Here is a 282,722-nt window from a genome sequence, read left to right on the forward strand (position 1 = left end):
GGGAATAGGCTATTCCGTTTCCCGTCCGTAGACGTTAAAGTAGTTTAATTAACACATTTGTGCCGTTTATATGATTCTTTATTTACTTATTGCACGACATCGACCGTACCAAGTGACGCCAATTGCGTGGGGGGGGGGCAGACCCTGCCAAGTCATGCGCGTTCGCTCCAGCTCACGGGAGACATTTTATTTTACGCGTTTTACAGCCAACACATACATCACGCTGCGGATATTTATTCACAGTGTCATGTCCTTTTCGCCCCCCCCCCCTCCCCCCCCACACGATGCATTCAGTTTATACTACAGACTCCGTAGATAATATTTTACTGCTTACATAGCATTATTCTTGCACGGGCGGTGGATTTTGGGGGGGGAGGGTAGCGGCCCAGCCCCTAGCCTGGCAACGTGCCAACTCCACCACCTCGCCAATATAGGCCAGGACGGCGGCTATGCATCGCACAAGGCCTCAACACGCCTATGGTAAGTACAAATTTCCTTGCTTCTTACGCTAACAACTCAAGTCCATTGTTTATTATTGTTAAACACATTAGTTGACAAACATTACTATAATAATTTTTGTGTGCAGATAAGAACTCACGTTGATTGCTTACTATTATAAAACATACGTTGGGAGAAATTACAATAATGCTTGTGTGCACAAAACTCTTTATTTTTAGGTTGCTAAATGTTCCCTTTTTTGCTGCGCTTTTATGACGCTGCGACGGTTTGCCAGTCTGTGATCTAGCCATGTACGTCCATGTGTATGTGTGTGTGAGTCTGTATGTGTTAGTCCACATGTGTTTGTAAGTCTATACATGTGTGTGTCACTCTGTGTGTGTGTAAGTCAATGCGTTTGTGTGAGTCCATATGTGTGTGTTCATCCATGTCTGTGTATCTCAAGTAGATGTATGTGTGTCACATGTGTATGTGTGTAGGGCTGTGTGTGTGTCAGTCTATGTGTGTCTAAATCCATGTGTGTGTGTCTTAGTCCATATGTGTGTGAGTAAGTACATATGTGCGTTTACGTCAATGTGTTTGTGAGTCCACGTATGTCTGTGTGTGAGTCGCTGTATGTGTGTACGTCCATATGTGTGTGTAACTCCATGTTTGTGTATCTCAAGTGGATGTCTACGTGTGTGTCAGTCCATATGTGTGTGTGTCTAAGTCGATGTGTTTGTGTGTGTGAGTCCATATGTGTGTGTGTGTGTCTGAGTCCATGTGCGTGTGTGTTAGTTGCTGTGTGTGCATGCCTCCATGTTAGTCAGTGTAAGTCCATTTCTTTGCATGTCTGTAGGCCCATGTGTAGGTCTTAGTCCATGTGTGTGATTTATTTACCTGCTCAAGGCCTATGATGCCATCAGTAGGTTTGGCCTCTGGGTTGTTCTTCGTGCTTTCCGAGTTCCTCACCCACTGCTCACCATCCTTAATGACCTTCATGATGGTGAGCAGCTCCGCGTCAAACTACGTGACCGTGAGCCAGAGCCATTCCCTGTACACCTTGGGGTGCAACAGGGATGTCCTCTGGCTCCCACATTATTTTACATATATTTGGACCACGTAGTTCGTGAAGCCTTCAATGGCTGTACCGCTAGAATTTCCATCTGGTACATATACAATGGAAGGCTGAACGATGCCCGGATGTGGTTAAGGGATGGCTCCCTATTGCTCAACCACGTTATGTATGCCGATGATCTGCTAATTGCTGCTCACTCGGAGGAGGAGTTCGAGGTGCTGCTGCTGAACCTGAAGCTTGCCACCAAGAGGTGAGGCCTTAGCATCAGCCCCACCAAAACTAAGCACCTGCCTGGGTATTTTCTACCATCGGACACTCCACCCCCACAACTCCCAATTGGTGATGGGGCAGTTGTGGAGACAGTGGAGAGTTTCCCATACCTTGCCAGTGTGCTAATGACCAGTTCCGGTTTAAAAGCAGAGGTCTCACTCCAAATCAGTCGAGCCACATTATCTTTTCATTGGTTGCGTAAAACTGTGTGGAAGCTACCTGATCTATCACTCCGTACGAAGCTTCAGGTCTTCTCGGCCACGGTCATTCCCTCCCTTCCGCAACGCTTGTGCCCCCCTAATGGAACATCTTTGCCAGTTATAAACATTTAGGATGGCCTGCCTACGATCCATCCTGGATTTAACCAGGCTGCATTGTGTGAGGAGCTCACAAATCCTTGAAAGATGTGGACAAATTCCCATCGGTGAGCTCCTCCGCCAGGTAAGGCTGTGTTGCGTGAGTCATGTAGCCCACATGGCCAGACACCGCATGCCTAAACATCTTTTGTTTGGCCGGATCTAGAGGGCTAAACGGCCTGGCACGGGCTAGAGAAGACATGAATTGATGTGGTACAGGAAGGCGAGGAGCTGAGTCGACTTGCCGATGACGGCTACCAGCCGTGTCAAGATCGGCCTCTGTGGAGGAGCCTCCTGAAGGACGCTACTGGGCAGTTGGAGGCAGTCGCTCTCCAACAACAACGGAGGGCGGAGGAGTGACGCTCACAACAACGAGCGGAGCGCCGGGTGGCTAAAGCACAGCAAGTTGCCACAGTAGGGGGCACAGGTGGTTGTTGTATGTGTTGGGTTATGAAATTTTGATGAAAATAATAAAAATTAATAATTTTCTGAAAAATGCGCAAATCACATTAATTATGTTAATGTGTGAGTTAATATGCATAAATTATGATAATGAATGTAATTATATGCATAAATTATGATAATCACGGGGATAATCGTAGTAATTTATGCGGATGCTTGTGACTATGTTAATGTGTGCAGTTGTGATAATTAAGCTCAGCTTCGTTTATCCAGTGTTATCTCAATCAGGATAACACGATTATCATCGATTAAACGTTTACCGATTATCCTAGTGTGTGTTATGATATTTTAGGTCACCAGTTTCAGATCTCATCACAGGATACAGTACTCAAGAATAAGACAGTTTTGCATGGACTTGGAAGGAACACTTGATATGCTTCTGTGATAACAATTTTATTCTAACAAGCCACGTGACATTCTATCATGCAGGTCAAACATGCGTCAATAATTCATGAGCAAGATTATGCAATGAACTAATATGAATGACAAAAAATTTTACTTCTTCATTTGCGACATTATGCATTTAACTAAAATGAATGAATAAACACTTATGCATTTGCGAGACTATGCATTTACTAAATTGAATAACTCAAAACTCTTATGCATTTGCGATATTGTGCATTTAATGAACTGAATGGCTAAAAACCCTCCTAACAACCAGGCATCTCATTAGTTCGTTTTTGTATCGATCACAATCGGCGACTGGCCGAGTTTGAAAACAAGCATGACACCTTTCATTTTGCGGTAATAAAAGCACTTATTGTATCCCAGAGGCGAAAGTATATGTCAATAGATTCATCGGCAAGTATAAAATCCTTTTAACGGAATGTTTGATATAATGGTGGGTGAGGGCGTGTGTGTGGGAGAGCGAATCTGGCTCTGTTTTAATTAATGCTTCGGCGAGACTCTATGACAAAGGAAACTGGTTTGACAAGATTTCCTCTGTGTTTCCTTGAGTCTGTATGTGGGGAGCGATACGACCTCTGTCCGTGCGAGCTGCAGCCGAGACTTTCTCCGCTGTGAGGTGAGCGGCGGCGCTCGTTCGGAAGACTTTGACTTTCTTTCTCCACGGCGGGATGACGAGTCGGTTTTGGTTGATGCTGGTCGATCTGGGTGTCGCTCGGTGTCGCTCGTTGGCGCTCGGTGGCACTCGGCGCTCGGTGGCGCACGGTGGCGCACAGTGGCGCACGGTGGCGCTCGCTTGGCGATCTCCGCCTTTCCTGCGGGTTGTTCGCTGGTCGTCACTCTGACGAGGAGCGATGCTTCGTTCGTGGCAGGGTGGACGTTGGCGTCTTTGTTGGCTTCGCTCGCAGCTCGGCGACGCAGGGTAACGATTCTTCTCAGGTGGTGCAGACCTCGGCTTGTAGCTGCACGTCGCTACCCCGCGAACCTCGTCATTCTGGATGACGAAAACTTCTTGACGATCTCTGGTGGGGCCCGTGGCCCGGACGATCTCTTTGGTGGGGCCCGTGGCCCGGACGATGTGGGGCTCAGAGCCCCTGGCGATCTGCTTTGGATGGATTTTCCTTCGGTTTATATCTGGAAATTCCACTCAGTTTCCCGAGTTGTTCAAAGGCTGTCATAAAACATTCCTGTGGGTGTGAACCATCTGCGTCCGTGTGTGTGTCGTGTGCGTGTCCGTCCGTGTGTTTATTAGCTTTGATGACACAGCTGTGTGTCGTTCTGGAAGAAAGGGGTGGGGGGGGGGGCTCGTGACTGCGCCACCGAAGTTATCCATTAGCCAGACCGATGATTCGCGTCGAGTTATATATATAAAAATATATATATATTCGAATCCATGTTTTTGTTACTGAATAATATTTGTCGCGAAAACCTACGCGTTAAGCGAGCTTAATTATTCCCTCCCTTGCTCGGGGATCATATCTTTTGTCTCACACAGCTTAAGTTGTTTTGGTTTGGAAGTTGAAATGCGACTTATTTGCTGCTTGGTTCCATTATGCCCAAGTTATGCCGAAACCGTGTTCACGATGTTTCATCGTGACCCGATCTCTCATGGAAATGTTATTTCCTCGCGTGTGCAATTTTTTCTGTCCGTGTTGTGGGGAGACAAAGACGGTTGTTTCCACGGTGGGAGCACCCGGCGCATGCGCTTATTTATTTATTTTCCGAAAACGTGTTAATTTCCTTTGAGCCATTGCCCGGGAGCTTTTTTATTGGTGTCATTTCCTGGCTTTCGGCGTGTTCGTGTGGAGATCCTCTCGGGAAGACAAAGATGGCCGTGAGTTGCTCGCTTCTCATGGGGTGTTGCGTTTGGTTGATTATGGGAGGCTTCCCCGCCCTTCATTCTCCGAGGGAATCCACTTTAATTCCGTACTTATTATTTGACTTCGTGATTATTTAATTTGGTATCCCGGCTAGGAATTTTGTTTTGGAGTGACTCAAGCCATAATTATTCTTTGGTGCTTCGGCCCGGCCGCGTAGAAATTATTTAAGGTAAGTAATGTCCGTATTTAATTAACAATTGATGAATCGCGACTCTGGTGTAGACTGTAGTCTGTTTTCCAATTGGAGTAAGGATAGATACTGTTTGCTTACTCTTCATGGCTAAGTTGGTAATTGTTTATCTAACATGGTTCAAAACCCGACTGTGTTTTTTTATCGTCAATGTTGTTTCCTTTGTTAAGAATATAATTATATATTTCGTGGCCTGGTTTGTATTTATCAAAGGGTTTTTTTTAACAAAAGGATGTCCTCCTGACCCCCCCGCTTGCAATTCCCCCCTCCCTTGTTCCTCTTGTGTGAAATTAAGGGAGTTTTTATTACCTTTATTGCCCCCTTTAGTCTTTTTGAAAGGCGAGGAATGTGCATCTGTGGAAGTGTGGGGGCGTGTCCGTTCTCACGTTGCCGCGTGTCTATTAAAAAACGATATTATATGTTGGCAGAATAATTCTTAAAAAAAATAATATTAAAAAAATTTAAAAAGGGGGTACATACACAACATGGTGCATCAGCCAGTCGTCTCAGTCAGTCGACCTGTGCCATCTGGGTCTGCCTCGTGACCTCCTGCCAGCGGGCGTTCGATACTTTATGTGGCCTCAAGGTGCACATAGCCTGGCACAAGCGTTGTGGTGATGTCACCGTCACTTACTGGCGAATGGCGGTTGTTGTTGTTCAGTCTATGTATGTATGTGTGATTCGATATGTGTGTGTAACCCTTTGTGTGTGTGTCACTCGATTTGTGTGCGTAACTACATGTGTGTGTCTGCCTTTTTCGCCCGGGCAACGCCGGGTTCTCACTGCTAGTGTTAGTAATATTTGTAATCTTATTTGTTTAATAATAGTAAACAATAAACCTGAGTTATTAGCGAAAGATTCAATAAAATTGTACTTTATATTGGCGTGGTGACGCCTCGTCTCGTGCAGAGCCCGCGGCCTCGCCTAGATTGGCAAGCCGGAGGAGGTGAGACATTGCCAGAACTTTATAGCAGTAACTGCACGCATCGTGTTGGGGGGGGGGGGGTGAAGAGGACATGAGACTGTGAAGAAAAATCTGCAGGGTGATATGTATATTTATTTCATGTTAAACGCGTAAATAAAATGTCTCTCGTGAGCTCGACCGAACGCGCATCACTTGGCAGGGTCCGCCCCCCCCAGGCAATTGTCGTGAGTTGGTATGGTCGATGTTGCACAATAAGTAAATAATTAAAATAAGAATGCCACAAAATCGTTAATTAAACGACTTTAAAGTTCACGGACGTGAAAACGGAATAGCCTATTCCCACCGCGGGGCTTAGGGCGTTCCGGCTGGCAATTTTTTTTGTATTTAAAACCCACCGTCTGAGAGCCAAATCCCCCGCAAGCCCGCGTGCGTGGATACTTTTATATATAAGATAATAATGTGGGAGCCAGAGGACATCCCTGTTGCACCCCAAGGTGTACAGGGAATGGCTCTGGCTCACGGTCACGTAGTTTGACGCGGAGCTGCTCACCATCATGAAGGTCATTAAGGATGGTGAGCAGTGGGTGAGGAACTCGGAAAGCACGAAGAACAACCCAGAGGCCAAACCTACTGATGGCATCATAGGCCTTGAGCAGGTAAATAAATCACACACATGGACTAAGACCTACACATGGGCCAGACATGCAAAGAAATGGACTTACACTGACTAACATGGAGGCATGCACACACAGCAACTAACACACACGCACATGGACTCAGACACACACACACACACATATGGACTCACACACACAAACACATCGACTTAGACACACACATATGGACTGACACACACGTAGACATCCACTTGAGATACACACACATGGAGTTACACACACATATGGACGTACACACATACAGCGACTCACACACAGACATACGTGGACTCACAAACACATTGACGTAAACGCACATATGTACTTACTCACACACATATGGACTAAGACACACACACATGGATTTAGACACACATAGACTGACACACACACAGCCCTACACACATACACATTTGACACACAGACATCTACTTGAGATACACAGACATGGATGAACACACACATATGGACTCACACAAACGCATTGACTTACACACACACAGAGTGACACACACATGTATAGACTTACAAACACATGTGGACTAACACATACACATATGGACTCACACACACATACACATGGACGTACATGGCTAGATCACAGACTGGCAAACCGTCGCAGCGTCATAAAAGCGCAGCAAAAAAGGGAACATTTAGCAACCTAAAAATAAAGAGTTTTGTGCACACAAGCATTATTGTAATTTCTCCCAACGTATGTTTTATAATAGTAAGCAATCAACGTGAGTTCTTATCTGCACACAAACATTATTATAGTAATGTTTGTCAACTAATGTGTTTAACAATAATAAACAATGGACTTGAGTTGTTAGCGTAAGAAGCAAGGAAATTTGTACTTACCATAGGCGTGTTGAGGCCTTGTGCGATGCATAGCCCCCGTCCTGGCCTATATTGGCGAGGTGGTGGAGTTGGCACGTTGCCAGGCTAGGGGCTGGGCCGCTACCCTCCCCCCCCAAAATCCGCCGCCCGTGCAAGAATAATGCTATGTAAGCAGTAAAATATTATCTACAGAGTCTGTAGTATAAACTGAATGCATCGTGTGGGGGGGGAGGGGGGGGGGGCGAAAAGGACATGACACTGTGAATAAATATCCGCAGCGTGATGTATGTGTTGGCTGTAAAACGCGTAAAATAAAATGTCTCCCGTGAGCTGGAGCGAACGCGCATGACTTGGCAGGGTCTGCCCCCCCCCCACGCAATTGGCGTCACTTGGTACGGTCGATGTCGTGCAATAAATAAATAAAGAATCATATAAACGGCACAAATGTGTTAATTAAACTACTTTAACGTCTACGGACGGGAAAACGGAATAGCCTATTCGCACCGCGGGGCTTAGAGCGTGCCGCCTGGCAAATTATTTCAGTCTTAAACCCCACCGTCCGAGAGCCAAATCTCCCGCAAGCGCGAGCGCACGGAGACTTTTATATATGATTATTATGTTTATGCAGAGAACAACTCTGCTTCATTGTTTACTATAATCAAACTAATACGTTGCCTAATATTACAATCATAATGTTTGTGTGCAGAAAACTACATTTTCATTCTTAGGTTGCTAAATATTTCCCTTTTTGTGTGCCTTTTTACGACGCTGCGACGGTGTACTGCCATTCTGTGCTGTCGACTGCTGATTCATTAACGTCAGTGCACTGCCACTATTATCTACACTGTTAATTTTGCTTTTACCCATTATGAGTGAATGCCAGTCTGTAATCTGTTGCCTGCTTCTTTACCTCACTAAGTGTACTGCCAGCCTTTCATGTCGACTGTATCCTGCTTTTTCAGCTGCTGCCTGTATTGTCAGCTTTTTATCGCCACTGTAGCAATGCTTATGTCATTGAGTCGGCGTACTGCCAGTCTATAATCTATACTATAGCCTGCTTCTCAACGTACCTGTGCGTACTGCTGCTATTTAATATACACTTATTTCAGATTATTTCTACTAGGCATTTCTATTGTTTCGATTGATCATGTCCTGCAATTTACTGATACGTAGTACTGCGATGCTGATAGCTGTGCCATCATCGGGGATTGCTGTGCACGTCGATGTGTGTGTGAGAGTCGATGTGTGTGTTTCAGTCCATATGTGTGTGCGTCTTAGTCGATGTGTGTGCATGGCTCCATGTCAGTGTGTAAGTGAATGTGCGTTTGTGTGTCTATGTGTGTCAGTCCGTGTGTGTGTGTACGTCCATGTGTATGTATGTGTCAGTCCATATGTGTGTGTGTTAATCTACATGTGTGTATAAGTCCATACATGTGTGCGTGTCATTCGATGTGTGTGTGTAAGTCAATGCATGTGTGTGACTTGATATGTGTGTGTTACTCCATGCGTCTTTATTTAAAGTATATGTCTGTGTATGAGAGTCCATATGTGTGTGTACGCCAATGTGTGTCAGTCTATGTATGTGTGTGTGAGTCTATGTGTGTGTGTGAGAGTTGCTGTGTGTACGTCGATATGTGTGTGTGTGACACCATGTGTGTGTATATCTCAAGTGTATGTGTGTCAGTCCATGTGCATGTGTGTTAGTCGCTGTGTGTGCGTGGCTCCATGTTAGTTAGTGTAAGTCCATTTCTTTGCGTGTCTGTTGGTCCTTGTGTGCGTCTTAGTCCATGTGTGTGCTTTATTGACCTGGTCAAGGCCTATGATACTATCAGTAGGCCTAGCCTCTGGGTTGTTCTTCGTGCTTTCGGAGTCCCTGACCCTCTGCTCACGATCCTTAAGGACCTTCATGATGGTGAGCGGCCCCGTGTCAAACTACGTGGCCGTGAGTCAGAGACATTCCCTTTACACCTTCGGGTGCAACAGGGATGTCTGGCGCCCGCATTATTTTACATATATTTTTACCACGTACTTAAGAGGAATTACCATCTGCTACAGATACAATGAGAGGCTGATCGATGCCCGGGTGCAGTCAAGGGATGGCTCCCTATTGCTCAACCACGTTATGTATGCCAATTATCTGCTAATTGCTGCTCACTCGGAGGAGTTCGAGGTGCTGCTGCTGAACCTGGAGCTTGCCACCAACAGGTGGGGCCTTACCATCAGCCCCACCAAAACTAAGCACCTGCCTGGCTATTTTATACCATCGGACATTTCACCCCCACAACTCCCAATTGGTGATGGGGCTTTTGTGGAGACAGTGGACAGTTTCCCATACCTTGCCAGTGTGCTAATGACCGGCTCCGGTTTAACAGCAAAGGTCTTACTCCAAATAAGTCGAGCTGCATTATCTTTGCATTGGCTGCGTAACGCTGTGTGGAAGCTACCTGCTCTATCACTCCGTACGAAGCTTCAGGTCTTCTCGGCCACCACGGTCATTCCCTCCAAACTCTATGCTTGCGAAACTTGGACCCCCCTAATGGAACATCTTCGCCAGTTAGAAACATTTAGGATGGCCTGCCTACGATCCATCCTGGGTTTAACCTGGCTGCATTGTGTGAGGAGCTCACAAATCCTTGAAAGATGTGGACCAAGTCCCATCGGTGACCTCCGGCAGGCAAGGCTGCGTTGCTTGAGTCATGTAGCCTGCATGGCCAGGCACCACATGCCTAAACAGCTTTTGTTCGGCCGGATCCAGGGGGCTGGAGAAGACATGGAGTTATGTGGTACAGGAGGATTTGTAGCTGAGTCCACTTGCGGATGACTGCTACCAGCTGTGTCAAGATCGGCCTCTGTGGAGGAGGCTCCTGAAGGACGCTACTGGGCAGTTGGAGGCAGTCACCCTCCAACAACAACGGAGGGCGGAGGAGCGACGCTCACAACAATGAGCGGAGCACCGCGTGGTTAAAGCACAGAAAGTTGCCACAGTAGGGGCCACAGGTGGTGCATCAGCCAGTCGTCTCAGTCAGTCGACCTGTGCCATCTGGGTTTGCTCCGTGACCTGCCAGCAGGCATTCGACACTTCACGTGGCCTCAAGGTGCACATAGCCTGGCACAAGCGTTGTCGTGACGTCACCGCCACTTAGTGGCGAATGGCGGTTGTTGTTGTTCAGTTTATGTATGTATGTATGTGTGAGTCCATTTGTGCGTGTAACTCTATGTGTGCGTGTTAGTCGATTTGCGTGTGTAACTACATGTGTGGCTGCCTTTTTTGCCCGGACAACGCCGGGTACTAACCGCTAGTAGCTAACATAATTAAGTAGGTCCCGAATTTTGTTATTGTATGTGGTTTTGTCCATGATGACAGTGGCATTGCCCTTGTCGGCTGAGAGGATGACTATGTCATCTCTCTTTTTTCATTGAGAACGCTCAAAGTACTAAGTCATGTTTTGCAGAGGGGTCAAATACTTATTTCCCTCATTAAAATGCAAATCAATTTATAACATTTTTGACATGCGTTTTTCTGGATTTTTTTGCTGTTTTTCTGTCTCTCACTGTTCAAATAAACTTACCATTAAAATTCTAGACTGATCATTTCTTTGTCAGTGGGCAAACATACAAAATCAGCAGGGGATCAAATACTTTTTTCCCTCACTGTATATTACTCTGTGGATGCAAAATATGAACTTATTTAAATGACCATCTGTGCTGGCTTATACAATGATGGCTGGCCTGCCTATGATTCATGCTCTTCAACCAGACTTGGATTAGAAGCTTACAGATCCTTAATATATCAATATAGAATATTATCTTGAGTATCTTTGGCAGGTGAGGCTGCATTGGTTCGGTCATGAATCCCGCATTCCCAGACACTGCATGCTCAAGCAGCTTTTATTTGTCAAGATGTAAGGGGCTGAACAGGCATGGCATTGGCCTGCCGATGACTGGTGCCAGGCGTGAAGATCGGCCTCTGGAAGAGGCCCATGAGGTATGCTGCATGGCAGTTAAGAGATATTTGCTCTGCAACAACAATGAGGTCGGAAGAGCGACGCCCACATGAATGGGTGGAACGCTAGGTTCCTAACACCCAGCAAGACAGTGGAGCACAGCTGGTTTATCTGTCGGTCATCCCTTGACACCTGGATCATTCCCATTACCTGCTGACAAAGAATCCACATTTACATGGCCTTAAACTTCACCTATCATGGCATTAGCACTGTGATAAGGTTACTTCCAATTTGTGATGAATGGTGACTGTTAATATAATCTGTTACTGATCCATGTGAAATGCATTTGTATGTAAGAGTGTATCTATGTGGGGAGCGGTGGCGCAGTTATTTCACTGCATTATGAACTCAACAATTAGTGTTTGTTTATTGCCGACAGCAAACATGTTTGATAAATGAAAGCTGAACTTCTTGTGGGCCTCTGCTATGTTGATTGATCTTAAATTGCATAGTGTGAAGTCAGGAAGCATTAATACTGAGCAGATGAAGGCAGCCAGGCATGGTTCTGGACACACCACCTTTTTACCATGCCAGTGTGTAACAGTGTCAAGTTTGTATTTGCAGTAAAGTATATTAACTATTGAACATGTGGGTTAAATCAAAACAAATAGTTTATTTTAGTTTTCCTCTGGAACTTTTTGTAAGAATGGAAACAGTCAGCAAATTAACACGGCACATATCTTGCTGACGTTAGATCTGTTCTTCCAAGCATTCAAGCAAATCTGAGCCTGGCTTCACACCTCTAAGTTGCACTTGAATATTAATTTATGCATAATACAAATAGTATTTTCAACAGCCTTTGCTATGTTAGCTGAGTTTAGCTTTTTAAAATATTCCTTTTGTAGCCAGGCAGCCGAAATTATGTACAGTGATACCTCGGTTCACGAACGCTTCTGTTCACGAACAACTCGGTTCACGAACAGAAAAGTTCATAAAAATATGCTCCGGTTCACGAACTCCGCTTCGGTTCACGAACAGGAGCCGCGGCCATTTTAATGCTATTTCCAGGCTGTCACATGGTCGTGACTTCCTGTAGGAAGATCGTGGAGAGAAGAAGAAACACAGAAAGAAGTACTGTGAGTACTGTGAAGACACTTTCAGTGACTTTTTGCTTTTTGGTGTGCTTTTTAGCACATACAGTACTGTACTGTACTACTGTACTGTACTGTACAATACTGTACTTACTGTATTGTACACTTCACCCGTTTGAGTGCTTACTGAAGTCATCTCAAGCAAGGTTAGTGTTCTCTCTTTATACATTACTATATTGTACAGTACTAATGTGTATTGTAATTTGTTTCATATTTTTGTGCTTCAAAACCCAAAAAAAAGGTCAAAACGGATTAACCGGATTTACATTGAACCCTATGGGAAAATGTGCCTCCGTTCACGACCAATTCGGTTCGCGACCAGAGTCAGTTCACGAATTAAGTTCGTGAACCGAGGTATCACTGTACTTGGTGTTTTGGATTAACATTTATTTTGAAGATACTAGGGCTTCCAGGCATATTTATAACCATTTGCCTTCTCATTGTATGCCTTAACAGCCCATGTGATGAATTGGGAAATATCTTGAATATATGAATAAGTATAGACGTTAGTCACGTGTGACTGTGTATATATTCATTCCTCTGTGCCTCGATACTGACTTAGATGGTGTGGATGTGTTTTTCTGCAGGCAGCTGACGTTTCTTCTGACACTTCCTCTGCAGAATTGGTGTGATGGAGAAAAGGCACTCAGCACAGCTCGGTACAAAAAGACAACAATGCGACCAGTATGCAAACAGTATGGATCTTACTGGAAATTTTACACAGCGCCAGAGAACTCAAACAGGAGAGAAACCCTTCAAGTGCACTGTGTGTGAGAAGGCATTTGCACGGTCATCAAAACTTAAAAAACACCAAAGAACACACACGGGAGAGAAACCCTTCAAGTGCACTGTGTGTGGGAAGGCATTTTCAGATTCATCACATCTTAAAAAACACCAGAGAACACACACAGGAGAGAAACCCTTCAGGTGCACTCTGTGCGGGAAGGCTTTTGCACAGTCGCCACATCTTAAAAAACACCAGAGAACACACACAGGAGAGAATCCTTTCAAGTGCACTGTGTGCGGGTACGCGTTTTCACAGTCCTCTGCTCTTGTAATACACCAGAGAACACACACAGGAGAGAAACCCTTCAAGTGCAGTGTGTGTGGAAAGGTGTTTGTATGGTCATCACTACTTCAAAGACACCAGAGAACACACACAGGAGAGAAACCCTTCAAGTGCACTCTGTGCGGGTACGCGTTTTCACAGTCATCTGCTCTTGTAACACACCAGAGAACACACACAGGAGAGAAACCCTTCAAGTGCACTCTGTGCGGGTACGCGTTTTCACAGTCATCTGCTCTTGTAACACACCAGATAACACACACAGGAGCTAAACCATTCAAGTGCACTCTGTGTGGGAAGGCATTTGTATCGTCATCACATCTTCAAAGACACCAGAGAACACACAGTCATCAGAAGATCCCCCAGGAGAGGAGTCTGAAATCGACTTGTGAATGTCAAAGTGCTGCAATGTGCCCATCCTTAATGAAAAAAGAACCACAAGAAAATCCTAGCTTGGACACTTTAAAAGGTATCAAGTTGAAATATGAAGAGGCAAAGGTGAAATATGAAGTGACAGTGAAGAGCGAAGAAGTGAAGGTGAAATGTGAAGATGAAGATTCATATCCAAAATCAGAACTTCACATTGATGGATGCAACGTGAAGCAGGAGGAGAATTCTTACTGTGAGGCAGAGCGAGGCAACTCCCAGCAGTTTGTAGAAGTGGAGGTGTGGCTGGACTTCTTAGACAATACAAAGTCAAAAGAGACCGGGTAGATGTGTAGTGTAGCAGCGCCGAGTATTGACCAGGTGTAGCAATTGCGGGTGTACCCACCCAAGGGGAAGGGATACATCTTGTGGCTCCCAGAACCAGCTAGATTGTTGCAGAAGGGGGGTGTGGCCAGGGCGGATCCTGGAAGGATAAAAGCGGGATGGAGAGAGAGAGCTCAAGGCTGTCGGTGGTCTTCAGGATCGTCTCGTCGTTGCTGCTGTCCTTATCATCGCTGCCGTCTTTGCCATCGCTCAACGTCGCCATTGCTAGATAGTTATCCAGCTAACTAGTCCGTCAGCGCTGTGGTTGCTAGGCGGTCAGTGTTGTGCTATATGCTAGTGAGTGAAACAGTGTGAGTTATGAGAAATAACAAGCTCCCTCTGTAGTTTATTGTCTCGAGAGTCGTACACTACAGATGTGTAAGCTTGAGACAATGAAGCTCCAATAGATTCACCTTTGTCACTGGACTTTAATTTAAATAAAGTGAAGTTGAACACTCAATTCCTAGGTTCAACCTGCAGAGTAAGAGCGGCCAAAATGTGTGGACCTGTGGGTTGGGTAGATGTCTAACCAGGAGCGAGAGCCAATAAGCTCCCAAGCATTCACTATGTTATGATAATAATATTTGCATTCATGTGGTGATTTATTGCCGATAAGAGTTTTTTTTGGGTTAGATCGCGTAAATATAAATGTTTCGTTGAACCCGCCACTACGCGATTTGTTCTCCAACACCGGTGTGCTGTACTAGTGTAGTGTAAAAACGCCGACTGTTGTTCAGCACTGGCAACTGCGGTGGACAAACAGAACACACGCAGGTAAGCATATATACGGGTGTGTCGGCAGGGTGAAAGAACTGGGGCAAGGGTCACGGGTCACGGAAGACCCATCTGGAAGCCCCTGAAACCTGCTAGTGGGTTCGAGAAGGGAGGTGCGGCCAGGGCGGAGCCAGGTGGCACTGGGTAGCATAAAAGCAGCTGAGAGCGGGAGCTCATGGCTGCTAGTTCTGAGAGTGGGCTCGTCTCGTCGCAGTCATCTTCGCCGCCTTCGTCGCTGCCATCTTCGCTAGATATTGCGTGGCTGGATAGTTGTTGGCTGTTTCAGTCAGCGCCATCGGTGTTACATGGTCAGGGTTTTGTTTAGGCAGGCTAGACGACTAGGGAGAGTGCGATGGCGAACCTATGAAGTTGTTAATAAGGAAGGTGCCCCCTTACAAACCTTGTTTCCCACTACGATGACACTACAACTGGTGTCTGGAGTGGGATGAAGAAAGAACCCACCTATAGTGTCGTCGGACAATGGGGACGGCAAAACATTCATCCCTCCGGCAGCACCGGAACCCTGGTTACGAAGTCTGTTGGCGGAGAGAGAGCGGCTGCGGATCAGCAGGAGAGCGGCGGCGCATCGGCGGGAGAGCAGCCGCAGATCGGAGGGAGAGCGGCGGCGAATCAGCGGGGGAGGAGGTCGATCCTCCGCGGTCATGCGCCGAGCATGCGGCATGGCCGAGTCACGAGGGAGGACCCTGGCAGCAGTCCCCATCAGTATGGGAGAGCGGAGGAGCCTGGACCAGAGACCGTGCATGTGGTGGGCGCCATTTTGCAATTGGAGGGCTTGGCATGGCTAGCGGGCGCTATTTTGTGGAGAGCGCGGGACAGCACTGGAGGGGCGCCGGAGTCGATGGCGCTGCAAGGGGCAATTTTTGGCCTACCATGTGACACCCACATGAAATTTCTCCAGTGGAAGGGAGGGGAGGCCGAGATGCCCTTCGCTTTCCGGGAGGCGCTGCTGGTGCTGGGGCGGAGGGCGCACCTCCAGATGGGTGAGGCGGCGCTCGACACCTTGGCTGTGGTGTGCAGCCTGGGGACGCACGGGAGAAGGCCCCCACGGGTGGAATGGCAACTGGGGCAGCCCCCTCTGTCCTGGGGCCCCACGGCCAAGTGTTTCAGGTGTGGTCAGCTGGGCCACATCGCCATAGAATGCTAGGGTATCAGCAGGGCGCTGGCAGCGCCACCGACGCACCCCAACCCGCCGGCAACGTCTTCCTCAGCTCCACCGATTCTGATGATTTCTGAGACCGCAGTGTGCTAAGTGTCAAGGGCTCTATCCGATTAGATGCTACTGCGTGCCCTTTAGACCATTGTTTTTTTGTTCCCGTTCCTCGGAACCCCAAGGAATGCAAGATCCTGCCAAGGCGGGAGTGAACAGTGTCAAGGACCGGCTCACTTGAGCTACGTTCTGGTAAAGGTTGACTCTCCTTTGTAAGGTGGGATTCGGGGGGGCTGTGTGTATTGTTTGAGTTGCATTGTCGGTTCGCAGGGGGGCGTCGCGGTTGTGCGGTCCCCGACGGGGTTCTTTCCCACGCTGCAGTTGCGCTGCGTGTTGTCGGTTTGCGGGGGCACTGCAGGTTGTCCTTTTTGTTGGTGGTCTGTGGGGGGCGCTGTGGTTGTGCAATGTGGTTATGGTTTGCGGGAGACGCTGCGGTTGTACTGTATGGTCGCAGGAAGTGTTGCAGCTAAGGTTGTTTTCGTGGTGAATTTTTTTTGTGTTGGTGGTGTTCCTCGGAGTTAGGGGTTGCTCTGCCTGTCCACCGGTTGCAGTTGCTGGATGTCAGCCGACTTGTCCAGCAAAGGTAACTGCGGTGGACAAACAGTACACACACCGGTGAGCATATACACAGGTGTGTTCGGCAGGGTGGAGGAACTGGGGCAAGGGTCATGGAAGACCCTACCTGGAAGCCCCTGGCACCTGCTAGTGGGTTTGAGAAGTAAGGGCATGACCAGGGCGGAGCCAGGCCACGTTGGGTAGCATAACTGCAGCTGAGAGCGGGAGCTCAGGGCTGCCGGTTCTGGGAGTGGGCTCATTTTGTCGTTGCTGTCAATCTTTGCTGCCTTCGTCGCTGTCGTCTTCGCTAGATATTGCGTGGCCGAATAGTTGGCTGTCTCGGTCAGCGCCATCGGTGTTACATGGTCAGGATTGTGTTTAGGCTAGGCTAGACGACTATGGAGAGTGCGATGGTGAACCTGTGAAGGTGTTGATAAAGAAGGTGCCCCCTTAGAAACCTTGTCTCCCACCACGATGACACTACAACACGGTCACGGTTGTGTTTAGGTTAGGCTAGATGACGAGAGAGAGCGCATTTATAATTACGCGATCTAACCCAAAAAAACATTATTATGGATGATATTGGTCGCGAAAGCAACCGTGTTAAACTTGCTTAATTGCCTCAGCAATTCGGAGTTTTGTATCATATCTCATCACAAACACTCAAAGAGCACCTCCAAGTGCCAGCTGCCTCTGTGTGAAATAAGGTGGCCCAGCACCAACCTGCATGTGGGCATGAGTCTCAGTAGGGGGCGAGAATTGATGTGTAATCTCAGTTGTGTAATTTCTTGCTATGACCCAAATTAGACAATGACACCAACATGCAATGACCTGTGTGTTTTGAATGACACTGTTTTACATCCACTGTTAAGCAGACGATGCATAATGTTACTGGAGTAGCCAGGGGTGCCTGTCGGATTTGTACCTTGAACCTCTGCAATAAATAGAGAATGCGCTACCACTTGGCTTCCCTCAATCTCAGTGGCATGCATGCAAGTGTAGTGTGCTAACTTAGGTGCTCACTTGTACTTTGAGGCAACACGTTTATTTAACACAACGGGTAACTCTAACAGGATAACAGCACGGTGGTGACCACCACGACTAACTAAACTGACACTCAGAGAGACAATTCTATAGTCGGACCAGGACAGCTAACTGGCTGCCTGATCCACGCGTGAAGACCGGAGACCGAGGACCCAGGATCGAGGATGGCGACTTAATTCCCAGGGTTGAACTCCCCGATCCCCCCCTCAGGACCCCGCTTATAACTTCCCTGGCATGGCTGGCCCCGCCCCTGGCCATGCCCCCCTTCCAGAACCCTCGTGGGGACTCTGGATCCCCATCACATGATCCTGTCACACCCGACTGGGGGCCCCCTGCCCCCTTCATCCGGTCACGTGCTCTCCCGGGTTCACCTCGCTGTCACGTCCTGACACGGCCCCCTTCTCAGCAACACCCAGGCTCCGCTCTTAGAGTACCACCCCTCACACGGCACTTTCTCGGCACCGTGGTGGCTCCCATGAGGCCACCCCCATGAGGTCATCCCCCCCTTCGTAAAACACAGCCGTCCCGGCTGTCAAAAATCCCAACACAAGGGTGTGCCTCCCAACCATTAACATCAATAAATATCCGAAGCCCGCAAAATAAATACAATATATACAACATGTATAGTCACTGAGAAAAATGGAGGGGGGGGGGGAAGAGAGATGGAGGAGAGGACTACAACAACAACAAAAATGTTGGCAATGTACAGCACCCCAGCTACCCCCCCACCCCAAAAGCATGTCCCCGCCCTGTGTGTGTGACAACACCCCTGACTACGAGGACAGGTTCAGCCAATGACCCGATCGAGTGCGACAAGCAGCAGAACGATGCTCCAACAATGCACGGTGGAGGGTAGTTACTTGAATCGGGCAGTCCTCGAACGAGTCCTTGTAACCGGCGCCCCAGGTGAGGTGGGCCTGGGCTCCCTGGGAGACCCGAGGGAATTCAAAAATGGCCTAATGGGCGTGGCCCCTCCTGAGAAGACACAACCGTCGGTGGAGAATGAATGTTTGACGGGCGATCCGCTCCATGCTGAGCATCCGTGGTTGACTCGTCCGGCGACTGCGTGGCTATCAAGACCCTTCGGTCCTGTGGGTGGCACAGAATTCCCCTGAGGTACGACCTCAGCAGATGCCTTCCCCAGCTCGGCGGGCACACCGGACACTCGGCCCTTAGGTAATGGAGATGAAGGGGGCACGCTCGGCGGAACAAATGGTTTCAGTTGCGACGGGTGAACAAACCAGGATCGTTGGCCGAACTGAATTTTCACACTGAGGCCTGTTGTTTTGTATCACGTCGACCGGACCTCTCCAAGGCTTGTACAATTTTGTGGAAGTACCCACTGGCACTTGAGGACACTGCAGCCATGCCTTGTCACCCAGAGCCCATGTCCTGCCCGACACGTGGAGTCCCCTCAACCTTTCGTTGGCCAACTGTCGTAAGGCAGAATTATGCCTGGAAGCATCACGTGCCTCCATCACCCGCTGAAGGGTAAGGCACATGTGCTTGGACATGTTGATCTTAGACTTAACCAGTCGACGCATGAGGGATTGTTCTGTTGGCTGCGAGCACCCCGGGGACATGTAAATCCCAATCGCCCTGGGACTTGCTGACCTGTTGACTAAGCATAGAGGTCAGGATCCTGTGTAGACACTCTACCATCTCGTCAGTCTGGGGTTGGTAGGGCGATGTACGGACCTTTTTGGTGCCCAACAGGCCACACACCTCCTTAAGTAATTTCGAAGAAAAATGTTTGCCCTGATCAGTAAGGAGGCGCTCCGGGGTCCTCTTATCCAACACGTACCCGTGAAGGAACGCCTCCATAATAACCGCCGCCGACTGGTTGAGAAGCTGCCAAAGCCATAGGCCAACAAGAAAAATATTCGACACCCACTAGTATTTATTTCCACGTGGCGTGGTCGGAAAGGGTCCGAGGACGTCAAGCGCGACGAGCTCGTTAATCTGGGAAACCCGAATAAATGGTAAGGGCGGGCAGCACATTTTTGGCAGTGGTTTCTACCGAGTGCAGTGTACACCCCTTCAGAACGTTGTACACATCACCCGACATTCCGGGCCCAAAGAATTTGAGCCTGAGGGTTGCCAGGGTCTTACGAACACCCAGGTGCATTAGGTGTTCGTGCATCGCCGCAATTTACCCCTCATCTCCATAGGAACAATACTATAGCGGCGGAAACCCGCCATCCCAGCGCATCAGCAGACCCCCCTTTAGAATGAGCGGATCTACCCTGCGGCAGTCCCCCCCATCCCTGGCATTCATGACGCGGTGTCGCATTAGGGAGGTATCCTCCGCCTGGAGGCGCCCCCATTCAGCATGGGACAACCCAATGGTGGAATTGCACGCTTCCGGAGCATCTGAACAGTCGTGCGGTGAAACATCCGCAGACGCTACAACAGAGGGAGATGACACCTCCGCAGCCGGTTTACAGCGGCCCGATCCCGTGAGACGCGCACCCATCACCCAGCGACAGTCGCAACAGCGCATCCGCGTTTACACGTTTATAGTTTCCTATAAAGACCTCTAACCATCGGGAGAGCTGGCTGGATGGCTGTTAAATACGCAACGCGTACTGGAGAGCGGCATGGTCCATGTGTACCCCAAAAAGGCCCTGCTATCGAGGTTCGGACGGTACTGTTGGATAAAAAAAACATGGCCAGCAGCTCCCATTGCGTGACGCAATAGCGTTGCTCGGCCGGTGAAAGGACTTTGTCGTCCACTACCTGCGATAGTACGGCACCGATGCCGGTGTTGCTGGCGTCTGTATCAAGAAGGGCAGCGGAAAGTCGGGGTATTTTTTACATTGCACAGCTGATGAAAAGATAATGCTGCCTGACTGATTCGGACCACCCCACACACTATGTACACACATAATCAGTGTAGACATGTATTGTGTACACACAGTGTACTTGCACAGTGTAAACAGTCTGCATATACAGTGTATACACAAACACATTAACAAGAACAACAACCGCCATTCGCCACTATGTGGTGGTGACGTCACCACGGCGCTTGTGCCAGGCTATGTGACACAGTGTACACACACAGTGTTTTCACTGCTATGATTAAAGCAGTGCATACTGACTGTTGGTACCTGCTATGATTACAGCAGTGAATACTGACTGTGGTGGGACCTGCTATGATTACAGCAGTGAATACTGACACAATACTATTCACGTTGTTGTTGTTGAACTCACGCACCCAAGGGGTCTCTTCAAGAGAGGGAGCAATGCAAAAGGAATCTGAATAAACTTAAACTGTAACCCCACTCTCGGACGTCACCACTCCGCATTACCTCATCGGGGTGAGATGCCAGGGTGAAGGTGTACCCCACTATCGACGTCATGTCATGTCTCAAAGGTATCCCCCCTCCCCCGTGCTTTTGAGCGTGACGTCACGTCTGGTCGGTCACTGCGGATTTCCGTTCCAGTAAAAATCCTTATTTGGGCAAATCTACGCCAAGTCACTTTCGGGTCATTAACATAATTTATTCATAAATTCACTCGAGTTCATTACGCCGGGTTCAGCATCCACACCCCATCACCCAACATATAGGCCTGGCTCGTTAACATAATGTTTTCACTATGAGACCTCGTTTACCAGTGGGAAAATATAGTAATAGGTTTTTACCCTTTCAACTGGTACAAAAAACTGACACCTTTATACAAGGGATCATGTTTGCAATAACCACAACACAAGCAGTCAAAATGCAATCAAAAAGAAACAACTGTGATAACAGTGCATATCATTATCAGAGTTGTTTCTTTTTGTTTGCATTTTGACTGCTTGTGTTGTGTTTTATTGCAAACATGATCCCTTGTATAAAAAGGTGTCAGTTTTTGTACCAGTTGAAAGGGTAAAAACGTATTACTATAATTTTTCATGATAATTGTTTTTTTACCCTTCTATCTGGCAACAAAACTGACACCTTTTTACAAGGAGTCATGTTTGCATAGATCGCAATACCTGCAGTCATAATACAAACAAAAGACATAACTCTGAAAATGTGCACTGTCCTTGAAGTTGATTGGTCCACACCCGAGACAGCTTTCCTTAGAGCCTAGTCTCATATGTGTTGGACCAGATGACGCCGAAAGGCGCACAACGATTGTGTCTAATGAAGGAATCCCAACCCCCTGTGAGCACAGGAGGCAGCTTGGAGCGTATATTTATTCAAAGGGAGGGGGAAGGGGGGTAGCATTAACAAAGGAAAAGGAATGTTAATAGTATGTAGCTGCAGTTACTAAACAACCACGTAGAAAACTAAAGTATAAACTACATAAAAAACTAAAGTATAAACGACAGCATCATCAGTATACTTACTATACAATAAGCTGAGTTACTAACAGTAAGTAATACATTACAATTGTACGTCGTAAAAATTATATAATATGCTTCCATCTAAACTTTATTCTCTTACATCACACGAGTCTACACCGTACTATATACTGCCATAGACAAACCCAACATTAAATTATATACTGTATTGCTATAAACCTTATACATTTTAATATAACACTATGTATTATTCTACCAACCCTAATGTGTATCACACTGCTATATGTTTACTATACAATTACGATACTATATGTTACTTTGTACATTGTATTAAGCATATAAATGTTATACTATTTGTTATTATACACTGTACCATTGACCGTCGTGTCAATGGTATCATTTTTCGGTTACACCGCCGCTCATTGGGGGAGGGGATTGTGTGTTGAACCCCGCAAGTGACGTCATGTCACCTGCCGCGTGACGTCACGAGATACCAGGAAGCTCGGCGCGCGCGCTGAGATCCGAGGTGGGAAGTTCACGTCGTGGTTGTTGTTGTCGTGGTGGTTATTGTTGTTGTTTACCCAGGTAGAGCCTCACTCCTCTCTCTTGTAGGGATATCAATTGAGGAGCAGCGAGTATGGAATCGATGTCCAGTTTGGAACATTATAACGCGGGGCCTAGCCATGCGGGGCCTTGCCTCCTGCCCTTGCCTGATTGCATTTGCTTTAATTCTCTGCTTCAGTTTAATTTGTCTTCACCTGGCTCACTACTTTGAAGATTTGTTTATTTTAAATATTTCTACTTTTTATTTTGCGAGGCATAGCCCACTTGAGCTAAACCGCTCTTTTTCAGAAGCGACCTGCCCACAACAAAGTGGCGTATCAACGTGTGTAAATGTATATCGGTCAAATACTCTAAACGTGTAGTGATGTTGACTCTAAATGTGCAGGGAAAAACCGGAGGATCCGGTAGAAATTCCACGCGACCACGGGGAGAGAAACACGCAAACTCCAAATTTACATCCGTAATACAGGTTTGTTTGGGTTAGACCGCGTAAATATATAAAGGTGCCGTTAAACCCGCCACCACTTGACAGTAAGGGTTGGTCACATTAACAGAACGTGGTCAGTTCGTCACTAGTACAGCACTACACCGGTTGTGTGTTGGAGAACCAAGCCACAACATTTACAATCTGAGTACGACGTTCACCAGTAATTACAACCAGCTTCATCAGGCGACAGCCAAATGTTGTGGCTTGACTCTGGGACTATAAATCAGGTTGCTGGGTTTATAGCGCAGTACGCTAACCATTGCACTACCGCTCCCCACTCATGCATAAATATTATCGGAAGTATAGTATTTATTCAGTAATAGGCAAGTTACCCGGCTTCGCACAGGTCTCAGTAATCAAACATTAAGGTTAATGTCTTGCAATGCTGGCTTTATTAAAATTATTGAATCCTGCCAGTGAAGTCTGTAAATGTGTGTATATTGTCACGGTTTTTTGGTTGTGTTATACAATCGCAGGGCTTGTTTGTTTCATAATGAGGACAGCTTTTAAATTCGTTGCCCTTGGAGAGCTTGAGGATAGACAATGTTGGATGTTTTGCCATCTGGTGGGTTTAATCGAATTAATTAATAATCAACGTTTTTGGGTTCAGATCGCGTTATTTATGAATGTGTCGTAACCCTCCACCACCCGACACGGCCAATCAGCAAAAAAGTGTCACGTTGACAAAAGACAAATAGTTCACAGCTTTAGCCCACCGGTGTGTTGAAACGTGAAACCACAACATTTACAATTTTTGAGTACGACGTTTCGCTGGTAATTGCATCCAGCATCATCAGCCAATTCGCCAGAATGGTGAGGCTCTGCTCTGTCTCCTGTTCTTATATAGAGCAGCAGCAGGGTGACGTCATCATTAACTCATCAACTCATCAGGTGCAACGATTTGAGGGGGGGGGGTTATTGTAATTATATACTAGATTAGTAATCAGGCAATTGTTACGATGCGAGTTGTAGATTAGTAATCGGTTGGAATGTGTTTTATTGTGATTATGCTACGTTAGTAATCAGTTAGTGTTTGTTTCCCTTATAAGGAATTGTAATGTATCTTATTTAATAATATGCTTCCAGGCCACATTAAGCGTGTAGCTGTCTGAGCGATTAAAATTATTTCTGTTTCTCTCAATTTCAATGGATTCTCTAATTAGTCTTTGCCAGTAGTAACTAGTTTTACACAACACTTCAACGTTGTCAAAATCAATTGAGTGTCCCTGTTGGCAAGCATGTTCTGCCACTGCCGACAGTTGTGTTTGCGATAGTTTAATATTTCTCTGGTGTTCTTTTAGTATTACACTAATGTTATGCCCCGTCTGTCCAATATAGCATTTGCCACATAAACAATTTATCCGATATACACCTTCTGTTGATAATTTAGGTAATTCGTCTTTAGTGCAAGTTACTAGTTTTTTTATTTTGTGTACTGCACCAAATCTTACTGTAATGTTTTGCTTTTGCAAAACACGGGCTAATTTGTCAGTTACTCCTGAGATAAATGGTATTTTTATTGTTTTAATAATCTGATTGCTTTCAGCAGTGTTGCTTTGCGATCGTGATTTGGCATTTAGTGCTCTGTTAATTTGAGCATTATTGTAGCCATTCTGTCTTAGTGCTTTAACATGTTTAATCTGCTGCTCTATATAAGAATGGGAGACAGAGCAGAGCCTCACCATTCTGGCGAATTGCCCGATGATGCTGGATGCATCTTCTTGGTTCTTTCGGTAAAGTCACGTAGAATGGAAATAATAAAATAATAAAAATAACACATAATAAAATAATTCTCACGACGTTTCGGCCACAACGAAAGACAGCGTCTTTCTGACAGACCTGTTCTTCACCTGAGGACGGCTGCTTGCGTTGTGGCCGAAACGTCGTGAGAATTATTTTATGTTTTATTTTTATTATTTTATTATTTCCATTCTACTTGACTTTACCGAAAGAACCAAGAAGATGAATCCCTGCAGTCATGAAAGCTTTAAATCGAGATGCTGGATGCAATTGCTAGCGAAACGTCGTACTCAAAAATTTTAAATGTTGTGGTTTCACGCTTCAACACACCGGTGGGCTAAAGCAGTGAACTATTTGTCTTTTGTCAACGTGACACTTTTTTACTGATTGGCCGTGTCGGTGGTGGAGGGTTACGACACATAAATAACCCGATCTAAACCCAAAAACGTTGATTATGAATAATATTGGTCGCGAAAGCCTACGTGTTAAACTAATTAATCGAATGAAGCTCAATTTTGGCATACATGGCGACAGCAAATTGGCGGAAGAGCTCTTTGCATCTCAAAAAGAGATTGAATCTGCCTTTTTGCACCATGATCCTAATGACAAAGAAGTCCATGGTGGAAATCTTCTTTTGTGTTGGCAAGCCTGTTGCTGGGTCAGTTTGGCGAAGTAGGAAATTGTAGCCATCATCACCTTGCCAGAAAATCAGTAGACATTGAAAAGCATCCTAGGATCGGTGTGTTTAATTTCTGTTGCAAGACGATGCCTCGAGTGACATGTTGTTCAGCTGTCAGAATGCCAGCGACTTCAAATGTTGTGAGTGCATTTAAGCAGCACTCATGTTGACAATGTGGAGTTTAGTCGGCATGAATGACAACATTGTACTCTGAAGTCATCTTCTCCGTGGCATTAGTGAAACTGTGAACTTATGAGTTTTCCTTATCGAGCATGTCTTGCCACAGCAATACGACTTGCAACTTGATGTTGATGACATTTTTGCAATGCTGGTGAGCCTGTCTAGTATTATTCAGACATGCAAGTAGATCTGTGGTAATGTAGGTAGGTCATTAGGTAGTGGCAGCAGACTGCCAATGCGATTATGTACCTGGCCCTGCACTTTAAATGTGGGCAAGTAGCCAGATGTCAGGATGAGTTGGTTTTTGCCAAAACATGTAATTTTGAAGCATGAGTTTTATATTCTATTGTTGTTTTGGAATTGGCTTGCATAGGTAGTGTTGGCAGGTATCAATACGTGAATAGGCTCAGGATGGTCATCGATTGTAGGCAGTTGAACCATTGTTCAGTTAAATCTTGACTTAAAGCTTTCGTGACTGCAGGAATTAATATTCTTTGGGATGTGATTCCTGACATGTACCCTGGCGCCTACAAACTAAGCTGTGTCTGTGGCAGTAGTTACTTTGGGGAAACTAAGTGACATGTCCTGGACTGTGTTCGTAGACATAAGGCAGATCTGAAACAGGATAGGACCAATTCCTCGGCCGTGGCTGATAATTGTTTTAATGCGGTAGGCTCACACGAAATTGATTTCTCTAAGACGAAAGTACTTTGCAAACCCACTGGCTATCAACAAAGATTCATTCATGAAGCCATCCATTTCTACAGACAGACAATTTCAACTAAGAAGATGAGTACAAACTTAACAATCATTGGAAGGACGTTATCAACCAGTTTAAGTGATGTTCCCATTGTACCACCTTCTGATGGTAGCTGTTATTTTCGGCTCTCCATGTGTGTGTCTGCCTTTTTCGCCCGGGCAACGCCGGGTACTTACCGCTAGTACCTAATAAATTAAACTGAAAATGAAACTGAAAATAAGCATTAAAAAGAGTAAATAGTGAGTTTGTAAGTGAATGTTATATAGAGTTAAGGAAATGATAGTTGAATGTGTAATCGTTGTAGGAATGTGAAGACATAGCCGCAAAGGAACGAAATAATTATTTTTAGTGCTTGATGTGGATATTAATAGTATGTGTGTGGTGGTGTGTGTACATATATCATAATTTTTACCAGAGTGTGTGTGTGCATGCTTTTTATTTTTTACTTGGCGATGTAGACTTGATGTATTTAGTCGTAGCTGTTGTGTCGCATCTCTGTTGTGTAAAAGGAGGTCGGTAGTGTTGGTACGTAGATGTTAATATTTTAGAATAGTACATGTTTAAAAAAAAATATTGCAGTGTGTGTTAGAGGTGAACCGTGCATGTGCAGAGAGGACAGTAAGGAGCCGGAAGTAGATGAATTTGGCGGCAAAAACGCAGGGCTGCTAATAGGGAAGGATAACATGGTAAATATGAGAACAAATATAGCAGTGCAGTGGAGACACTTATGTTATGGTGAGTGCGTGGAATTGTAGTATATGAAATGTCATAATGTGTTTGCATGTGTGGCAAACCGGAAGTAGTGAAAATGCCACGGGCTTGAACACATGGCAAGAGAAAGAGAGAGGGGGGAGGTGAGGAGCGGGGGGGGGTCTACAGGTGGTACAGGTGTGAAAGGTGAGCAGGTAAGCTAAAAATAGTGCGAAAGACACCCGAACTCACCCGTGAGTACACATGGAAAGTTTGGGGTGTGTTGGCGCAATTTGGTTCACAAAAAAATCTACACAAGCCCAAAGTCAGCTTTATCTTCATAGATTTATACTATTTTTTGTCTTTTAATATTTTTTGTATACGGTTTCTCCATGTTTATTTCAATTGTTTAGTTTATGTGGAATACAGTACAGTACTTATTTAAATTGTGATGTAAATTTTAGTTGACGTTTACCTAACGTCATTACTCAGGTAAGGCTTAATTATTAAATATCACGCTTTTAGCTTTCGAGTGGCAATTTCCAAGAACGTAACCTCCGCTATATGCAAGGGTCTGCTGTATTTTCTGTCTATTGACTACAGCAGAGGCTTATGGATTTTCAACAAAAACTAGATCTCTGCATTCTTGATTTAATTGAGGCTGAAAGTACCATAAAGAGGCTTGGGGCTTTGGGTTGTTATTTTTTTTTTTCAAATCTATCTCTCTGTTCACATTATTTGAGGATTTGTATGATTTTGGGCAGAACGGTCTAGCGCTGCATGACCAGGAGTCCGAGCCATTTCCTGTTCAACTTTGCTTATGACAGAAATTCACTCTGGCCCCATGCTTTACATTGCATAGCATCTTCAATGACTATGTCATATGAAACAATTGCATTCGTTACGGTTCCAGTGATAAGCTTATCGATGCCTGGTTATAGTTAAAGGATCGTTCCCTGCTGGTCAACCGTGTTACATCTACTGATGATCTGGTAATGGCTACTTAATGAGATGGAATTCGGGAATTTTGTGCTGTGACTTGATAATTCCATCATGAAATGGGGCCTTGCAAATGTTCTACAAAAATAAATCACCTGCCTGGGAATTTCATGTCATACAACACTGTACCTGCTTAACTCTGCATGAATAATAAGGCAGTTCTACAAGTGGTGGAGGAGCTCCTATACCTGGTTAATGTGTTCACGACCAGGTCTGGTTTGGCAGCCAGTCTCACTTAAAATTAGTCAAGCAGCATTCTTTCATTAGACTGTGTAACACTGTGGATGGTGCCTGGACTTTTCCTCCATACAAAGCTGTGATTGTCCATCGCCAACTGGGTTACATGCGTCACGTGGCCACAAGTCGCTTGTTGGCGAACACAACCCCTGGACCTGGCTCAAAGAGTGATATCAATATAGAATGTATGTAAGGATGCCCCCCAATGGAGTCCCCCTGGATCTCTACCACACATGTCCCACTGGACAAAGACCCCAGGGCTGGCCCAGGCCACGCTGGTGGGACTATGTTGCTCGGCTGGCCTGGGAACATTTTGGAATTCCCCAGGTTGAGCTTGGGTCTGTCGCCAGGGAAAGGGGGGCTTGGACCGCCCTACTCGGTGTGCTGCTACCGCGACCCTCACCAGGACAAGTGTTCTTAGAAACGAACGAACAAAGCTGTGATTCTTCTTGGCGACATATATTACTCTTTGGATGCAAAATATGAACTTATTTAAATGACCATCTGTGCTGGCTTATACAATGAAGGCTGGCCTGCCTATAATTCATCTTTAATTCAACCAGACTATTTTGTATTAAGCTTGCAGATCCTTAAGATATCAATAATAGAATATAATCATGAGTCTCTTTGACAGGCGAGGCTGCATTGGTTCGGTCATGAATCCCGCATTCCCAGGTACCGCATGCTCAAGCAGCTTCTGTTCGTCCAAATATTAGGGGCTAAACAGGCATGGCATTGGCGAGAGAAGAGAATGGAGGATGTGGAGGTGATTGGAACCGCCGATGACTGGGATCAGTCATGTCAATATTGGCCTCTGGAGGAGGCCCGTGAGGTGTGCTGCAGGGCAGTTGCAGGTATTCGCTCTGCAACAACGATGAGGTCGGACAAGCGACGCCCACATGAATAGGTGGAACGCTGGGTCCCTAAAACCCAGCAAGACGGTGGGGAGCACAGCTGGTTCATCTGTCAGTCATCCCTTGACACCTGGATCATTCCCATTATCTGCTGACATGGAATCCACACTTACATGGCCTTAAGTTGCACCTTTCATGGCATTAGCATTGTGATAAGGTTACTTCCAATTCGTCATGAATGGTGGATGTTTTGTTGATATATTGTCAATGATGCATGTGAAATATACATGTATTTAAGAGTTTATTTTTGTTGGGAGCTGTAGTGCAGTTGTTTCACTGCATTATGAACTCAACAATTAGTTTGATTATCATTGACAGCAAACATGATTGATAACAATGTAACAACATTTTTTTTGTCCCTGGGTAGTAAGTGTTATTTCCTATTTGCCTATGCCTCAAAAGTACAGAAAATGGCTATTATTCCCCACAAACTTTGCTTTTGTGACCAGGACAGTGATACTTTTGAAATTTACCTGCAAAGTTTTTCTTAAATATTCCTTTTGTAGCTAGACAGCCGAAATTGTGTGCTTGAGCATCCAGTCATATTCATGACCACTTGCCCTCTCATTGCCTTAACAGCCCGTGTGATGAATGGGGAATCTTTTTTATGATATCATGAATATATGAATAAGTATAGACGTGTCAGTCATGTGTGACTGTGTATATATTCATTCCTCTGTGCCTCGATACTGACATAGATGGTGTGGATATGTTTTTCTATCTGCAGCTGATGCTTCCTCTGCAGAATTGGTCTGATGGAGCAAAGTCACTCAGCGCAGCTCGGTACAAAAAGTAAACAATGCGACCAGTATGCAAACAGCACAGATCGTACTGGAAACTTGACACAGCACCCGAAAACTTACACAGGAGAGAAACCCTTCAAGTGCACTGTGTGTGAGAAGGCATTTGCATGGTCATCAAATCTTAAAAGACACCAGAGAACTCACACAGGAGAGAAACCCTTCAAGTGCACTGTGTGCGAGAAAGCATTTGCACAGTCATCATATCTTACAATACACCAGAGAACACACACGGGAGATAAACCCTTCAGGTGCACTTTGTGCTCGAAAGCATTTGCAGATTCATCACATCTTACAATACACCAGAGAACACACACAGGAGAGAAACCCTTCAAGTGCAGTGTGTGCGGGAATGCGTTTGCACAGTCATCAGATCTTCAGAGCCACCAGAGAACACACACGGGAGAGAAACCCTTCAGGTGCCCATTGTGCGGGAAGGCATTTGCACAGTCATCAGATCTTCAGAGCCACCAGAGAACACACACGGGAGAGAAACCCTTCAAGTGCAGTGTGTGTGAGAAGGCATTTGCAAAGTCATCAAATCTTAAAAAACACCAGAGAACACACACAGGAGAGAAACCTTTCAAGTGCACTGTGTGTGAGAAGGCATTTGCACAGTCATCAGTTCTTCAGGGCCACCAAAGAACACACACAGGAGAGAAACCTTTCAAGTGCACTGTGTGTGAGAAGGCATTTACAGAGTCATCACATCTGAAAAAACACCAGAGAACACACACAGGAGAGAAACCCTTCAAGTGCAGTGTGTGTGGAAAGGCATTTTCAAGTTCATTTTATCTTAAAATACACCAAACAACGCACACAGGAGAGAAACCCTTCCTGTGCACTGTGTGCGGGAAGGCGTTTACACGGTCATCAAGTCTTCAAAAGCACCAGAGACAACATACAGGAGAGAAACCCTTCAAGTGCACTGTGTGTGAGAAGGCATTTGCACGGTCATCAGTTCTTCAGAGCCACCAGAAAACACACACAGGAGAGAAACCCTTCAAGTGCAGTGTGTGTGAGAAGGCATTTGCAGAGTCATCAAATCTTAAAATTCACCAGAGAATACACACAGGAGATAAACCCTTCAAGTGTACTCTGTGCGGGAAAGCGTTTTCACAGTCACAACATCTTCATAGACACCAGAGAACACATAGGCATCAGAAAATCCCCAAGGAGTGTAGTCTGAAATCAGCTTGTAAAAGTCAAAGTGCTGCAATGAGCCCATCCCTCCTGAAAAAAGATCTAGAAGTTAATTCCAGCTTGGACACTATGAAATGTGTCAAGGTGAAATTTGAAGAGGCGAAGGTGAAATGTGACGAAGTGATGGTGAAGAGCGAAGAAGTGAAGGTAAAATGTGAAGAAGTGATGGTGAAGAGCGATGAAGTGAAGGTGAAATGTGGAGAAGTGATGGTGAAGAGCGACGAAGTCAAGGTCAAATGTGAAGAAGCGATGGTGAAGAGCGAAGAAGTGACTGTAAAATGTGAAGATGAAGATTCAACTCCAAAATTGGACCTTCACACCGATGGAGGCAACGTGAAGCAGGAGGAGAATTCTGACTGTGAGGCAGAGCGAGGCAACTCCCAGCAGTTTGTGGAAGTGGAGGTGTGGGTGGACTTCTTAGACAATACAAAGTCAAATGGAGACCCTGTAGATATGTAAGATTGAGACAATGAAGCCCCATTAGATTCACCTTTGTCACAGGCCTTTAATGAAAAGAACGTGAAGTTGAACACTCCATTCCTAAGTTCAACCTGCAGCGTAAGAGCGGCCAGTATTTGCGGACCTGTGGGTTGGGTAGATCTCTAACCTGGAGCCAGAGCCAATATGCTCCCAAGCTTTCACTATGTTATAATAATAATATTAACATGTATATGGTGCTTGCTTATTCGCCTCAACAACTCAAAGTTTTGTATCATATCTCATCACAAACACTCGAAGAGCACGCCTTTTGGCGTCCTCTGGTCTAACACGGTTTGATACTAGGCTCGAAAGAAAGCTGTCTCTGGTGTGGACCAATCAGTTTCAAAGACAATGCATATATTATCGGAGTGTTTTTTGTTTGCATTCTGACCCCAAGTATTGTGGTTAATGCAGACATGATTCATTGTAAAAGGTTTCAGTTTCATGTTTTTACATCTCAACACCTGATTTGTTGCCGTAAAAAAGGGGAAAACATTCTCACTCGAAGAGCAAGTTGTATATATGCCTTTTCCAAAAAAATTATATTAAGAGTGATTCTGGCAAAAACATTTTTTATAATTTTGATCGGGATGTAGGGCTGGGGCATGGAAAGGGAGAGTCTTCCTCCTGCCTTGCCACACAAAAGACAGCTGGAGGATAATTACTCACAAGCCTGTTTGGGAAGTCATAAAATTTAATTTAAAAAAACAGAAAACCCAAGGAGAGGGGCTAATGAGATTCTGGGGGGAAATCCCCAGTTGACTTCAAGAGAAGGCCGCCTTAAGGAAACAACCCACAATAAAACAAACAAGATGGAAAAAGCAGGGGTCACAAACCTCCCTTGGACAGCAAAATCCACCAAGGCCAGTTAATCATTGAGGTTTTCAAAATACAACAGTAAAGTCCGAAGCTTAACTATATCTTCAACATCAGGATATCAAAATATAACTTGAGAATGAGAGGCACGGATCCCTGGCGATACAGATGGGGAACAAAGATTATACAACCCTCGGAATATTCTTGGTAGCAACTATGGTATACCACGAATCTTGGTTAAGCATGAACCAAATAATAATTATGAAAGTGTTAGACTTAGGGTCATTCAGAAGAGATACAATGCGAAATGTCAATCACACACGACCAAGATAATGTATTCCACGGGATCAGAGCCTCACCAACCGCCTTTGTCTTCCAGGAGCTAACAGCACATGGTATAGGTATAGTATGTATGCAGGGTGGCGCCTCCCCCTAATATATCAAATACCACGCAATAATTCCAAACCGCGACGTGAGTGCTGTGAACGCTGCTCAAAACGTACTTTGATTCGCTTGCTGAGTCAAAACTGTGGAAAGTGGTACGGTACCAAGCTATAAGAGGTGTAAAATAAAAAATGTTAACTTCCAACCCGTGGTGAGGACGGAGAATATGGCAACAGCAAGCACAGCCGTGCACAATAGGTCACGACTTCAAAGGCCACCGCGCCCCTTTTTGAGTCGGAGGCGAAGAAAATGTAACACTTCCAACCCGTGATGGGAGCGTGGGGAACGCTGCCCAAAACGTGAACGGAAACATGGCGGTAATAAAGACATCCGGACAACAAACAGCCTAAGCGACAGAAATCAGTATTTTATACCTGCGTGACTTTACCGAAAGAACCAAAGAGTATAACTTGATCTGTAGCCTGTCCTCTGTGCAGCACGAGTCATACAGACAACTGGAAGAGGACTCTTGAAGAGGGGGGGGGAGACGACAAGCGCTGTCTCTCCAAGTCGCTCCACAGTCTACGAGGATCAACAGTGTCTAGTGTCAAAGGAGGTGACGTACGGCAACCAGCGGACAAGCTGCGAGTGGTGTCTGGCGACGGGATCTGCACGCACATTGACGCAGACAGAACTGGACCCATCATACCTGCCAGAATGGGCACTGCCGAGAGCACGACCAGCGTACCGACTTGGCAACCACCCCAGTGGTGGAGAGAGACTGACGAAGCAGCAGAGAGTGCCGTGTGTTCGACACACACGCCGACCCAGCACCCCCTGCTGGGGACCTGAGGTGTTTTCGGTACAAGGAATGCTGCACCTCGGAAGCCTCTAACTCAACAGTTAGCAAGAAGACAATACACACCCACACACATAACGTGCATATTGGTACTAATAATATTGTTCCAAAAAGTTATCTTGTTTTGAAATGGGTTGCCATCCCAAGGTGGTGCGTTAGCTATTAGTTGATCGTGAAAAGCATTGTTCTGTCCATTGAGTTACATGAATACGGTCGTTTTGAAGTATTTTAGTGATTCATTTTCGTTAATTTAATAATCTTACCAAGGAATTCATTGATGACACTAAACATAAGCATATATGTTACGAATCTACACACTCACAGGAATACTATTGAGTGGAGATTTTTCTTTTGGTCACAGAATCTTGCCCCCGAATTCATTGATGTCCCATTAGCCAATTGATAAGCATCTGTGAGCCAAACAGGCACACTAGCACGCACACTATTGTTTCGGGACATTTAGTCAATTACATAATCTTACCAATGAATTAATTGATGTCTAATTTTCCCATTGGGCACATGTTTCTTTAGCATGTTACGTATGAATATATATTTTTAAAGGACTTTTCCTATCGCCGTGTATAGTCTCGCTACTCTGAGGAGTTAGCCGATTGTTCCGTTATTCAGTTTTAACAAACGTAACCATTGAGGGTTAATTGTACGGATCAATGAGTACTTCAGGAGTATGGTGTTGACAATTCCGATCATAAGTGTGTTCGCATATTAGTGTTTTTAGATATTAAAGTTGCTTAACACAGAAGTGTCTGAGTGGTTTACTTACTAAGTTCATGCATAATCTTAATTAAGAGAATGGTATATTGCGGTGAGATGGGAATTCTGAGCCGAATTTGCATAATAAATCCACATTTGCACAATTTTTTTTATAACATTACACTTTTTTATTGTATTATCACAATTGGTAATGCAATCCAAGACACCGAAGCTGCATAATTGTGTAGTGAGTCCAACTGAGTCGCAGATGTTCTTGAGATGCAACACTTTTTTTGTAGCAACCCGTGAACACAAAGGGGTAACTGCCCCTTCACCACATGCAGCCTGGGGTGGTGACCACCCAGATAACTACTCTATACGTAGGAGTTACAGCTACGAAGGATCAGACCCTCGGGTCCCCGACCATGTGTTGATGCCTCGTAGAGCTTCCAGCTTGTCGATGTGGAGCCTCCAGCTTGTAGAACGAAGAACCCCTGTCCCTCCCAGGGACCCACCTTATATCTCCCCGGGTCGGGGCCGCTCCGCCCTTGGCCCCGCCCACCTCAAGCGAGAGCTCTCCTCAGACATGTGGTCATCCCCGAGCCCCCCCCCCCCGCCTGGGGCCCTCTGTGGACACTCCGGATCATGTGTCTATGGGGTCAACCAGAGTGCCTTGGCCCGGGGCAAACCTGCCCCTGGGCTGACACTCTCCCACTCCCCCAGCGCTCACCAAGCTCCGCTAGGGCTGGTACTACACCCGCCTACGGGGTGTACGCGATGTCGGGACATCGCACGCCACGGCCCTTTTGGGCCGGCACCATACAGTGACATCTGGGATGTCACTCCATCACCCCCCCCCCCCCCTTCATAGCATTCAGCCATCCCGGCAGTCAACTCCCCCCTCCAAACGAACAATTACATGAAATGCAAGGAAAAAACACAGTGTGCCTTAACAAGAACAAAAATAAATATTTTAACCCACTGGTACAAAAATCACACTATCCACAAATGTACAAACCAACAGGGAGAAGGCTGTAACCCAACGAACCCATAATAACACCACATCAACAAGCAATATATAAAAACACATAAACGCTCGGGATCCCCCCTACCATCACACCTCCCACCTTCACCGTGTAACAACGCTCGTGAGCTCAATGGCGGCCAGGTTCAGCCAATAACCACGCGACAAGCAACTGACTGGGAGCGTGTGTGCAAGGGGATTACAAAAACGAGTCTGAGCAAGTGCGTGATGCCGGGCCCCCAGGAGAGGTGGGCTCGCTCAACCCAGCTCCTCACGGAGAGCAGTAGGCCGGCTCGACGGATCCTTCGTGCTCAAAGCCTGCGAAGTCGGCATGTGCGGCCGTGCAGGGGACATAAGTCGTGCAGCACCTGGGGGCGAACAGAATCGCTCCGCTGAGGACCAACCTCAGCGGGCATACACCCCCGGCTCATCGGACACATTTGACACTCGGCCCCTGCGCGGCACGATAAACTGTTTCGGCGAGAGGGATGCACGAATCAACTCTGCCGACCCAAGTTGATCTGGACACACTGTGGACGAACAACCCAAACATCATAGACCGGCCCTGGCCAGGGTTGGAGTAACTTAGGCGACGTACCCACCAGCACCTGCGGACAGTACAACCAGGCCTTGTCCCCATGTGTCCATTCATACAGAGAAGCATGCACTCCCTTAAGCCGTTCATTGTCCAATTGTCGCGACTCAGAATTAACTCTGGAGGCTTCCCGTGCCTCGGAAAGCTTCTCAAGAGTGAAACGAATGGAGTCAGAAATATTGGATTTACAGTGATACCTCGGTTCACGAACTTAATTCGTGAACTGACTGGTCGCGAACTGAATTGGTCGTGAACCGAGGCACATTTTCCTATAGGGTTCAATGTAAATCCGGTTAATCCGTTCTGACCTTTTTTTTTGGTTTTTGAAGCACAAAAATATGAAACAAATTACAATACACATTAGTACTGTACAATATAGTAATGTATAAAGAGAGAACACTAACCTTGCTTGAGATGACTTCAGTAAGCACTCAAACGGGTGAACTGTACAATACAGTAAGTACAGTATTGTACAGTACAGTAGCACAGTACTGTATGTGCTAAAAAGCACACCAAAAAGCAAAAAGTCACTGAAAGTGTCTTCACAGTACTCACAGTACTTCTTTTTGTGTCTCTTCTTCTCTCCACGATCTTCCTACAGGAAGTCACGACCATGTGACAGCCTGGAAATAGCATTAAAATGGCCGCGGCTCCTGTTCATGAACCGAAGCGGAGTTCGTGAACCGGAGCATATTTTTATGAACTTTTCTGTTCGTGAACCGAGTTGTTCGTGAACAGAAGCGTTCGTGAACCGAGGTATCACTGTATACATTGTCGGCGTGGCCTGTCACTGTATATCGATGGGGGGGGGGGGGGGGTCGTATTCCCTTCCATACATAAAAAAACGGTGAGGAGCTGGTGGACGTGTGCTGAGCCATCCTGTAAGTGGCGAGGATCGCAGGGATATGTAAATCACAATCGAGTTGTGACTCATTGACCTGGTGGCTCAAAATGGAGGTCAGAGTCCTATGTAGCCGTTTGACCATACCATCTGTCTGTGGGTGGTACGGCGACGTGCACACCTTTGTTCCCAACAAAGTGCAGACCTCGTGCAATAATTTAGAAGAAGAATTATTCCCTGATCGGTCAAAAGGCGTTCAGGAGCACCTTTGTCCATAACATAACCATTGAGGAATGCCTTCGTAATAGTCACAGCCGATTGGTTAGAGAGCGGCCAAGCAACAGGCCATCGAGAAAAATACTCGACCGCCATAAGCAGGTATTTGTTCCCTCGAGCGGTAGTCGGAAACGGGCCAAGTATGTCCAGAGCAACAAGTTCGTTGAAATGCAATACCTGAATCCATTGCAAGGGGGGTCGTCAGGGTTTTCGACGGTGGCTTCCACCGAGTGCACTGCATGCATCGTTTGATCAAATCGTCCACATCCCTGGACATGGCCGGTCAATAGAAATCCCGTTTGAGCGTAGCCAGCGTCTTCTGCACGCCTAGGTGCAAGAGACGCTCGTGCACCGCACAAATGACCTCGCCTCGCAGGGCAGTGAGGACAACTGTGGTATAACGGCATAGCCCCCGGTCCCAATGCACGAGTAAGCCGCCCCACAGAACCAACGAGACGATGCCCCGTCGATCATCGCCTGCATCAGCTTCCCTCACACGACGCCGCAATTTGAGCAGCGAAGCGTCTTCCGCCTGAAGGCGTCCCCATTCCACGTAATCCAGACCGAGGGCGGCGTCCCGTGCGCCCGGAGCGGCGCCCGTCCTGCCTGTCACCGCATCAGCAGATGCCGCGAGAGGAGGTGGCGAGGTCATATCGGTCGGTTTACATCGCCGAACCCGAAAAACATGCACAACCTCTGGTCATTAGTAATCACGACAGGGCATCGGCGTTCGTATGGCAAGAACCCTTGCGGTATGTAACATTGAACGGGAAGTCCTGCAGGTACTCTAGCCAATGTGATAATTGGCCTGACGGCTGATCCACACGCAGTGCATATTTGAGTGTTGCATGATCGGAGCGCACCACAAATCATCTGCCGTACAAGTAAGGGCGATATTCCTGCAGGAAAACCACAATGGCTAGTAATTCACAGCGCGTAACGCAATAATGCTGTTCGGCCGGAGACAGCACTTTACTACCATACGCAACAACTCTCTCCACCCCGTCAACAACCTGCGACAAGGCAGCACCAATACCGGTATTGCTAGTGAAGTACCGTTGATGACTCTTGGACACCGTTGGTGAGGCACACGTATTTATTCCGTACAAGTAGTCACAACTGTGGACATACAATACTAGAGGGGGTATCGGCCCCCTCACCCGGTTAGCTGGGAATACACTGCTAGCTATCTCTGACCTACCTCCTAGTCCTCCACTAACGGGCTAGGGGAGGCTGTCTGGCCCGACACTGGTAAGTCGGGCTACGGTACCCGGAGTCCCAGAGCACTAGCTCTGGTTCTCGGGACCACGCTGCTGGCTCGGTCCTGCGCAGCCCTGACAAGGGCGGCGTCCCAGGGGAGTCCAGGGCTCTAGCTAGACGATCTTCGGTCTTCACTGGTTTAGCTTTAACATTCTGCCCCGAGCCCTCTGACACATCCCCCTTTATACTCCACCCCCGCTGAGGGGTGGGGCCCCGGGCTGCCTGGTGCGGACGTCGTTGAGAGCACCCCCCCCCGTGCACTCATGTAGCCCCGCCCACTGTTTGTTTCCCATAAGCTGCCATGCATAACGGCTCTCTCTCTAACACCCCTACACTAGCGTCTGTATCGAGGACGAATGGCAATGAAAAATCCGGATAACGCAGGGGAGGGGCGTTCACCAATCCATCGTGGATGGCACGAAATTCCGCCTCCTCCCCCCCCCCCCCCCCCCCCCCCAAGGAAACTTATGACCCTTAGCCGTTAATGCGTGGAGAGGTTTTGCAATTTACGCGAACCCGGCAACAAAACGGCGATAGGACGCAAAGCAGATGAAACTGCGCACCTCAGTCACTGAGGTGGGGGTCGGCCAAGTTCGAACGCATGCAGTCTTCTCCGGGTCGGTTGCAATACCGATTCGTTAACAATGTGGCCAAGATACCGAACTGATTTCTGGAGAAGGTGACATTTTTGAGGTTTAAATTCAAGGTTACCCGCACATATTTTGAGAAAGACAGCACGCAGAGGGAGCAAATGGTCGTCAAAAGTGCGGCTGAAGACGATTACATTGTCGAGATATATCAAACACGAGTCCCATTGGAGACCCGCCAAGACCAGTTCCATCAACCATTGGAACATGGCCAGCGTGGAATGGAGCCCCATAGGAAGCCGGTTAAATTCGAACAATCCCTGAGGCGTACGAAAGGCCATCTTAGGTCTTGAGACATCGTCAAGCAGCAACTGCCAGAACCTGGATAGGAGATCCAGGGTGGAGAAGAAACATGCCCCTGCCAACGCATCCAGCATGTGAGGCAAGGGATATGCATTCACAACAGAGACCTTATTAAGTTTTAAAAAATCGACGCAAAATCGTAAGCTACCGTCGTGCTTATTCACAAGCACAATCGGAGCTCCCCAGGGACTGGTTGATGGTGAGATGATGTCTGCGGCCAACATCTCATCAACTGCCAGCTGAACATGTTACTTCTCTGTCGTGCTCAGCCGGTAGGGATTCTGGCATATAGGGGTCGCGTCACCTGTATCAATGTGGTGACTCAGAAGCGACGTGCATCCAATATCAAATTCACCCTTGCTAAAAATATCCGAAAACTCACGCAAAAGCATCCGCAGCTTCCCTATCTGGTCCGCGGACAAGGTACCACTTTTAGTGCGTAGTTTTTCGATCCAGCTTTCATCCACATCACGGGATTGTTTCGTGTAAGGCTTGGCACCCACATTCACGACGACGCCCCCTTCCGGGCGTGCCGGTGACGGATGAGCCAACACCATACCCTCCTGGATGACTGTGGTGACCAAGCGAACATTAAGAACCTGAATAAAAGGTCTTTGAGCATTATCACCAAAGTCAGTCCACGAGTGACCTTGTTGGAAGGACCCAAACAATTCCATTCTCCGTAGTTCCCAAATTCAGTGGCTTCCTCAAGCGTAGGGGAACTAACATCTGGGCGTCGTGAGAGATTCTTTCCGTCGGCCCGGAGGCGCCTGCACCGTAGCGTTGGCCGTACACAATCGTGTGGGGGAAGGCAAAAATGCCATATGACGGCCGGATGGCAATTCCAAACAGCCACGGTCAATGCGGATTTTAAATGGCATCCTACCCAGGAAATCGGTTCCAAGTAAACATGGAACAGCCAGGGACGTGGAGACAAGAATGTGCCCCGACAATTTAATGAGCCGCCGTTAGTGACAAAACACGGTGCATCAACAGGGTTTAGAACCTGACACTTGGGGGGCAAAATATTGTAAATTAACTCCAAGATGATAGTTGCCGACGCACCTGTGTTGACTAGCATCCTAATTTCCATACCCTCAATAAACTCAAGCACAGCAGATGAACCCGCGGCTGCCGCTACCACTCGATGGGCCAGCTCTGACCACTGATCCGGTCGGAGCTGACGAATCTCACGATTACGCATAGGACACCCCCGTACCGACGCGCGACCAGGATGCAAACCGAAGCGCCTAGATGGGTGAGATGAGGCCAGGGGTCAAGTGTGGAGTGCGTCGCGACTCACCTTAGGGCAGGCATGTCTAAAGTCCGGCCCGTGGGCCGTGATTTCATACGGCCCGCAGCTTCGGTCTTATAATGTGTTATTTATGGCTCGCTAGCTCTGTCAGAATAAATACATCATTAAACTCATGGAAATTTAAGGTATTCTATACAGTTTGTTCAATGTTATCTGACTGAATGAAAGACAGAATTGCGTTTTTAGAGTTGTTCACGTCTGCCTGAGTGGCTTATATTTGGTTACATTGTCATTTGAAAAATAAAGGTAATTGTGACAATGAAATTTGTTTTATAACAGTGTGTATGTACACGTAACTTTTGTGGTTAAAACAATGTCAAAAGGATATATTGGCCCCCGGGCATCTTCACTTTATCAAATGTGGCCCTCTTAGCAAAAAGTTTGGACACCCCTGCCTTAGGGTGTAGGGAAGCATGGGATGGCGGTGATGCTGGGAGACGCCGCCTCTGGAACGAGACGACGATCTTGGCCGCCACTGCTCGTCCGTCCGTCACGCGCCACCGTCACCCCGGTCGCCACCACCCCGAGTCAACACGCATGCCAACAGGGGCTCCCCTCCATCCGGCGGCCCCGGCTCCGTGTGGGACACGGCACATATCACCAGCGTCCTGTCCCATTATAGAAGTTGCCTGGCTTGGATGCACTTAGCGACTTTAAGAGACGAGATGTCATCATCTTTGGCTGGAAGGATGGTGTGAAGGGTTTTCGCCAAGACCAGCAGTCTCTCGAGGACCAACGCGTCGATTCCATTTCCATTGTGGTCCATTTTAGGAAAGGCGGCTTTCGCTAGCGCCAAAAGCACGTTACGGAAGGCGAGGGCTGACTCGTTCTCCCTCTTCCATCGCGTGGCGAATTTGTGGCACATTTGCGGGAGGCTTGTAAATAGACGTCATTTGGTCGAAAGCCCTCGTGAGGGTGGACCATTCTGGCGGCGGGATGGCGAGAAACACCGCAAGGGCGTCGTCGAGGGCGGCAGGCAGCGCCTCCGTCCATCCTGCCAAGTCGGCATTCGTGAGGAATCACCGCTTAAAAACCACCCAGTTGCCACTGGTAGCCGCAAACTCCTTAATGAAGGGAAGTCGACGTCGGAGAGCCGGGATGTCCATTGGCGCGGATGGCGCGCTTTCAATTTTGGTGGGCTGCACTCTCCGCGCCGGCGACAAAATGGTGGCCGAAAGCGTGGGCTGCGTCGCCGAGTTTCCCGCCTGCTGCGAAATGGCGGAGTCGCCATCCATGAGCGGCATCGCCGCTTCTTCCTTCACCGGTGAGATCACTGGATTGATTTTCACGAGGAGCGAAGCGGCAGTGTGGAGGAGCTCTGCGAGGCGACTTTGCGCCTCCCGGAGGGACGCCGATGGCGAAGTGTCAAGTGGCCAGCTGGTGCCCCGCTCCACCAGTAGCGTCACTACCGCATCCTGCGGAGCTGTAGGTGGCACGAGGTCCTCGTCCTCGCTGTGCGACGTCCTGCTATGTGGTCTGCGACGTGTTGACATAGACGTTCTTTAGAAGCAATACTTTATTTGTAACATCAACCCATTAACATAAAGGGCCCCTTCACCAGATACACCCAGCTAACTATTCTATATGTAGGAGTTACAGCTACGAAGGGTCAGACCCTCACTCGGGTCCCCGACCACGTGTTGATGCCTCGTAGAGCTTCCAGGTTGTAGACGTGGAGCTTCCAGCTTGTAGAACGAAGAACCCCAGTCCCGCCCAGGGACCCACCTTATATCCCCCCGGGTTGGGGCCGCTCTGCCCTTGGCCCCGCCTACCTTCTCGAGCGTTCTAACTCCCTCTTGATCCCTCTCGAGAGCTCTCCCTGGACACGTGATCACCCTCTAGCCACCTTACCTGGGTCCCTCTTTGTGGACACTCCAGATCACGTGTCTACGGGGTCAACCAGAGTGCCATGGCCCAGGGCAACCCTGCCCCTGGGCTGACACTCTCCCACTCTCCCTGGTGGGAGCCCGCACTACACGCTATGCGTGGTGTCCGTGCTATCCCAGCGCTCACCAAGCCCCGCTAGGGCTGGAACTACACCCACCTACGAGGTGTACGCGATGACAGTACATCGCATGCCGTGCTGTGCTAGAGCCGGCCTCACACAGCAACCCACTACCCTCTTGGACCGGCACCATACAGTGACATCCCTGATGTCACTACATTTGCATAAATTTACAGAATTTATTACACCTTTTTCATTGTGTTATCACGATTGGTAATACAACCTTAGACAAAGTAGCTGATCCTAATTTGCATAATCGCATGCATTTAAATAATTTCATAAAATTGCACATTTTGCATTGTACTATCACGATTAGTAATACACCCGAGATAAGAAACCCGAGCCTAATTTGCATAATCGCATAAATGTCAATATTTTCCTAAATTAGCATAAGTTAATACAATTACATCTTTATTATTTAACAAAAAATTCAAGACACTAGGTAAAACAAGCACCCCCCCAAGTGGCAGCTGCCCTTGTGTGGCATAAGGTGGCCCTGCACCAGCCTGCATGTGGGCATGAGTCTGTTAGTAGGGGGTGATGATTGATGTGTAATCTCAGTTGTGTAATTTGTGTGTAATGTTTCGAATTTGCCCAATTTTAACCACAACGCCAGCATGCAATCGCCTACTCGTTTTTAATGACGCAATAGTATGTTTTAGAATCAGCTGTTAAGAAAACGGTCCATATTTGTAATGAATGTTCTTGGACTAACCAGGGATGCCTGTCGGACTTGAACCTTGAACCTCTGCAACAAAAAGAGAATGCACTACTACTTGGTTTCCCTCAATCTTAGTGCTGCAGGTGTAGGCCTCATCCGACAGAGATCAACTTCTTGTAAATACGATATAATATGAAGTAAATTTCAGTGCAGTAATTACACTTTTTCAATATGCCTATCGATAATTTAGAATTATAATTTCATGAATACTTGGCTTATTTTGTGCGTACATGTAACATTTTGTCTATAAGGGTCAAACGTGGAATACGTGATTGTTAGGAGAAAGTGTGTGTTTTGGAAGTAACCTATACAGATAACTCATGTGAGAGCTGTTCTTTTGATACGGGTCAACTGGTATTTTTCGTGATTCAAGAAGCATATCTCTCTGGAACAAGTCATTATCTTTGAAATAAGGAGCATCCGCATCATTCATCAGTTACAAGGCATATCACTTAAAAGTTACCTATAGGAGATACATTCGAACTAGGACTATAAATGCCACTTGCTGATTAATATCTGGATGTTCGTAACCATCGGTTGAAGCAAGCCCGATTGCTGTTGAGACATTGTCCACCAATACCGGTCCACAGGTGGCTTGCACTGAATCAATGATGCACTCTCAGAAGGCTGATATTTGTAGTTTGTGTAAAACATTTATTTGTTTCGTGGAGAGACCGATAAATGAAAGAGACGTCGTGTATGCTGATCTGTTTCATAGCAATGAGGTAATTTTAAGAGCACATTTTAAGTGCATCATGAATTTTTGTTATCGATTTGTATTCTAGCCTAGGTTTTATTGCATTTTAATATATGTTTAAATAAACTTAAATAACAGTGTCCATCGATATCCCACTGCTTACCACATGTTTACTTAAATATGTAGGTCAGGTCCACGGGACCTGACGACTGTGCACTCAGTCTTGGAATTAATTTGCACGGTCATCAAATCTTGACCGACACCAGAGAACACGCACAGAAGAGGAGCCCATCATGTGTACTGTGTGTGTAAGACGTTTGCACGGTCATCAAATCTTCACAACCGCCAGAGAACATTAAAAAACCCCGTCAAGTACACTGTGTTTGAAGGCCTTTTAAGTATTTTGCAACTGAAACGCGCATAAGGAGATCGATCTATAAGGAGCAGAGTCTGCATTAGAGATGTGAAATCCCAAGTGCCACAATAAGCCCATAGCTTGTAACGCAGGAACCATTAGAAGATTTTAGCTTGTGCAAAGACTGTCAGCAAGTCTCGACGTGAAGACAGGGTGTCGGTGAGGCTGGATGCAAACTGCAAAGACAGCGCCAGCAAGTCTGGAGAATCTTGGTTGGGAAATTCTTTGGTTCTTTAAGTAAAGTCACGGAAGATATAAAAAGTAATAATACAAATGAAGTGAATTAAAAAACCTACTAACGTAGACTGTAGCCTGGTTTTTAATCGAAGTGTACTGGCAGTCTATAATGTAGATTGTAGCCTGGTTATTAAGCTGGGTGAGTGTATTGGCAGTCTATGATGTAGACTGTAGCCTGGTTCTTAGCCTCGGTGAGCATACTGGCAGTCTATAATGTAGACTTATTCTTTATTCTTTCTAAAATGAATTTTACTTGTTTCGGTTTGCTAAATTCAGGCGAAAAAGGCAGACACACACATGAACTTACACACAGACATCGACCCACACACATAGCAACACATCGATTTAGACGCACACAAACACATGGTTAAACCCAGGATGGATCGTTAGCAGGCCAGCCTAAATGTTTCTAACTGGCGAAGATGTTCCATTAGGGGGGTGCACGTTTCGTAAGCGTAGAGAAGGGAGGGAATTACCATGGCCGAGAAGACCTGGAGCTTCATGCGGAGCGAGAGAGCAGGTAGCTTCCACACAGCGTAACGCAGCCGATGAAAAGATAATGGCGCTCGACTGATTTGGAGTGAGACCTCTGCTGTTAAACAGGAGCCGGTCATGATCACACTGACCAGGTATGGGAATCTCTCTAATCTTTGCACAACTACCGCATTACCAATTGTGAGTAGTGGGGGTGGATTGTCCGATGGTACAAAATACGCAGGCAGGTGCTTAGTTTTGGTGGGGCTGATGGTAAGGCCCCACCTCTTAGTGGCAAGCTCTGGGTTCAGCAGAAGTGCCTCCAACTCTTCCTCTGAGTGAGCAGCAATCACCAGAGCATCGGCATACATAACATGGTTGAGCAATAGGGAACCATCCCTTGACCGCACCCAGGCATCGATCAGCCTCCCATTGTATCTGTACCATACGGTAATTCCTCCGCTACAGCCATTGAAGGCTTCACCAACTACGTGTTAAATAATGTGGGAGCCAGAGGACATCCCCGTCACACCCACAAGGTGTAGAGGGAATGGCTCTGACTGACGGCCACGTAGTTTGACGAGGGGCCACTCACCATCATGAAGGTCTTTTAGGATCGTGAGCAAAGGGTGAGGGACTCCGAAAGCATGAAGAACAACCCAGAGGCCAGACCTACTGATGGTATCATAGGCCTTGAGCAGGTCAATAAAGCACACACATGGACTAAGACGCACACATAGACCTGCAGACACGCAAAGAAATGGACTTATACGTAGGCTTTCGCGACCAATATTGTTCATAATCAACGATTTTTGGGTTTAGATCGCGTTATTTATAAATGTGTCGTAACCCTCCACCACCCGACACGGCCAATCAGTAAAAAAAAAAGTGTCACGTTGACAAAAGACAAATAGTTCACTGCTTTAGCCCACCGGTGTGTTGAAGCGTGAAACCACAACATTTACAATTTGAGTACGACGTTTCGCTGGTAATTGCATCCAGCATCATCGGGCAATTCGCCAGAATGGTGAGGCTCTGCTGTGTCTCCCGTTCTTATATAGAGCAGCAGCAGGGTGACGTCATCATTAACTCATTAACTCATCAGGTGCAAAGATTTGAGGGGGGGGGGGGTTATTGTAATTATATACTTGATTAGTAATAAGGCTATTGTTACGATGCGAGTTGTAGATAACTTTAATCGCTCAGACAGCTACAGGCTTAGTGCGGCCTGGAAGCGCATTATTAAATAAGATGCATTACAATTCCTTATAAAGGAAACAAGCACTAACTGATTATTAATGTAGCATAATCACAATAGAACACATTCCAAATGATTACTAATCTACAACTCGCATCGTAACAATAGCCTTATTACTAATCAAGTATATAATTACAATAACCCCCCCCCTCAAATCTTTGCACCTGATGAGTTAATGAGTTAATGATGAAGTCACCCTGCTGCTGCTCTATATAAGAACGGGAGACACAGCAGAGCCTCACCATTCTGGCGAATTGCCCGATGATGCTGGATGCAATTACCAGCGAAGCGTCGTACTCAAATTGTAAATGTTGTGGTTTCACGCTTCAACACACCGGTGGGCTAAAGCAGTGAACTATTTGTCTTTTGTCAACGTGACACTTTTTTTTTACTGATTGGCCGTGTCGGGTGGTGGAGGGTTACGACACATTTATAAATAACGCGATCTAAACCCAAAAATCGTTGATTATGAAAAATGGACTTACGCTGACTAACACGGAGGCATGCACACACAGCGACTAACACACACGCACATGGACTGAAACACACACACATATCGACTCACACAAACACATCGACTTACACACACATATGGACTCACACACATAGACATCCACTTTAGATACACACACATGGAGTTACACACACACATGGACCCACGCACACACATCGACTTACACACACACATAGACTGATACACGCATTGCCCTACATACACATATGGACTCTCAGACACAGACATGTACTTTAGATACACACATATGGATTAACACACACATCAACTAACACACAGAAACACATCGACTTACACATACACACACATAGAGTGACACACACATTGGCGTACACACACATATGAACTCTCATACAGACATATACTTTAGACACACACACATGGATTAACACACACATATAAACGCAGACACACGCATTGACTTACACACACACATCGAGTGACGCGCACACATGTAAGGACTTACACACACATGTGGACTAACACACACATATGGACTGACACACAAACAAATGGACGTACACACACACTGACACACATATACACACAAACGCACATCGACTTACACACTGACATGGAGGCATGCACACACATAGACTAACACACACACATCGACTAACACACACACAGCGACTGATACACACACATGGCCTGACACGCACACTTGCACTGACACACACAAACACATGGACGTACACACACACACATCGGACGTTGTCCGTTCTAAAAAGACAGACACACACAAGGATTTACACACAGACGCATGAACCTACACGCACACACGTATGGACTCAAACACACACATGAACGTGCACAGCAATCCCCGATGATGGCACAACTATCAGCATCGCAGTACTACGTATCAGTAAATAGCGGGATGTGAGCAATCGAAACAACTGCAATGCATACAGTGAGGGAAAAAAGTATTTGATCCCCTGCTGATTTTGTACGTTTGCCCACTGACAAAGAAATAATCAGTCCATAATTTTAATGGTAGGTTTATTTGAACAGTGAGAGACAGAATAACAACAAAAAATCCAGAAAAACGCATGTCAAAAATGTTATAAATTGATTTGCATTTTAATGAGGGAAATAAGTATAGTTATAATAGTTATAGTTATAATTACTTTTAATATTTTTTAATTATAAGAGAATTTAAATATAATATCCTGAACATCTGCAGTTTTAGTTAGACATTGAAGATTTTCAAGTGAATGTTATGCTAAATTTCAGCTTTCCAACGCCTCCTTTTTAATACCTCCTACAACATCAAAGTGCAGCGTCACATTAAATACACACTACAATGGCAATAGTTTAAAGTGATTTGAAGCATGTTTTATTTTCAAAATGGAAATATGGTTTGGTGGGGGGGCAGAGCTTTGCGACGTCATATTTGAGGGGGGGTCTGACTTTTTGTGACATGGGGGGAGGAGGGGTAAAAAATCGGCCAAAATCGCGTGACGTTATTTATAGACAGCCCAAAAGTTTTAAGTCAGGGCAGAGGTCTCAAACTCAAATTACCTGGGGGCCGCTGGAGGCAGTATCTGGGTGAGGCTGGGCCGCATCAGGTATTCCACAAAAAAAACTTTACAAAAAAAATCCAAACTTCTCAAATGTCATTACTAACAGTTATTTAACTTCAATGGGTTATTTTTAACATGAATAGAATATTGAAGAACATGAACGGTTCTTCTGAACATGGCTTTTCTTGCCTACTTCTTGCTGCCAGAGACCTGGCAGCGCTTCCTCTCACATAGCTGAGCCACATTTGGCTTGAGGGAGGAAGCAGTTGAGACCCTAAGTATGGCTTGAAGATGATCATCAGTAAGTCTGGACCTGTACTTGGACTTATTGAAGTTCAAGGTGGAAAAGAGCTTTTCACACAAATATGTGCTCCCAAAAAGGCACATGGTCCGCTTGAACATTCGGGAAAGCTCAGGGAGGCTGGGGTTCAATTCTCGCAAAAATTGCCCAAGCTTGTCTTCTTTTCCACTCACCTCCCTGAACTTGGCTTTGAGGTCAGAGTTGCACTGCAGGTCAATGAGCTCCATTTGAAGCACATCAAAGGAGAAGGGATCCGCAAAAATTTGAAAAGTGTCTCTGTGCGTCTTGAAGTCTGCAAATCTGTGATCAAATTCCTCCTGTAGCCTCAAAATGGCATCAACATACTTCTCACCAATGAATGGTGTGCCTGCATTCAGGAGTGCCTTGCATGCTGGGAAATGGCAAAGGTTTGTCTGAGAGAGCTGGGCTTTCCATAACACAAGTTTTGTGGAGAATGCTCTCACGTTGTCATAGGCAGCACTGACGAGCTGCCCCTGGCCTTGTAACTTCTTGTTCAGTACATTCAGCTCATGCGTGATGTCAACAAGAAAAGCTCAGTCCATGAGCCATTTGGGATCACTTAGCACAGGAACAGCCACCCCATCCTTCTCCATGAAGGCTTTCACTTCTGCTCTCAACTCAAAAAATATCTTCAAGACGTTTCCCCTGCTGAGCCAACGTACATCGGTGAAGTAGAGCACATCCTCATATTCTGACTCCATTTCCTCTAAAAAAGTACGGAACATCCGGTGCTTTAAGCCCCTGGATCTGATTTGGTTGATGCATTTCACAACAACAGACATCACATTGTCAAACTTCAGGCATTTGCTGCAAAGGGCCTGCTGATGGATGATGCAGTGAAGAGCAATGGCCTCCTCCACACCCTCCTCTTCTAGTTTTCTTTGAACAAGTGCCACCAGTCTATTTTTCCTCCCTGTCATTGATGGCGCTCCGTCGGTTGTTATTCCAACAAACTTCTTCCATGTCAAACCAGCATTCACAATGGCATCACACAGCTGGCAAAATATCTCCTGAGCGGTGGTGTGGCCATGCATTGGAATTACTGTGAGCAACTCCTCCATCACTTCAAAATTGTCATCAACATCAGGGACATATATTGTGAGCTGGGCAGTGTCAGTGATGTCTGAACTCTCGTCAAGAGCGACTGAGTATGCATTGAAAAATTTGGCTTTCTCACGCAGTTGATCATAAATGTCACTTGACAGGTCAGAAATGCGCTCTGCCACGGTCTGTGCTCGTCACCAACTTTTCTCTTCACTGCAGGCTTTAAAAAAGACATGATTGGGGCTGTGTGACAAGATATATATATTCATTCCACTTGCTGTCGCTCACGCAATAAAGTTTCAGTCAAGTGTGTAGCCAACCAGCGACGCACGGAGATGTAATTTCCGCAAATGCATGTCATTTCCGCTTTTTCCGGTAACAACACATGCGTAGATTATGGGGGGGGGGGGGGTAATGCGTTCCCATCAGATTTCGTCCCCACACTCCAGTCACAGGCAGACACAGCTGTAGCGGCTGCTACTATACACGCTTCTCTGTTCAAAGCACGGGGATCTGAGCCGGGATGAGCTGTGGATCTGCGCTTTGACGCGCTCCGGTGCGCGCACAGTGGAGAGCCGAAAGAGGGAGAGGAGAGGACTATATGAGGCAGCGTCATTGTGTGACCACGGGGTTCAAATGCTGCTGGCCACTGTCGGGGCTTTCGCTGCCTTCAGTCACATCATCACATTTTTCTATACATTTTTGTTCTTACTTTGTGCCGGTGTGTTGGCTTGCCTGCGTTCCGGGAATTATTTGAGCAGATCCGGTACCTCTCGTATCGAAAAAAATATGAATATTAAAGAAATGATTAAAATAAAATATAACAATATAATGTAATCACTAGAAAATTACGGAGCCCCTGTTGACATCGGTGGATGAATTACTAATTTGTGGCCACGCAATAACAAGATAATCTAATAAGTTATATATAAAGCTTTCTTAACAACAGCATCACAATTTCATAAAATAATAACAAATGCAGACTTCTAAGATGAATCAAAATAATTATGCACATCGTCATGTACAGTCTGTGGCTCGGTGAGTAAATGTCACCACCAGAGGATGAGAGAATTTAAATCATTAAAATTCATCCACACATATCTGGTGTAAATAATAATGTAAAACAGCCCAGACTGTAAAATATAGATATTAGCTCAATGACGTGTTATGAACTGCTGCGGTTTAGAATAATCCGTCTGCGTAAAGAAGCTCCAAAAACCTCACAGCGCAGCGTTTGCGTAAAGGAGCCGTGGTGTCCCTTGCATTTGCCTTCAATTTAACAAATTGTGTGTGTGTGTGTTCCGTTCGTTTTCTCTGCTGGACACAGAAGTCGCCTTTGCTCAAGATGCCACTTTATTAATCACTGACACAAAGACTGATACCGTCACTGCAGTATAGCCTAAATAAGTCCCACTGCATTGTAAGTGGCATGTGTGTGCTGTTTTAAGCATCGTTGTATGTGCATTCCGGGCCCTGTGCTCGTCGTACCTGCGCTGTCATATGTACTTAGCGTTCTGGCACCTTGTGATTTACAAATGAAGCACTGGATACATCATGACCTGCGCGAAAGAGGGCGGAAAACTATGAATTTCACCCTCCTGCTCTCCGCACATCCAAAGCCACTCTTTTCTCTCCCGGCTCACTCTCACACGTACACAAACACACACACACACGACCCCGCCCCCCATGTCACTCACATGCACTGGACAGGCACACAGTAGGAAACCAGAACATCATAACATTGTCCCACACAGCAGCTAACAGCGGGGTTGCTACAATGTAAAACTCGCGGGCCGCACTAACATTAAACTTTCATATTAAGGTGGGGCCACAAAATATCGTCCCGAGGGCCGCAATTGGCCCGCGGGCCGCGAGTTTGAGACCCCTGAGTCAGGGGATTGTATATTGAACCCCGCAAGTGACGTCATGTCACCTCCTGCTGCCGCGTGACGTCTCGAGATACCAGGAAGTTCAAGGAAGCTGCTGTTCTGCGCGCTCACTGAGATCCGAGGTGAGAAGTTCACATCGTAGTTATTGTTGTGGTGGTGGTTGTTGTTGTTTACCCAGGTAGAGCCTCGCTCCTCTATCTCTCTCGTAGGGATATCAATTGAGGAGCAGCGAGTACGGAATCGATGTCCAGGTTGGAACATTACAACGCGGGGCCTTGCCTCCTGCCCTCGCCTGATTGCATTTGCTTTAATTCTCTGCTTAAGTTTCATTTGTCTTCACCTGGCTCACTACTTTGAAACTTTTTATTCTTTCAAAACATTTCTTCAGTTTTATTTTACCAGGCATAGCCCACTTGAGCTACAACGCTCTTTTTCAGAAGCGACCTGTCCACAACAAAGTGGTTTTTAACGTGTGGAAATGTGTAAAATGTATGTCAAATACTCTAAACGCGTGGTGATGTTGACTCTAAATGTGCAGGGAAAACCTGGAGGATCCGGAGGAAAATCCACGCGACCACGGGGAGAGAGAGACTTGCAAACTCTAAATATACATCCATAATACAGGTTTGTTTGGGTTAGATCGTCTAACTACATAAATGTGTCGTTAAACCCGCCACCACCCGACACAGCCAACTAGTAAGGGTTGTCACGTAAACAAGACGTGGCCAATTTGTCACAAGTACAGCACACTTGTTGTATGTTGGGAAGCCAAGCCACAAAATGTACAATTTGAGTACGACGTTTCGCCAGAAATTACAACCAGCTTCATCAGGCGACAGCCAAATGTTGTGGCTTGACTCTCAGGGACTATAGATCAGGTTGATGGGTTTATAACGCAGCACACTAACCATTGCACTACCGCTCCCCACTCATGCACAAACATCATCGGAAGTATCGTATTCAGAACTATCTAAGTTACCTGGCTTTGCACAGGTCTCAGTAATCAAAAATTAAAAGTAATATCTTGCAATGCTGGTTTTATTACAATGATTGAATTCTGCCAATGGATTCTGTAAATGTGTATATTGTCACAGTTTTTTGGTTGTGGTATACAATCGCAGGGCTTGTTTCTTTCATAATGAGGACAGCTTTTAAATCCGTTGCCCTTGGAGAGCTTCAGGATAGACAATGTTGGATGTTTGCCATTTGGTGGGTTTAATCGAATGAAGTTTCAATTTTGGCATACATGTCGACAGCAAATTGGTGAAAGAGCTCTTTGCATATCAAGAAGAGATTGAAGCTGCCGATTCGCACCATGATCCTGAAGACAAAGAAGTCCATGGCAGAAATCTTCTTTTGTGTTGGCAAGCCTGTTGCTGGGTCAGTTAGGCGAAGTAGAAAATTGTAGCCATCATCACCTTACAGGACTTGCATCTTGGTGTTGATGACATTGTTGCAATGCTGTTGAGCCTGTCACCTATTGTCAGACATGCAAGTAGATCTGTGGTAATGTAGGTTGGTCATTAGATAGTGGCAGCAGACTGCCAATGCGATTATGTACCTGGCCCTGCACTTTAAATGTGGGCATGTAGCCAGATGTTGGGATGAGTTGGTTGGTGCCAAAACATGTAATTTTGAAGCATGAGTTATATCTTCTATTGTTGTTTTGGAATTGGCTTGCATAGGTAGTGTTGGCAGGTATCAATACATGAATAGGCTCAGGATGGTCATTAATTGTAGACAGCTGAACCATAGTACAGTTAAATCTTGACTTAAAGCTTTCGTGACTGCAGGAATTAATATTCTTTGGGATGTGATCCCTGACATGAAATACCCCGGTGTCTACAAACTAAGCTGTGTCTGCAGCAGTAGTTACATTGGGGAAACTAAGCGACATGTATCGTACCGCGTTCGTGAACATAAGGCAGCTCTGAAACACGGTAGGACAAATACCCCGGCCATGGCTGATCATTGTCTTAATGCGGTGGGCTCATGCGAAATTAATTTCTCTAAGACGAAAGTACTTTGCAAACCCACTGGCTATCAACAAAGATTCGTTCATGAAGCCATCCATTTTTTCAGACAAAGACCCAATTTCAACTGAGAAGATCGGTACACACTTAACAATCCTTGGAAGGACGTTATCAACCAGTTTCAGTGATGTTCCCATCCTACCATCTTCCGATGTGAGCTATTATTTTCAGCTCTCCGATTTTACATGAACAGGTAAAATTTCTCACACTAACACAGCCACCTTCCGCCAATCTAGAGGTGGTGGCGGCTCTGCGATCTTACAACACATTCCTGCGGAGGGAGCTGGTAGGAACGTTGGGTTGCTCGGTGAATGGCCAGGGTCAACGGTGGCGTGGTGTATTCCGCAAATATGCCCGACTGTGAGGGCGGGCACAAGCCGTCGTGAGTAGGTTAAACATTGAGTTTTATAAGGGCACCACGGGGTGACCAGCACCTCCCCACCCAGCCCCACCCCTCCCACCCCCCACCCAGCCCCACCCAACCCCTCCCCACCCTCCCCTCCCCACCTAGCCCCTCCCTGCCCACCCAGCCTCTCCCTGCAAGACGGACGGACACAATAATCCCCTGTGGGCTGGTGTAACCAGGAGGTTCCTACCAGTATTAACATGCTAATCTCTCACATTAACATAGCCACCTCAGCGCGCTTGCCGTGGAGGCCGCTCACCGATCTCATATTAACATACTGCATTGGCATTGCTGCTGCATTGGCATTGCTGCCCCGCCCATGCTGCTGATGCTGCTGACACACTTGGGCTATGCCCCCCTATGTAAACCTTTATAAACAGTTTGCCTTTCGAGGCTAACCCATTTTCGTGATGACAACCACTTGTGTTGCGATCGAAACGTAGTTTTTTGTTATTTTCTTTGAACCTATCTACGTGACTTTACCAAAAGACCCAAAGAACATGGTACAGTTGCAGCATAGCCCTGGAGGGTCTCCTTTCCATGTCATTGCATGGTAGTATCTGCAAGAAGTAGACGTGGAACCAATGGCAACTAATGAATCGGAAGATTAATTGAAGTGAGGAATGTGTGGAAAAGACTTATTTTTGGCTGCAGGGTAGGCACCTGGTTGCAGCCATTGTAGTGCTGTTTGCAATCTACCTTGCTTGTTGGTGGACTGGAGTTTAATTAGCTGTGGCAGCAACCATTTATGCTGTGTTAATTTTCTGTGTAGCTCATTGCTGTTGATGATTTGCATTCGATGTAGGTGCATACATAGCAGCACTGGTCGCATACTGTCTTGCTTCTTGCTGTACTGGAGTTACATAAGCTGTAGGTGCAGCCATCGCAAGACTGGCAGCATGTCGTCCTGTTTCTTGGTGTTCAGGAGTGTCATTATCAATAGGTGCAGCCAGCGCAGCCCTGGCAACATGCTCTTACTTCTTAGTGTTCAGGATATTCATAATCTGTAGGTGCAGCACAGGCAGCATGCTGTATAACTTTGTGTTGAGGCGTTTCATTAGCTCTAGGTGCAGCCATTGCAGCACTTGCACGAATGGCATCAATTATTGTAATCGGCTTTGGTGAAGAGAAGCGCACGTTTTTTGCGAGGAACATTATAGGTAGAGGTCAAAGTGTGTGAGTGAATGCTATATAGAGATTAAGGAAATTATAGTTGAATGTGTAATCATTGTAGGAATGTAAAGACAGCCGCAAAGGAACGAAATAATTGTTTGCAGTGCTTGACGTGGGTATTAATTGTATGTGTGTGGTGGTGTGTGTACATATGATTATTTTAACGCTAGTGCGCGTATTTGCATGCTTTTTATTCCTTACCAGGCGATGTAGACTTGACGTATTTAGTCGTAGCTGTTGTATAACATCTATATTTATGTAGGAGGTCAGTAATGCTGCTACGTAAATATTGCAGTGGGTGTTAGAGGTGAGCTGTGCACGTGCAGAGAGGACAGTAAGGAGCCGGAAGTGGATGCATTTGGTAGCAAAAACGCAGGGCTGATAATAGGGAAGGATAACGTGGTAAATATGAGAACAAATATAGCAGTGCAGTGAAGACACTTATGTTATGGTGAGTGCGTGAATTGTAGTATATGAAATGTCATAATGTTTTTGCATTTATAGCAAACTGGAAGTAGTGAGAATGCCCCGGGCTTTAACACATGGCAAGAAAAAGAGAGGGAGGGAGGGAGGTAAGGAGCAAGGGGAGGGGGTGTGTGCAAGTGGTCTAGGTATTGAAGGTGTGAGCAGGTAAGCTAAAAATAGTGCAAAAAACGCACGAACTCACCCGTGAGTACACGTGGAAAGTTTGGGGTGTCTTGGCGCAATTTGATTCACAAAAAAATCTACACAAGCGCAAAGTCTGATTTATCTTCATAGATTTATACTATTTTTTTGTCTTTGAATATTTTTTGTATACAGTTTCTCCATGTTTATTTAAATTGCTTAGTTTATTTGGAATACAGTACTTCAATTGTGATGTTGGAAATTTTAGTTGACATTTACCTAACGCCATCACTCCAGTAAGGCTTAAGTATTGAATATCGCGCTTTTAGCTTTCGCGCTGCAATTTCCAAGAACATAACCTCCACTATATACAAGGGACTGCTGTATTTTCTGTCTATTGACAACAGCAAAGGCGTACGGATTTTCAACAGAAATTAGATATCTGCATTCTTGATTTAATTAAGGCCCATAATACCATGAAGAGGCTTGGGGCTTTGGGTTATTTGTTTTCAAATCTATGCCTCTGTTCACATTATTTGAGGATTTGTATGATATTGGGCAGGATGGTCTAAACCTGCGTGACCAGGAGTCGGAGCCATTTCCTCTTCAACTTGGCTTGTGACAGAAATTCACTCTGGCCCCATGCTTTACGTTACATAGCATCTTCAATAACTATGTAGTTTGAGAAGCTCTCAATGGTCATATGAAAACCATTGCATTCGTTACGGTTACAATGATACGCTAATCGATGCCTGGTTATAGTTAAAGGATTGTACCCTGCTGGTCAACCATGTTACATCTGCTGATGATCTGGTAATGGCTACTTAATGAGATGGAATTAGGGAATCTTGTTCTGTGGCTTGATAATTCCATCATGAAATGGGGCCTTGCAAATGTTCGACAAAAATAAATCACCTGCCTGGGAATTTAATGTCATACAACACTGCACCTGCTCAACTCTCCATGAATAATCAGGCAGTGGCCTGGGAACACTTTGGAATTCCCCAGGTTGAGCTCGAGTCTGTCGCCAGGAAAAGGGAGGCCTGGACCGTCCGACTCAGTGTGTTGCCACCGCGACCCTCTTATTTAAATGACCATCTGTGCTGGCTTATACAATGAAGGCTGGAGTGCCTATGATTCATCCTTAATTCAACCAGACTGTTTTGTATTAAGCTTACAGATCCTTCATATATAAATATAGAATATAATCATGAGTCTCTTTGACAGGCTAGGCTGCATTGGTTCAGTCATGAATCCCGCATTTCCAGTTACCGCATGCTCAAGCAGCTTCTGTTAGTCCATATATTAGGGGCTAAACAGGCATGGCATTGGCTAGAGAAGAGATTGGAGGATGTGGAGGTGATTGGAATCGCCGATGACTGGGATCAGTCATGTCAATATTGGCCTCTGGAGGAGGCCCGTGAGGTATGCTGCAAGGCAGTTAAGATATATTTGCTCTGCAACAACCATAAGGTAGGGAGAGCGACGCCCACATGAATGAGTGGAACGCTGGGTTCCTAAAACCCAGCAAGACAGTGGGGAGCACAGTTGGTTCATCTGTCAGTTATCCCTTGACACCTGGATCATTCCCATTATCTGCTGACAAGGAGTCCACACTTACATGGCCTTAAATTGCACCTATCATGGCATTAGCATTGTGATAAGCTTACTTCTATTTCGTCATGAATGGTGGATTTTTTTAAATAGAATATGTTAATGATCCATGTTAAATGTATGTATTTAAGAGATTATTTTTGTCGGGAGCTGTAGTGCAGTTATTTTACTGCATTATGAACTCAACAATTAGTTTGATTATCACCGACAGCAAACATGATTGATAACACTGCGTAACAAAAATATATATTTTTGTCCCTGGGTAGTACGTGTTATTTTCTAATTGCTTATGCCTCAAAAGTACGTACAATTTATATTCCCCCACAAACTTTGCTTTTGTGACCAGGACACAAAAGCAAAGTTAATAATCCACTCCATTAATAGCACTGTGTAACACATTTTTTTGGTTCCTGGGTAGTAAGTGTTATTTCCTAATTGATTATGCCTCAAAAGTACAGAAAATGACTTCTCACAAACCTTGCTTTTGTGACCAGGACTGATATTTTGAAATTTACCTATTTTCAATAAGAAAACATATGCATTTGTTTCATTCCTTAATGTAAAGTCCTGGTCACAAAAGCAAAGTTTGTGGGGAATACTTTTTAGGAATAACCAATAAAAAAATAACACTTGCTACCCAGAGACAAAAATCGTGTTTCATGGTGTAAGTGAAAGCTGAACTTATTGGGGACCTCTGCTATTTTGATTAATCTTAAATTAATTACATGGTGAAGTGAGGAAGCATTAATACTGAGCAGATGAAGGTGGCCAGGCGTGGTTCTGGACACCACCACCTTTTTACCATGCCAGTGTGTGACAGTGTCAAATTTGTATTTGCAGTAAAGTATATTAACTATTCAACAAGGAGCTAAAATAAATAGAATAGTTTATTTTAGTTTTCCTCTGGAACTTTTTGTAAGAATGGAAACGGTCAGGAAAATATCTCAGCACATGCAGCTGAAGTTAGATCTGTTCATCCGAGCATTCAAGCAAATCTCAGCCTGGCTTTACACCTCAAAGTTTCGATTGAACATTAATTTATGCATATTTGCATAATACAAATAGTATTATTTTCAACACACTTTGCTATGTTAGCTGATTTTTTCTTAAATATTCCTTTCATAGCTAGACAGCCGAAATTGTGTGCTTGGAGTTTTTGGTAAACATTCATTTTGAAGATACTAGGGCATCCAGGCATTTATGACCATTTGCCCTCTCATTGTGTGCCTTAACAGCCCGTTTTATGAATTGGGGAATATTTTCAACTTCATTATGAATATGTATAGACGTGTATATTATATGTGACTGTATATATTCATTCCTCTGTGCCTCGATACTGATGAAGATGGTGTGGACATGTTTTTCTGTCGGCAGCTGACGCTTCCTCTGACGCTTCCTCTGCGGGATTGGTCTGATGGAGCAAAGTCACTCAGCGCAGCTCGGTACAAAAAGGAAACAATGCGACCAGTATGCAAACAGCACGGATCGTCCTGGAAATTTGACACAGCACCAGAGAACTCACACAGGAGAGAAACCTTTGAAGTGCACTGTGTGTGAGAAGGCATTTGCAAAGTCATCAAATCTTAAAAAACACCAGAGAACACACACAGGAGAGAAACCTTTCAAGTGCACTGTGTGTGAGAAGGCATTTACAGAGTCATCAAATCTTCAGAGCCACCAGAGAACACACACGGGAGAGAACCCCTTCAAGTGCACTGTGTGTGATAAGGCATTTGCATGGTCATCACATCTTAAAAGACACCAGAGAACACACACAGGAGAGAAATCTTTCAAGTGCAATGTATGTGAGAAATCATTTGCACAGTCGTCATATCTTACAATACACCAGAGAACACATACGGGAGATAACCCCTTCAGGTGCACTTTGTGCTCGAAAGCATTTGCAGATTCATCACATCTTAAACTACACCAGACAACACACACAGGAGAGAAACCCTTCCAGTGCAGTGTGTGTAGGAAAGCATTTGCACAGTCATCAGATCTCCACAGCCACCAGAGAACACACACAGGAGAGAAACCTTTCAAGTGCAGTGTGTGTGAGAAGGCATTTTCAAAGTCATCAAATCTTAAAAAACACCAGAGAACACACACAGGAGAGAAATCTTTCAAGTGCAATGTGTGTGAGAAGGCATTTGCACAGTCATCATATCTTACTATACACCAGAGAACACACACGGGAGATAACCCCTTCAGGTGCAATTTGTGCTTGAAAGCATTTGCATATTCATCACATCTTAAACTACACCAGACAACACACACAGGAGAGAAACCCTTCCAGTGCAGTGTGTGCAGGAAAGCGTTTGCATTGTCATCATATCTTCAGATCCACCAGAGAACACACACGGGAGAGAAACCCTTTAAGTGCAGTATGTGTGAGAAGGCATTTGCAAAGTCATCAAATCTTAAAAAACACCAGAGAACACACACAGGAGAGAAACCCTTCAAGTGCACTGTGTGTGAGAAGGCATTTTCAGAGTCAGCACAACTTAAAAAACACCAGAGAACGCACACAGGAGAGAAACCCTTCAAGTGCAGTGTGTGTGGGAAGGCATTTTCAGAGTCAGCATATCTTAAAATACACCAGACAACACACACAGGAGAGACACCCTTCAAGTGCAGTGTATGTGGGAAGGTGTTTACAGAGTCATCAAGTCTTCAAAGGCACCAGAGGAAACATACAGGAGAGAAACCCTTCAAGTGCACTGTGTGTGAGAAGGCATTTGGACGGTCATCAGTTCTTCAGTGCCACCTGAAAACACACACAGGAGAGAAACCCTTCAAGTGCACTGTGTGTGAGAAGGCATTTTCAGAGTCCTCAAATCTTAAAATACACCAGAGAATACACACAGGGGATAAACCCTTCAAGTGCACTGTTTGCGGGAAGGCATTTTCACATTCACCACATCTTCATAGACACCAGAGAACACACAGGCATCAGAACATCCCCAAGGAGTGTAGTCTGAAATCGACTTGTGAAAGTCAAAGTGCTGCAATGAGCCCATCCCTCCTGAATAAAGAACCAGAAGTTAATACTAGCTTGGACACTATCAAATGTATCAAGGTGAAATTTGAAGAGGCGAAGGTGAAATGTGAAGAAGTGATGGTGAGGAGCGAAGAAGTGAAAGTAAAATGTGAAGAAGTGATGGTGATGAGTGATGAAGTGAAGGTCAAATGTGAAGAAGTGATGGTGAAGAGTGAAGAAGTGATGATAAAATGTGAACATGAAGATTCAACTCCAATATTGGACCTTCACATCGATGGAGGCAACGTGAAGCAGGAGGAGAATTCTGACTGTGAGGCAGAGCGAGGCAACTCCCAGGAGTTTGTGGACGTTGAGGTGTGGGTGGACTTTTTAGACAATACAAAGTCAAATGGAGACCCGGTAGATGTGTGAGCTTGAGACAATGAAGCTCCAATAGATTCACCTTTGTCACAGGCCTTTAATGAAAATAACGTGAAGTTGAACTCTCAATTCCTAGGTTCAACCTGCAGAGTAAGAGCAGCCAGCATTTGCGGACCTGTGGGTTGGGTAGGTTTCTCACCAGGAGCCAGAACCAATAAGCTCCCAAGCATTCACTATGTTATAATAATATTAGCATTTATATGGTGCTTGCTTATTCGCCTCAGTAACTCAGAGTTTTGTATCATATCTTATCACAAACATTTGAAGAGCATGTTGTCTGTATACCTTTTCCAAAAATGTATATTAAGAGTGATTCTGCATATATTTTTTAATAATTTTGATCGGGTTGTCGAGCTGGGGCACGGAAAGGGTGAGTCACCCTCACCCCTCCCCTGTTTCCTCCTGACTTGCCACACAAAAGACAGCTGGAGGATAACAAGCCTACTGAGAAGTCATATAATGTAATAAAAAACGCCAAACCCAAAGGGGGGATCATATTCTGCGGGAATCCCAAGTTGACTTCAAGAGAAGGCCTCCATAAAGGAAACAACCCACAATAAAACAAACATAAGATGGAAACAGCAGGAGTCACGAACCTCCCCCGACAGCGAAATCCACCCAAGGGTAGTTAATCATTACGAGCTGACTGGGGTTTTTTAAAATACAACAGTAAAGTTAGAATCTTATATCTTCAAGCTCGGGATATCAAAATATAACTTGATAATAAGAAGCAAGAATCCTTGGCGATACAGACGGGGAACAAAGGTTAAGCATGAACCAAATAATAGTTATGAAAGTTTTAGACCTAGGGTCAATCACACGACCAAGATAATATGTATTCCACAGGATCAGAGCCTCACCAACCGCCTTTGTCTTCCATTAGCTAACAAAACATGGTAGCAGTAAATTACGTATGCAGGGGGCGCCTCCCCCTAAAATATAAAATACCAATCAAGAATTACAAAGCGCGACGCGAGTGTTGTGAACGCTGCTCAAAACGTACTTTGAGTCGCTTGCCGAGTCAACTGGAAAGTGGTACGGTACCAAGCTATAACAGGTGTAAAATAAATAAAAATTGTTTAACTTCCAACCTGTGTTGAGAGGACAGAAAACATGATTACAGCAAGCACACCCGTGCACAATAGGTCACGACTTCAAATGCCAGAGCGCCCCTTTTTGAGTCTGAGGCGAAAAAAATGTAACACTTCCAACCCGTGATGGGAGCGTGGGGAACGCTGCCCAAAACGTGAACGGAAACGTGGTAATAAAGACATCCGGACAACAAATAGCCCAAGCGATTTCAAAAGGAAAACAGCTGCCCCTTTGTCATAAGAAAGTGCCTGAGGTGGAAAAATTCAGATCTAAGCAAGAACGCAACAACAGAAATCAGTACTGCGAGTGGCAGGCTCCGGGGATTTTCTCGTGACTGGCAAATTGATAGGGAGCTCTGTATCGGCAGAAGCCACGCATCACGGAGAGTTTTTAAAACATTTTTGTGTCATTGAGAGATTCTGCCAGCCAAGGCTGGTACTCGCAGTCTTACAATACAAACGTGGGGAAGAGTGCTGTGGCATTACTATTCCCGGTGGCGAGGTCGCTGTGTACAACCAACACATGCGATCATAGAGTGACAATCATTCCGATTGCTCCAATCAAAGTCAACCCTTCGAGGGAAAACCGCTATTCGTGAGAGTGCCCCTTTAAATCACAACCCACAGGCGAAGTTTAGTTGAGGGTCGGATCAGAGACTGACATGGAACGATATAACTTGATCTGTAGCGTGTCCTCTGTGCAGCACGAGTCGTACAGACAACTGGAAGAGGACTCTAGAGGGGGGTGGGGGAGACGACAGGTGCTGTCTGTCCAAGTCGCTCCACAGTCTACAAGGATCAACAGTGTCTGGTGCCAAGGGGGGTGACGTGCGGCAACCAGCGGACGAGCTGCGAGCAGTGTCTGGTGACGGGATCATCGCGCACATCGACGCAGACGGAGCCAAACCCATCATCCCTGCCAGCACGGGCACCGTCGACAGCGTGACCAGCGTGCCGACTTGGCAACCACCCCAGCGGTGGAGAGAGACTGACAAAGCAGCCGAGAGCGCCATGTGTTTGACACACGCCAACCCAGCGCCCCTGCTGGAGGCCTGAGGTTTTCTGTACAAGGAACACTGCACCTCGGAAGCCGCTAACTCAATAGTTAGCATGAAGACACCCAGACACATAACACGCTTGGTACTATAAAGATTGTTCCAAAAAGTTATCTTGGTTTCGAAAAGGGTTGGCATCCCAAGGTAGTGCGTTAACTAATAGACGATCGTGAAAAGCATTGATCTGTCCATTGCGTTACATGAATACGGTGGTTTAGAAGTATTTTAGCCATTTGATTTCATTAATTGCATAGCCTTACTAATACATTAGTTGATGACACACTAAACATTTATAAGCATCTATGTTACGAATCTACAAACTCACAGGAATACTGTTGTGTTGAGATTTTTCTTTTGATCACAAAATCTTTCCCGCGAATTAATTGATGTCCCATTAGCCAATTAATAAGCATCTGTTAGCCAAACAGGCACCCTAGCACACACACTTGCTTCAGGACATTTTGTTAATTGTGTAATGAGTGAGCGCCACCTGGGGGTTACAGGGGATATTTGCACGGCCACCGCTGGGTAACCGGTATCCAATCTGGAGTAGGAATTCAATCTCGGCCAAGGGTAACGGGCGGAGCTACGGGGAATATTCGGGAACCATCGAGAGGGTTCCACGAGGGGGCGTGGCCGTAGGCGGAGCTCAGCTCCGCCGGGGGGAATATAAGCGGAGGCAGGAGAGGACTTGGGGTCGGTGTGGGAGCCTCGGGTCCGGACTGCATCACAGCTCTACCTCTCGCCAACGACCATGTGGCGAACCTCCAGCAAAGCCGTATCCTCTCCGGGCACGCCGACAGCTAGCGGCGTGAACGGGGAGAGAAAGCGAGAGGAAGATGGAGCGCAGCAGCGGACGGGAAAGCAAGAGAACTGCCCTGAGAGAGTGCGGAGCTGTGCAGACATTCTATTAATAAATGACACCAGTCCAGAGTCATCGTGGAAGTCGTTTATTACATTTGCATAATCTTACCAATTAATTCATTTGTCTACTTTTGCCATTAGGCATATTTCTTTAGCACGTTTCGAATGAAGATTATCATTTCTTTAATGACTTTTCCTATCGCTGTGTATGGTCGCGCTACTCTGAGGAGTTAGCCGATTATTCTGTTACTCAGTTTTAACAAATGTAACCATAGAGGGTTAATTGTACGGATCAATGAGTAGGACATTTTCAGGAGTACGGTGTTGACGATTCTGATCATAAGTGTGTTCGCATATTAGAGTGTTTTTAGATATTAAAGTTGCTTAACATAGAAGAATCTGATTGGTTCCTTCCTAAGTTAATGCACAATAATCTTAATTGTAAGAACTGTATCCTGCGGTGAGATCTGAATTCTGAGACCTGACAGAATTACACTAAAACAGAATCAGTAAAAGTTAAAGCGAGAATCATTGTATTATCACAATTGGTAATACAACCCTAGACAACGAAGCTGAACCTAATTTGCATAATTGCATACATTTGTTGAGAAGTGTCGGACGACTCGGAGGCAAGTTTCCAAGTAAGAGCTTATGTCGGTGTTTTATTAAGGGCTTACGCCAACTTAACATTAAGGGTGGAACACTTTCCCAGGGGTTAGGGGTCCTAGGCTGGGTCCTCTACTCGGACCTTCCCCACGGTCTGTTCCTTGGCTCGGCTGGCTGTCCGGGCTGCCTCCTCTGTGCCGGCCGAGGGCTGATCCAACTTCGGCCGGCCGAGGAGTGCAGCCACTCTTAGCGCTTTCGCTGGCCTTTCTACAGACCTTCTCACCCCTGGTTCTAACACCCACCCTTCACGTTTCCGCTCCCCGCCACGAACTCCCGTGACGTCATCGCCCCTGGAAGCGAGCGTGACGTCATGTCCGCAACTAGTCCTCTACACAGTTACCGAATTCCATACATTTGCATAATTAAACTTTTTATTGTATTATCATGATTGGTAATACACCCTAGACAATGAAGCTGAATAATTTGCATAGTTACACACATTTACTTAATTCCATATATTTGCATTTTATACATTTACACTTTTTATTGTATTATCACAATTGGTAATACAACTCTGGACAACGAAGCTGAGCCTAATTTGCATAATTGTGTAGTGAGTCCAACTGGGTCTCAGACGTCATAGGAGCAACACTTACATCAACTCAACACAATATAATGTAACCTACACTCGGGTGTTGAACGCCAATCTAACCACGAGCTGGTTCCCGGACCGCGTGGCTAGAGGCTTCTTCAACCTGACGTGGATCTTCTTCACCAACAACCCGAAGAACCTCGAGCCCCACGAGGCCCCCGTTATATCGGCTGGGGCTGGCTCCTTTATACCACGTGACCGCCCAGGATCCCCCGTCCACCAGTGCCCCCCCCTCCAATATTCGGTCACGTGTCGGCAGGTCAACCAGCGTATCATGCCCCAACGTCACCCTGGCTGGCTGACACTCTCGCTCCCTCACCGCGAGTCGCACCGCACACTGCACGTGGTGCTTGCGCACGAACCAGCACTCACCCAAGCCCCGCTAGGGCTGGTGCTACGACCCGTAACCGGGTTGTACATAATGACACATTATCCGCCGTGACCTCGCAAGCCTGGCACCACAGTGATATTCAGTCACTACAATTGCATAAATTTACAGATTTTCTAAATTTGCATTAAAAAAAAATTAGACATTTTTCATTGTATCATCACGAGGCAATACAACGCGAGACAACGAAGCTGAGGCTAATTTGCATCATCGCATGTGAATATATTTTTTATTACCATAATTGAATACAATAACATTTTTTTTAATTTCAAGACTGTTAAACAAGCACCCTAAGTGGCAGCTGCCTCTGTGTGGCATAAGGTGGCCCTGCACCAGCCTGCATGTGGGCATGCGTCTGTTAGTAGGGGTGATGATTGATGTGTAATCTCAGTTGTGTTATTTGTGGGTAATACTCTGGTTCTTTCGGTAAAGTCACGTAGAAATCAAATAAATAATAGAGTACGACGTTTCGATTACAACACAAGCAACCGTCATCAGGTAGAACTAAATTTGAGAGAGAGACAAAACACAGACACGGAGTCACAGACAGACACAAGCAGAGAGAGACAACAGACAGAGAGACACACAGAGACCCAATGCCTCTGTGTCGAGGCCTTAAATAGAGAGGGGGTGGGGGTGGGCAGAGAGAGAGGTGGGTCTGCTGGTGGCTGCTGCTGGAGCAGAGAAATTTGCATGTCAATGAATCCACCCCGAAGCGAAAGATCCAAAGAGTAATTCCTGCAGTCACGAAAGCTTAAAATCAAGTTTGTGGGTAATGTTTCGAATTTGCCAAATTTTAACCACAATGCCAGCATGCAATCGCCTCGTTTTGAATGTTTTACAATCAACTGTTAAGCAGACGGTGCATATTTGTAGTTAATGTTCCTGGACGAACCAGGGATGCCTGTCAGATTTGAACCTTGAACCTCTGCAATAAAAATAGAATGCACTCCCCCTTGGCTTCGCTCAATCTGAATGCTGCAGGTGTAGGCCTCATCTGACATAGATCAACTTCTTGTAAATACGATATAACATGATGAAGTACATTTCAGTGCAGTAATTACATTCTGGCAATATGCCTATTGATAATTTAGAATAATTTAATTAATACTTGTCTGATTTTGTGCGTACATGTAACATTTTGTCTATCAGGGTCAAACATGGAATACGTACATAATAGAGGTTTCTGGGTAAGATTGCGTAAATATATAAAGGTGTCGTTAAATCCCGCCACCACCCGACAGCCAACTAGTAAGGGTTGTCACGTAACCAGAACATGCCAATTCGTCACTTGTAAAGCACACCGGAACACATGATTGTTAGGGGAAAGTGTGTGTTTTGGAAGTAACCTGTACAGATAACTCACGTGAGAGCTGTTCTTGTGATATGGGTCAAGGGGTATTTTTCGTCATTCAGGAAGCATCTGCCTCTGGAACAAGCCATTGTCTTTGAAGGCATACCACTTACAAGTTACGTATAGGAGATACATTCTCCACAACACGAATTTTTGTATTCCATGTTTTTTTTATTTTGTAGAACTAGGACTATAAATAACCATCGATTGAAGCAAGCCCGACTGCTGTTGAGACATTACACACCAATACCAGTCCACAGGTGGCTTGCACTGAATCAATGATGCACTCCCAGAAGGCTGCTATTTATATTTAGATTAAAATTTGATTTCGGTAAAGTCACGTAGATGAAAAATAATTATTTTTTTATAAAAATAATCAAATGAAAATAACTAAATTAAATCACGACGTTTCGGAGGCAATACAAGCTTCCGTCATCAGATGGAACAGACACAGCAAAATTACTGTAGTGAGTAGAGAGAGCTATTTGTGACAAGCGATTATATAGGGTAAGAGGGGGGGGGGAGCTAGGGAGGAGGGATGCCGGGGGGGGGGCGCCGTGCAGAGTCGGGAGGGGGAGTTAAGCTGAGATAAGCTGATTTATAACGTCCTTTTAGGACGCAGGGGGGCCGGTGTGTGGACTTAGGGGCGGAAGTTAAGCCGATTAATAGATAAGCTGAGTTAAGCTGATTAGTAACATCCATTTGGGATGCCGGTGTGTGGAGTCGGGGGCGGAAGTTAAGCTGATTAATAGTGTGTGGCAGACAACGGCTGGTGAGATACAATGCCTGCGTCGACGTGACTTTACCGAAAGAACCAAAGATTATGGATCCTTGCTGTCACGAAAACTTCAAATCTAGAAAGAAAAAATTATTTGTTTCGTGAAGAGACCGATAAATGAAGAGACATCGTGTCTGCTGATCCGTTTCATAATGTAATAAAGGACTCTTCAAACAGTGTAGATCTCCGTTGTCCTTTATTCGGGTTCTTGTCTCTCTCGCCCCTACGGCGTCCTTGCTCAGACCCGCACCTCCTCCACCGTGCACCCTGCAGCCACACCGCTGCTCCGCTCCGCAGCCACACCGCTGCTCCGTCTGCAGCCACACCGCTGCTCCGCTCTCCAGCCACACTGCTGTTCTGTGTGCCCCGCACACTCTGCTAGCTCTTCACGCCCGGCTAGCTTCCCACACTCCACTAGCTCTCCTCCGCTAGCTCTACTCCACTAACTCTCGCCCACTATCTCTGTTGTGCCCCACGTACACCGCTGGCCGACGGTGCCGTGGCCTTCCACCACGTGGCAATCGCGCCACCCTCTCGCCACTGCCCAGCGTGGCCTCCTCCTGTTTCCACTCCTTCTTCACTCCCAGATCCTTTCCGGTTCTCCCCCTAAATCCTCTCTCTCACATGACCCTGACTCCTCTTTCTCCTCACGTGACCCAGACTCCGCAACCTCTTTCCTTGCTCGCATTACAATAGCAAGGAGGTAATTTTAAGAGCACATTTGAAATGCATCATGGATTTGTGTTACTGATTTGTATCCTTGCCTAGGTTTTATTGAATTTTAATAACTTTAAATAAAACTTAACCGTGTCCATCGATATCCCACTGCTTACCACATGTTTAAATATGTAAAAGACCCCTCTGGAGACGTCACCTCAAAGTCACGAGTGGGTAATGTCAGCGCCTCCCTATCTGGTTTGTGACCTCACCAAGAGCAGAACTCCCCTCGTCCAAGGGACGTGACGACTGTGCACTGAGTCTTGGAATTCATTTGCACGGTCATCAAATCTTGACCGACAATAGAGAACACGCACAGAAGAGGAGCCCATCAGGTGCACTTTGTGTGGTAAGACGTTTTCACGGTCATCAAATCTTCACAACCGCCAGAGAACACACATTAAAAACCCCGTTAAGGACACTGTGTTTGAAGGCGTTTGACGTGTTTTGAAACTGAAACGCGCATGAGGAGATCAATAAGGAGCAGAGTCTGCATTAGAGGTGTAAAATTCCAAGTTCCACAATAAGCCCATAGCTTGTAACGCAAGAACCATTAAAAAATTCTCACTTGTACAAATACTGTCAGCAAGTCTCGACGTGAAGACAGGGTGTCGGCGAGGCTGGATGCAAAGACAGCGCCAGCAAGTCTGGAGGATCTTGGTTGGGAAATTATTTGGTTCTTTCAGTAAAGTCACGGAGATATATATTTTTTTACAAATTAAGTGAATAAAAAAACACTAACATAGACTGTAGCCTAGTTTTTAATCGGAGTTAGTGTACTGGCAGTCTATAATGTCGACTGTAGGCTGGTTCTTAACCTCAGTTAGCGTACTGGCAGTCTATAATGTAGACTGTAGCCTAGTTTTTAAGCTTTGTGAGCGTATTGGCAGTCTATAATGTAGACTGTAGCAATGGTTATTAAACTGAGTGAGCGTAGGGGCAGTCTATAATGTCGACTGTATGAACAGGATGTGTATCTGTGTGTGTGTTCGTTCTGTGTGTGTGTTCGTTCTGTGTGTGTGTCTGTCTTTGTATGGATGCATGTATGTATGTGTGTCTGTATGTCCGTTTGTCCTGTGTTGCTGTATACAGTATATCTGAATGTATTGGTGTCTGTGTGTGTTGATGTCTCTGTGGGCGTGTGTATGTGTGTTGCTACATGTGTGTATGGCTGTCTGTATGTGTGTCTATATGTATGTATGTGTGTTGCTGGTTTTACCATTGTGTCTGGGTGGGCTGCTATATGTGTGCCCGTGTGTGTGTGTTGCTGTATATATGCGCGTGTATGTGTCTGTGTGTCGCTGTGCCAACATGTGTTTCAGGCAGAGGTCGCTGTATCACCAGATAGATTAACTGCACGTTCCAATTACTGTGCGTGGATGCACGCCCGTGTACACACACACACGTTACACACATTACAAGACAAAGATCCCCCGTATAGCCTCAACTGACTTTTGGGGCAAGCGCTGTTAGCGAGCACCTATGAAGGCCGGCACGGCACACGAGGAGGTGGGTGGCCATCACCACACCCGGTCGCCTTTGTCTCCACAATGACGATGTTTACACATCGCACCAGGTACTCATTTGAGGCTGAGTCGACCTAGGGGAGGGTTCGGGTTTGTGTTACACACAAATATATACGCATGCAATACACCCGCTCACACTCACATGCAATACACACACTCACTATCACATTCACACACTCTTTCTCACTCGCACACAATCACACTCACACCCTCATTCACACACAATCACACTCAAATACACCCTCATTCACACTCACTCACCCTCACTCACACACAATCACACTCACATACAAAAATAAATATCCTCCCTTAAAAAGTTACTGTGTTTGCTGTACCGTACTTATCACTAGAATCTCGGAGACTCTGCATGGGGAGATGTATATACGTTCAGTATTTTCATTGTTGAAGTTGTTGTATGTAGTGTATAATGTATATAATATTTAACACTGAAATCAAGGCTAGCTACTTTTTTTCATCACACACATGGTTGCCTATCACCGGACTCGCGCACAGCCTTTGCAGAGGTTTTGGCGGCTTCACCGGATCGGCCCGGTACCGCGGCCGGATAACCTTGGAAAGCAGCCGGATCGATAATCGAGGATCGACTCGTGTTGACGTTCCCGAACTCATGTCAAAACGCCTCCCTGTGCTCCCCCCATGGTGACGTCACCGGGCGTCACCCCCCCCCCCCCCCACTTTAATTCCAAGCCAGCTGTCACTCCGTGCGACGTCGCACTTCCGAAAGAGAAATATTCGGATCGCCCGAAATGTCGATGTGTGTAGAGGCGCAATTGTTGTTATGTCGCTTTTCGCATTTTGCAAACGACTAGGAATATCGGGAAAAAACATCGCCTTAGGAGGTAGCGATGGTGGCTACACTGCTGCTGCCACGACGGCGGTTCCAGTGAGTGTGCACTCATCGCCAACTGTTTCTGTACGTGGGGGATAGAGCGTTGCACCCTCCCACAAGGCGTGAGGTTTTCTCCGGGTGCCTCCGGTTTCCTCCCCACTTACAAAAAAACCCGCCAAGGCTGGAAATTAGTCCTACGACGCAATGGGGATTTTTTGGATAAGTTAAATTATTATTTACAATAATAATTATAAGGGGATCAGGAGACAGACAAACAGAAAACTGGGATAGATAGAAAGGCATACACGTGGAAAAACAGACACATGAAAATATAGTTGGGCGGGCAGAGAGGTCGTAAGACAGTTATTCAGGGAGATAAACAGTTTGGCAGACAGACAGAGATTTGGATTGAGAGGCAAAGATAGAAGGATAGACACGTGAGCATACAGAAAACCAACTATCTAGACAGAGGAGTAGTTAGAGGGATATGCAGACAGGCAAGGAGACAGGGAGATGGACACACATTGACGCACACCAAAAAACAGACACACACACAAAGATTCACTGGAAGCTGCACCTATCATGGCCAGAATGACACAGGAGAAAGTGGTGTGGCGAGCAAAGACAAAGATCCCCCATTTAGCCTTCAGCAGACTGTTGGGGAAAGTGCTCTTCGTGTGCACCTACGTAGGCCAGTACTACACTCTGCCGCTTTTGTCTCCGCAGTGGTGATGTTTACACACCACACCAGGTACTCATTTGAGGCTGAGTCGACCTAGGGCAGGCCCAGGACCAGTTCAAAGAATTGTGACTGGTGTTGGCCGTGAGCGGGAATCAAACTCGGGTCGCCGGGTACATAGCGCAGGTCGCTAACCACTACACTACCGCTCCCCCCACACACAAAGACAGACACACATAGACACACACTTAGACACACACATACACACACACAGACACAAAGACATATATACCCGTACATAGACACACAGACACACACATACAGACACACATAGACACACACCCATAGACACACACAGACACGCACATATGTGTAGAGGTGGTACGTACCGGGGTGTAGAGAGCCATCGCGTAGCCGGTGTCTACATCACGGTCCGTGCGTGGGTGGCTACATCGACGTCCGCATTAGCCCCGGCCCTCGGGGGGCAGAGGGCTATATAGGGCTGTGCACGTGAGCGCTCGAGGAATCGTTGGAGCCAGTGAAGAATGAAGACGGAGCAAGCTAGATAGGACCCTGGGACCCCTAGCCCCGCTGCCCTTATCAGGGCCGGGACTCTGTGTGGCTCAGTGGTGAGACTCTGGGTACCCGCGGCCCGACGTCCTTATCAGGGCCGGGTTCGATGGGCCAGTGGTTGAGACCCATACCCTGGCTAGGTCGGGTCAGATAGCCTCCTCTAGGAAGTACATAGCCAGAGGACCTGAGAGCGTAGCCAGTGTCAGGCACGCGTAGCCGTAGGCTGTGTTCCTAGGCTGTATAGCTGACTGTTTCTGTAGGGTGTTATAATAAATACGTGCTGCCTCCATCAACTCGTCTCCTGTAGTATTTACACCATTACAACTGGTGTCAGAAGTTAAACTGTCTTCACGTGATGGATACCAAGAAGACTATTCGTACTCACAAGCATGGCCAGGGTGACGACCAGGAGGGGACGAGCCAGCAGGGTTCGGACGGGGAATCAGAGGTGGTGCCGACGCTGCAGCACCCGTCGCGGACGCCTGACACACCGCTGCAGCTGGGGGATGGGCTCCAGGATGCTCACTCCTGCCTGGCTGAGTTGCTGCTCGCCGCTGCCTCCATATTGGTGGAGATTACTGCATCTGGAGGAGGGGGGGCTGGTGCCCGTGAAGAAAATTGGCGCCAAGCGCCGACTCGCACCAGCACCGCGCCGCAACGCAAGGATTGGCGCCAAAATCAGCCTCCCGCCACAGACACTGAAATTGGCGCCATTCTTCCGCCCAGTTCGTTGACTGGCGGAAACCGAGAGCATCACGTGAGGGAAGGGTTCCAGTCACCGCCTCCCACGTCATCTATACGTGACAGATTTCGCCACGACCAACCCGGGGAAGGGGCCGCCATTTCCCTGAGCGACGGCGCTGCGCGGGAACATCAGCAACCGGGAGAGGGGCAGGCATTCCAACAGCAACTGCCTGCGTTGACGGCCTTCCAAGCGGAGGGAGGCGACTGGGGAGCCTTTCAACGGAGGTTCCTCGCTCACCAAGAGATGTCAGGGTGGACCGATGCCGAGGCACTGCGCGCGCTACCAGCGACTCTGGATGATGATGCTCTGGCCACCTTCAGGTCGACTCCAAGGTCTGGCCGCTCCACACTCCATGCTGCGCTTCACCTCATGGCCAGGGTCTATGGACCGCCGTCTGCCTGTCGCCACCACTTCTACGTAAAGGAGAGACGGAAACCCCTCTCGCCTACCGCACTGCACTTCTGGCTCTCGCTGACGCCGCTTTTCCTCGCATTTGCTCACGGAGCAGCATTTGGCATTGGCGCAGGACTTGGGTGTTCCTATTAACGTGGCAGATGAGGTAGATATATGCTCGTTGCGGGTTGCTACGAGCATTCACGCGCACGAAGTTCTTAAACGAAAACGGCCTGTCGTTGTCTGCGCATCAGCCTCAGTTTCTGCATCAGCCTCGGCGCCCAGCGAACCCAAAGGCGCTCTATCACAGGAGGAGGTCTTCACCACGGCACGATCGGGGGACTGGAGGTCGGGAGGTCGTTCGCCCCTGCGAACGACCGCAAGCTGGAGCAACCGAAACCAGCGACGGCTCTCGTCACGTGTTACAACTGTGGCCTTCGAGGCCACGTTGCATCTGGGTGCTGGGCTCCACGTCAACTCGCCACAGGACCTCGGCTGGACGATGCCCAAGGCCCTAAGTCGTCCCAACAGTCCCCGGCACATCCTCGGCCCACTCGCACGCTACACACGAGTCGCCGCGCCGCGCCTGATGGGCCGCGGGATTCGGGTGCCGGTTCAATGCAGGGAGGGGGGTTCGTACGGGAGCTCGGACCAGGCCAATGGTCTGAGCTGGCCCATAGGGTAGTGGTTGCCCTGTATTTTCAGCGGGAATCGACGTCCGCCATTGCTCCTGCCACGCGGGGAGAGGCCTCCATCTTGGGCGGGGCGGCTGCGATGGAGCCGCCGGATGCCATCTTAGGAGGGGCTGCTGCAAGGCGGCCACCAGACGCCATCTTGGGCGGGGCTGTTGCCACGCGGCCGCTGGACGCCATTTTGACGGAGCCGCGAAGAACACGGGAAGCGGGAATGGAGACGCTCGAGGCGTCGAACATTCACCGCGAACATCGCCTTCCTCAAATCAAAGAATTTATCGCCGGGGGCGATTGGAGTGCCTTCACGTGGCGCTTCGAGTCGGCCTTTAGATCCGTTCGATGGATGGAGGCGGAGGCACTGGAGGCGCTGCCCAAGCTGCTGGACGATGTCTCCCTGGCGGTCTTCCGATCCATCCTGGCTGCCAAAAAGAAGACGCTCCGTGATGCTTTCGCAGAAATGGCGGAGTTTTACGACCCGCCGACGGCGGCTATGAAAAAATGTATGTCAAGTCGTCGAGGACCAGAGGAATCGCCCTTGGACTACCGAGGGGCACTGTTAGCTTTGGCCATGGCCGCCTACCCCGACTTGTCGGCCGATCTCCTGGATCCTCTCATCCTTTCCCGAATGCTGGAGCTATCCCAGGAACTGAACATTTCGTTGCCAGTATGCGGCCACGAACCGATCACGTCTCGTTGGGTGGCGCGCTGCTTGGACGCTAAGTTCAATCTGAAGCGATGGGATCAGATGGCGGCGTGGACGGGGAATCCCCAAATAGACGGTCCACCGTTGGGGTGGTCTCCACGACGGGTCGTCCACTGCTCTGATGACTCCGGCGACGACGACGAGGTGATGGCAGCTGTTCCTTGCTGGGTCCCGAGACGCCGGCTGCGTGACCAGCGTGATGATACGAGTCGACCACGTGCAGGGGCCGGGACGAGCGACCGCCGGACAACGACGGCCACGTGCTTTAAGTGTGGCCGACGGGGCCATTTCGCCCGGGATTTCCGCTGCCAACCTCTGCCTTCTCAGCTCCCATCGGGTCGGCTCCCATCTCCTCCACCGGACACAGATCCACGACACCCTCGGGCGAGTCGGCACAAATCGGACACCCGGCAGGTCTTGTCACATCACCCATCCACTCACACATGTTTGCGCTCCGGACAGAAATTGTTGTACACCTGTGTCGTTGCCACACTCTACTACGCAATGGAAAAAATTGGCCCGTAGGGTGGTGGCTGCTGCGTCGGGCTCATCGACGGTACGGGGTACCATCGATGGGATCAATGTCCGTATTTTGGTGGACACAGGCGCGTCTGCCACCATCATTTCTGATGTCATTTTTAATCTTCTGTCTATTCCCACGTCACGGATCCGACCGGTTAATGACGCGTGTGTTGCTGCTAATGGGGGTAGCATGGGTATTTTCGGACAAGTTGATGTGCGCATTGCTATCGGGAATATTACCGCGGAGGGACCAGTGTTGATTTCTCGCTCACTGGCCGTCCTATGCCTATTATGCACCGATTTCTTGCGTCGCATGCCAATTAAGATACTTGTCGATCAAGGTTGCTTAGAAATGCCAGGGGGTCGTAGGATGTCATTCCTGCCTTCCTTACTGGGCCGTCCGCCCACGGGTAACGCAGTTAACGCGATTGTTGCTGCCACGGTAGAGGTGCCGTCGGGCTCGCAAATGCTTATTCTGCTCCGTTACCGAAAGCCTTTAGATGCTGCGAAAGGTGTGGCAGACGCATACCCCTTGCCACGGATGGACGACTCATTGGACGCTTTGTCAGGGGCAAATTCTTTCTCCACCCTCGACCTGTCGTCTGGGTTTTGGCAGCTTCCTCTCGATGACGCGTCCAAACCAAAAACGGCTTTCCGCACGCCACAAGGCCTCTTTGAGTTTAACCGTTTACCTATGGGCTTGAATGCGGCACCGGCGATGTTCCAACGCCTGTTGGAACTGGTGCTGGCAGGGTTGTAGTGGGAAACATGCCTCATATATTTGGACGATATCATTGTATTCAGCCGCACGTTCGAGGAACACCTCCAACGCCTGGAGACGGTCTTTCAGAGGATGTGCTCGGCTGACCTAAAATTTAAACCAAAGAAATGCCACCTTTTGCAACGGTCCGTCTGATACTTGGGTCACATTGTCAGTTCGGACGGGGTGTCCACGGACCCTCAGAAGACGGAGTGTGTCCGAGAGTGGCCCACGCCCACTTCAGTGGGTGACATACGGCGGTTTATTGGGTTTGCATCCTATTATCGCCGTTTTGTTAAGAACTTTGCGACACTGGCTAAGCCACTGCATGTTCTGACAGGGAAAAATCAGAGATTTATATGGGGCCCAGAAGAGGAACGCTCTTTTCGATCTCTTCGGGATCACCTCTCCACGGCGCCTACGCTCAACTACCCAGACTTTTCCCAGCCGTTCATCCTTGACACGGATGCTAGCGATATCGGCATAGGAGCCGTTTTGTCGCAACGGAAAGATGGAGTCGAGCGAGTGTGGCATACGGCAGCAGGGTTCTGTCCCCTGCCGAAACGCGATATTGCGTGACGCGACGGGAACTGCTAGCAATCGTACATTTTGTTCGCCAGTACCGGAAATACCTGTATGGAAGGAAGTTCCTCGTGCGCACTGACCACGCGACCTTGCAATATTCATTGAAATTGGACCAACCATCGGGGCAATTGGCACGATGGTTGGAATCGTTACGGGAATTTTCCTTCGATATCACGTACCGCAAGGGTACTCACCATGCCAACGCGGAAGCTCTCTCCAGGTTGCCACCCACTCCTCCCTGCGCCTGTCTGACGGGTACGCACTGCTGTGCAGCGCTGCCTACCTCGCCCTGTCCGGTTATGGATGAGGAAGTCCAGGATGTACCAGTTGGCGCCAACGATACACTGCGGTTGCTGCACTCGGTGTGGCTACACGAGCAGGAGGCCGATGCCTCTCTGGCTCTGCTGCTGAAACTGATCGGGAAACCGAGATCTCATTTGGCGGGATGGAAATGGCAGATGTTTCGGGGCCGGGCGGGACTATTGATGTGTACTGATGGGTTGTCTGACTGTTCACGCCTGGTCGTGCCGACATCCCGTCGCCAAGACCTGCTCCGCGCTCTGCACGCTGATAAATTGATGCACCTCGGCGTGCAGAAAACGTTGGCTGCGGTGCAGCAGGATTTCTTTTGGCCCAGCATGACGGCGGATGTCACTGACTTTGTCTGGTCATGCCATGATTGTGCGAAGAGGAAACCGCCTCGGCAACATTATGTTCCGCCACTACGTTCGATTGAGGTATCCCGTATCAATGAACTAGTTGCTCTGGAAATCCTGGGCCCGTTCCCTCCATCGGCTAGGGGAAACAAATACCTTTTGGTCGGGGTCGAATATTTTTCTCGATGGCCTATGGCCTGGCCTCTGCCTGACCAAACGGCCACGTCCATCACCGAGGCTTTCTTGAATGGTTACGTCATGGATAAAGGAGCACCCAAAGGGCTGCTCACAGATCAGGGACGTAACTTCTCCTCCAAATTGCTCAAGGATGTATGCACTGCGCTGGGCACAAAGAAAATCTGCACTTCCCCTTACCATCCACAAATGGATGGCATGGTGGAACGGTTTGCACTGACCTATTACGTCACCACATTGACACGGGTGACGCTGCCCCCATTCGGCAAAATCCCTTCCGGCTGAGCCCAGCCGAGAAGGAACATGTGCAATCAGCTGTTAATGACATGCTGTCTGCCGACATCATTTCGCCCTCATCCAGTCCATGGGGGGCTCCCATCGTGCTTGTGAAAAAACACGATGGGTTCCTGAGGTTTTGCGTTGATTTCCGTTGCCTTAATAAGATCTCTGTGGCTGACGCATATCCGCTCCCCAGGATGGACGAATCCTTGGATGCTTTAGTGGGGGCACGGTATTTTTCCACATTGGACCTGCTATCGGGATTCTGGCAACTGCCCCTTGACGAGGTGTCGAAACCCAAGACCGCGTTTCGGACACCTGTGGGCATATTTCAGTTCAACTGGTTGCCCATTGGACTCCATTCATCTCCCGCAACGTTCCAGAGGTTAATGGAATTGGTTTTGTCTGACCTTCAATGGGATACCTGTTTAATTTACTTGGATGATGTCATCGTCTTCAGTAGAACTTTCGAGGAGCACCTCCAACGTTTGAGGGCAGTGTTTCTCAGGATGCGATCCGCCAAATTGAAGTTTAAGCCGCAAAAGTGCCACTGACTCTGGGAATCAGTACGGTACTTAGGGCATATTGTCGGCCGTTCGGGTATCTCCACTGATCCTGCTAAGATACATTGTGTCAGTTCTTGGCCGACGCCCACTTCGGTCAGCGAGGTCCATAGTTTTATTGGGTTTGCCTCCTATTACCGGCGTTTCGTCGAACAGTTTGCCACCATAGCCAAACCCCTGCACGCTTTGACGGCAAAAGGTGTGAAGTTTCGCTGGGGGCCGGAGGAGGAAGCCGCTTTTCGCTCCCTTTGGGACGCCTTGGTGAGTGCTCCACCCTTGTGTTACCCTGATTTCACCGAGCCGTTTTTGCTTGACACGGACGCCAGTAACACAGGCATTGGTGGAGTACTCTCACAGGTGATCGGGGGTGTCGAACACGTTGTCGCCTACGGTAGCAGGGTTTTGTCGCCGGCGGAACAGAGGTACTGCGTGACCCGTCGCGAGTTACTGGCTATCATGGTTTTTATCCAATAGTTTCGACCGTATCTCTACGGCCGACACTTCATTGTCTGTACGGACCACGCGGCGCTTCAATACACGCTTCGCATTGCCCAGCCATCGGGCTAGTTGTCCCAATGGTTGGAGGTCCTCCAGGACTATCACTTCACAACTACTTACCGTAAGGGTGTACGCCATACCAACGCGGATTCCCTGTCGCGGTTGTCACCACGTATGGAATGTGCGTGTCTGTTGGGATCGGGACGTTGCCAACCCCAGACTGTCGTCCCTCCGGCAGCTCTGGCCGCCACGGCCAATGCACTGCGACCCGAGATTCCCTTCTCTCCGACGGGTGGGGATTCGTTGCTCACATTGTCCCTCGTTGAGTGGGGCCGCCCCCAAATGGTCGACGCGTCCCTGCTCGCGCTGTGTCGCAAGGCGAATGGTTCCGATAAGGGTGCAGTTGGCGTCGACTCATGGGTAGTGAAACAGGGCCTCCTTATGAATTGGGACGGTATGTCCCTACGCCATAGGCTTGTTGTGCCATCTGCTGTGCGGGGTAGGGTTGTTCTGGCCGCTCATGAATGACTGTTACATTTGGGATTTCACACAATCCTTGCTCTGCTCCAGCGTTATTACTATTGACCGGGTATGGCGAGGGATGTGTCCACCATTCTCAAAGGGTGTATAAAGTGCGCCCAACGGAAACCGCCTCCCATTGCGGCTAACCCACCATTGCAATCTATTCAGGTCTCGTGCAACAATGAACTTGTTGCGCTTGATATTTTAGTGCGGTGACACCTAGGGGTAACAAGTACCTGCTGGTTGGCGTGGAATATTTCACTCGATGGCCCATGGCTTGGCCACTTGCCAACCAGTCAGCAGCGGCCGTTGCCGAGGCCTTTGTCCAGGGCTATGTCTTGGACAAAGGAGCACCGGAGCGGTTGCTGACCGACCAGGGGAAAATTTTTTCAGGCGTTTTATTACGGGAGGTGTGCGACCTTTTGGGCACTAAAAAGGTGCGTACCTCCCCGTACCACCCACAGACTGATGGGATGGTGGAGTGGCTCCACAGGACGATTACGTCCATGTTGTGCCATCAGGTGTGCGAAGCTCAAGTGGATTGGGACTTACAGATTCCAGGTGTCCTCGCCGCTTACAGGATGGCTCCCCACGCGGTGACAGGGTTTTCTCCCTTCTATCTTATGTATGGCCGGGATGCTGATCCGCCCGTGGATGCCCAGTTGGGGATTTCCGAACCCCGTGCTAAGTCTAAATTGGCTGATCACATCAAATTTAACATTTCTAAATTGGCCGAGGCACGGAAAGCAGCGACACTGAACTCGAGATCTCGGCAGATGGCGAACGAGCGGTTGCGTGCACAGCGGACGCACACGCACGAGTGGAAACCGGGCGATAAGGCCTGGTTGCACTGCCCGCAGGCGCCATTGGCAACGTCCCCGAAACTACTGAGGCCATGGCGGGGACCGGTCGAGGTTGTGCAGGTTGCGTGCCCCCAATGTGTTCGGATTAAGTGGGGGAAGCGTTGTTGGTATGTTCACCCCTCCCGACTGAAACCTTTCACGGCGCCACATACCTTCCCTTCATGTCCAAATGGCTGAGCATGTGATGTGTCCGTTGACTCGGGGAATGGGATGCCGCCGCCTGATCCTCACATGTCTCTGACTGACCCGCTCCCAGGTGTCTCGGAATTGACGGCCTCCGAACGCCAGCAGCCAGATCCCCGGAGCACGTGCGGATCCGGGGAACCCGGTCCGAGCCTTCCAGGACTACCTGGGCCGCCTGTTGGACAAGCATGTCCTGTTCCGTATGATGGACCGGCCAAGCGAACTCGCGCTAAATTGCGCCACTTCTCGTGACGTGCGGCCGGATCCGCCAGGTTTCCATGTCAGAGCAGCTCCCCTTTGACTGACTGGACGTCCCGCTTCTACAGGGCGTGTGGGGTCGTGGGCATGGGTCACGGGACGCCGTAATGTCGTTTTTTTTATGTATATATATATTTTTTCTTCGACATTGTATACACGTTCTTGTTGTTGAGTGTTGGAGGTTGGGTTATTTATTGGGGCGTCGGGTTGTTGTTGTTGTTAATTGTTGTGTTATTGTTGTTACGGGGCACCCACAGAGTTCTGTTTTTTGATGTATTCTTTATTGCATAGGGGGGTTTTTGCAGCCGGGCCGGCTGCGACCTATGCGGGGGGGGGGGGGTGGGGTGATGTAGAGGTGGTACGTACCGGGGTGTAGAGAGCCATCGCGTAGCCGGTGTCTACATCACGGTCCGTGCGTGGGTGGCTACATCGACGTCCGCATTAGCCCCGCCCCTCGAGGGGCAGAGGGCTATATAGGGCGGTGCACGTGAGCGCTCGAGGAATCGTTGGAGCCAGTGAAGAATGAAGACGGAGCAAGCTAGATAGGACCCTGGGACCCCTAGCCCCGCTGCCCTTATCAGGGCCGGGACTCTGTGTGGCTCAGTTGTGAGACCCTGGGAACCCGCTGCCCGACGTCCTTATCAGGGCCGGGTTCGATGGGCCAGTGGTTGAGACCCGTACCCTGGCTAGGTCGGGTCAGATAGCCTCCTCTAGGAAGTACATAGCCGGAGGACCTGAGAGCGTAGCCGGTGTCAGGCACGCGTAGCCGTAGGCTGTTTCTGTAGGGTGTTATAATAAATACATGCTGCCTCCGTCAACTCGTCTCCTGCAGTATTTACACCATTACATATGTAGGACTCGTACTCGGATTGTCTTTCTCATCCCGTTTATTTGCTCCTTAAGGTCCACACCTTCTCCTCATCACCGCTCCGTGGCCACCCGTTCGCTCCGCCACGCCATCCGTCATTAACGCACTCTATGTCCCTCCGTTCTATCTCCAGCTCTCCCAGGGTCCGTCGCTCCGCTGCTACCCTGCTCCGTATCTTCTCTGATGCACTGCTAACACTGCTACCACTGCTACCCCTCACTCTGTCTCCTCTATCCGCTGCTACCGTATTTCACCCATCTCTCTCTCCCCACTGCTACCGTTATCGTATTCACTTCCTCCTGCTCTCCCCTATTCCGGGCACCGTCACTCCAACTCTTCTCCAGACTCCAGCTCAAACAAGACTCCAGCTTCCCCAAGACTCTGACCAAGACTCCCTCTCTCTCCGTTACGCTATCCTTTTATATCCACCCCAATTAGTCCCTATTAATTATCTCACCCCTCAATTTCCCCTCGCCCCCCAGGCCCCCAGCCTCACGTGACTTTGTTGTCCCCCCGTGGGCGACGCCAGTCGTTAAGAAATCACCCTCTTAACCAATCACCGGCCCGTATCCCCGGTTGCCCTTACCACCTGTTCCGCCACTTAACGCGTATCCTCTCACGCCTCCGCAACAACAACCTCGTCCTCAAATACCCCCTTCTGTACCCTTGCTTGCTTGCATAGCAACAGACCCACAGAGCGTGTGGCGCGTGTATTTCAGGTCCTACACATATGTACAGACACACATACATAGACACGCACAGACACAGACACACATAGACACACAAACATAGACAACAACAACCGCCATTCGCCACTCAGTGGCGGTGACGTGACCACGACGCTTGTGCCAGGGTATGTGCACCTCGAGGCCACGTGAAGTGTGAACGTCCGCCGGCAGGAGGTCACGGGATAATAAATTACTTTTATTTTTATTAAAAAAAACTATCGCAATAAATACAGGGTAAAGAAAATTATATATTTTTTATTTAATTTTCGATCCACGTGACTTTACCGAAAGAACCAAGAATATGATGTTAGCCGTGAACGGGATTCGAACTCGAGTAGCTGGCAATCAACAAACATCGCTTTAACAGTGCGCTAACCACTGCATCACCGCTCCCCACACACAGTAGCGCAGTCCAGTGTGGTCCCAAAGAGACCGATGACTAATTAAGTGCTTAAGATTACATTCCTCATTATCATCATCAGCCATGATCAATCTAAGCCATCAATCATCTGTCACCGTTCGGCAATGTAATGATCCGCATCACGAGATGTGCATTATAAAAAAAATAGTTTTTATATATTTTAAATATATAAAAGTAATGTTTGGCAGTAAAAAAATAAAACCCTTCGTAATAACCTGCAAATGTATTATCATTCGATTTACTGCCAGAATAATTTTTGCCCCTTTGTAATGGAAAGTTCACTCTTCGTGGGAAAACGATTGCAATAAATAAAAGCGTCAAGACGAGAACGATGAGTCGGAAAATAACGATAACATTTTTTTGTTACCAAACATTTTTCATTTGCCTCCTCTTGCGATAAAATAGCAAGTTCACTCAATATATATTCGTGCTAAATACGAGATACGCAATGAAATAAGAAGATTTCACCCCCCCCCACCCAAAGAAAAATAATCGTGAAATAACATTAAATGCCCGGTGAATGTAATTATGGACACACATTCTAGATTTGAAGCTTTCGTGACTGCAAGGATTCATATTCTTATGTTTTTTCGGTAAAGTCACGTAGGTAAAAATAAAATTAATATTAATAAAAGTAAAATAAAATAAAAATAAAATAAAAATCACGACGCTTCGGAGGCAACACAAGCTTCCGTCTTCAGGTGGAACCGTCACAGCCCGACAGCTGTATCAAGTAAATGAGAGATTACAAGAGATACCACTCCGTATATATAATGGTTGAGGTGGGGGGGAAGGGCCAGGAATGGCCCACTTTTTATTATTATGGTAAGGTGCGGCTTGAGACTATGAATAGACTGCATAACAAATGACTGAGCCTTTATTATGGAGAGGTGCGGTTTGTGACTACGCCTAGCCTACATAACAAAATGCTGCAAATGAGACCGAGCCTCTGCCATGTAGATGGTAATAGACTGCATAACAAATGACTGAGCCTTTATTATGGAGAGGTTCGGTTTGTGACTATGCCTAGCCTACATAACAAAAGTGTGAAAAAAGAAAGCTAAACCTGGTAAAACAAAACTGGCTGTCTATCAGTAACCTGTAATAGTTGTCTGTCAAATAAGATGGTCCAAATAAGTGTTTTTTTATTTTATTTTTTATTTTACTTTTATTATTTTTTTTTTACCTACGTGACTTAACCGAAAAAAACCTAAGAATATGGACAAACATGTTTGGCCTTCTTATATATGCACACGTATCGTATTTCTCTGATTTATTCATGATAAAAACGATACTTAATGAAGAAAACATTCTCCAAAAATCGACATAGAAAGCGTTATCGTTTAGCCGGGTGGTAGCGGCAGCTCCTCCACGTGGCCGCCTGCAAATCCGGCACTGTGAAGGCAGCAGCGAGGGTTGGTGGATCACCGCACCAATGGTGTTGTTTGAGACTCCCCTCCCCCTCCCGTAGGCTTCGAGGAGGAGCAGTACTCCTGTCTCGCCAGGAGAAGGCGGCTCCAGCGAAGTGTGGACTCCGCGTGATTCCGTCTGCACCTGGGTGGGGATAGCGCGTTGCACCCTCACACGCGTCCGTTTTACCTCGGGGTGCTCCACTTTTCCTCCCGCATACGACGCACGCTCACGTTGCCCATTTTTTTGCGACAACATCTGAATGCTTCTAGAGGGCCGCAGAACTTGGACAGATTGTTTGGCCGCCACCACCCGCGCCACCACCGCCACTCACGATCGTGCAATGAAACAATCCGCTCAAGTGCCTGCGCGCGAGTTGATTTCATCGCTCTCTGACGCGTTCCATCGCCTGGCTGCCGCTCCGTTCCTATCCTTGACCATCGCCTCCTGCCCAATCCCCACTCACTCGATTTGTTTACATTTTCCAATACTTTGCACTCCTGTCGCGTTTTTTGTTTGTTTGCTGTATTGTTTGTTGGTGTAACGGACTGAGCGTCGTGCACCTTACTGGTCATCTGTGAAAGAAAAAATAGAGCTGGGTAGCTCATCGGATTCCTCCTGCAATCATTAATAAATATTGTTCATTCTGAACGTGGGCCGGCCCTTCCCTCTCTCTCGCTCCTCTCTCCGTCGCCCATTCACGACATCCTTCACTCCACTCCCCTTGCCACGAGTAAACATCACTCCAGGATTAATCAATATTAAGATTCTGACTTGTCGTGAGAGTCACAATTGACGTCTAATGTGCCTTTGTTCTCGAATCAAAGTCTCCCTATTCCCGTCTCTCGTTCCGATGCCCAACACAAGACCCACACTTCTTTGCGCACTTTATCTATATATACAGAGAGATACGTAATAGTCGGAGTTCAGAGGGGCAATGATGCACAGTCCAGAGGTAGTGTGAGAGTTGGACATCGACACACGCGGAAATACACTCGTTGAGACAGAAAGCAGAGACAAAATGCACATTGAAGGTTCTTCAACGTATATTTCGATGACGATCGCTTGTGTTGTGATCGAAACGTCGTAGTTTTTTTTGTTATTTTTGTTGTTTTATTTGAACCTATTTCCGTGACTTTACCGAAAGACCCAAAGAATAAAATGTAATCAGTTCCTGGCGGCTCATTAACATAATTTATTCAGTTACACCGCCGCTCATTGGGGGAGGGGATTGATTGTTGAACCCCGCAAGTGACGTCATGTCACCTCCTGCTGCCGCGTAACGTCACGAGACACCAGGAAGCTGCCAGTCCACACGCGCGCTCACTGAGATCCGAGGTGAGAAGTTCACATCGTGGTTGTTGTCGTGGTGGTTGTTGTTGTTGTTTACCCAAGTAGAGCCTCGCTCCGTCTCTCTCTCGTAGGGATATCAATTGAGTAGCAGCGAGTATGGAATCGACGTCCAGGTTGGAACATTACAACGCGGGGCCTTGCCTCCTGCTCTCTCGCCTGATTGCATTTGCTTTAATTCTCTGCTTAACTACTCTTTGGTTCTTTCGGTAAAGTCACGTAGAAAGAAAAATATATTAAATAATAGCATACGACGTTTCGATTGTAACACAAGCAATCATCATCAAGTACGAATGAATGAGAAAACAAACCTAGTAAACTTAGAAGTATAATGCAATACAACTCAAGAGAGTCGGCTAACACAACAGTCAACACCCTACCTGGTTGATTACGTTCTTCCAAAGATTGATACAATTTGAGAGAGACAAAAAAACACACGGAGACACATAGACACATGAGCAGAGAGAGATAACACAGAGAGAGACACAACAACAACCGCCATTCACCACTAAGTGGCGGTGACGTCACCACGACGCTTGTGCCAGGCCATGTGCACCTTGAGAGAGACACACATAGGCACACAGATAAACAACGCCTCTCTGTCGAGGCCTTAATTAGAGAGAGAGGGGGGTGGTAGAGAAATGAGCATGTCAATAAGAGATTTGGAGCTTTCGTGACTGCAGGAAATACGAGAGCGACAACAGGACAGAGAGAGAAAACACACTTAATCCAACAAACTTAGTCAAATTTGGAAATGTAATGCAATGCAACACAGAGAGTCGGTAAACACAATTAACGCATAGCCTGGTTGATTGCGTTCTTCCAAAGATTGCTACATTAGAAGTTAAGTGTGAAATTTGAGAGACAAGACACAGACATAAAGACCGACACAAGCAGAGAGAGACAACACAGAGACACACAGAGAGAAAACACACTGAATAAAAAAACTTAGTAAAATTTGGAAATGTAATGCAATGCAACACAGAGAGTCGGTTAACACACAATTAATGCATTGCCTGGTTGATTACGTTCTTCCAAAGATTGCTAAATTAGAAGTTAAGTGTGAAATTTGAGAGAGAGAGACAAGGTACAGACATGGAGACACAAAGACAGACACAAGTAGAGAGATAACACAGAGACACAGAGAGAGAGAAAACAAACTTAAAACCTCCCTGTAGAGGTGGTTCAAACTTGATTTGGAGCTTTCGTGACTGTAGGAATTTCTCTTAGGTTATTTCGGTCAAGTCACATAGAAAAAGAAATATTAAATAAAAATGTTTTGATGAAATAAAGATTTTCTCTGCTTAAGTTTATTTTGTCTTCACCTGGCTCACTACTTTACAACTTTTTTCTTTTACATATTTCTACAGTTTTTTTTATTTCACAAGGCGTAGCCCACTTGAGCTGTACCGCTCTTTTTCAGAAGCGACTGCCCACAACAAAGTGGCTTATCAACGTGTGGAAATGTATATCGGTCAAATACTCTAAACACGTGAGATGTTGAGTCTAATGTGGAGGGAAAAACCGGAGGATCCGGAGGAAATTCCACGCGACCACGGGGAGAGAGACACGCAAACTCCAAATATACATCCGTAATACAGGTTTGTTTGAGTTAGATCGCGTAAATATGTAAAGATGTTGTTAAACCCGCCACAACCCGACACAGCCAACTAGTAAGGGTTGTCACATAAACAGAACGTGGCCAATTCGTCACAAGTACAGCCACACCGATTGTGTGTTGGAGAACCAAGCCACAACATTTACAATCCGAGTATGATGTTTGCCAGTAATTACAACCAGCTTCATCAGGCGACAGGCAAATTTTTGTGGCTTGGCTCTTTGAGACTATAAATCAGGTTGCTGGGTTTATAGCGCAGCACAGTAACCTTTGCACTACCGCTCTCCACTCATGCACAAACATTATCATTGGAAGGATAGTATCTATTCAGTAATAACTAAGTTACCCGACTTCGCACAGGTCTCTGTAATCAAACATTAAGGTTAATGTCTTGCAATGCTGGCTTTATTATAATTATTGAAACCTGCCAATGAAGTCTGTAAATGTGTGTATATTGTCACGGTGTTTTGGTTGTGTTATACAATCGCACGGCTTGTTTGTTTCATAATGAGGACAGCTTTTAAATTCGTTGCCCTTGGAGAGCTTCAGGGATAGACAATGTTAGATATTTTGCCATCTGGTGGGTTTAATCGAATGAAGCTTCAATTTTGCCATTTATGTCGACAGCAAATTGGTGGAATTGCTCTTTGCATCTCAAGAATAGATTAAAGCTGCCGTTTCGCACCATTATCCTAAAGGCAAAGAAGTCCATGGCGGAAATCGTATTTTATGTTGACAAGCCTGTTGCTGGGTCAGTTTGGCAAAGTAGGAAATTGTAGCCATCATCACCTTGCCGGAAAATCTGTAGACATTGAAAAGCATCATAGGATCGGTGTGTTTCATTTCTGTGTAGGGTATTGTTCCTCAGTTGCAAGATGATGCCTCAAGTGACATGTTGTTCAGCAGTCAGAATGACAGCAACTTCAGATGTTGCGAGTGCATTTAAGCGGCACCCATGTTGACCATGTGGAGTTTAGTCGGCATCAATGACAACATTGTATTCTGAAGTCATCTTCTCTATGGCACACTTGAAACTGTGAACATAAAGAGTTTTGCGTATGGAGCATGTCTTGCCACAGCAATATGACTTGCATCTGGGTGTTGATGACATTTTTTCCAATGCTGTCTAGTATTGTTCAGATACGCAAGTTGTTCTATGGTAATATAGGTAGGTTATTAGGTAGTGGCAGCAGACTGCCTATGCGATTATGTACCTGGCCCTGCACTTTAAATGTGGGCATGTAGCCAGATGTCAGGATGAATTAATTGGTTGGTGCTAAAACATGTAATTTTGAAGCATGAGATCTATCTTCTATTTTAAGGGACCTCCTTTGCCAGGACCAAAATATGAGAATAGATTTTTTTCCCCTTTTTTCTGGCAACAAAAAAACTTTTTACAAGGAATCGTGTCTGCATTAACCACAATACTTGTTGTCAGAATGCACATAAAAACATTATCTTATAATATATGCATTGTCTTTGAAACTGATTGGTCTGTCTCAGGTGTGGACCAATCAATTTCCAAGACAATGCATATTTTCTTCTTGGTTCTTTCGGTAAAGTCACGTAGAAGGGAAATAATAAAATAATAAAAATAAAACATAATACAATTCTCACGTTTCGACCACAACACAAGCAGCCGTCCTCAGGTGAAGACAGAGCTGTCTGAAAGACAGCGCTCCAATGAACACTACTAAGCTTGGCAGCTTAAAATATGATGGGTCTTTACCTAAATTTAGAAATTTAATGCATATATTATGAGCGTATGTTTTTTGTTTGCATTTTGACCAGAAGTATTGTGGTTAATGCAGACATGATTCCTTAAAAAAGTGTTTTTTGTTGCCAGAAAAAGGGGACAACCCTATTCTCTATGTTCTATTGTTGTTTTGCAATTGGCTTGCATAGGTCGTGTTGGCAGGTATCAATACATGAACAGGCTCGGGATGGCCATTAATTGTAGGCAGCTGAACCATGGTACAGTTAAATCTTGACTTAAAGCTTTCGTGACTGCAGGAATTCATATTCTTTGGGATGTGATACCTGACATACAATACCCTAGCGTCTACAAACTAAGCTGTGTCTGCGGCAGTAGTTACATTGGGGAAATTAAGCGACATGTCTCGGACCGTATTCGTGAACATAAGGCAGATCTGAAACACGGTAGGACCAATACCTCGGCCGTGGCTGATCATTGTTTTAACGCGGTGGGATCACACGAAATGTATTTCTCTAAGACGAAGTTACTTTGCAAACCCACTGGCTATCAACAAAGATTCGTTCATGAAGCCATCTATTTTTTCAGACAGACCCAATTTCAACCGAGAAGATGGGTACAAACTTAACAATCCTTGGAAGGACGTTATCAACCAGTTTCAGTGATGTTCCCATCCTACCACCTTCTGATGTTAGCTGTTATTTTCGGCTTTCTGATTTTACATTAACAGGTAAAATTTCTCACACTAACACAGCCACCTTCGCCCGCCAATCTAGAGGTGGCAGCGGCTCTGTGATCTTACATTAACAAGCTAATCTCTCACGTTAACATAGCCACCTCAGCGCGCTTGCCGTGGAGGCCACTCACAGATCTTACATTAATATACTGCATTGGCATTGCTGCTGCATTGGCATTGCTGTCCCGCCCATGCTGCTGATGCTGCTGGCACACTTGGGCTATGCACATCTCCAAACCTTTCTAAACAGTTTGCCTTTAGAGGCTAATCCCTTTTCGTGATGATGACCGCTTGTGTTGCGATCGAAACGTAGTTTTTTGTTATTTTCTTTAAACCTATCTACGTGACTTTACCGAAAGACCCAAAGAACATGGTACAGTTGCAGCATATTCCTGGAGGGTCTCCTTTGTATGTCATTGCATGGCAGTAGCTGCAAGAAGTAGGCATGGAACCAATGGCAACTAATTAATCAGAAGTGTAAATGAAGTGAGGAATGTGTGGAAAATACTTATTTTTGGCTGCAGGTGAGGCACCTGGTTGCAGACATTGTAGTGCTGTTTGCAATCTGCCTTGCTTGTTGGTGGACTGCAGTTTTATTCGCTGTGGCAGCAGCCATTTGTGCTGTTGAGGAGTTGCATTTTCTGTAGGTGCAAGCAAAGCAGCACTGGTAGCTTGCTTTCCTACTTCTTGCTCTACTGGAGTTTCATAAGCTGTAGGTGCAGCCATCGCAGCATTTGTACGAATGGCATCAATTATTGTTATCGCGTTTGGTGAAGAGAAACACACGTTTTCTGCAAGGCACATTATAGGTGGGGGTTAAAGTTAATAAGCAGAAAAAAATAGTAAATAGTGATTATGTATAGAGATTAAGAAAATGATAGTTGAATGTGTAATCGTTGTAGGAATGTGAAGCCATAGCGCAAAGGAACGAAGTATTTGTAGTGCTTGTTGTGGGTATTAATAGAATGTGTGTGGTGGTGTCTACATATATAATTATTTTAACGCTAGTGCGTGTATTTGTATTTTTTTTATTCCTTACCAGGCGATGTAGACTTGATGTATTTAGTCGTAGCTGTTGTATAGCATCTCTGTTGTGTTAAAGGAGGTCGGTAGTGTTGGTACGTTGATGTAAATATTTTAGAATAGTACATTTTTTAAAATATAGATATTGCAGTGTGTGTTAGAGGTGAGTCGTGCACATGCAGAGAGGACAGTAGGAGCCAGAAGTGGATGAATTTGGCAGCAAAAACGCAGGGCTGATAATAGGGAAAGATAACGTGGTAAATAAAAAAAAATAGCAGTGCTGTGGAGACGCTTATGTTATGGTGAGTGTGTAGAATTGTAGGATCTGAAATGTCATAATGTGTTTACATGTGTGGCAAACCAGAAGTAGTGAGAATTCCCCGGGCTTTAACACATGGCAAGAGAAAGAGAGGAGGGAGGAAAGAAGCAGGGGGTGTGTGCAGGTGGTACAGGTGTTGAATGTGAGCAGGTAAGCTAAAAATAATGTGAAAAACACTAACTCACCCGTGAGTGTGCATGGAAAGTTTGGGGTGTGTTGGCGCAATTTGGTTCACGAAAAAATCGACACAAGCGCAAAGTCTGCTTTATATTTATAGATTTATACTATTTTTTGTCTTGGAAAATTTTTTTGTATACGGTTTTTCCATGTTCATTTCAATTGTTGAGTTTATTTGGAATACAGTACACTATTTATTTAAATTGTGATGTAAATTTTAGTTGACGTTTACCTAACTCCATTACTCAGGTAAGGCTAAAGCTGCGTGACCAGGAGTCGGAGCCATATCCTGTTCAACTTGGCTTGTGACAGAAATTCACTCTGTCCCCATGCATTACATTACATAGCATCTTCAATAACTATGTAGTTTGAAAAGCTCCCAATGGTCACATTAAACCGTTGCATTCGTTACGGTTACAATGATACGCTAATCAATATCTGGTTATAGTTAAAGGATTGTTCCCTGCTGGTCAACCATGTTACATCTGCTGATGATTTGGTAATGGCTACTCAATGAGATGGAATTAGGGAATCTTGTTCTGTGGCTTGATAATTCCATCATGAAATGGGGCCTTGCAAATGTTCCACAAAAATAAATCACCTGCCTGGGAATGTTATGTCGTACAACACTGTACCTGCTCAACTCTCCATGAATAATCAGGCAGTTCTACAAGTGGTGGAGGAGCTCCCATACCTAGTTAATGTGTTCATGACCAGCTCTGGTTTGGCAGCCAAAGTCTCACTTAAAATTAGTCAAGCAGCATTCTTTCATTAGACTGTAACACTGTGGAAGGTGCCTGGACTTTTGCTCTATATAAAGCTGTGAGTGTCCATCGCCAAGGGCTAGTCCACCTGAGACCATCCCTCTTCCTGCCATACTGGCATCGCACCCGCCCCTCACCCTTCATACTGCGGATGTTTTGTGCACAGGATGGCACCATGGAGCCATTTTGAGCTGGCCCGACTTGGTTACATGGGTCCCGCAGCTACGAGTCGCTTGTTGGCAAACACAACCCCTGGACCTGGCTCTAGGGGTGATATCAATATAGAATATATGTCAGGACGCCCCCCAATAGACTCCCCTGGAACTCCACCAGACATGTCCCACTGGACGAAGACACCAGGGCTGGCCCCATGACACGCTGGTGGGACTATGTTGCTCGGCTGGCCTGGGAACACTTTGGAATTCCCCAGATTGAGCTAGAGTCTGTCGCCAGGAAAAGGGAGGCCTGAACCGGCCCTCCTCAGTGTGCTGCCACCGCGACCCTCACCAGGACAAGCGTTTTTAGAATCGAATGAACAAAGCTGTGATTCTTCTTGGCCACAGATATTACTCTGTGGATGCAAAATATTAACTTATTTAAAGGACCATCTGTGCTGGCTTATACAGTGAAGGCTGGCCTGCCTATGATTCATCCTTAATTCAACCAGACTATGTTGTATTAAGCTTACAGATCCTTAATATATCATCAATCTATATATGTCAAAAATTGTCCATCTGTGGGTTTGTTTGTGGGTTTGTGTGTGTTTGCATGCTTGTGAATGATTTGCCTCTCCAATGGTAGGGTTTAAGTGAAAAAAAAGGCAGTTACCATGCCGTAAGCCCTGCGGTGAGCAACCGCTATTACTTTTTCACATCCGTCAACTTTAAATTAGTTTAATTTAAATAAAAGTAGTTTAATTAGCGATTTAGTGCGATTTGTGTGCGCTTACCTTTTATTTAAATATTTATGGCGCGTGCGCTACCATACCAACTCACGCGCCTTTGGTGGAGGGGACGGCCCATGCCAAGTCGCACGCCATCGGTGGGAGTGAGGGGGACATTTTCTTTCGCATAAAAAATGCCTTAAAAACACACTAAACGCTCACATTAATTCTTCACTGTGTGATGTTCCCCCCACCCCGATGCGTGCAGTTATTACTATACAGTCACTATATGCTACCACTATAGGCCGTAGATATTACTGCAGAGCGGCCAGGGAGATCGTGGCTGGGGGGGGGTCAGGGGTAGCAGCCCAGCCCTAGCCTGTCAAGGTGCCATCTCGGCCGGCTGGACAATCTAGGCGAGGCCGGAGGCTCTGCACTGTGCTAGGCCTCACCACGCCACTCTGTCAGGTGAGTACTTTGTGCTATACAGTCGATAAATACTGTTATAGAGTCAGCATGTAATACTGTAGTGATAGCAGGTACCACCACAGTCGTTTTGCGCTGCTGTAATCATAGCTGGTACCACCACAGTCACTATGCACTGCTCTTAGATGTTTAAGAATAGGTTTGAAATATTTTTTGGACCCGCGCAACGCCGGGCACTTCCCGCTAGTATAGAATATAATCTTAATCTTATATATAAAAGTCTATCTTAATTTTAGGACTTTCGTGACTGCAGGAATTATTATTTGTTTCTTTCGGTTAAGTCACGTCTAAAGATAAAGTATTCTATTATTTTATTTAATTTATTATTTTATCTTTAGACGTGACTTAACCGAAAGAAACAAATAAGACGTGACTTAACCGAAAGAAACAAATAATATAAAAGTCTCCGCGCGCTCGCGCTTGCGGGAGATTTGGTTCTCGGACGGTGGGCTTCACGTAGAAAAAAAAATTACAGGCGGCACGCCCCAAGCCCCGCCGTGGCAATAGGCTATTCCGTTTTCCCATCCGTAAACTTTAAAGTAGTTTAATTAACACATTTGTGCCGTTTATATTATTAATTATTTACTTATTGCACGCCATCGACCCTACCAAGTGACGCCAATTGCGTGGGGGGGGCAGACCCTGCCAAGTGATGCGCGTTAGCTCGAGCTCACGGGGACATTTCCTTTTACGCATTTTACAGCCAACACATACACACATAACGCTGCGGATATTCCTTCACAGTCTCATGTCCTCTTCGCCCCCCCTAACACGATGCGTCCAATTTATAGTACAGACTCCGTAGATAATAATATTTTAGTGCTTACATACCATTATTCTTGCACGCGCGGGGGATGCCCCTAGCCAGCCGGGGGCTACGCATGACACAAGGCCTCAACATGGCTATGGTAAGTACAAAGTTCCTTGCTTCTTACGCTAACTCAAGTCCATTATTTACTATTGTTAAACACATTAGTTCACAAACATTACAATAATGTTTGTGTGCAGATCATTAATCACGTTCATTGCTTATTATTATTAAACAAATCCCTTGCCAGATATTGTGTGCAGATAACAACTCAGGTTTCATTGTTTACCATTATGAAACAAGTTGAGATGTTACAATAATTATGTTTGAGTGCACAAAACTCCTTTTGGATTTTTAGGTTGCTAATTTTTACCTTTTTTTGCTGTCTTTTATGACGCTGCCACGGTCTACTGCCAGTCTGTGATTTCTGATTATTTCTTCAATAAATTTCTATTGTTTCCATCGCTCACGTCACGCTATTTCCTCATTCGTAGTACTGCCATACTGATAGCTGTGCCATCATCGGGGATTGCTGTGCCCGTCAATGTGTGTGTCTTTGAGTCCATATGTGTGTGCGTGTAGAGCCATGCGTGTCTTTAACTGCATGTGTGTGTCTGTCTTTTTCTAACGGACAACGCCCCATGTGTGTGTGTATGTCAGTGTTTATGTGTGTGTGTCAGTCCAAGTGTGCGTGTCCGTCCATTTGTGTGTGTGTGTAAGTCCATGTGTGTGTGTAAGTACATATGTGTGTTTACGTCAATGTGTGTGTGAGTCGGTGTGTGTGTGTGTGTGTGAGTCGCTGTATGTGTGTACATCCATATATGTGTGTATAACTCCATGTGTGTGTATCTCAAGTGCATATCTATGTGTGTGTGAGTCCATATGTGTGTGTGTGTCTGTAAGTCGATGTGTTTGTGTGTGTGAGTCGATATGTGTGTGTGTGTCTCAGTCCATGTGCGTGTGTGTTAGTCGCTGTGTGTGCATGCCTCCATGTTAGTCAGTGTAACTCCATTTCTTTGCGTGTCTGTAGGTCCATGTGTGCATCTTAGTCCATGCGTGTGCTTTATTGACCTGCTCAAGGCCTATGATACCATCGGTAGGCCTGGCCTCTGGGTTGCTCTTCGTGCTTTCCGAGTCCCTGACCCACTGATTACCATCCTTAAGGACCTTCATGATGGTGAGCGGCCCCGCGTCTAACTACGTGGCCGTGAGTCAGAGCCATTTCCTTTACACCTTGGGGTGCAACAGGGATGTCCTCTGGCTCCCAAATTATTTTACATATATTTGGACCACGTAGTTCGTCAAGCCTTCAATGCCTGTACCGGAAGAATTCCCATCTGCTACAGATACAATGGGAGGCTGATCGATGCCCGGGTGCGGTCAAGGGGATGGCACCCTATTGCTCAACCACGTTATGTATGCCGATGATCTGCTAATTGCTACTCACTCGGAGGAAGAGTTCGAGGTGCTGCTGCTGAACCTGGAGCTTGCCACCAAGAGCCCCACCAAAACTAAGCACCTGCCTGGCTATTTTGTACCATCGGACACTCCACCCCCACAACTCCCAATTGGTGATGGGGCAGTTGTGGAGACAGTGGAGAGTTTCCCATACCTTGCCAGTGTGCTAATGACCGGCTCCGGTTTAACAGCAAAGGTCTCACTCCGAATCAGTCGAGTTGCATTATCTTTTCATTGGCTGCGTAACGCTGTGTGGAAGCTACCTGGTCTATCACTCCATACGAAGCTTCAGGTCTTCTCGGCCACGGTCATTCCCTCCCTTCTATACGATTGCGAAACTTGGACCCCCCTAATGGAACATCCTCGCCAGTTAGAAACATTTAGGATGGCCTGACGACGATCCATCCTGGGTTTAACCAGGCTGCATTGTGTGAAGAGCTCACAAATCCTTGAAAGATGTGGACAAAGTCCCATCGGTGACCTCTGGCAGGCAAGGCTGCGTTTCCTGAGTCATGTAGCCCGCATGGCCAGCCACCACATGCCTAAACAGCTTTTGTTCGGCCGGATCGAGGGGGCTAAACGGGCGCGGCACAAGCTGGAGAAGACATGGAGTGATGTGCTACAGGAGGACTTGGAGCTGAGTCCACTTGTGGATAACTGGTACCAGCCGTGTCAAGATCGGCCTCTGTGGAGGAGGCTCCTGAAGGACGCTACTGGCCAGTTGGAGGCAGTCACCCTCCAACAACAACGGAGGGCGGAGGAGCAATGTTCACAACAACGAGCGGAGCGCCGGGTGGCTAAAGCACAGAAAGTTGCTACAGTAGGGGCCACAGGTGGTGCATCAGCCAGTCGTCTCAGTCAGTCGACCTGTGCCATCTAGGTTTGCCCCGTGACCTCCTGCCAGCGGGCGTTCGACACTTCATGTGGCCTCCAGGTGCACATAGCCTGGCACAAGCATTGTCGTGACGTCACCGCCACGTAGTGGCGAATGACGGTTGTTGTTGTTCAGTCTATGTATATGTGGAATATGCCGCGCCACGCGTTCTGTGGGTCTGTTGCTATGCAAGCGAGCAGTGTACAGTAGGGGGTATTTGAGGACGAGCTTGTTGTCTGGCGTGAGGAGGACGTCGTTAAGATGGGTGACAGGTGTTAGGGGTAACCGAGGACACAGGCTGGTGATTGGCTAAGAGGGTGAGTGCTTAATGACTGGTGTCGCTCAGGCGGGAATAACAAGGCCACGTGAGGCTGGGGGCCTGGGGGCGAGGGGTAAAGCGTGGGGTGAGATAATGAATAGGGACTAATTGATACGGGGATAAAAGGCACAGCGCAAGAGAGAGACGGGAGTCTTGGTTAGAGCTGGAGTCTGGATAGGAGTTGGAGTGATGGTGCCCGGGATAGCGAGGAGCAGGAATAAGTGGAGAAGATACGATAACGGTAGCAGTGGAGAGAGATAGGACAGAGTACGGTAGTAAGAGAACGTAGAGTGAGTGGTAGCAGTGCATCGGAGAGATACAGAGTAGGGTAGCAGCGGAGTGACGGACTCTGGGAGAGCAGGAGAGAGAACGGAGAGACATAGAGCGCCGTTGATGGCGGATGGCGTGACGGAGCGAACGGGGAGACACGGAGCGGTGATGAGGAGAAGGTGTGGACTTTAAAGAGCAAATAAACGGAACGAGAAAGACAACCCGAGTACGAGTCCTACATATATATGTGTGAGTCAATTTGTGCGTGTAACTCTATGTGTGTGTATCAATGGATCTGCGTGTGTAACTACATGTGTGTCTGCCTTTTTCGCCCGGGCAACGCCGGGTACTAACCGCTAGTCATGTATACGCTTTGTCTGCCGAGCGTCACGTGATCACAACTGAGCCGATGGTTCTTCTCTCTCTCTCTCGCTGCGGGATTTTGGGTAATCGTCTCCCATGCTCGGTCTCAGACGGCGTGCCTCACTCGTATAGTCAACATCCGTGCGAGCATATACTGTTTACTATAGTGTTGTGACCACGTGTGTGTGCGTAAAGCATGTTTTTATTCTGTGTCTAAGTGTAGTGATGAATCTGTTTAATGACAATGCAATGTCACATTTCCGCGAAATCCTCAAAAGGAGGCAAAAGCAAGTGTCATTGGATAGGTTCCTTGTTAAAGTCGCACAGAAAGAAAAAGATTCCAGTGAGCCAACAGATGGTAGTGATTCCGTTAGTGACAGTGAAAGTCGTCCTACACAATAACCTCTCTCCTCTTGTCTCCTTCACACCAGCCACGTTTACATTTAATTGATAAATTTGATTACTTTATATAAAATTTAAATAATAAAATATATAAAGGTATTTTCTATTAATCATTTTTATATAAATATTTTTGGGTTGTGGAACGAATCATCAGAGTTTCCATTATTTCTTATGGGGAAATTCGCTTTGATATACGAGTGCTTTGGAAAACGCGTTTCCGGAACGAATTATGCTTGCAATCCAAGGTTTTACTGTATTCCTTTTGATGCTAGACAGCCGAAATTGTGTGCTTGGAGTTTTGGGTAAACATTCATTTTGAAGATACTAGGGCATCCAGGAATATTTATGACCATTTGCCCTCTCATTGTGTGCCTTAACATCCCGTGTGATGAATTGGGGAATCTTTTTAACTATATCATGAATATATGAATAAGTATAGACGTGTATGTCATGTGTGGCTGTGTATATATTCATTCCTCTGCCTCGATACTGACGTAGATGGTGTGGATATGTTTTTCTGTCTGCAGCTGACGCTTCCTCTGCAGAATTGGTCTCATGGAGCAAAGGCACTCAGCGCAGCTCGATACCAAAAGGAAACAATGCGACCAGGATGCAAACAGCACGGATCGTACTGGGAATTTGACACAGGACCAGAGAAGTCACACAGGAGAGAAACCCTTCAGGTGCCCTCTGTGCGGGAAGGCATTTGCACAGTCATCAGATCTTCAGAGCCACCAGAGAACACACACGGGAGAGAAACCCTTCAAGTGCACTGTGTGTGAGAAGGCATTTGCATGGTCATCAAATCTTAAAAGACACCAGAGAACACACACAGGAGAGAAATCTTTCAAGTGCAATGTGTGTGATAAGGCATTTGCACGGTCATCATATCTTACAATACACCATAGAACACACACGGGAGATAACCCCTTCAGGTGCACTTTGTGCTCGAAAGCATTTGCAGATTCATCACATCTTAAACTACACCAGAGAACACACACAGGAGAGAAGCCCTTCAAATGCAGTGTGTGTGGGAAAGCATTTGCACAGTCATCAGATCTTCAGAGCCACCAGAGAACACACACGGGAGAGAAACCCTTCAGGTGCCCTCTGTGCGGGAAGGCATTTGCACAGTCATCAGATCTTCAGATCCACCAGAGAACACACACGGGAGAGAAACCCTTCAAGTGCAGTGTGTGTGAGAAGGCATTTGCAAAGTCATCAAATCTTAAAAAACACCAGAGAACACACACAGGAGAGAAACCGTTCAAGTGCACTGTGTGTGAGAAGGCATTTGCACAGTCATCAGTTCTTCAGGGCCACCAGAGAACACACACAGGAGAGAAACCCTTCAAGTGCACTGTGTGTGAGAAGGCATTTACAGAGTCATCACATCTAAAAAAACACCAGAGAACACACACAGGAGAGAAACCCTTCAAGTGCAGTGTGTGTGGGAAGGCATTTTCAAGTTCATATCATCTTAAAATACACCAGACAACACACACAGGAGAGAAACTCTTCCTGTGCACTGTGTGCGGGAAGGCGTTTACAGGGTCATCAAGTCTTCAAAAGCACCAGAGAAAACATACAGGAGAGAAACCCTTCAAGTGCACTGTGTGTGAGAAGGCATTTGCACGGTCATCAGTTCTTCAGAGCCACCAGAAAACACACACAGGAGAGAAACCCTTCAAGTGCACTGTGTGTGAGAAGGCATTTTCAGAGTCATCAAATCTTAAAATACACCAGAGAATACACACAGGAGATAAACCCTTTAAGTGCACTCTGTGCGGGAAGGCGTTTTCACATTCACCACATCTTCATAGACACCAGAGAACACACAGTTATCAGAAGATCCCCAAGGAGTGTAGTCTGAAATCGACTTGTGAAAGTCAAAGTGCTGCAATGAGCCCATCCCTCCTGAAAAAAGAACCAGAAGTAATTTCTAGCTTGGACACTATACAATGTATCGAGGTGAAATTTGAAGAGGTGAAGGTGAAATGTGAAGAAGTGATGGTAAGGAGCGAAGAAGTGAAGGTAAAATGTGAAGTGATGAGTGATGAATTGATGGTCAAATGTGAAGAAGTGATGGTGAAGAGCGAAGAAGTGACAATAAAATGTGAAGATGAAGATGCAACTCCAAAATTGGACCTTCACATCGATGGAGGCAATGTGAAGCAGGAGGAGACTTCTGACTGTGAGGCAGAGCGAGGCAACTCCCAGCAGTTTGTGGAAGTGGAGGTGTGGGTGGACTTCTTAGACAATACAAAGTCAAATGGAGACCCTGTCGATGTGTAAGCTGGACAATGAAGCTCCAATAGATTCACCTTTGTCACAGGCCTTTAATTAAAATAACGTGAAGGTGAACCTCAATTCCTAGGTTCAACCTGCAGAGTAAGAGCGGTCAGTGTTTGCGGACCTGTGGGTTGGGTAGTTCTAACCAGGCGCCAGAGCCAATAAGCTCCCAAGCATTGACTACGTTATAATAATATTAGCTTATAATAGTTTTTTTACCCTTCTATCTGGCAACAAAACTGACACCAATGGTGGAATAATATTAGCATTTATATGGTGCTTGGTTATTCCCCTCAGCAACTCGGAATTTTGTATATCTCATCACAAACACTCGAAGAGCATGTTGTCTATATACCTTTTCCAAAAATGTATATGAAGAGTGATTCTGCATATTTTTGTTGTTATAGTTTTGATCGGGATGTAGCGCTGGGGCAGGGAAAGGATGAGTCACCCTCACCCCTCCCCCGCTGCCTCCTCCCTTCCCACACAAAAGACAGCTAGAAGATAATTACTCACAAGCCTACTTGGGAAGTCATAAAATGTAATAATAAACGGCAAACCCAAAGGGGGGCTCATGATATTCTGCGGGAAATCCCCAGTTAGCTTCAAGAGAAGGGCTTCAACAAAGAAACAACCCACAGTAAAACGAATATAAGACGGAAACAGCAGGAGTCGCGTACCTCCCCCGACAGCGAAATCCACCTAAGGGCAGTTAATCATTACGAGTTGACGGGTTATTAAAAATACAACAGTAAAGTTCGAAGCTTAGCTATATCTTCAACCTCAGTATATATAAATATAACTTAATAATAAGAAGCACGGATCCTTGGCGATACAGATAGGGAACAAAGGTTAATAAACCCTCGGAATATCCTTGGTAACAACTATGGTATACCACAAATGTTGGTTAAGAATTAACCAAATAATTTATGAAACTGACACCTAGCGTCATTCAGAAGAGATACAATGCGAAATGTCAATCACACATGACCAAGATATGTATTCCACAGGATCAGAGCCTCACCAACCGCCTTCGTCTTCCAGTAGCTAACACAGCACATGGTAGCAGTGAATTATGTACGCAGGGAGGCACCGACCCCTTGTATATCAAATACCACGTGAGAATTCAAAACCGTGACGCGAGTGCTGTGAACGCTGCTCAAAACGTTCTTTGAGTTGCTTGCTGAGTCAAAACTGGAAAGTGGTACGGTACCAAGCTATACGAGGTGTAAACATTTTTTTGTTTAACTTCCAACCCGTCAGGAGATGACGAAATATATGGGGACAGCAAGAACGCAAGAACAGAAATCAGTACTGCGAGTGGCAGGCTCCGGGGATTTTATCGTGACTGGCAAATTGATAGGGAGCTCTGTATCGGCAGAAGCCACGCATCACGGAGAGTTTTTAAAACATTTTTGTGTCATTGAGAGAATCTGCCAGCCAAGGCTGGTATTCGCAGTCTTACAATACAAACATGGGGAAGAGTGCAGGAGAATTATTATTCCCGGTGGCTGTGTACAGCCAACACATCAGAGTGACAATAGTTCCGATTGTGCTCCTATCAAAGTCAACCCTGGGAGGGAAAACTGTTGCAACTGTTGTGTGGTTACTCTTGACACCACTGGAGACTCGGAGATCCACACGGAGACGGAGCTTCATGCAAGGGCTTGAGCCAGTTGTTTATTAACCACTCTTCACACGTCAGTACTGCACACTAACTGCTAACACTCCACCATCGACGCCTGCCCCCATTATGGTGCACGTCAGAACTCTGGCCTGCACGTGGAACTGTCTCCCATTATTCTATGCCCCGGCACGGCTTTCCCTCGTCTCTCCCGGGCGGGGGCACGCTGCCATCACCGCCCGGCGACGTGGTTGGGCTTCTCACCCTCTAGCCTTCCTTCGGCGGCGGCTGGGCTGTTCCCACTGCAGGCACACGTTCCTATCTCTACTCACACTCCACACCCCAGGGGAAGGGTACTGGGGATTCCTAGCACTCACACAGGCTACTCTAGCCTGGCACTAATTTCCCCCTACCCTGGGTCCCAACTTCCAACCTCACACCTTCCTGGCTCCCTGCAACGACCCGGAACACGTCACGGGTCCCACCCTAAATATCCCCGTGGGACATGACGTCACCATCCCACCCGCCGTGCATGACGTCACTCTCTGACGTCACTGCACCGGAGGGCGAGCATGACGTAATGTCATTATTTACAACTCTACATGACCCCCCCTGTGAAGAAAAAGCAGCCGTCTCGGCTGTCCACGTCCCCTCACATACAAACAACAACAATCCTAGACAACCGCAACAACAAACCAATCCTAAACCCCTACGCCAAGCATCAAAAACGCCACACAGCAACACACCACAACACCAAGCACCCAACTAACATCCCTATGAATAGCAAACCAAAAGCCCTAAGCCAACCTCTTCCTGGCCACAACATCACAACAACAATATAACACCAAATAACACTCGCACAAGCCAAAATGCAAAAAGAACAGAGGGAAAACCGTCCGAGAGGAACACAAAACCGGAGAGTCAAACTGAAAAAGTCCCTCCCAGCAGTGTCTCCAACGTCGAAACCCTCTCTTCAATCACGGGCCCCTCTCGCTCTCACCACCGATGCGCTCACCCGCTCTTCTTACTTCAATGTGGGGAGGGAGGCCCGTAATCACAGGGCTGCAGCGGCGCGCCGCCAGGCCGGCGCAGCACACAAGGCGCAAAAGGCGGGAACGCCGCCACCGCGAAAACACTGCCGCGGTGAAAATGGCGGGAACGCCGCTGTGGGAAGTGCGGGAACGCCAACACGTTGAAATGGTGGGAACGCCGCCGCCGCGGGAACGCTGGCACGTAAAAAATGGCGGGAACGGTGGCACGTTGAAATGGCGGGAACGCCGGGACGTTGAAGTGGCGGGAAACGCCGGCATGGTGCAAATGGCGGGAACGCCGGCGCTGTGAAACTGGCGGGAACGCCGCCGCAGTGAAATGCAGGAACGCTGGCACCGCCGAAACGGCGCGAACGCCACAGCTGCGTCATCTTGCAATTTCGCCATCACTCACCAACACCCGGCCACTCCCTTGCCACCAGCAGCTGGTCGAGTTGACGAGCGACGTCGCTCCAACTCGCCGTCGATGGCGACCAGCCCGGGCCCGCAGCCTCCTCCCATGCAGGCTGCAGTCGCCCATCCCCCAGGGCACATCACCGGGGCCCCGGACTCCGGGGTCGTCGCAGGGAGAGGCCAGGTGCAACCCACACCGTCCATCCGCACCTCCGGTTGGGTCTTGCACTTCGCTGCCAGCTTTTACACCATGGCACCGAAGGGTACAGCTTCAAATTAATCAGCGAAAGTTCAATGACCACTTCTACACCAAATGTTGTGTGGTTACTCTTGACACCACTGGAGACTCGTAGATGCACAAGGAGACGGAGCTTCATGTAAGGGCTTGAGCCAGTTGTTTATTAACCACTCTTCACACGTCAATACTGCACACTCACTGCCTACACTCCACCATCGACGCCTGCCCCCATTATGGTGCGCGTCAGAACTCTGGCCTGCACGTGGAACTATCTCCCATTATTCTACGCCCCGGCACGGCTTTCCCTCGTCTCTCCCGGGCGGGGGCACGCTGCCATCACCGCCCGGCGACGTGGTTGGGCTTCTCACCCTCTAGCCTTCCTTCGGCGGCGGCTGGGCTGTTTCCACTGCAGGCACACGTTCCCATCTCTACTCACACTCTACATCCCAGGGGAAGGGTACTGGGGATTCCTAGCACTCACACAGGCTACTCTAGCCTGGCGCTAATTTCCCCCTACCCTGGGTCTCAACAACCAACCTCACACCTTCCTGGCTCCCTGCAACGACCCAGAACACGTCACGGGTCCCACCCTAAATATCCCCGTGGGACATGACGTCACCATCCCACCCGCCGTGCATGACGTCACTCTCTGACGTCACTGCACCGGAGGGCGAGCGTGACGTAATGTCATTATTTACAACTCTACACAACCACTATTTGTGAAAGTGCCCCTTTAAATAACAACCCACGGGTGAAGTTTAGTTGAGGATCGGATCATAGACTGACACGGAACGATATAACTTGATCTGTAGCGTGTCCTCTGTGCAGCACGAGTTGTACAGACAACTGGAAGAGGACTCTCTTGTAGAGGTGGGGGGGAAACGACAGGCGCTGTCTCTCCAAGTTGCTCCACAGTCTACAAGGATCAACAGTGTCTGGTACCAAAGGGGGTGACGCGTGGCAACTAGTGGACGAGCTGCGAGCGGTGTCTGGCGACGGGATGATCGCGCACATCGACGCAGACGGAGCCGTGTTCGATACACGCAGACCCAGCGCCCCTGCTGGAGACCTGTGGTGTTTTCTGTACAAGGAACACTGGACCTCGGAAGCCGCCAACTCAACCGTTAGCAAGAAGACAACACACACCCACACACAACGCGCATATTACTTCTAAGATTGTTTCAAAAAGTTATCTTGGTTTCGAAAGGGTTGCCATCCCAAGGTGGTGCGTTAACTATTAGGTGATCATGAAAAGCATTGTTCTGTACATTGAGTTCCATTAATACAGTAGTTTAGAAGTATTTTGCAATTGATGACACGATAAACATTTATAAGCATCTATGTTACGAATCTACACACAGGAATACTATTGTGTTGAGATGTTTCTTTTGATCACAGAATCTTGCCCGCAAATTCATTGATGTCCCATTAGCCAATTGATAAGCATCTGTGAGCCAAACAGGCACACGAGCATGCATACTATTGCTTCAGGACATTTCGTTAATTGCATAATATTAATGAATTAATTGATGTCTACTTTTTTCTATTGGGCACATTTCTTTTGCATGCTTCGTATGCATATATATTTTTAAAGACTTTTCCTATCACCTTGTATGGTCGCGCTACTCTGAGGAGTTAGCCGATTGTTCTGTTACTCAGTTTTAACAAACGTAACCATTGAGGGTTAATTGTATGGCTCAATGAGTAGGACATCTTCAGCAGTACGGTGTTGACAATTCTGATCGTAAGTTTATTCGCATATTAGAGTGTTTTGAGATATTAAAGTTGCTTAACATAGAATAATCTGAGTAGTTCCTTTCTAGGTTCATGCGTAATAACCTTAATTATAAGAGCTGTATTCTGCAGTGAGATCTGAATTCTGAGACCTGACAGAATTACACTTAAACAGAATCAGTAAAAGTTAAAACGAGAATCACTGGATTATCACAATTGGCAATACAACCTTCGACATTGCATACATAGATATTCCATAATTTGCATAATTTTAAGAATTACACTTTTTATTGTATTATCACGATTGGTAATACATCCTCGACAACGAAGCTCAGTCATTTGCATAGTAGCATACATTTACATAATTCCAGATATTTGCGTTATGTTATAAAATGTCACACTTTTAATTGTATTATCACGATTGGTAATAGACCCCTATATAATGAAGCCGAGCCTAATTAGCATAAATGTGAATACTGTATGATAAATTTGCATAATTTAATACAATTCCATGTTCTTTATTTACTTTTTTCATTACACGATATTAAACAAGCACCCCAAGTGACAGCTGTCTCTGTATGGCATAAGGTGGCCCTGCACCAGCCCGCATGTGGGCATGAGTCTGTCAGTAGAGGGCGATGATTGTTGCATTATCTCAGTTGTGTAATTTGTGAGTAATGTTTCGAATTTGTCCAATTTTAACCACAATGCCAGCATACAATCGCCTACTCGTTTTGAATGACACAATAGTATTTTTTACAATCAACTGTTAAGCAGACGATGCATATTTGTAATTAATGTTCCTGGACGAATCAGGGATGCCTGTCGGATTTGAACCTTGAACTTCTACAACAAAAATAGAATGCACTCAATCTGAATGCTGCAGGTGTAGGCCTCATTCGACAGATCAACATGTAAATACGATATAACATGATGAAGTACATTTCAGTGCAGTAATTACATTTTGGCAATATGCCTATCGATAATTTAGAATTATAATTTTATTAATTATTGTCTGATTTTGTGCGTACATGTAACATTTTGCCTATCAGGGTCAAACATGGAATACGTCAATAATATAGGTTTTTGAGTTAGATCGCGTAAATATATAATTGTGTCATAAAACCTGCCACCACCCGACACGGCCAACAAGTACGGGTTGTCACGTCAACAGAACATGCTTGTCTCGGCCTCGCTGTGCGCTGCGTTGCACCGCTAGCTGAGTAGATAACCTCGCGTCCAATAAACACTCAGAGCCAGGGTGAACATCCGACTCCAAACGTCATTTATTGATTTTAACGAGGTAAAACTGGTGAGAAAACAGCATCTGTTAATACCTGGAAACACCAACACAATGAATGAACACCACAGCATCATAACATTGTCTTAGATAACATGTTTCTCAACAAAAGATCATGGATGGACCAGGCACCTACATTACCACTGAATAGCTATACAAGAGCATAAGCTACTGTGTTACATAAAGGCACCGTGTTATCACACTGCACCCCAGATGTACAGTACTACACACAACACTGCACTATGAATGAGACATTTTGTCATCCTTGCTCTGCAGATCACAATATAGTTACTTGGGTACAAGTTTTACTCGAATGATTAAATTACAAGTAACATTCACAATAAGGAAATTGCAGGCTTCGTTGTTAACTAGGCCTCGTATTTATCATAACAATTTAACAGCATTATAAAGGCATTTACATCATTATAACGATCATTATAACATTATAACAGCATTGCCAATATTATAAGAACATAAACGAACTTACAGACAATGCTTCTTAAAGTCCCACAATGGACAATTGCGGCTGGCTTCACTGGGACGCGATGTGTGCCGCCATCTTGAATTATGTGTGTAATGGCCGACGCCCGCGCGCGTGGTGGAGCGGGAATCTTAAATCGCAACTTCCTGGTCATGTGACCAAAATTAGTACCCCCCCCCCTCCCCATCTGCCGTGAGGCAAAACTCCTGCCGTGAGGCAGAACACTCCCCGTCTGGTATCTAAGAGATACCACCATTTATTTCCTATCTAAACAAATGTATAAAAACTTCAACGGGTCAACTTATTTGTCCATATCTTTGCGAGAGAGAAGTAGTACTGTCTCGACTATGGGCCTGACGAAAGTTCTTGCGACACCTTGTTTCGCAATCATAACCTCGACTTTTCGAACTTTTCCATCGGCACTTGGAATCGACTTGAGGATGCGGCCCATTGGCCACTTATTCCGTTTGGCTTGGTTGTTCTTCAGTAGGACGAGGTCACCTTCTTGGTTGTCTTGTCTGTTAGACTGCCACTTGTTGCGCACTTGGAGTGTCGCAAGGTACTCGTTTTTCCAGCGACGGCAGAATGTGTTCGCGAAGCTCTGCACTTGTCTCCATTGACGTCTGTAGAGGTCTGCAGTGCTGGCCTCCTCGGTAGGTGCTGTGAGCACGTTGGTCTTCTAGGTAAGAAGTGTAGCAGGAGTCAAGATGAATGGTGACTCCGGGTCGGTTGAGACGGGGATCAGGGGTCTTGAGTTAATTATGGCTGAGACCTCGGCCATGAGAGTGGTCAAGACCTCGTGAGAGAGCCGTGTGGACCCGACATCACATAACATGGAGTCGAGAATGCGTCGAGCAATCCCGATCATGCGTTCCCAGGCTCCACCCATATGCGAAGAGTGAGGAGGATTGAAGATCCATGTGCAGCCTTGGTCACAAAGGTATTTCCTGACAGAATCATCTTCGACATTCTCCGTATTGGTCTTAAGCTCTTTACATGCTCCAGTGAAATTGGTTCCACAATCAGACCGGAGTTGCTTGGCTGGCCCTCTGATGGCGAAGAATCTCCGGAGTGCATTTATAAAGCTTGAAGAGTCCATGGACTCGATGACTTCGATGTGCAATGCTCGTGTACTCATACAGGTGAACAGCACTGCCCAACGTTTGCTGTTCGCGAGCCCTCCTCTGGTGCGGCGGGAGATGACTGTCCATGGTCCGAACACGTAGATCCCTACAGAGGTGAAGGGAGGTTCCACACTGAGTCGATCGGCTGGGAGGTCTGCCATTTTCTGTTCTTCCTGTTTTCCACATAGCTTGCGACACCTGATACACTTGTGGATTGTGCTGGCGATGCACCTCTTTGCTCCAACGATCCACAGCCCTGCAGATCGGATTGCTCCTTCTGTGAAGTGCCGACCTTGGTGCTTGACCTTCTCGCGGTAGTGGCGCACAAGTAAGATTGCGATGTAGCTCAGGCTCGGAATTATGAGGGGGTTTCGTTCATTCTCATCTAATTTTGCATTCCCTAGCCGACCACCGATCCTGAGCAAGTCGTCTTTGTCAATTCTGGGGTTTAGCTTCCTGAGGGTGCTGACCATAGGAAGGTGTTCTCCCTTGTTGATGGCCTTGATCTCACTTGCATAATCTGCCTGTTGCACACAGGGGAAGATTGATTTCCTTACTCTGGAAAGCTCATCTTCAGTGCGTGGCACTGTGCAGTGATGCCATCCATTGCAGCTACCAGTGGTGCCTCTCATCGGTCGCACATTTGTTACGAAAGTTGTCACTTGAGGACGAATTTCCTTGTCTGACTCGGGCTCTATGAGTCCAAAGGTCTCTTTGGTAGTACATGGGCCACGGTCACGTCGTAAGAGGAATTCTGCACCCGTCAGCCAGATGGTTTGCTTCAGCAGAGATGCAGGGACGGACCTAGTTGCGAGATCTGCTGGATTCTGGTCAGTTGGAACGTAATTCCATTGCTCCGGCTGCGTCGATCTGATGCGTTCCACCCGGTTGCTGATGTAGGTGTAGAACCTTCTGGTTTGGTTGTTTATGTAGCCTAGTATGACCTTACTGTCCGTGTAGAACTTGACCACATCCAGTTTAATGTCCAATTCGTCTAAGATCAGTTCCGCCATTTCTGTAGCTAGAACAGCTCCACACAGCTCGAGCCTTGGGATGGTATGTTTTGGTTGCGGGGCCTTGCCGTGGAACTCCTTCCAGGATTCCCACTCGGACGACAGCTCCGGGTCTAGGAACGGAGAGGCCACGGCCGCAGCGACTACCGCCACGACCACCAGCAGAGCGACGAGCAGTAGCTTCGTCTTTGGCTTCCTCTTGTCAGTCAGGACTGGCTTGGAGAAACGTGTAGGAACAAAATCCAGTGAAGACAGTAGATGTACGAGCGAAGTTGTGGTCAGCATGGTGGTTTCTGTGTAAGTCTGCACGGTACAGCCTTCACTTCTCTCTTTGAGTTTCTCTTCCAGCGTGAATAGGTTGGGGCACGGCTTGAAGAGCGACGTGCGTCTATTCATGAGCACACTTGTTCTGAATGTGCTAATGTGACTTTACCGAAAGAACCAAAGAATAATTCCTGCAGTCACGAAAGCATTTTGTTGCTATTTGTTTTATACCTGATGAAGATTGCTTGTGTTGCAATCGAAACGTCGTAGTATGCTATTATTTAATTTATTATTTTATCTTTATACGTGACTTTACCGAAAGAACCAAAGAATAATTCCTGCAGTCACGAAAGCTTTTTGTTGCTATTTCTTTTATACCTGATAAAGATTGCTTGTGTTGCAATCGAAACGTCGTAGTATGCTATTATTTAATTTATTATTTTATCTTTATACGTGACTTTACCGAAAGAACCAAAGAATAATTCCTGCAGTCACGAAAGCTTTTTGTTGCTATTTCTTTTATACCTGATGAAGATTGCTTGTGTTGCAATCGAAACGTCGTAGTATGCTATTATTTAATTTATTATTTTATCTTCATACGTGACTTTACCGAAAGAACCAAAGAATAATTCCTGCAGTCACGAAAGCTTTTTGTTGCTATTTCTTTTATACCTGATGAAGATTGCTTGTGTTGCAATCGAAACGTCGTAGTATGCTATTATTTAATTTATTATTTTATCTTTATACGTGACTTTACCGAAAGAACCAAATAATAATTCCTGCAGTCACGAAAGCTTTTTGTTGCTATTTCTTTTATATCTGATGAAGATTGCTTGTGTTGCAATCGAAACGTCGTAGTATGCTATTATTTAATTTATTATTTTATCTTTATACGTGACTTTACCGAAATAACCAAATAATAATTCCTGCAGTCACGAAAGCTCCGAAATTGAGATTAATGTGGTCTGGTTTGTGTGTTCCATCGAGACAAACATCACCTACGATGACCCATCCTAGGTCGAGTCTCTGGGCGTAGGGAGCGTCGTGAGGTCCATTGCGTTGATCGCCAACCTTGTGGACTCTCAGCATGCCCCTGCCGAGCAGAAGTAAAATCTGTGCCGCGTGATCCAAAGGCGGGATGAACTCTGCTATGGGTTTCAGGTGTGGGTGTTGACGTGCGACTTCGGGCGTGGGAATCTCACTCCTGTCGTCCGGAATCTCATTGCACTCTGTCACCGTAGGAAGAGCTAGCTTCATGGTGCTATCCATGGTTTCCACCATGAGGCCGCTCGCTCTTCTTCACGCTGTCTCCATAAGTTCTGAGCATGTTCTGAGCGTGTTTGGAAAGGAATTCCCACCTACGCTTTGCTGATCAAAGAACTCTGACCGTCCCATAGACTTGTTGCTCTGGTCGTCCATTATGGCATACTTCCTTACTGCCCTTTCAGGATGTCCTTTGGGATACACTCGGACGAGGCATATCTTTGAGCAAGATTTTCCTTTGAAGCCTTCTCCACAGACTTCTGTGCATTTGGTTGTGATTGACGAAGTGAGTGCGGTGGTCTCGCCTTGCTCCCCGCCGGGCTCTGCTTCGGGATCAGAAGCCTTAGTGCCACTGGGTTTGGAGTAAAATGTGTGCAGAGCAGTTGCGTGTTTGTCACTGCCACATTCCTCGCACTTGATATCTGCCTTGTAATTCCTTGCAAGGTGGTTTGTAGAAGCACAGCATTTGAAGCACACTCCAAATTCTTTCAGCATGTTCTTCCGCTCTTCCAATGGCTTCCTCCTGAACTCACGGCATTTCTGGAGGGAGTGGGGTTTATCATGCAATGGGCATTGCTTCTCTGGATCCTCTATCTTTATGTTTGTGGTGGTTGCCTGGACGGAGTTTGCGAATGTCGTATGAGAGACCTCAGTCTTGTGTACGGAAATTGGCACTCTCGCTGTTCCTCGTTTCGCCATTGCTCTTTCCATGTTTGGGAGATCTGGACTGGAAATCCCCGTGGTGCCAAACATGAAACTCGGGTCATTTCTGGTCTTAACCAGGTTGCGGATAAACTTTGAGAAAAAAGAGAATGGGGGGAATGCAACCTGATGCTCTGACTTGTATCTTGATCCCGCTGTTCTCCATTTTTCCTGCACGTCAAATGGCAATTTCTCTACGATAGGGTTCACGCCATGGTAGGTATTCAAGAAAATGAGACCTGGTAAGTAGGGGTCAGCCTGGGCTGATTCAGGCTCCATCAAAAAATCTCCAAGCTCTCGTAACCTTTTATTGTCCCTACCAGAGATTTTTGGAAAGTTCTGCAACTTCTTGAAGAGAGCCTTCTCAATAGTTTATGGGCTACCATAGCACTCCTCGAGCCTCTCCCAAACCACATGCAGGCTTCAGGAGGAAAGGGGGGGAAGGGAAGGTCACCGAAGGTTATAAGGTTTCAAAAATGGGCGTGGCACAAGAGCTCCGCCGGCACAGTGAAGTGGATGGGATGCTGTTCCCTGGGGTAAGAAAACAACACAAATCAAGTCATAACTTAACCTGTGCTCCATTGACAAGAAATCTAATCATGACCCAAAGTGGGTGATTCCATCTATACAATGTTGCCGAGTTTATAACCATTATCTCGGTTGAAATTGTGTCTGTATATATGGATGGCTTCATGAACGAATCTTTGTTGATAGCCAGTGGGCTTGCAAAGTACCATCATCTTTGAGAAATTAATTTCGTGTGAACCAGCCGCTTTAAAATAATGATCAGCCACGGCAGAAGTATTGGTCCTACAGTGTTTCAAATCTGCCTTATGCTCATGAACACGGTCCGAGGCATGTCGCTTAGTTTCCCCAATGTAACTGCTGCCGCAGATACAGCTTAATTTGTAGATGCCGGGATATTGCATGTCAGACATCTTGTCCTTCACAGATGGGATCAGATCACGAATTTTTTTTACTATATTAAATCGGACCTGGATCGTGTGTTTGTTCATGATTTTGGAAAGATTTTTGGTTACCCCTGCTATGTATGGCATGATGCACCAGATACACCCCTTCAAAATGAGGCTTTATGTAATGCAGCTATAACTGTAATTACCCCTTCAGGCTGGCAGGTGTCACCCTGTAATTACAGATGTAAAACATACTATTGTGTCATTCAAAACGCATGTTGGTGTCATGGTAAATATTTGGGTTATTCCAAACATTCAGAAATTACATAATCGAGATTGCACATCAATCATCGCCCCCTACTGACAGACTTATGCCCACATGCAGGCTGGTGCAGGGCCACCTGATGCCACACAGGAGGAACTGCCACTTGGAGGTGCTCTTCGAGTGTTTGTGATGAGATATGATACAAAACTCCGAGTTGCTGAGGCGATTGAGCAAACACCATATAAATGCTAATATTAATATAAAATTCGTAAATGCTTGGGAGCTTATTGGCTCTGGCTCCTGGTTAGAGATCTACCCAACCCACAGGTCAACAAATACTGGCCCCTCTTACTCTGCAGGTTGAACCTAGCAATTGAGTGTTCAACTTCACATTCTTTCATTAAAGGCCTGTGACAAAGGTGAATCTATTGGGGCTTCATAGTCTCAAGCTTACACATCTACCAGGTCTCCATTTGAATGTGTATTGTCTAAGAAGTCCACCCACAGCTCTACTTCCACGTAATATCCTCTTTGGTTATTTCGGTAAAGTCACGTAGGTATAAAAATAAAAGAAATCACGACGTTTCGGGCGCAACACAAGCGTCCGTCATCAGGTGGGAAAGCATGGCCTGCTGCTGATGCAGACTTTTTTAAAGGTTTGAAATGGGTGTAGCCCAAGGGTTATAAAGGAGTGGCTGGGTCGAGTGATGTTAATGTGAGAAATTAGCATGTAACTGGGCACTGAAGTAGCTATGATACTTTGAGAAATTAGCCTGATGTTAAAGTTAGAAATGAGCCTTTAACTGGGCACGGAAGTAGCTATGATAATGTGAGAAATTGGCATGATGTTAATGTGAGGAATTAGCATTAACTGGGCACGGAAGTGGCTATGTTAAAGTGAGAGAATAGCATGAAATAACAGCTGACATAGGCAGGTAGGATGGAAACATCACAGTAAGTTAAGACTTTGCGTGGTTAATACCGTCCTTCCAATGATTGCTCAGTTTGTACCCATCATCTCGGTTGAAGTTGTGTCTGTGTTTATATATCTGAATGGCTTCATGAACAAATCTCTGAAGGTAGCTGGTCGATTTGCAAAGTACCTCCGTCTTGGAAAAATCTATTTCGTGTAAGCCCAAAGCGTTAAAACAATGATTGGCAACGGCCGATGTATTGGTCCTACCGTGTTTCAGATCTGCCTTGTGTTTACGAACGCGGTCCGAGATATGTAATTTCGTTTCCCCAATGTAACTGCTTCCACAACCACAACTCAGTTTGAAGACACCAGTGTACAGCATGGCAGGAATCACATCCTTTACAGATGGGATTAAATCACGGATTATGTGTACTGTGTTGAAACGAACCTCGATCCTGTGTTTTTTCTACATACTACTTGGAGTTGTCTCGCTCTGTATAAGTCAGAATTCTCCTCCTGCTTCACGTTGCCTCCATCGATGTGAAGGTCTGATTTTGGAGTTGATTCTTCATCTTCACAATTTACCTTCACTTCTTTGCTCTTCTTCTTGGTTCTTTCGGTATTACTGCTAACCCTAACCCTACCTCCTCCCTTTGTTGCTGCTAATCCTACATAATGCACGGGAATAATATGACTTTGAGACCCCCCCCTCCTACGCATTCCACAAGTAGTGACTAATCCCATATCTGCATTTGCCATAAATATGCAAAATTCATCTTGATATGCAAATTTCTTTGTCAAGGCGCTCTTCCCCCCTAACCCCCCAGCTTAAATATACGCTGCCAAATTTCGATTTAAAGCTTTCGTGACTGCAGGGATTCATCTTCTTGGTTCTTTCCGCTGCGGGTCTCCTGCCACCGTTCTCCCATTCACATGTTTAATTGCTTCTACATACTATTAACATTCCCTCCCTTTGCTAATGCTACCCCCTGCCCCTCCCTTTGGTGCTGCTGATCCTGCATAATGCATGGGCATAATATGACTTTGAAACCCCCCCGCCCACCTCCTACGCATTTCCCATGAATATGCTGAATTCCTCTTGATATGCACATTCTTCTGTTAAGGCGCTCTTCTTACACCTCCAACTCAGCTTATATATAAGCTCCTAGCTTGGCAGTGTCTCATTCTTCACCTGAAGACGGCTGCTTGCGTTGTAGCCGAAACGTCGTGAGAATTATTTTATTGTGTTTTATTTGTATTATTTTATTACTTCCCTTCTACGTGACTTTACCGAAAGAACCAAGAAGATACGCTGCCAAGTTTGGTGGTGTTCATTCAGACGCTGTCTTTCCGACAGACCTGTTCTTCACCTGAGGACGGCTGCTTGCATTGTGGCCGAAACGTCGTGAGAATTTTATTATTTTATTATTATTTATTTTTATTATTTTATTATCTCCCTTCTACGTGACTTTATCGAAATAACCAAGAAGATTCTAGATTTGAAGCTTTCGTGACTGCAAGGAATCATCTTCTTAGGTTTTTTCGGTAAAGTCACGTATTTTACTTTCTACGTGACTTTACCGAAAAAACCTAAGAAAACCAAGAAGATGGATCCCTGCAGTCACGAAAGCTTTAAATCAAAATGTACTGCTCTTCCCCGGCACTTCTTCACTTTCACCTTCGTCTCTTCATATTTCACCTTGATACTTTTAAAGTGTAAATGCTGGGATTTTCTTCTAGTTCTTGTTTCATGAGGGATGATTGCAGCACTTTGACTTTGACAAGTCGATTTCAGACTCCACTCCTTGGGGATCTTCTGATGCCTGTACAGAATGCACTTGAAGAGTTTCTCTTCTATGTGTGTTCTCTGGTGTTTCTTAAGAGCAGATTAATCTGAAAATGCCTTCCTAAACACACTGCACTTGAAGGGCTTTTCTTCTGTGTGTGGTCTCTGATGGCTGACTTTATTAATCCCTAAGGGGCTGTCCATAAATTACGTCACGCGATTTTGGACGGTTTTTGACCCCCCCCAACCATCGTCACTCGGCATCACAAAAAGTCAGACCACCCCTCAAATATGACGTCACGAAGCTCTGCCCCCCCCCAAATAAAACACGCTTCAAATCGCTATAAATTATTGTCATTGTAGTGCGTATTTAATGTGGAGCTGCACTCTGATGTTGTAGGAGAAAACATGTATTAAAAGTCTTCTATTTAATAAATGTTTCAAGTAGAATGTCTTGTCTATATTTATTTAAAGTTGCGCATTTTGATGTGACGTCACATTTCTCAACCCCCCCCCCGTCACACATCGTGACAAATATCTGACCCCCCCCCCCCCAGGTGCGTGACGTCATTTATGGACGGCTCCGATGTGCACGTTAAGGCCACGTGAAGTTTCGATTTAAAGCTGTCGTGACAGGGATTCATCTTCTTAGTTCTTTCGGTAAAGTCACGTAGAAGGGAAGTAATAAAATAATAAAAATAAAACATAATAAAATAATTCTCACGACGTTTCGGCCACAACGCAAGCAGCCGTCCTCAGGTGAAGTGTCGAACGCCCGCCGGCAGGAGGTGACAGGACAAACTCAGGTGCGATGGGTCGACTGAGATGACTGGCCGATGCGCCACCTGTGCTCCCTACTGTGCCAACAGTGTACACACATACACAGTGGACACAGTTTGTACGCACACACAGTGTATACACAGTTTGTACACACACAATAATGTTCACGTTGTTGTTGAGCTCACGCACCCAAGGGGTCAATGTTCAAGAGAGGGATTAATGGAATAGGAATCTTAATACACTTGAACTCTAACCTCGTTCGATGACGTCACCATTGCATTACCTCATCAGAGTGAAACGCGAGGGGGAGGTGTACCCCGCTAGTGACGTCATGTCACCTCGTGCTGCCGCGTGACGTCACGAGATACCAGGAAGCTGCCGATCCGCGCGCGCTCACTGAGATCCGTGGTGAGAAGTTCACATCGTGGTTGTTGTTGTTGTTGTTTACCCAGGTAGAGCCTCGCTCCTCCCTCGTAGGGATATCAATTGAATAGCAGCGAGCATGGAATCGATGTCCAGGTTGGAACATTACAACGCGGGGCCTAGCCATGTGGGGCCTTGCCTCCTACCCTCGCCTGATTGCATTTGATTTAATTCTCTGCTTAAGTTTAATTTGTCTTCACCTGGCTCACTACTTTGAAACTTTGTTTCTTTTAATTATTTATACAGTTTTATTTTTCCAGGCATAGCTCACTTGAACTATTCTGCTCTTTTTCAGAAGCGACCTGCCCACAACAAAGTGGCTTATCAACATGTGGAAATGAATATCGGTCAAATACTCTAAACGCGTGGTGATGTTGTCTCTTAAGGTGCAGAGGAAAACCGGAGGATCCGGAAGAAATTCCACGCGACCACGGGGAGAGAGACACGCAAACTCCAATATACATTCGTAATACAGGTTTGTTTGGGTTAGATCGCGTAAATTTTCACGGTGTCGTTAAACCCGCCACCACCCGACACAGCCAACTAGTAAGGGTTGTCACATAAACAGAATGTGGTCAGTTCGTCACTAGTACAGCACACCGCTTGTGTGTTGGAGAGCCAAGCCACAACATTTACCATCAGAATACGGCGTTCGCCAGTAATTGCCACCAGCTTCAACAGGCGACAGCCAAATGTTGTGGCTTGGCTCTGTGGGAATATAAATTAGGTCGCTGGGTTTATAGCACAGCACGCTAACCATTGCACTGCCACTTTTCACTCATGCACAAACATCATCGGAAGTATTGTATTCAGTAATAACTAAGTTACTCGGTTCGCACAAGTCTGAGTAATCAAACATTAAGAGTAATGTCTTGCAATGCTGGCTTTATTAGAATTATTGAAATCTGGCAATTAAGTCTGTAAATGTGTGTATATTGTCATGGGTTCTTGGTTGTATTATACAATCACAGGGCTTGTTTGTTTAATCATGAGGACAGCTTTTAAATTTGTTGCACTTGGAGAGCTTAAGGATAGACAATGTTGGATGTTTTGCCATCTGATGGGTTTAATCGAATGAAGCTTCAATTTTGGCATATATGTCGACAGCAGTTTGGCGAGGAAGGAAATTGCAGCCATCATCCACTTCCCAGAAAATCAGTCGACATTGAAGAGCATAATTGGATCGGTGTGTTTCATTTCTGTGTAGGGTATTTGGTCTTCAGTTGCAAGGCGATGCCTTGAGTGACATGTTGTTCAGCAGTCAGAAAGACAGCGACTTAAGATGGTGCGAATACATTTAAGCGGTACTCATGTTGACCATGTGGAGTTTAGTGGAGCATGTGTTTCCACAGCAATAGGACTTGCATCTTGGTGTTGATGACATTTTTGCAGTGCTGGTGAGCCTGTCTAGTATTGTCAGACATGCAAGTAGATCTGTGGTAATGTAGGTAGGTCATTAGCTAGTGGCAGCAGACTGCCAATGCGATTATGTACCTGGCCCTGCACTTTAAATGTGGGCATGTAGCCAGATGTCGTGATGAGTTGGTTGGTGCCAAAATATAGAACTTATGCTTTGGAATTGGCTTGCATCGGTAGTGTTGGCAGGTATAAATACATGAATAGGCTCGGGATGGTCATTAATTGTAGACAGCTGAACCATGGTACTGTTGCAAGCATAGCCCTGTAGGTTCTCCTTTCCATGTCATTGCATGGCAGTAGCTGCAAGAAGTAGACATGGAACCAATGGCAGGACATTATTTGGCTGTAGGTGCAGCCATGGCAGCACTGGCAGCATGCTGTCTTGTTTCTTGGTGTTCAGGAGTGGCATTATCAATAGGTGCAGACATCGCAGCCCTGGCAACATGCTCTTCTTAGTGTTCAGGAGATTCATTAGCTGTAGGTGCAGCACAGGCAGCATGCTGTCTAACTTTGTGTTAAGGAGTTTCATTATTTCTAGGTGGAGCCATTGCAGAACTTGTACCAATCGCATAAATGATTGTAATCGGCTTTGAAGAGAAGCGCACATTTTTTGCTAGGAACAGTATAGGTGGAGGTTAAAGTTAATAAGCATGAAGAGTAAATAGTGAGTGTGTGAGTGAATGCAATATAGATTTGTAGGTATAAAACTTATAAAATCACGACGTTTCGATTGCAACACAAACAATCAACATGATCAGGTGGGGAAACCAGAGCAATACATTTTTTTGCTGAAATGGGAGAGAGAGTTGCCATGGTAAGAGGTTATATAGGTAAGAAAGGGGGGAGGGGCAAGGGGGGAGAGGGTTGGTTGGCGGTGTGGGGTAGGGGGAGGGCGAGCGCTGCGTGGTATAGTAGTACCCGGCAGATAGGATAGACGACAACCAATACAAAGCAGTTAGGGTTTTACCTCGTTAGTAACATCCTTCCAATGATTGCTCAATTTGTATCCATCTTCTCGGTTGAAGTTATGTCTATGTTTATATATCTGGATGGCTTAATGAACAAACCTTTGATAGTAGCCCGAAGGTTTGCAGAGTACCTTGGTCTCGGAAAAAAACCAATATGCGAGCCCACAGCATTATAACAATGATCAGCCACAGCAGAGGTATTGGTTCTACCATGTTTCAGATCTGCCATGTGTTCGCGAACACGGTCTGAGATGTGTCGTTTCGTTTCCCCAATGTAACAGCCACCACAGGTGCAACTTAATTTGTCAACTCCAGGATATTGCATGTCAGGAATGACATCCTTCACAGATGGGATTAGATCACGGATTTTGTGTAATGTATTGAATCGGACCTGGATCTTGTGTTTGTTTAAGATTTTGGAAATCTTTTTGGTAACACCTGCTATGTATGGTAACGTGATGGTTTTGATCGGAGTCTCAGTGGGTTGTTTCTCCATGGTTTGAGAAGCAGCTTTGCGAATAATGCGGTCCGAGTACCCATTCATCTTGAGGGCCTGGTGTACGGGTTCCAGTTCACTGGCTAGGTAGTGTTGGTCAGAAACGCAGTGGGCCCTATGGTGTAGTGTTTTGATGAGGGAATTCTTCTGTGCTGGGTTGTGGTGGGAATCAGGTTTCAGATAGGAATCTGTGTGGATGGATTTCCTGTAGACAGAGTGTCCCAACAAGCCATTCGGCCTCTTCTCAAACAAAACATCCAGGAATGGTAGCTTACCATCCTTCTCCACTTCCATGGTGAATTTGATGGATGGGTGTCTGGAATTAATGTGGTTGAGAAATTGGTTCAATGCTGACAGGCCACGTGGCCAAATGACGAAAGTGTCATCTACATATCTCAAGGAAGGACGTAGGGTGGATGTCTGGATGGCATCTGTTTTAAATTTCTCCATGAAAACATTCGCTATCACTGGTGATAAGGGGGGACCCATGGGGGTACCTTCATTTTGTTTGTAGAAAGTACCATTCCAGGTGAAGTAAGTATTGGTAAGGCAGTGCCTAACCAGAGTAGGAACATCAGGATTCAGTCCATGTTGGACTACATCTTCAATTATTGCTAAGGTGTCAGGCACAGGAACCTTGGTGAACAGAGAGACTACATCAAAGCTGACGTGAAAATCATCTGGGGACAGTGAAATGCCCTTTATTAGAGAGACCAAGTGAGCTGAGTTACGTACTGCTGAGGTAGTCTTGCCAGTGAATGGAAGCAAGGTCTCAAACATAAAATGGGCCTGTTTGTAGGTAGGTGAGTTGATAGTGGAAACGATCCTGATGTTCCTGCTGCTGTATTTTCTGTCTATTGACTACAGCAGAGGTGGATGGATTTTCACCAGAAACTAGATCTCTGCACTCTTAATTAACGCCTATAGTACCATAAAAAGGCTTGGTTTCTTCGGGTAGCTATTTGATTACATAATCAATGCCTCAGCTCTCATTTGAGGATTTGTTTGATTTTGGGCATCCCCGTCTATAGTTGCGTGACCAAGAGTCGGAGCCATTTCCTGTTCAACTTAGCTTTTGACAGAAATTCACCCTGGCCCCATGCATTACATTACATAGCATCTTCAATAACTATGTAGTTTGAGAAGATCCCAATGGTCATTTCAAAACCATTGCATTCGTTAGGGTTACAATGATACGCGAATCGATGCCTGGTTATAATTAAAGGATCGTTCCCTACTGGTCAACCATGTTACATCTGCTGATGATCTGGTAATGGCTACTTAATGAGATGGAATTAGGGAATCTTGTTCTGTGGCTTGATAATTCTATCATGAAATGGGGCCTTGCAAATGTTCCACAAAAAATCACCTGCCTGGGAATTGAATGTCATCAACAACTGCTCCTGCTCAACTCTCCATTAATAATCATGCAGTTCTACATGTGTTGGAGGAGCTCCCATACTTGGTTAATGTGTTCACGACCAGCTCTGGTTTGGCAGCCAAAGTATCACTTAAAATTAGTTTAGCAGCATTCTTTCATTAGACTGTGTAACACTGTGTTTGGTACTGGCAAAGGAGGTCCCATGAGGTCGATGCTCACCCCGAGCTCTCATTACTCTGATGGTGCATTGTCTTGGTGCTGTATGCCTTTTGGCGTCCTCTGGTCTAACACCGTTTGAGACGAGGCTCAAAAGAACGCTGTCTCTGGTGTGGACCAATCAGTTTAAAGACAATACATATATTATCAGCGTTTTTTTTGCATTCTGACCACAAGCATTGTGGTTAATGCAGACATGATTCCTTGTAAAAGGTTTCAGTTTGGTGTTTTAACATTTTAACACCTGTTTTGTTGCCAGAAAAAAAGGGGAAAACCTATTATCATGTGTGGAAGGTGCCTACACTTTTGCTCCATACAAAGCTGTGAGTTCTAAATTTCAAATTTTCGTGACTGCAAGGATCCATACTCTTTGGTTTATTCGGTAAAGCTGTGAGTGTCCATCGCCAAGGTCTAGTCCATATGAGACAAATTTAAAGCCACTTACATGGCGTTCAATTGCACCAATCATGGTATTAGCACTGATAAGGTTACTTCCAATACTTCCAATTCTTCATGAATAGTGTATGTTTTTTTTCTAATATGTTATAATGATCCATGTTAAATGTACGTGTATTTAAGAGTTTATCTTTGTAGGGAGTGGTGGTGCGGTTATTTCACTGCATTATGAACTCAACAAATAGATTGATTATTGCCAATAGCAAACACGATTGATAAGTGAAAGCTGAACTTGATTGATCTGAAATTAATTACATGGTGAAGTGAGGAAGCAATAATACAGAGCAGATGAAGGCGGCCAGGCATGGTTCTGGACACGCAACCACCTTTTTACCATGCCAGTGTGTGACAGTGTCAAGTTTGTATTTGCAGTAAAGTATATTAACCATTGAGCAAGGAGGTAAACATCAAAAGAATAGTTTATTTTAGTTTTCCTCTGGAACTTTTTCTGAGAATGGATACGGTCAGGAAAATATCTCTGCACATATGCAGCTGAAGTTAGATTTGTTCATCCGAGCATTCAATCAAATCTGAGCCTGGCTTCACACCTGGAAGTTTCGATTGAACATTAATTTATGCACCTCCATGTGGCGATGTCCGAGAACTCCCTAGCTTACATTTAAAAGCAAATTTCTTACATTGACATGCTAATCTCTCACAATACAATGGCCACCCCCACAACTTAGTTTATCAAGATTGATCCTATCTTACGTTTATATGCAAATCTCATCTCTTGCCCCGCCCACTGTCCCTTGGGCTCCTCCCATCTCAAACCTTTATAAATCGCTGCCTTCGCAGCGCTGCTGCCATATATTCTTTCCTACCTCAGCAGCTCTCACATGATGACAATTGCTTGTGTTGCGATCGAAACGTCGTGATATTTATTATTTTTATTATTTTATTATATTTTTCCCATTTATGTGCCTTTACCAAAAGACCCAAAGAATATTAATTTATGCATTTATGCATAATACAAAGTATTATTTTCAACACCCTTCGCTATGTTAGCTGAATTTTTCTAAATTGTGTGCTTGGAGTTTTGGGTAAACATTCATTTCTAAGATACTAGGGCTTCCGGGCAGGTTTCTGACAACTTGCCCTCTCATTGTGTGCCTTTACAGCCCATGTGATATTAATAAGTCTAGACGTGCAATTCAAGGGTGACTGTATGTATTAATTCCTCTCTGCCTCGATACTGATGTAGATGGTATGGATATGTTTTTCTCTCTGCAGCTGACGCTTGTTCTGCAGAATTGGCCTGATGGAGCAAAGGCACTCAGCGCAGCTCGGTACAAAAAGGAAACATTGCGACCAGTATGCAAACAGCACGGATCGTACTGAAAATTTGACACAGCACCAGAGAACTCTCACAGGAGAGAAACCCTTCAGGTGTAGTGTGTGTGGGAAGGCATTTTCAGATTCATCTGCTCTTAAAAAACACCAGAGAACACACACAGGAGAGAAACCCTTCCGGTGCACTCTGTGCGGGAAGCTGTTTGCAGTGTCATCACATCTTCGAAGACACGAGAGAACGCACACAGGAGAGAAACCCTTCAAGTGCACTGTGTGCGGGAAGGCGTTTACACGGTCATCACATATTGAAAAACACCAGAGATCACACACAGGAGAGAAACCTTTCAAGTGCAGTTTGTGTGAGAAGGCATTTTCAAGTTCATTTAATCTTAAAATACACCAGAGAACACACACAGGAGAGAAACCCTTCAAGTGCACTGTGTGTGGGAGGACATTTTCAATTTCATTTTATCTTAAAATGCACCAGAGAACACACACAGGAGAGAAACCCTTCAGGTGCATTCTGTGTGGGAAGGCGTTTGCACAGGCATCAGGTCTTCATAGACACCAGAAGACACACAGGCATCAGAACATCCCCAAGGAGTGTAGTCTGAAATCGACTTGTGAAAGTCAAAGTGCTGCAATGAGCCCATCCCTCCTGATAAAAGAACCAGAAGTAAATTCCAGCTTGGACACTATGAAATGTATCAAGGTGAAATGTGAAGTGATGGTGACGAGCGAAGAAGTGAAGGTAAAATGTGAAGAAGTGATGGTGAAGAGCGATGAAGTGAAGGTGAAATGTGAAGAAGTGATGGTGAAGAGCGAAGAAGTGACGGTAAAATGTGAAAATGAATATTCAACTCCCAAATCGCACCTTCACATTGATGGAGGCAACGTGAAGCAGGAGGAGAATTCTGACTTTGAGGCAGAGCATGGCAACTCCGAGCAGTTTGTGGAAGTGGAGGTGTGGGTGGACTTCTTAGACAATACAAAGTCAAATGGAGACCCTGTAGATGTGTAAGCTTGACAATGAAGCTCCAATAGATTCACCTTTGTCACAGGCCTTTAATTAAAATAATGTGAAGTTGAACACTCAATTTCCAGGTTCAAACCTGCAAAGGACGAGCGGCCAGTATTTGCGGACCTGCGGGTTGGGTAGATCTCTATCCAGGAGCCAGAGCCAATAAGCTCCCAAGCATTCACAATGTTTTCATAATACTATTAGCATTTATCTGGTGCTTGCTTAATCGCCTCAACAACTCGAAGTTTCACATCTCATCACAAACACTTGAACAGCATGTTGTATATATGCTTTTTTCTAAAATTTATGTTAAGAGTGATTCTGCCTATTTTAATGCGAAATATGTCAATCACACGCGATAATCAGAGCTTCACCAACCGCCTTTGTCTTCCAGTAGCTAACAGCACATCGTAGCAGTAAATTATGTATGCAGGGGGCGCCTCCCCCTAATATATCAAATACCACGCAAGAATTCCAAACTGTGATGTGAGGGCTGTGAACTCTGCTCAAAACATACTTTGAGTCGCTTGCAGAGTCAAAACTGCAGAAATTGGTACGGTTCTAAGCTATAAGAGGTGTACATTTTTTTACTTCCAACCCGTGTTGAGAGGATGGAAAACATGGCGACAGCAAGCACACCCGTGCACAATAGGTCACGACTTCAAAGTCAGTGCCCCTTTTTGAGAGAGACCGCAAGTCTGATACGAAAAATTGTAACACTTCGAACTCGTGATGGGAGCGTGGGGAACACTGCCAAAAATGTGAATGGATACATGGCGGTAATAAAGACATCCGGACAACAAACAGCCCAAGCGACTTCAAAAGGAAAACAGCTACCCCTTTGTGAGAAGAAAAATCCTGAGGTGGAACAATTACAGATAAGCAAGAACAGAAATCAGTACTGCCCAAAGAATCACCTAACTGCAACTGTGGAGAAGTCCAAACCATCAAGCATATCACCGATGAATGCTCCATCCTGGCAGTATAACTGAAATACACACTGCGTCAACCACATTGGCCTGGATGAGGAACCTTTTCATTCATTTATGACGATCATTAAAAATAAAACTTTTGCTTTTCACAATGCCATACGAAAAACAAAGTACTGCGAGTGGCAGGCTCCAGGGATTGCCCTCGTGACTAGCAAATTCATAGGGTGCTCTGCATCAGCAGAAGCCACACATCACGGAGAGGTTTATTTCTGCATCATTGACAGAGGCTGCCAGCCAAGGCTGGTGCTCGCAGCATTACAATACAAACGTGGGGAAGAGTGCCGTAGCATTACTATTCCCGGTGGCGATGTTGTGGTGTACAGCCAACACGTACGATCATAATGACAATCGTTCTGATTGTGCTCCGATCAAAGTCAACCCTTCGAGGGAAAACTGGTGCAACCACTTCTTGAGAGTGCCCCTTTAAATTGCAACCCACAGGCGAAGTTTAGTTGAGGGTCGGGTCAGAGACTGACACGGAATGATATAACTTGATCTGTAGCGTGCCTCTGTGCAGCACGAGTCGTACAGACAACTGGAAGAGGTCTCTTGTAGAGGTGGGGGGGGAGGTGAGACGACAGGCGCTGTCTCTCCAAGTTGCTCCACAGTCGACAAGGATCAACAGTGTCTGGTGCCAAGGGGGGTGACGCGTGGCAACTAGTGGACGAGCTGCGAGCGCTGTCTGGCGACGGGATGATTGCACACATCGACGCAGACGGAGCCATCATCCCTGCCAGCACGGGCACCACCGACAGCGTGACCATCGTGCCGACTCGGCAACCACCGCAGCCGTGGAGAGAGACTGAGCAAGCAGCCGAGAGCGCCGTGTTCGACACACGCAGACCCAGCGCCCCTGCTGGAGACCTGTGGTGTTTTCTGTACAAGGAACACTGCACCTCGGAAGCTGCCAACTCAACAGTTAGCAAGAAGACAACACACATCCACACACAACGCGCATATTGCTACTAAGATTATTTCAAAAAGTTATCTTGGTTTCGAAAAGGGTTGCCATCCCAAGGTGGTGCGTTAATTATTAGGTGATCATGAAAAGCATTGTTCTGTACATTGAGTTCCATTAATACAGTCGTTTAGAAGTATTTAGCAATTCATTGATGACACGATAACATTTATAGGCATCTATATTACGAATCTACACACAGGAATACTATTGTGTTGAGATGTTTCTTTTGATCACAGACTCTTGCCCGCAAATTCATTGATGTCCCATTAGCCAATTGATAAGCATCCGTTAGCCAAACAGGCACACGAGCATGCACACTATTGCTTCAAGACATTTCGTTAATTGCATAATCTTAATGAATTCATTGATGTCTACTTTTTTCCATTGGGCACGTTTCTTTAGCATGTTTCGTATGAATATATATTTATAAGGATTTTTCCTATCGCCGTGTATGGTCGTTAGCCGATTGTTCTGTTACTCAAGTTTTAACAAACGTAACCATTGAGATTAATTGTATGGCTCAATGAGTAGGACATCTTAAGGAGTACGGTGTTGACAATTCTGATTGTAAGTGTACTCGCATTAGAGTGTTTTTAGATATTAAAGTTGCTTAACAGAATAATCTGAGTGGTTCCTTTCTAGGTTCATGCGTAATAACCTTAATTATAAGAGCTGTATTCTGCAGTGAGATCTGAATTCTGAGACCTGACAGAATTACACTAAAACAGAATCAGTAAAAGTTAAAACGAGAATCGCTGGATTATCACAATTGGCAATACAACCTTCGACATTGCATACATTGATATTCCATAATTTGCATAATTTTAAGAAATTACACTTTTTATTGTATTATCACGATTGGTAATACATCCTCGACAACGAAGCTGAGTCATTTGCATAGTGGCATACATTTACATAATTCCAGATATTTGCGTTATGTTAGAAAATGTCACACTTTTCATTGTATTATCACAATTTGTAAAACACCCCTAGATAATGAAGCCGAGCCTAATTTGCATAAATGTGAATACTGTATCATAATTTAATACAATTACATGTTCTTTATTTACTTTTTTCATTACACGATATTAAACAAGCACCCCAAGTGGCAGCTGCCTCTGTGTGGCATAAGATGGCCCTGCACCAGCCCGCATGTTGGCATGAGTCTGTCAGTAGAGGGCGATGATTGTTGCATAATCTCAGTTGTGTAATTTGTGAGTAATGTTTCTAATTTGCCAAATTTTAACCACAATGCCAGCATACAATCGCCTACTCGTTTTGAATGAGGCAATAGTATTTTTTACAATCAACTGTTAAGCAGACGATGCATATTTGTAATTAATGTTCCTGGACGAACCAGGGATGCCTGTCGGATTTGAACCTTGAACTGCAAAAAAAATAGAATGCACTCAATCTGAATGCTGCAGGTGTAGGCCTCATTCGACAGATCAACTTGTAAATATGATATAACATGATGAAGTACATTTCAGTGCAGTTATTACATTTTGGCAATATGCCTATCGATAATTTAGAATTATAATTGAATTAATAATTGTCTAATTTTGTGCGTACATGTAATATTTTGTCTATCAGGGTTAAACATGGAATACGTCCATAATATAGGTTTTTGAGTTAGATCGCGTAAATATATAAATGTGTCGGTAAAACCCGCCACCACCCGACACGGCCAACAAGTAAGGGTTGTCACGTCAACAGAACATGCTTGTCTCGACCTCGCTGTGCGCTGCGTTAAACCGCTAGCTGAGTAGATAACCTTGCATCCAATAAACCCTCAGAGCCAGGGTGAACATCCGACTCCAAACGTCATTTATTGATTTTAACGAGGTAAAACTGGTGAGAAAACAGCACATACAGCATCTGTTCATATCCAGAAACACCAACACAATGAATGAACACCACAGCATCATAACATTGTCTTAGATAACATGTTTCTCAACAATAGATCCTGGATGGACCAGGAACCTACATTACCACTGAATAGCTATACAAGAGCATAAGTTACTGTGTTACATACTGTGTTACATAAAGGCACACTGCACCCCATATGTACAGTACTACACATAACACTGCACTATGAATGAGACATTTTGTTATCCTTGCTCTCCAGATCGCAATATAGTTACTTGGGTACAAGTTTGACTCGACTTATTAAATTACAAATAACATTCACAATAAGGAAAGTTGCAGGCTTCGTTGTTAACTAGGCCTCGTATTTATCATAATTTAACAGCATTATAAAGGCATTTACATCATTATAACGGTCATTCTAACATAACAGCATTGCCAATATTATAAGAACATAAACGAACTTACAGACAATGCTTCTTAAGGTCCCACAATGGACAATTGCGGCTGGCTTCACTGGGATACTATGTGTGCCGCCATCTTGAATTATGTGTGTAATGGCCGACGCCCGCTTGGTTGAGCGGGAATCTTAAATCGCAACTTCCTGGTCACGTGACCAAAATTAGCATAAAAAACCAGGAAATGCCTGTGTACATACGTCCCCCCAATCTGCCGTGAGGCAAAACTCCTGCCATAAGGCAGAACAATGCTAATTTGTCACAAGTACAGCACACCGGAACACATGATTGTTCGGAGAAAGTGTGTGTTTTGAAAGTAACCTGTACAGATAACTCACGTGAGAGCTGTCCTTGTGATACAGGTCGAGGGGTATTTTTTGTGATTCAGGAAGCATCTGCCTCTGGAACATTGTCTTTGAAATAAAAAACATTCGCATCATTCATCAGTTACAAGCATACCACTTACAAGTTACGTATAGGGGATACATTCTCTACAACACGAATTATATTTTTTCATTACGTGTATTTTAGATTTTGTCGAACTCGTACGAGAAATGCTCCTTGCTGATTAACATATGGATGTTCTAGATTTGAAGCTTTCGTGACTGCAAGGATTCATATTCTTAGGTTTTTTCGGTAAAGTCACGTAAGTAAAACATCAAAATTAATAAAAATAAAATAAAGATCACGACGTTTCGGAGGCAACACAAGTCTCCGTCATCAGGTGGGACCGTCACAGCCAGCACTTGATGCAGCTAATCTGGCTGTGACGGTCCCACCTGATGACGGAGACTTGTGTTGCCTCCGAAACGTCGTGATCTTTATTTTATTTTATTTTTATTAATTTTGATGTTTTACCTACGTGACTTTACCGAAAAAACCTAAGAATATATGGATGTTCGTAACCATCGGTTGAAGCCAGCCTGACTGCTGTTCAGACATTGTACACCAATACCGGTCCACAGGTGGCTTGCACTGAATCAATGATGCACTCCCAGAAGGCTGTGCTATTTATAGTTTGTTTAAAAAAATGTTTGTATTTGTTTCGTGAAGAGACCGATAAATGAAAGACGTCGTGTCTGCTGATCCGTTTCATAACAAGGAGGTAATTTTAAGAGCACATTTAAAATGCATCATGGATTTTTGTTACCGATTTATATTCTAGTCTCGGTTTTATTTAATTTTCATATCTGTTTAAATAAAACTTAAATAACCGTGTCCATCGATATCCCACTGCTTACCACATGTTTGCTGAAATATGTTAAAGCCCCCTCTGGAGACGTCACCGCAAAGTCACGAGTGGGTGACGTCAGCGCCTCTTTCTCTGGTTTGTAACCTCACTAAAAGCAGAACTCTTCTCGTCACGGGACGTGACGACTGTGCACCGAGTCTGGGAATTCATTTGCACGGTCATCAAATCTTGACCGACACCAGAGAACACGCACAGAATAGGAGCCCATCAGGTACACTGTATGTGGTAAGACGTTTGCACGGTCATCAAATCTTCACAACCACTGGGGAACACATTAAAAAACTCCGTCAAGTACACTGTTTGAAGGCATTTTAAGTATTTTGAAACTGAAACGCGCATAAGGAGATCCATAAGGAGCAGAGTCTACATTAGAGGTGTGAAATTCCTAGTGCCACAATAAGCCCATAGCTTGTAACGCAAGAACCATTAAAAGATTCTAGCTTGCGCAAAGACTGTCAGCAAGTCTCGACGTGAAGACGGTGTCGGCGAGGCTGGATGCAAAGACAAAGCGCCAGCAAGTCTGGAGGATCTTGGTGAGGAAATTCCTCAGAGTAAAAATAAAGTTAATAAAAATCAATAAAAAAAACACTAACGTAGACTGGAGCAATGGTTATTAAGCTGGGTGAATGTGTAATAAAAGACTCCGTCAGGCACTGCTGGTCTCCGCTTGTTTTTTATTCAGGTTCTTCTCCGCACCCCACTGGTCTCCCACGGACCAGCGTCGTCTCGCGCGCACACCGCGCATGCCCCCTCTTCCATGCCACGCACGTTCCTCCGTTAGCTCCTCCACTCCTCCTCACTCCCCGCTGGTCCTGACAATGGACCAGCGTCTCCTCTCACGTGCCACGCACGCTTCTCTCGCGTGCCCCGCACGCTCCTCTCGCGTGCCACACACGCTCCTCTCGCGTGCCCTGCACGCTCCTCCGTCAGCTCCTTCTCGCGCGCGCCCCGCATGCGCTCTCCCGTTAGTCGCTCCGCTCCTCTCCGCTCCGCACACCGCTGGCCGACGGTGTGCCGAAGCCCCATCAGCCACGTGGCTGATGGCACGGCGGCCACCCAACGTGGTCCCACTTCTTCACTCCAGCAACTGGCCCAGATCTCGATTTAAAGCTTTCGTGACTGCAGGGATTCATCTTCTTGATTCTTTCGGTAAAGTCACGTAGAATGGAAATAATAAAATAATAAAAATAAAACATTAAATAATTCTCACGTTTCGGCCACATCGCAAGCAGCCGTCCTCAGGTGAAGAACAGGTCTGTCAAAAAGACAGTGGCAAAGTACCATCATCTTTGAGAAATTAATTTCGTGTGAACCAGCCGCTTTAAAATAATGATCAGCCACGGCAGAAGTATTGGTCCTACAGTGTTTCAAATCTGCCTCATGCTCATGAACACGGTCCGAGACATGTCGCTTAGTTTCCCCAATGTAACTGCTGCCGCAGATACAGCTTAGTTTGTAGATGCCGGGATATTGCATGTCAGACATCTTGTCCTTCACAGATGGGATCAGATCACGAATTTTTTTTACTGTATTAAATCTGACCTGGATCGTGTGTTTGCTCATGATTTGGAAAATATGTTTGGTTACCCCTGCTATGTATGGCATGATGATGGTTTTGATTGGATCCTCAGATGGCTCCTTCCTCACGGTTGGGGTGATGGTTTTGCGGATTGTGTAGTCAGAATATCCATTAGCCTTGAGAGCTTGGTGCACGTGTTTGGGTTCACTAGTTAGGTGTTCATGGTCGGAGCGTAGCGGCGACGACGGAGCTGGTCTTGCGGAGGAAGAACCACGTGGTGAAAGACGAAGGGATGACGACGAGCAGCGACGGAGCCAGGACCCAGACCCCACACTCCAGCCCCCTTCCAGCCCCGAACCTCTGGTTCAGTGCTCCTTATATCTGCCTGGCGCGGCCAAGCTCCACCTCTGGCCACACCCCTTTCTAGAACCTTCTAGACCGAATCCACCCTTCACATTTACCCCAGATACACCCCTTCAGAATGAGGCTTTATGTAATGCAGCTATAACCGTAATTATCCCTTCAGGCTGGCAGGTGTCACCCTATAATTACAGATGTAAAACATACTATTGTGTCATTCAAAACGCATGTTGGTGTCATGGCAAATATTTGGGTTATTCCAAACATCCAGAAATTACATAATAGAGATTCCACATCAATCATCGCTCACTACTGACAGACTCATGTCCACATGCAGGCTGGTGCAGGGCCACATTATGCCATATAGGGGGAGCTGCACTTGCGGGTGCTCTTCGAGTGTTTATGATGAGATATGATACAAAACTCCGAGTTGCTGAGGCGATTGAGCAAGCACCATATGCTAATATTATTATAACATCGTGAATGCTTGGGAGCTTATTGGCTCTGGCTCCTGGTTAGAGATCTACCCAACCCACAGGTCCACAAATAATCGCCCCTCTTACTCTGCAGGTTGAACCTAGCAATTGAGTGTTCAACGTCATATTATTTCATTAAAGGCCTGTGACAAAGGTGAATCTATTGGAGATTCATCGTCTCAAGCTTACACATCTACCAGGTCTCCATTTGAATTTGTATTGTCTAAGAAGTCCACCCACAGCTCTACTTCCACATAATATACTCTTTGCTTCTTTTGGTAAAGTCACGTAGGTATAAAAATAAAATAAATCACGACGTTTCGGGCGCAACACAAGCGTCCGTTATCAGGTGGGAAAGCATGGCCTGCTGCTGATGCAGACTGTTTTAAAGGTTTGAAATGGGTGTAGCCCAAGGGTTATAAAGGAGTGGCTGGGTCTAGTGATGTTAATGTGAGAAATTAGCATGATGTTAAAGTGAGAAATTAGCATGTAACTGGGCACGGAAATAGATATGATAATGTGAGAGATTAGCATGATGTTAAAGTTAGAAATTTGCCTGTAACTGGGCACGGAAGTAGCTATGATAAAGTGAGAGAATAGCATGAAATAACAGCTGACATAAGCAGGTTGGATGGAAACATCACAGTTACGACTTTACCGTCCTTCCAATGATTGCTCAGTTTGTACCCATCATCTCGGTTGAAGTTGTGTCTGTGTTTATATATTTCAATGGCTTCATGAACAAATCTCTGAAGGTAGCTGGTCGGTTTGCAGAGTACCTCCGTCTTGGAAAAATCAATTTCGTGTAAGCCCAAAGCGTTAAAACAATGATCGGCAACGGCCGATGTATTGGTCCTACCATGTTTCAGATCTGCGGTCCAAGATATGTCGTTTCGTTTACCCAATGTAACTGCTTCCACAACCACAACTCAGTTTGTAGAAATCAGGGTACAGCATGGCAGGAATCACATCCTTTACAGATGTTATTAAATCACGGATTTTGTGTACTGTGTTGAAACGAACCTGGATCCTGTGTTTGTTTTACATACTACTTGGAGTTGCCTCGCTCTGCATCAGTCAGAATTCTCCTCCTGCTTCACGTTGCCTCCATCGATATGAAGGTCTGATTTTGGAGTTGATTCTTCATCTTCACATTTTACCTTCACTTCTTCGCTCTTCTTCTTGGTTCTTTCGGTAAAGCCACGTAGAAGGGAGATAATAAAATAATAAAAATAAAACATAATTAAATAATACAATTCTCACGACGTTTCGGCCACAACGCAAGCAGCCGTCCTCAGATGAAGAACAGGTCTGTCGGAAAGACAGCGTCTGAATGAACACTACCAAGCTTGGCAGCCTATATTTAAGCTGGGTTAGTGGGGGAAGAGCGCCTTGACAAATGAATTTGCATATCAACAGAGGAATTTAGCATGTTTATGGAAAATGCAGATATGGGATTAGTCACTACTTGTGGAATGCATAGGAGGGGGGGGGGCGATCTCAAAGTCATATTATGCCCGTGCCTTATGTAGGATTAGCAGCAACAAAGGGAGGAGGTAGGGTTAGCAGTAATAAAGGGAAGGAATTTTAATAGTAAGGAGCTGTAGCAGCCAAACCACCACGTAAAACATTTAAATATAAACTACGTAAATATCTCTTTGGTTATTTCAGTAAAGTCACGTACAAAGATAAAATAATAAATTAAATAATAGCATACGACGTTTCGATTGCAACACAAGCAATCATCATCAGGTATAAATGAAATAGCAACAAAAAATCTAACCAGAAAACTATAGACAGACATATAAGCAGACAGATATCACCAAGATATATAGAGAGAGAGTAACACAGGCACAGAGAGGGAGATCGTCTTTGTGGCGAGGCCTTAAATAAACAGAGGGGGGAGGGGGCAGAGAGAGGGAGGGGTTAGAGAAAAAAATAACATGTAAATGGGTACGGCGACGCGTGTGTCATGCCGCCGCCACGAAGCCGTTCAGCAGGCGCCCCATCTAAGACCTCGCCACCACCAAGCGACGGAGCCGACCCCGCGTCCCCCTCACCTTACCTCACACGAACACACCCGCACGCATTCCCCCCCCCCCCATAGAGCTCCGTGGGGAGGTCACCTGGCCGACCGGTTTTTATCCGAGAAGCCCTTATCGGGATTAAACTTTGACGGTTTCCGGCGACCAGGTAATTGGACGACCTCCCCCGACGCTACTTTGCACCGCGGCGCTGCGACCGGCCTTAAGGTTGCAAGGTCGCAGCGAGGGGCCACTCGGCCACCGCGGGTGAAACGCATCTCACACACCCCACACACGCAAGTATCGACGGGGCAGGCAGAGGGAATAAGCATTGTGATGGAGGAGCATCATTAGAAAACACGCAGCGCATCTGAATTGCATAATCAGGCACCCCCGCACAGGGAGCGAAGGGACGGCATAATTACGCGCGGGCACGCAGGCACCATTGTTAGGGGAGTTAAAGGATAAGGCTGTTAGTATGAGTAATCGGGAGAGCGGGGTCACGCGGGGAGCCGTGCACAAATTCCCACGGCGCACCTTTGTGACGGACGCCGCCGCATAAACTGCGATAATGGGGGGGGGGCCTGCGTGAGAAAGGGATTGATTGGAATTTGCGCCGCGCAGGTTGAGCATTAATTAGCATATCAAAAGCGGATTGATTGGAATTTGCGCCGCGCAGGTTGAGCATTAAGTCGCATATCAAAAGCGCCCGGAACGGCGGTGCGCATGCGAGAGGGTCGCGAGCCTATTGTCCAGAGCCGCATTCCCTTTGAGGTAGGGAGGATAAATGGGGAGCACAAAGGGGAAATCGGACTCATGCTCCGAGAAGCCAACGTCCAGGACTGCCCCTGCTCTGCCCTCCGGACGTCCGTGCGACGTGTCGAGGCAAGCAGCGAGGAAAACCCACGGAACGTCGAGTGCCTCAAACCGTGAGTAAGGAGGTAAAAGTGTTTCGTGAACGATAAATAGGGAATAGGTTCCGGGTTAGTAGAGTAGGCAGCCTCGTCGATTCATACTGACTCAACAACCAGTCCCACGTAGCAGACAATAAATCATTAATAGCTGATCGTGGCCTCGTGTGATCTCGTGTTATAAGTGTGAACGCGTGTGGTACTGTGTATGCGTAAGCTCGCGTCGTGCGTAATCGGCGTACCCCAGGTGCGCGATCATAACGTGAGCGGCGAGCGTGGCGCAGAGCGGCGCAAGAGTGGGTATCGCGTGTGGAGCTGTATGTGTGTGTGCGCGCACGTTCACGACGTGTATAATACAGGTGCGCGATCCTAGCGTGAGTGGTCAGGGTTGAGTGAGTGCCGCGCAGAGCTGTGTGTGGGTGTGCGCGTACGTAATTAACCATGCCTACTACGCGGACCCGCGGGGGAGGGGAATCCTGGAGCGACGGCTCTCACCCCATGGGTGAAGAACCCAGCAGCGGTTCGCCTAGCAGCGAGGGGGCGAGTAATGAGGTTAACCCGGCCGTTAGGGGTACCGAGGGAGGGATCTCGGGGGCTAGCGACCCTCACATATTGGTGTCAGAAACGGGACGATCCTCCGCGCCCCCAAGGGAGAGAGGCCCCCTAACCCAAGTTAAAGTAAAATGCACATTTACGGGCAAAGGAATTCCATCATGGAAATCGTTTGCCCGCAGCATCAGGGGGGCTAAAAGGGTTAATGGGTGGTCAGATGAGGAGGCGTTGCAGCAGTTAGAGCTACATTTAGATGGGCGGGCAGCTGACTTTGTGGAAGCTTTGCCCGCAAGCGCACAAACTCAGTGGGAAGAACTAATGTGCGAACTTGAACGACGCTTTGGCGCCTATGACGAGGAGGAGGCGCAGGCAGCATTAGAGGCACGCCGTCGCCGACCCGGCGAGGATTTGCGAGATTACGCTGAGGACGTGCGCACGCTGACCCAGCTCGCGTACCCGGAGTACGAGTCAAAAATAATTGAGGGCCTCGCCGCCGGGAAGGTCCAGCGATATTTGGCACAAACCCCGTGGTGGCAGCCAAATGTCGACGGTGCACGCCTCTCCTTTAACACCCTCGTCGAGCGCGCGCGCAAATGCGAGAAACTCTCGGGTGAGCGCGTGCAGCCTCGAGGGAGGGGAAGAGAGTGCGCCGTGGCGAGCCTACTCTCCGACGAGGAGGAAGAGATCGCCATCGCAGTAAGGGGACGGGCAAGGGAGCCCCAGAGACCCAGCGAGACCACCCCAGGGTGGGTAGCCGGGTTACAGGCTGGCATAGGAGATATACGCGAGGAAGCGAATAAAAATATGACCAAGCTGCAGTCCTCCGTTGAGGCCATCCAGTCCGAGATGGGGGAGCTGCGCGCCACGGTGGGAGGGCTAACGGGAAGGGTAACCCAACTAGAGGTGGAGTCCAGGCAGCGACAAACTGGGAGAGGGAGCGGGCAGGGGGCCCACTACGGAGCCGCCACCCCTCCCCGGACGTGTTATGTTTGCGATCGGCGAGGGCATCTCAGGAGGGACTGTCCTCAGGTCGCCCGAGCTAGACAAGAGCTAAGGTCAAACACTAAGGCCCCCCTAGAGAGGGGACCACCGGGGGGTGAAATCGACGTAGCCCCGACACGAACAAGCTGTAGTGATAATGGCGAGCGAGTGATCTCCACACAGGTTCCAGCAACAACGCCCCCGGAAACGGTGACTCCTGGCGACTGGCTACGGGAGCTGATGGCGGGGATCACGGGGGCCACGTCGCTGGTGGAAGGGGAGGTAAACGGAGTGCGTACCCGAATCCTGCTGGACACGGGGGCGGTGGCCTCGCTCGTGAGTGCAGCGCACTGCAGCGCGATCGGGGTCGACGTGCATCACCTGCAGGCCCCGGACCGCGCGCTGCACACGGCGAGCGGAGCCGGAATGGGGTTGCTGGGGAGAGCAACCCTAGAGGTCCGCATAGGCAGTCAGGTGTGCACCCAGGAGTTCTACGTGTCGAGTGCGTTGTGTCACGAGTGTATCGCAGGTACCGACCTCTTAGAACGGCTAGGACTCAACGTGCAACACCGCCAGCGATGCGCCACCATGGAGAGCAACGGCGAGCGGATACCGTTCTTGGGACGAGAACCGACGCGCCCCCGCTTCGCACCTGTGGCCGCTATCCTGGCGACGGCAGTCACCATCGGCCCGCACACCGAGATGCTGGTGCCGGTGGCAACATCCCCCACAGACCCCACGCTCCGACCATCAGGAGAGGTAATGCTAACTTCTCACCCGGAGTTGGCAAAACGGTATGGGGTGGTGGGATCCGCCACGTTGGTAAACGCAGATGGGGACCGATTGTTTATGCGGATGTTTAACCCCCACAGTACCCCAGCGATACTGCGGCGGCGCACCCCGATAGCCACCGTACACCCCCTGCACGCACGCCACTCTAACGACTCGGTGTTCGCACTCTGGGCTGAGGACCCCGGTCGTTCTGAGGGTGACCAGGACCTGGCCTGGCGAGTCGGCCCGACTCCCCGAGCCGAGGTCATTCCCCTGCTCGACGCGTTACATCTACCATGGGCGGATTTACCTAAGGGAAAGGCCGATCGGCTGCGCGAGTTACTGCGGGAGTACGCGGCGTATTCAGTGAACACGACTCGGACGTGGGTCGGACCGATCTTGTTAAGCACCAAATTGACACCGGTGCAGCCCGACCCATCAAACTCCCTGCGTACCGAGTGGGCGCACCCGAACGCGCCCAAATCAAAGAGGCAGTTGGGGACATGCTTCGCGATAACATAATTCAGCCCTCGGCGAGCCCCTGGTCAGCCCCAGTGGTACTAGTGACAAAAAAGGATGGGTCAACCCAGTTCTGCGTCGATTACCGTAAACTAAATGCAGTCACGCTCGGCGATGCCTTCCCCATACCCCGCATCGACGACACCTTCGACAGCCTCGCTGGAGCACGATATTTTCCACCCTCGATCTCGCGTCCGGGTACTGGCAGGTGGAGATGGCGGAGGAGGATCGGCCGAAAACCGCATTCACCACCCCGATGGGGCTATTCGAGTTTCGAGTACTCCCGTTCGGACTCACCAATGCGCCCGCGACGTTCCAGCGGCTGATGGAGTTGGTGATGCGGGGCTTGCAATGGGAACAGTGCCTGATTTACTTGGACGATGTGATAGTGTTCAGTAGATCTTTGTCTGAGCATTGGTCCAGGCTTCGAGAGGTGTTCCAGCGACTGCGAGCGGCTCATCTCAAGCTCAAGCCACGTAAGTGTTACATCGCACAACGCGAGGTGGGGTACCTCGGGCATCGCGTCAGCGAGGCAGGTGTGCACACCGATCCGGAGAAGGTACGCGCCGTAGTGGAGTGGCCACGGCCAAGGAATCTGACGGAGATCAGATCATTTTTGGGGCTCGCCACCTATTATCGTCGATTTGTAAAGGGATTCAGCGAGATTGCACGCCCCCTCACCCAACTCACCTCCCCTAAGCACCCCTACCAGTGGACGGGGGCCTGCCAGACGGCCTTCACCACTCTCAAAGACCACCTCACCCACGCCCCCACCCTCGCTTTCCCCGATTTTACCACCGATTTTATTTTGGACACCGACGCCTGCAGCAGCGGGCTGGGCGCGGTGTTGTCACAGGTACAGGATGGGACGGAACGAGTCATCGCGTACGCCAGCCGGACCTTGAGTGGGGCCGAGCTTAACTATTGCGTGACCCGCCAAGAGTTGTACGCCGTGATTTTCGCATGTAAGCAGTTCCGGCCGTATTTGTACGGCAGGAAATGTCGCGTATGCACTGACCATTATGCTCTGCAGTTCCTTCTTACATTCAAGGAGCCGCGGGGGCAGATGGCCCGGTGGTTGGCGCAGTTGCAGGAGTACAACCTGCAAATCGAGTATCGGGCTGGCCGGACGCATGCAAACGCGGACGCCTTGTCGAGGCGACCCACGGTGGACGCCGAGACAAGGGCGGAGGAGGCCTGCCCGTGCTTCATGGGGGGACGCTGCCGGCAGGAAACGGACCCCCGAGCGGCCGCGACCACTGACCCCCCCCCAGCGAGAGAGAGTGCAGTGTGCGCCACAGAAGCCCTCACAGGTGGCACCGAGGATCCCGTCGACCGCACGGCAAGCGCGGGACCCGCGGCTCGGGACCCGATCGGACGGATCCAGGAGGACGTCGGCTGCGCCTTCCCGGGCCTGAACGACGAGCAGCTGAGACAGACCCAGCAGTGAGATCCCGATCTGGCGGCAGTGGAGGCGGCACTGCGGGAGGAAAAGAGCGCCCTACCAGGACCCTGGAGCGATTTGTATGCCCGGTTGTGTGTGCAGAACGGAGTGGTACGGGAGTTAACCGAGGCCGGCCAGCCGGGGTGCATCTGTGTTCCTGCCCAGGTGCGACCCCAGCTGCTTCGGCTGGTGCATGACCACCCACTCGGGGGCCACGATGGGGAACGACGCACTCGAGAGACCCTGCGTCGCCAGTATCTCTGGCCCAAATTGGCACAAGACGTGGCGGCCTGGGTACAGGGCTGCCGCGCCTGTCAGCAGTGTGGGCCGAAACCGGCACGATACCAGGTATCAGCTGGTCGGGATTGACCTACAGGGGCCATTCCCGCGATCCCATCGAGGCAACCGATATATCCTAGTCGCAGTAGAGTATTTCACCCGCTACCCCGTGGCAGTGGCCATCCCTGATAAAACGGCCTTGGTGGTGGCCCGGGCATTCGTGGAACACTACGTACTTAAGCACGGGATCCCAGAACGAGTCCTCACCGACCAGGGTAGCGAGTTCGAGGCCGAGTTGTTCCAGGCACTGTGCCGAGAGTTCGGAATCCAGAAGGACCGAACCACAGCTTACCACCCCCAAGCGAACGGTATGGTGGAGCGCATGAATCAGACCCTAGCGGGGAAACTCAAACGTATGGCGGCCGCAAATCAACGGGATTGGGACGAACACGTCCCCTACGCCCTTTTCGCCTACGCCACCACCGTACACACATCGACGGGACAAACCCCGTTTTTAATGATGTTCGGCCGTGAGTCTCGTTTACCCGCAGATCTGCTATTCGGCATCCCTTCCCCCCAGCCGGAGGAGGGAAGCCGCCCCGTGGAACACCTGTTGGAGACCCTGCGAGAAGCCCGAGGCCGAGCATACCCGCAAGGGGAAGCCGCGCATCGGCGGCAGGAACAGGGCACCCGACCCCGCATGGAACCCCCCTTATTCCTGACAGGCGCTAAGGTGTGGCTACACACCCCTCGCGTCGGGGCCGGGCAGGTGGGGAAACTGACGACCTACTGGCGGGGACCCTGGAATGTGGTGCGACAGATCTCCCCCTGGACGGTACTAATTTATGGCGGGGAGAGGGATCGAGAGACGGTGGTCAACGTCCGCCGCTTAAAACCGTGGAAAGCGGCCGCGGCGAGAGAGAACCCCGTCACTCGAAGGCCCCGAAATCCCGGAGTACCCGCACCCCTCGTGTTGGGGGGCCTCGCACCCTACATGGGCCCCGCCGGGCCCCCGAGACGCCCCGACCCCGCCAGGGGACGGCGCGGACGACGGCCCCTAAACCCCTCCGCTTCTGAGTTTGTACCCCAGCCCGCAGGTACCGAGGTACAGGGAGAGCCGCTGGAGTGGAGGAGGAGGCCGCCGCAGGAGCTGCAGAGGACGGAGCCACCCACCCCGAGACCAGCCACGAGGGCCGGACGGACCCCCCGGACCCCGCAGCGTTTCCTCGTGGGCGCGGCTCAAGCAAGGTGCTCCAGTCAACCCGGGACGGGGACCAGCACCTCGGGGGGCTATGTCATGCCGCCGCCACGAAGCCGTTCAGCAGGCGCCCCATCTAAGACCTCGCCACCACCAAGCGACGGAGCCGACCCCGCGTCCCCCTCACCTCACCTCACACGAACACACCCGCACGCATTCCCCCCCCCCCCCCCCCATAGAGCTCCGTGGGGAGGTCACCTGGCCGACCGGTTTTTATCCGAGAAGCCCTTATCGGGATTAAACTTTCACGGTTTCCGGCGACCAGGGAATTGGACGACCTCCCCCGACGCTACTTTGCACCGCGGCGCTGCGACCGGCCTTAAGGTTGCAAGGTCACAGCGAGGGGCCACTCGGCCACCGCGGGTGAAACGCATCTCACACACCCCACACACGCAAGTATCGACGGGGCAGGCAGAGGGAATAAGCATTGTGATGGAGGAGCATCATTAGAAAACACGCAGCGCATCTGAATTGCATAATCAGGCACCCCCGCACAGGGAGCGGAGGGACGGCATAATTACGCGCGGGCACGCAGGCACCATTGTTAGGGGAGTTAAAGGATAAGGCTGTTAGTATGAGTAATCGGGAGAGCGGGGTCACGCGGGGAGCCGTGCACAAATTCCCACGGCGCACCTTTGTGACGGACGCCGCCGCATAAACTGCGATAATGGGGGGAGGCCTGCGTGAGAAAGGGATTGATTGGAATTTGCGCCGCGCAGGTTGAGAATTAATTAGAATATCAAAAGCGGATTGATTGGAATTTGCGCCGCGCAGGTTGAGCATTAAGTCGCATATCAAAAGCGCCCGGAACGGCGGTGCGCATGCGAGAGGGTCGCGAGCCTATTGTCCAGAGCCGCATTCCCTTTGAGGTAGGGAGGATAAATGGGGAGCGCAAAGGGGAAATCGGACTCATGCTCCGAGAAGCCAACGTCCAGGACTGCCCCAGCTCTGCCCTCCGGACGTCCGTGCGACGTGTCGAGGCAAGCAGCGAGGAAAACCCACGGAACGTCGAGTGCCTCAAACCGTGAGTAAGGAGGTAAAAGTGTTTCGTGAACGATAAATAGGGAATAGGTTCCGGGTTAGTAGAGTAGGCAGCCTCGTCGATTCATACTGACTCAACAACCAGTCCCACGTAGCAGACAATAAATCATTAATAGCTGATCGTGGCCTCGTGTGATCTCGTGTTATAAGTGTGAACGCGTGTGGTACTGTGTATGCGTAAGCTCGCGGCGTGCGTAATCGGCGTACCCCAGGTGCGCGATCATAACGTGAGCGGCGAGCGCGGCGCAGAGCGGCGCAAGAGTGGGTATCGCGTGTGGAGCTGTATGTGTGTGTGCGCGCACGTTCATGACGTGTATAATACAGGTGCGCGATCCTAGCGTGAGTGGTCAGGGTTGAGTGAGTGCCGCGCAGAGCTGTGTGTGGGTGTGCGCATACGTAATTAACCATGCCTACTACGCGGATCCGCGGGGGAGGGGAATCCTGGAGCGACGGCTCTCACCCCATGGGTGAAGAACCCAGCAGCGGTTCGCCTAGCAGCGAGGGGGCGAGTAATGAGGTTAACCCGGCCGTTAGGGGTACCGAGGGAGGGATCTCGGGGGCTAGCGACCCTCACACGTGGTAGTACAGTACGCAAGCTGAACATGAGAGGGAGAAAGAACACACGAAATTAAATAACCTAGCAAATTATCTAATTGTCATGGAATACAACACAGAGTGTCGGTCAACATACAATTAACGCATAGCCTGGTCGATTACGTATTTCAAAGATTGCTAAGTTAGAATTTAAGTGTGAAAATTCCAAAGAAAGACAAAACATGAAAACAAGAGGAACGGAGACACACAGACAGAGCAGAACATAAGAACGACAAAAAAAAACGAGTGGAGACAGAAAAAGTACACTAAATACACAGGCAGAGAGAGAAAACAAAAAACCCAGAGAGAAAGAAAAAGAAGTGGTTCAATCTTAATTTTGGAGCTTTCGTGACTGCAGGAATTACTCTTTCTCTCTCATCAATATACTAAATGTACTCTCCAATAAGCTGAACTACTAACAGTAAGTCATACATTACAATTCTATGTCGCAAAATATATAATATGCCTCCAGCTAAACTTTTTTCTTACATCACACGGATCTACCCCGTACTATATACTGCCACTAGCGGTGAGTACCCGGCGTTGCCCGGGCGAAAAAGGCAGACATGTAGTTACACACGCAAATCCATTGATACACACACATAGAGTTACACGCACAAATGGACTCGCCCATTCATACATAGACTGAACAACAACAACCGCCATTCGCCAGTAAGTGGCGGTGACGTCACCACAACGCTTGTGCCAGGCTATGTGCACCTTGAGGCCACGTAAAGTGTCGAACGCCCGCTGGGAGGAGGTCACGGGGCAGACCCAGATGGCACAGGTCAACTGACTGAGACGACTGGCTGATGCACCACCTGTGCCCCCTACTGCGGCAACTTGCTGTGCATTAGCCACCCGGCACTCCGCTCATTGTTGTGAGCGTCGCTCCTCCGCCCTCCGTTGTTGTTGGAGGGCGACTGCCTCCAACTGCCCAGTAGCGTCCTTCAGGAGGCTCCTCCACAGAGGCCGATCTTGACACGGCTGGTACCAGTCATCGACAAGTTGACTCAGCTCCACGTCCTCCTGTACCACATCACTCCATGTCTTCTCTAGCCCGTGCCGGGCAGTTTAGCCCCCTCGATCTGGCCGAACAAAAGATGTTTAGGCATGCGGTGTCTGGCCATGCGGGCTACATGACTCAGGCAACGCAGCCTTACCTGGCGGAGGAGCTCACCGATGGGACTTAGTCCACATTTTTAAAGGATTTGTGAGCTCCTCACACAATGCAGCCTGGTTAAATCCAGGATGGATCGTAGGCAGGCCATTCTAAATGTTTCTAACTGGCGAGGATGTTCCATTAGGGGGGTCCAAGTTTCGCAAGCGTAGAGAAGGGAGGGAATGACCGTGGCCGAGAAGACCTGAAGCTTCGTATGGAGTGATAGACCAGGTAGCTTCCACACAGCGTTACGCAGCCAATGAAAAGATAATGCAGCTCGTCTGATTCGGAGTGAGACCTTTGCTGTTAAACCGGAGCCGGTCATTAGCACACTGGCAAGGTATGGGAAACTCTCCACTGTCTCCACAACTGCCCCATCACCAATTGGGAGTTGTGGGGGTGGAGTGTCCGATGGTACAAAATAGCCAGGCAGGTGCTTAGTTTTGGTGGGGCTGATGGTAAGGCCCCCACCTCTTGGTGGCAAGCTCCATGTTCAGCAGCAGCACCTCGAACTCTTCCTCAGAGTGAGTAGCAATTAGCAGATCATCGGCATACATAACGTGGTTGAGCAATAGGGTGCCATCCCCTTGACCGCACCCGGGCATCGATCAGCCTCCCATTGTATCTGTAGCAGATGGGAATTCTTCCGGTACAGGCATTGAAGGCTTGACGAACTACGTGGTCCAAATATATGTAAAATAATTTGGGAGCCAGAGGACATCCCTGTTGCACCCCAAGGTGTAAAGGAAATGGCTCTGACTCACGGCCACGTAGTTAGACGCGGGGCCGCTCACCATCATGAAGGTCCTTAAGGATGGTAATCAGTGGGTCAGGGACTCGGAAAGCACGAAGAGCAACCCAGAGGCCAGGCCTACCGATGGTATCATAGGCCTTGAGCAGGTCAATAAAGCACACGCATGGACTAAGATGCACACATGGACCTACAGACACGCAAAGAAATGGAGTTACACTGACTAACATGGAGGCATGCACACACAGCGACTAACACACACGCACATGGACTGAGACACACACACACATATCGACTCACACACACAAACACATCGACTTACAGACACACACACACATATGGACTCACACACACATAGATATGCACTTGAGATACACACACATGGAGTTACACACACATATATGGATGTACACACATACAGCGACTCACACACACACACACCGACTCACACACAGCAATACGTGGACTCACACACATTGACGTAAACACACATATGTACTTACACACACACATGGACTTACACACACACAAATGGACTGACACGCACACTTGGACTGACACACACACATAAACACTGACATACACACACACATGGGGCGTTGTCCGTTAGAAAAAGACAGACACACACATGCAGTTAAAGACACGCATGGCTCTACACGCACACACATATGGACTCAAAGACACACACATTGACGGGCACAGCAATCCCAGATGATGGCACAGCTATCAGTATGGCAGTACTACGTATGAGGAAATAGCGTGACGTGAGCGATGGAAACAATAGAAATTTATTGAAGAAATAATCAGAAATCACAGACTGGCAGTAGACCGTGGCAGCGTCATAAAAGACAGCAAAAAAAAGGTAAAAATTAGCAACCTAAAAATCCAAAAGGAGTTTTGTGCACTCCAACATAATTATTGTAACATGTCAACTTGTTTCATAATGGTAAACAATGAAACCTGAGTTGTTATCTGCACACAATATCTGGCAAGGGATTTGTTTAATAATAATAAGCAATGAACGTGATTAATGATCTGCACACAAACATTATTATTGTAATGTTTGTGAACTAATGTGTTTAACAATAGTAAATAATGGACTTGAGTTAGCGTAAGAAGCAAGGAACTTTGTACTTACCATAGCCATGTTGAGGCCTTGTGTCATGCGTAGCCCCCGTCCTGGCCTACATTGGCGAGGCGGCGGAGTTGGCACATTGCCAGGCTAGGGGCATCCCCCGCGCGTGCAAGAATAATGGTATGTAAGCACTAAAATATTATTATCTACGGAGTCTGTACTATTAATTGGATGCATCGTGTTAGGGGGGGCGAAGAGGACATGACACTGTGAAGGAATATCCGCAGCGTTATGTGTGTATGTGTTGGCTGTAAAACGCATAAAAGGAAATGTCCCCGTGAGCTCGAGCTAACGCGCATCACTTGGCAGGGTCTGCCCCCCCCCCCCCACGCAATTGGCGTCACTTGGTAGGGTCGATGGCGTGCAATAAGTAAATAATTAATAATATAAACGGCACAAATGTGTTAATTAAACTACTTTAAAGTTTACGGATGGGAAAACGGAATAGCCTATTCCCACGGCGGGGCTTGGGGCGTGCCGCCTGTAATTTTTTTTTCTACGTTAAGCCCACCGTCCGAGAGCCAAATCTCCCGCAAGCGCGAGCGCGTGGAGACTTTTATATATAAGACTAGCGGAAGTACCCGGATTTGCCCGGGTGAAAAAGTATATTTCTTAAAAACCTTACATATATATATACACAGACACTAAGGTATTGTCAAAGCCCGGTGGGCTGTTTGTACATTTCTCCACCAACAAATATATAAGAGGCTTTCACAAGTCCAAAAAGTTGTAGAAAGTGTGGGGTAAATAGTTGATGTCAAAAGGTTTCTGAAAAATGTGGTCTCCCCCCCCCCCCCCCCTCAAAAAATATCTTTACCCCTCATAGGTATATATACTAACAACACCTTACATACAACAGAGGAAGTGGTATCTATTGACTCTGTAGTAGTATCTACTGACTGTACGTAGTATCTACTGAGCCAGTAGTAGCTACTGACTGTGTAGTAGCATTTAGTGACTGTAATAACTACTGACCATAGTAGTATTTACTGGGCCTACAGTAGTATCTACCGACTATATACACGTAACGACTAACTGTATAGTATCTGCTGACTCTATAGTTGTATCCACTGACTATAGTAGTAACTACAAAATCTATAGCAGTATCTACTCACTCTATAATAGTATCTACTGACTCTAGTAGCTACTCACCGTGGTAGTATGTCCTGACTGTATAGCAGTATATACTGACTGTAGCAGTATTGACTGACTGTAGTGGTATATACTGACTGATTTAGTATTTACTATAGCGGTATCTACCAACTCGATAGCAGTATCTACTATCACTACAGCAGTGTATACCGACTGAGGTGGTACCTGCTATCACTACAGCAGTGCATACTGACTGGTGGTACCTGCTATGATTACAACAGTGCATACTGCTGTGTTGGTACCTGCTATGATTACAGCAGTGCATACTGCTCTGGTGGTATCTGGTATGATGAGAGGAGTACATATTGTGGTGGTATGATAACAGCAGTGCATATTGACTGTACTCATCATTCACCCTCACCATTCACCACTCACAACTCACCCTTACCACTCATCCTCACCACTCACCACTCACTATTCACCATTCACCCTCACAACTCACCAATCTCCCTCACCAATCTCCCTCACCACTCACCCCTCACCCTCACCACTCACCAATCACCACTCACCCTCACCACTCACTCTCACCACTAACCCTCACCACTAACCCTCACCACTCTCCCTCACCACTCTCCCTCACCACTCACAACCACCACTCACCCTCACCACTCAAGCTCACCCTCACTACTCACCATTCATCCTCACCAAACACCACTGACCAATCACCGCTCACCACTCTCCACTAACCCTCACCACTCAACCTCACCACTCACCCTCAAAACTAACCATTCTCTCACCACTCACCCTCACCACTCACCCTCACCACTCACCCTCATCACTCACCCTCACCACTCACGCTCACCACTCACCCTCACCGCTCACCCTCACCACTCACACTGACCACTCACTACTCATCCTCACCAATCACACCCTCACCAATCACCAATCACCACTCACCCGCACTGCTCACCCTCACCACTCACCACTCACGCTCACCCTCACCACTCACCCCTCACTAATCACCACTCATAACCGCAACTCACCCTCACCACTCACCCTCAACACTCACCCTTACCACGCACCCTCACCACTCACCCTCACTACTCACTACTCACCACTCATCCTCACCAATCACACCCTAAACAATCACCACTCACCCTCACCACTCACCACTTGCCACTCACCCTCACCACTCACCACTCACCCTCACCATTCACCCTCACCACTCTCCCTCACCACTCTCCCTCACCACTCACCAGTCATACTCACCACTCACCCTCACTACTTACCACTCACCCTCAACACTCACCCTCACCGCTCACCACTCACCCTCACCACTCACCCTCACCACTCACCCTGACCACTCACCACTCATCCTCACCAATCACCACTCACCCTCACTGCTCACCCTCAATGCTCACCCTCACCACTTACCACTCACGCTCACCCTCACTACTCACCCCTCACTAATCACTACTCACAACCGCCACTCACCCTCACCACTCACCCTCACCACTCACCCTCACTGCTCACCACTCATCCTCACCAATCACACCCTCAACAATCACCACTCACCCTCACCACTCACGCTCAACACTCACCCTCACCACTCATCCTCACCAATCACACCCTCACCAATCACCACTCCCCCTCACTGCTCACCCTCACCGCTCACCACTCAACCTCACCCTCACCACTCACGCTCACCCTCACCACTCACCCCTCACTAATCACCACTCACAACTGCCACTCACCCTCCCCACTCACCCTCACCACTCGCTACTCACCCTCACCACTCACCCTCACCATTCACCCTCACCACTCACCCTCACCATTCACCCTCACCACTCTCCCTCACCACTCTCCCTCACCATTCACCACTCACCCTCACTACTCACCACTCATCCTCACCAATCACACCCTCACCAATCACCACTCACCCTCACTGCTCACCACTCACGCTCACCCTCACCACTCACCCCTCACTAATCACCACTCACAACCGCCACTCAGCCTCACCACTCACCCTCACCACTCACCCTCACCACTCACCACTCATCCTCACCAATCACACCCTCAACAATCACCACTCACCCTCACCACTCACGCTCAACACTCACCCTCGCCACTCATGCTCACCACTAACCCTCACCACTCACCCTCACCACTCACTAACCACCTCTCACAACCGTCACTCACCCTCACCACTCATCCTCACCAATCACACCCTCACCAAACACCACTCACCCTCACTGCTCACCCTCACCGCTCACCACTCAACCTCACCACTCACGCTCACCCTCACCACTCACCCCTCACTAATCACCACTAACAACCGCCACTCACCTTCCCCACTCACCCTCACCAGTCACGCTCACCACTCACCACTCACGCTCACCACTCACCCTCACTACTCACCCTAACCACTCACCACTCACCCTCAACACTCACCCTCACCACCACCACTCACCCTATTCGCGGTTTAAAAACTTACTTACGTGTCGCCAAGTATGCTTGAGGGTAATTGGTGATTGGTGAGGGAGAGTGGTGAGGGTAAGTAGTGAGGAATAGTGCTGAGGGTGAGTTGTGAGGGTAAGTGGTGAGGGTGAGTGTGAGTGGTGAGTGGTCAGTGATAGTGAGTGGTGAGTGATAGTGAGTGGTGAGGGAGAGTGGTGATGATGAGTGAGGGAGAGTGGCGAGGGAGAGTGTTGAGGGTGTATACATGTTTTGCCTATGATGACAGCAGTACATGCTGACGTTTTGTAAGTTAAATGTAACAACTAAATGTGTGAATGTGTGTGTCGGAAATGTTAATCAAACGTGGCGACACGTTTGATATATTAAACGTGAATAGGGTGATTCTCAAGGAATCTAAAACCTTCGATGATTCCTTTGCTCGATTAAAAAAATCGATTCCTGGCGCGTAGGAACGTTTCCATTTTTAATTACAGAGTTTTATTTTCATTGGTATGTTATGTTTTAAAGTTTTCAGGCGTTTTTAATTATATTTTTGCCCGGGTCAACGTCGGATATTTCCCATTCATAGCAGTTTATATCAACTCTATAACCAACTTATATTTAACGGGAACAGGGCGATTCTAAATGAATCTACAACCTTCGATTCCTTTGCGCGAGTCAGAGAATCGATTCTTGGCGCGATCGGTTTTACATTTTAAATTACACAGTTGTATTTTCATTGGTATGTTATGTTTTAAAGTTTTCAGAAGATTTTAAATGTATTTGTCCCCCGGGCAACGCTGGTTATATCGAGTTTATACCACAAAGTCGTCGCCTGAGACGTGTGGGGTGTCGAGGCCTAGTACCGTGCAGAGCCTCCGGCCTCGGCTAGATTGCCCACCCGGCCGAGGCTGGGTGCTGTGGCCGTCACCCCCCCCCCCACCCCCCGCGCTACAATAATACTGTCTAATCGCTATAATTTTATTATCTACCGACCCTATGATAGTAATTGCACACATTGGGGTGGGGGGGGAGTGAAGAGGACGTGAAACTTTGATGAATTTACCTCAGCGTCGCGTGTTAATGCGTGTGCATATTTTTAACGGGAATTAAAAATGGCGTCCACCCCGTTGCTGCCCGTTGCCAGGGGCCAGCCGCCCGTTGCCAGGGGCCAACCGCCCGTTGCCAGGGGCAACCGCCTTCCCGCATGCCAGTCGGCAATTGTAAATAAATAAATAAAGAGAAATCGCACTAAATCGATAATCGGTCCGATTTAAAGTTTAGAGACTCACAACAAAATCGTAAATGCGTAAATTTACCGCGGGGCGGGGCGTGCCCACCTGCAAAATTTAATCTCGCCGAACCCCACAGTCCGAGAGCTAAATCCCCCGGAAGGGAGCGTACGCAGACGGACAGACGGACGGACAGACAGACAGACAGACAAAAAATGAATTATATAGGTTAGATAGACAAATCCAACATTAAATTATATACTGCATTACTATACACCACCCTTAGACTATACATTGTAATATTACACTATGTATTATTCTACCCACCCTACTGTATACCACACTGCTGTATATTCACTATACAATTACGATACTATATTACCTTATACATTATATTAAACATTACACTTTTATACTATTTCTTATTATACAATCTACTATACACTATACCATTGACCGTCGCGTGAAAGGTACTAAGAGGAAGCAACGAAATATGTCAATGGGAGAGTGGCGAAAGGAGACTTGCAGCGGAGCAAAGACTCCATTCCCTGCCAGTGAGTGGACTGTGGTCTGAAAGTCACTGTAAACGTGAACACAATCAGTTAAGATCCGAAATGGTTGATTAGGTCCTTCCAATGATTGCTGAGCCAGAATCTATCTTCTCGGTTGAAATTGTCTCTGTGTTTGTATATGTGTATCGCCTCATGAACGAATCTCTCATGGTAGCCAGATGGCTTGCAGAGAACCTCTGTCTTGGCGAAGTCAATGAGCCAACTGAATTGTAGCAGTGATCTGCCACGGCTGGGTGTTTGTCCTACCGTGTTTCAGGTCTGATTTATGTTTACGCATGCAGTCCGAGACATGTCGTTTGGTTTCTCCAATGTAAGTTCTACCACAGAGGAAAATTAGTTTGTAGACGTCAGGGTATTGAATGTCTGGAACCACATCTTTTACAGACGGGACAAGATCACGGATTTTATGTACTGTGTTGAATCGGACCTGGATCTTGTGTTTTATCAGGATTTTGGAGATCTTTTTTGTGACCCCCGCAGTGTAGCGTAAGGTGATGGTTTTGTATGGCTCCTCAACCGGATCCTTCTTGATGGTTGGAGTGATGGCTTTGCGAATTGTGTAGTCGGAGTAACCATTAGCCTTAAGAGCTTGGCGTACGTGCTTGAGTTCACTGGCAATGTGTTCCTGGTCGGAGATGCATTGGCCTCTATGGTGTAGAATCTTGATGAGGGAATTCTTCTGGGATGGATGGTGGTGGGAATCCGGTTTTAGGTAACCATCCATATGGGTAGCTTTCCTGTAGACAGAATGGCTCATTGAACCATCAGGTCTCCTTATAATTAGGACATCCAAAAAGGATAACTTGCCATCTTTTTCGACTTCCATGGTGAATCTGATGGCTGAGTGTATGGAATTGATGTGGTCGAGGAATTGGTCTAGAGCAGGCTGGCCATGTGGCCAGATGACAAAAGTGTCATCTCTTCCATAAGGTCCGGCGTAGAGCGGCAGTCTGGATGGCGTCAATCTCACATTTCTCCATGAAAACGTTGGCTACAACTGGAGATAGGGGGGAGCCCATTGGGGTGCCCTCAGTTTGTATTTTACTATTAAAATTCCTTCCCTTTATTACTGCTAACTGTACCGCCTCCCTTTGTTGCTGCTAATCCTACAAAATGCACGGGAATAATATGACTTTGAGACCCCCCCCCCCTCCTACGCATTCCACAAGTAGTGACTAATCCCATATCTGCATTTTCCATAAATATGCTAAATTCCTCTGTTGATATGCAAATTCCTTTGTCAAGGCGCTCTTCCCCCCCTAACCCAGCTTAAATATACGCTGCCAAGCTTGGTGGTGTTCATTCAGACGCTGTCTTTCCGACAGACCTGTTCTTCACCTGAGGACGGCTGCTTGCGTTGTGGCCGAAACGTTGTGAGAATTGTATTATTTTATATTTTTATTATTGTATTATCTCCCTTCTACGTGACTTTACCGAAAGAACCAAGAAGATTAATCCCTGCAGTCACGAAAGCTTTAAATCGAAATTTACTGCTCTTCACTGGCACTTCTTCACTTTCACCTTCGTCTCTTCACATTTCACCTTGATACTTTTAAAGTGTACATGCTGGGATTTTCTTCTGGTTCTTGTTTCATGAGGGATGATTGTCCTCCAGGGCGTCCGCCCTGGAGGACAAGCGAGCTGCCACCAACTCCCTACCACCCCCAGCAGCATCACACCCCTTACGGACGACCTTTGTCCGCGAAGGGGCTAAACCACCGAAGAGCGGCTCTACACCAATAGAGCGAGACCAGCTGCGCTTGGCCCGCGACTGGAAAATGCTAGCTGACATTGGCCGGCAACTTGTGTTTCCTCCGGAGATCGCAACCACCACCCTAAGACCTGACATGGTGCTCTGGTCCCATTCGCTCAAGAAGGTCTTCATCATTGAGCTCACAGTACGCTGGGAGGACTCAGTAGATGAGGCTTATGAGCGAAAACATCTGCGCTATTCCGATCTAGCTGCCGAAGCACGGCATCATGGCTGGAACACAGAAGTCCGACCAGTGGAGGTGGGCTGCAGAGGTTTTGTGGCAACATCTACAACCAGACTGCTTAGAGACCTGGGAATTAAGGGCCAGAGCCAGCGTTCGGCAATCAGAGCTGTATCGGAGGCGGCAGAAGGCAGCAGTCAGTGGCTCTGGATGAAGAGGAAAGACCCCAGCTGGGCCCCAAAGTGAGAGGGCCAGGAGGTATGCTGTCAACAATGCTTGACTCAGGGAGGAGGACACCCCTGCCATGCATAGTCCCATGGGATGTTGGCTATCAACAACAAGGCAACTCCTATGACTAATTGGGAATGGGACGCAAGCATAGGATTGATCACCCTGTCGCTGGCCGCCTTTGGGGAGGGTGTATAGTATGAAAGGCCGAAACACCCTAGGATCCAAAGGTTCACTACTGACGATGCGCTCCCCAAATTTCACCAGGCTCACTGTTCATGAACTTTTGGAAGTGCTTGCACAAAGGATAGTAACATCTCATCCTGTGTTCTTTGGAATCTGACAAGTCGATTTCAGAATCCACTCCTTGGGGATCTTCTGATGCCTGTGTGTTATCTGGTGTCTTCGAAGATGTGATCTTGAATGTGCAAACGCTTTCCTGTGTAGTGACATAGAACGGTCATTACTGTGTCGGCCCGTACGAAGGCTGGGGGCCCCAAGGGGGTGCCTGGGGGGTCACGTGGTGGAGGGATCCGACCCTTCCCAGAGGTGGGGGAAGTGAGGCGTGTCCTGGGAAGGGAGGCGTGGCCTGAAGAGAGCCAGCCACGCCGGGGCGGAGCCAGCCACGCCAAAGCAGATATAAGCGTGGTGTGAACGCAGAGCGAGGCTGTTGTACTGTACTCCAAAGAGAAGACATCATCGGTCGTCAAGTCCCGAGTCGTCGTCCTGGGCCAGGCAGGTCGTTGCCTGCCTGGTCCAGTCTGTGTCGCGTTCCAGAGTGTTAGTGAGTTGAGGAAGGTGGTCACGACCTCATGTACAGTGTTATATTACTTACCGTTAACAAATAGTGTTGCCTCCAAGCTGCGTGTGTGCATCTAATTCGAACCCACTACATTTGGCGTCAGAAGGTGGAAAAATAAATATTGCTAGGTGTTATCCTAGGGAAGTAAAATGGGCACACGAAAAACAAATATAAAACTCACCTGGACGCCTTCGTACAACGGGGACGGTGTGACAACCATCCTTCGGACAGCCCCGGGGATGGCAGCCCCGGTGACAGAGAGAGAGAGATGGCGCTGCACGCGGAGCGGCGGGACTGGCATCGCACTGCTGCTTCGCCGCCATCGGGAACGGAGCGACGGAGCCGCGGGGAGAGGACACCATCGTCGCTGCGGGGCTGGCGGGGGAGGCCCGGGCATGCGGGCCACGCGGTGGGCCCGCCATTTCGGCGGCTGGTCGGGGCGCGGTTCCCGCCAAAACGCCGCTCCCGCCAACTCGAGGGCTGGTTGGGTCGCGGTTCCCGCCAAAACGCCGCTCCCGTCAACTCGGCGGCTGGTCGGGTCGCGGTTCCCGCCAAAACGCAGCTCCCGCCAACTCGTCGGCTGCTCGGGTCACGGTTCCCGCCAAAACGCCGCTCCTGCTGCCGAAATGCCGCTCCCGCCGACATCAACGCCTGCAGAGGGGGAGTTCCAGTCTTCTGCTCGAGCGCGAGAGGTGGATGGGTTCGCAAGAGCAGGCCGTGTTCACCATGAAAGATTCTTCGGGCCGTCCTAGTGCTCCACCTTGCCGCCTCCACTATTCACAGTCGCCAGGCGAGTCGTGACATTACAAGCACCCGTCCCCAAGAAAAATAATAATAACTTCACCCATCTTGCGTGTGCCGGGTTGCGATCGCGGGTGTTTTTTTTACTCGCTGGTTTGCGGAGCGTGTTCGTCCGGTTGTGTGCATGATAAATTGACGCGGCTTCCATGCGGGTGTCTGCTTGTAACAAGTGTTGTTGTTAATTACGGCGTCGAGATCGGTATCTTCTGGGTGTAGTTAATGATTAATTCGTTGTTGGGTGTCCCGAGCTCTGTTGATATCCTGTAGGTTGCCGTGTTAATGACTCGTGTTGTTACATCGTTTGGTTGCGAAATCGCCATTGTTATTGTGTATACTGTATGGAGTTTCGCTCGTGATTGTCACGTGTAACTGTAAGAAACTTTGATCGTCATTGTTGCCAAGGTACAGACCGTATGGAGCTTTGCTTGGAATTGTTAACAGTGTATGGACTATTGGGTACTTGCTTGTGATTATTTACTATGTACGGATTGTCTGGAGTATTGATTGTGTGTGTTGCCATGTGGGGACTGGATGGAGCATTGCGCCAAATGATTGACTGTACGAATTTCATATACTGCATATACTGTATTAATCAATTCGGCGATTCTTGGGGTTTGTGTATAGTTTTTTTTGCTCTCAAAATTCGAATGCCCTGAGTCCCATGGTTAATGTTGAAGGGGTTTTTGAAATGACAGGTTCGGTGTCTTTCAACTTCACTGGTTGGCTCATGTCCGTTGTTGCACAGATGATGTCTTTTGTGCGGAAATGCCCCTTGTGTTCTACATGGATCGGGGGTGCGTTTCCGTTAATTGCTGTCAAATTGCGTTGCTCTCTCCACTCGGTTGGTACAGCTGCATGCTGCAATGCGAGTCTCGGAGACGATGTGTACGGATACGGGATGTGAGGTGTATTGTTGTGACCATTGAATATTCGGGATCGTCACAAATTGTGCGTACCTGTTCGGCATTGGATCAGTTCTGTGGGGGATCATAATTCAAATTGTATGTGTTGTGATGGTGTTAAATTGCGATGGTGACATGCTGCCATGGATTTGGAATTGTGGTGCTGGCTGTCACTTATCTTGGGGCGCAGATCCTGACCAGGATGGCCCAGTGAGAGTTGCGTGTCTAACACGAACATTGTGGTCCCGTCATGCTGTGTCTGACGGCTTGACCTGACAGCCCGGAGATCGAGACACTCCGTGGTTTGTCTAGCCTAGTGGGCTGTGCGCTCACATGGCTCAGAGAGTGTGGTCCCATCATGCTGTGTCTGATGGCTTGACCTGACGGCCCGGAGAGTGAGACACTCCGAGGTGCGTTGAAACAGTGGGCTAGAGATTTGTAAGGTTCAGGTGGAGTTGTCCTGTTACGTTGGGACTGTATCCCTCAGTTGTTAGGGTGCATGTTGTGCAGTGAGTGAACGATGGGTCGTCTCAGCTCGGTCGGTACAGCTATATGCTGCGATGCGAGTCTTGGAGAGAGACTGGGTCGTCTCAGCTCGGTCGGTACAGCTATATGCTGCGATGCGAGTCTTGGAGAGAGACTGGGTCTCAGCTCGGTCGGTACAGCTATATGCTGCGATGCGAGTCTTGGAGAGAGACTGGGTTAAAATCCCCCCCGATATGGCCGACGCGTGCTACTGGTTGTGACGCCGCGTTGGAAAGGCGATGGGGTGGTAACATGGAAATCCCCCCCCCCCGATATGGCCGACGCGTGCTACTGGTTGTGACGCCACGTCGGAAAGGCGGGGGGGGCGGGTGCTAACGGGGGACTGTCATGTCCGAAGAGCGGAGGCGAGTGTTCGTTGAGTGATGCCTCAGGAGGGTTTGGTTCTCGTCACAGGAGGCAGTATCTACCTGGCACCTTGGAGTCGCCGGTTATGCCGACCGGCTATGGACTGGGGGGGGAATGGAGCATGCGTCAGCTACTCCTGCTCCTCCTGTTCTGACTCCTGGGGGGAGGGGCCGTGCCCTTTGGGCCGCTTCTGGTTCCCCAGGCCCGGCCACATGGACTCGTTGAAGACTGGCTGCTCTACATGCCTCTCAGACTCCTTGCTCATTGCCTACGCCGTCTTTCCAATGGCCACACTCACATGTCGGTGCATGAGTGGTTCTCACGGGGAGGCTGTGCTGGAGCGTAAGTGGGTTAGCCAGTTTTCATGTATATTTGTTGTTAATTCCCCGTTTTCTATGCGGTTCCCTTTTACCCTCGTCGATTCTGTATATATTACGTGATTGTATTTCTTATCGGTCGCCGGTCATTTATTGATGTTGCTGGATCGGAGGCACACCTTTTCGATGTTTCACAGTTGTGTTACAGCCGGGGACGGCTGTGTGTTTATACAGGGGGGGGTGATGTAGTGACATAGAACGGTCACTACTGTGTCGGCCCGTACGAAGGCTGGGGGCCCCAAGGGGGTGCCTGGGGGGTCACGTGGTGGAGGGATCCGGACCTTCCCAGAGGTGGGGGAAGTGAGGCGTGTCCTGGGAAGGGAGGCGTGGCCTGAAGAGAGCCAGCCACGCCGGGGCGGAGCCAGCCACGCCAAAGCAGATATAAGCATGGTGTGAACGCAGAGCGAGGCTGTTGTACTGTACTCCAAAGAGAAGACATCATCGATCGTCAAGTCCCGAGTCGTCGTCCTGGGCCAGGCAGGCCGTTGCCTGCCTGGTCCAATCTGTGTCGCGTTCCAGAGTGTTAGTGAGTTGAGGAAGGTGGTCACCACCTCATGTACAGTGTTATATTACTTACCGTTAATAAATAGTGTTGCCTCCAAGCTGCGTGTGTGCACCTAATTCGAACCCACTACACCTGTACAGAGTGCACTTGAAGAGTTTCTCTCCTATGTGTGTTCTCTGGTGTTTCTTAAGAGCAGATTAATCTGAAAATGCCTTCCCACATACACTGCACTTGAAGGCATTTTCTCCTGTGTGTGGTCTCTGGTGGCTGACTTTATTAATCCCTAAGGGGCCGCCCATAAATTACGTCACGCGATTTTGGACGGTTTTTGACGCCCCCGCCCCCATCGTCACACGGCATCACAAAAAGTCAGACCCCCCCCTCAAATATGACATCACAAAGCTCTGCCTCCCCCCCCAACATAAAACACGCTTCAAATCGCTTTAAATTATTGTCATTGTAGTGCATATTTAATGTGGCGCTGCACTGTGATGTAGGAGAAAACATTTGTTAAAAGTCTATTTAATAAATGTTTTAAGTAGAACGTCTTGTCTATATTTATTTAAAGTTGCGCATTTTGATGTGACGTCACATTTCTGACCCGCCCGTCACACATCGTGACAAATGTCTGACCCCCCCCCCCCCCTAGGTGCGTGACGTAATTTATGGACGGCTTCGATGTGCACGTTAAGGCCACGTGAAGTGTCGAACGCCCGCTGGCAGGTGACAGGACAAACTCAGGTGCGATGGGTCGACTGAGATGACTGGCCGATGCACCTGTCATGCCGCCGCCACGAAGCCGTTCAGCAGGCGCCCCATCTCCGACCTCGCCACCACCAAGCGACGGAGCCGACCCCGCGTCCCCCTCACCTCACCTCACATGAACACACCCGCACGCATTTCCCTCCCCCCCCCCCCCATAGAGCTCCTAGGGGAGGTCACCTGGCCGACCGGTTTTTATCCGAGAAGCCCTTACCGGGATTAAACTTTCACGGTTTCCGGCGACCAGGGAATTGGACGACCTCCCCCGACGCTACTTTGCACCGCGGCGCTGCGACCGGCCTTAAGATTGCAAGGTCGCAGCGAGGAGCCACTCGGCCACCGCGGGTGAAACGCATCCCACACACCCCACACACGCAAGTATCGACGGGGCAGGCAGAGGGAATAAGCATTGTGATGGAGGAGCATCATTAGAAAACACGCAGCGCATCTGAATTGCATAATCAGGCACCCCCGCACAGGGAGCGGAGGGACGGCATAATTACGCTCGGGCACGCAGGCACCATTGTTAGGGGAGTTAAAGGATAAGGCTGTTGGTATGAGTAATCGGGAGAGCGGAGTCACGCGGGGAGCCGTGCATAAATTCCCACGGCGCACCTTTGTGACGGACGCCGCCGCATAAACTGCGATAATGGGGGGGTCTGCGTGAGAAAGGGATTGATTGGAATTTGCGCCGCGCAGGTTGAGCATTAATTAGCATATCAAAAGCGGATTGATTGGAATTTGCGCCGCGCAGGTTGAGCATTAAGTAGCATATCAAAAGCGCCCGGAACCGCGGTGCGCGTGCCAGAGGGTCGCGAGCCTATTGTCCAGAGCCGCATTCCCTTTGAGGTAGGGAGGATAAATAGTAGGCGCAAAGGGGAAATCGGGCTCTATTCTCTCCAGCGCCAGGCGACAGGACGCTCTCCAGTCCAGCGACCCGAACGTCCGTGAGACGCATCGAGGCACGCTGCGAGTACGGGATCAACGAACCGCCGTGGGCATCTAACAGGGAGTAAGAAGGTGAAGTAGGGTATCGTAAGCCGATAAATAGGGAATAGGTCCAGGGGAAGTAGGATAGGCCAGCCTCGTCGACTCATACTGACATAACATTAAATTACCATGTAGCAGATAATAAATTATCAATAGCGAAGCGTGGTCTCGCGTGATCTTGTCGTGCAGCGTGAGCGCGTGGGTGAGCGTGTGTACGCAGTGGTTCTGTGGTGCTGCGGCTCGCCTCGGGGGAGCGCGGCGCAGAGCGGTGCGAGAGTGGGTGTCGCGTGTGTTCACTCCGTGTGTGATACAGGTGTACGATCATAACGCGAGTAGTCGGTGTGGAGTTGGAGCGCACGGAGCGGTGTGTGTGTGTGTGCGTACGTTCGCTCCGTGTGGGTCGCAGGTACGCGATTAGGAAAGGGAGGTATCGTGGTAGCGTAAAGGGGGACATAATACTACGCGGTATCCAACCATGCCTACTACGCGGACCCGCGGTGGAGGGGAATCCTCGGGCGACACCATGGGTGAGGAACCTAGCAGCGGGGGGGCGATTGGTGATGTTAGCCCGGCCGTTAGCATTATCGAGGGAGGGATCTCGGGGGCTAGCGACCCCCACACACCACCTGTGCTCCCTACTGTGCCAACAGTGTACACACACACAGGTGGACACAGTTTGTACGCACACACAGTGTATACACAGTTTGTACACACACAATAATGTTCACGTTGTTGTTGAGCTCATGCACCCAAGGGGTCAATGTTTAAGAGAGGGAGCAATAGAATAGGAATCTTAATACACTTGAACTCTAACCTCGTTCGATGACGTCACCATTGCATTACCTCATCAGAGTGAAACGCGAGGGGGAGGTGTACCCCGCTAGTGACGTCATGTCACCTCGTGCTGCCGCGTGACGTCACGAGATACCAGGAAGCTGCCGATCCGCGCGCGCGCTTACTGAGATCCGTGGTGAGAATTTCACATCGTGGTTTTTGTTGTCGTGGTTGTTGTTGTTTACCCAGGTAGAGCCTCGCTCCGTCTTTCTCTCATAGGGATATCAATTGAGGAGCAGCGAGTATGGAATCGATGTCCAGGTTGGAATAATGCAACGCGGGGCCTAGACATGTGGGGCCTTGCCTCCTGCCCTCGCCAGATTGCATTTGCTTTAATTCTCTGCTTAGGTTTAATTTGTCTTCACCTGGCTCACTACTTTGAAACTTTGTATCTTTTAATTATTTATACAGTTTTATTTTTCCAGGCCAAGCCCACTTGAACTATTCCGCTCTCTTTCAGAAGCGACCTGCCCACAACAAAGTGGATTATCAACGTGTGGAAATGAATATCGGTCAAATACTCTAAACACGTGGTGATGTTGACTCTTAATGTGCAGGGGAAAACCGGAGGATCCGGAAGAAATTCCACGCGACCACGGGGAGAGAGACACGAAAACTCCAATATACATCCGTAATACAGGTTTGTTTGGGTTAGATCGCGTAAATTTTCAAGGTGTCGTTGAACCCGCCACCACCCGACACAGCCAACTAGTAAGGGTTGTCACATAAACAGAATGTGGTCAGTTCGTCACTAGTACAGCACACCGCTTGTGTGTTGGAGAGCCAAGCCACAACATTTACCATCAGAATACGGCGTTCGCCAGTAATTCCCACCAGCTTCAACAGGCGACAGCCAAATGTTGTGGCTTGGCTCTGTGGGAATATAAATTAGGTCGCTGGGTTTATAGCGCAGCACGCGAACCATTGCACTGCCACTTTTCACTCATGCACAAACATCATCGGAAGTATTGTATTCAGTAATAACTAAGTTACCCGGCTTCGCACAAGTCTGAGTAATCAAACATTAAGAGTAATGTCTTGCAATGCTGGCTTTATTAGAATTATTGAATTCTGGCAATTAAGTCTGTAAATGTGTGTATATTGTCACGGGTTCTTGGTTGTATTATACAATCACAGGGCTTGTTTGTTTAATCATGAGGACAGCTTTTAAATTTGTTGCACTTGGAGAGCTTAAGGATAGACATTGTTGGATGTTTTGCCATCTGGTGGGTTTAATCGAAAAAAGCTTCAATTTTGGCATACATGTCGACAGCAGTTTGGCGAGGTAGGAAATTGTAGCCATCATCACCTTGCCAGAAAATCAGTCGATATTTAAGAGCATAATTGGATCGGTGTGTTTTATTTCTGTGTAGGGTATTTGGTCCTCAGTTGCAAGGCGATGCCTTGAGTGACATGTTGTTCAGCAGTCAGAAAGACAGCGACTTAAGATGGTGTGAATGCATTTAAGCGGTACTCATGTTGACCATGTGGAGTTTAGTGGAGCATGTCTTTCCACAGCAATAGGACTTGCATCTTGGTGTTGATGACATTTTTGCAGTGCTGGTGAGCCTGTCTAGTATTGTCAGACATGCAAGTAGATCTGTGGTAATGTAGGTAGGTCATTAGCTAGTGGCAGCAGACTGCCAATGCGATTATGTACCTGGCCCTGCACTTTAAATGTGGGCATGTAGCCAGATGTCGTGATGAGTTGGTTGGTGCCAAAATATCGAACTTATGCTTCGGCATTGGCTTGCATCGATAGTGTTGGCAGGTATAAATACATGAATAGGCTCGGGATGGTCATTAATTGCAGTAGCTGCAAGAAGTAGACATGGAACCAATGGCAGGAGATTATTTGGCTGTAGGTGCAGCCATGGCAGCACTGGCAGCATGCTGTCTTGTTTCTTGGTGTTCAGGAGTGGCAATATCAATAGGTGCAGACATCGCAGCCCTAGCAACATGCTCTTCTTAGTGTTCAGGAGATTCATTAGCTGTAGGTGCAGCACAGGCAGCATGCTGTCTAACTTTGTGTTAAGGAGTTTCATTATTTCTAGGTGGGGCCATTGCAGAACTTGTACCAATCGCATAAATGATTGTAATTGGCTTTGAAGAGAAGCGCACGTTTTCCGCTAGGAACAGTATAGGTGGAGGTTAAAGTTAATAAGCATGAAGAGTAAATAGTGAGTGTGTGAGTGAATGCAATATAGATTCGTAGGTATAAAATGAATGAAATCACGACGTTTCGATTGCAACACAAACAGTCATCATGATCAGGTGGGAAAACCACAGCAAGAATTTTTTTGCTGAAATGGGAGAGAGAATTGCCATGGTAAGAGGTTATATAGGTAAGAAAGGGGGGAGGAGCAAGGGGGCGGGGAGAGGGTTGGTTGGCGGTGTGGGGTAGGGGGAGGGCGAGCGCTGCGTGGTATAGTAATACCCGGCAGATATGATAGATGACAACCAATACAAAGCAGTTAGGGTTTTACCTCGTTAAAAACATCCTTCCAATGATTGCTCAATTTGTATCCATCTTCTCGGTTGAAGTTATGTCTATGTTTATATATCTGGATGGCTTCATGAACAAACCTTTGATAGTAGCCCGATGGTTTGCAGAGTACCTTGGTCTCGGGAAAAAAACAATATCATGCGAGCCCATAGCGTTATAACAATGATCAGCAACGGCAGAGGTATTGGTTCTACCATGTTTCAGATCTGCCATGTGTTCGCGAACACGGTCTGATATATGTCGTTTCGTTTCCCCAATGTAACAGCCACCACAGGTGCAACTTAATTTGTCAACTCCAGGATATTGCATGTCAGGAATGACATCCTTCACAGATGGGATTAGATCACTGATTTTGTGTAATGTATTTATTCGGACCTGGATCTTGTGTTTGTTTAAGATTTTGGAAATCTTTTTGGTAACACCTGCTATGTATGGTAACATGATGGTTTTGATCGACGTCTCAGTGGGTTGTTTCTCCATGGTTGGAGAAGCAGCTTTGCGAATAATGCGGTCCGAGTATCCATTCATCTTGAGGGCCTGGTGTACGGGTTCCAGTTCACTGGCTAGGTGGTGTTGGTCAGGAATGCAGTGGGCCCTATGGTGTAGTGTTTTGATGAGGGAATTCTTCTGTGCCAGGTGGTGGTGGGAATCAGGTTTCAGATAGGAATCTGTGTGGGTGGATTTCCTGTAGACAGTGTCCCAACAAGCCATTCGACCTCTTCTCAAACAAAACATCCAGGAATGGTAGCTTACCATCCTTCTCCACTTCCATGGTGAATTTGATGGATGGGTGTATGAAATTAATGTGGTTGAGAAATTGGTTCAATGCTGGCAGGCTATGTGGCCAAATGATGAAAGTGTCATCTACATATCTCAAGGAAGGACATAGGGTGGATGTCTGGATGGCATCTTTTTCAAATTTCTCCATGAAAAAATTTGCTATCACTGGTGATAAGGGGGGACCCATGAGGTACCTTAATTTTGTTTGTAGAAAGTACCATTCTAGGTGAAGTAAGTATCGGTAAGGCAGTGCCTAACCAGAGTAGGAACATCAGGATTCAGTCCATGTTGGACTCCATCTTCAATTATTGCTAAGGTGTCAGGCATAGGAACCTTGGTGAACAGAGAGACGACATCAAAGCTGACGAGAAAATCATCTGGGGACAGTGAAATGCACTTCATTAGAGAGACCAAGTGAGCTGAGTTACGTACTGATGAGGTAGTCTTGCCAGTGAATGGAAGCAAGGTATCAGACAGAAAATGGGCCTGTTTGTAGGTAGGTGAGTTGATAGTGGAAACGATCCTGATGTTCCTGCTGCTGTATTTTCTGTCTATTGACTACAGCAGAGGTGGATGGATTTTCAACATAAACTAGATCTCTGCACTCTTAATTAACGCCTATAGTACCATAAAGAGGATTGGGGCTCCGGGTAGTTATTTGATTAAATAATCAATGCCTCTGCTCACATTTAAAGATTTGTTTGATTTTGGGCAGCCCCGTCTAAAGTTGCGTGACCAGGAGTCGGAGCCATTTCCTGTTCAACTTGGCTTGTGACAGAAATTCACCCTGGCCCCATGCATTACATTACATAGCAGCTCAATAACTATGTAGTTTGAGAAGATCCCAATGGTCATTTCAAAACCATTGCATTCGTTAGGGTTACAATCATACACGAATCGATGCCTGGTTATAGTTAAAGGATCGTTCCCTGCTGGTCAACAATGTTACATCTGCTGATGATCTGGTAATGGCTACTTAATGAGATGGAATTAGGGAATCTTGTTCTGTGGCTTGATAATTCCATCATGAAATGGGGCCTTGAAAATGTTCCACAAAAAAATCACCTGCCTGGGAATTGAATGTCATCAACAACTGCACCTGCTCAACTCTCCATTAATAATCATGCAGTTCTCCATGTGTTGGAGGAGCTCCCATAGTTGGTTAATGTGTTCATGACCAGCTGTGGTTTGGCAGCCAATGTATCACTTGAAATTAGTTGAGCAGCATTCTTTCATTAGACTGTGTAACACTGTGTTTGGTACTGGCAAAGGAGGTCCCATGATGTAGATGCTCACCCCGAGCTCTCATTACTCTGATGGTGCATTGTCTTGGTGCTGTACGCCTTTTGGCGTCCTCTGGTCTAACACCGTTTAAGACGAGGCTCAAAAGAAAGCTGTCTCTGGTGTGGACCAATCAGTTTAAAGACAATGCATATATTTCATCATGCATTGTGGTTAATGCAGACATGATTCCTTGTAAAAGGTTTCAGTTTGGTGTTTTAACATTTTAACACCTGTTTTGTTGCCAGAAAAAAAGGGGAAAACCTATTATCATGTGTGGAAGGTGCCTAGGACTTTTGCTCCATACAAAGGTGTGAGTTCTAAATTTCAAGTTTGTGTGACTGCAAGGATCCATACTCTTTGGTTTATTCGGTAAAGCAGTGAGTGTCCATCGCCAAGGTCTAATCCATATGAGACAAATTTAAAGCCACTTACATGGCGGTCAATTGCACCTATCATGGTATTAGCACTGTGATAAGGTTACTTCCAATTCTTCATGAATAGTGTGTTTTTTTTTAATATGTTATAATGATCCATGTGAAATGTACGTGTATTTAAGAGTTTATCTTTGTAGGGAGTGGTGGTGCGGTTATTTCACTGCATTATGAACTCAACAAATAGATTGATTATTGTCTAAAACAAACACGATTGATAAGTGAAAGCTGAATTTATTGTGGGCCTCTGCTATGTTGATTGATCTTAAATGAATTACATGGTGAAGTGAGGAAGCAATAATACAGAGCAGATGAAGGCGGCCAGGCATGGTTCTGGACACGCAACCGCCTTTTTACCATGCCAGTGTGTGACAGTGTCAAGTTTGTATTTGCAGTAAAGTATATTAACCATTGAACAAGGAGGTTACATCAAAAGAATAGTTTATTTTAGTTTTCCTCTGGAACTTTTTATGAGAATGGATACGGTCAGGAAAATATCTCCGCACATGCAGCTGAAGTTACATCTGTTCATCCGAGCATTTAATCAAATCTGAGCCTGGCTTCGCACCTGCAAGTTTCGATTGAACATTAATTTATGCACCTCCATGTGGCGATGTCCGAGAACTCCCTAGCTTACATTTAAAAGCAAATTTCTTACATTGACATGCTAATCTCTCACAATACAATGGCCACCCCCACAACTTAGTTTATCAAGATTTCTCCTATCTTACGTTTACATGAAAATCTCATCTCTTGCCCCGCCCACTGACCCTTGGGCTCCACCCATCTCAAACCTTTCTAAATCCCTGCCTTAGCTCTGCCGCCATATATTTTTTCCTACCTCAGCAGCTCTCACCTGATGACAATTGCTTGTGTTGCGATCGAAACGTTGTGATATTTATTATTTTTATTATTTTATATTTTTTCTATCTATGTGCCTTTACCAAAAGACCCAAAGAATATAAATCTATGCATAATATAAAGTATTATTTTCAACACCCTTCGCTATGTTAGCTGAATTTTTCTAAATTGAGTGCTTGGAGTTTTGGGTAAACTTTCATTTTGAAGATACTAGGGCTTCCGGGCAGGTTTCTGACAACTTGCCCTCTCACTGTGTGCCTTGACAGCCCGTGTGATATTAATAAGTCTAGACGTGCAATTCAAGGGTGACTGTATTTATTCCTCTCTGCCTCGATACTGATGTAGATGGTATGGATATGTTTTTTCTGTCTGCAGCTGACGCTTGTTCTGTAGAATTGGCTTGATGGAGCAAAGGCACTCAGCGCAGCTCGGTACAAAAAGGAAACATTGCGACCACCAGTATGCAAACAGCACGGATCGTACTGAAAATTTGACACAGCACCAGAGAACTCTCACAGGAGAGAAACCCTTCAGGTGTAGTGTGTGTGGGAAGGCATTTTCAGATTCATCTACTCTTAAAAAACACCAGAGAACACACACAGGAGAGAAACCCTTCCGGTGCACTGTGTGTGAGAAGGCATTTGCAAAGTCATCAGTTCTTCAGAGACACCAGAGAACACACACAGGAGAGAAACCCTTCAAGTGCACTCTGTGCGGGAAGGCGTTTGCACGGTCATCACATGTTAAAGAACACCAGAGATCACACACAGGAGAGAAACCTTTCAAGTGCAGTTTGTGTGAGAAGGCATTTTCAAGTTCATTTAATCTTAAAATACACCAGAGAACACACACAGGAGAGAAACCCTTCAAGTGCAGTGTGTGTGGGAGGACATTTTCAATTTCATTTTATCTTAGAATGCACCAGAGAACACACACAGGAGAGAAACCCTTCAGGTGCACTCTGTGCGGGAAGGCGTTTGCACAGTCACCACATCTTCATAGACACCAGAAGACACACAGGCATCAGAACATCCCCAAGGAGTGTAGTCTGAAATCGACTTGTGAAAGTCAAAGTGCTGCAATGAGCCCATCCCTCCTGATAAAAGAACCAGAAGTTAATTCCAGCTTGGACACTATGAAATGTATCAAGGTGAAATGTGAAGTGATGGTGACGAGTGAAGAAGTGAAGGTAAAATGTGAAGAAGTGATGGTGAAGAGTGATGAAGTGAAGGTGAAATGTGAAGAAGTGATGGTGAAGAGCGAAGAAGTGACGGTAAAATGTGAAAATGAAGATTCAACTCCAAAATCGCACCTTTACATTGATGGAGGCAACGTGAAGCAGGAGGAGAATTTTGACTTTGAGGCAGAGCATGGCAACTCCGAGCAGTTTGTGGAAGTGGAGGTGTGGGTGGACTTCTTAGACAATACAAAGTCAAATGGAGATGCTGTAGATGTGTAAGCTTGACAATGAAGCTCCAATAAATTCACCTTTGTCACAGGCCTTTAATTAAAATAATGTTAAGTTGAACACTCAATTTCCAGGTTCAAACCTGCAAAGGAAGAGCGGCCAGTATTTGCGGACCTGCGGGTTGGGTAGATCTCTATCCAGGAGCCATAGCCAATAAGCTTCCAAGCATTCACAATGTTTTCATAATATTAGTATTTATCTGGTGCTTGCTTAATCGCCTCAGCAATATGAAGTTTCATATCTCATCACAAACACTTGAACAGCATGTTGTATATATGCTTTTTCCAAAAAATTATGCTAAGAGTGATTCTGCCTATTTCTTGTAATAATTTTGATCGGGATGTTGCGCTGGGCGACGGAGAGTCCCCCCCGCCTCCTCCCTTGCCACACAAAAGACAGCTAGAGGATAATTACTCACAAGCCTGCTGGGGAAGTCATAAAATGTAATAAAAAACGGCAAACCCACGGGGGGCTAATGAGATTCTGCGGGTAATACACAGTTGACTTTAAAAGAAGGCCGCCATAAAGGAAACATCCCCCAAATAAAACAAACAAGACGGAAATAGCAGGGGTCAAGAACCACCATTGGAGAGCAATATCCACCCAAGGGCAGTTAATCATCATGAGCTGACTGGGTTTTTTTAAATACAACAGTAAGGTTTGAAGCTTAGGATATCTTGAGAATAAGAAGCACGGATCCCTCGTGATACAGACAGGGCACAAAGGTGAATAAAACCCTCGGAATATCCTTGGTAACAACTATGGTATACCACAAATCTTGGTTAAGCATGAGCCAAATCATAATTATGAAAGTATTAGGCCTAGGGTTATTCAGAACAGATACAATGCGAAGTATGTCAATCACACGCGACCAAGATAATGTATTCCACGGGATCAGAGGCTCACCAACCGCCTTTGTCTTCCAGTAGCTAACAGCACATGGTAGCAGTAAATTATGTATGCAGGGGGCGCCTCCCCCTAATATATCAAATACCACGCAAGAATTCCAAACTGCGACGTGAGTGCTGTGAAGTCTGCTAAAAACATACTTTGAGTCGCTTGCAGAGTCAAAACTGCAGAAAGTGGTATGGTTCTAAGCTATTAGAGGTGTACATTTTTTTACTTCCAACTCATGTTGAGAGGATGGAAAACATGGCGACAGCAAGCACACCCGTGCACAATAGGTCACGACTTCAAAGTCAGTGCCTCTTTTTGAGAGACCGCAAGTCTGATGCGAAAAATTGTAACACTTCTAACCCGTGATGGGAGCGTGGGGAACCCTGCCCAAAATATGAATGGAAACATGGCGGTAATACAGACATCCGGACAACAAACAGCCCAAGCGACTTCAAAAGGAAACAGCTACCCCTTTGTGAAAAGAAAAAACCTGAGGTGGAAAAATTCAGATAAGCAAGAATACAAGAACATAAATCAGTACTGTTCAAAGAATCACCTAACTGCAACTGTGGAGAAGTCCAAACCATCAAGCACATCACCGATGAATGCTCCATCCATGCACATCCTGGCGGTATCGCTGAAATCCACACTGCGTCAACCACATCATTGGACTGGATGAGGAACCTTTGCATTCATTTATGACGATCATTAAAAATAAAACTTTTGCTTTTCACAATGCCATACGAAAAACGAAGTACTGCGAGTGGCAGGCTCCAGGGATAGCCCTCGTGATTAACAAATTCATAGGGTGCTCTGCATCAGCAGAAGCCACGCATCACGGAGAGGTTTCATTGACAGAGGCTGCCAGCCAAGGCTGGTGCTCGCAGTATTACAATACAAACGTGGGGAAGAGTGCAGTAGCATTACTATTCCCGGTGGCGAGGTCGCTGTGTACAACCAACACGTACGATCATAGAGTGACCATCGTTCTGATTGTGCTCTGATCAAAGTAAACCCTTAGAGGGAAAACTGGTGCAACCACTATTCTTGAGAGTGCCCCTTTAAATTACAACTGACAGGCGAAGTTTAGTTGAGGGTTGGATCCGAGACTGACACGGAACGAGATAACTTGATCTGTAGCGTGTCCTCTGTGCAGCACGAGTCGTACATACAACTGGAAAGGGACTCTCTTGAAGAGGGGTGGGGGGGAATACGAAAGGCACTGTCTCTCCAAGTCGCTCCACAGTCTACAAGGATCAACAGTGTTTGGTGCCAAGGGGGGTGACGCACGGCATCGAGAGGACGAGCTTCGAGCGATGTCTGGTGATGGGATCATCACACACATCGACGCAGACAGCGGGACCCATCATCCCTGCCAGCACGGGCACTGCCGACATCGTGACCATCCTGCCAACTCTGCAACGACCTCAGCGGTGAAGAGAGACTGATTAAGCAGCCGAGAGCACTGTGTGTTCTACATATGCTGACCCAGCGCCCCTGCGGGGGACCTGAGGTATTTTCGGTACAAGGAACGCAGCACCTCGGAAGTCGCTAACTCAACAGTTAGTAAGAAGACACAACAACCGCCATTCGCCACTCAGCGGCGGTGACGTCACAACGACGCTTGTGCCAGGCTATGTGCACCTTGAGGCCACGTGAAGTGTCGAACGCCCGCTGGCAGGTCTTTGAAAGATTTATGAGCTCGCACAATCCAGCCGAATTAAACCCAGGATGGATCGAAGGCAGGCCAGCCTAAATGTTTCCAACCGGCGAAGATGCTCCATTAGGGGAGTCTACGTTTCGCAAGCGTAGAGAAGGGAGGGAATGACCGTGGCCGAGAACACCTGAAGCTTCGAGTGGAGCGACAGACCAGGTAGCTTCCGCACAGCGTACCGCAACCGATAAAATTATGATGCCACATGACTGATTCGGAATGAGACCTCCGCTGTCCAACCGGAGCCAGTCATGAGCACACTGCCCAGGTATGGGAAACTCTCCACTCTCTCCACAACTGCCCCATCACCGATTGGGAGTTGTGTGGGTTGAGTGCCCGATGGTACAAAATACCCAGGCAGGTGCTTAGTTTTGGTGGGGCTGATGGTAAGGCCCCACCTCTAAGTGGCACGCTCCAGGTTCAGCAGGAGCACCTCCAACTCCTCCTCTGAGTGAGTGGCAATTACCAGATCATTGGCATACATAATGTGGTTGACCAATAGGGAAGCCATCCCTTGACCGCACCCAGGCATCGATCAGCCTCTCATTGTATCTGTACCAGATGAGAATTCTTCTGGGACAGCCATCAAAGTCTTGACCAACTGTGGTCGAAAAATATGTTAAATAATTTGGGAGCCAGAGGACATCCCTGTCGCACCCCAAGGTGACGGGGAATGGCTCCGACTCCCGGCCGCATAGTTTTACCCGGGCCCGCTCGCCATCATGAAGGTCCTTAATGATTGTGAGAGAGTGTCAGAGCCAAGGCCTACTGATGGTATCATAGGTCAATAAAGCAGAGATGTAGGTTTTCGTTGGAATTCTCTACATCTATGCTGCAGCAAACGGACAGAAAATATGGCATCTGTACAGGACTGCCCTTTCCTGAAACCGCATTGGGGCTCCGCAAGCCTCTCAGCGCGCCTGGCACGGCGATGTTGAAAAATCCTTACATTCTTGGGTTTTTCGGTAAAGTCACGTAGATAGGTTCAAAGAAAATAACAAAAAACTACGACGTTTCGATCGCAACACAAGCGGTTGTTTTCAGGAAAAGGGGGATTGGCTTCCACTGTTTATAAGGGGTTTGAAATGGGCGTAGCCCAAATGTCAGCAGCTAATGATAATGTAAGTGTAGGGCAGCTCAACCTGACGGTGGTTGGTTTTCCACCAATCAAAGGGCTGCCAGGTACAGCACACCAGTGTGTTGGAGTACCAAGTCACAACATTTACAATCTGAGTACGACATTTCGCCAGTATTTACTATTGATGAAGCTAGTTGTAATTACTGGCGAAACGTCGTACTCAGATTGTGAATGTTGTAGCTTGGCTCTCCAACACACCGGTGTGCTGCACTCGTGACGAATTGGCATTTGGTTTTACATGACAACCCTGACTAGTTGGCTATGGGTGGTGGCAGGTTTTAACGATACATTTATATATTTACGTGATCTAACCCAAAAAAAACCTCTTATGTATGATATTTGTCGCGAAAGCCTACGTGTTAAACAGTATATAATATAGACTGTAGCAATGGTTATTAAGCTGGGTGAGTGTACTAGGCAGTCTATAATGTAGACTATTACCTTGATTTGAAGCTTTCGTGATGGCAGGAATCCATACTCTTTGGTTCTTTCGGTAAAGTCACGTAGTTAGAAATAAAATAAAACAAATCACGACGTTTCGATCGCAACACAAGCGGTCGTCATCAGGCAAAGGAGTCAGCCTCTAAAGGAAAACTGTTTATAAGGGTTTGGGGATGGGCGTAGCCAAAGTGTATCACAGCACCAGGAGCATGGGTGGTGCATGAGTGCCAATGCAACAACAATGCCAATGATGCAACAATGCCAATGCTGCAATAATGCCAAACGCTGGGGATGCGGGGGGGAAATTAACTCGGAAAAAATTAACCCGTAAAAACAAAGTTTTTCACTATAAATCCTTTATATGCGTGGCATCGGTTTCATTTTATTATTCATTTCTGTTTTTCTTGAGTAAGCAAGCAAGTGAAGTTAATATAAAGGATTTAAAAATGAAAGATCACCTCTTGACATGCCCCGTATATTCCCGAGGGCACTAGCGTTGACCCGTTTTACCACTTTCAAGAACCTGGCGGCTTCAATTTAACTGCTGTATAAATAGTCTCCACTGTACAGTGTGGGGGCAGGGATTTCATGCCATGTGGTTAGTCAACATTTGCGTCATCATGAAACGGGCGGCTAGAGTCCTCTCGTCCTCTGGCTTGAGATGGTTGCCACCTATGGGTCAGATGATTGTCTGCCACCATTAAGCAATTGGGAATTACATATTTATTTATTTTCCCCTAAACAGTGTAAAATTTAGGAAATTTTTTTTTCACGAAAATGAATTGTCACGCACAACAAGTCTGTGTGCAAAATGTCAGCTTGATTGGATCACGGGAAGTGGGTTAAAAAACGACCGAAAGATTTGCACGGTCGTAAACAAGCAAGCAAGCAAGCATGCAAGCAAGCAAGTGAACTTAATATAAAGGATTTAAAAATAGACTAGGACCCGGAAGATATGATGCAGCAACTGTCGCGGCATCTCTTCAGAAAGGTGAGAGACTCGATCATGTGAGCCTTCTTGTCTCGTCGTCTGTTAAAAGCTCTAACATTTGTTAGAGCTCTAACATCTGTTACAGCTTTTAACAGACTTGAGACAAGAAGGCTCACATGATCGAGTCTCTCACCTTTCTCAAGAGATGCCGTGACAGTTCCATCATATCTGCCTGGTACTAGTCTATTTTTCCGAGTTAATTCCCCCCCCGCATCTCCAGCGTTTGGCATTGTTGCTTCATTGGCATTTGTTGCTGCATTGGCATTGTTGCTGCAACGACACTCGGGCACCGCCCGTGCCTTCTGGTGTTGTTGTTACAATTGGGCTACTCCCATCCCCAAACCCTTATAAACAGTTTGCCTTGAGAGGCTGACTCCTTTGCCTGATGATTACCGCTTGTGTTGAGATCTAAACGTGATTTATTTTATTTTTAACTACGTGACTTTACCGAAAGAACCAAAGAGTATGGATTCCTGCAGTCACGAAAGCTTCAAATCAAGATTGTTATTATTTTATTATTTGTTCTATCTACGTGGCTTTACCGAAAGATCCAAAGAATAGGAGATACATTCTCCACAAAACGAATTATAATTTTGTATTACGTGCTTATATAGATTTTGTCGAACTACGACTAGAAATGCTCCTTGCTGATTAACATCTGGATGTTCGTAACCATTGGTTGAAGCAAGCCCGGCTGCTGTTGACAAACTGTACACCAATAAGGGTCCACAGGTGGCTTGCACTAAATCAATGATGCACTCTCAGAAGGCTGTGCTATTTATAGTCTGTGTAAAACATTTCTTTGTTTCGTGGAGAGACCGATAAATGAAAAATGTGTCTGCGGATCTGTTTCATAGCAAGGAGATAATTTTAAGAGCACTTTTAAATGCATTTTTGTTACAGATTTGTATTCAGTTACAAGGCAGAGCACATCTAGGAGATGCATTTTCCACAACATCACTAATAATTTTGTATGACGTCTTATATATATTTTGGCGAACGAGGACAAGAAATGGTCCTTGTTGATTAACATCTGGATGTTCACAACCATCGGTTGAAGCAAGCCTGACTACTATTGAGACACTACACCGAAACCGGTCCACAGTTGGCTTGCACTGAATCAATGCAGCATTAATTATGGACTCGCAGAAGGCCGTGGGATTTATAGTTTGTATAAAATATCCATTTGTTTCATGGAGAAAAACCGATAAATGAACGAGATGTCTTGTCTGCTGATCTTTTTCATGTCTGTGTACATCGGTATCCCACATTGCTTACCACATGTTTATTTAAATATATATAAGCGCCCTCAGGAGAAGTCACCTCAAAGTCACAAGTGGGTGATGTCAGCGCCTCCCTATCTCTGGTTAGTGACCTCGCCAAGAGCATAACTCGCCTCGTCCACGGGACATGACGACTGTGCACTGTCTCGGAATTAATTTGCAGTCATAAAATCTTGACGTACACTAAAGAACACGCACAGAGTTCTTCAGGTGTATTGCGTATGGTAAGGCGTTTACAGGTTCATCCAGAGAATACACGTAAAAAAAACCTTTAAGTAAACTGTGTTTTGGAAATCATTTAAAGTGTTTTTTTCTTTTTTACCAAAAACGCGTAAAGAAATCTACAAGGAGAGCACAGTTTGAAATGAACGTGAGAGTCAGTGCCACAATGAGTATCTCGTAACACAATAGCCAGAATACAATTCCAGCTTGGATACATGGCCAGGAGTGGAAGTGTAAAGTGAAAAAGTGAAGGCCCAAAGTGAAGAAGATTCTACTCCAGGACACGACCTCCATGTGGATGCAGGTAGCGTGAAGCAGGAGGAGCATTCGGACTGTGAAGGAGAGCGTGGCGACCCGCAGGAGTTTGTGGATATGGAGGTGTGAGTGGAGTTTTTAATGCATGCAGCTGTAGGCGTCATCCATTCAAGTTATGAGCTTTCAATAAATATGCAGTCGCAGTGTAGTGAAATATTTTCTAATTTCAAAGAGTGCTTTTTTTCATAATCTAGAAGCATAATTTGAAGGTTATGCATGAAGATACGTTGCTTCTATATGTTAACTGTTGGACATTACCATTAAATTGGCTGCCGTGTGTCGCGTTGCCTTTCTGCAAAGCTCCCAATCTGTCAATCTAATTATTATGCTTTACTTCACACAGTACACTTGAATGCAATATACAAATAGCACTCATCTTTTCATCGACTGTGTTAAGCTGTGTGGAAGCTGTGACGTACTCAACCATATAAATAATTTGCCGGGATCACCCATTAATGTTGGCCAGGTTACTAGTGCCTGTATAGTGGGTTAATTTCGTGCGATTTGTTACGCAACTTTTAACTTGAGGCGACAGGTTATTAACGTTGACTGTCTTTAATTGTAGGCCAGTCACCAACAAAATCAAGAGCCGCCATTTACCACCATATGGTGGTGAGGTCACCATGGTGCTTGTGCCAGACCAGGTGCATTTAGAGGCCACGTGAAGTGTCGAAAGCTCACTGAGAGACGGTAACGGTCTGACGGAGATGCCTCTCGGATCCACCACCTGTGCCCCCTACACATTTCCACATAATAGCACAACGTCGAAGAGTAAGTCACACAAACACAATCTTACAAGTAGTCAAAACCAAAAACACGTCCACTCAAACCTACATCCTCGTACGTTTCTATATCTATCTTGATATGGGAACGTTCCCACTATTCAACAAAGGTGTGAGTCACAAAGGTTTTCGCATGTTTACCCTGCTCTAGTTTATCTTCATGGGTCTGGGAGTGGTTGAGACCCCCCCCCCCCCGTCGGTCTTCCACACATTCCTTACAGGTAGGAACAATATGTTCTACACTGCCCATGCATACATTTTTAATATAAACAGCTCTTTGATTGGTGGTGACCTACTGCCGGGTCCGGAGAGGGGAGGTGCCTAAGGGAGGAGCGTCAGGGGAGGGTCTAAAGCAGGGGTCCTCAAACTACGGCCCGCGGGCCACATGCGGCCCGCTGATGACATTTATCCGGCCCATGGTCACTAATTGGGCTGCGCTTGTGAGCACTAATTGGGCTGCGCTGGTGAGCACTAATTGGGCTGCGGTGGTGGGCACTGATTGGGCTGCGGTGGCGAGCACTGATTTGGCTGCGCTGGTGATAACTGATTGAGCTGCGGCGGTGGGCACTCATTGGGCTGCGCTGGTGAATGATTCAATGGGCCAATTGACTGGACTTGCCCCCCAGGCCTAAGGCTGCCAGCCCTCCCCTGGCTTTGCTTAACTGGCTCTCCCTCCCTCAGCTCCCTCACTTGCCCCTCGGCTCCACTCCCAGTGAGATTCCTGTGTGCTGGGGATGTAGATCCCCAGCACACGCACCGCTGAGTAAATGATAGAGGGGTAATAACAGAGTGATCTCTGGAGGGGCTGCCTGCTGTTTTCCCGTGCTGGTCAGTGACAGACAGCCGAGGAGTAGGAAACCCAATTTAAATGACAGTAAGTGCATTTATATTCTGATTGCTATTCAGTTGTATGAGGTTATATGTTGTATGTTATGTAAGCCCCGGTTCATACTGTTGCGATCTCTGATCAGTGCGAGTTCAGCCATATGCTTGTATGGCTGAACTTGCATTAGATTCGGAAGAAAAAAGGCACATGTGCCTTCTTTTTTCCTGCAGTGGAATCGGATCGCATGGGTCTTCTCCCCCATGCGATCAGATTCCTATGCGAGTTCGCAGATCGCACTGCGATCTGTGAACAAAACTGCAGGTGTAATTATTTTTTTAATGGCACCCGCACAAGTGTGAGCCTGGGGTAAAAGCGGAGTTCCCCCAATCAGACTGCATTGATGGGCAGTGCAGTCTGTATGTCTCTGTGTGGGCAAAGTTATTGCTGGTATATTGTTTTTGTAGCGCTGTATATATATTGGTATTTTACTAATAGCAATTTTGACTCCCTAGGAAACAATGATGTCAAGAAAGAGAAAAATTGACTCGGAGTGTAGGATATTCAAAGAACAGTGGACTTATGATTACTTTTTCATGCAGTACAAGGAAAGAGCTGTGTGTCTGATATGCCAGAATATAGTGTCTGTTCAAAGAATACAATTTACGTCGACACTATGAAACTCAACATAAAGATAAATATGATTGTTTGGTCGGAGAAGTGAGAAAAGATTAAATATTAAAACTGAAAAATATATTAACAACTCAGCAAAATACTTTTGTGAAGCAGAAGCAGCTAAATATTGCATCACTGCGAGCAACAATGCGGTTTCAGGAAAGGGTGGTCCTGCACAGATGCCATATTTTTAGTCCGTTTGCTACAGCAGAGGTGTAGGGAATTTCAACAAGACCTACATCTCTGCTTTATTGACCTGGTCAAGGCCTATGATACCATCAGTTGGCCTGGGCTCTGGGTTGTTCTTCGTGCTTTCGGAGTCCCTGACCCTCTGCTCACGCTCATCATGAATGATGGTGAGTGGGCCCGGGTAAAACTTTGTGGCCGGGAGTCGGAGCCATTCCCTGTTCACCTTGGGGTGCAACAGGGATGTCCTCTGGCTCCCACATTATTTTACATATTTTTCAACCACATAGTTTGTGAAGCTTTTGATGGCTGTACCAGAGGAATTTCCATCTGGTACAGATACAATGGGAGGCTGGTGCCTGGGTGTGGTCAAGGGATGGCTCCCTATTGGTCAACTATGTTATGTATGCCGATGATCTGGTAATTGCCGCTCACTCAGAAGAGCTGGGGCCTTACCATCAGCCCTACCAAAACTAAGCACCTGCCTGGGTATTTTGTACCATCGGGCACCCAACCCACACAACTCCCAATCGGTGATGGAGCAGTTGTGGAGAGAGTATAAAGTTTCCCATACATGGGCAGTGTGCTCATGACCAGCTCCGGTTTGACAGTGGTCTCACTCCGAAACAGTCGAGCGGCATTTTTTAAACGATTGCGTAATGCTGTGTGGAAGCTACCTGGTCTGTCGCTTCGCACGAAGTTTCAGGTCTTCTCGGCCACAGTCATTCCCTCTCTTCTCTATGCTTGCAAAACGTGGACCCCCCATAATGGAGCATCTTCGCCGGTTGGAAACATTTAGGCTGGCCTGCCTACGATCCATCCTGGGTTTAACCAGGCTGGATTGTGTGAGCTCACAAATCCTTAAAAGATCTGGACAAAGTCTCATCGGTGAGCTCCTCTGGCAGGCAAGGCTGCGTTGGCTGGGTCATGTAGCCCGCATGCCCAGTCACCGCATGCCTAAACAGCTTTTGTTCGGCCGGATCAAGGGGGCTAAAAGGGCACGGCACAGGCAAGAGAAGAGATGGAGTGATGTGGTACAGGAGGATGTAGAGCTGAGTGGACTTGCCGATGACTCTTATTAGTGGTGTCAGGATCGGCCTCTGTGGAGGAGGCTCGTGAAAGACGCTGCTGAGCAGTTGGAGGCAGTCGCCCTCCAACAACAACAGAGGGCAGAGGAGTGACGCTCACAACGAGAGAAGTGCCATGTGGCTAAAGCACAGCAAATTGGCACAGTTGGGGGCACAGGTGGTGCATCGGCAATTAATGTCAGTAAGTCGACACGTGGCACTGGGTCTGCCCCGTCATCTGGTCCAACCCACGTGAGACTAGGCTCTAAGGAAAGCTATCTCGGGTGTGGACCAATCAACTTCAAGGACAGTGCACATTATCAGAGTTATGTCTTTTGTTTGTATTATGACTGCAGGTATTGCGGTCTATGCAAACATGACTCCTTGTAAAAAGGTGTCAGTTTTGTTGCCAGATAGAAGGGTAAATTTTTTTTTATTGTATTCTCTTACATCACACGAGTCTACACCATACTATATACTGCCATAGACAAACCCAACATTAAATTATATACTGTATTGCTATAAACCACCCTATACTTATACATTTTAATATAACACTATGTATTATTCTACCCACCCTAATGTGTATCACACTGCTATATGTTTACTATACAATTACGATACTATATATTACTTTGTACATTGTATTAAGCATATAAATGTTGTACTATTTGTTATTATACACTATACCAGTATATACAGTATACAATACAGTATGTAATTTAATGTTGGGTTTGTCTATGGCAGTATATAGTACGGTGTAGACTCGTGTGATGTAAGAGAATACAGTTTAGATGGAAGCATATTATATATTTTTTACGACGTAGAATTGTAATGTATTACTTACTGTTAGTAACTCAGCTTATTGTAAAGTATATTTAGTATACTGATGATACTATGTAGTTTATACTTTAGTTGTTTACGTGGTGGTTTTAGTTACTGCAGCTACATACTATTAACACTCCTTCTCTTTATTAATGCTACCCCTATCCCCTCCCTTTGATGCTGCTAATCCTGCATAATGCACGGGCATAAGTAGTACTATTCACATACCTGCATTTCCCATATCCCCTCCCTTTGATGCTGCTAATCCTGCATAATGCACGGGCATAAGTAGTACTAATCACATATCTGCATTTCCCATATCCCTTCCCTTTGATGCTGCTAATCCTACATAATGCACGGGCATACGTAGTACTAATCACATACCTGCATTTTCCATAAATATGCTAAATTCATCTTGATATGCATATTCTTTTGTCAAGGCGCCCTTTTCCCCCCTTCCAACCCAGCTTACATATATATGCTCCAAGCACGTGTGCTGTTTCATTCAGACGCTGTCGCCTCGACAGACCTGGTTTTCACTTGAGGACGGCTGCTTGCGTTGTGGCCGAAACGTCGTGAGAAATGTTTTATGTTTTATTTTATTACTTCCCTTCTACGTGACTTTACCCAAAGAACCAAGAAGATGAAACCCTGCCGTCACGAAAGCTTTAAATCGAAATACTTCTAAACAACCGTATATACGTAACTCAATGGGCAGCAATGCTTTCCACGATCAGCTAATAGTTGACGCACCACCTTAAGATGGCCACTCTTTGGAGTAATCTTATTAGTCCCGATGTGCGTTATGTATTAACCTCTCTTTGCATCAGAGTTTATTATTTAATGGATCATTGTGACCTCCCTCTAGTTGCTTTAATGTGTGCAAGGCAGCTGGGGTGTGAGGGGTGGGGATTTGCCTCACCCTTTCATGCCCCATGCTTCACCCCGATTATTATAAGAAAAATAATTGTCAGAATAATTAATATAAAATTTTGAAAAAAGGCCCATATATACAACACACCTCATGCTTTCTTCTCATAAAGGGGAAGCTGTTTCTGTTCACGTTTTGGGCAGCGTTCCCCACAATCCCATCACGAGTTGGAAGTGTTACATTTTTAAAATCCTTTATATTAAGTTAACTTGCTTGCTTACGACCGTGCAAATCTTTCGGTCGTTTTTTAACCCACTTCCCGTGATCCAATCGAGCTGACATTTTCCACACAGACTCGTTGTGCGTAACAATTAATGTTCGTGAAATTTTTTTTCCAAAATTTTACACTTTTTAGGACAAAAATATTATATTTAATTACCAATTGCTTAATGGTGCAATGCAATCATCTGACCCATAGGTGGCAGCCATCTCAAGCCAGAGGATGAGAGGACTCTAGCCGCCACGCATATAAAGGATTTATAGTGAAAAACTTTTTTTTACGGGTTATACTTGTTTCGCATCAGACTTGCAGTCTCTCAAAAAGGGGCGCTGTGACCTTTGTAGTTGTGACCTATTGTGCACGGGTGTGCTTGATGTCGCCATGTATTCCATCCTCTCATCACGGGTTGGAAGTACAGTAAAACAAATATTATTATTCACCTCTATTAGCTTGGTACCGTACCACTTTCCGTACCAGTTTTGACTCTGCAAGTGACTCGAAGTATGTTTTGAGCAGCGTTCACAGCACTCACGTCGTGGTTTGTAATTATTACGTGGTATCTTATATATAAAAGTCTCCTCGCGCTTGCGGGAGATTTGGCTCTCGGATGGTGGGCTTCACATAGAAAAAAAAATTACAGGCGGCACGCCCCAAGCCCCGCCGTGGGAATAGGCTATTCCGTTTTCCCATCCGTAAACTTTAAAGTAGTTTAATTAACACATTTGTGCCGTTTATATTATTAATTATTTACTTATTGCACGCCATCGACCCTACCAAGTGACGCCAATTGCGTGGGGGGGGGGCAGACCCTGCCAAGTGATGCGCGTTAGCTCGAGCTCACGGGGACATTTCCTTTTACGCGTTTTACAGCCAACACATACACACATAACGCTGCGGATATTCCTTCATAGTGTCATGTCCTCTTCGCCCCCCCCTAACACGATGCATCCAATTAATAGTACAGACTCCGTAGATAATATTTTTGTGCTTACATACCATTATTCTTGCACGCGCGGGGGATGCCCCTAGCCTGGCAATGTGCCAACTCCGCCGCCTCGCCAATGTAGGCCAGGACGGGGGCTACGCATGACACAAGGCCTCAACATGGCTATGGTAAATACAAAGTTCCTTGCTTCTTACGCTAACTCAAGTCCATTATTTACTATTGTTAAACACATTAGTTCACAAACATTACAATAATAATGTTTGTGTGCAGATCATTAATCACGTTCATTGCTTATTATTTTTAAACAAATCCCTTGCCAGATATTGTGTGCAGATAACAACTCAGGTTTCATTGTTTACCATTATGAAACAAGTTGACATGTTACAATAATTATGTTTGAGTGCACAAAACTCCTTTTGGATTTTTAGGTTGCTAATTTTTACCTTTTTTTGCTGTCTTTCATGACGCTGCCACGGTCGACTGCCAGTCTGTGATTTCTGATTATTTCTTCAATACATTTCTATTGTTTCCATTGCTCACGTCACGCTATTTCCTCATACGTAGTACTGCCATACTGATAGCTGTGCCATCATCGGGGATTGCTGTGCCCGTCAATGTGTGTGTCTTTGAGTCCATATGTGTGTGCGTGTAGAGCAATGCGTGTCTTTAACTGCATGTGTGTGTCTGTCTTTTTCTAATGGACAACGCCCCATGTGTGTGTGTATGTCAGTGTTTATGTGTGTGTCAGTCCAAGTGTGCGTGTCAGTCCATTTGTGTGTGTGTAAGTCCATGTGTGTGTGTAAGTACATATGTGCGTTTACGTCAATTTGTGTGTGAGTCCACGTATTGCTGTGTGTGAGTCGGTGTGTGTGTGTGAGTCGCTGTATGTGTGTACATCCGTATATGTGTGTGTAACTCCATGTGTGTGTATCTCAAGTGCATATCTATGTGTGTGTGAGTCCATATGTGTGTGTGTGTCTGTAAGTCGATGTGTTTGTGTGTGAGTCGATATGTGTGTGTGAGTCGATGTGTGTGTGTCTCAGTCCATGTGCGTGTGTGTTAGTCGCTGTGTGTGCATGCCTCCATGTTAGTCAGTGTAACTCCATTTCTTTGCGTGTCTGTAGGTCAATGTGTGCATCTTAGTCCATGCGTGTGCTTTATTGACCTGCTCATGGCCTATGATACCATCGGTAGGCCTGGCCTCTGGGTTGCTCTTCGTGCTTTCCGAGTCCCTGACCCACTGATTACCATCCTTAAGGACCTTCATGATGGTGAGCGGCCCCGCGTCTAACTACGTGGCCGTGAGTCGGAGCCATTTCCTTTACACCTTGGGGTGCAACAGGGATGTCCTCTGGCTCCCAAATTATTTTACATATATTTGGACCACGTAGTTCGTCAAGCCTTCAATGCCTGTACCGGAAGAATTCCCATCTGCTACAGATACAATGGGAGGCTGATCGATGCCCGGGTGCGGTCAAGGGGATGGCACCCTATTGCTCAACCACGTTATGTATGCCGATGATCTGCTAATTGCTACTCACTCTGAGGAAGAGTTCGAGGTGTTGCTGCTGAACCTGGAGCTTGCCACCAAGAGGTGGGGGCCTTACCATCAGCCCCACCAAAACTAAGCACCTGCCTGGCTATTTTGTACCATCGGACACTCCACCCCCACAACTCCCAATTGGTGATGGGGCAGTTGTGGAGACAGTGGAGAGTTTCCCATACCTTGCCAGTGTGCTAATGACCGGCTCCGGTTTAACAGCAAAGGTCTCACTCCGAATCAGTCGAGCTGCATTATCTTTTAATTGGCTGCGTAACGCTGTGTGGAAGCTACCTGGTCTATCACTCCATACGAAGCTTCAGGTCTTCTCGGCCACGGTCATTCCCTCCCTTCTCTACGCTTGCGAAACTTGGACCCCCCTAATGGAACATCCTCGCCAGTTAGAAACATTTAGGATGGCCAGCCGACGATCCATCCTGGGTTTAACCAGGCTGCATTGTGTGAGGAGCTCACAAATCCTTGAAAGATGTGGACAAAGTCCCATCGGTGACCTCTGGCAGGCAAGGCTGCGTTTCCTGAGTCATGTAGCCCGCATGGCCAGCCACCGCATGCCAAAACAGCTTTTGTTCGGCCGGATCGAGGGGGCTAAACGGGCGCGGCACGGGCTGGAGAAGACATGGAGTGATGTGCTACAGGAGGACTTGGAGCTGAGTCCACTTGCGGATAACTGGTACCAGCCGTGTCAAGATCGGCCTCTGTGGAGGAGGCTCCTGAAGGACGCTACTGGCCAGTTGGAGGCAGTCACCCTTTAACAACGGAGGGCGGAGGAGCGACGCTCACAACAACGAGCGGAGCGCCGGGTGGCTAAAGCACAGAAAGTTGCTACAGTAGGGGCCACAGGTGGTGCATCAGCCAGTTGTCTCAGTCGACCTGTGCCATCTAGGTTTGCCCCGTGACCTCCTGCCAGCGGGCGTTCGACACTTCACGTGGCCTCAAGGTGCACATAGTCTGGCACAAGCATTGTCGTGACGTCACCGCCACGTAGTGGCGAATGACGGTTGTTGTTGTTCAGTCTATGTATATGTGGAATATGCCGCGCCACGCGTTCTGTGGGTCTGTTGCTATGCAAGCGAGCAGTGTACAGTAGGGGGTATTTGAGGACGAGCTTGTTGTCGGGCGTGAGGAGGACGTCGTTAAGATGGGTGACAGGTGTTAGGGGTAACCGAGGACACAGGCCGGTGATTGGCTAAGAGGGTGAGTGCTTAATGACTGGCGTCGCTCAGGCGGGAATAACAAGGCCACGTGAGGCTGGGGGCCTGGGGGCGAGGGGTAAAGCGTGGGGTGAGATAATTAATAGGGACTAATTGATACGGGGATAAAAGGCACAGCGCAAGAGAGAGACGGGAGTCTTGGTTAGAGCTGGAGTCTGGATAGGAGTTGGAGTGATGGTGCCCGGGATAGCGAGGAGCAGGAATAAGTGGAGAAGATACGATAACGGTAGCAGTGGAGAGAGATAGGACAGAGTACGGTAGTAAGAGAACGTAGAGTGAGTGGTAGCAGTGGTAGCAGTGCATCGGAGAGATACAGAGTAGGGTAGCAGCGGAGTGACGGACTCTGTGAGAGCAGGAGAGAGAGAGGAGAGACATAGAGCGCCGTTGATGGCGGATGGCGTGACGGAGCGAACGGGGAGACACGGAGCGGTGATGAGGTGTGGACTTTAAAGAGCAAATAAACGGAACGAGAAAGACAACCCGAGTACGAGTCCTACATATATGTGTGAGTCAATTTGTGCGTGTAACTCTATGTGTGTGTATCAATGGATTTGCGTGTGTAACTACATGTGTGTCTGCCTTTTTCGCCCGGGCAACACCAGGTACTAACCGCTAGTTTGATATATTAGGAGGAGGCGCACCCCTGCATACATAATTTACTGCTACCATGTTCTGTTAGCTATTGGAAGACAAAGGGGGTTAGTGAGGCTCTGATCCCATGGAATACATATTATCTTGGTCGTGTGTGATTGACATATTTCGCATTTCACATTGTATCTCTTCTGAATGACTCTAGGTCTAATACTTTCATAATCATTATTTGGTTCATGCTTAACCAAGATATGTGGTATACCATAGTTGTTACCAAAGATATTCCGAGGGTTTTATTAAACTTTGTTCCCCATCTGTATCTCCAGGGATCCACGCTTCTTATTCTCAATTAATATTTTGATATACTGAGGTTGAAGATATAGCTAAGCTTCTAACTTTACTGTTGTATTTAAAAAAAACCATCAGCTCATAATGATTAACTGCCCTTGGGTGGATTGTGCTGTTCAAGGAAGGTTCGTGACCCCAACATCCCGAGCAAAATTATAAAAAAAAATAGACAGAATCACTCTTAATTAATTTTTTTGGAAAAGCCATATATGCAGCATACTCTTCGAGTGAGAATAGGTTTTCTCCTTTTTTCTGCAAACAGGTGTTGATATGTTAAAACACCAAACTGAAACCTTTTACAAGGAATACTTGTGGTCAGAATGCAAACAAAAAACACTCTGGTAATATATGCATTGTCTTTGAAACTGATTTCTTTGCACCAGAGACAGCTTTCTTTCAAGCCTAGTCTCAAACGGTGTTAGACCAAAGGACGCCGAAAGGTGTACAGCACAAAGACAATGCACTATCAGAACAATGGGTGCCAAAAGGCGTGCTCTTTGAGTGTTTGTGATGAGATGATACAAAACGCCGAGTTGATGAGGCGATTAAGCTAGCACCATATGAATGCTAATATTATTATAACACAGTGAATGCTTGGGAGCTTATTGGCTCTCGCTCCTAGTTAGAGATCTACCCAACCCACAGGTCCGCAAATACTGGCCGCTCTTACTCTGCAGGTTGAACCTAGGAATTGAGTGTTCAACTTAACGTTCTTTTCCTTAAAGGCATGTGGCAAAGGTGAATCTATTGGAGCTTCATTGTCTCAAGCTTACACATCTACAGGGTCTCCATTTCACTTTGTATTGTCTAAGAAGTCCACCCACACCTCCACTTCCACAAACTGCTGGGAGGTGCCTCGCTCTGCCTCACAGTCAGAATTCTCCTCCTGCTTCACGTTGCCTCCATCGATGTGAAGGTCCGATTTTGGAGTTGAATCTTCATCTTCACATTTCACCTTCACTTCTTCGCTCTTTACTGTCACCTCTTCAAATTTCACCTTCGCCTCTTCAAATTTCACCTTGATACATTTCATAGTGTCCAAGCTGGAATTTGCTTCTGGTTCTTTTTTCAGGAGGGATGGGCTCATTGCAGCACTTTGACTTTCACAAGTCGATTTAAGACTACACTCCTGGAGGATCTTCTGATGCCTGTGTGTTCTCTGGTGTCTTTGAAGATGTGATGACTCTGCAAACGCCTTTCTGCACACACTGCACTTGAAGGGTTTCTCTCCTGTGTGTGTTCTCTCGTGTCGATGAAGAACTGATGACTGTGCAAATGCCTTCTCACACACAGTGCACTTGAACTGTTTCTCTACTGTGTGTGTTCTATGGTGTTTTTTAAGATGAGATGACTGTGCAAACTCCTTACCACATAGAGTGCACTTGAAGGGTTTATCTCCTGTGTGTGTTCTCTGGTGTCTTTTAAGAGGTGATGAACCTGAAAATTCCTTCCCACACACATTGCACTTGAAAGGTTTCTCTCCAGTGTGTGTTCTCTGGTGTTGTTTAAGATGTGATGACTCTGCAAAGGGCTTCCCGCAAAGGGTGCACCTAAAAGATTTCTCTCCAGTGTGTGTTCTCTGGTGTTTATGAAGATGTGGGGACTGTGCAAACGCCTTCCCGCACAGAGTGCACCTGAAGGGTTTTTCTCCAGTGTGTGTTCTCTGGTGTTCTTTAAGATGTGATGACTCTGCAAAGGTCTTCCCGCAAAGGGTGCACCTGAAAGGTTTTTCTCCTGTGTGTTCTCTGGTGCATTTTAAGATGTGATGACTGTGAAAATTCCTTCTCACACACACTGCACTTGAAGGGGTTATCTCCTGTGTGTATTCTCTGGTGTATTTTTAAATAAAATGAACTTGAAAATGCCTTCCCACACAAACTGCACTTGTTTGGTTTCTCTCCTGTGTGTGTTCTCTGGTGGATCTGAAGACCTGATGCCCATGCAAATTCCTTCTCACAGACAGTGCATTTGAAAGGTTTCTCTCCTGTGTGTGTTCTCTGATGGATCTGAAGACCTGATGCCCATGCAAATGACTTCTCACAGACAGTGCATTTTAAAGGTTTCTCTCCCGTGTGTGTTCTCTGGTGTAATTTAAGTTGTGATGACAGTGCAAAGGACTTCCCGCACAGAGCGCACCTGAAGGGTTTCTCTCCCGTGTGTGTTCTCTGGTGTATTTTAAATGTGATGAATCTGCAAACGCCTTCTTGCAAAGGGTGCACCTGAAGGGTTTCTCTCCTGTTTGAGTTTTCTGGTCCCGTGTCAAATTTCCAGTACAATCCATGCTGTTTGCATATTGGTCCCATTGTTGCATTTTTGTACCGAGCTGCGCTGAGTGCCTTTTCTCCATCAGACCATTTCTGCAGAGGTAGCGTCAGAAGAAGCGTCAGCTGCAGACAGAAACAAATATACACACTATCTATGTCAGTATCGAGACACAAGAGGAATGAATATATACACAGTCACACATGACTTACACGTCTATATTTATTCTTATATTTAAGATATTCCCCAATTCATCACATGGGCTGTTAAGGCACACAATGAGAGGGCAAATGGTTATGAATATGCTTGGAGGCCCTAGCATCTTCAAAATAAATGTTAACCCAAAACACCAAAAACACAATTTCAGCTGCCTGGATACAAAAGTAATATTTTAAAAAGCAAAATTCAGCTAATAATACTATTTGTATTATGCAGAAATGCATTATTAAATGTTCAATCGCAACTTAAAAGGTGTGAAGCCAGATTCAGATTTGCTTGAATGCTCGGATAAAAAGATCTAACTTCAGCTGCATATATGCCGTGTTAATTTCCTGTTTCCATTCTTACGAAAAGTTCCAGAGGAAAACTAAAATAAACTCTTGTTTTGATTTAACTTCCAAGTACAATTGTTAATATACTTTACTGCAAATACAAACTTGACACTGTCACACACTGGCATGGTAGAAAGGTGGTGGTGTCCAGAACCATGCCTGGCCACCTTCATCTGCTCAGTATTAATGCTTCCTCACTTCACCATGTAATTCATTTAAGAACAATCAACATAGCAGAGGCCCACAATAAGTTCAGCTTTCACTTTTCAATCATGTTTGCTTTCGGCAATAATCAAACTAATTGTTTTTCATAATGCAGTGAAATAACTGCACCACAGCTCCCCACAAAGATAAACTCTTAAATACACGTACATTTCACATGGATCATTAACATATATAAACAAAACATCCACCATTCATGACGAATTACAAGTAACCTTATCCCAGTGCTAATGCCATGATAGGTGCAATTTAAGGCCATGTAAGTGTGGATTTCTTGTCAGCAGGTAATGGGAATGATCCAGGTGTCAAGGGATGACTGACAGATGAACCAGCTGTGCTCCCCACTGTCTTGCTGGGTTTTAGGAACCCAGCGTTCCACCTATTCATGTGGGCGTCGCTCTTCCGACATCGTTTTTGCAGAGCAAATATCTATTAACTGCCCTGCAGCATACCTCACGGGCCTCCTCCACAGAGGCCAATCTTGACACTCCTGGTACCAGTCATCTGCAGGTCCGATCACCTCCACATCCTCCAATCTCTTCTCTAGCTAATGCCATGCCTCTTCAGCCCCTAATATCTGGACAAACAAAAGATGCTTGAGCATGCAGTGTCTGGGAATGCGGGATTCATGACCGAACCAATGCAGCCTCGCCTGCCAAAGAGACTGAAGATGAAATGCTATATATTGATATCTTAAGGATCTGTAAACTTCTAATTACAATATAGTCTGGTTGAATATAGGATGAATCATAGGCAGGCCAGCCTTCATTGTATAAGCCAGCACAGATGGTCATTAAAATAAGTTCACATTTTGCATCCACAGAGTAATATCTGTGGCCAAGAAGAATCACACCTTTGTTTGTTAGTTTCTAAAAACGCTTGTCCTGGTGAGGGTCACGGTGGCAGCATGCTGAGTAGGATGGTCCAGGCCTCCCTGTCCCTGGCGACAGACTCTAGCTCATTCTGGGGAATTCCCAAGCGTTCCCAGGCCAGCCGAGCGACAGTCCCGCCAGCGTGTCCTAGGCCAGCCCCGGGGTCATCGCCCAGTGGGACATGTCTGGTAGAGTTACAGGGGGAGTCTATTCGGGGGCATCCTTACATATATTCTATATTGATATCACCCCTAGAGCCAGGCCCAGCGGTTGTGTTCGCCAACAAGCACCTCCTGGCCACGTGACCCATGTAACTCAGTATGCAAAGCTCGAAATGGCTAAGTGGTGCCATCCTGTGCGCCCGCCATCTGCAGGATTAAGGGTGAGGGGCGGGTGCGATGCCAGTATGGCTGGGAGAGGGATGCTCTCAAGCCGGACTAGACCTTGGCGATGGACAAAGCTTTGTACAGAGCAAAAGTCCAGGCACCTTCCACACAGTGTTACACAGTCTAATGAAATAATGCTGCTCGACTAATTTGAAGTGAGACTTTGGCTGCCAAACCAGAGCCGGTAATGAACACATTAACCAGGTATGGGAGCATCTCCAACACTTGTAGAACTGCCTGAATATTCATGAAGAGTTGAGGTGCAGTGTTGTATGACATGACATTCCCAGGCAGGTGATTTATTTTTGTGGAACATTTGCAAGGCCCCATCTCATTGAGTAGCTATTACCAAATCATCAGCAGATGTAACATGGTTGACCAGCAGGGAACGATCCTTTAACTATAACCAGGCATCGATTAGCGTATCATCATAACTGTAACAAATGCAATGGTTTTTATATGACCATTGCGAGTTTCTCAAGCTACATAGTTATTTATAATATAGGTTTTTGGGTCAGATCGCGTTATTTATAAATGTGTCGTACCCCTACACCACCCGGCACGGCCAAACAGTAAAAAATGTGCCACGTTTTTCACAGGACAAAATAATTCACTTCTTTAGCCCACCGGTGTACTGAAGAGAGAATCAACAGCATTTAAAAATTTTAGTACGACGTTTCACTGATAATTACAATCAGCTTCATCGGGCAAGAATGGTGAAGCTCTCCTGTTGCTTCTGGTCTTAAATAGAGCAGCATCTGGGTAACGTCATAATTTAATTCAATTACATCTGGTGCAGTGATTCGAGGCAAAGAGGGGGAGGGTATTGTAATTATGTAGATTGGTAATCTTCTCAAAACTAGAAAATTGGAGAAGCTCCGCATCAAGCGGATTAAATTAATATCGTCATTGGCGTTCCTCAAAAGGTGCAGAGATTCGAAGGTAATACCAAACGCAGTTAAAATAACACATCACATAAAGTCGGTTAAAGCTGATCAAATACTACACAAAATTCTAAAACTGGTATCTGGCACTAAAGACGTTTTGCCTAAATTATCAACAGAAGGTGTATATCGGATTAATTGCTTGTGGCAGATGCTATATTGGACAGACGGGACGTAACATCAGTATAAGATTAAAATAACACCAAAGAAACATTTAATTATCTCAAACACAACTGTCGGCAGTGGCAGAGCATGCTTGTCAACAAGGACACTCAATTGATTTTGATAACGTTTAAGTGTTGTGTAAAACTAATTATTACTGGCCAAGACTAATTAGAGAATCCATTGAAATTGAGAGATAACAGAAATAACTTCAATCGCTCTGACAGCTACAGGCTTAGTGCGGCCTGGAAGCGTATTATTAAATAAATACAATTCCTTATAAGGGAAAGAAATACCAATGTATAACAATTGAATGATTACCAATCTATATAATTACAATACCCTCCCCCTCTTTGCCTCGAATCACTGCACCAGATTGAATTAAATGATGACGTCACCCTGATGCTGCTCTATTTAAGAGAGAGCTTCACCATTCTTGCCCGATGAAGTTGATTGTAATTATCAGCGAAACGTCGTACTCAAATTAAAAAAATGCTGTTGATTCTCTCTTCAGCACACCGGTGGGCTAAAGAAGTGAATAATTTTGTCCTTTGAAAAACGTGACACATTTTTTTACTGTTTGGCCGTGTCGGGTGGTGGAAGGTTACGACACATTTATAAATAACGCGATCTGACCCAAAAACCTATATTATGAATAATATTGGTCGCGAAAGCCTACGTGTTAAAATTACATAGTTATTTCTTGATTTAAAGCTTTCATGACTGCAGGAATTCATACTCTTTGGGTCTTTCGGTCAAGTCACGTAAATAGAAAATGATAAATCACGACGTTTCGATCGCAACACAAGCAATCATCTTCAGGTGAGAGAGAAAAAGCTACTAAGACAAGGTCTTGTATAGGCCTGAGATGGGTGCATCAAGGTACAGGGAACCTCGGTATACGTCGTGTTTTTTCGAGATTAAAATGTCTTGGGATATGACGTCTTGCTTGGGATACGACGTGCTTGCTAGAACTTGTATGGGTCGGGATGAGTCACCGCGTCGGGGGCTGCCTCCATGGAGGGTGGAGCCCCAGGTCGAGGCACGCCCGACGTGTCGGGTTGAGGCACGCCACGCGACCAGCGTAGCTGGGAGCAGCGCGGTCATGTGGCTTCTGTATGCATTTTCGTAATTAGTGTCTAAATTATTTTATACAACCCCATTAATGTATAATATGCCATGTAAAATATCATTTATTTTCCTCTGGAACGGATTATTTCCTTTCCCTTTATTTCTTATGGAAAAAAATTGTTTGGTATACCTAATTTTCGGTATAAGTCCTACCTTCTGGAACGAATTAACGATGTATACCGAGGTTCCACTGTAGGAGGGGGAACTAGATATGGTCCAACCACAGAGGCTGGGGCAGTGGCCTTTGTATTGAGAGATTAGCATGTCAATGGCTGGGGCAGTGGCCTTTGTATTGTGAGAGATTAGCCTGTCCTGAGATGGGTGCATCAAGGTAGGAGGGTGGCGCTAGAGATGGTCCAACCACAGAGGCTGGGACAGTGGACACCCAGTCTGTCAATACAAAGACATCCAACCTAGTAATGAAATTCAGAGTCAGTTAACATCGGTAGAAAGGATGGAAACATCATAGAAAGTTTAGCCTTTACCTGGTTAATCATGCCCTTCCAATGATTACTCAATTTGTAACCATCTTCTCAGTTGAAGTTGTCTATGTTTATATATCTGAATGGCTTCTAAAAAAATATTTGATAGCCAGTGGGTTTCCAGATTACCTTCGTCTTGGAAAAATCAATATCATGTGAGCCCACAGTGTTAAAACAATGATCAGCCACGGCCGAGGTATTGGTCCTAACGTGTTCAGTTCCGCCTTGTTTTCACGAACACGGTCCGAGACATGTCGTTTAGTTTCCTCAATGTAACTACTGCCGCAGACACAATTTAGTTTGTAGACACCGGGGTATTGCATGTCAGGAATCACATCCTTCACAGATGACATCAGATCACGAATTTCTAGCAGATTTCACTCTCCCTCTCACCTGAAGACGATTGCTTGTGTTCCGATCTAAACGTCGTGATCGATTATTTTCTATCTATGTGACTTGACCGAAAGACCCAAATAGTACACAGTTACTGAAGATGATATGTAATGTAATGCATTGGGCCAAAGTTAATTCCTGTCAGAAGCAAAGTTGAACAGGAAATGGTTCCGACTCCTGGTCACGCAGCTTTAGACCATCCTACCCAAAATCATACAAATCCTCAAATAATGTGAGCATAGGCATAAATTTGAAAAAAATAACAACCCAAAGCCCCAAGCCTCTTTATGCAGAGATCTAGTTGTGTTGAAAATCCGTACACCTCTGCTGTAGTCAAGACATAAAATACAGCAAACCTTGCATATCACGGAGGTTACGTTCTTGGAAATTGCCGCACGAAAGCTAAAAGTACAACATTCAATGCTTAAGCCTGATCTATGTAATGGTGTTTGGTAAACGTCAACTAAAATTCACATCACAATTGAAATAAGTACTGGACTGCATTCCGAATAAAAAATTGAAATAAACACGGAGAAAACGTATACAAAAAATATTCCAAGACAAAAAATAGTATAAATCTATAAATTATAAAAGGGGACAACCTCTTATTATATTTTGACGCTGGCAAAAGAGGTCCCATGATGTAGTGAGCCAGATGAAGACAAATTAAACTTAAGCAGAGAATTAAAGCAAATGCAATCAGGCGAGGGCAGGAGGCAAGGCCCCGCATGGCTAGGCCCCGCGTTGTAATGTTCCAACTTGGACATCGATTCCATACTCGCTGCTACTCCATTGATATTCCTATGAGAGAGAGACGGAGCGAGGCTCTACCTGGGTAAACAACAACAACCACGACAACAACAACCATGATGTGAACTTCTCACCTCTGATCTCAGTGAGCGCGCGCGCGGATCGGCGGCCTCCTGGTATCTTGTGACGTCACGCGGCAGCAGGAGGTGACATGACGTCAATTGCGGGGTTCAACACAATCCCCTCCCCCAACGAGCAGCGGTGTATCTGAATACATTATGTTAATGAGACGGGCTCATGTCCAGTGATGAGGCGTGGATGCTGAACCCGTCGCAATGAACTCGAAACGGTATTCATGAATAAATTATGTTAATGAACCGCCTGTGACTGGGCGTAGCTGTGCCCAAATAAAGATTTTTTTTACTGAAACGGAAATCGACAGTGACCAACCAGACGTGACATCACGCTCAAAAGCGCGGTGGAGGCGGGGTTGGGGTGAATATTTTGATGACATGACGTCACTAGCGAGGTACACCTCCCTCAGGCATCTCACACGGATGAGCTAATGCGGATTTGTGACGTCAGAGAGCAGGGGTTTCAGTTTTCAGTTTAATTTATTTGGTACATATAGCCATGTGAGCCATTCGGCTCTTGAATCGGGTGCAACCGCAACAAACAAAAAACAAAAACATGAACAAGAAAACATCTTAAAGTGACTATGCGCAAACAGAAAAATCCAGGAAAAAACAGCAAAATCTTCCAGAAAAAGCACAACGCTGTGTGTAAAAATCCCAGTGGGATGCAAGTCAAACAACAACCACAAGACAACTTAGATTAAAGCCATCAGTTTAACTCCGTACTACAACAAACAAACATGGCCAAACCAAAAAACTTTTTAAAAACCAAAATACAGCCATAAAAGCAATGTAACAGTGATCATAGAAACTGTGACTGAAATTTCACAATGAACGACATAAACAACATGTACGGCCAAACCCTATAGCCATAGCTGGCTGCATGAGTCACTCCACAACAGCAGGAGCATCAGAAGGAGTATCAACATGTTTCAATGCACATTTAAAGATCAGCGCACTAAATAAAAACACAAGATCATACTTTGCAGCGATCATCCGGAGCGAAACCTTTGATTTTAGGCCACTGAATAGCAGTGACAGCTAGGGGTGTACAACTCCTCTAGAGCAGTTATGAGTGATGATCTCATAGGTAGTGATTCAAGTTGCAGTTTATTGGCAATAGCATTCCAGACCCTGGGGGCATCAATAGCAAAGGCCCTTCCTCAAGAATTTGTACGGCAATAGGGAATGTGAAGCTGGTAAATGAGCGAAAACCTTAGGTCACATTTGTTTTTATAAACAAAAAGGAGATCCAGCAGTTAGTCTGCGGATTTTTTTGTAAGTACATCGTGAATAAATACGATCTGGTGCACAAGCCGTCGAACATTGAGAGATGTTAAGTTTGACCCAATGTAGAGATCACAATGGTGGGTCCTATATGGGCAGTTCAATGCAAATTTTAAGGCCGAGTGATAAATTGAGTCAAGCTTCTTCAGTACAGGACTGTGGGGTTGATTTATATACGATGTCACACTAATCAAGTAGAGGCAGTATGGTAGCTTTTAACAATTCCAAACGAAACATAGGGGGGGGAGCAGTGCTTGTGTCGATGCAGAAAACCTATTTTTATTTTTGTCTTTTACTAATATAATCAATGTGATCTTCAAAATTCAGTTTTGAATCCAGGATGACCCAAATATAGTTATAGATCTTGACTTGCTCTATTTGATCATTATTTAAGGAATGTAATTGGGGAAAAAATACTTCCTGCTTTAGTCCTGGTGAGAAGCATAGCACCTTGGTTTTGGAGGTATTCAGGACTAGTTTAAGAGCAACTAGCTGATGTTGTAGTTTGTTGAAATCACCCTGGAGCTTAGCAATCACGTCATCCGGAGAGCGGCCAGCAGTAATCAGTATCGTGTCATCTGCAATTTGTTTTACTTTGGAATGAGTTTATTTATATTCATATTCATTTTCCATTACTCTCTCTCTTGAACAGAGACCCCTTGGGTGCGTGAGCTCAATAACCACGTGGACAATATTGTGTGTGTGTATACACATGGTATTCTATGGGTCTTTCGGTAAAGCCAAGCAGATAGAAAAATAATAATAAAAATATCACGACGTTTCGATCGCAACACAAGCGCTCGTCTTCAGGTGAAAAAATACAGCGAGAGAGCTTTTGAAGCAGGACGTTATATAGGCCTGAGATGGGTGCAGCCCAAGGGGCCGTCCATAAATGACGTCACGCACCTAGGAGGGGGGGGGGGGCAGACATTTGTGACGATGTGTGACGAGGGGGGGGGGGGTGAGAAATGTGACGTCACATCAAAATGCGCAATTTTAAATAAATATAGAATTGTTATTACAACACTTATTGTTATAACAACACTCCTACAACATCAGAGTGCAGCGCCACATTAAATACGCACTACAATGACAATAGTTTAAAGCGATTTGAAGCATATTTTATTTTTAAAATGGAAATATGGTTTTGGGGGGGGGGGCAGAGCTTTGTGACGTCATATTTGAGGGGTATTTGACTTTTTGTGACGCCGTGTGACAAAGGGGGGGGGGGGGGTAGAAAATCGTCCAAAATCGCATGACGTCATTTATGGACGGCCTCCAAAGGTAAGTGGGCGGGGCTAGAGACGGTATTTGCATGTACCGTAAATGTAAGATCGGAGGGCGCCCTGAGGCTGTGGCTTTACCGAAAGACCCATAGAATGTATTCCTGCAGTCACGACAGCTTTAAGTCAAGATTTATATAAACTTAAACTCTAAACCCGCTCTCTGACGTCACCAATGCATTGCGTCATCGGCGTGAGGGGGAGATGTCCCGCTAGTGACGTCATGTCACCTCCTGTTGTCGCGTGACGTCACGAGACACCCGTAAGCTGCCACTCTGCGCGCGCTCACTGAGATCCGAGGTGAGAAGTTCACATCGTGGTTGTTGTTGTTGTGGTGGTTGTTGTTGTTTACCCAGGTAGAGCCTCGCTCCTCTCGTAGGGATATCAGTTGAGTAGCAGCGAGTATGGAATCGATGTCCAGGTTGTAACATTTTACAACGCGGGGCCTTGCCCCCTGCTCTCGCCTGATTGCATTTGCTTTAGTTCTCTGCTTAAGTTTAATTTGTCTTCATCTGGCTCACGACTTGGAAACTTTTTTTCTTTTAATAATTTTTACAGTTTTTTTTATCTTACCAGGCCAAGCCCACTTCAGCTGCTATACCGCTCTTGTTTTCAGAAGCGACCTGCCCACAGCAAAGTGGCTTATCAACGTGTGGAAATGTCTGTCTGTCAAATACTCTAAACGCGTGGTGATGTTGACTCTTAATGTGTCGGTAAACCCGACAGCCAATTAGGAAGGGTTCGTCACGTAAACAACGTGGTCAGTTCGTCACTAGTACAGCACACCGGTTGTGTGTTGGAGAGCCAAGCCACAACATTACAATCTGAGTACGACGTTTGGCAATAATTACAACCAGCTTCATCAGGCGACAGCCAAATGTTGTGCCTTGGTTCTGTGGGAATATATATCAGGTCGTTGGGATTATAGCTCAGCATGCTAACCGTTGCACTACCGCTCCCCACTCATGCACAAACATCGAAATTATTGTATTCAATACTAGTTAAGTTACCTGGCTTTGCATATTTCTGAGTAATCAAACGTTAAGAGTAATTAGAATTATTGAATCCTGCAAATGAAGTCTGTAAATGTATGTATCTTGTCACGGTTTTTGGTTGTGTTATACAATCACAGGGCTTATTTGTTTCATAATGAGGACAGCTTTTAAATTCGTTGCCCTTGGAGAGCGTCAGGACATTCAATGTTGGATGTTTTGCCATCTGGTGGGTTTAATCGAATGAAGCTTCAATTCTGGCATACATGTCGACAGCATATTGGTGGAAGAGCTCTTTGGATCTCAAGAAGAGATTGAAGCTGCCATTTCGCACCATGATCCTGAAGGCAAAGAAGTCCATGGCGAAAATCTTCTTTTGTGTTGGCAAGCCTGTTGCTGGGTCAGTTTGGCGAAGTCGGAAATTGTAGACATCATCATCTTGCCAGAAAATCAGTAGACCTTGAAGAGCATCATAGGATCGGTGTTTCTTTTCTGTGTAGGGTATTGTTCCTCAGTTGCAAGACGATGCCTCGAGTGACGTTCAGCAGTCAGAATGACAGCAACTTCAGATGTGAGTGCATTTACGTAGCACTCATGTTGACCATGTGGAGTTTAGTCGGCATGAATGACAACATTGTACTCTGAAGTCATCTTCTTCATGGCAAACTTGAAACTTTTAGAGCCTGTCTTGCCACAGCAATCGGACTTGCATATCGGTGTTGATGACATTTTAGTATTAAGTAGTGGCAGCAGACTGCGAATGCGATTATGTACCTGGCCCTGCACTTTAAATGTGGGCATGTAGCCAGATTAAAAATAAAACATAATAAAATAATTCTCACGACGTTTCGGCCACAACACAAGCAGTCGTCCTCAGGTGAAGACGCTGTCGCCTCGACAGACCTGGTCTTCACCTGAGGACGGCTGCTTGTGGCCGAAACGTCGTGAGAATTATTTTATTATGTTTTATTTTTATTATTTTATTACTTCCCTTCTACGTGACTTTACCGAAAGAACCAAGAAGATGAATCCCTGCAGTCACGAAAGCTTTAAATCGAAATGTAGCCAGATGTTGGGATGAGTTTGTTGGTGCCAAAACATGTAATTTGGAAGCATGAGTTCTATCTTCTATTGTTTCGGAATTGGCTTGCATAGGTAGTGTTGGCAGGTATCAATACAATGGAATAGGCTCGGGATGGTCATTCATTGTAGGGAGCTGAACCATGGTACAGTTACAGCAGAGCCCTGGAGGGTCTCCTTTCCATGTCATTGCATGGCAGTAGCTGCAAGAAGTAGACATGGAACCAATGGCAACTACTGAATCAGAAGTGTAAATGAAATTAGGAATGTGTGGAAAAGACTTTTCCGTTTGGCAGCAGGGTAGGCATCTGGTTGCAGTCATTGTCGTGCTGTTTACAAGATGCCTTGCTTGTTGGTGGACTGTAGTTGGATTAGCTGTGGCAGTAGCCATTTGTGCTTTGTTGGTTTTCTGTGTAGCTCAATACTGTTGAGGAGTTGTATTCGCTGTTGGTGCAGGCATAGCAGCACTGGCAGCATGCCGTCTTGCTTCTTGGTGTTCAGGAGTGCCATTATCAATAGGTGCAACCATCACAGCCCTGGTAACATGCTCTTGCTTCTTAGTGTTCAGGAGATTCATTAGCTGTAGATGCAGCACAGGCAGAATGCTGTCTCACTTTGTGTTAAGGGGTTTCATTAGCTCTAGGTGCAGCCATTGCAGCACTTGTGCGAATGGCATCAATTATTGTAATCGGCTTTGGTGAAGAGAAGCGCACGTTTTCCGTGAGGAACATTATAGGTGGAGGTCAAAGTTAATAAGCATAAAAAAGAGTAAATAGTGAGTGTGTGAGTGCATGCTATTTAGAGATTGTTAAGGAAATGATAGTTGAATTTGTAATCGTTGTAGGAATGTGAAGACAGCCGCAAAGGAACAAAGTAATTGTTCGTAGGGCTTGATGTGGGTATTAATAGTATGTGTGTGGTGGTGTGTGTACATATATTATTTTTACGCTAGTGCGTGTATTTGCATGCTTTTTATTGATGTAGACTTGATGTATTTAGTCGTAGCTGTTGTATAGCATCTTTGTTGTGTATAAGTGTTGGTACGTTGATGTAAATATTTTAGAATAGTACGTGTTTTTAAAATAAATATTGCAGTGTGTGTTAGAGGTGAGCCGTGCCCGTGCAGAGAGGACAGTAAGGAGCCGGAAGTGGATGAATTTGGCGGAAAAAACACAGGGCTGATAATAGGGAAGGATAACGTGGTAAATATGAGAGCAAATATAGCAGTGCAGTGGAGACACTTATGTTATGGTGAGTGCGTGGAATTGTAGTATATGAAATGTCATGTGTTTGCATGTGTGGCAAACCGGAAGTAGTGAGTGCCCAGGGCTTTAACACATGGCAAGAGAAAGAGAGGGGTGAGGTGAGGAGCGGGTGGGTGTGCAGGTGGTTCAGGTGTTAAAGGTGAGCAGGTCAGCTAAAAATAGTGCGAAAAGCACACTAACTCACCCATGAGTACGCTTGGAAAGTTTGGGGTGTGTTGGCGCAATTTGGTTCACAAAAAATCTACACAAGCGCAAAGTCTGCTTTATCTTCATAGATATATACTATTTTTTTGTCTTTAAATATTTTTTGTGTACGGTTTCTCCTTGTTTATTTAAATTGTTTAGTTTATTTGGAATACAGTAGAGTACTTATTTCAATTGTGATGTAAATTTTAGTTGCTGTTTACCTAACGCCATTACTTAGGTCAGGCTTAAGTATTGAATATCGCACTTTTTGCTTTCGCGCGGCAATTTCCAAAAACGTAACCTCCGTGATATGCAAGGGGCTGCTGTATTTTCTGTCTGTTAACTACAGCAGAGGTGTATGGATTTTCAACAGAAACTAGATATCTGAATTTTGTATTTAAGACCTATCTTCTTTTTCTTTTTTTTATATATGAAAGTCTCCGCGCGCTCGCACTTGCGGGTGATTTCTCTCTCAGACAGTGGCTATACGTGTAAAAAAAATTGCCGGGCGACACGCCCGAAGCCCCGTGGTGGAAATAAGCTATTCCCTTTTCCCGTCTGTAAACTTTAAAGTGGTTTAATTAACACATTTGTGCCGTTTCTATTATTTACTTATTGCGCGACATCGACCGTACCAACTGACGCCAATTGCGTGTGGGGGGGGCGGACCCTGCCAAGTGATGCGCATTCGCTCCAGCTCACGGGGGACATTTTATTTTACGCGTTTAACATGCAATAAATATACACATCACGCTGCCGATTTCTCTTCACAGTGTCATGTTCTGTCCCCCCCCCACCCCAATGCGTGCAGTTACTGCTATAAAGTGCTTAGATATTAATGTAATATTATTAAAGCGCTTACATAGTATTATTCTGCCTCTGGCGGGGGGATGGTGGGGGGGTAGCGGCCCAGCCCGCAGCCTGGCAATATCTCGCCTCCTCCGGCTTGGCGAGGCCGCGGGCTCTGCATGGGACGAGGCGTCACCACGCCAATGTAAAGTACAATTTTATTGCATCTTTCACTAAGAACTGAGGTTTATTGTTTACTATTATTAAACAATTAACTTTACAAATATTACAATGATAATGTTTGTGTGCACATAACAACTCTGCTTCATTGTTTACTATTATTAAACTAATAAGTTGCCTAATATTACAATGATAATGTTCGTGTGCTGAAACATCATGTGTGTCCCTAAAGTCGAGGTCTGTGTGGTTGTGAGTCCATATGTGTGCGTGTAAGTCGATGGGTTTCTATGTGTGTGGGTCCATGTCTGTGTGTAAGTCCATGTGTGTGTCTGTCTTTTTCAAACGGACAACGCCCCATGTGTGTGTGTACGTACAAGTGTTTGTGTGTCAGTCCATTTGTGTGCGTATCAGTTGCTGTGTGTGTGTTAGTCCACATGTGTGTGTAAGTCCATACGTGTGTATTTCACTCGATGTGTGTGTATCTAAGTGAATGCGTGTGTGAGTCGATGTGTGTGCATGGCTCCATCTGAGTGTAAGTCAATGTGCGTTTGTGTGTCTATGTGTGCCAGTCGATGTGTGTGTGTTAATCCATGTGTGTGTGTATCTAAAGTAGATGTCTGTGTGTCACAGTTCATATGTCTATGTGTGTGTAGGGCAATGTGTGTGTCATTCTATGTATGTGTGTGTAAGTCCATGTGTCTGTGTCTTAGTCGATATGTGTGTGTGTAAGTACATGTGTGTTTACGTCAATGTGTGTGTGAGTCCACGTATGTCTGTGTGTGAGTCGATGTGTGTGTGTGAGACGCTGTATGTCTGTACATCGATATATGTGTGTGTAGCTCCATGTGTGTATCTAATGTGCATGTCTATGCATGTGTGAGTCCATATGTGCGTGTGTGTGTAAGTCCATGTGTTTGTGTGTGTGAGTCGATATGTCTGTGTGTGTCAGTCCATGGGCGTCTGTGTTAGTCGCTTTGTGTGCATGGCTCCATGTCAGTCAGTGTAAGTCCATTTCTTTGCATGTTTGTAGGTCCATGTGTGCGTGTCAGTGAATGTATGTGCTTTATTGACCTGCTCAAGGCCTATGATACCATCAGTAGGCCTGGCCTCTGAGTTGCTCTTCGTGCTTTCCGAGTCCCTGACCCACTGATCACCATCCTTAAGGACCTTCATGATGGTGAACGGCCCCGCGTCAAACTACGTGGCCGTCAGTCAGAGCCATTCCCTCTACAACTTGGGGTGTGACAGGGATGTCCTCTGGCTCCCACATTATTTAACATCTATTTTGACCACGTAGTTAGTGAGGCCTTCAATGGCTGTACCGGAGGAATTTCCTTCTGGTACAGATACAATGGGAGACTGATCGATGCCCGGGTGCGGTCAAGGGATGGTTCCCTATTGCTCAACCATGTTATGTACAGTGAGGGAAAAAAGTATTTGATCCCCTGCTGATTTTGTATGTTTGCTCACTGACAAAGAAATGATCAGTCTATAATTTTAATGGTAGATTTATTTGAACAGCGAGAGACAGAATAACAACAACAAAATCCCGAAAAACACATGTCAAAAATGTTATAAATTGATTTGCATTTTAATGAGTATTTGACCCCCTCTCAATCATAAAGATTTCTGGCTCCCAGGTGTCTTTTATACAGGTAACGAACTGAGATTAGGAGCACACTCTTAAAGGGAGTGTGTGTGATAGTATGTGTGCGTTGCTATGGGCAACTACAGGTCAGCTGTCTCGCGCATGGCAGATGCGTGATTTGGCGCGCGCTCAGCGTAGTAATTTTCTAATTAATAGTACTAAATTGTTATATCATGTGACCTCCTTTGCCTTTTGGCGTCCTCTGGTCTCACACTGTTTGAGACTAGGCTCGAAAGAAAGCTGTCTCTGGTGTGGACCAATCAGTTTCAAAGACATTGCATCTTCTATCAGAGCATGATGTGGTTAATGCAGACATTCCTTGCAAAAGGTTTCAGTTTGGTGTTTTAACATCTTAACACCTATTTTGTTGCTAGAAAAAAGGGGAAACCCTATTCTTATTAAAAATATTTCTTAACTACTTTAAAGTTGACGGACGCAAAATACGAATAGCACTGGCTCACCACGGGGCTTATTGCGTGGTACCCACGTACTTTTTTTTACGTCAACCCCACGGTTCGTGAGTCAAATCCGTTGCAAGTTTTGTCCACAGACAAACAAAAAATGACTTGTATAGGTAAGATGTTAATGAGCCATGTGAAATGTATGTGTATTTAAGAGTTTATCTTTGTGGGGATCTGTGGAGCAGTTATTTTACTGCATTATAAACTCAACAATTAGTTTGATTATCGCTGACAGCAAACATGATTGATAAGTGAAAGCTGAACTTATTGTGGGCCTCTGCTATTTTGATTGATCTTAAATTAATTACATGGTGAAGTGAGGAAGCATTAATATTTAACAGATGAAGGTGGCCAGGCATGGTTCTGGACACACCACCACCTTTTTACCACGCCAGTGTGTGACAGTGTGAAGTTTGTATTTGCAGTAAAGTATATTAACTATTGAACATGGAGGTTAAGTAAAAACAGCTTATTTTAGTTTTCCTCTGGAACTTTTTGTAAGAATGGAAACAGGAAATGAACACAGCATATATGCTGCTGAAGTTAGATCTGTTCATCCAAGCATTCAAGCAAATCTGAGCCTGGCTTCACACCTCTAAGGTGTGATTGAACATTAATTTATGCATTTCTGCATAATACAAATAGTATTCTTGATTTGAAGCTTTCGTGACTGCATGAATCCATACTCTTTGGTTCTTTCGGTAAAGTCACAGACACAACTTTAACCGAGAAGATGGGTCCAAACTGAGCAATCATTGGAAGGACGTTATTAACCAGTTAAAGTCTAAACTGACGGTGATGTCTCCATCCTACCTGCCCATGTCAGCTGTTATTTCCGACTTTGTGTGTCTTTCTTTCTCTCTCTCTGTGCTGCCCTGCTCCCCCCCCTTCTCTTTCCCCCCCCCTGCAGCTGACCCCTCCAGTGCTGCTGTGGTGGCCCACTTTACTCCACTGACCCGGGTGCTACTGCGGGGTCTTTCTGCCCCCCCTCTCTCCACCCCTACTGCTGAGGTCTATATAACCTCGTGCCACGGCAGATCTCTCGCCTACTTCAGCAGTTTTTTTTCTTGCTGTGGTTGTCCCACCTGATGACGATTGCTTGTGTTGTGATCGAAACGTCGTGATCTATTATTTTTTCCACCTCCATGACTTTAGCGAAAGAACCAAAGAGTACAAATAGTATAATTTTCTACACCCTTGCTATATGTTAGCTGAATTTTGCTTTTATATATACAGTAGAACCTCGGTATACGTCGTTAATTCGTTCCAGAAGGTAGGACTTATACCGAAAATGACGTATACCAAACAAATTTTTCCCATAAGAAATAAAGGGAAAGGAAATAATCTGTTCCAGAGGAAAATAAATATTTTACATGGCATATTATACATTAATCGGGTTGTATGAAATAATTTAGACACTAATTACTAAAATGCATACAGAAGCCACGTGACCGCGCTGCTGCCAGCTGCGCTGGTCACGTGGCGTGGCTCAACCCCGCAAGTCGCGCGCGCCTCGACCTGGGGCTCCACCCTCCATTGGGGCAGCCCCCCACGCCCCTCTCTCCCACGTCCCCCACCCCTCTCCCCCACGCCCCCCACCCCTCTCCCCCACTTGCCCCGCCCCTCTCCACCACGCCACCCCGCCCCTCTCGCTTTGTTTCAGTCATGAACGGGCATACGCGGGTACTGTACGCGGTGACTCATCCCGACCCATACAAGTTTTAGCAAACGCGTCGTATCCCAAGCAAGACGTCGTATCCCAAGACATTTTTCCCCCGAAAAAAACACGACGTATACCAAATAAGACGTATTCCAAAGTGGTCGTATACCAAGGTTCCACTGTATTCCTTTTGTAGCCAGACAGCCAAAATTGTGTGCTTGGTGTTTTGGGTTAACATTTATTTTGGAAGTTACTAAGGCCTCCAGGCATATTTATAACCATTTGCCCTCTCATTGTGTCCCTTAACAGCCCTTGCGATGAATTGGGGAATATATATAAAAGGGAAATTTGTGAATATGTGTGTCTGTTTGAAATATTTAGCTTACTTCCCAACATGCAACAAACTTGAAATTTGGCATGTGGGTAGTTTCCAGACTGTACACAATGCAAAAATTATAAAAATTTACTTCTATATTTGGGGGGGGGGGGAATGACCATGAAGTGTGTGGTGTCGACCCGCATACAGGACTGGTGAGAATCGATATCTGGTGAGCGTTTGTATATGTTATGTTTTAAGTTTTGGGAAGTTTTTAAATATACTTTTCCTCCGGGCAATGCCGGATACTTCCCGCGAGTCTTGAATTTCTGAATAAGTATAGACGTGTAATTAATGCGTGACTGTGTATATATATTCATTCCTCTGTGCCTCGATACTGACGTATATTGTGTGGATATGTTTTACTGTCTGCAGCTGACGCTTCTTCTGACTCTTCCTCTGCAGAATTGGTCTGATGGAGCAAAGGCACTCGGCGCAGCTCGGTACAAAAAGACAACAATGCGACCAGTATGCAAACAGCATGTATTGTACTGGAAATGTAACAAGGCACCAGAGAAATCACATAGGAGAGAACCGCTTCAAGTGCACTGTGTGTGAGAAGGCATTTGCAAAGTCATCAGTTCTTCAGAGACACCAGAGAACACACACAGGAGAGAAACCCTTCAGGTGCACTTTGTGCAATAAAGCATTTGCAAATTCATCAGATCTTCAAAAACACCAAAGAACACACACAGGAGAGAAACCCTTCAAGTGCAGTGTGTGTGAGAAGGCATTTGCACAGTCATCACTTCTTCAGAGCCACCAGAGAACACACACGGGAGAGAAACCCTTCAGGTGCACTCTGTGCGGGAAGCCCTTTGCAGTGTCATCACATCTTACAGAACACCAGAGAAGGCACACAGGAGAGAAACCTTTTAAGTGCACTGCCTGTGAGAAGACATTTGCATGGTCATCAGATCTTTCAAAACACCAAAGAACACACACAGGAGAAAAACCCTTCAAGTGCATTGTGTGTGAGAAGGCATTTGCACAGTTATCAAATCTTAAAAAACACCATAGAACACACACAGGAGAGAAACCCTTCAAGTGCAGTTTGTGTGGGAAGGTATTTTCAGGTTCATCTCCTCTTAAACGACACCAGAGAACGCACACGGGAGATAAATCCTTCAGGTGCCTTTTGTGCAATAAAGCGTTTGCAAATTCATCAGATCTTCAAAAACACAAGAGAACACACACGGGAGAGAAACTCTTCAAGTGCAGTGTGTGTGAGAAGGCATTTGCAAAGTCATCAGTTCTTCAGAGACACCGGAGAACACACACAGGAGAGAAACCCTTCAGGTGCACTATGTGTGAGAAGGCATTTACAGAGTCATCACATCTTAAAAAACACCAGAGAATGCACACAGGAGAGAAACCCTTCAAGTGCAGTGTGTGTGGGAAGGCATTTTCAAGTTCATCTGATCTTAAAAGACACCAGATACTACACACAGGAGATAAACCATTCAAGTGCACTCTATGCAGGAAGGCGTTTGCACAGTCACCACAGCTTCATAGACACCAGAGGACACACAGGCATCAGAAGATCCCCAGGGAGTGTAGTCTGAAATCGACTTGTGAAAGTCAAAGTGCTGCAATGAGCCCATCCCTCCTGATAAAAGAACCAGAAGTAAATTCCAGCTTGGACACTATGAAATGTATCAAGGTGAAATGTGAAGTGATGGTGACGAGCGAAGAAGTGAAGTTAAAATGTGAAGAAGTGATGGTGAAGAGCGATGAAGTGAAGGTGAAATGTGAAGAAGTAATGGTGAAGATTGAAGAAGTGACGGTAAAATGTGAAAATGAAGATTCAACTCCAAAATCGCACCTTCACATTGATGGAGGCAACGTGAAGCAGGAGGAGAATTCTGACTGAGGCAGAGCATGGCAACTCCGAGCAGTTTGTGGAAGTGGAGGTGTGGGTGGACTTCTTGGACAATACAAACTCAAATTGAGACCCTGTAGATGTGCAAGCTTGACAATGAAGCTCCAATAGATTCACTTTGTCACAGGCCTTCAATTAAAATAATGTGAAGTTGAACACTCAATTTCCAGGTTCAAATCTGCAAAGGAAGAGCAGCCAGTATTTGCGGACCTGCGGGTTGGGTAGATCTCTATCCAGAAGCCAGAGCCAATAAGCTCCCAAGAATTCAGAATGTTTTTATAATAATATTAGCATTTATCTGGTGCTTGCTTAATAGCCTCAGCAACTCGAAGTTTCATATCTCATCACAAACAGTGCTGCAATGAGCCCATCCCTCCTGAAAAAAGAACCAGAGGTGAATTCCAGCGTGGATACTATAAAATGTATCAAGGTAAAATTTGAAGAGGTGACAGTGAAGAGCGAAGAAGTGAAGGTGAAATGTGAAGATGAAGATTCAACTCCAAAATCGGACCTTCATATCGATGGAGGTAACGTGAAGCAGGAGGAGAATTCTGACTGTGAGGCAGAGCGAGGCAACTCCCAGCAGTTTGTGGAAGTGGAGGTGTGGGTGGACTTCTTAGACAATACAAAGTGAAATGGAGACCCTGTAGATGTGTAAGCTTGAGACAATGAAGCTCCAATAGATTCACCTTTGTCACAGGCCTTTAATCAGTAAGAGCAGCCAGTATTTGCGGACCTGTGGGTTGGGGAGATCTCTAACTCGCAGCGAGAGTCAATAAGCTCCCAAGCATTCACTATGTTATAATAATATTAGCATTCATATGGTGCTTGCTTAATTGCCTCAGCAACTCTGAGTTTTGTATCATATCTCATCACAAACACTCGAAGAGAATGCATATATGCCTTTTCCAAAAATGTATCTTAAGAGTGATTTGCCTTTTTTATAATTTTGATCGGGATGGAGCGCTGGGGCACGAGAAGGGTGAGCCCCCCGCCTCCTGCCTTGCCACACAAAAGACAGCTGGAGGATAATTACTCACAAGCCTGGTTGGGAAGTTATAAAATGTAATAAATAAATAAAATGGCAAACCCAAGGGGGGAGGGCTAATGAGATTCTGCAGGAAATCCCCAGTTGACTTCAAGAGAAGGCTGCCATGAAGGAAACAACCCACAATAAAACAAGACGGAAACTGCAGGGGTCACGAGAACCTCCCTTGGATAGCAAAATCCACCCATGGGCAGTTAATCAGTACAACAGTAAAGTTCAAAGCTTAGAGAATAAGAAGCACGGATCCCTAGCGATACAGACGGGGAGCAAAGGTTAATAAAACCCTCGGAATATCCTTGGTAACAACTTTGGTATACCACAAATCTTGGTTAAGCATGAACCAAGTAATAAATATGAAAGTGTTAGACCTAGGGTCATTCAGCAGAGGTACAATGTGAAATATGTCAATCTCACACGAACAAGATAATATGTATTCCACGGGATCAGAGCCTCAACAACTGCCTTTGTCTTCCAGTAGCTAACAGCACATGGTAGTAGTAAATTATGTATGCAGGGGGGCGCCTTCCCCTAATATATCAATACCATGCAAGAATTCTAAACTGCGACGTGAGTGATGTGAACTCTGCTCAAAACGCACTTTGAGTCGCAGAGTAAAAACTGTGGAATGGTACGGTACCAAGCTATAATATGAGAGGACGGAATACATGGCGACAGCAAGCACACCCGTGCACAATAGGTCACGACTTCAAAGGCCACAGCGCGCCTTTTTGAGAGAAACTGCAAGTCTGATGTTAAAAAAATGTAATACTTCCAACCCAGGGTGGGAGTGTGGGGAACGTTGCCCAAAACGTGAACAGAAACATGGCAGTAATAAAGACATCTGGACAACAAACAGCCAAAGTGACTTCAAAAGGAAAACAGCTGTCCCTTTGTGAGATAAAAGAGCCCGAGGTATAAAAAATTCAGATATAAGCAAGAACAGAAATCAGTACTGCTCAAAGAATCACCCAACTGCGACTGTGTAGAAGTCCAAACCATCAAGCACATCACCTATGAATGCTCCATCAATGCACATCCTGGCGGTATCGCTGAAATCCACACTGCGTCAACCACATCATTGGACTTGATGAGGAACCTTTGCATTCATTTATGACGATCATTAAAAATAAAACCTTTGCTTTTCACAATGCCATACGAAAAACGAAGTACTGCGAGTGGCAGGCTCCAGGGATTGCCCTCGTGACTAGAAAATTAATAGGGTGCTTTGCATCAGCAGAAGCCACGCATCACGGAGAGGTTTCTTTCTGCATCATTGACAGGCTGCCAGCCAAGGCTGGTGCTCGCAGTATTACAATACAAACGTGGGGAAGAGTGCCATAGCATTACTATTCCCGGTGGCGAGGTCGCTGTGTACAGCTAACACGTACGATCATAGAGTGACAATCGTTCTGATTGTGCTCCGATCAAAGTCAACCCTCCGAGGGAAAACTGGTGCAACCACTATTCTTGAGAGTGCCCCTTTAAATTGCAACCCATAGGCGATGTTTAGTTGAGGGTCGGATCAAAGACTGACACGGAACGATATAACTTGATCTGTAGCGTGTCCTTTGTGCAGCACGAGTCGTACAGACAACTGGAAGAGGTCTCTTGTAGAGGTGGGGGGGGGGGGGTGAGACGACAGGCGCTGTCTCTCCAAGTCGCTCCACAGTCTACAAGGATCAACAGTGTCTGGTGCCAAGGGGGGTGACGCGTGGCAACTAGTGGACGAGCTGCGAGCGGTGTCTGGCGACGGGATGATCGCGCACATCGACGCAGACGGAGCCGGACCCATCATCCCTGCTAGCATGGGCATCACCGACAGCGTGACCAGCGTGCCGACTCGGCAACTACCGCAGCGGTGGAGAGAGACTGACCAAGCAGCCGAGAGCGCCGTGTTCGACACGCCAACCCAGCGCCCCTGCTGCAGACCTGTGGTGTTTTCTGTACAAGGAACACTGCACCTCGGAAGCTGCCAACTCAACAGTTAGCAAGAAGACAACACACACCCACACACAACGCGCATATTGCTACTAAGATTGTTTCAAAAAGTTATCTTGGTTTCGAAAAGGGTTGCCATCCCAAGGTGGTGCGTTAACTATTAGGTGATCATGAAAAGCATTGTTCTGTACATTGAGTTCCATTAATACAGTCGTTTAAAAGTATTTTGCAATTCATTGATGACACGATAAACATTTATAAGCATCTATGTTACGAATCTACACACAGGAATACTATTGTGTTGAGATGTTTCTTTTGATCACAGAATCTTGCCCGCAAATTCATTGATGTCCCATTAGCCAATTGATAAGCATCTGTTAGCCAAACAGGCACACGAGCATGCATACTATTGCTTCAGGACATTTTGTTAATTGCATAATCTTAATGAATTCATTGATGTCTACTTTTTTCCATTGGGCACATATTTCTTTAGCATGTTTCGTATGAATATATATTTTGAAGGACTTTTCCTATCGCCGTGTATGGTTGCGCTACTCTGAAGAGTTAGGCGATTGTTCTGTTACTCAGTTTTAACAAAGGTAACCATTGAGGGTTAATTGTATGGCTCAAGGAGTAGGACATCTTCAGGAGTACGGTGTTAACAATTCTGATCGTAAGTGTATTTGCATATTAAGAGTGTTTTTAGATATTAAAGTTGCTTAACATAGAATAATCTGAGTTGTTCCTTTCTAGGTTCATGCGTAATAACCTTAATTATAAGAGCTGTATTCTGCAGTGAGATCTGAATTCTCAGACCTGACAGAATTACACTAAAACAGAATCAGTAAAAGTTAAAACGAGAATCGTTGGATTATCACAATTGGCAATACAACCTTCGACATTGCATACATTGATATTCCATAATTTGCATAATTTTAAGAAATTACACTTTTTATTGTATTATCACGATTGGTAATACATCCTCGACAACAAAGCTGAGTCATTTGCATAGTGGCATACATTTACATAATTCCAGATATTTGCGTCATGTTAGAAAATGTCACTTTTCATTGTATTATCACGATTGGTAATACACCCCTAGGTAATGAAGCCGAGCCTAATTTGCATAAATGTTAATACTGTATCATAAATTAGCATAATTCAATACAATTACATGTTATCTATTTACTTTTTTCATTACACGATATTAAACAAGCACCCCAAGTGGCAGCTGCCTCTGTGTGGCATAAGGTGGCCCTGCACCAGCCCGCATATGGGCATGAGTCTGTCAGTAGAGGGCGATGATTGTTGCATAATCTCAGTTGTGTAATTTGTGAGTAATGTTTCGAATTTGCCAAATTTTAACCACGATGCCAGCATGCAATTGCCTCCAATCAACTGTTAAGCAGACGATGCATATTTGTAATTAATGTTCCTGGACGAACCAGGGATGCCTGTCGGATTTGAACCTTGAACTTCTGCAACTAAAATAGAATGCACTCAATCTGAATGCTGCAGGTGTCGGCCTCATTCGACAGATCAACTTGTAAATACGATATAACATGATGAAGTACATTTCAGTGCAGTAATTACATTTTGGCAATATGCCTATCGATAATTTAGATTTATAATTTAATTAATAATTGTCTTATTTTGTGCGTACATGTAACATTTTGTCTATCAGGGTCAAACATGGAATCCATAATATAGCTTTTTGAGTTAGATCGCGTAAATATATAAATGTGTCGTTAAAACCCGCCACCACCCGACACGGCCAACAAGTAAGGGTTGTCACGTGAACAGAACATGCTAATTTGTCACAAGTACAGCAAACCGGAACACATGATTGTTCGGAGAAAGTGTGTGTTTTGGAAGTAACCTGTAAAGATAACTCATGTGAGAGCTATCCTTGTGATACGGGTCGAGGGGTATTTTTCGTGATTCAGGAAGCATCTGCCTCTGGAACATTGTCTTTGAAATAAAGAACATTAGCATCATTCATCAGTTACAAGGCATACCACTTACAAGTTACGTATAGGGGACACATTCTCTACAACACGAATTAAAATTTTGTATTACGTGTATTTTAGATTTTGTCGAACTAGGACGAGAAATGCTCCTTAACATCTGGATGTTCGTAACTATCGGTTGAAGCCAGCCTGACTGCTGTTGAGACACTGTCCACCAATACCGGTCCACAGGTGGCTTGCACTGAATCAATGATGCACTCCCAGAAGGCTGTGCTATTTATAGTTTGTTTAAATTTTTTATTTGTTTCGTGAAGAGACCGATAAATGAAAGAGACGTCGTGTCTGCTGATCCGTTTCATAGCAAGGAGGTAATTTTAAGAGCACATTTGAAATGCATCATGGATTTTTGTTGCCGATTTCTATTCGGTTTTATTGAATTTTTAATTCTGTTTAAATAAAACTTAAATAACCGCGTCCATCGATATCCCACTGCTTACCACATGTTTGCTGAAATATGTAAAAGCCCCCTCTGGAGACGTCACCTCAAAGTCACGAGTGGGTGACGTTAGCGCCTCTCTATCTCTGGTTTGTGACCTCACCAAGAGCAGAACTCCCCTCGTCACGGGACGTGACGACTGTGCACTGAGTCTTGGAATTCATTTTCACGGTCATCAAATCTTGACCGACACCAGAGAACACGCACAGAATAGGAGCCCATCAGGTACACTGTATGTGGTAATAACGTTTGCACGGTCATCAAATCTTCACAACCACCGGGGAACACATTAAAAAACTCTGTCAAGTACACTGTTTGAAGGCATTTTAAGTATTTTGAAACTGAAACGCGCATAAGCAGATCTATAAGGAGCAGAGTCTACATTAGAGGTGTGAAATTCCAAGTGCCACAATAAGCACATCGCTTGTAATGCAAGAACCATTAGAAGATTCTAGCTTGTGCAAAGACTGTCAGCAAGTCTCGACGTGAAGACGGTGTCGGCGAGGCTGGATGCAAAGACAAAGCGCCAGCAAGTCTGGAAGATCTTGGTGAGGAAATTCCACAGAGTAAAAGTAAAGTGAATAAAAGTCAATAAAAAAAAACCACTAACGTAGACTGGAGCAATTGTTATTAAGCTGGGTGAATGCACTGTCAGTCTATAATGTAGACTGTAGCCTGGCTTTTAACCTGAGTGAGCGTACTGACAGTAAAAAATAAAAAACCACGACGTTTCGATCACAACACAAGTGATCGTCTTCAGGAGGAAAGAGGGGGAAGGTCACCGAAGGTTATAAGGTTTAAAAAATTGTGGTACAAGATCTACGCAGTGAAGTGGGTGGGATGCTGTTCCTTGGGGTAAGAAAACAACACAAATTAAGTCATAACTTAATCTGTGCTCCCTTGACAAGAAATCAAATCACTCAAAGTGGGTGATCCCATCTATACAATGTTGCTGAGTTTATAACCATTATATCGGTTGAAATAGTGTCTGTATATATATGGATTGCTTCATGAACGAATCTTTGTTGATAGCCAGTGGGCTTGCAAAGCACCATCATCTTCGAGAAATTAATTTCGTGTGAATCAGCCGCTTTAAAATAATCAGCCATGGCAGAAGTATTGGTCCTACTGTGTTTCAAATCTGCCTTATGCTCATGAACACGGTCCGAGACATGTCGCTTAGTTTCCCCAAACTAAGCTGTATCTGCTGCCGCAGATACAGCTCAGTTTGTAGATGCCGGGATATTGCATGTCAGACATCTTGTCCTTCACAGATGGGATCAGATCACGATTTTTTTACTGTATTAAATCGGACCTGGATCGTGTGTTTGTTCATGATTTTGGAAATATTTTTGGTTACCCCTGCTATGTATGGCATGATGATGGTTTTGATTGGATCCTCAGATGGCTCCTTCCTCACGGTTGGGGTGATGGTTTTGCGGATTGTGTAGTCAGAATATCCATTCGCCTTGAGAGCTTGGTGCACGTGTTTGAGTTCACTGGTTAGGGGTTCATGGTCGGAGCGTAGCGGCGACGACGGAGCTGGTCTTGTGGAAGAAGAACCACGTGGTGAAAGACGAAGGGATGACGACGAGCAGCGACGGAGCCAGGACCCAGACCCCACACTCCAGCCCCGAACCTCTGGTTCAGTGCTCCTTATATATGCCTGGCGCGGCCAAGCTCCACCTCTGGCCACACCCCTTTCTAGAACCTAGAATCTTCTAGACTGAATCCGCCCTTCACATTTACCCCAGATACACCCCTTCAGAATGTGGCTTTATGTAATGCAGCTATAACTGTAATTACCCCTTCAGGCTGGCAGGTGTCACCCTGTAATTACAGATGTAAAACATACTATTGTGTCATTCAAAACGCATGTTGGTGTCATGGTAAATATTTGAGTTATTCCAAACATCCAGAAATTACATAATGGAGATTCGACATCAATCATCGCCCCCTACTGACAGACTCATGTCCACATGCAGGGGGAGCTGCCACTTGGAGGTGCTCTTCGAGTGTTTGTTATGAGATATGATACAAAACTCCGAGTTGCTGAGGCGATTGAGCAAACACCATATAAATGCTAATATTAATATAAAATTCGTAAATGCTTGGGAGCTTATTGGCTCTGGCTCCTGGTTAGAGATCTACCCAACCCACAGGTCCACAAATACTGGCCCCTCTTACTCTGCAGGTTGAAACTAGCAATTGAGTGTTCAATTTCACATTCTTTCATTAAAGGCCTGTGACAAAGGTGAATCTATTGGGTCTTCATAGTCTCAAGCTTACACATCTACCAGGTCTCCATTTGAATTGGTATTGTCTAAGAAGTCCACCCACAGCTCTACTTCCTCATAATATCCTCTTTGGTTCTTTCGGTAAAGTCACGTAGGTATAAAAATAAAATAAATCACGACGTTTCGGGCGCAACACAAGAATCCGTCATCAGGTGAGAAAGCATGGCCTGCTGCTGATGCAGACTTTTTTAAAGGTTTGAAATGGGTGTAGCCCAAGGGTTATAAAGGAGTGGCTGGGTCTAGTGATGTTAATTAAGAAATTAGCATGTAACTGGGCACTGAAGTAGATATGATAATGTGAGAGATTAGCATGATGTTAATGTGAGGAATTAGCATGTAACTGGGCAGGGAAGTGGCTATGTTAAAGTGAGAGAATAGCATGAAATAACAGCTGACATAGGCAGGTAGGATGAAAACATCACAGTTAGTTAAGACTTTACCTGGTTAATACCGTCCTTCCAATGATTGCTCAGTTTGTACCCATCATCTCGGTTGAAGTTGTGTCTGTGTTTATATATCTGAATGGCTTCATGAACAAATCTCTGAAGGTAGCTGGTCGGTTTGCAGAGTACCTCAGTCTTGGAAAAATCAATTTCGTGTAAGCCCAAAGCGTTAAAACAATGATCGGCAACGGCCGATGTATTGGTCCTACCGTGTTTCAGATCTGCCTTGTGTTTACGAACGCGGTCCGAGATATGTCGTTTTGTTTTCCCAATGAAACTGCTTCCACAACCACAACTCAGTTTGTAGACACCAGGGTACAGCATGGCAGGAATCACATCCTTTACAGATGTGATTAAATCACAGATTTTGTGTACTGTGTTGAAACGAACCTAGATCCTGTGTTTGTTCCACATACTACTTGGAGTTTCCTCGCTCTGCATCAGTCAGAATTTTCCTCCTGCTTCACGTTGCCTCCATCGATGTGAAGGTCTGATTTTGGAGTTGATTCTTCATCTTCACATTTAATTGTCACTTCTTCGCTCTTCACCTTCACTTCTTCACTTTCACCTTCGTCTCTTCATATTTCACCTTGATACTTTTAAAGTGTACATACTGGGATTTTCTTCTGGTTCTTGTTTCATGAGGGATGATTGCAGCACTTTGACTTTGACAAGTCGATTTCAGACTCCACTCCTTGGGGATCTTCTGATGCCTGTGTGTTATCTGGTGTCTTTGAAGATGTGATCCTGAATGTGCAAACGCTTTCCTGAACAGACTGCACTTGAAAAGTTTCTCTCCTATGTGTGTTCTCTGGTGTTTCTTAAGAGCAGATTAATCTGAAAATGCCTTCCCACATACACTGCACTTGAAGGCCTTTTCTCCTGTGTGTGGTCTCTGGTGGCTGACTTTATTAATCCCTAAGGGGCCGTCCATAAAATATGTCACGCGATTTTGGACGGTTTTTGACTCCCCCCACCCCATCGTCACGCGGCATCACAAAAAGTCAGACCCCCCCTCAAATATGACGTCACAAAGCTCTGCCCCCCCCAAAATAAAACACGCTTCAAATCGCTTTCAATTATTGTCATTGTAGTGCGTATTTAATGTGGCGCTGCACTCTGATGTTGTAGGAGAAAACATTTATTAAAAAGTCTATTTAATAAATGTTTTACGTAAAACGTCTTGTCTATATTTATTTAAAGTTACGCATTTTGATGTGACGTCACATTTCTGACCCGCCCGTCACACATCGTGACAAATGTCTGACCCCCACCCCTAGGTGCGTGACGTCATTTATGGACGGCTCCGATGTGCACGTTAAGGCCACGTGAAGTGTCGAACGCCCGCGGGCAGGAGGTGACAGGACAAACTCAGGTGCGATGGGTCGACTGAGATGACTGGCCGATGCACCACCTGTGCTCCCTACTGTGCCAACAGTGTACACACACACACAGTGGACACAGTTTGTACGCACACACAGTGTATACACACACAATAATGTTCACGTTGTTGTTGAGCTCACGCACCCAAGGGGTCAATGTTCAAGTGAGGGAGCAATGTAATATGAATCTTAATACACTTGAACTCTAACCTCGTTCGATGACGTCTCCATTGCATTACCTCAGAGCGAAAAGCGAGGGGGAGGTGTACCCCGCTAGTGACGTCATGTCACCTCGTGCTGCCGCGTGACGTCACGAGACACCAGGAAGCTGCCGATCCGCGCGCGCGCTCACTGAGATCCGTGGTGAGAAGTTCACATCGTGGTTGTTGTTGTGGTTGTTGTTTACCCAGGTAGAGCCTCGCTCTGTCTCTCTCTCGTAGGGATATGAATTGAGGAGCAGCGAATACGGAATCGATGTCCAGGTTGGAACATTACAAAGCGGGGCCTAGACATGTGGGGCCTTGCCTCCTGCCCTCGCCTGATTGTATTTGCTTTAATTCTCTGCTTAAGTTTAATTTGTCTTCACCTGCCTCACTACTTTGAAACTTTGTTTCTTTTAATTATTTATACAGTTTCATTTTTCCAGGCATAGCCCACTTGAACTATTCCGCTCTTTCAGAAGCGACCTGCCCACAACAAAGTGGATTATCAACGTGTGGAAATGAATACAGTGATACCTCGGTTCACGAACTTAATTCGTGAACTGACTCTGGTCGCGAACCGAATTGGTCGTGAACCGAGGCACATTTTCCCATAGGGTTCAATGTAAATCCGGTTTAATCCGTTCTGACCTTTTTTTTTGTTTTTTGAAGTACAAAAATATGAAACAAATTACAATACACATTAGTACTGTACAGTATAGTAATGTATAAAGAGAGAACACTAACCTTGCTTGAGATGACTTCAGTAAGCACTCAAACGGGTGAACTGTACAATACAGTAAATACAGTATTGTACAGTAGTACAGTACTGTATGTGCTAAAAAGCACACCAAAAAGCAAAAAGTCACTGAAAGTGTCTTCACAGTACTCACAGTACTTCTTTCTGCGTCTCTTCTTCTTTCCACGATCTTCCTACAGGAAGTCACGACCATGTGACAGCCTGGAAATAGCATTAAAATGGCCGCCGGCTCCTGTTCGTGAACCGAAGCGGAGTTCGTGAACCGGAGCATATTTTTATGAACTTTTCTGTTCGTGAACCGAGTTGTTTGTAAACAGAAGCGTTCGTGAACCGAGGTATCACTGTATCGGTCAAATACTCTAAACGTGGTGATGTTGACTCTTAATGTGCAGGGAAAAACCGGAGGATCCGGAAGAAATTCCATGCGACCACGGGGAGAGAGACACGCAAACTCCAATATACATCCGTAATACATGTTTGTTTGGGTTAGATCGCGTAAATTTTCAAGGTGTCGTTGAACCCGCCACCACCCGACACAGCCAACTAGTAAGGGTTGTCACATAAACAGAATGTGGTCAGTTCGTCACTAGTACAGCACACCGGTTGTGTGTTGGAGAGCCAAGCCAAAACATTTACCATCAGAATACGGCGTTCGCCAGTAATTCCCACCAGCTTCAACAGGCGACAGCCAAATGTTGTGGCTTGGCTCTGTGAGAATATAAATTAGGTCGTTGGGTTTATAGCGCAGCACGCTAACCATTGCACTGCCACTTTTCACTCATGCACAAACATCATCGGAAGTATTGTATTCAGTAATAACTAAGTTACCCGGCTTCGCACAAGTCTAAGTAATCAAACATTAAAAGTAATGTCTTGCAATGCTGGCTTTATTAGAATTATTGAATTCTGGCAATTAAGTCTGTAAATGTGTGTATATTGTCACGGGTTCTTGGTTGTATTATACAATCACAGGGCTTGTTTGTTTAATCATGAGGACAGCTTTTAAATTTGTTGCACTTGGAGAGCTTAAGGATATACATTGTTGGATGTTTTGCCATCTGGTGGGTTTAATCGAATGAAGCTTCAATTCTGGCATACATGTCGACAGCAGTTTGGCGAGGTAGGAAATTGTAGCCATCATCACCTTTCCAGAAAATCAGTCGACATTGAAGAGCATAATTGGATCGGTGTGTTTCATTTCTGTGTAGGGTATTTGGTCCTCAGTTGCAAGGCGATGCCTTGAGTGACATGTTGTTCAGCAGTCAGAAAGACAGCGACTTTAGATGGTGTGAATGCATTTAAGCGGTACTCATGTTGACCATGTGGAGTTTAGTGGAGCATGTCTTTCCACAGCAATAGGACTTGCATCTTGGTGTTGATGACATTTTTGCAGTGCTGGTGAGCCTGTCTAGTATTGTCAGACTTGCAAGTAGATCTGTGGTAATGTAGGTAGGTCATTAGCTAGTGGCAGCAGACTGCCAATGCGATTATGTACCTGGCCCTGCATTTTAAATGTGGGCATGTAGCCAGATGTCGTGATGAGTTGGTTGGTGCCAAAATATAGAACTTATGCTTCGGAATTGGCTTGCATCGGTAGTGTTGGCAGGTATAAATACATGAATAGGCTCGGGATGATCATTAATTGTAAGCAGCTGAACGATGGTACAGTTACAGTATAGCCCTGTAGGTTCTCCTTTCCATGTCATTGCATGGCAGTAGCTGCAAGAAGTAGACATGGAACCAATGGCAGGACATTATTTGGCTGTAGGTGCAGCCATGGCAGCACTGGCAGCATGCTGTCTTGTTTCTTGGTATTCAGGAGTGGCATTATCAATAGGTGCAGACACCCTGGCAACATGCTCTTCTTAGTGTTCAGGAGATTCATTAGCTGTAGGTGCAGCACAGGCAGCATGCTGTCTAACTTCGTGTTAAGGAGTTTCATTATCTCTAGGTGGAGCCATTGCAGAACTTGTACCAATCGCATACATGATTGTAATCGGCTTTGAAGAGAAGCGCACGTTTTCTGCTAGGAACAGTATAGGTGGAGGTTAGAGTTAATAAGCATGAAGAGTAAATAGTGTGTGAGTGAATGCAATATAGATTCGTAGGTATAAAATTAATAAAATCACGACGTTTTGATTGCAACACAAACAATCATCATGATCAGGTGGGAAAACCACTGCAAGAATTTGTTTGCTGAAATGGGAGAGAGAATTGCCATGGTAAGAGGTTATATAGGTAAGAAAAGGGGGAGGAGCAAAGGGGGGGAGAGGGTTGGTTGGCGGTGTGGGGTAGGGGGAGGGCGAGCGCTGCGTGGTATAGTAGTACCCGGCAGATATGATAGACGACAACCAATACAAAGCAGTTAGGGTTTTACCTCGTTAATAACATCCTTCTAATGATTGCTCAATTTGTATCCATCTTCTCGGTTGAAGTTATGTCTATGTTTATATATCTGGATAGCTTCATGAACAAACCTTTGATAGTAGCCCGAAGGTTTGCAGAGTACCTTGGTCTCGGAAAAAAAACAATATCATGCGAGTCCACAGTGTTATAACAATGATCAGCCACGGCTGAGGTATTGGTTCTACCATGTTTCAGATCTGCCATGTGTTCGCGAACACGGTCTGAGATATGTCGTTTCGTTTCCCCAATGTAACAGCCACCACAGGTGCAACTTAATTTGTCGACTCCAGGATATTGCATGTCAGGAATGACATCCTTCACAGATGGGATTAGATCACGGATTTTGTGTAATGTATTGAATCGGACCTGGATCTTGTGTTTGTTTAAGATTTTGGAAATCTTTTTGGTAACACCTGCTATGTATGCTAACGTGATGGTTTTGATCGGCGTCTCAGTGGGTTGTTTCTCCATGGTTGGAGAAGCAGCTTTGCGAATAATGCGGTCCGAATACCCATTCATCTTGAGGGCCTGGTGTACGTGTTCCAGTTCACTGGCTAGGTGATGTTGGTAAGAAATGCAGTCGGCCCTATGGTGTAGTGTTTTTATGAGGGATTTTTTCTGTGCCAGGTGGTGGTGGGAATCAGATTTCAGATAGGAATCTGTGTGGGTGGATTTCCTGTAGACAGTGTCCCAACAAGCCATTCGGCCTCTTCTCAAACATAACATCCCGGAATGGTAGCTTTCCATCCTTCTCCACTTCCATGGTGAATTTTATGGATGGGTGTATGGAATTAATGTGGTTGAGAAATTGGTTCAATGCTGGCAGGCCATGTGGCCAAATGACGAAAGTGTCATCTACATATCTCAAGGAATGACGTAGGGTGGATGTCTCGATGGCATCTGTTTCAAATTTCTGCATGAAAACATTCGCTATCACTGGTGATAAGGGGGGACCCATGGGGGTACCTTCATTTTGTTTGTAGAAAGTACCATTCCAGGTGAAGTAAGTATTGGTAAGGCAGTGCCTAACCAGAGTAGGAACATCAGGATTCAGTCCATGTTGGACTACATCTTCAATTATTGCTAAGGTGTCAGGCACAGGAACCTTGGTGAACAGAGAGACTACATCAAAGCTGACGAGAAAATCATCTGGGGACAGTGAAATGCCCTTGATTAGAGAGACCAAGTGAGCTGAGTTACGTATTGCTGAGGTAGTCTTGCCAGTGAATGGAAGCAAGGTATCGAACAGAAAATGGGCCTGTTTGTAGGTAGGGGAGTTGATAGTGGAAACGATCCTGATGTTCCTGCTGCTGTATTTTCTGTCTATTAACTACAGCAGAGGTGTATGGATTTTCAACAGAAACTAGATCTCTGCACTCTTAATTAACGCCTATAGTACCATAAAGAGGCTTGGGGCTTCGGGTTGTTATTTGATTAAATAATCAATGCCTCTGCTCACATTTGAGGATTTGTTTGATTTTGGGCAGCCCCGTCTAAAGTTGCGTGACCAGGAGTCTGAGCCATTTCCTGTTCAACTTGGCTTGTAACAGAAATTCACCCTGGCCCCATGCATTACATTACATAGCATCTCAATAACTATGTAGTTTGAGGAGATCCCAATGGTCATTTCAAAACCATTGCATTCGTTAGGGTTACAATGATACACTAATCAATGCCTGGTTATAGTTAAAGGATCGTTCCCTGCTGGTCAACCATGTTACATCTGCTGATGATCTGGTAATGGCTACTTAATCAGATGGAATTAGGGAATCTTGTTCTGTGGCTTGATAATTTTATCATGAAATGGGGCCTTGAAAATTTTCCACAAAAAATCACCTACCTGGGAATTGAATGTCATCAACAACTGCACCTGCTCAACTCTCCATTAATAAGCATGCGGTTCTACATGTGTTGGAGGAGCTCCCATACTTGGTTAATGTGTTCACGACCAGCTCTGGTTTGGCAGCCAAAGTATCACTTAAAATTAGTTGAGCAGCATTCTTTCATTAGACTGTGTAACACTGTGTTTGGTACTGGCAAAGGAAGTCCCATGATGTAGATGCTCACCCCGAGCTCTCATTACTCTGATGGTGCATTGTCTTGGTGCTGTACGCCTTTTGGCGTCCTCTGGTCTAACACCGTTTGAGACGAGGCTCAAAAGAAAGCTGTCTCTGGTGTGGACCAATCAGTTTAAAAGACAATGCACATTATCAGCGTTTTTTTTTGCATTCTGACCACAAGCATTGTGGTTAATGCAGACATGATTCCTTGTAAAAGGTTTCAGTTTGGTGTTTTAACATTTTAACACCTGTTTTGTTGCCAGAAAAAAGGGGAAAACCTATTATCACGTGTGGAAAGTGGCTAGACTTTTGCTCCATACAAAGCCGTGAGTTCTAAATTTCAAGTTTGTGTGACTGCAAGGATCCATACTCTTTGGTTTATTCGGTAAAGCTGTGAGTGTCCATCGCCAAGGTCTAGTCCATATGAGACAAATTTAAAACCACTTACATGGCGTTCATTTGCACCTATCATGGTATTAGCACTGTGATAAGGTTACTTCCAGTTCTTCATGAATAGTGTATGGTTTTTTTCTAATATGTTATAATGATCCATGTGAAATGTACGTGTATTTAAGAGTTTATCTTTGTAGGGAGAGGTGGTGCGGTTATTTCACTGCATTATGAACTCAACAAATAGATTGATTATTGCCTAAAACAAACACAATTGATAAGTGAAAGCTGAACTTATTGTGGGCCTCTGCTATGTTGATTGATCTTAAATGAATTACACGGTGAAGTGAACAAGCAATAATACAGAGCAGATGAAGGCGGCCAGGCATGGTTCTGGACACGCAACCACCTTTTTACCATGCCAGTGTGTGACAGTGTCAAGTTTGTATTTGCAGTAAAGTATATTAACTATTGAACATGGAGGTTACATCAAAAGAATAGTTTATTTTAGTTTTCCTCTGGAACTTTTTATGAGAATGGATACGGTCAGGAAAATATCTCCGCACATGCAGCTGAAGTTAGATCTGTTCATCCGCGCATTCAATCAAATCTGAGCCTGGCTTCACACCTGGAAGTTTCGATTGAACATTAATTTATGCACCTCCATGTGGCGATGTCCGAGGATCTCCCTAGCTTACATTTAAAAGCAAATTTCTTACATTGACATGCTAATCTCTCACAATACAATGGCCACCCCCACAACTTCGTTTATCAAGATTTCTCCTATCTTACATTTACATGCAAATGTCATCTCTTGCTCCGCCCACTGACCCTTGGGCTCCACCCATCTCAAACCTTTATTAATCCCTGCCTTAGCAGCGCTGCCGCCATATATTTTTTCCTACCTCAGCAGCTCTCACCTGATGACAATTGCTTGTGTTGCAATTGAAACGTCGTGATATTTATTATTTTTATTATTTTATTATATTTTTTATATCTATGTGCCTTTACCAAAAGACCCAAAGAATATTAATTTATGCATAATCTAAAGTATTATTTTGAACACCCTTCGCTATGTTAGCTGAATTTTTCTAAATTGTGTGCTTGGAGTTTTGGGTAAACATTCATTTTGAAGATACTAGGGCTTCCGGGCAGGTTTCTGACAACTTGCCCTCTCATTGTGTGCCTTAACAGCCCGTGTGATATTAATAAGTCTAGACGTGCAATTCAAGGGTGACTATATATTTATTCCTCTCTGCCTCGATACTGATGTAGATGGTATGGATATGTTTTTCTGTCTGCAGCCGACGCTTCCTCTAAAGATTTGGTGTGATGGAGCAAAGGCACTCAGCGCAGCTCGGTACAAAAAGGAAACATTGCGACCAGAATGCAAACAGCACGGATCGTACTGAAAATTTGACACGGCACCAGAGAACTCTCACAGGAGAGAAACCCTTCAGGTGTAGTGTGTGTGGGAAGGCATTTTCAGATTCATCTACTCTTAAAAAACACCAGAGAACACACACAGGAGAGAAACCCTTCCAGTGCACTCTGTGCGGGAAGCTGTTTGCAGTGTCATCACATCTTCGAAGACACCAGAGAACGCACACAGGAGAGAAACCCTTCAAGTGCACTGTGTGCGGGAAGGCGTTTACACGGTCATCACATATTAAAAAACACCAGAGATCACACACAGGAGAGAAACCTTTCAAGTGCAGTTTGTGTGAGAAGGCATTTTCAAGTTCATTTAATCTTAAAATACACCAGAGAACACACACAGGAGAGAAACCCTTCAAGTGCAGTGTGTGTGGGAGGACATTTTCAATTTCATTTTATCTTAAAATGCACCAGAGAACACACACAGGAGAGAAACCCTTCAGGTGCACTCTGTGCGGGAAGGCGTTTGCACAGGCATCAGGTCTTCAGAGACACCAGAGAACACACACAGGAGAGAAACCCTTCCAGTGCACTGCGTGTGAAAAGGCATTTGCATGGCCATCAGGTCTTCATAGACACCAGAAGACACACAGGCATCAGGACATCCCCAAGGAGTGTAGTCTGAAATCGACTTGTGAAAGTCAAAGTGCTGCAATGAGCCCATCCCTCCTGATAAAAGAACCAGAAGTAAATTCCAGCTTGGACACTATGAAATGTATCAAGGTGAAATGTGAAGTGATGGTGACGAGCGAAGAAGTGAAGTTAAAATGTGAAGAAGTGATGGTGAAGAGCGATGAAGTGAAGGTGAAATGTGAAGAAGTAATGGTGAAGATTGAAGAAGTGATGGTAAAATGTGAAAATGAAGATTCAACTCCAAAATCGCACCTTCACATTGATGGAGGCAACGTGAAGCAGGAGGAGAATTCTGACTTTGAGGCAGAGCATGGCAACTCCGAGCAGTTTGTGGAAGTGGAGGTGTGGGTGGACTTCTTGGACAATACAAAGTCAAATTGAGACCCTGTAGATGTGCAAGCTTGACAATGAAGCTCCAATAGATTCACTTTGTCACAGGCCTTCAATTAAAATAATGTGAAGTTGAACACTCAATTTCCAGGTTCAAATTTGCAAAGGAAGAGCGGCCAGTATTTGCGGACCTGCGGGTTGGGTAGATCTCTATCCAGGAGCCAGAGCCAATAAGCTCCCAAGAATTCAGAATGTTTTTATAATAATATTAGCATTTATCTGGTGCTTGCTTAATCGCCTCAGCAACTCGAAGTTTCATATCTCATCACAAACACTTGAACAGCATGTTCCAAAAATGTATGTTAAGAGTGATTCTGCCTATTTCTTGTAATAATTTTGATCGGGATGTAGCGCTGGGGCACGGAGAATTCCCCCCCCGCCTCCTCCCTTGCCACACAAACGACAGCTAGAGGATAATTACTCACAAGCCTGCTGGGGAAGTCATAAAATGTAATAAAAAACGGCAAACCCAAGGGGGGCTAATGAGATTCTGCGGGTAATCCCCAGTTGACTTTAAAAGAAGGCCGCCATAAAGGAAACAACCCACAATAAAACAAACAAGACGGAAATAGCAGGGGTCAAGAACCTCCATTGGAGAGCAATATCCACCCAAGGGCAGTTAATCATCATGAGCTGACTGGGGTTTTAAAAATACAACAGTAAGGTTTGAAGCTTAGGATATCTTGAGAATAAGAAGTACGGATCCCTGGTGATACAGACGGGGCACAAAGGTTAATACAACCCTCAGAATATCCTTGGTAACAACTATGGTATACCACAAATCTTGGTTAAGCATGAACCAAATCATAATTATGAAAGTATTAGACCTAGGGTCATTCAGAACAGATACAATGCGAAATATGTCAATCACACGCGACCAAGATAATGTATTCCACGGGATCAGAGCCTCACCAACCGCCTTTGTCTTCCAGTAGCTAACAGCACATGGTAGCAGTAAATTATGTATGCAGGGGGCGCCTCCACCTAATATATCAATTACCACGCAAGAATTCCAAACTGCGACGTGAGTGCTGTGAACTCTACTCTAAACGTACTTTGAGTCGCTTGCAGAGTCAACTGCAGAAAGTGGTACGGTTCTAAGCTATAAGAGGTGTAAATTTGTTTTACTTCCAACCCGTGTTGAGAGGACAGAAAACATGCCACAGCAAGCACACCCGTGCACAATAGGTCACGACTTCAAAGGCCACAGCGCCCCTTTTTGAGAGAGACCGCAAGTCTGATGCGAAAAATTGTAGCACTTCTAACCCGTGATGGGAGCATGGGGAAAGCTGCCCAAAATGTGAATGGAAACATGGCGGTAATAAAGACATCCGGACAACAAATAGCGCAAGCGACTTCAAAAGGAAAACAGCTACTCCTTTGTGAGAAGACAAAGCCTGAGGTGGAAAAATTCAGATAAGCAAGAATGCAAGAACATAAATCAGTCCTGCTCAAAGAATCATCTAACTGCAACTTTGGAGAAGTTCAAACCATCAAGCACATCACCGATGAATGCTCCATCCATGCATATCCTGGCGGTATCGCTGAAATCCACACTGCGTCAACCACATCATTCGACTGGATGAGGAACCTTTGCATTCATTTATGACGATCATTAACAATAAAACTTTTGCTTTTCACAATGCCAAACGAAAAACGAAGTACTGCGAGTGGCAGGCTCCAGGGATTGCCCTCATGACTAGAAAATCATAGGGTGCTCTGCATCAGCAGAAGCCACGCATTACTGAGAGGTTTCTTTCTGCATCATTGACAGAGGCTGCCAGCCAAGGCTGGTGCTCACAGTATTACAATACAAACGTGGGGAAGAGTGCCGTAGCATTACTATTCCCGGTGGCAAGGTCGCTGTGTACAGCCAACACGCACGATCATAGAGTGACAATCGTTCTGATTGTGCTCCGATCAAAGTCAACCCTTCGAGGGAAAACTGGTGCAACCACTATTCTTGAGAGTGCCCCTTTAAATTGCAACCCACAGGCGAAGTTTAGTTGAGGGCAGGATCAGAGACTAACACGGAATTATATAACTTGATCTGTAGCATGCCCTCTGTGCAGCACGAGTCATACAGACAACTAGAAGATGACTTGTAGAGGGGGGGGGGCGAGACGACAGGGACTGTCTCTCCAAGTCGCTCCAAAGTCTACAAGGACCAACAGTGTCTGGTGCCAAGGGGGGTGACGCGCGGCAACCAGCGGACGAGCTGCGAGCGGTGTCTGGCGACGGGATCATCGCGCACATCAACGCAGATGGAGCCGGACCCATCATCCCTGCCAGCACGGGCACCGTCGACGGCGTGACTCGCGTGTCGACTCGGCAACCACCCCAGCGGTGGAGAGAGACTGACGAAGCAGCCGAGAGCGCTATGTGTTCGACACAAACGCAGACCCAGCGCCCCTGCTGGGGACCTGAGGTGTTTTCGGTACAAGGAACGCTGCATTTCGGAAGCTGCAAATCAACAGTTAGCAAGAAGACAACACACACCCACACACAACGCGCATATTGGTACAAATAAGATTGTTCCAAAAAGTTATATTAGTGTTTCGAAAAGGGTTGCGTTCTCAAGGTGGTGCGTGAATTATTAGCTGATCATGAAAAGCATTGTTCTGTCCCTTGAGTTATATGAATAGTCGTTTAGAAGTATTTGTCATTCGTTTCGTTAATTGCATAATCTTACCAATGAATTAATGACACACTAAACATGTATAAGCATCTATATTACAAATCTACACACTCACAGGAATATTATTGTGTTTTGATCATAGAATCTTGGCCGTGAATTCATTGATGTACCATTAGCCAATTGATAAGCATCTGTTAGCCAAAGCAGGCACACGACCAGGCACCCTATTGTTTCAAGACATTTCGTTAATTGCATAATCTTACCAATGAATTCATTGATGTCTATTTTTTCCATTGGGCACATGTCTCTTTAGCATGTTTCGTATGAATATTGCAAATTTTTAACGGACTTTTCCTATCGCCGTGTATGGTCGCGCTACTCTGAGGAGTTAGCCGATTGTTCTGTTACTCAGTTTTAACAAACGTAACCATTGAGGGTTAATTGTACAGATCAATGAGTAGGACATCTTCAGGAGTACGGTGTTGACAATTCTGATCGTAAGTGTATTCGCATATTACAGTGTTTTAGATATTAAAGTTGCTTAACATAGAATAATCTGAGTGGTTCCTTTCTAGGTTCATGCGTAATAACCTTAATTATAAGAGCTGTATTCTGCTGTGAGATCTGAATTCTGAGACCTGACAGAATTACACTAAAACAGAATCAGTAAAAGTTAAAACTAGAATCGTTGACAATACAACCCTAGACAACGAAGCAGAGCCTAGTTTGCACAATTGCATACATTTACCGAATTCCATACATTTGCATAATTTTATAAAATATAAATTTTTCATTGTGTAGTGGGTTCAACTGAGTCGCAGACATACTTTTTGGAGACAACACATTTATTGATGGCAACACATGGGTTTATTGCCCCAACAGGATAACCTATGGTGGTGGACCACCAGGCTAACTGCACTCATTGCACGGTAACTTGCTACACTGGACCGGACCCCAGCTTGGGTCCCGGACCACGTGCTGGAGACTGTAGGACATACAGAACAATAGGCAACAAGGGAAGAGAGAGAAAAAACTAAACACAGTAACACGCGAACACTCAGAACCCCGTCCATCACCAACATTTCCCACCCTCACTGTGTAACAACACCCGTATGCACAACAAAGGCCAGGTGTGTGCGTGCATGGGGATCACGAAAACTGAAGAGTTTTTGATCGAGTCCTTGTGGCCGGTCCCCCAGGGGAGGTGGACTCGCTCTCCCTGGAGGTCCCGTGGGGGACATGCAAATGTCCCGTCGAAGCCGGCTCCTCACGAAGAGCAGTCGGCCGGGCAGACAGGCTGTACTCTCCCGAATCCAGTGGAGACAGCGCAGGCAGTGGCTCGGGGAACATTAAACGCACGGCACCTGAGGACGGGATCACATGACTCAGCAGAGGACCAACCTCAGTGGGTACACACCTCGGCTAGCTAGACACATCTGACACTCGGCCGCTGCGGTGTGGAGACGGAACGAACTCGCGCAGAGCAATGAAATGCTTGAGGCATGAGGATGTACAAACCAACTCTGCCGACCCAAGCGAATCTCAACACATTATGATCGAACAACCCAAATCACATCAACCGGCCCCCTCCAGGGTTAAAACAATTTGGGCGACGTACCCACCAGTACCTGTGGACAATGCAACCAGGCTCTGTCCCCTGGCACCCACTCATGTGCGGAAGTACGGGAACTCCTCAGCCGCTCATTTGCCAATTGGCACGAATTGGAATTTACTCTGGAAGCCTGCCGCGATTCGGAAAGCATCTAAAGGGTAAAGCGCACGGTCACAATTGTTTTTATTTAGCCTTGTTTGGTCGTGTTCTCTCCCTACATTAAAACAAACAGTGAGTATCCGGTGGATGCATGAGGAGCCATCCTATATTCAGCCAGGACTCCGGGAATGTGCAAATCCCAGTCAAGTTGGGACACGCTGACCTGATGGCTCAACATGCAGGTCAGAGTCCTGTGCAGCCACTCAACCATGCCATCCATCTGTGGGTGGTATGGTGACGTGCGTACTTTGTTCCCAACAAATTGCACACCTCACGCAGCATTTTCGAAGAAAAATGCTTGCCTTCATCGGTCAACAGGCGTTCGGGAGCACCCTTGTCCATTACGGAGCCATTGAGGAATGCCTCAATGATCGTTGCCGCCAACTGGTTGGGGAGCGGCCAGGCCACCGGCCATCGTGAAACACTCAACTCTCACTAGCAAATACTTATTCCCATGAGGGGTAGTGGGAAATGGACCATGGATGTCCATAGCAACCAGTTCATTTACGCAGGAGACCTGAATCGATTACAACGGTGGACAACAGGGTTTTGACGGCGGTTTCCCCCTCACGCACTGTCCACACCCTTTCAACAAATTAGCGACATCTTCCGCTATGCCAGGCTAGAAGAAGTCCAGCTTGAGTGTGGCCAACATCTTATGCACACCCAGGTGCAACAGTCGCTCGTGAACTGCCCAAATTACCTTACCCCGCAGGGCAGTGGGCACAACAATGTTATAACGGTGCAACCCTCCATCCCAATGCATGAGTAATCTGCCTCTAACAATGACAGAGGCAACACCCCGTCGATCCTCGCCCCCATCAGCCTCCCTGACATGGCGTCGCAATATCAGCAGGGAAGCGTCCTCCACCTGGAGGCGCCCCCACTCTTCGTGGTCCAGCCCATCGGCTACCTCAGGTTCCAACCTCAGCCGATGCTGCAAGGGGAGGGGTAAGTGCTTTTTGGGCGGCTGACAGTGCCCAGGACCCGAAAAACACGCGCACCCATCGCTCGTTGGTAATCGCGATAGGGCGTCGGCGTTCGTGTGCCGGGAGGCTTTGCGATAAGTAATATCAAATCAATAGTCCTGGAGGACTTCCAACCAATGTGAAAGTTGGCCAGATGGCTGTTCAATACGCAGTGCGTATTGTAGCGCTGCATGGTCAGAGCACACCTAAAAGCGCCTACCATACAAATAGGGGCGATACTGTTCCACGAAAAACACAAGAGCTAACAGTTCCCGGCGTGCGACACAGTACCGTTGTTCGGCCGGAGACAGCACTCTGCTTCCATATGCGCCAATTCCGGTGTTACTAGCGTCTGTATCAAGGACGAACGGCAAGGAAAAGTCAGGGTAGTGGAGGGGAGGGGTGTTCACCAAGCCATCCCGGAGCACAACAAATGCGGCCTCCTCCCCCCAGTGGAACTTCTGTCCCTTAGCCGTCAAGGCGTGGAGAGGTTTGGCGATCATGACGAACCCGGCGACAAAACGGCGGTAAAAGGACGCAAATCCAATTAAACTTAACACGTCCCCCACTGATGTGGGAGTCGGCCAAGAATGCACACACGCAGTTTTGTCCGGGTCCGTCGTTATCCCTGATTTACTGACTATGTAGCCCAGATACCGAACAGATGTTTGGAGGTGACCCTTCTGCGGTTTAAATTTAAGGTTTGCTGCATGCATTTTAAGATAGACAGCACAGCCGTTTCAGATGCTTTTTGAACATATGTCTGAAAACTATTACATCGTCAAGATATATCAGGGACGAGTCCCACTGGAGAACAGCCAGAACCAGTTACATCAATCGCTGGAACGTACCCGGTGTGGAGTGAAAACCCATCGGAAGCTGATTACATTTGAATAAGCCTTGTGGTGTTTTGGGTTTGGAGGCTTCATCTAGTTGCAACTGCCAAAATCCGGAAAGGAGGTCAAGACTCAAAATACTGTGCTCCTGCTAGAGCATCTAGAGAATCGTCCATCTGAGGAAGAAGGTACGGCGTCAGCCACGGAGATCTTATTAAGCTTACGAAAGTCAACACAGAAGCGCAAGCTACCATCCTGCTTTTTAACAAGGACAATCGGGGCCCCCCACGGGCTGGTGGATGGCGAGATGATATCGGCGGCCAACATCTCATCAACTGCCAGCCGCACGTGTTATTTTTCCTTAGAGCTCAAACGGTAGGGCTTTTGCCGGATGGGAGCGGCGTCACCCGTATCAGTGATGACTCAAGAGCATAGTGCGGTCGATGTCAAATTTGCCCTTGCTAAAAACACATGAAAATTCACGGAAGAGTGCCCTCAACTCCCCCCTCTGGGACTGAGACAAATCCGCATTTTCCGAACAAAGCGTATCCATCCACTTCTCATCAGAATCCTTTATCGGCCACGTATTCGACACAGCCTCCATAATGCCAACGATGCTTCCTAAGCGCGGGCGATGCATAAGCTAGCACGGTGCCATCCTGAACAACCGACGTGTCTAACCCTGCATTAAGGACCTGAATGAACGGTTCCTGATCGTTGGATACCAGAGTCTGGGCCCCTACCAACGTCAACCCGCGAATGGCGTTGAGGGTCCCAAGAGGATTCCTCCCGCAGGCGCCTCCTTGTTCAGCGGCTTGTGAAATCGTAAGGGAACCAACATTTGCGCACCCGGGGGAATCTACGTTCTTACTCGCAAGTGCATGCACAGTAGCGTGGGCTGTGCACAATCGAGTGGGAAATGGCAAAAAGGCCATTTGACGGCCCGATGGCAATTCAAGGCACCCTTGATCAATTAAAATTTTCAGGGGCATTTTCCCTAAAAAATCATTCCCAAGCAAGCAAGGAAGAGCAAAGGACGTCAATACAAGAACCGGTTCCGTCAATTTGATATCTCCGATGCACACCTCCGCTGTAATTTTTCCAGTGATGCCCAATGAGCCACCAATTGTGGCAAAATACGGAACTTTGACCGACATATGGTTCGACATTTAGGGGGAAAGATGTTATTAATCAACTCTGAAATGATGGTCGCTTACGCACCGTTGTCAATGAGCATCCTGATCTCAACCCCCTCTATCAATCCAATAACAGCGGACGAGCCTGCAGTCGCGGCAACCATTATATGGGCCAGCTCCGACCACTGACCCGGTCGGAGCGGTCGGTCGGCCCGATCAGAATCCGAACCCTCCCGCACCCACGCACGACGGCCACGGAAACCAAACGAACGAGATGGGTGAGGTGGATGCAGGGCCCGATTGTGTGATGTGTCGTGACTTGCCTGAGGCCTTGCTGATGATGCCGATGTGGAGGTGGATGGAGGTGGAGTCCCATCGAAGGCGCTAGGGACGTTGCGACAGCCCCCGGCAATGCGGCCTGGCTGACCACAGCGGAAGCACTTGGTGGGTGCTGGCCCCTCCGAGAGAAGAGGCCTGGCACGTCACCTTTGCTCCGGCCGACGTCCACCAGCTCCTGTCCCGCGCCGATCGCGTGCGGTGAAGGCGGTGAGGCGATTCTCTTCATGAGATGTGACGACCTCGGCTGGACCCAGGTCCCAGGCGCACACCACCACACTGGGCCACTGGCGCAGCCCGAGGTGCGCCTGTATCCCCTGCGCCACCTTCAGAGAAGAGATGTCCATCTCCTCTGCGATGGCAAAATCGACGCAGAGCTCCCGCGCTAGCGAGAGCAGCCGCTCCAGCACAAGGGATTCCAGCGCCGCCTCGTCCATATTGGGGTAGGCTGTCCGTCCCGGCACCAACAAGGCGCTGCGGAACGCGAGAGGCGTCTCAGCCTCCCCTCACCTCTGCAGCAGGAACTTACGGTGAGCACTCGATGGCGGCTCGAAGGTTGCGGCCATGTGAGCGTACGCCAGCGGGAGCTATGCCCGATCCGCAGCTGGGATGGATGTGAAGGCGGCCAGGGAGTCGTCATCCAGCATCGTCGGGAGTGCCTTGAGCGCTTCCTCCATGGGTCATCCCACGGAGGCGTAGACCACTTGAAAGCGGCGTTGGAAGGAGCTGCAGTCGCTCCCGGCAGCAGTAAAAGGTCTAACGGGCGGCGGACGGCAGACGGCATAGCTTAAACGGACTGGAGGTGAAGTCCGGCGCGGGCGCTGCACCACCATCAGTCGATGGAATCACTGGGGAAGAGAAAATGGTGCCCAGTTGCGGCGTCGCACCCGTTGAAAGGTTGGCGCCAACATCGAACATGGCTGAACATGGCGGCTGAAGAAGTGGAGGGAAGCGCCTGTTCCTGTTCCAACACCGCGATGGGCGCTTGCCACTGGGTTCCCGCCTCCGAGATGAGGGAGACAAGGTGCGCAGCAGACTGCAACAGTTAGCCAAGCTGGCTGGTGAGTTGCTGCCAGTTCTCCGGCGATGGCGAGTGGCTGGGCGCGGCAGCCTCCTCCTGCGTTATTTGCATAAGATTGGCGCGGCGCATTTCCGGGGTCTCCATCCCCGGGGCTGTTAGAGGAACCTCCCCTACGTCGTCCGCCGTCCTGGTACATGGTCCGCTTCGTGTAAACATACTTAGTCTGCTTCGTGTAAACATAACTAACCTAACTCGGCTAGGTTACTAAAAGAACGTTTGGCGACTTCCAACACCAGTTGCAGTGGGTTCAACCACTACAACTGGTGTAGTGGTTGAAAGACATAGTCTTTGGAGGCAACACATTTATTAATACCAACATACGGGGTAACTGCCCCTCAACAGGATAACAATCTATGGTGGTCGACCACCATGCTTGGGTCCCAGACCACGTGTTGGAGACTGTAGGACGTGGAACATAGAACGTAGATTTCTTGAGGATGACAACAGCGCCGGTCCCTCTGGGGGACCCGGCTTATATGCTCTGTCGCGTGGCCGGCTCCACCCTTGGCCACGCCCACCCTTCAGACTTTTCGAGCAAGATGTCGACTCTGACACGTGACCTCCCTTAGCCCCCACTTGGGGCCCCTGTGTCGACTCAACGGTCACGTGTCGTCTGTGGTCAACCAGAGTACCACAGCCCAAAGTAACCCCATTCCCGTGGCCGGCACTCTCGCACCCCATCCTATAGGGGTCGGCACTGCACGCCACGCATGATGCCATCCAGTGCTAGGGCCGGTACTACACAGTGACATCCGCGATGTCACTACAATTGTATTATCACGATTGGTAATACTCCCCTTGATAACGAAGCTGACCCTAATTTGCATCATTGTATAAATGTGAATATTTTAATAAATTAACATACTTTAATAAAATTACATTTTTTCTTATTTTTCAAGACAATATATACAACAAGCACCCCCAAGTGGCAGGTGCCCCTGTGTGGCATAAGGTGGCCCTGCACCAGCCTACATGTGAGCATGAGTCTTGTCAGTAGGGGGCAATGATTGATGTGTAATCTCAGTTGTGTAATTTGTGGGTAATGTTTAGAATTTGCCAAATTTTAACTACAACGCCAGCATGCAATTGCCTACTCGTTTAAATAAAAATAGTATATTATTTTGGTCTTTCGGTAAAGCCACGTAGATAGAAAAAATAATACAATATCACATCGTTTCGATAGCAACACAAGCAATCTGCCGAGGCAGGCTGTTTACAAATGGTTTAGAGATGGGTGGGTCAGCTAATGCCAATGTGGGAGAGGTACTACGGAGCTGTGGGCGGTGGCCATTGTATTGTGAGAGATTAGCATGTCAATATAAGAAATTTGAAGCTCGGGGAGAGCTCGGACAGCGCAGTGGTCACATGGAGGTGGAAAAGAATGGCAAGCCGCCATTTACTAACACGGCTAATGGTGGCAGTGTTAGTGAATGTGACTGCGGGGGGTGACCATTAAATTGTCAGAGATTAGCATGTCAAAGTAAGAAATTTGCTTGTAAATGTAAGCTCGATGAGAGCTCAGACAGCGCAGTAGCCACATGAAGGTGGAAAAGAATGGCAAGTCGCCATTTATCAACACAGCTAACGGTGGCTTTGTTAGTGAATGTAACTCAGAGTCGAAAATAACTGCTAACATGACAGATGCTTGTGTTGCGCTCGAAACGTCGTGATTTATTTATTTTATAGCTATGTGACTACCGAAAGAACCAAAGAGTGGATTCCTGCAGTCACGAAAGCTTCAAATCAAGATAGGTAGGTAGGATAGGAACACTACCAGTTATGACCTAAACTGGTTAATAACATTCCAATGATTGCTCAGTTTGTACCCATCTCGGTTGAAATTGTCTGTGTTTAAATCTGGATGCCTTCATTAACGAATCTTTGTTGATAGCCAGTGGGTTTGCAGAGTACCTTCGTCTTGGCAAAATATATTTTGTGTGTGCCTACAGCGTTAGATAATGATCAGCCACGGCTGAGGTATTGGTCCTACCGTGTTTCAAATCTGCCTTATGTTCACGGACCCGGTCCAAGACATGTCGCTTAAGTTTCCCCAATGTAACTGCTGCCGCAGACACAGCTTAGTTTGTAGACACTGGGGTATTGCATGTTGGGGATCGCATCCTTCACAGAAGGGATCAAATCACGAATTTATGTACTGTGTTGTATCGTACCTGGATTTTGTGTTTGCTCATGCTTTTGGAAATATTTTTGGTGACCCCCGCTATGTATGGCAAGGTGATCGTTTTGATTGGGTCTTCAGATGGTTCTCCCCACGGTTGGGTTGATAGCTTTACGGATTGTGTAGTCCGAATATCCATTCCTTTTGAGGGCTCGGTGTACGTGCTCCAGTTCACTGGCTAGGTGGTGATGGTCGGAAATACGAGCTCTGTGGTATAGAGGTTTGATGAGGGAATTCTTCTGGGATGGATGGTGGTGGGAGTCAGGTTTTAGGTAAGCATCCGTATGGGTGGCTTTCTTGTAGATAGTGTCCCATTGAGCCGTCAGGTCTCTTTTCGATTAAAACATTCAAGAATGGTAACTTGCCATCCTTTTCCACATCCATGGTGAATTTGATAGCTGGGTGTATGGAATTGATGTGGTTGAATAATTGTTCCTGAGCTGATAGGCCATGTGGCCAGATGACGAACATATCATCTACGTATCTCTTCCACAAGGAAGGATGCCTGAACAGCATCCGTCTCAAAATTTTCCATGAAAATATTGGCTTCAACTGGCGATAAGGGATAACTCATAGGGTACCTTCAACTTGTTTGTAGAATGTTCCATTCCAGGTGAAGTAAGTGTTGGTGAAGCAGTGTCTAACCGGGGCTGGTACATTAGTATTTAGTCCTTGTTGGACCAAATCTTCAATGATTGCAATGGTGGTGGGCACAGGAACTTTGGTAAACAAAGATACCACATTGAAACTGACAAGCAAATCACTTGGAGATAGTGAGATGTCCTTAATTAACAATACCAAGTGAGCTGAGTTAAGTACAGCTGAGGTGGTCTTACCAATAAATGGCTGGAAGGTCTCAGACAGAAATCGGGCCAGTTTGTAGGTGGGTGAGTCTGGTGGAGACGATAGGATGAAGAGGTGTGCCTTCTTTATGGATTTTTGGTAAGCCATACAATCTGGGTGGTCTAGCAGCAGAGGGTTTAAAGGCAAGCCGCTTGGTTGGTTCGATTAAAGATGTCGAATCAGTGATGATGTTGGTTTTTATAACCAGGCTGTTAGGATCTCTATTGATTTTGGTATAGCTGCGATCATTAAGTAGGTCCTGAATTTTGTTATTGTATGTGGATTTGTCCAAGATAACAGTCCTTGTCGGCTGAGATGATGACTGTCATCTCTCTTTTTTAGTTGAGAGAGTTCAAGGCACTCATCCTTGCTGATGTTGCTAGCGTTTGAGGATTGCAGCGATTTCCGATCTTGCTACGTCTGCAGGAATGTGTCACAAACCCTTTAGGTCGACGTCGACCTGGGGAATGGTATCATCAACTGGGATGTGTTAAGTGGCGACTGCGAATTTCAACCCTTTAGCTAGAACCGATTTTAGGCCGTCGGAAATTGGGCTGTTGCTCTGATAACAATCTTGTCCCCATCTAACTTTTTAGTGTTTGGATCTGGCTTCTTCTTGGAGTGGAGGTTGAACTTGGAAATCAAGTTATCTTTGCATTTCGCTGACATTGAGGTGGCTGAAGAGGCTGTCATGTTATCTACATGGTCCCAATCAGATGTAGACATTTTTTCTGTCAATGTTAAGTGGGATTGCAAGAGGGTCTTGTCTAAATTATCTCGTTCAAATCGGAGCAGTCTTATTCTCTCTGAGATCAGGGCGAGTCTGGCCCTGAACAAGATCCGTTTTGCATTAGAAGTGACAGCAGCAGATGCGTGTGTAAAGGCAATCGGTATTACCCTAGTGTTGCGCCATCTCTTCAGAAAAGTGAGCGACTATCAGAAGAGCCTTCTTGTCTCGAAGTTTGTTGAAAGTTATAATAGTTGTGTGGAAACCCTCCCCGTAGAGGCGGTTAAATCTTGAATTAAAGCTTTCGTGACTGCAGGAATTCATATTCTTTGGGTCTTTCGGTAAAGCCACGTAGATAGAAAAAATTATAGAATTTCACGACGTTTCGATCGCAACACAAGCAGTCGTCTTCAGGTGAAAAAAGAGGGGGAAATCTGCCAAGGCAGGCTGTTTATAAAGGTTTAGAGATGGGCGGGGCAGCAAATGTTAAAGTCTTGGAATTCATTTGCACGGTCATCACATCTTCACAACCGCCAGGGAACACACATTAAAAACCCCATCAAGTACACTGTGTTTGAAGGCCTTTGAAGTGTTTTGAAACTGAAACACGTGTAAGGAGATCAATAAGGAGCAGAGTCTGCATTAGAGGTGTGAAATTCCAAGTGCCACAATAAGCCCATCGCTTGTAATGCAAGAACCATAAGACATTTCTAGCTTGGATAAATGGCCAGGAGGAAAGGTGACATGAAGACTTCAGGGTTTGAGCTCCAGGTCGTCAATGAAGGCAGCTGATAGCGGGAGTAGAGGTTGGACTGTTAGGGAACCTGGGACAAATCCCAGCCGATTGTCGATGTGTAGGTTTGGATGGAATTTTTGAATAATGTAGAGTAGGAGCCGCCAGTATGTGACCATACGTGTTGGGTAGATCCTGTAACCAGGAGGCTGAGACATGGAAGCTCAATCGCATGCACTTTGGGATACTAATAATATTTGTATTCTTATGGTGCTTGCTTAATTTCCTGAGCAACTCAACGTGGCTTGTATAATATCTTAAAGAGTCGACGGGCCCTTTCATGGTGTAACTGTCCCCGTGCCGCATTAATGACTCGGCAGCGGTCTGTAAGTGGACGTTCGTCTTCCAGTAGGGTGTGATTGATCTCAGGTGGGTAGCTTTTGGATACTTGTTCAAATTTTATAAATGTTAACAATTACATTCACATGGAATGGCTTATTTATTTTGAATGCAATCGGAGTAATTTTAACATCCACTGTGAAGCAGATGGTGCATATTTTTTCAGGTTACTGCAGCCGCAGTAATAACCAGAGCTGCCGGCCGTATTTGAATCTTGAACTCCTTCAAAGTGAGATAACTTTAAGAATTAATTACCTGAAAAAACACTTCCCGAAAAGATCCTCTGTCATCCTCATGTATTGTACCTTGTTTAACTGCACTGGTTCCATGGACCTAATCAGAATACATTTCTTCTCAACCTGTCGCAAACAAACTGAAGATGGCCGCTCACTAAGAATCTCAATAAACCTTCACTTGCTCTTGATAATCCAGCTAAGCAGTAGAGTCCATGTCCAGGTTGTAACATTAACATATTACAAGGCGTCCAGCCATGCAGGACTGGCTTGCAACACTTACCACTGTTATTGTATTTTGATTCTCGTGTACAGTGAGGGAAAAAGTATTTGATCCCCTGCTGATTTTGTACGTTTGCACACTGACAAAGAAATTATCAGTCTATAACTTTAATGGTAGGTTTATTTGAACAGTGAGAGACAGAATAACAATCCAAATTTCTATTTAAAGCTTTCGTGACTGCAGGGATTAATCTTCTTGGTTCTTTCGGTAAAGTCACGTAGAATGGAAATAATAAAATAATAAAAATAAAACATAATAAAATCATTATTTCCATTCTACGTGACTTTACCGAAAGAACCAAGAAGAACAACAATACAGAAAAACGCATGTAAAAGTTATAAATTGATTTGCATTTTAATGAGGGAAATACGTATTTGACCCCTCTGCAAAACATGACTTAGTACTTGGTGGCAAACCCCTTGTTGGCAATCATAGAGGTCAGACGTTTCTTGTAGTTGGCCATCCAACTACAAGAGTGTCGTCGAAATGTATGGCTTCATTGCAGAACGTTTGTCTCTGACGCTCTGTTACCAAGCGCTGACTCTGAACGACCGCTGCACGCCGCGACTGGGATTGCTCATCAGTTTTTTGATGTAACATTGTTGAGATTGACAATGTGCTGCACGAATTGTCTCGAGCGACTCCTGACTTTGCTTGGCCAACCATCTTTGCTTTTGTTCGTTAGCCTTTCGATGCTTTTTTGCAAGGGCATCTTCGTCCTCGTCCATAATTTGTTACTGGAAGTGAAAAAATAGTTAAGGAACGTTATGGATGCAAATAGGGAGAGAAGAGTGGGCCGCCTCTCCTTGACCTCTCCTTGGCCTCTCCTCGCTCTTCTCTCTCTCGCAAGCGTTCATCATATGCATCATACAAATATATATATAAAGTAGTGCGCTTGCCAACGTAATCGAACATCTGTCCCTGCGACTTGTTGATTGTGATAGCGTATGCTGGGAGATTGGGAAATTGTCGTGGTCGCAAAACAAATGGCAAAGTCGTGTCGGTGGGGGCCAAGTCGATTCTCGGAATCGATTACCAATGGAACTTGACAAAACCTAGCCCAAATATCATAAAGAAACCACCTCCCACGCATCTGAGATGTGGGGTAAGTTTATACTTAAAACTTTCGTGACTGCAGGAATTCGTATTCTTGGTTCTTATGGTAAAGTCACGTAGATAGAAAAAAAAACCCACGACGTTTCTGTTTGCTTTTAATTTAGATTTTTGTATTCTATCTACGTGACTTTACCGAAAGAACCAAGAATATGTGGGGAAATACCACAGCATAAAGAAACTAACCACGAGCATCTCTATCCAACATCCAGCTCGCAGTACAGAGAGCTGACCATGGCCGAAGAGCCAGGCTTGGTTGTCTGGCTGGGGCGCAGAACATGTAATCAGTGGGGCGAGTGCAAGGAGGCTGCCTCTAGCGCCATCCTGGTGGGAAGGAGTGGTGCAAGAATTTAATCCGAGCCCACAGAAGCCACGAATCCGCTCTCACTATGCGACTCGTGCCGTTAAGTCTGATATTGTTCTGCAGTGTCGTAATTGTGGCTGAGAAGTGATGGTCTGTGATTGAAGAGCTAAATTGTGACGAGGTGGTATAAAGCAACAGCGAGTAATCTCGAATCCAAATTGTGTAGTGATGGCGAGTTCCATGAACTATAGTGCAGAGGTGATACGTAAAGTCAGTGTGAGCACCCAGTCGGAACTGTGGTGTAAAAGTGTCTGCTTTAAACATTTTCCTTCGGAGTGGGCAGGTAGGAACTGGGTTGGACAGCGCATTCGTGCACGACAGACAAATAATCACTTGACTTGAGGTAGCCAGCCAGGTAGACAGCCCCCTTAACTATCGGCCGCTCCCCCTTGCTTAGGCACCTTCCCTTACCCCCCTCCCTGAGGCCCCTCCCCTGACCCCCCTTCCCTTAGACCAGGGGTCCTCAAACTTTTTAAACAGTGGGCCAGTTCACTGACCCTCAGACCGTTGGAGGGCCGGACTATAGTTAAAAAAACACTATGAACAAATTCCTATGCACACTGCATATATCTTACTTTGAAGTGAAGAAACAAAACGGGAACAAATACAATATTTAAAATGAAGAACAAGTAAAGTTAAATCAACAAACTTGCCAGTATTTCAATGGGAACTATGGGCCTGCTTTTGGCTAATGAGATGGTCCATGTCCAGTTCCATATTTGTCACTGCTAGTCGTAACAAGTGATGCAAGTGTGCATCCGTTAGTCTAGATCTGGTTGGAGATTTCAAATGTTTCATTCTGGAAAAAGTCTGTTCACAGACATAAGTGCTGCCAAAGATGGTTGCCATTTTGAGTGCATGGTTCCTGAGATGAGGATATGTCTCAGAGGGGAGAGATGCATAGAAATTATGAAGGCTGCTTGACTTGAATGCGTCTTTCAGAGAGTCACAATTCTGCAGTTCAGCCAGTTCCATTTGGTAAATTGTATCCACATTTTCAATGTCAATAGAAAATGGGTTACGGAAAAGCTGTATGTCCTGTTCATGGAGATGAAGCTCTTTAAATCTAAATTGGAACTGTGATGCCGCCGCCACGAAGCCGTTCGGCAGGCGCCCAAACCCCCGACTTCGCCACCACCAAGCAACGGAGCCAACCCCGCGTCCCCCTCACCTCACCTCACACGAACACACCCGCACGCATTTCCCCCCCCCCCATAGAGCTCCGAGGGGAGGTCACCTGGCCGACCGGTTTTTATCCGAGAAACCCTTATCGGGGTTAACTCTCACGGTTTCCGGCGATCAGGGAATTGGACGACCTCCCCCGTGCTACGTTGCGCCGCGGCGCTGCGACCAGCCGTAATATGGTGTGGTCGCGGCATGGGGCATTCGGCCACCGCGGTTGAGGTGCATTTTCCCCCCACACACACCCCCACGGGTCGACGGGGCAAGCAGGGGAGGGACGGGACAGCACGAATAGCGGGACCGCAGGAGCTGTTGCGCATAGTCATGGAGGGTTGGGATAATTACGCTTGAGCGCGCAGGCACCATTGTTAGGGGAGTTAAAGGATAAGGCTATTAGTATAAATAATTGGGAGAGGGGAGGCGCGCGAGGAGCCATGCACAGCTTCCCACGACGGGCCTTTGTGATGGACACCGCCGCATGAACCTCGATGATGGGGGCCTGCGTGAGAAAAGGATTGATTGGAATTTGCGCCGTGCAGGTCGCTCATTGATTAGCGGAACAAAGGCACCGCGGAGCTGCCTGGCCCGGGCGAGGGGGGCGCGTGCCATTGTTCGGAGTTCACGCCGCGCGGACAAAGGATTAATTAGCATAGCGAAGGCGCACGGTGCGTGGGAAGGGGGTAGGGGTCCGGGAATCAGGATAAATGGGGAGCGCAAAGGGGAAATCGCTCTCTTCTCTCCAGGCCAGCGGACCCGCAGCAGCTCCAGCCAGTGACCCGGACGTCCGTGCGACGCGTCGAGGTGCGCTGTTAGCACCGGGAGCAGCGAACCACCGCGGGCACCAAACAGTGAGTGGGGAGGTGAAGTAGGGTAGCGTAAGCCGATAAATAGGGAATAGGTACAGGTTTGGGTGGAATAGGCCAGCCTCGTCGACTCACTGATTCAACATCAATTCGCAGGTAGCATATAATAAATCATTAATAGCGAAGCGTGGTCTCGCGTGATCTTGTTGAGCAGTGTGTCGCGTGGGGAGCTGCGTGTGTGTGCGTGCGACCACCCCGTGTGCGATACAGGTGCGCGATCATAACGTGAGTTGAGTTGGAGTGCGCGGAGCGGCGTGTGTGTGTGTGGGCGTGCGTACGTTCGCTCCGTGTGGGTTGCAGGCGCGCGATTAGGACAGGGAGGTATCGTAGTAGGGAGGGGCAGAATACTACTCGGTAATTAGCCATGCCGGCTACGCGGACCCGCGGGGGAGGGGAATCCTCGGGCGATGGTTCCCACGCCACGGGTGAGGAACCTAGCAGCGGGGGGGGCGATTGATGATGCTAGCCCGGCCGTTAGCATTATCGAGGGAGGGATCTCGGGGGCTAGCGACCCTCACATATTGGTGTCAGAAACGGGATGATCCCCCGCACCCCCAAGGGAAAGAGGCCCCCCAACCCAGATTAAAATCAAATGCACATTTACGGGCAAAGGAATTCCAACATGGAAATCGTTTGCCCGCAGCATCAGGGGGGCGAAAAAGGTTAATGGGTGGTCAGATGAGGAGGCGTTGCAGCAGTTAGAGCTACATTTAGATGGGCGGGCAGCTGACTTTGTGGAAGCTTTGCCCGCAAGCGCACAAAATCAGTGGGAAAAATTAATGTGCGAACTCGAACGACGCTTCGGCGCCTATGACGAGGAGGATGCGCAGACGGCCTTAGAGGCACGCCGCCGCCAACCCGGCGAAGATCTACGAGATTACGCCGAGGATGTGCGCATGTTGACCCAGCTCGCGTACCCAGAGTACGAGGCAAAAATAATTGAGGGCCTCGCCGCCGGTAAAATCCAGCGATATTTGGCACACACCCCGTGGTGGCAGCCAAATGTAGACGGTGCACGACTCTCCTTTAACACCCTCGTCGAGCGCGCGCGCAAATGCGAGAAACTCTCGGGTGAGCGCGCGCAGCCTCGAGGGAGGGGACGAGAGTGCGCCGTAGCGAGCCTACTCTCCGACGAGGAGGAAGAGCTCGCCATTGCAGTAAGGGGACGGGCAAGGGAGCCCCAGAGACCCAGCAAAACAACTCCGGGGTGGGTAGCTGGGTTACAGACCGGCATGGGAGATATTGCTAGCCAGGTACACCAAGTACGCGAGGAAGCAAATAAAAATGTGAAGACCCTCCAGTCTGAGATGGGTGAACTACGCTCGACAGTAGGGGGACTAGCCGGGAGGGTGTCCCAATTAGAGTCCGATGTGGGGCAACTGCGTACTGGGGGAGGGAGAGGGAGCGGACAGGGGACCCGCTACGGAACCGCCCCCCCTCCCCGGGCATGTTATATGTGCGATCGCCGAGGGCATCTAGTGAGAGACTGTCCTGAAATCACCCGAGCCTCGGCAGGCGCGGGGGTTAAACTCCAACGCCTCCTAGTGAGCGGACCAACTAGGGGTGCAATCGACGCGGTCCCGATACAAATAGACGATAATGAGAATAATGGCGAGCGAGTGATCTCCACACAGGTTCCAGCAACAACGCCCACGGAAACGGTGACTCCTGGCGACTGGCTACGGGAGCTGGTGGCGGGAATCACGGGGGCCACGTCGCTGGTGGAAGGGGAGGTTAACGGAGTGCGTACCCGAATCCTGCTAGACACGGGGGCGGTGGCCTCGCTCGTGAGCGCAGCGCACTGCAGCGCGATCGGGGTCGACGTGCGTCACCTGCAGGCACCGGACCGCGCGCTGCACACGGCGAGCAGAGCCGGAATGGGGCTGCTGGGGAGAGCCACCCTAGAGGTCCGCATAGGCAGTCAGGTGTGCACCCAGGAGTTCTACGTGTCGAGTGCGTTGTGTCACGAGTGTATCGCAGGTACCGACCTCTTAGAACGGCTGGGACTCAACGTGCAACCCCGCCAGCGATGCGCCACCATGGAGAGCAACGGCGAGCGGATACCGTTCTTGGGACGAGAACCGATGCGCCCCCGCTTCGCACCTGTGGCCGCTATCCTGGCGACGGCAGTCACCATCGGCCCGCTCACCGAGATGCTGGTGCCGGTGGCAACATTCCCCACCGACCCCGCGCTCCGACCATCAGGAGAGGTAATGCTAACTCCTCACCCGGAGTTGGCAAAACGGTATGGGATAGTGGGATCCGCCACGTTGGTAAACGCAGATGGGGACTGATTGTTTATGCGGATGTTTAACCCCCACAATACCCCAGCGATACTGCGACGGCGCACCCCGATAGCCACCGTACACCCCCTGCACGCACGCCACTCTAACGACCCGGTATTTGCACTCTGGGCGGAGGACCCCGGGCGTCCTGAGGGTGACCAGGACCTGGCCTGGCGAGTCGGCCCGACTCCCCGAGCCGAGGTCGTTCCCCTGCTCGACGCGTTACATGTACCATGGGCGGATTTACCTAAGGGAGAGGCCGATCGGCTGTGCGAGTTACTGCGGGAGTATGCCGACGTATTCAGTGAACACGACTCGGACGTGGGTCGGACCGATCTTGTTAAGCACCAAATTGACACCGGTGCAGCCCGACCCATCAAACTCCCTGCATACCGAGTGGGCGCACCCGAACGCACCCAGATCAAAGAGGCGGTTGGGGACATGCTTCGCGATAACATAATTCAGCCCTCGGCGAGCCCCTGGTCAGCCCCAGTGGTACTAGTAACGAAAAAGGATGGGTCAACCCGGTTCTGCGTCGATTACCGTAAACTGAACGCAGTCACGCTCGGCGACGCCTTCCCCATACCCCGCATCGACGACACTTTTGACAGCCTCGCCGGAGCGCGATATTTTTCCACCCTCGATCTCGCGTCTGGATACTGGCAGGTGGAGATGGCGGAGGAGGATCGGCCGAAAACCGCATTCACCACCCCGATGGGACTATTCGAGTTTCGAGTACTCCCGTTCGGACTCACCAATGCACCCGCGACGTTCCAGCGGCTGATGGAGTTGGTGATGCGGGGTTTGCAATGGGAACAGTGCCTGATTTACTTGGACGATGTGATCGTGTTCAGTAGATCTTTGTCTGAGCATTGGTCCAGGCTACGAGAGGTGTTCCAGCGACTGCGAGCGGCTCATCTCAAGCTCAAGCCACGTAAGTGTTACATCGCACAACGCGAGGTGGGGTACCTCGGGCATCGCGTCAGCGAGGCAGGCGTGCGTACCGATCCGGAGAAGGTACGCGCCGTAGTGGAGTGGCCACGGCCAAGGAATCTGACGGAGATCAGATCATTTTTGGGGCTCGCCACCTATTATCGTCGATTTGTAAAGGGATTCAGCGAGATTGCACGCCCCCTCACCCAACTCACCTCCCCTAAGCACCCCTATCAGTGGACGGGGGCCTGCCAGACGGCCTTCACGACTCTCAAAGACCACCTCACCCACGCCCCCACCCTCGCTTTCCCCGATTTTACCACCGATTTTATTTTGGACACCGACGCCTGCAGCAGCGGGCTGGGCGCGGTGTTGTCACAGGTACAGGATGGGACAGAACGTGTCATCGCGTACGCCAGCCGGACCTTGAGTGGGGCCGAGCTGAACTATTGCGTGACCCGCCAAGAGTTGTACGCCGTGATTTTCGCATGCAAACAGTTCCGGCCGTATTTGTACGGCAGGAGATGTCGCGTACGCACCGACCATTATGCTTTGCAGTTCCTTCTTACATTCAAGGAGCCGCGGGGGCAGATGGCCCGGTGGTTGGCGCAGTTGCAGGAGTACAACCTGCAAATCGAGTATCGGGCTGGCCGGACGCATGCAAACGCGGACGCCTTGTCGAGGCGACCCACGGTGTACGCCGAGACAAGGGCGGAGGAGGCCTGCCCGTGTTTCACGGGGGGACGCTGCCGGCAGGCAACGGACCCCCGAGCGGCCGCGGCCACTGACCCCCCCCCAGCGAGAGAGAGTGCAGTGTGCGCCACAGAGACCCTCACAGGTGGCACCGAGGATCCCGTCGACCGCCCGGCAAGCGCGGGACCCGCGGCTCGGGACCCGATCGGACGGATCCAGGAGGACGTCGGCTGCGCCTTCCCGGGCCTGAACGACGAGCAGCTGAGACAGACCCAGCAGCGAGATCCCGATCTGGCGGCAGTGGAGGCGGCCCTGCGGGAGGAAAAGAGCGCCCTACCTGGATCCTGGAGCGGTTTGTATGCCCGGTTGTGTGTGCAGAACGGAGTGGTACGGGAGTTAACCGTGGCCGGCCAGCCGGGGTGCATCTGTGTTCCTGCCCAGGTGCGACCCTAGCTGCTACGGCTGGTGCATGACCACCCACTCGGGGGCCACGATGGGGAACGACGCACGCGAGAGACCCTGCGTCGCCAGTATCTCTGGCCCAAATTGGCACAAGACGTGGCGGCCTGGGTACAGGGCTGCCGCGCCTGTCAGCAGTGCGGGCCGAAACCGGCACGATACCAGGTACCCCTAAGGCCGTTCCGCGTCAGCCGCACGAATCAGCTGGTCGGGATCGATCTACAGGGGCCATTCCCACGATCCCATCGAGGCAACCGGTATATTCTAGTCGCAGTAGAGTATTTCACCCGCTACCCCGTGGCAGTGGCCATCCCTGATAAAACGGCCTTGGTGGTGGCCCGGGCATTCGTGGAACATTACGTACTCAAGCACGGGATCCCAGAACGAGTCCTCACCGACCAGGGTAGCGAGTTCGAGGCCGAGCTGTTCCAGGCACTGTGCCGAGAATTCGGAATCCAGAAGGACCGAACCACAGCGTACCACCCCCAGGCGAATGGTATGGTAGAACGCATGAATCAGACCCTAGCGGGGAAACTCAAACGTATGGCGGCTGCAAATCAACGGGATTGGGACGAACACCTCCCCTACGCCCTTTTCGCCTACGCCACCACCGTACACACGTCGACGGGGCAAACCCCGTTTTTAATGATGTTCGGCCGTGAGTCTCGTTTACCCGCAGATCTGCTATTCGGCGTCCCTTCCCCCCAGCCGGAGGAGGGAAGCCGCCCCGTGGAACACCTGTTGGAGACCCTGCGAGAAGCCCGAGGCCGAGCATACCCGCAAGGGGAAGCCGCGCATCGGCGGCAGGAACAGGGCACCCGACCCCGCATGGAACCCCCCTTATTCCTGACAGGTGCTAAGGTGTGGCTACACACCCCTCGCGTCGGGGCCGGGCAGGTGGGGAAACTGACGACCTACTGGCGGGGACCCTGGACCGTGGTGCGGCAGATATCCCCCTGGACGGTACTAATCTATGGCGGGGAGAGGGATCGAGAGACGGTGGTCAACGTCCGCCGCTTAAAACCGTGGAAAGCGGCCCCGGCGAGAGAGGACCCCGTCACCCGAAGGCCCCGAAATCCCGGAGTACCCGCACCCCTCGTGTTGGGGGGCCTCGCACACTACATGGGCCCCGCCGGGCCCCCGAGACGCTCCGATCCAGTCCGGAGAAGACGCGGACGACGGCCACTAAACCCTTCCGCTGCTGAGTTTGTGCCCCAGCCCACAGGTGCCGGAGGACGGGGAGAGCCGCTGGAGTGGAGGAGGAGACCGCCGCAGGAGCTACAGAGGACGGAACCACCCGCCCCGAGGCCAGCCACCAGGTCCGGACGGATCCCCCGGACCCCGCAACGTTTCCTCGTGGGCGCGGCCCAAGCGAGGTGCTCCAGTCAACCCGGGACGGGGACTGGCACCTCGGGGGGCTATGTGATGCCGCCGCCACGAAGCCTTTCGGCAGGCGCCCAAACCCCCGACTTCGCCACCACCAAGCAACGGAGCCAACCCCGCGCCCCCCTCACCTCACCTCACACGAACACACCCGCACGCATTTCCCCCCCCCCATAGAGCTCCGAGGGGAGGTCACCTGGCCGACCGGTTTTTATCCGAGAAACCCTTATCGGGGTTAACTCTCACGGTTTCCGGCGATCAGGGAATTGGACGACCTCCCCCGTGCTACGTTGCGCCGCGGCGCTGCGACCAGCCGTAATATGGTGTGGTCGCGGCATGGGGCATTCGGCCACCGCGGTTGAGGTGCATTTTCCCCCCACACACACCCCCACGGGTCGACGGGGCAAGCAGGGGAGGGACGGGACAGCACGAATAGCGGGACCGCAGGAGCTGTTGCGCATAGTCATGGAGGGTTGGGATAATTACGGTTGAGCGCGCAGGCACCATTGTTAGGGGAGTTAAAGGATAAGGCTATTAGTATAAATAATTGGGAGAGGGGAGGCGCGCGAGGAGCCATGCACAGCTTCCCACGACGGGCCTTTGTGATGGACACCGCCGCATGAACCTCGATGATGGGAGCCTGCGTGAGAAAAGGATTGATTGGAATTTGCGCCGTGCAGGTCGCTCATTGATTAGCGGAACAAAGGCACCGCGGAGCTGCCTGGCCCGGGCGAGGGGGGCGCGTGCCATTGTTTGGAGTTCACGCCGCGCGGACAAAGGATTAATTAGCATAGCGAAGGCGCACGGTGCGTGGGAAGGGGGTAGGGGTCCGGGAATCAGGATAAATGGGGAGCGCAAAGGGGAAATCGCTCTCTTCTCTCCAGGTCAGCGGACCCGCAGCAGCTCCAGCCAGCGACCCGGACGTCCGTGCGACGCGTCGAGGTGCGCTGTTAGCACCGGGAGCAGCGAACCACCGCGGGCACCAAACAGTGAGTGGGGAGGTGAAGTAGGGTAGCGTAAGCCGATTAATAGGGAATAGGTACAGGTTTGGGTGGAATAGGCCAGCCTCGTCGACTCACTGATTCAACATCAATTCGCAGGTAGCATATAATAAATCATTAATAGCGAAGCGTGGTCTCGCGTGATCTTGTTGAGCAGTGTGTCGCGTGGGGAGCTGCGTGTGTGTGCGTGCGACCACCCCGTGTGCGATACAGGTGCGCGATCATAACGTGAGTTGAGTTGGAGTGCGCGGAGCGGCGTGTGTGTGTGTGGGCGTGCGTACGTTCGCTCCGTGTGGGTTGCAGGCGCGCGATTAGGACAGGGAGGTATCGTAGTAGGGAGGGGCAGAATACTACTCGGTAATTAGCCATGCCGGCTACGCGGACCCGCGGGGGAGGGGAATCCTCGGGCGATGGTTCCCACGCCACGGGTGAGGAACCTAGCAGCGGGGGGGGCGATTGATGATGCTAGCCCGGCCATTAGCATTATCGAGGGAGGGATCTCGGGGGCTAGCGACCCTCACAGAACTCCTTTTTGCAATTTTTCCAGTGAATCCACACATGTTTTGTTTGGGAATGCAACCAATGGTTTTTCCGCGAACAGATTTTGAGTTGTGGGGAGATGGCAGAAGTTTTCCTCCTTCACGTGTTTGATGAGGAGGCCTAATTTTACTTCAAATGCTTTGACATGTGATTGCATATCACAGATGAGCTTCCCCTTTCCTTGAAGTTGCATATTGAAACTGTTGAGTAGCTCTGTTACATATGTCAGAAAGGCAAGGTGCCATTTCCATTCTGCATCATTGAGCTCTGGTACTTCTTTGTTTTTTGAAAGCAGAAAAGCTGTAATCTGTGGAAGTAAGTCATAGAAACGTTTCAAAACTCTCCCTCGACTCAGCCAACGGACTTCTGTGTGGTACAGAACATCTTCATAGTCAACATTTAGCTCAGACAGAAATTCCTGAAATTGTCTGTGGTTTAGTGCATGAGCTCTAATGAAGTTAACACAAGATACCACAATTTTCATTCCAGAGTCCCACTTCAGTGATTTACTACACAGCGCTTGTTGGTGGATGAGGCAGTGTATGGCTATTGGATGAGAATGGTTATGTTTGTCCATCTCTTGGTTAATGCGAGCAATTACTCCTTTCTTAGAACCCACCATGCTAGGAGCACCATCAGTTGTCACACTGGCTAGTTTAGCCCAGTTCAGCTCCAAACCATTCACAGTTTGGCAAACCTTTTCATAGATATCCTCTCCTGTAGTTGTTGCTTTGATGCTTTGCAGTGCAGCAAGCTCTTCTGTGACTTCGAAATAGTCATTCGTCCCACGAATAAAAATTAGAAGTTGTGCAGAATCACGAACATCATTGCTTTCGTCGAGTGCCAAGGAAAAATAGGAAAGTTTTTTTGTGGAGTTTTGCAAATGCTGATGCAAATTGTGTCCCATTTCTTCAATCTTCCGTGTAATTGTAGGTCCTGAAAGACTCACTGTACTAAATAAATCGGCCTTCTCTGGACACATCTATTTGGCAACAGAAAGAAGGCATTCGTTAACAAATTCTCCCTCCACGAATGGTCTGCCAGTGCACGCTATTAGCTTGGCAACTTGAAACTTGCTCGCAGTGATGAAATATTTAGCTGCTGCTTCACAAAAGTATTTTGCTGAGTTGTTAATATATTTTTCAGTTTTAATATTTTATTTTTTCTCACTTCTCCGACCAAACAATCATATTTATCTTTATGTTGAGTTTCATAGTGTCGACGTAAATTGTATTCTTTGAACACAGACACTATATTCTGGCATATCAGACACACAGCTCTTTCCTTGTACTGCATTAAAAAGTAATCATAAGTCCACTGTTCTTTAAATATCCTACACTCCGAGTCAATTTTTCTCTTTCTTGACATCATTGTTTCCTAGGGAGTCAAAATTGCTATTAGTAAAATACCAATATATATACAGCGCTACAAAAACAATATACCAGGAATAACTTTGCCCACACAGAGACATACAGACTGCACTGCCCATCAATGCAGTCTGATTGGGGGAACTCCGCTTTTACCCCAGGCTCACACTGGAGCGGGTGCCATTAAAAAAATAATTACACCTGCAGTTTTGTTCACAGATCGCAGTGCGATCTGCGAACTCGCATAGGAATCTGATCGCATGGGGGAGAAGACCCATGCGATCCGATTCCACTGCAGGAAAAAAGAAGGCACATGTGCCTTTTTTCTTCCGAATCTAATGCAAGTTCAGCCATACAAGCATATGGCTGAACTCGCACTGATCAGAGATCGCAACAGTATGAACCGGGGCTTACATAACATACAACATATAACCTCATACAACTGAATAGCAATCAGAATATAAATGCACTTACTGTCATTTAAATTGGGTTTCCTACTTCTCGGCTGTCTGTCACTGACCAGCACGGGAAAACAGCAGGCAGCCCCTCCAGAGATCAGAGATCACTCTGTTATTACCCCTCTATCATTTACTCAGCGGTGCGTGTGCTGGGGATCTACATCCCCAGAACACAGGAATATCACTGGGAGTGGAGCCGAGGGGCAAGTGAGGGAGCTGAGGGAGGGAGAGCCAGTCAAGCGCAGCCAGGGGAGGGCTGGCAGCCTTAGGCCTGGGGGGCAAGTCCAGTCAATTGGCCCATTGAATCATTCACCAGCGCAGCCCAATGAGTGCCCACCGCCGCAGCTCAATCAGTGTCCACCGCCGCAGCTCAATCAGTTATCACCAGCGCAGCCAAATCAGTGCTCGCCACCGCAACCCAATCAGTGCCCACCACCGCAGCCCAATGAGTGCTCACCAGCGCAGCCCAATTAGTGCTCACCAGCACAGCCCAATTAGTGCTCACAAGCGCAGCCCAATTAGTGACCATGGGCCGGATAAATGTCCTCGGCGGGCCGCATGTGGCCCGCGGGCCGTAGTTTAAGGACCCCTGCTGTATACAATGAGAGTGGGCCTGTCGCTTTTTCTCAGCCAGCTTGAACACCTCTGTCAGCCAGGGTCTCTGGGGAGGTCTGCACCATGTACCCAAAGCAGCCATTGCAGCTGCATGAGTCAGTCCTAAACCTCGCCCATTTATTCTTGGCATCTGGAGGAGTGGGGTACGATGCCAACCCCAGCCACAAGCGATGATTAAATTCTTGCTTGCAACTTTCATCAGCTAGCTGTGACCAGGCCACCTTAGGTTTAAATGGGGTCCTGGATGTACACCCACCACCAGAGTGGAAGAATGGCAGGCACATCTTACAGATGACAAGTCGATGGTCAGTGGGCAGATCAGCTCCACTGTAGGTCCTGGTGTTAAGTACATAGGGCCGCATCCGCTGTTCCATCACTACGTATTCCAGCAGATGTTCTTGCTTGAACCTGGCATGCATCCATGATGTGTGGATGCGCCGATGCCGGAACAGCGTGTTGGTAATTACAAGCCCATGGGCTGCACAAAAATCTAGCAGCCTCCTACTGTTGTTATTGAGCTGATCTGGCCCATGCCTTCCAATCACTCCAGACCAAGTGCCAGTATCATGACCAACTCAGGCATTGAAGTCGCCCAACAGGATTACTCTATCGCGAGGGGCCACTTTAGCTAGCACCTGTGACAGAAGGTCATAGAAGGCATCCGACTCATCGGCCTGGCCTGCATTCCTCCATGGTTGTTCGTCTTCAGTGGGGGAATAAGTAACCATGACCACCACTCCTCGCCTCTGGTTGATTGGAAGGCGAGCCCAACGTAGTCTGGGGCTTACCGCTTCCCACACCTCACCGCCACGCTCCCACGCCCCCTTCATTCTTTTGTTCAGAAGAAGAGCCACTCCCTGTTGTTTGGTAGTCTCCTGCCTCCAGCACAAGCTTATTAATTATATATTTTATACGTGCTTTTGTGGTAATTAATTGAAGGTGGAGGGGTTTTCAGCCCCTCGCACCCGTCCAGAGCCGCCATTTAGTCGCTGTGGTGGTTACAAACGCCATGAGGTGAAAGGCCAATCTAAATTGGCCCTCCCCCCCACGGCACTGCCTACCACAGCGTTGCCTTCTGGCACCACGAGAAGACAACACACACCCACAATGCGCATATTGGTACTAATAAGATTGTACCAAAAAGGTTCTCTGTTTCAAAAAGGGTTGCCATCCCAAGGTGGTGCATTAACTATTAGTTTCTCGTGAACAGAATTGTTCTGTCCCTTGAGTTACATGAATATGGTCGTTTAGAAGTGTTTTAGTCATTTGTTTTCGTGAATTGCATAACCTTACCAATGAATTAATTGATGACACACTAAACATCTATGTTACGAATCTACACACTCATAGGAATACTATTTTGTTGAGATTTTTCTTTTGATCACAGAATCTTGCCTGCAAATTCATTGATGTCCCATTAGCCAATTGATAGGCACTTTTTTAGCCAAACAGGCACACTAGCACTCACACTATTGTTTCAGGACATTTTGTTGCTTGCATAATCTTACCAATTAATTCATTGATGTCTACTTTTGCCATTGGGCACATGTTCATTTAGCATGTTTCATATGAATATTGTTAATTTTTTGTAGCACTTTTCCTATCGCCGTGTATTGGCGCGCGACTCGGAGGAGTTAGCCGATTGTTCTGTTACTCAGTTTTAACAAACATTTCCATTGAGGGTTAATTGTACAGATTAATGAGTAGGACATCTTCAAAACTACGGTGTTGACAATTCCAATTATAAGTGTATTCGCATATTAGTGTTTTTAGATATTAAAGTTGCTTAACATAGAAGAGTCTGAGTGGTTCCTTCCTAAGTTCTTGCTAAATAATCTTAATTATAAGAACTGTATCCTGCGGTAAGATCTGAATTCTGAGACCTGATAGAATTACATTAAATCATAATCAGTAAAAGTTAAAGCGAGAATCATTGTATTATCACGATTGGTAATACACCCTGGGCAAAAAAGCTGTGCCTAATTTGTATAATAGCATACATTTAGATAATTCCATAAATTTGCTTGATTTATAAAATTACTCATTTTCCATTGACTTAAAGCTTTCGTGACTGCAGGAATTCATACTCTTTGGTCTTTCGGCAAAGTCACGTAGATAGAAAAATAATAATAAAAATCACGACGTTTCGATCGCAACACAAGCAATCGTCCTCAGGTGAAAAAAATATAGCAAGAGAGCTGCTGAAGCAGGGTGTTATATAGGCCTGAGATGGGTGCAGCCCAAGGGTAAGTGGGCGGGGTTAGAAAGGAAGGTCGAGGGCACACCAAAGCCGTTGGGCTGGCCATTGTATTGAGAGATTAGCTTGTCAATGTAGCCACCACCACATCGAGGAATGCAACTCACAGTCGGAAATAACTGCTCAAATCGGCAGGTATGATGGAAACATCACAGACAGTTATGACTTAAACTGGTTAATAACGTCCTTCCAATGATTGCTCAATTTGTACCCATCTTCTCAGTTGAAATTTTGTCCGTTTATTTATCTGGATGACTTCAGGGATGAATCTTTGTTGATAGCCAGGAGGTTTGCAGAGTACCTTCGTCTTGGAGAAATCAATTTCGTGTGTGCCCACAGCGTTAAAATAATGATCAGCCACGGCCGAGGTATTGGTCCTACCGTGTTTCAGATCTGCCTTGTGTTCACGAACAAGGTCCGAGACATGTTGCTTAGTTTCCCCAATGTAACTAATGCCACAGCCACAGCTTAGTTTGGAGACACCGGGGTATTGCATGTCAGTGATCGCATCCTTCACAGACGGGATCAAATCATGCATTTTATGTACTGTGTTAAATCGAACCTGGATCTTGTGTTTGCTCAAGATTTTTTTATTTTTTTTGATAACCCCTGATATGTATGGCAAAGTGATGGTTTTGATTGGGTTCTCTCCCAACGGTTGGAGTGATAGCTTCACGGATTGTGTAGTCCGAATATCCATTCATCTTGGCTTGGTGTACTATAGTTCACTGGCTAGGTGGTGATGGTCGGAAATGCAACGAGCCCTATGGTGTAGAGGTTTGATGAGGGAATTCTTCTGGGCTGGATGGTGTTGGCAGTCAGGCTTTAGATAGGCATCCGTGTAGGTGGATATCCTATAGACAGAGTGTCCCAACGAGCCATCAAAACATCCAGGAATGGTAACTTGCCATCCTTTTCCACTTCCATGGTGCATTTGATCGCTGGGTGAATTTGAGGCGGTTCAATCTTGATTTGAAGCTTTCGTGACTGCAGGAAGTAATACTCTTTGGTTCTTTCGGTAAAGTCACGTAGATACAAAATTAATAGATCAAGACGTTTCGATCGCAACAAAAGCATTCGTCATCAGGTGAGACAAACAGCAGGTGAACTGCTGAGGCAGGATAAAGAGTTGCTGCAACAAGAGGTTATATAGGCTTGAGGTGGGCTCATCCCAAGGGTAAGTGCACGGAGCTAGAGATGGAATTTGCATGTAAATGTATAGTGACTGGGAATGTCACTGTGTGGTTCCGGGCCTGCGAGGCCACGGCGGGATGTTTACTGTTGTGTGTACACCCCTGACACGGGGTGTAGTACCAGCCCTAGTGGGAGCTTGGGTGAGCGCTGGTTAAGTGCGGTGGCAGCGCGTGCGGTGCAGGCTCCCGTTGAGAGAGCGAGAGAGTGTCCTGGGGACATGTGACCGGATGATACTGGAGAGGGGCCACCGGTGGGGGGGGGGGGGGCAATGGGTGATCACATGATCCGAGAAGAACTCTCGAGAGCCTTCAGGCAAGGGCGAGAGAGATCGAGAAGGTGGCGGAGCCAGCCCCAGCCTGGCCCGGTAGAAGGGGGGCCCTGTGAGGGGCTCGGGGTTCTTACTGTTGGAGAGGCAGGAGATCCATGTAAAGCTTGAAGAAGCCTCCAGCCACGTAGTCCGGGACCCAGCTTGTGGTCCGGACCGGGATAGTGGAACCGTGTCTAATTCCGCCGTAGCGTGGTTAGTTGGGTGGTCACCAACGAGGGTATGTGGTGTTAATAGCCCTGGAGTATGTTGTGCAAATAGTTAATAAACGTGTTGCTCCTAAGCCAACGTCTGCGACTCAGTTGGACTCGCTACACTAGTACTGAAAAAATACTATACTTCGGATGATAATGGTTGCGCGTGACTGGGGAGCGGTGTGTGAGTGGGGAGTGGTAAGCATGCTGCACTATGAACCCAGTGACCCGATTATAATTCCTGGTCATGCCCAACACACAATGGTGATTATCTAAATTGGCCCTGGGCCTTCCCTAGGTCGACTCCACCTCAAAAAAGTACCGAGTGTGATATTTAAACTTGTGCAAACATCGCCACTGGACAGTCAAACGCGGCAGGGTATGGCGTTGGTCACTCACCCCTTCGTGTGTCATGTTGGACTTCATAGGTGCTACTTGTTAACAGCACTTGCCCCAACAATCCGTTAAGGCTATACGGGGGGGTCGTTGTCTTAGCCCACGAGATGCCTGCACGGCAACGGTTGAGGTGTCACCGACTGCCTCGCATCCCTCGCCCGCCCTGACCTGCACCACGGTACAAGCCAATGAAACAGGACTTGCGGGTACAGTATACCAGCGACAGGCTAAATTGGTGTGCTTAGATGTTTCACTCTTAAGATCGAACCCACAAATGATAAACCCTAGAAATTCAAGGGTCTCCACTATGACATTTGTGTAGAAATGTCCTGGCCTGAAACCACAATGGGGCTAGCAAGTTTCTTCTCAGCAGGTCTGACAAGCCAATGTTGAATAATCATTATCTGGAAATCAGTGTGGTCATCCTTTGGTCCATGCAGTTGTAATAATGTTCCTTATTGCAACCTGTGTAAATCCACCACCCTCCCTCGGCAGCTTCATTTGGAGGTAAATTATTTCCGGCACGAAGACTGCTCTTAGACTCTGGATTTTCCCTCACACTTCCTCACAGAGGGTTCACCAGCCAACCACCGACTGTGGTTACTTCCTGAAATATTTAAGGCCTAGAAAAAGCAACAAATACATATAGTTGATCATCGATTATCCGACGTGCGATTATCCGACTTCCAACATTACCCGGTGAGGCGGACAAAACTGCGCAAAGGCTGTAACCAGTCTGGCAATCAGCACCATACGCATTCCGAAAAAGTAACTATGCTTAATTTCAGTGTCACATATATGGTACAATATACACGAAATACAACTCAAACTATGAAAATACTACACGAATAAAGTGTTAATGGTTAATAACTACAGTTATAAAAACTAAATATTCAGTGCGATACGGCGAAAAGTGCATGTAATTTGCATTCGCATCAGATCGTCAAACAGGTTGTTTAAACAAAAGGGTCTTACGTACATCACCCCATGTAGAGTCTTCGAGATTGGAGTGGTAAGTACAGTACCGTACAGTAAACTACTTTTTACAGGATATGTATTTTTGTTTATGTGTGCTCATTTCATGCTAACGTGCTTACAAAACACGCTCTAGTGAGTGTGTAAGTGGGGGAGTAATTGAGTGGGGGAGTGATTGAGTTTGTGAGTGTGAGAGTGGATGGATGAGTGGGAGAGTGTGTGCGCGAGTGGGAGAGTGGATGGATGAGTGAGCGGGTTTGGGTGAATGGTTGAGTGAATTGGTGAGTGTGCAAGTGGTTGAGTGGGTGGGCCATTGAGAGATCATAATTGTGGAATGCTTTGATGTCTGCCGACCGAGATGATAAGCCACTTTGTTTTGGGCAGGTCGATTCTGAAAAAGAGCTAAATGGGCTTTGCCTTGTAAAACAAAAATGGTAGGCATTTTTTTATATAGTTTTCAATTAATCAGCCAGGTTAAGACAAATTAAACTTAAAGCAGAAAATTTAAGCAAATACAATCAGGCGAGGGCATGGGGCAAGGCCCCGCATGGCTAGACCCCGCGTTGTAATGTTCCAAACTAGACATCGATTCCATATTCGCTGCTACTACATTGACATCCCTACGAGATATGATAAAGTGAGTCTATACCTGGGTAAACAACAACCACCACGATGTGAACTTCTCAGCTCAGATCTGAGTGGCGAGCAGAGTGGCAACCAGCCCTGCATGACTTTGCCCCACACTGCAATGTGTTAATGATACAAACTGGACATCGATTGCACAGCTATGCCACTCAATTGATATTCCTACAAAAGAAATAAGCGAGGCTGTACCTGGATAAACAACAATCACGACCCGAATGTTAACTTCTTACCTCTGGTCAGTGTCAGCAGAGATCCACGGAGTCGACTTTGTGACCACTTACTGGTCTTGTGACGTCATGCGGACTCACGAGCTCAGATGCTGAATGGGAAATGAGACGAATTTATTTAATTCGTTCATGAGGTTAAGAAAAACATTCGTCCTTAAGCGTTTTATTATTTATAGAATGATCCACAGCATAACAACCCTAACATTGGAGACATTCAGTGGCAAACACATTCGACGAAAACAACATTTAAGTCATAAAGTGTTTTCCTGTGGTTCGCGTAAATGTAAACGTTTGCTACACACTTCTCCACCTGACGTAGCCAATCAGAAAGGGTTGTCGCGTGGAACAGAACGTACCAATTAGTTACTTCACCACTAGTTGTGCAAGCTAGACAGAAAACCCACAACACATTTACAATTTAGTCTGTGGATCTGTGTATTGAGTATATGGGTATTTGTAATGAGTCTATGGTTGTGTGTTACGAGTCTCAGTGTTAGTATAACTTCAAGCCCTTAATTTCGGACAATCTGAATGCCTGGATTGAGAGCCTGGTCTATTGCATCCATCGGCTTGCAAAACGCATGGATTACCGTGGTGGCAAATGCCATCCATAATGGAACATGCATGTTTTGAGGTGCAAAGGATGACACGGAGGCAGTCTTCAGGTAAGGGCATGTGCCGAAGGTTTATTAAGAGTTTTAGTAACTTTCCCAGGGGTAGGGGTCCTATACTGGGTCCTTCCACACGACCCTGGATTCTGTCTGTTCCTAGCTCGGCTAGCTCCAGGGCTCTCTCCCTCGAGTCAGACTGGGGGATCAGCCAACATCGACCGACCGGGGAGAGCAGCCACTTCTATCGCGACCGCCGGCTTCTCTCCAGACACCTTGAACCCTACCCCTGGTTGTCTCTTCCACCGTTCGCTAACCCGGGCTCCCACAGTGACCCCGCATTTGTCACGGGGTCCCCCCTTAAGTACCTAGAGAGATGACGTCATCTCCCTGCCCAGCGCGCATGACGTCACTTCTCATGAAGTCATCGCACCGGAAGGGGCGCATGATGTCACGCATAGGGCTGATTCCCATTAGGAGGACCTAAGTTTACTTCATGTGAGAACAGCGATTTTTCTGCATCTCCTTTTCCCTTGTCGTCAGAAGGAGAGGGTGAGCTGGTCTGCGTGAAGGAGTGGTTCAGTCCATAGTCTCTGGTGCGCAGACCATAATCGTCTGGAATCATCCGAATGCCAATCCTACTCCAGTTATATATGCCCTCTTGTTCTACAGCTGCTTTGAAGACATTGGCCTGGATCTCGACCACAGCTGCTTCCTACGTGCGGCAATAGCGGCTGTGACTCGTTTTTATTCAATTCAGACATTTTTTTGCTTAATGGCTGTCTGGACATCAACTGCTTCTTTGCCTGCAGGATTGGCTCAATAGTGTTTGCAGCATTAACGATGTAGAGTATTGTTGGGGCTACTGCCCCCCGACTCCTCTCTGTGAAACATCATTCTCGGCTGGCCCCTTAGCCACTTTGTCCATTCAAATACCCTCTACGTGCCTTCCCTCACACACAGCACCACGCGCTTCCACCCACTCATAAGACCACCCGAGGCTGCGCTGGGTTATTAATGGTTTATTTTCGGCTACCTGGGAATTGATGTTAAATCAGTATGAATCGACGAGGCTGGCCTATTCTACTACCCCTGGACCTATTCCACTACTCCTATTTATCGACTTATGATACTAATTCACCTTCGTACTCACGGTTCGAAGTATCCGGTGTCTCGTGGATTCTCCTCGCTGCTCATCTGGGCACGTCGCACGGACTTCCGGAGAGCAGAGCTGGGAGCCGCCTTGATCGCTGGCTTCTTGGAGTGAGTTCGCTCTACCTTGTTCCACTCCCTTTTATCCTAATTCCCGGACTCAGGCCCTCCCCCCCCTTCCCACGTACTCTTCGCTCCCTCCCCTGCCATGTGTGCGACATATTCTAATCAATCGCTTTCTTATGCAGGGTGCCTTGGTTATGCAAATTATGCGGCGGCGTCCATCACAAAGGCCTGCTGTGGAAGTTAAGCACGGAGCCTCCGCATTTCTCCACCACTTGCCCCATCAATTGCGCACTATGCGCCCGAGTCGCCTCTTTGATTATTTGCAATCCCAGTTTTACCCTTTACTTTCCCCAACAATGGCAACTACGCACTCGAGCCCGCTTTGGCACGCTAAACTATGCCGCCCCGTCCCTCCTCTGCCTGTCTCGTCGACACGTGGGGGTGTGTGTGGGGGATGCGTTTCAACCGCGGTGGCCGAATGCCCCTCGCCGCGACCATACAATCTTAAGGCCGGTCGCAGCGCCGCGGTGCGAAGTAGCGCCGGGGGGAGGACGTCCAATTCCCTGGTCGCCGGAAACCGTGAAAGTTAATCCCGATAAGGGCTTCTCGGATAAAAACCGGTCGGCCAGGTGACCTCCCCTCAGAGCTCTATGGGGGGGGGGGGGGAAATGCGTGCGGGTGTGTTTATGTGAGGTGAGGTGAGGGGGACGCGGGGTTGGCTCCGTCGCTTGGTGGTGGCGAGGTCGTAGATGGGGCGCCTGCTGAACGGCTTCGTGGCACACTAAAATTAAATAACCTAGTAAAATATCGAAATGTAATGTAATGCAACACAGAGAGTCGGTCAACACACAATTAACGCATAGCCCGGTTGATTACGTATTTCAAAGATTGCTAAGTTAGAATTTAAGTGTGAAAATACCAAAGAGAGGACACAGACAGAGAGGGAAAACAAAAAAACAGAGAGAGAGAAAAAAGATAAGCTTAAAACTTCCCCGTAGAAGTGGTTCAATCTTAATTTTGGAGCTTTCGTGACTGCAAGAATTATTCTTTGGTTCTTTCGGTAAAGTCACGTATAAAGATAAAATAATAAATTAAATAATAGCATACTACGACGTTTCGATTGTAACACAAGCAATCATCATCAGATATAAAAGAAATAGCAACAAAAATCTAACCAGAAAACTACAGACAGACATATAAGCAGACAGACATCATAAAGATACACAGAGAGAGAACACGTATCGGCACAAAGAGAGAGGTCGTCTCTGTGACGGGGCCTTAAATATAGAGAGGGGGTGGGGGCGGAGAGAGGGAGGGGGCAGAGAAAAAATTAGCGGAAGTTTTAAGCTTATCTTTTTTCTCTCTCTCTGGTTTTTTGTTTTCTCTCTCTGCCTGTGTCCTCTCTTTGGAATTTTCACACTTAAATTCTAACTTAGCAATCTTTGAAATACGTAATCAACCGAGCTATGCGTTGTGTGTTGACCGACTCTCTGTGTTGCATTACATTACATTTCGATATTTTACTAGGTTATTTAATTTTAGTGTGTCTTTCTCTTAATTTTCAAGCTTGCGAACCGTACCACGTCGTTGTCCACTCATTGACATGCTCATTTTTTCTCTGCCCCCTCCCTCTCTCCGCCCCCGCCCCCTCTCTATATTTAAGGCCCCGTCACAGAGACGACCTCTCTCTTTGTGCCGATACGTGTTCTCTCTCTGTGTATCTTTATGATGTCTGTCTGCTTATATGTCTGTCTATAGTTTTCTGGTTAGATTTTTGTTGCTATTTCTTTTATACCTGATGATGATTGCTTGTGTTGCAATCGAAACGTCGTAGTATGCTATTATTTAATTTATTATTTTATCTTTATACGTGACTTTACCGAAAGAACCAAAGGATGTAGAGCATGTCATCATCAGCACTATTCCATGATCTTTGTAATTTGCACGCTACTCATCTCTATCAGCTTCAGATTTCTCCTAGGCCCTTTGCGTTGTTGTAACTGCCCGATGAAACCTCGCCTACTTGTAATATTTAAAAGCAATTTGTTTTACTTTCCTGTACTTAGCGCTGCTACCGTGGTTTTTATTATTTGTTGGACATCTGTGAAAGAGCTTTATAACTCATCGGATTGCTCCAGTATGAATAAATATTGATTTTAATATTGAACCCTGTTGTGGCTCTATGTCTGAAGCGCAGGCATAATGGTAGGGCCCGCTGTAGAGATGTAGCCGGGAGATCACGCATCTGCTGTGATTGAGCCCGCTACGTAGTTATCTTTTCACTTTCACTGTTGAGTCCTCGCCGTGCGTGATGCTGCGCGACTATACACCAATAGCTAAACACTGTCCCAACATTTTTTTGAAAGACAGAGTGCCTTCTGAACTTCTTGTTCTTTGCTGCAATAACTTGCGTATCTTTGAAAGTTCAAATCGAATCGGCGAATAAGCATCCAATTAGACAGAAGCAGAGTGAAACTGCCAGAAACAGAGACATTCAGTATTCATTACACTCTTAAATTCTGGAAACGTGTAGATTTACACACCCATTCCATAATGTGCAATGTATACAATTTAACTAGGCCATACAATATACATCATGTGATGTAAAAGCAAGCCATTACCCACATAAGATACTTTACTAAAATCTTAATCATCAGTGTATCCTACAATACAATGCAGCAATTACACTGCGTAACATTTTTTTTTTTGTTCCGGGGTAGGAAGTGTTATTTCCTAGTTGTACAGAAAATGAATATTATTCCCTACAAACTTTGCTTTTGTGACCAGGACAATGATATTTTGAAATTTACCTATTTTCCAGAACATTCCAGATAGATTCAGTGCTGAGTAAATTTGAAGTAACTTCTAGAACATTCTAGAACTTTCCAGTAATATAAATAGTAGTATAAATACAGAGGCATTAAGCCCAACAGTTCAGTTTAGTTACAGCTGCCTAAGTGGATAGATATCTGCATTTTTCTGAGATGGCACCAAGAGGCTGCAAGCATCCGGCAGACGCATTTTGCTATGTCTACGGCCAATTTATCAAGACGAGAGCGAAAAAGTACTCTGTGGAAGCATCTGCTAAGATGTGTGAGGCCTGCAAAGCATATTTCGGCATGCCAGTTGGGGATCAAGACAAACCCTGGGCACCTCCTTTCACCTGCGGGCAATGCAAAAAAAAAACTCTGGAAGGTAAGATGGACGATTGTTGCTTGGAATTTTATGTTATAAAATTTGTTAAAATTCTTAATTTTAAAATGTTTTACAATTTTCAATGTTATTGAAAAAAGATATATATGAAAAATGTTGCGAGAATCTCTTACACATTAGTCATGAGTGAAATAAATTTATTTTTGTAGAATGGTACAGAGGGGAAAAGAGAGCTATGAAGTTCGCTATCCCAATAATTTGGCAGGAACTCACTGACCACTCAAGCAACTGCTACTTCTGCATGGTGGACCCTTCCAAACGTCGGACTGGCAAGAATGCACCTGCTACCACGTATCCAGACCTTCCTTCATCCATCGCCCCGGTGCCACACTGCCATGAGCACCTTGTACCGACTCCTCTGGAGAGAGAGCAGCCGTATTTTGAAGAGAGCAGCAAGTCAGAGAGCGAGGAAAACGTTGTAGATCCAGATGACAATTTCAGAGGTGGAGCTGAGGAGAAAACCCATACTACCCCAACCAAAAATACCTCAACGACTTGTTCAGAGATTTTGGTCTCACCAAGTCCAATGCTGAGCTTTTGACGTCTAGGCTCAAGCAGTGGAACTTGTTGGATGAGAGTGTGCAAGTCGCAGATCAGAGGAAGCGTCACCAACCTTTTTTCAGCTTCTTCACCCGTCAAGATGGGCTCTGCTTCTGCCAGAATGTGACCAGTTTGTTCGAGCCAATCGGAATCACCTGCAACCAGAATGAGTGGCGCCTCTTCATTTACAGCTCATCCAGGGGCCTCAAAGCCGTGCTGCTCCATAATGGTAACAAGCACCCGTCTCTTCCCCTGACTCACTCGGTGCACCTCAAAAAGGATTACAACAGCATCAAGACCTTGCTGGACGCCTTGAAGTATGAGGAGTATGGCTGGGAGGTCATCGGAGACTTCAAAATTGTGGTTTTCCTGATGGGTCTCCAAGACGGTTTCACCAAGTTTCCCTACTATCTTTGCCTTTGGGACAGCAGGGACACCAAGGCACACAACTACAGGCGGGACTGGCCACAGCGGACCGAGTTCTCTGTGGGGAGGAACAACGTCAAGTGGGAGCCACTGGCGGACCCCCAGAAGGTGCTGATGCCATCACTGCACACCAAATTGGGCCTTATGAAACAATTTGTCAGAGCTGTAGATAAGGAGTCTGCAGCCTTCAAGTACCTTCAAGACTTCTTCTCTAAACTGTCTGAGGCAAAGGTCAAAGCCAGTGTCTTCGTCAGACCACAGATAAAGATGATCCTGGAGTGCAATGAATTCCCCAAGAAGTTCACTAGTAAGGAGAAAGCAGATTGGAACAGCTTTGTCACAGTGGTTGGTGGCTTCCTGGGCAATCACAAAGTCGAAAACTATGTGGAGCTGATTGAGACTCTGGTGAAGAACTATGGCACAATGGGGTGTAGGATGTCCCTCAAAGTCCATATCCTTGATACTCATCTTGATAAATTCAAGGAGAACATGGACGCGTACTCGGAGGAGCAAGGCGAGCGCTTCCACCAGGATATACTGGACTTTGAACACCACCACCAAGGACAGTATAACAAGAACATGATGGGAGACTACATTTGGGGGATGATTCGTGAAAGTGATTTACAGTATAATCGTAAATCTCGATAAACTACTCCTAAATGTTTAGTAGTCATGTTTGTATTACGTTAGTATAAATACATGTTCATTTTGATTCATATGTTGTTTTTTATGACTTTATGTGAACGAAAATACAGAAATTCTCCCGTTTTCTCATTGAAAATAGGTCAATTTCAAAACATAATTGTCCTGGTCACAAAAGTAAAGTTTGTGAGAAATAAAAGCCATGTTCTATACTTTTTAGGCATACGCAATTAGGAAATAACACTTACTACCCAGGAACAAAAATAGTGTTACATAGTGTTATCCAACAATGAAACTACTAATATTACAGTAAATGCTAGCAAGGCCTCTGCTGTTGATATCTCCAACACCAGAAAATAACTGCATGTATTCACATTAATCACTGAAATCCTGCCATTTAACACAACCCTTAATGTACTTCGTAGCAACCTGAATGTAACCACACGATTACTCACAAATGTTTGCTTTGCGGGGCGCTACAATGCCAAGCAGAGACGACCTAGAGAACCGCTCCACCGTGCGGCTGTGGGACAATGGTCGCCATTTTATATCCACAACTCTCACCCCTTGAGGTCACGTGGCCCACCGCTGTATGGCACCGTTTACAAAAAAAACGCAACAGCCCACTACAACGACCGGGGGCTGTACAGCATCACAAATGTAGATTGTGCAGACAGGACAACGCATACGCTACCAGCTGGATGTGAGGTGAGAAGTCTGTTTCCACACGCAATGTACGCACATAATATACATGCATGATGTATGTTGATTACATGTGAATAATTAAGGTAATAATATATATAACCATTATGATTTATATGACATTAACCCGCCCACCTCTGGTCCTCGCACATGATTGGCTCACAGTGACGACATCACATTGACCCCCTCTATTTAGGACTAAATAAGGGGGATTTTCTCCACAATTCTGACTGTCGCCTGATGAGGCTGGTTGTAATTATCGGAAAAAAACATCGTACTTGAATTGTAAATGTTTGTGGTTTACTCTCCAACACACCGGTTAGGGCTTAAGTAGTAATTGGTATGTTTTGTTTACGTGACAAACCTTACTAATTGGCTGTCAGGTGGTGGCGGGTGTAACGATAACTTTGTACTTACGTGATCTAACCCAAAAAAAATCTATCTGGGTAACAAATGTACCTTGTAAAGACACGACAATGCCAACTGGATCTGAGGTGAAAAGTCTATTTCCACACACACGCAGTTGTACAATACTTAACCTCTGATCGTTGTCAATCAGTGCTGATGACTTGTAAACAATTTTGGGTGATGTGGTGAGAATTCTGAGTAGTTGTGATCAGTCAATGGTTCAGTTAAGGGGGTTCAGGTGTTCTAGAGTTATGTTTGGAATACAGTGCATGGTAGTGGCATAGTGACAGCACAATCCATGTGTAGTGACATAAGAAGGGAGGGGCTGCTGGGGGCTCTGGGACCCTGGGCGGGCCAGGTGCTTAGGCCCCTTGGCGCCGGGCGCTGGGTTCCCAGGCGGGTCAGACGCTTAAGCCTCTTGGCGCCAGGCGTTGGGTTCCCAGGCGCTTAAGCCCCTTGGCGCCGCCAAAGGGGGGGGCTGTGTGTGCTCTGTGGGATATCTGGGGGCGCACACGGCCCCACCCCTCGTTGGGGACTAGGCATAAAAGGGGAGCTCCCTGGACGATCAGGGCCAGTCGTAGCTCAAGACCCAAGACCCAAGGCCAGCCATCTGAGGACCCTGGGACGCTGTGAGAGCCAGTGGTGGGACTCTGGAACTCCCGACTCTACGACCTTGTGAGGCCGAGTTCCAGAGCGTAGCCAGAGTAGTGTATCTAGGCTGTGTACCTAGGCTGTGTACCTGGGAGCTGTTACAGAGTATCAGGACTGTTGGACTGTTGGAGTGCTGTTGGATTGTAATAAAGAAGTTACCTCTACAAGTGTCTCCGGAACCCGTTACATTTGGCGTCAGAAGTGGCCATGGAGACAAGAAGTAAGCCACGTACCTTCAGTCCTGACGGCGATGACCAAGAGCAAGCAGCGATGGGGCGGCCAACGCCGGCCGACAACAACGCCGCACCGCCGGCCGACAGCGACGCTGCACCGCCGGCTGAGCAGCTGTCTGCTCCGCCGACCGTCCCCTCTCCAGCGTCGGGAGCAGGGATGGAGGAGGCGCTGCTTCGCCTCGCAGAGCTGCTCTGCGCCACCGCCTCCCTCCTGGGCGAGATGCGGTGCTCGCGGGCGATGGCGGGAGGGAGAGAGGAGGCGTGGCGCTCGCCCAAGCCCGCCGCCGCCATTCCCGCCACCGGCGTTCCCCCACGGATGTGGGGGATGCTTCCGGGTGTGTCGTCACTTCTGCCGGGGGAGCAATGACCGCTGGGAGCAACGTCACTTCCGGGCCCAGCGTGGTCCAACCAAACAACGCCGCGTCATCAGTGCTGCAACCTTCACTGCTGGACGACAGCTGGCTTCAACCTAGCATACCGCGTCATCAGCACTGCGACCGGACAGTGAGAGCGCCATTCTTACTGTAACCGGCGCCGGGGCCGGCACATCGACCGACACGCTGGTCGTCGCCTTTGCTGCTCTGGCCAAAGGTTTGAGGTCGGGAGACCAGGCCCCTGACACTTCGTCCGTTTACGCGCTCCGGATTAATGATTTTTTTGTTGACATTTTCTTCGTTGTCGTCGGGGAGTCGTGATTGTTGTTGGGTAAACTGTGTGGAGCTTCGCTCGTGAGTGTTGTCAATGTGTGTGCGAAACTTTGCTTGTGATTGTTAACAATGTATGGTTTGTATTGAGCTTTGTTCGTGATTGTTAATGTATAGCTTGTGCTGTCATTTTTAACGATGTATAGACTGTATGGGGCATTTATCTTGAGATGGGTCACATGGCTCGGAGAGTGTGGTCCCGTCATGCTATGGCTGACGGCTTGACCTGACAGCCCGGAGATAGAGACACTCCATGGCATGTCTAGCCTCGTGGGCTGTGTGCTCACATGGCTCGGAGAGTGTGGTCCCGTCATGCTATGGCTGATGGCTTGACCTGACAGCCCGGAGATTGAAACACTCCGTGGCATGTCTAGCCTAGTGGGCTGTGCGCTCACATGGCTCGGAGAGTGTGGTCCCATCATGGAGTAGCTGACGGCTTGACCTGACGGCCCGGAGGTTGAGACCCTCCGTGGTGCGTCTGGAGCAGTAGGCTCGCCCTGACGGCCCGGAGATTGAAACACTCCGAGGCGTGTTGAAACAGTGGGCTGGAGATTCGTGGTGTTCAGGTGTAGTTGTCCCGTTACGTTGGGACTGTATCCCTCAGTTGTTAGGGTGCATGTTGTGCAGGGAGTGAATGATGGGTCGTCTCAGCTCGGTCGGTACAGCTATATGCTGCGATGCGAGTCTTGGAGAGAGAATGGGTCGTCTCAGCTCGGTCGGTACAGCTATATGCTGCGATTCGAGTCTTGGAGAGAGACTGGGTCGTCTCAGCTCGGTCGGTACAGCTATATGCTGCGATACGAGTCTTGGAGAGAGACTGGGTCTCAGCTCGGTCGGTACAGCTATATGCTGCGATGCGAGTCTTGGAGAGAGACTGGGTCGTCTCAGCTCGGTCGGTACAGCTATATGCTGCGATGCGAGTCTTGGAGAGACACTGGGTCTCAGCTCGGTCGGTACAGCTATATGCTGCGATGCGAGTCTTGGAGAGAGACTGGGTTGAAGTTCCCCCGATATGGCCGACGTGCGGGGTTTTAGGATGGAGACGCCACGTTGGAAAGGCGGGGGGTGCTAACGGTTGACATGTAATGTCGGTGGTGGTCCTCATTGAGGGCTGCTGGGACGCAAGCACGGGATGCCTTGGAGATGCGGTTCGCGCGTGCGGCCACCATTTATGGACAGAAGCAGGCAGATTTATTTTGTTTGTGTCATGTCAATTTTATATATATATTTTAAAATGTAGATACTGGAGCAGCCCTGAAGTGCGACTTCTTTGCCCAGTACATGGGTCGGCCCTGAAGTATGACTTCTCGACCCGGGACGTAGACAGACGTCCGGATAAGTGTGTGTAGAGGGGTGATAGACATGTTGGTCTTCGCCTTCTCACCACCTGACGGATGGGAGGCTGGCAGGGTGGTGTGGAACCCTGCCATCCATGCGGTGGTTGTGCATCCAACGCGTCGAAATCTGTATATTTGTTGTTATTAATTCCCCGTTTTCTATGCGGATCCCGAGGAGGGCTAGGTGTGCCGCGGGTCGTTTGTTCACGTGTCATTGCTTCACCTTTTTGTTGATTGACGCTTGTATATAGTGTAAAGTTGTACAGGTTGGTTATGGTATTTATGGTTGCTTTCTTGTTCTCTTTTCTTTTCCTGTTGAGGCTCGCGTATTTTTTTCTCTCTCTCCCTTTCGTTAATTTAAACTTTCTAATTATTGACAGCCGGGACAGCTGGAGACTACATAGAGGAGGGTAATGTAGTGACATAAGAAGGGAGGGGCTGCTGGGGGCTCTGGGACCCTGGGCGGGCCAGGTACTTGGGCCCCTTGGCGCCGGGCGCTGGGTTCCCAGGCGGGTCACACGCTTAAGCCTCTTGGCGCCAGGCGTTGGGTTCCCAGGCGCTTAAGCCCCTTGGCGCCGCCAAAGGGGGGGCTGTGTGTGCTCTGTGGGATATCTGGGGGCGCACACGGCCCCACCCCTCGTTGGGGACTAGGCATAAAAGGGGAGCTCCCTGGACGATCAGGGCCAGTCGTAGCTCAGGACCCAAGACCCAAGGCCAGCCATCTGAGGACCCTGGGATGCTGTGAGAGCCAGTGGTGGGACTCTGGAACTCCCGACTCTACGACCTTGTGAGGCCGAGTTCCAGAGCGTAGCCAGAGTAGTGTATCTAGGCTGTGTACCTAGGCTGTGTACCTGGGAGCTGTTACAGAGTATCAGGACTGTTGGACTGTTGGAGTGCTGTTGGATTGTAATAAAGAAGTTACCTCTACAAGTGTCTCCGGAACCTGTTACACATGCACCCACATGCATAATTTAATTTTTAAAATGTTCACACTCTCAAGCATCCCCTACACATGAGGTGCAACATGCACGCTCACATCTAATGTATACTCACACGCGGGCTCTGTCCGCACCCATGATATGTGCGGTAATCTTCTGGGAAGGACTTCCTGTATGTGTAGTGGCGAAGATCGGAGACAGTAATACGTGGAGGCACTTCTTTATTTCACAAGCACCATCGGGATAATACACACCCTGCATGGGTGCACACTATTATAATTAAGACCGTCTATTGTGGGGGGCACTACTTAGAACGGTTGGTAGGCTGTCTGACTAACAGCACCCTGAAATAATGAAGACGGAGATGACCATGATCTTGAACAGCACGACGGGGAATCCACTTCCAGAAACAGCCCCAAGCTCCCGCTCAAGGCCCCCTCTTATACTCCCAGCATGGCCTTGCTCTGCCCTGGCCACGCCCCCTTTCTGGAACCTACTAACGGGTTCCCAGGGCTTCCCGATGGGCCCCTTCTGTGACCTTTCCCCTGGATGTCCCCCTCTCGTATATATCGTGGCCTGCTGATGCGAGTACTGCCGTACACCGGAGTTACCATACTCTTTGGTTCTTTCGGTAAAGTCACATAAATAGAAAAATTAAATGAATAAAAATATCACGCCGTTTCGATCGCAACACAAGTGATCATCCTCAGGCAGAAAAAATAATACAGCAGTCGAACTGCTGAACCGCCTGAGGACAATCACTTGTGTTGCGTTCGAAAGGTCGTAATATATTAATTTCTATTTAATTTTCTACCTACGTGACTTTACCAAAATAACCAAAGAGTATGGATTCCTGCAGTCACGAAAGTTTAAAATCAAGATTGAACCGCGGTTACCCTTTTCCGCCAGCAGCCAGCGCTATACCAATACATATGTGAAGAGTGGACCTTTTTATTTCGTTGTCACCGCGCGCACACCACAACAACAATCGGTATCAAGCCAACTCCGTCCCCTCGTTTCACAGTCCTTTCATACCTCCTCTCTGCCCTTCTCCACAAATCACCCTTATCCAATTTTCTGCTCTTCTCCAGTCCGTTTCTCTGCACCAATTCGATCAGTGTCATCCACTCACCAATCGGATTGCGTGTCGTGGACGTCAGCGCTCATACCACTGATCTTCATTCTCTGCCTGAGCGTGATGTGTGACGTCAGTGGCCTGTCCTTCGACCCTTCCCTGGTGCATCCCCCGTGTGCGTAATTGACGTCTGCAACGCTTGTTATGTCGAAGGTATTCGTGTTGTTTGTGGTGCGGGTTTGTGAGGATGGATGAGACATCCTCTAAATATGACAAAATAAATTGCAACGTATGCAGCCAATACTTATAATCCAAGTCGTTTTGCGTAGTGGTGTATTGTACAGTGTATAATGTCGTATATATTTGAACTTTGCCAAAATTGCTCATCCGAGTATTTTATGGTATTGTCTATATTGGTGGAGTTGGTAGTATAGTGTAGTATGTATTTAAACATTCTTTAACATCGTACGTAGCCAATCGTGCGAATCGGAAGTGCACTAATGCATACGCACTTTTAGGGAGCCTTCTCTTCAGGAGCACCGGGACTATGTCTAATGCACTGAAACATCACTTCCAAAATATGTTCAGAAGAATAGCACAATTACCGTAATACCTGAGTGGAATTGTCTATAAGGCTGAGCAGGTGGCTTTGGTTATACTTGTGGCGTGTGCCCATTGGCCAGTTGATCCCATGGCCAGCACATGTGAAAAGGTGTCTCGACAGATTTCTAATCATTGAAACGATGAGGTTGCAAAGCTTTCGCCTTATTCACAGGCTTCACTCATCTAATCAGAGACGAGCTTGCTGTAAATATGACGTAATTGAGTGCAGAAGTTAAATAGTTGAAATGGTAAATATTTTGGTGCCTTTTGAAAATACTGTTTACATTTAGGATCGTTTTCTTGGTTCTTTCGGTAAAGTCACGTAGAAGGGAAGTAATAAAAGAATAAAATAAAACATAATAAAATAATTCTCACGACGTTTCGGCCACAACGCAAGCAGCCGTCCTCAGGTGAAACCAGGTCCTCGAGGCGACAGCGTCTGAATGAAACAGCACACGTGCTTGGAGCATATATATAAGCTGGGTTGGAATGGGGGGGGGGGGAAGGGCGCCTTGACAAAAGAATTTGCATATCAAGAGGAATTTAGCATATTTATGGGAAATGCAGGTATGTGATTAGTACTACTTATGTCCGTGCATTATGCAGGATTAGCAGCATCCAAGGGAGGGGATATGGGAAATGCAGGTATGTGATTAGTACTACTTATGCCCGTGCATTATGCAGGATTAGCAGCATCCAAGGGAGGTGATATGGGAAATGCAGGTATGTGATTAGTACTACTTATGTCCGTGCATTATGCAGGATTAGCAGCATCCAAGGGAGGGGATATGGGAAATGCAGGTATGTGATTAGTGCTACTTTGCACGTGCATTATGCAGGATTAGCAGCATCACAGCGAGGGGATAGGGGTAGCATTAATGAAGGGAAGGAGTGTTAATAGTATGTAGCTGCAGTAACTAAAACCACCACGTAAACAACTAAAGTATAAACTACATAGTATCATCATTATACTAAATATACAGTGAAAGGCCGTAGGATGTCAGACAAAAAACGAGCCAGTTTGTAGGTGGGGGAGTTGATAGTAGAGACAATGGGACGAAGAGGTGTATCTTCTTTATGTATCTTTGGTAAGCCGTATAATCTTGGTGGCCTGGCTGCAGAAGGTTTCAACGAGAACTGTTTGGTCTGATCAATTAATGCGGTTGAAGCAGAAATGATGTTGTTGGTTTTAGTGACGAGGCTGTTGGTGGGGTCTCTTTTTATTTTTGTATAGCTGCCATCGTTGAGTAGTTCTTGAATTTTGTTGTTGTATTCTATTTTGTCCATGATGACAGTGGCATTGCCTTTGTCGGCTGAGAGGATAACAATGTCATCCCTCTTTTTCAATTGAGCTAATTCAAAACGCTCATCTTTGCTGATGTTGCTAGCAGGCATCTTAGCGTTTTTGAGGGTTGCAGAGATTTCAGATCTTGCTACGTCTGCAGCGATGTGACTGGAAAAACCACCTCTGCGGTACTAAACTCTACCGACCTGGTATCGACAATCAAGGGGATTTCCCTGTCCCCAGACGACTTGCTTGTCAGTTTTGATGTGGTTTCCTTATTCACCAATGTTTCTGTACCTAACACCATCGCAATCATTGAAGACTTGGTTAATCAAGGACTGAATACTGGGGTACCCCCCCTGGTGAGACACTGCTTAACCAATACATACTTCACCTGGAATGGAACTTTCTACAAGCAAACTGAGGGCACCCCAATGGGCTCCCCCCTTTCTCCGGTCGTAGCCAACATTTTCATGGAGAAATTTGAGACTGACGCCATCCAGACTGCCACTCTATGCCCGACCTTATGGAAGAGGTACGTAGATGACACTTTTGTCATCTGGCCACATGGCCGGCCTGCTCTAGACCAATTTCTCGACCACATCAATTCCATACACCCAGCCATCAGATTCACCATGGAAGTAGAAAAATATGGCAAGCTACCCTTTTTGGATGTCCTAATTAAAAGGAGACCTGATGGTTCAATGAGCCACTCTGTCTACAGGAAAGCCACCCATACGGATGCTTACCTAAAACCGGATTCCCACCACCATCCATCCCAGAAGAATTCCCTCATCAAGACTCTATACCATAGAGCCCAATGCATATCCGACCAGGAACACATTGCCAGTGAACTCAAACACGTACGCCAAGCTCTTAAGGCTAATGGTTACTCCGACTACACAATCCGCAAAGCCATCACTCCAACCATCAAGAAGGATCCCGTTGAGGAGCCTTTCAAGACCATCACCTTACCCTACATTGCTGGGGTCACAAACAAGATCTCCAAAATCCTGATAAAACACAAGATCCAGGTCCGATTCAACACAGTACATAAAATCCGTGATCTGGTCCCGTCTGTAAAAGATGTGGTTCCAGACATACAGTACCCTGGCGTCTACAAACAAAGTTGCCTCTGTGGTAGCAGTTACATTGGAGAAACCAAACGACATGTCTCGGACCACATCCGTGAATATAAAGCAGATTTGAAACACGGTAGGACAAACACCTCAGCCGTGGCAGATCACTGTTACAATTCAGTGGGCTCACATGATATTGACTTCTCCAAGACAGAGGTTCTCTGCAAGCCATCCGGCTACCATGAGAGATTCGTTCCTGAGGCGATCCACATATACAAACACAGAGACAATTTCAACCGAGAAGATGGATTCTGGCTTAGCAATCATTGGAAGGACGTAATACACCATTTCGGATCTTAACTGATTATGTTCACGTTTACGGTGACTTTCAGACCGCGTTCCACTCACTGGCATTGTATTCTCCACAGGGAATGGATTCTTTGCTCCGCTGCATTGACTTATTTTTTTCTTCCTCTTAGTATCTTTCACACGACGGTCAACGGTACAATGTATAATGACAAATAGTATAAAAATGTATATGCTTAATACAATGTACAAAGTAATATATAGTATCGTAATTGTATAGTGAATATACAGCAGTGTGATATACATTAGGGTGGGTAGAATAATACATAGTGTAATATTAGAATGGATAAGGTGGTTTATAGCAATACAGTATGTAATTTAATGTTGGGTTTGTCTATGGCAGAATATAGTAGGTGTAGACTCGTGTGATGTAAGAGAATAAAGTTTAGATGGAAGCATATTATATTTTTTACGAGGTAGAATTGTAATGTATTACTTACTGTTAGTAACTCAGCTTATTGTAGAGTATATTTAGTATAATGATGATACTATGTAGTTTATACTTTAGTTGTTTACGTGGTGGTTTTAGTTACTGCAGCTACATACTATTAACACTTCTTCCCTTTATTAATGCTACCCCCATCCCCTCCCTGTTATGCTGCTAATCCTGCATAATGCACGGGCAAAGTAGCACTAATCACATACCTGCATTTCCCATATCCCCTCCCTTGGATGCTAATCCTGCATAATGCACTGACATAAGTAGTACTAATCACATACCTGCATTTCCCATATCCCCTCCCTTGGATGCTGCTAATCCTGCATAATGCACGGACATAAGTAGTACTAATCACATACCTACATTTCCCATAAATATGCTAAATTCCTCTTGATATGCAAATTATTTTGTCAAGGCGCCCTTCCCCCCCCCTTCCAACCCAGCTTATATATATACTCCAAGCACGTGTGCTGTTTCATTCAGACGCTGTCGCCTCGACAAACCTGGTTTCACCTGAGGACGGCTGCTTGCGTTGTGGCCGAAACGTCGTGAGAATAATTTTATTATGTTTTATTTTTATTATTTTATTACTTCCCTTCTACGTGACTTTACCGAAAGAACCAAGAAGATGAATCCCTGCAGTCACGAAAGCTTTAAATCGAAATTTAGGATCGTGTTTTAATGGTTACATACGCAATGATAGAGTATAAATGTTAACTGTTGAACATTGCCATTAGTGGCCGTCAGGTGTTGCCGTGCCTTTCTGTATGCTCCCAAGGTGTTTTTTAAATCAGTTTTTTAACGCATTTTATTTTTTTAAAGTAATTTAATACTCATATTAGGTTTTATAAACTTTTACATTGTCATAATGTAAAAACATGTAAAATGTCGGGCGTGACTGAAGCACTTGTTTTTTTATTTTTTTGCGTGCGATATAATTGGTCTTACCCTGACATTACTTTATTAATTTTACATGATGATGATAATGGCAGGTTTCTCTGCAAGCCCACTGTACATCCCAGATGCTGGCTGTACTAACACACATTACATGTAGTGGTGTTTTTGATTGATCGTGCAGTGTATTTCGCCTGCATAGATTAGGCTCCACATTTGATGTGAAGTAATCAAAGACAAACTACACAAGAATCAAATACAATAACAGCAGTAAGTGTTGCAGACCAGTCATGCATGGCTGGACACGGCTTTGTAATATTTTAATGTTACCACATGGACAAGTGAAGGTTTATTGAGATTCTTAGTGAGCGGCCATCTTTAGTTTATTTGGGACAGGTTGAGAAGAAATGTATTACGATTAGGTCCATGGGACCAGTGTAGTTGAGCAAGGTACAATACATGAGGACGACAGAGGATCTGTTCGGTAAGTGTTTTTTCAGGTAATTGTCAGTTCTCTCCCTATGAAGGTTTCAAGATTCAACTGCGGCCGGCAGCTCTGGTTATTACTGCAGCTGCAGTTACCTTAAAAAATATGCACCATCTGTTTCACAGTGGATGTTAAAGTGCCTCTGTCATTAAAAATTAAGCCATTCCATGTGAATGTAATTGTTAACATTTACCAAATTTTAACAAGTATCCAAAAGCTACCCACCTGAGATCAATCATCACCCCTTACTGGCAGAGGAACATCCACTTAGACCACTGCCGAGTCAACTCATGTGGCACAGGGACAGTTACACCATTGGAGTGGCCGTCGACTGTTTGAGATGAGATTTGATAAAAGCCACCGAGTTGCTGATGCAATTAAGCAAGCACCATATAAATACATATATTTGTATTAGTATCCCAAGGTGCATGCTATTGAGATTTCGTGTCTCAGCCTCCTGGTTACAGGATCCACCCAACACGTATGGTCACATACTGGCGGCTCCTACTCTACATTATTCAAAAATTCCACCCAAACCTACACATCGAAAATCGGCTGGGATTTGTCCCAGGTTCCCGCAGTCCAACCTCTACTCCCGCTTTAAGCTGCCTTTATTGACATGGAGCTCAAACCCTGGAGTCTTCAGGTCACCTTTCCTCCTGGCCATGTATCCAAGCTAGAATTTTATAATGGTTCTTGCGTTGCAAACTATGGGATTATTATGGCACTTTGAATATCACACCTCGAATGCAGACTCTGCTCCTTATTGATCTCCTTACACATGTTTCAGTTTCAAAACACTTCAAACACTGTACTTTACGGGGGTTTAAACGTGTTCCCTAGCGGTTGTGAAGATTTGATGACCATGCAAACGTCTTACCACACCAAGTGCACCTGATGGGCTCCTCTTCTGTGCGTGTTCTCTGGTGTCGGTCAAGATGTGATGACCGTGCAAATGAATTCCAAGACTCGGTGCACAGTCGTCACGTCCCGTGACGAGGGGAGTTCTGCTCTTGGTGAAGTCACAAACCAGAGATAGAGAGGCGCTGACATCACCCACTCGTGACTTTGAGGTGACGTCTCCAGAGGGGGCTTTTACATACTTAAGTAAACATGTGGTAAGCAGCGGGATATCGATGGACACGGTTATTTAAAACATTAAAATTCAATAAAACAGACAAGAAGACAAACTAACAAAAATCCATGATGCATTTCAAATTTGCTCTTAAAATTACCTCCTTGTTATGAAACAGATCAGCAGACACGACGAGTCTTTCATTTATTGGTCTCTCCATGACACAGAGAAATGTTTTACACAAACTATAAATAGTAGCCTTCTGGGAGTGCATCATTGATTCAGTGCAAGCCACCTGTGGACCAGTATTGGTGTACAGTGTCTCAACAGCAGTCAGGGTTACGAACATCCAGATATAATGGTAGGTTTTTACCCTTTTAACTGGTACAAAACTGACACCTTTATTCAAGGCATCATGTTTGCAATGACCACAACACAAGTAGTCAATAAAGCAAACAAAAAGAAGCAACTCTGATAAGGATAATAATATGCACTGTCATTGAAGTTGATTGGCCCACACCCGAGACGGCTTTCTTTAGAGCCTAGTCCCCATTGGTACGCCTTCTGGTGTCATCTGGCCCTACACCAATGGGGACTAGGCTCTAAAGAAAGCCGTCTCGGGTGTGGGCCAATCAACTTCAATGACAGTGCATATTATTATCCTTATCAGAGTTGCTTCTTTTTGTTTGCTTTATTGACTACTTGTGTTGTGGTCATTGCAAACATGATGCCTTGAATAAAGGTGTCAGTTTTGTACCAGTTAAAAGGGTAAAAACCTACCATTATATTTTGCCACTGGTAAAAGAGATCTCATAGTGAACATCCAGATGTTAATCAGCAAGGAGAATTTCTAGTCCTAGTTCGACAAAATAAAAAAAACACGTAGCAATGGTGCGTCCTTTGGGACATGCTTTAGCAGGTTTCGATCTACATCCAAAACCCTAGCTAGCATCACTGGTTAAATTACGGTGGGGCCTCTATTACACGCTACACCCCATATTACAACGTGTGAAACACAACCAAAACTCTGAAGGCACGCACGACGCACCCACCCGGCTTTGGTACAGACCAAACAAAAACGCTCCAAACACCACCTCAGCGGATCAGTCCCAGCCACCTCGAACCGGATCAGCAGGCCACCTTAAGCAGGATTAGTAGCGGAATGAAATTCCCTGCCCCTTCCTCTCGGTTCCCCACGGCGGGGCCTTTTATTGAATCACACCCTTGGGCCCTTGCCCCATTTGATTGGCACGGCGTGCCCACGAGTCCAAACCCCCGTGCCCACGAGCCAATCCAATCCCAGACACCTGCAACCACTTTCACACAAAGTCACCCACGCGAGTCCCTCGCTTCTCTCCAATCAAAGAAACACCCTGCCCTCCAAAGCTATCACTTCCACTTGCCATACACGTATGACAAAATTATAATTCGTTTTGTGGAGAATGTATCTCCTATATGTAACTTTGAAGTGGTATGCCTTGTAACTGATGAATGATGCGAATGTTCCTTATTTCAAAGACAATGACTTGTTCCAGAGGCAATGCTTCCTGAATCACAAAAAATACCAGTTGACCCATATCACAACTACAGCTCTCACGTGAGTTATCTGTACAGGTTACTTCCAAAACACACACGTTCTCCTAACAATCACGTATTCATTGTTTGACCCTTTTAGACAAAATTTTACATGTATGCACAAAATCAGACAAGTATTCATTAAATTATAATTCTAAATTATCAATACGCATATTGACAAAATGTAATTACTGCACTGCAATGTACTTCTTTGTGTTATATCGTATTTACAAGAAGTTGATCTCTGTTGGATGAGGCCTACAACTACAGCACTCAGATTGAGGAAAGCCAAGTGGTCGTGCATTCTCTTTTTGTTGCAGAGGTTCAAGGTTCAAATCCGACAGGCATCCCTGGTTAGTCCAGGAACATTAATTACAAATATGCACCGTCTTCTTAACATCTGATTCAAAACGAGTAGGCGATTGCATGCTGGCGTTTTGGTTAAAATTTGGCAAATTCGAAACAATACCCACAAATTACGCAACTGAGATTATACATCAATCATCGCCCCCTACTAACAGACTCATGCCCTCATGCAGGCTGGTGCGGGATCACCTTATGCCACCCAGGTAGGCCTCGGCAAGGTAAGGTAATTTACCATTTTTACCTGGTAAAAGGGTAAAGGTGTCGACATGCCAAGGGGTAAGGTAAAGGGTAGGGTAAAGGTAGCTCGGAAGAATTACTCGGTAGGGTAGAGGAAGCGCGAAGTATTACCCGGTAAATACGGTGCCTTGTTTACCGCTAAAAGCTCAGTGGCTCAATCCGTGGCCTCCATTTAATAAGTAATATTTTTAAAAACTTTTTTTTAAACACGCTTTTATTAAATGTACTAGTTATGGCAGAACTCCACGACTCCAGGAAGTGGCCCCGAAGCTTGCCACAACGTAAGGGAGTGTGGACAATTAGACCCAAGCCGAAACATAACATATAAAAAATAATGTTAAGAAATATATATTTGTTTAATGATAGAATATAGTATTGTCATCAGTATGACATAAGTATACGAAGTTTGCAGTCGATACCACATTAGGAAGTGGGTAAAAATTGAGTTACAAGATTTGAGGATACAACGACGACAACAACAGTAAGTTAATAGAAAGCGTGTAAAATTGGAATCATCGAGAGTATTCTATATTAATAAAGCACTCTACCTATCAATTACCGTTATAAACCTCGTTGATGTGTAGTTCACTAGTAATTACCCTGTAATCGGGTAATTTGTATGGGGTGAGGGTAAAAGGTAGGGTAAAAGGTAGGCTCGTTGCTTTTTGCCTTTTACCTTACCAGCTGAAGGGTAAAAGGTAGGGTAGAGTGATTGTATTGTGGTAAGGTAAAAGGTAGGGTAAAGGTAGGCTCGTTGTTTTTACCTTTTAACTTTTACCTTACCTTGCCGAGGCCTACACCCAGGGGCAGCTGCCACTTTGGGATGCTTGTCTTGAAAAACAAATTATGCTAATTTTAACTAGGCTCGGCTTCGTTGTCTACAAGTGTATTACCAATCGTGATAATACAATGATCATCGCTTTAACTTTACGGATTGTTTTAGTGTAATTCTATCAGGTCTCAGAATTCAGATCTCACCGCAGGATACAGTTATTTTATTAAAAATTATTATGCATGAACTTAGGAAGGAACCACTCACTCTTCTATGTTAAGCAACTTTAATATCTAAAAACACTCTGTGAACACACTTATGATCGGAATTGTCAACATCGTACTCCTGAAGATGTCCTACTCATTGATCCGTACAATTAACCATCAATGGTTACGTTTGTTAAGACTGAGTAACAGAACAATCGGCTCTCCTCCGAGGAGCACGACCATACACTGCGATAGGAAAAGTCCGTAAAAATTTACAATACTCATACGGACCATGCTAAAGAAATGTGCCCAATGGCAAAAGTAGACATCAATAAATTCATTGGTAAGATGAAGCAACGTTTTTTTTTATTTTTAATGATCGTCGCAAATGAATGCAAATGTTCCTCATCCAGTCCAATGATGTGGTTGACGTAATGTGGATACCGCCAGGATGTGCATGGATTGAGCATTCATCGGTGATGTGCTTGATGGTTTGGACTTATCCACAGTCGCAGTTGGCCGATTATTTGAGCAGTACTGATTCCTGTTCTTGATTACATCAGAATTTTTCCACCTCGGACTCTTTCTTCTCACAAAGGGGCAGCTCTTTTCCTTTTCAAGTCGCTTGGGCTGTTTGTTGTCCGGATGTCTTTATTACCATGTTTCCTGTTCACGTTTTGGGCAGCGTTCCCCACGCTCCCACCACGGACTGGAAGTGTTACATTTTTCTCGCATCAGACTTGCAGTCTCTCTCAAAAAGGCCTTTGAAGTCGTGACCTATTTTGATATCCCGAGGTTAAAGATATAGCTAAGCTTCGAAATTTACTGTTGTATTTTAAGAACCCCAGTCGGCTCGTAATTATTAACTGCCCTTGGGTGGTTTTTGCTGTCCAAGGGAGGTTAGTGACCCCTGCTGTTTCCATATTGTTTTATTGTGGGTTGTTTCCTTAAGGCGGCCTTCTCTTGAAGTCAACTGGGGATTTCCCGCAGAATCTCATTAGCCCCTACTTGGTTTTGCCGCTTTTTATTACATTTTATGACTTCCCAAACAGGCTTGTGAGTAATTATCCTCCAGCTGTCTTTTGTGTAGCAAGGCAGTAGGAAAGGGGGGGGGACTCACCCTTTCCATGCCCCAGCACTCCATCCCGATCAAAATTATTACAAAAAAATAGGCAGAATCACTCTTACTATAAATCTTTGGAAAAGGCATAGAAACAACATTTTCTTCGAGTGAGAATAGGTTCTCCTTTTTTCATGGAAACAGGTGTTGAGATGTTAAAACACCAAACTAAAACCTTTTACAAGGAATCATGTCTGCATTAACCAAAATACTTGGGGTCAGAATGCAAACAAAAAACATACTTTTTTTCGATTTAAAGCTTTCGTGACTGCAGGGATTCATCTTCTTGGTTCTTTCGGTAAAGTCACGTAGAATGGAAATAATAAAATAATAAAAAAAGAAAAACGTAATAAAATTCTCACGACGTTTCGGCCACAACGCAAGCAGCCGTCCTCAGGTGGAGAACAGGTCTGTCGAGAAGACAGAGTCTGAATGGCACGCCCCAGGCTTGGAGCGACTATTTAAGCTGGGATGGAGGGGCGAAGAGCGTCTTGACAAAATAATTTGCATATGAAGAGGAATTTAGCATATTTATGGGAAATGCAGATATGCGATTAGTACTACTTGTGAAATGCGTAGGTTTGGCGAGGGTTTTAAAGTCATTATGCCCATGCATTATGCAAGGTTAGCAGTATCAAAGGGAGGGAGTAAGGTTAGAATTAATAAAGGGAAGGAATGTTAATAATATGGTGCCGCAGCAACTAATATGCTTATAGACTATACATTGTAATATTACACTATGTATTATTCTACCCACCCAACTGTATACCACACTGCTGTATATTCACTATACAATTACGATATTATATATTACCTTATACATTGTCTTATTGGTTATTTCGGTAAAGTCACGTAGAAGGGAAGTAATAAAATAATAAAAATAAAACATAATAAAATAATTCTCACGACGTTTCGGCCACAACGTAAGTATCCGTCCTCAGGTGAAAACCAGGTCTGTCGAGGCGACAGCGTCTGAATGAAACAGCACACGTGCTTGGAGCATATATATAAGCTGGGTTGGAAGGGGGGAAGAAAGGGGGAGCCTTAACAAAAGAATATGCATATCAAGAGGAATTTAGCATATTTATGAGAAATGCAGGTATGTGATTAGTACTGCATATGCCCGTGCATTATACAGGATTAGCAGCATCAAAGGGAGGGGATATGGGAAATGAAGGTATGTGAATAGTACTAATTATGCCCGTGCATTATGCAGGATTAGCAGCATCAAAGGGAGGGGTAGCATTGTATTCTCCGCAGGGAATGGATTCTTTGCCACTCTACTCTCCCATTGACATATTTCGTTGCTGCCTCTTAGTATCTTTCACACGACGGTCAATGGTACAGTGTATAATAACAAATAGTATAACATTTATATGCTTAATACAATGTACAAAGTAATATATAGTATGCAGTACTAATCACATACCTGCATTTCCCATAAATATGCTAAATTCCTCTTGATATGCATATTCTTTTGTTAAGGCTCCCCCTTTCTTCCCCCCTTCCAACCCAGCTTATATATATGCTCCAAGCACGTGTGCTGTTTCATTCGGACGCTGTCGCCTCGACAGACCTGGTTTTCACCTGAGGATGGCTAATTGCGTCGTGGCCGAAACGTCGTGAGAATTATTTTATTATGTTTTATTTTTATTATTGTATTACTTCCCTTCTACGTGACTTTACCGAAAGAACCAAGAAGATGAATCCCTGCAGTCACGAAAGCTTTAAATCGAAACTTATACAGTGTATTAAACATTACACTTTTATACTATTTATTATTATACAATATGCTATACACTATACCATTGACCGTCGCGTGAAAGGTACTAAGAGGAAGCAAAGAAATATGTCAATGGGAGAGTGGTGGTAGGAAGCTTGCAGCGGAGCAAAGAATCCATTCCCTGCGGAGAATACAAGATATATAGTCAATGTCAGTGAGTGGACTGCGGTCTGAAAGTCACCGTAAACGTGAACACAATCAGTTAAGATCCGAAATGGTTTAATACGTCCTTCCAATGATTAATGAGCCAGAATCCATCTTCTCGGTTGAAATTGTCTCTGTGTTTTTATATGTGGATCACCTCATGAACGAATCTCTCATGGTAGCCAGATGGCTTGCAGAGAACCTCTGTCTTGGATAAGTCAATATCATGTGAGCCCACTGAATTGTAACAGTGATCTGCCACGGCTGAGGTGTTTGTCCTACCGTGTTTCAAGTCTGCTTTATGTTCACGGATGCGGTCCGAGACATGTCGTTTGGTTTCTCCAATGTAACTGAAAGTCACCATCGTGAGAATTATTTTATTACGTTTTTAGTAAAAAAAAAAAAAATTTATTTCCATTCTACGTGACTTTACCGAAAGAACCAAGAAGAAGAAAAAACATACTCTGATAATATATGCATTTTCTTTGAAACTGATTGGTCCACACCAGAGACAGCCTAGTATCAAACGGTGTTCGACCAGATGACGCTTAAAGGCGTGCTCTTCGAGTGTTTGTGATGATATATGATACAAAACTCCGAGTTGCTGAAGCAAGCACCATATAAATGCTAATATTCTTATTATAACATAGTGAATGTTTGGGAGCTTATTGGCTCTCGCTCCTAGTTAGAGATCTACCCAACCCACAGGTCCGTAAATACTTTACTCTGCAGGTTGAACCTAGGAATGCAGTGTTCAACTTCATGTTTTTTTCATTAAAGGCC

General features: G+C 46.7%; 5 protein-coding genes and 1 pseudogene across 13 annotated transcripts; 5 read left to right on the forward strand and 1 right to left on the reverse strand.

The window, feature by feature from the left end:
• The first annotated feature begins 298 nt into the window (after positions 1-298).
• Positions 299-34,842, forward strand: LOC144953547 (uncharacterized). 2 transcript variants are annotated; one of them, XM_078884100.1, is made up of 4 exons: positions 299-480; positions 13,177-13,895; positions 27,126-27,130; positions 30,482-34,842. In XM_078884100.1, the coding sequence occupies exons 2-4, from the start codon at positions 13,221-13,223 to the stop codon at positions 32,010-32,012; spliced, it is 2,211 nt and encodes a 736-aa protein (XP_078740226.1). In that variant the 5' UTR covers positions 299-480; positions 13,177-13,220; the 3' UTR covers positions 32,013-34,842. The 2 variants fall into 2 exon arrangements, with proteins under 2 accessions (XP_078740226.1, XP_078740225.1); XM_078884099.1 differs by lacking the exons at positions 299-480; positions 13,177-13,895; positions 27,126-27,130 and adding an exon at positions 22,766-22,826 and having other exon boundaries at positions 30,278-34,842.
• Positions 34,843-52,223: 17,381 nt separating this feature from the next.
• On the forward strand, positions 52,224-64,821 carry LOC144953544 (uncharacterized). Of its 3 annotated transcripts, none has more exons than XM_078884093.1 (3): positions 52,224-52,285; positions 52,702-52,787; positions 59,370-64,821. In XM_078884093.1, exon 3 carries the CDS (start codon positions 59,410-59,412, stop codon positions 61,408-61,410), a length of 2,001 nt encoding a protein of 666 aa, XP_078740219.1. In that variant the 5' UTR covers positions 52,224-52,285; positions 52,702-52,787; positions 59,370-59,409; the 3' UTR covers positions 61,411-64,821. The 3 variants fall into 3 exon arrangements, with proteins under 3 accessions (XP_078740219.1, XP_078740220.1, XP_078740218.1); XM_078884094.1 differs by lacking the exon at positions 52,224-52,285 and adding an exon at positions 52,372-52,414; XM_078884092.1 differs by lacking the exon at positions 52,224-52,285 and having other exon boundaries at positions 52,665-52,787.
• Positions 64,822-85,679: 20,858 nt separating this feature from the next.
• Positions 85,680-126,988, forward strand: LOC144953569 (uncharacterized). Its single transcript, XM_078884151.1, has 4 exons — positions 85,680-85,734; positions 98,488-99,827; positions 115,069-115,087; positions 122,784-126,988. Exons 2-4 carry the CDS (start codon positions 98,516-98,518, stop codon positions 123,769-123,771), a joined length of 2,319 nt encoding a protein of 772 aa, XP_078740277.1. The 5' UTR covers positions 85,680-85,734; positions 98,488-98,515; the 3' UTR covers positions 123,772-126,988.
• Positions 126,989-159,404: 32,416 nt separating this feature from the next.
• Positions 159,405-185,104, forward strand: LOC144953562 (uncharacterized). Of its 2 annotated transcripts, none has more exons than XR_013640831.1 (3): positions 159,405-159,592; positions 160,014-160,096; positions 185,026-185,104. XR_013640831.1 is itself a non-coding variant. In XM_078884142.1 (3 exons), the coding sequence occupies exon 3, from the start codon at positions 165,722-165,724 to the stop codon at positions 166,775-166,777; it is 1,056 nt and encodes a 351-aa protein (XP_078740268.1). In that variant the 5' UTR covers positions 159,405-159,592; positions 160,014-160,096; positions 165,694-165,721; the 3' UTR covers positions 166,778-168,876. The 2 variants fall into 2 exon arrangements, 1 of the variants encoding a protein (XP_078740268.1); XM_078884142.1 differs by lacking the exon at positions 185,026-185,104 and adding an exon at positions 165,694-168,876.
• On the reverse strand, positions 178,724-192,305 carry LOC144953551 (uncharacterized; annotated as a pseudogene). The gene is made up of 3 exons (XR_013640828.1): positions 192,243-192,305; positions 187,441-187,565; positions 178,724-186,340 (listed from the first exon to the last, which is right to left on the reverse strand). The product of XR_013640828.1 is annotated as an uncharacterized LOC144953551 (transcript).
• Positions 192,306-195,062: 2,757 nt separating this feature from the next.
• LOC144953553 (uncharacterized) lies at positions 195,063-226,381 on the forward strand. Of its 4 annotated transcripts, XM_078884116.1 has the most exons (4): positions 195,065-195,112; positions 202,324-202,424; positions 203,855-204,982; positions 222,155-226,381. In XM_078884116.1, exons 3-4 carry the CDS (start codon positions 203,865-203,867, stop codon positions 223,170-223,172), a joined length of 2,136 nt encoding a protein of 711 aa, XP_078740242.1. In that variant the 5' UTR covers positions 195,065-195,112; positions 202,324-202,424; positions 203,855-203,864; the 3' UTR covers positions 223,173-226,381. The 4 variants fall into 4 exon arrangements, with proteins under 4 accessions (XP_078740239.1, XP_078740242.1, XP_078740238.1 ...); XM_078884112.1 differs by lacking the exons at positions 195,065-195,112; positions 222,155-226,381 and adding an exon at positions 199,242-199,329 and having other exon boundaries at positions 203,855-210,742; XM_078884113.1 differs by lacking the exons at positions 202,324-202,424; positions 222,155-226,381 and having other exon boundaries at positions 195,063-195,112; positions 203,855-210,742.
• The last annotated feature ends 56,341 nt before the right edge of the window (positions 226,382-282,722 follow it).

The sequence above is a fragment of the Lampetra fluviatilis genome, chromosome 78 (genome assembly GCF_964198595.1).
Source record: "Lampetra fluviatilis chromosome 78, kcLamFluv1.1, whole genome shotgun sequence".
NCBI classification, from domain to species: Eukaryota; Metazoa; Chordata; class Hyperoartia; order Petromyzontiformes; family Petromyzontidae; genus Lampetra; species Lampetra fluviatilis.

Bases quoted from the DNA above. Each gene is read 5' to 3' on its own strand.
- LOC144953547 (XM_078884100.1), top strand. From the start codon at position 13,221: ATGGAGAAAAGGCACTCAGCACAGCTCGGTACAAAAAGACAACAATGC.
- LOC144953544 (XM_078884093.1), top strand. From the start codon at position 59,410: ATGGAGCAAAGTCACTCAGCGCAGCTCGGTACAAAAAGGAAACAATGC.
- LOC144953569 (XM_078884151.1), top strand. From the start codon at position 98,516: ATGGAGCAAAGGCACTCAGCGCAGCTCGATACCAAAAGGAAACAATGC.
- LOC144953562 (XM_078884142.1), top strand. From the start codon at position 165,722: ATGGAGCAAAGGCACTCAGCGCAGCTCGGTACAAAAAGGAAACATTGC.
- LOC144953553 (XM_078884116.1), top strand. From the start codon at position 203,865: ATGGAGCAAAGGCACTCGGCGCAGCTCGGTACAAAAAGACAACAATGC. The intron at 204,983-222,154 runs GCATCAGAAGAT...ACGGCACCAGAG, and splicing joins AGACACCAGAGGACACACAG to AACTCTCACAGGAGAGAAAC.